This window comes from Athalia rosae, chromosome 2, assembly GCF_917208135.1.
Source record: "Athalia rosae chromosome 2, iyAthRosa1.1, whole genome shotgun sequence".
NCBI classification, from domain to species: Eukaryota; Metazoa; Arthropoda; class Insecta; order Hymenoptera; family Athaliidae; genus Athalia; species Athalia rosae.
The window spans coordinates 3992265-4199156 of NC_064027.1; the positions used below are offsets into that span (position 1 = coordinate 3992265).

General features: G+C 40.3%; 15 protein-coding genes and 2 long non-coding RNA genes across 51 annotated transcripts; 11 read left to right on the forward strand and 6 right to left on the reverse strand.

The window, feature by feature from the left end:
* The first annotated feature begins 20080 nt into the window (after nucleotides 1–20080).
* LOC105694053 (vesicular acetylcholine transporter) lies at nucleotides 20081–29697 on the forward strand. The gene is made up of 3 exons (XM_012414384.3): nucleotides 20081–20365; nucleotides 21900–22088; nucleotides 24234–29697. The coding sequence occupies exon 3, from the start codon at nucleotides 24379–24381 to the stop codon at nucleotides 26206–26208; it is 1830 nt and encodes a 609-aa protein (XP_012269807.2). The 5' UTR covers nucleotides 20081–20365; nucleotides 21900–22088; nucleotides 24234–24378; the 3' UTR covers nucleotides 26209–29697.
* A 16181-nt stretch (nucleotides 29698–45878) lies between these two features.
* Nucleotides 45879–81087, forward strand: LOC105692246 (choline O-acetyltransferase). Of its 2 annotated transcripts, none has more exons than XM_020855998.2 (12): nucleotides 45879–45963; nucleotides 46214–46302; nucleotides 54821–55009; nucleotides 71681–71853; nucleotides 74012–74192; nucleotides 74706–74880; nucleotides 75458–75696; nucleotides 76445–76656; nucleotides 76811–76933; nucleotides 77021–77225; nucleotides 78634–78834; nucleotides 79496–81087. In XM_020855998.2, the coding sequence occupies exons 1-12, from the start codon at nucleotides 45900–45902 to the stop codon at nucleotides 79703–79705; spliced, it is 2061 nt and encodes a 686-aa protein (XP_020711657.2). In that variant the 5' UTR covers nucleotides 45879–45899; the 3' UTR covers nucleotides 79706–81087. The 2 variants fall into 2 exon arrangements, with proteins under 2 accessions (XP_020711657.2, XP_020711658.2); XM_020855999.2 differs by having other exon boundaries at nucleotides 77021–77204.
* A 4328-nt stretch (nucleotides 81088–85415) lies between these two features.
* On the reverse strand, nucleotides 85416–94196 carry LOC105692364 (mitogen-activated protein kinase kinase kinase 4). 4 transcript variants are annotated; one of them, XM_012411524.3, is made up of 18 exons: nucleotides 94060–94196; nucleotides 92500–92634; nucleotides 92003–92279; nucleotides 91658–91846; nucleotides 91268–91464; nucleotides 90705–91118; nucleotides 90197–90448; nucleotides 89908–90132; nucleotides 89371–89787; nucleotides 89058–89165; nucleotides 88815–88971; nucleotides 88291–88744; nucleotides 87810–88178; nucleotides 87506–87693; nucleotides 87223–87391; nucleotides 87018–87140; nucleotides 86783–86934; nucleotides 85416–86708 (listed from the first exon to the last, which is right to left on the reverse strand). In XM_012411524.3, exons 1-18 carry the CDS (start codon nucleotides 94140–94142, stop codon nucleotides 86553–86555), a joined length of 4065 nt encoding a protein of 1354 aa, XP_012266947.2. In that variant the 5' UTR covers nucleotides 94143–94196; the 3' UTR covers nucleotides 85416–86552. The 4 variants fall into 4 exon arrangements, with proteins under 4 accessions (XP_012266947.2, XP_048506194.1, XP_048506193.1 ...); XM_048650237.1 differs by lacking the exon at nucleotides 94060–94196 and adding an exon at nucleotides 93670–93803; XM_048650236.1 differs by lacking the exon at nucleotides 94060–94196 and adding an exon at nucleotides 92789–93047.
* A 1685-nt stretch (nucleotides 94197–95881) lies between these two features.
* Nucleotides 95882–125768, reverse strand: LOC105692332 (moesin/ezrin/radixin homolog 1). 3 transcript variants are annotated; one of them, XM_048650240.1, is made up of 10 exons: nucleotides 125674–125768; nucleotides 119640–119698; nucleotides 115677–115856; nucleotides 103957–104079; nucleotides 103548–103820; nucleotides 103108–103437; nucleotides 102569–102811; nucleotides 101379–101554; nucleotides 101002–101212; nucleotides 95882–100882 (listed from the first exon to the last, which is right to left on the reverse strand). In XM_048650240.1, exons 2-10 carry the CDS (start codon nucleotides 119649–119651, stop codon nucleotides 100718–100720), a joined length of 1713 nt encoding a protein of 570 aa, XP_048506197.1. In that variant the 5' UTR covers nucleotides 119652–119698; nucleotides 125674–125768; the 3' UTR covers nucleotides 95882–100717. The 3 variants fall into 3 exon arrangements, with proteins under 3 accessions (XP_048506197.1, XP_012266878.1, XP_048506196.1); XM_012411455.3 differs by lacking the exon at nucleotides 125674–125768 and adding an exon at nucleotides 122927–123072; XM_048650239.1 differs by lacking the exons at nucleotides 119640–119698; nucleotides 125674–125768 and adding an exon at nucleotides 116922–117082.
* Nucleotides 114152–119630, forward strand: LOC125499925. Of its 6 annotated transcripts, XR_007276968.1 has the most exons (7): nucleotides 114152–114305; nucleotides 114353–114939; nucleotides 115064–115442; nucleotides 115520–115632; nucleotides 115916–116836; nucleotides 116930–117205; nucleotides 117275–118186. It is a non-coding gene; the product is annotated as an uncharacterized LOC125499925 (long non-coding RNA). The 6 variants fall into 6 exon arrangements; XR_007276967.1 differs by having other exon boundaries at nucleotides 114153–114939; XR_007276970.1 differs by having other exon boundaries at nucleotides 114153–114939; nucleotides 115287–115442.
* Nucleotides 119667–120065, forward strand: LOC125499926. The gene is made up of 2 exons (XR_007276973.1): nucleotides 119667–119807; nucleotides 119928–120065. It is a non-coding gene; the product is annotated as an uncharacterized LOC125499926 (long non-coding RNA).
* Nucleotides 123279–125585, forward strand: LOC105692360 (deoxyribonuclease-2-alpha). Its single transcript, XM_012411518.3, has 6 exons — nucleotides 123279–123841; nucleotides 123953–124127; nucleotides 124189–124690; nucleotides 124904–125006; nucleotides 125096–125234; nucleotides 125357–125585. Exons 1-6 carry the CDS (start codon nucleotides 123732–123734, stop codon nucleotides 125498–125500), a joined length of 1173 nt encoding a protein of 390 aa, XP_012266941.2. The 5' UTR covers nucleotides 123279–123731; the 3' UTR covers nucleotides 125501–125585.
* Nucleotides 125769–125868: 100 nt separating the features above from the next.
* LOC105692361 (uncharacterized protein C1orf131) lies at nucleotides 125869–126735 on the forward strand. The gene has a single exon (XM_012411519.3). The coding sequence runs from the start codon at nucleotides 126057–126059 to the stop codon at nucleotides 126594–126596; it is 540 nt and encodes a 179-aa protein (XP_012266942.2). The 5' UTR covers nucleotides 125869–126056; the 3' UTR covers nucleotides 126597–126735.
* On the reverse strand, nucleotides 126589–132955 carry LOC105692247 (b(0,+)-type amino acid transporter 1). Of its 3 annotated transcripts, none has more exons than XM_012411319.3 (5): nucleotides 132629–132955; nucleotides 128140–129191; nucleotides 127714–127927; nucleotides 127279–127584; nucleotides 126589–126962 (listed from the first exon to the last, which is right to left on the reverse strand). In XM_012411319.3, the coding sequence occupies exons 1-5, from the start codon at nucleotides 132651–132653 to the stop codon at nucleotides 126898–126900; spliced, it is 1662 nt and encodes a 553-aa protein (XP_012266742.1). In that variant the 5' UTR covers nucleotides 132654–132955; the 3' UTR covers nucleotides 126589–126897. The 3 variants fall into 3 exon arrangements, with proteins under 3 accessions (XP_012266742.1, XP_020711673.1, XP_020711674.1); XM_020856014.2 differs by lacking the exon at nucleotides 132629–132955 and adding an exon at nucleotides 130513–130669; XM_020856015.2 differs by lacking the exon at nucleotides 132629–132955 and adding an exon at nucleotides 130314–130448.
* A 1037-nt stretch (nucleotides 132956–133992) lies between these two features.
* Nucleotides 133993–136882, reverse strand: LOC105692374 (cytochrome b5). Of its 3 annotated transcripts, none has more exons than XM_012411538.3 (5): nucleotides 136505–136882; nucleotides 136065–136204; nucleotides 135811–135939; nucleotides 135030–135094; nucleotides 133993–134663 (listed from the first exon to the last, which is right to left on the reverse strand). In XM_012411538.3, exons 2-5 carry the CDS (start codon nucleotides 136197–136199, stop codon nucleotides 134579–134581), a joined length of 414 nt encoding a protein of 137 aa, XP_012266961.1. In that variant the 5' UTR covers nucleotides 136200–136204; nucleotides 136505–136882; the 3' UTR covers nucleotides 133993–134578. The 3 variants fall into 3 exon arrangements, with proteins under 3 accessions (XP_012266961.1, XP_012266960.1, XP_020711685.1); XM_012411537.3 differs by lacking the exon at nucleotides 136505–136882 and adding an exon at nucleotides 136348–136498; XM_020856026.2 differs by lacking the exon at nucleotides 136505–136882 and adding an exon at nucleotides 136334–136479.
* Nucleotides 136883–137098: 216 nt separating this feature from the next.
* On the forward strand, nucleotides 137099–138797 carry LOC105692373 (THAP domain-containing protein 1-like). Of its 2 annotated transcripts, none has more exons than XM_012411536.3 (2): nucleotides 137099–137329; nucleotides 137525–138797. In XM_012411536.3, exon 2 carries the CDS (start codon nucleotides 137532–137534, stop codon nucleotides 138009–138011), a length of 480 nt encoding a protein of 159 aa, XP_012266959.2. In that variant the 5' UTR covers nucleotides 137099–137329; nucleotides 137525–137531; the 3' UTR covers nucleotides 138012–138797. The 2 variants fall into 2 exon arrangements, with proteins under 2 accessions (XP_012266959.2, XP_012266958.2); XM_012411535.3 differs by having other exon boundaries at nucleotides 137118–137345.
* LOC105692309 (histone H3-like centromeric protein A) lies at nucleotides 138794–141892 on the reverse strand. Of its 8 annotated transcripts, none has more exons than XM_048650245.1 (4): nucleotides 141659–141892; nucleotides 141085–141136; nucleotides 140662–140760; nucleotides 138794–140030 (listed from the first exon to the last, which is right to left on the reverse strand). In XM_048650245.1, exons 1-4 carry the CDS (start codon nucleotides 141705–141707, stop codon nucleotides 139859–139861), a joined length of 372 nt encoding a protein of 123 aa, XP_048506202.1. In that variant the 5' UTR covers nucleotides 141708–141892; the 3' UTR covers nucleotides 138794–139858. The 8 variants fall into 8 exon arrangements, with proteins under 8 accessions (XP_048506202.1, XP_048506201.1, XP_012266844.2 ...); XM_048650244.1 differs by having other exon boundaries at nucleotides 140585–140760; XM_012411421.3 differs by having other exon boundaries at nucleotides 140585–140760; nucleotides 141073–141136.
* Nucleotides 141893–142256: 364 nt separating this feature from the next.
* Nucleotides 142257–159619, forward strand: LOC105692310 (protein PRRC2C). Of its 12 annotated transcripts, none has more exons than XM_048650232.1 (20): nucleotides 142257–142397; nucleotides 144892–145039; nucleotides 145205–145468; nucleotides 145690–145840; nucleotides 146858–147127; nucleotides 148244–148339; nucleotides 148546–148844; nucleotides 148971–149571; nucleotides 149695–150537; nucleotides 150719–151053; nucleotides 151483–153063; nucleotides 153448–155373; nucleotides 155723–155917; nucleotides 156106–156414; nucleotides 156618–156803; nucleotides 156936–157098; nucleotides 157728–158066; nucleotides 158178–158323; nucleotides 158817–159204; nucleotides 159333–159619. In XM_048650232.1, the coding sequence occupies exons 2-20, from the start codon at nucleotides 144947–144949 to the stop codon at nucleotides 159368–159370; spliced, it is 8223 nt and encodes a 2740-aa protein (XP_048506189.1). In that variant the 5' UTR covers nucleotides 142257–142397; nucleotides 144892–144946; the 3' UTR covers nucleotides 159371–159619. The 12 variants fall into 12 exon arrangements, with proteins under 12 accessions (XP_048506189.1, XP_048506179.1, XP_048506185.1 ...); XM_048650222.1 differs by having other exon boundaries at nucleotides 159349–159619; XM_048650228.1 differs by having other exon boundaries at nucleotides 158178–158302; nucleotides 159349–159619.
* Nucleotides 159620–163128: 3509 nt separating this feature from the next.
* LOC105692266 (SANT and BTB domain regulator of class switch recombination) lies at nucleotides 163129–168546 on the reverse strand. The gene is made up of 9 exons (XM_012411341.3): nucleotides 167880–168546; nucleotides 166625–167693; nucleotides 166156–166536; nucleotides 165695–165961; nucleotides 165279–165573; nucleotides 164976–165204; nucleotides 164545–164818; nucleotides 164238–164437; nucleotides 163129–164151 (listed from the first exon to the last, which is right to left on the reverse strand). The coding sequence occupies exons 1-9, from the start codon at nucleotides 167998–168000 to the stop codon at nucleotides 164030–164032; spliced, it is 2958 nt and encodes a 985-aa protein (XP_012266764.2). The 5' UTR covers nucleotides 168001–168546; the 3' UTR covers nucleotides 163129–164029.
* Nucleotides 168547–168648: 102 nt separating this feature from the next.
* LOC105692272 (prefoldin subunit 5) lies at nucleotides 168649–169821 on the forward strand. The gene is made up of 2 exons (XM_012411352.2): nucleotides 168649–168970; nucleotides 169168–169821. The coding sequence occupies exons 1-2, from the start codon at nucleotides 168766–168768 to the stop codon at nucleotides 169452–169454; spliced, it is 492 nt and encodes a 163-aa protein (XP_012266775.2). The 5' UTR covers nucleotides 168649–168765; the 3' UTR covers nucleotides 169455–169821.
* A 483-nt stretch (nucleotides 169822–170304) lies between these two features.
* LOC110117384 (trypsin 3A1-like) lies at nucleotides 170305–172908 on the forward strand. The gene is made up of 4 exons (XM_048650671.1): nucleotides 170305–170391; nucleotides 170785–170876; nucleotides 171194–171371; nucleotides 171901–172908. The coding sequence occupies exons 1-4, from the start codon at nucleotides 170305–170307 to the stop codon at nucleotides 172297–172299; spliced, it is 756 nt and encodes a 251-aa protein (XP_048506628.1). The 3' UTR covers nucleotides 172300–172908.
* A 3854-nt stretch (nucleotides 172909–176762) lies between these two features.
* Nucleotides 176763–177987, forward strand: LOC105692276. Its single transcript, XM_012411355.2, has 2 exons — nucleotides 176763–177408; nucleotides 177556–177987. Exons 1-2 carry the CDS (start codon nucleotides 177195–177197, stop codon nucleotides 177672–177674), a joined length of 333 nt encoding a protein of 110 aa, XP_012266778.2. The 5' UTR covers nucleotides 176763–177194; the 3' UTR covers nucleotides 177675–177987.
* Nucleotides 177988–206892: the final 28905 nt, after the last annotated feature.

Below are 206892 nucleotides of genomic sequence, written 5' to 3' on the forward strand. Positions count from 1 at the left end.
GCCAAATCATCTCATCAGGATTCCCCTCCATATCGCGTATGTATCCGTGATATATAATTTATATGGTACGTTCCAAGAATAATCTTGCGGCATCTCATCAGAGCAATTGCATTACACACAATTGTTACGTAAATACAAGCTCACTACCTATCTAAATACATAGAAATATATATACACACAGATTTATGTACCATTTATACGTTCGCTTGTGTGTATAATATATGTACGCGCGCAATGTACATGGTACATAGCTATTCACGATTTGTTATAAATGTCTACGATGCATTTACCGTTCATCGTATATTTAATTAACAGCGCACGATATCGCAAGCTGACGCTATTCGTAATTGAAACAAATAGTACATACCGAGGATACGTATAGCTCTATGAAAATAATTTGTTTTAATTAATAATGATTTCGTGATTCAATCTCTGCGATGACATTTTCTACCTCGATCTTCATCCGTCTCAAGGATTGTGGTGCTCGTAAATCAATTGGACCCTTCCAGACGGTAATTAATTCTCACCTTGTCTTTAGCATGCTAAGAACAAATTATCCTGATAAAATCAGTGTTACAAAAATAATCATTGGAATCGTGTAATCGAACTTTATCATCATCCGTCTGTATCAACAAAACTCTGACCCAACCGTCGTTGACATCGCCACCCTCGGATGTCCGATTTTTATTCCGTCCAGAGTTTTCAACGGTAAAATAGTGAAAATTTTTCAAGATGTGCAGCTTAGGTACGTACACGAGTCCTTGGCGAGACTGTCGGAGAAGACGATGATGAGATTCGCCACGTATGTGCCAAGTTGTCCGAGTATGTAGATCACGTACAAGCGTAGTTCTAAAGGTTTTGTAAATGTGTTAAATGGAGCGTTGAGATTCCACAGACCTTGTTCTCCACGTTCACATGACTCTGCAGAAGAAAGGTGCACGCGGGGCAGACGAGCGATCTTTCTGTATTCAGATACACGTATACATATAACGATGAACGGATGCGAACAGATTCATTTATAATAGCGATAATCCTGGGTACGCGAGACGGGGCCTGAAACTATAAGGATAGACGCGCATCAGCCTTGGTTGCAGATGACAAATCGACAGCGGGTCACCCGGTCACATCTGCACTGTCCGTCAATGAAGAGGAGTGCAGCGTTCGAGATAAAACCAAAATAGAAATAGAGCGCTAATAGAGAAAGAAAAGGAACTACAAGGAACCGAGGCGGCGTGGGTAGAACGCGGATCCGCGGCAAGGTTCACCTACAAAAGTTTTTGTATGTAAGATACACAACAAACCGCAACAACTGATGTTACGACATTTTCGCATTCGAGCAACAATTCTTATGAATTCCTTTGACAAAATCGTTTCGTTGGTTAGATTCTTAGGAATTTTTGTATTTACAAATAATGCCAAAATTAAAAGTTTTCATCGAATGTCTGAATTTGGCTTATCTCGTCCGATAAAATTCATCGAAACGGATATTGACATCAATTCACAAAAAAATTTCAACGAAATATGTCTCGTTGTTTGAACGAATAATAATGTGATGTACGCGAAAACACGGTTGGGTATAAAAATGGGATTGAATCAATATTCCAATCATCCATTTCACTCTATCAAAAAACTAAAGCAGGTCAATGACAGTTCAAAATATCCGCATGATCTACTAATTTATAACGCTACACCCGAAAGAATTTATTGTCACAGCTACAATTCCAAACGGTGATAAAATTTATGCGAAGTGAACGCGAGACACAGGTAAGCCGTGGGCAATTAAGATGTGAAAAACGTCTTCGAAGTTCAGGTTTTTCGTTTCGGTTTCATTTCCGCTCGAAATACAGAAGGGATGTTGGATTTCTTGGGTTCGCGAATTACTTCATCTTACGTCGTTCGATGATACCACGAACGCATGTATAAAAATGACGAGAGGGAGGAGAGATTAATAACTCAGCAGTTAATGTCGTGTTCTGCTGCTATTTTAAATTCGACTCGATCGATTTTCCACATTAAATGGACTCGCAGTTGGAGACAAACTGTCTACCGAATAGAGGTGATTCAATTATTCATGTCGTTACATAATGAACATTCAGTAAAATCGATAGCTGTGCGCGTCGCTATCACAACCATGCATCATTCGGAGGCATCGAAACGAGAATATTGTTCCCCACGAAAAGTTCACGACCCCAACTAATTACTGTGTTTATAACTAAACCATGTAGCTATACCCACCTACGTTATAACCGCGGTTTGTTCCACGTGAACTCGATCCATCATGGTCTATGTAATTATTAATTACGTGTATATTCGTGTCTGTGACGGGATGACAAACTTATTGAAATAGATGAAGAAACATTACCGGATAACAACTGTTTTGTCCCAACAACTGGAACATCGTTTATTTATCGATAAAAATATCTCGATGTCGGGTTAACGGAAAAATTGACTCTTTTTCAACTTGGTAAAACTAATTTGCTGAAGTTTTTTGTAAATTCAACAATCGATATTTCTGAATCTTCTCAATATACTTCATAGAAATGTTAGGCTAATTGTAAGCCACAACGCGATGATTTCGACTTTTCTTTTGCGAGGACCGACCGTAAATTTATCCCATATGTAATTGTGAACTGTCACTGTCGCTACGATTATGTAGACGGCATTCCTGTGTTCAACTCAATTCGCGTGATAAACATCGGAGTCTGATTAGAGCTTGAATGTAATTAAATTTCGCCGCGGAAGAGTTCGTTAGAATATGGCACGTCACCTTTGGTATACGTAGAGAGAAAAAAAGGAGGTAAAAAAATGTCACAAGATTATTCATTATAATTAATGACGAACAAAAGATCTCTGTCGTGTCGTGCGAAGAAAAGGAAAACGGATTTTTTTTACGTTTTCACCGAACACGCGTATGAACCGAGAGTTTTTTTTTTTTTTTTTTTTGTCATCGTTTGCAAAATGCGACGCACTGCAGCCAAGCTTACAATTAATGATTGAAGATACGAAATGAAATCTGCGTATTTGGCTAGATGAGAGAAAGAAAGAAAAAGAAAAACAGAAAAAAATCGACGAAAAAGTGAGGTGGCCATTTTAGCTTCTCGGGACAAACCATCGACCAATTAAACAATGTCCTGAGAATTTCTCAAGTTTGTCTTATCTCTCGGGTGGTGGAACGAACATTGCGTCCGGCGCGAGTCGGTCGAGGTATACCTATAGGTAGGCTTCATCCTGCAGGTATTATAATGCGTTAAGATTGCCCAAGAAACTTCTTACTTTTGACTTGGTAAGTAAGTCACCTGCTCTCGTTAAGGAGCACAATGGGCTCTCCGTATTTCGTCCGCCTCGTGGCAGGGAAGAAAAGATTCATTCGTGATGAGAAAATGCTGACTTACAGTTACCTCAAGGTTTCCCTGAAATAAAGCTTGACTTTGCAATTTCGTAAGAGAGTTTGAATAACTCGAGTTTTGCATGCTTTGTATAAATTATCTACGGAACGGAGGACATAAATAATATATATGTATACACCATACGGCTGCCGACGGCGATAGTATATTTCCTGCAGCCGAATTAATTAATTTTTGCCTAATTCCCTTCTACAGTGACACAAGTTTGATTCTACGTGCTGTGGCCGATGGAAAGTGACTCTCGCCCGTCCCGAAAGGCGCAAACGCGCGACATCTCGCTCGACATGAATCTGAGCAATCATCCTTCTCTCACAGATCTGCCGCAAAAAAAAAAAAAAATCTGTCTTTCAAAAGTTTGTGTTTTTGATTTTTTTTCTTATTCTTCCTTCGAATAGCAAGGTTGACGGCCGATGACGAACAAAAGAAAACTAATCGTCAATAACGATTCATTATTCAATTTTTTGTACCTGCGATAAGTTTAAGAGGAATCAGGTGCGATTATTTGGATGTAATTTTAACCCGTGTAACGTTATATTCTAGGTCAAGCACAACCAACTGCGCAACGTGAATGTCTTACGTATATCCACACTGTATGTTACATACTCTGCTCGCTATTGACCCGTGCACGAGACATTCCCCATTCAGTTAGAAGGTACGAATTGGTCGGGTTGAATAATTCACGCGTTGCCATGACAATTGCGAAAGCTTGCTAATTATAAATATCATTCTCGAAATTAACCGGGTTATCCAAGATTAACGATTTTACGCGGTACGATTACGAGTACGATAAATGGACGTATCATTCATCGTCGTTACTCGAAGGAGGGAGGGGGAAGTAAAAAAGTCGTCCAAGTTCAAAATTTTCATCGCTCTCAAGGTCGTTGTGAAAATGTAATTAACGTCGCCGCCATTAGAACGTGAAATGACAACGTGAGATTATGTTGCGTGCAGCAGCGGTCTGTTGGATCGTCACACGTCTAGACTGCTGCGCATAACGTACATATATTATGATGTGTAAATCTCGTAAATCTAATATAATTTATACACAGGGCATTACATGCCAAATCACCTAGGCTATACCTTTCGGAGAATTTTTTTCTTACCATTAGGAAAATTGTTTTATCAACTTGTGCTATTTTTGTTCCACGCGGTATTTGAAAAGGAAAATTTTGTCCAACGACGAACATCGATCTCAGAATTTATTAATTCAAAATTACGGAGTCTTCCGCTCGAAATCGACAGGTAATAAAAAAAAAAAAGATAACAACAAATCCCTCAGGGAATAGACAAGATCACCGGCGAGGTGATTCTGGTATGAGATGCACCATATACGTATACATAGGTATAACGTAGAATATCTGTTCACCATTTACGTTGAACTACACGGTTTTGTACGAACATCTGCAGCAGGCAGGCATGCGAGGCTTTGTGACGTGCAATTACTGACGTTATAACTATGAATTTATCCGTGAAGAGCAGCTGAGCTAAATCGAATCCGAGCTATAACTAAATCGATAATCACGATAATGGGTATAATTCTTCTCGTCTGGATTGTTCAACGATGGAAAATCCAATTATCTTCATTAACACTCGCACATATTGTATACAACTATTTGCGAATCACGAAGTGACTAAAAATTTATACCACATGCTAGAAATTGATTGTAACAATTTCAGTTCCCGAGCATGCGAAAAAAGATGTTCGACAATTGCAGAATTCGTTCGGAACATCAACGACCCGGTACCAGGATTCGATGCGAATAGATTTCAGCAAGTTCCGAGTGCTAAAATCTCGGGAATAATTCATGTCCTTCGTAAGACGCGATCTTGGTTCAATGAAATTTCTACGATTGATGAATCACCGGCACAAATGCGACATTGAATAGTTTACCAGGCTTCTCGATTCCGGAAGTTGCTTCGATTTTTCAATTACGAACGTGGAAACGATCCGAGTCCGTCGAATTTCGTTTGTCGATAATAATTAAATCGGTCGCTAATCGGTTATCTCGGTTAATTACATGCAGTCGGAATAACGCAAACAATGTAATTCATCGAGCCTCGTGTATGAGTGTCCGGGGACAGTTAACGACGTAATAATATATCCACGGTTAATAGAGCTGGTGCAATATACTACGTAGTGCAGTAAATACTCCAAAACGTGTTTATTAGAAGACGGGTACAGGGAGCGAAATCCTCGAGGTAAAATAAAACACTGTTCGCTACCAATTACCGCGGACGGTAGGCCGCTCTCAACGATATCCTTACGAAATAATTGAATCACCTCATGCGGCGAAGCTGCCGCGCTTCCGTCTTATAAATCTTGTTTGACGATCGGTTTAACACCACTCGCAGAAATGCAACAGTTATGGAGCAGCTGCTTTATTTACTTGTTTATAACAAGGATATAATTAATACCGCGTTTCCAGATGAACCGATGTTCTCGGTTGTCTTTTTTTTTTTTTTTTTTTCTCTAACAGATGACATCGTGTCGAACGGGAATCCTAATTTGACGAGTCTCGTTCCGGAAATCGATGCTCGGCTCCAGGATTAAAAAATGAAGAAATGAGCAAAAGACACTCGCGCGAAAATTGGTACAGCCAACTCGTGGAGCAGAAAATATTAGGAATATTGTTCGTTTTGAAAGATCATAGGATATGTTTGGGTTGTAGATTTTAAAATATCACCATTCAGTTTTATGATGACTGATGGAAAAAGTAGAAAAAAATAAATGTGCGTATCTACCGTGGCTAAAATGGTGAAATTGAACGCTCGGAGAATAACGGAGGTCACAAGATTCGATGACATTGCAGAGTGCATCTTCGCGCGTAATTCACCGCACACGCGCCCAGAACTTATAAGGAATATGTATCTATATGGGGCGTTTCGTGTCAATTCGACCGAACATATTTCATTTCCATTTAAAAAAATCGTCGCGTGAGCATTCGGGAACGCTACCTGACCATTTCGACTGAAAGTTCGAAAATTTTTATGTTCCTAAACAAGATTTCCGAGGACCTGTCCAGGTTTTACAAAATCGTCAAACTCGATTTTTTCCAATCCATCGTAAATCCGACCCGTCAAAATCTGAAACAGAAAAAATGGAAACTGGGTGTTTTCCACGCTTTACCGCTTCATCCGATCATCTCTTCGGGACAAAACCGTTGATGTTCGGATTCAACGTTGATCAAATTGTCACGAAACGCCCCGTATGTAAATACGTTTCGCGTAAAGTACTTTCTCCTGCGAGAGTAAAGAGGTATGTCGGAACGTATACCTGTATATATAAATCGACGAAGACATCTCCCAGCAGCAGAAGCAGCAGCGATGCGGCACGCGGGCCAAAGGTAAGCATAAAAGGAGGCATCGATCAGAGAAAGTATTATGATAATTGGCCATGCATATAGCTTCGCTGTTCTAACTCTAACGGTCTTTGTAAATAGTACGTATAGTTATTACACAGCGTTATTGCGGTACCGTACGTACACCAGTACATACAAACCTAACTTAAAACTCTGATCAGCGTCGTACGATTCATGCAGCCATCGACGATAAAAAAAGGTAGCCATTGGAAAGCTCGATATAATACACGCGCTACCACCACTTATATTTGAAGAAGATCGATGTAATTAGACCGTCCGAACGTCGTCTATGCCAAGAGTTGCAACGCATGTATAGCACGTGAACTTTTCACATATTTTACGTACGTACGTACATATAGCTGCAGATCGAAGTAAATGAATCGAAAGTTTGTGAAATGTAGAACCAAAAAAACGAAGAATTTTGTTCAGAATTTTATTGACCCCGCACCAGCCAGATGAACCGTCGTTGATAGTAATTCATTATAGGGACGTAAAATTATCGACATTTCTTTTCGTTGGACACTACGACCGTTCGTTTATTAATGTGTACGTATTTCACCGATAGAGACGCTTGGGTAAATTGACAAAGCACTTTGAAGCAGGTAAACGAGTTTTCGTAAAAGTTGAAAAAATCCAAACTTGGGATATTACCACATCGAGGTTCGATTCGTTAAGAGGTTGAAGTGGGAATTTTAATACTTATTACAGTCGCCCGAGGTTATTGTTGAAAATAAAGACCCATACACGAGAATTTATGTTCGTGCATGTGAACTGGTGCTCTATATCCAAATTTGGTCACGCGACTGATTCGGATTCGGTGCACAAGGGTAGTCGTCTGTGTTGAATCATTGAATGTACGCATTCAATGTCAAAGAGGCCTCTCTTTCCAAAATATTTTTTGGATTTGATGAAACTTTTACGACGTCTTGAGGGGTCAAGAAAGGAATTACGAAATTTGACGTCTTCGATAATTTCAATATTTTTTCCTCGGTAGACCCGAAGAGAAAAACTTGCTGGAATGACGTATTGAAAAATTTCATCTCATTTTCCTTAAAATTCCCCATATTTGAAATCGTTTTTAAGTTTCTAAAGATTAGTTGATTTTCTTCACTTCAGCCGCTGTAAATTTCAAAACAGGCCAAGAATCACTAAAGCGTGAGGTCGGGGTTGATTGAATTGTATTGCCAGTAAATCCCAGCGAGATATCCTTGATTTTTCACATTCCAGGACGATAAGGTGGCGATAACTCGATCAATTTTGCAGATAGACCAATTTGGCTTTCAGATTCGGATTCCTGAGATTGAAATACATAAGAATAGCATAGGAAACCCAGAAAAAAGTTGACTTTTGACCCCAAAATTGAAAAAACTCCAAAGGGTACCTGTTCGGATTTTTTCGATTTTTGGGTCAAAAATTAAGTATTTTAAAAATCGTTCGTATGGCACTTTTCTCACGTATTTTGACCTCAGGAATCCAAATCTAGAAGAAAAATTGATCTATCTCCAAAATTGACCGAGTTATCGCCAATTTTCAGCTTTTTGGGGTCAAAAATAAAAAATTGATTTTCCAGTCTATTTTATTGTATTTTGATCTCAGGAATCTAAATCTGGAAGAAAAATTGATCTATCTATAATATTGATCGAGTTATTCCAATTTTTTCCCATTTTTTAGCATAAAAATGAAGATATCTCGAAGGGAAAAAATCGTAGCTTGATTTGGACAACGGATTCGTGTTCCTGGGGTCAAAATACGTAAGAAAAGTGCCATACGATCAATTTTAAAAAATAAAAATTTTTGGCCAAAATTTGAAAAAATCGTAAGGGGTACCCCTTGGAAAAATCTCAAATTTTGGGCAAAAATTTTTATTTTTAAAAATTGATCATATGGCACTTTTCTTATGTATTTTGACCTCAGGAACACGAATCCGTTGTCCAAATTGAGCTACGATTTTTTCCCTTCAAGATATCTCCATTTTTATGCTAAAAAAAGCGAAAAATTGACGATAACTCGATCAATTTCATAGATAGATCAATTTTTCTTTCAGATTCGGATTCCTGAGATCGAAATACATAAAGATAGCATATAAAAAAAAATACGATTTTTTGACCCAAAATCGCCAAAATTCCAAGAGGTACCTTCGTCGAAAAACGTTGAAATAAATAAAACAGAACATGTGTGGCAGAGGTCAACGTAATAAAGTGCGAGATAAAACTTTTCCAAAAAGCTTGAAAATCTCCCTGGACCCATACATGATATTATCATCGGCTAAATAGGACCGTAGCTTCGAGTTTCCCGAGTTGAAAAAAAAAAGTCACAAAAATATGAATAAATAACAGTAGAAATAAATCCTCCGGGATCGTGAATAATTTTTCACTAATTCAAACTTGAATTCTCCTTAGAAACTGCAAAACGTCGAGAACGTATGAAATATAAGTTGCGTGGGAGTAAAAATAGGACATCGGGGAAGCTTTGGGTTCCACGGGGGGATGAGAGTTATAAATATATGCAATGAGTATCTTTATCGGTAACGGCGACGGATATACATACGATATATCGGGCAGTCCTGAGCGGACGAAAGGAATAAAAAGCTATAGCCGTTATCCGTTTATATATCATTCGAAAGAAAAACGGAAGGTTCACCCAGAAAATCCGTTGAACTGATCTGGACCGTTTAGCGTTTACTATAGACGGGATGACGGTCCGCGGTCTGCAGGGGATCCCCGATCGGGATACCCGTAGCCCGGAATCCACGTTACAAATTGGCGGAGAAAAGAAGAAGAGATAGGAAGGAGGAAAAATAGAAGAGAAAAACTAAAAGCGAGAGGAAAAACAAAGAAAGAAAGAAAGAGGGGTCTCCTCAACCCCTCCGGTTCGCCCCCGTCTCGCGGCAAATGACGGAGGGGCGTGGCGTGCGGGGGTGGTAGGCGTGGTCTGTCGGATCAATATATTCACCCCCGCGCTTCGAAAGCACATGTATATATATATGTACTCACATAATGTAAATATTGAATATATATATATATACGCGAATGTAGCGCCTGCATCTACGGCAACTTTTCGGTGGCCTCTCGCGTCTACCTTCGTTCGGTACGGTGGTGGAATACCCATAGGCTGCAAGCGACGGGGGCAGAGGGAGGAAGCGGAGGACGTTCGGACGTGGCGGGTACCCGCGTTACACGGGGGTGGAGGAAGCAGTCGGCGGTGTTCATGGCCTCTGGTGTACGCCGCTGAATCGATTGCCGAGAGGAAGAGTACTGGGAGGGAGTCGGGGCGCCCTGCGAACCGCGCCGGGTGGGCCCGCGCCGCGTTTCGCCCTCGGAGACTTCATTCATGGCACGCAAACACGCGGGACTCTGTCAATTTTGATTTTCCGTCCTATATTTAGAACGACGGAAATTAGGATCAATATTTGATCCAGGCTTACGTAATCATCGATCCGTTGAGCCCATCCGTATGTAACGTATTGTACGAGCGCGCGGTATCGCGAATTTGTAGAAAATTGAATAGGCGATGAGCTTTTTGGCGTATCTTCTACCTATTTTCGCAATCAGAAAAAATACAGCGATTTCGAAAACCCAGGTTTTATTTTTCCCACCGAAAATTTCACACGTACGGTGCAGGCGCAATTTTCGAACGGGGTTTTCACGAGAAAAGTGCAAGATTGCAATTTTTCTAGTTCAGAAATCGTTAGGTGTAGGGAAAAGAGGGGGGCGGCTGCAGAGCGCCTCGTCGATTGCTTTTCTGTAACCGCGAGGAAAATAAATCTAAGAGATTCTTAAGGATTGAGGAATAAAAGTAAGACCGATGTGTTTGTGTCATAAGAATTAACGAATGAATGGACAAATGTGTGACTAGCCTGCAGAAGGAAAATCAACGCGTTGTTACCGCAAACATGCATATATATATAATTGCTTTCTTTTCTCTTGCAAATGCAAATTGGATTTTGTTTCCGTAATTGGCTTTATCCGGCAAATCCGAGTAGACAACAAACACGGAATATCACGTGTATGTATGTTCACACCCATACGTCTGGCTTAGAATTTTGCGCTCATACAATCGGTATATTACAGAATAAACGCCAGCTCGAGAATTCATTACCCGAGAAATCTTGGGCTGAATTATTGCCGGAATATATCAAACGATCAAGGTATTTTTTCTCTCGTTTCGAATTTTCTGGTGAAAACGTTTCGCCTCCGACTTTTGCCCCGTACAAAAATGACGTTGAGATATTTCACGTAATATATTATAATGTCTTTTAGAAATGGTACCACGATAAGCGAATTCGGTTTATGCACGCGTAAGAGATCAGTTTTGTTTTTCTCGATTTGTTTTAATACCATGAATCTGTTTTTTTTTTTCAATTTTTTCAATTTCTCCTTTTTAATTCTTTCATCGCCGCCGTTATTGATGCACTTTTCTTCCGTTGGTGGATCGGTGACCGTTTCGCAGTCTATAGCTTTCTATTTCGTTGTATCTGCAGCGGCAATCAGCGATCGTCTAATGCTAATGAATGGAACTCATCGTAGATGCGATAGAAAAAAACTGTCGAATACTTTCGCGTCGGAAGACACATCCGCGACATCGATGATGCGAGATTCCGAAAAATGATTATATTCGAGATAGAAACTTACGATTCGGGATTTATGGGAGATAAAAACAGCGGCCACGCGCAGATTCAATTCGCCCTGGCTCGCGTGATTTTTTATCTCAACTCGTGCCAATTTCGAAACGCTGCAAATTACACGTCTCGAAGAAAGTCATAATCCTTCGTGTCTTGCGAATCCCGAACGAATGTTGGGAAAGAGATCGATACATTCGATTCAGCGCCGATAATGTAACTCGCGTTATTTTTGTTTCAGATTTTTATAGAAAAAAAAATAAAAACGGACGATTTTTAATTTGCCGGAAAAACCACCCGCTAAAATTCTGACGTACTCGACGATCTCCTCCATTATTCGCCACTTTTCTCTCGTATTCGCGCCGCCTCCGAAATCTGATACACGGGTGGTTGAGTTCATCCTCGCCGCGATGAAAACTAAAATATTCAGGAATTATCTACAGCCTTTCTTTTTTTTCCCTTCCATCTCTTATCCGTACACAGAATAGGGTACAAAACTATACGTGCAAGACATTGTGGGCACGAATGTGAATAACGTGTATGACGCCATCGCATGCATGATGTACAAGCGAAGTCTGGAATTGCAAATGCATAATTCCCCGTCAACGACGCATTGTTCCGAATGGCTGAATCGACTCCGTAATTCTCCGATTTCTGGCTCACCGCTTCGCTTTGCTACCGATTCCTCGCACAAACGGGTGAAATAGTTCACTCGCGAATGACCCGTAAGAAGGAGAATGATTCCTTGGAGAAATTTGAAAAGATGTCTGAATCGAGATCGAATCCGCAATTGAGATATCGTTCGATAGGACGGATCTGGCCAGATCTGAACCGGTCCGATATTGGTTACAATTAGACCTGAAAGAAAAGATTCGGCGACTTTTTGAAAAACTTGTGTTCGGCGTGTGTCCATGTCCACTTGGCGCAATTATTTCAATTTGTCGAGGTACGCCGCCACCGCGTTGCACCCGTCCATGCTAAAGAGAGTTGCAAACTTGGCTGTAGAGTCAGCCGAGCATAAAATCACACGAGCTGCGGTAGAAAATCAATTGTCCATGAAGTGCATGCGTAATTTAACCCAACTAAACGAACCGCCACTACGTTGCGCTCTGCTCCCGCGTACGGGTCGATCGAAAACAAAATGGAAGATACCGATCCGGAGACAATTTTTTTTTCAAAATTCATATTTTTCGACGACGGACGATCGTTTCTCCGTAGTCGTTCGGTTCTTGTCGATCCACCCGTTTCAAAATCGACGTTTTCTAAAAATACGATACGCTTGCGATATGCTCCCAGCTGCAATCGAATTTTGAACGAGCGACCGGGATGGGGGTTGGGACCCACACAACTCGTGTCACGGATTTCAGGCGATTAAAACAAAGGATAAACCGTTGCAGCTACACGGGATACGTATATACAAGAGTATAATTGCAAAACCTCTCCATCGATTCCATTGGTTTGTTCCGCCGCCAATTCGATTCAATGATATATCAAAGGAATAGAATTTATTCTATGCGAGTACGGCGAACGGTAATGGTTACTTATGAGTTATTCTCTCTTTTCATCAATTTTTTTTTTTTTTCTCTTTTTCTCTTCGTTCGTCAACTTACGAGCTCGTGTTTGCGCAATCGCAACCGTAACAATCGAAATGTATACACGTATCGACGAATGACGGTAATTGGGATTTCACGAACGATCTTATTAAGTCTATAATGAAATAATTAACGGTACAATGGAATTTATTCTAATTATCCAGATACCCACAGTTACCTACCCCATCGGCGCCGTTTGATCCGAACGAACGAAGTTGGCGCATAAAAACTTCGGTGTAAAAGAATATAATGCGAGGTATAACGAAAGAATTGAAAAATCCCACAATGCAAAGACGTTCTTTACATATTTAATCTACCTATCTTTCTTCCCTACATTTCTCTGATTAACTCTCACCCAAGTTCCGACACGTCTAATTGGATTTTACTTCAATTTATCTCACCGTATATTAATTCCGTATACCCGCTAATATATAGGTCTATAATACGCTTTAATTTTCTCCCGCATCAGTCGAGCACATTGATATAAATGCATATATGTATACGTGGTGTACGTATACCCGGTGCATACTCGTACACCTTCATCACCACGGAGTTGAAAAGATTGAGAAATTGTGCCAATCTAAAGAGTATAAAGAGATCGAATATCCCCCACCGCATGTAATTTCAAATATAAATGGCCGCTTGTAGAACATCTTCTCGGTTCCGCAAGATCTTCGCCGATGCGGTATATAAAAGTCCGCCGTAAACAAACGTATGCACACGTTCGAGATGGAGGGAAGAAAAAGAGAGAGAAAAAAAAAAAAAACAAACCAAGAAGAAAAGAACAGAAAAGCGAGCGAAAAAAAAAAAAAAGAAATTATCGAGTGCAAGGCTGGGATTATAGTTTCATGCAGCGCACGCATCTTCCCTTTCGCCGATGAGGTAATCCAGCGAGGAGGCGGTGATGTTAATTGATATTAGAATATCGCACCGTATAGTAGTACGTTTTATTACTGCAGGTTGTAAAGCTCGCTTTATGGGTTTCCATGTGCACATACATCCCTACAGATGCACGACGAGTTGCGGGAGAAGATGTACTCTCATTGCGTTTCGTACGTCTGTAAACGCAGACGGCGGAGAAAAAAATGTGTGTAACGTACATTACGACTGTCTGATCTCAATTGAGATGGCGGAAGATAAACTCGGATTAATTACAATTTGTCATTGGGAGCGTATTTTTCAAGAGCGAACGAAATCTCCCCATTCAACTTGTGACAAATGTTACAACGCGAATCTCGTGGTTTAATTCGACAATTTCGATAGTTTAGAAAGAAAATAATGATAAATTAATCAATTTTCGGACACGTATTTCGCCCGATAGGCTGGCAAAGTGTAAATATATGAATCACGTTATCCGGAGACTCGCCATTCTTCGTTAACAATTCAATAATTAATGACATACCGATTGCAGTGTCGTACAAAGCAAACTTGTGTGCGTACCTATATAGCCGTTGGAGGCGATCGGCGGCGAGCGTTTCTTTTTTCATCCCCGGAAGCACGAGGGTTGACGGCGGTGGTGGCGATGGTAGAAAAGCGGGGGTGCGGGCATCGAATACCGGGGTTGAAACAAGTTCTTCTGTTTGATCCGCAAACACTGTAATTGCCTGGAATATTATATTATAGAAGGGGGACACCCCGCGCAGTCCTCGGCGCCTCGCGGGGCGCGTTCGCATTCGGTACATAGGTATAATACATACGTACGGTATATACGTGTGGTACATAAACCGTTACGCGAAACATCCCACGGGCGACGTGCGTACCGTAGGATGTATAATAATTTATTTTCAACGTGAACGGGGACTCATTTTCCGGACACTTACGAGCTATGAAATGAGTTTGCTTTGCCACCTAAATGGGAGAGCTTTGAATCCGGGAATATTGTTTTCTCCACTGCCGTGTCGGAGGTACGCGGAAAATATCCGTAAATCGGGTCGGACGATAAAATGATTCCCGAACCAAAAAGATGGAGAATATATTTGTGAAATCTCGATCACCTCGTCGTTGAAAATTTCATCGACGTCTCATCGCCGATTATCCCGAAGTCCGTATATCTTGAAATTCGCACATACGTTTTAATTGGTATGGAGACTGCACCTCGGTTATCGAAGTGCATTTTATTCGATTGCAATTTTTCGCTTTAGTTTTAATAAAATCGCGCGTGTGTGCTGCCCACGTTTATAATACAAGTGTAAGCGAAACAGCGAGCCGCAGGATTTGCATGTTCTATAATTGTAAGAGGTTGTTTCGTCTCGCCTAACTAGCAAGCGTACCTCCACTGTCACCTAGTTCCCATACAGGCCATATAACGTATAGGAACGTGTACATTTACTGTACCTACTTTGCGGTTACGCTAATATTTCCAGTCACAATGTCCGGGATGTTTCTGCCGCTGTGGCGGAGTCGTAACTCGGAACACGCCTATAGCCCGATCAAGAGAAATACGTACGTACGTGGGGTACGTGTAACGTTCGCGTAACCGAAACGACAAAAAAAACCTAAAACAGTTTCCTTCGTCACGAGAAATCGTACACAATACAGTTTATCCTAATAGGATCGGGACGTCGAATGCTAGGTATACAGACGAGAGAATTCTACTGTTTCCAAAGCTGAAGCGAATCTGCAGTATATTTCACAATTCGTATACCTACCCGCAGCTGTCACAATATGACGAGATACGAACGAGAATTTGTTTACATTATCGTCGCGTCTTATGAAAAATGACGAGAAGAATCATCGTCGCGTGACGCATAATTTATAAATTTCCCTTCGCGATACGGTACGTCGGGTAGAATTTTTGATCATCCCGATGAATAACGCGAGAGACGGGGGGAAAAAAAAAGGGAACAGGTAAGAAGACGGGCATCGTCGTCCCCGTATACCTCGGATACATCTCGGCAAGAAAGGAGATTTTATTTTTTTAACTACGTTTCGTGAGAGATTGAGCCTTAGAAGCGCGTGAGTGAGCGGGCGTGCAAGCGAACCCTTGTTTGCAAGGAATTCGATCGTGTACAACGAAATTAACCTACTTGGTATTCAACGTGTCGCTCGCCTCATGCCGGGATTTCAGGTTTCTGTTCGCGAGACGTGACGAGACGAGGACTACGTGTAACGTAATGCTCGAATCCCGGATCCGTTATTGGTCGAAAATTAATCGAAAGTTTTTGACAATTACGTACCATCGAATTTTCAAATTCAACGCCCCGCTATAAGGGAGGTTTCCGCAGCCAACATTACGATCAAGTTCGGTCCACACGAGATACGAACATTTCAATTATACGCTTACTTACATATATTCACATGTATTTTGAGATCGTGATCGATTTTTTGTTCGAAGACTCGGGACATGTTGAAAACGGATCAACCGATCATTACTCCCCCACCTCCTAATCGATGGGATTTGAGATGATTTTTTCTGAACTCAAGATAAAAATTGGAGGAAAAAGTTGATTATCCGTAGAATTGATAAATCTCTTTACAGCGAACGTCGCAAAAGAGTTGAAATGCGAATAATCTTCCTTAAATAAATCCCACTGAAAATAAACACAGTTTTTTTATCATACAGAAATATTATTTTCGACGTTGGTCTACGCGGTGGCTCGTTTTTATTACCTTCTAGTGCACAACATAGGGCGAAGTAAAGTGTGGATATAAAATACAATTGTGCCGACGTTATGTAAAACGCGCGACTCTCTACCAAATCCCATCGGGGAGTCGTAATAAATAGAGTCAAAGATGTGCGACGAACGAGTGCTCCAGCAAAAATCTCAGGTTTAAAACCTCGGATGTTACCCGGATTTTCCTGAATTTTCTTTTCCTGGTAGACGAGAGGTTCGTTCCCTCGTTATTGATCCGCACCTACCTCCTCGCACCGCGACCTGCCAGGTGTTGTTTCTCGTTCTGGTGGTTCGCTAACCGCATCGAACAACGCCGCTTTCGTTCGAACGGCGTTCGTTCGCAAGGTTTTTACCTCGACTACGAATTCCAACTCAACGCCGTTGAATGAAGCTGCGACTGCGAGGAAATTTTTTTTCCTCATCTTTTTTTCTCATTCTCCTCCGAGCCAAGGAGCTGCTGAATTTCAAATCCCCCTGGGCCAGATTTTTCTTATTGAAATACACATTTTTTTGTCCGTCTAGACTCAAGAGTCAGTCTCGAGTTCTGGCAGACCGAGGTTTCACGTTGAAACGATTCGCGAACGCCGTGACAAATCAAAGAATGTCTCCGAAGGAGTTCGATACTCTCAGAGTTTGAGAAGAAACGAAAACCCAAAAAATCGTTATTATCGGACACTTTTATTTGAACGGTGTTTTTTTTATCCCGGCGATCTTTTTTCTCCTGGAACGTCGAATTCCGGTCGATCGGAACCTGGAACGTCGCAACGATCCAGGGACCGCTCGGCGGTGCTCGCTTTTTCTTTTTTTCAAGCAGCGGCAAGCGGTGTGGGAAGTTTTTAAAAATAAGCGACGGTGTAGATTCGATATCTCTGGCACGATTTCTCCAACAATTGCCGCCGTATCGTGTCACCTTTTTTTTTGTCGTAAATCGCGCGGAATCGCATCACTTTATAACACTAATGAGTCGAAGGCTGTACGGTTTGACGGATAACGTGTGCAAGACGAATACGTGATCCGAAGTAAAATCCGTTGGGAAATTTCAATCCGTTTAATCGCGCAGCTCCGTCTTATAAACCTGGAATAACTCTAACGATAGTTTTATAGACCTTTACCTACCTTTCTGCGCGGTATATGGGATGAATATTATATAGTATAACGAAGTAAGAAAGGGAATTTCTCACAGTGTAATACACGTACAATATTACGAAACAACGGATGGTAGGTACGATGCGGCCGTAGACCCTGATACCGTGTGCAGTTAGGTGTAGTGCGTAATCGAGTTTAGCGATGAAATCATCGTCGTCTATTCTGCAATATATATGTATATATACGAGATCGTTTACACTTTAACTTGTACAAATTGCGTGTACGGAATTATTGCTGATAATTGAGACGACCGACCCGACGAAGTGGGTATTAATTTTCACTCGAACCGTCCATGGCGTTAGTCGGATACGCATATTCGTAAAAAATTACTCGCTACTTCGCCGGAGTTTAGTGAAAGTTATTGAAATTAACGAAACGAAACGATTTTACTCCAACGGATTCTTATTTATCTCGCAATGGGATAAGTTATCCGGCCGTTATTGCCGTGGGCACGCTCGATAGATTTTTATCTATCCGTCTGTCAAATTTCGGTGCTAATTTTTAGGCGTGAATAAATTTGAACGCGACAAAAAAAGCAAATCGACCGATTTTGTCGCACATCCTGTACGGTATGAAAGTTGGTATAGTGAAAACGCGCACCGCGTGCACGGAGATTTCAACAATTCCGGAATTTATCTCGCCGTATCGTTTATCGATGAGAAAATATCTAGAAAAGCAAACGAGCAGTTCCGAAAGTTTGGAGAAATTTGATTGCAGAAATAATTTTCGTGGAAATTCAGGAAATATCCGACGATCCAAATTTTCAGCTATTAATAAAAAGCTGAGTTCCACATCGGTAATGAGATCAGGGATCGTTATACTTAACGCGTTGATAATCACCGTAATTAATCGTTCATCAGCCCTGAAATTTTGTTCTATTCCAGAGAAACTGGTCCCTAGGGTAGCGTGGAGGGTGGCTGGTTCATGCGGATACGCCCATCGCTCAGCTGTCAGTGCAGCGAAGCGGTTTTCTAAATTATAGCCGTGAGTTCGTCAAGGAAACTTCACCGGCAGACAATAAAGTGTGAGACGATTACGGCGACATACGGACGTAGGCTGATTTCTTCACTCGGTGGGAAGTAGCGAAGGGCGCGCGAATTCTCCCTAAGGTTGGAAATGCTGCGGAAAATTCAACGCCTGGTAGCCAGGAAGTCTGTTCGATGGTTGAGATTTTCACGGCTCAGCGAAAATTCTACGATGAGAAATCAAAGAGAATATAGAAGCATCGACTGTTTTTTGAATCATCGATTGTTAAAATTCGTTAAGACTTGACAAAGTTATTTTTTATATTTATATAATCTGCGGAATCTGTTGATATTATTAAAATGTGACCCCCAATCGATGTCGTTTGATTACTTATTTTTTCTCACCCCAAACGAAGAGATTTCAATGTAGGAAAAATTCGCGGTAAAGATTTTACCAATTGCCAAAATATTTTCGAGGAAAAAAATCGAATCGCTCTCGCTTTTTTTCAGGTGTATTGAGATTGTCGTACAAATGGGGAAAGAAAATTGAAAAAAGATAATCATCGAGAGTTCCATTTATAAATTTGGAGGTAAAATTAGACGACGAAAAACCTTGGCGAGGATCTTTTCGGTGGCGCAGGGGTAAATTATCATCACTGAATGAACGCCCGGAAGAGTGTGTATGGTGTGGAGATATGTTCGTAGCGAGAAATTAAAATGGCGGCCTTCAATGAACTCATCCCTTCGCGCTTTTCTTCTTCTCCGCGCAAGCTCTACGAACTCATGTATATACAAGAGATATACATTTGCACAACCGTAGCAGGTATAATCAGTCCTTAAAATAAAAGGGAGTCGTACGGTTGACGGGTGGGACCCTATGCCCTTCTCAAATATCATTTCCATTCCGTTATATCGCCGTGAAATCTTCGGTGTTGAAAAAGTCGGTGGTCGAGGATCATTTTTTAGCAGGCGAAACGTCGCAGTGACGGTCAACCTTTGGCTAAAGAATTTTCTACACCTGTCCTCCGGCGTAAACTTGAGGACCGGACGTCCCGCGTCGGAGACTCAAACGCCTATTTAACGGCTGAAAATATATCCTCCCGCGTCGTTTCGCGTTCGTCTGAATCGCGCGTATCAGAGGAGAACGAGAAGAGACGAAGACGAAGAGAAAAATGGAACGGTGACCTTCCGGAAGGTGCGATTCGAAGAGTTTCGCCGCTGTAAGAGGGGAGTGTGGCGTAAGCATCTTTGGGGTCAACTGGAAGACACTCAAACCCACTTGGACGACCCCCAGGTTGAAAAACACTGAGTTCTTAACCCCTTCCTACCCTCCGTGTGCCCGCTCACCCGCGCGCACTACTTCACAGGTGAGAGGTATCGACCTAGGGACAGAAATACTGGGCATCATCGACCGGCAGTCTTCGTACCTGGCCACCTTCCTCGCACCAGGGGGCTGACGCACGAACCGTTAACCAATCCCGGATTGCTCCGGGTGGCGGCTGCGCCCTCGACGGGGTTCGCGAGGGAGTAAGGGGGTGGCGAGAGGGGTGCGGGTGACCCGGTGGCGGGGACACCTCCGACGACAGACGTCCCGACGCTACCTCGAGGGAGAGACACGTCGTGACGGGGTGCCCGCGTGTTTTGTTACCGGGAGTATTTTGGTCTACGTAAGTAAAGTTTTTCACCTATTTAACACCGTTCGTTTAAAATTTTCGTACGTTGCGCTGTTCGAATGAGTGTTTTTTGTTTTTACTTTTTTTTTTTTTGATAATTTTTCAATGCGATTTCGAACGGGCTCTATGAAATCTTCGTCAATCGCTCACCGTTATCCCGTATCTCGCATGACCCTTCCTCCCCTTCTTCTCCTTTTCTCTCTCATCCTCCTCCGAGGCGATAGGTGTTCCCGGAAAATGCTGACGAGTTCCAAGGAAACCAAGACGGGTAACGCCCTCCCAGATATTCACCCCGTTCTTCGACGGTCGTAATTAACTTTTAATCCGGTAATTAATAAATGTGGTAATGCAAAAAGTCCATAATAATCATCTACCGCGAACGCTGTTACTTGAATTTTGAAGCGACTGAAATCGCTACGATATTTTTTTTTGCCTTTTTGTTGTTCCTATTATTTAAACGATAGTGCGCGGCAAGCTATTTTTTATTTCAATTGATTAAATTATTTTCCCCAAGATTTATCGGATCAAATATTTTCTGAACATCGTCGTCCGTAAAACCGAACGTTTTTTCAGACATCTATTTTCGCTAACAATTTTTATTGTCTCTTGAGTTTCCCTCAAGTTGTTGAATACATAAATTATACAATTAGATTGTCGAGTTCATCTGACATGAAAGCGATTAATATTGTCTTCTATTTCCGGTGACGGCAAAAATTGATTCGAAACAGAAACGATTGACGCTGACACAATCGGTATATTGCGCGCTTTGAACCGCGTTCATCTTCACTTTGGAAATAAACCCTCGACAGCTTCCAAATTAAAATCGTACCGGAATACGGATTACGGCGAGAGAAACGGTTACGACGTTGATTTTGTTTTCCTTGATGTTGATATACAATATTCCGCACATTTACGAAATTACAGTATTCAGCAATTACGAAACCGTTCGTTCACCGTTCAGATTACAATAACGGCTCGTGCGGTCTACTTGTAGAATGTTTCTTTTTTTTTATTTTTCTATTTTCCCTCTTATCGACTGCGTCAACTCCTCGGCCCTCCGACTTTCCGTCCCCCTCCCCCTCCGCCCAGCCCCAACTTACCATACCCCAAATCTGATCCGACGACGAACGAAAAGAGGGGCGACACGATTTCACGTGTCGATTTTCCTCGCGTCTATAAGCGCGTCCTCGACCCTGCGTATAGCTTTTCGAAAGCTCCGCAAGCTATATAAAAGCAAGAAGCCATCACGGTTACCATCCTACCCTCTGCTCTGGCTTACTCGCTATTTTTATTACGCGATACACATACGTCATCGAGCACCCGATATTTTCATTGAAATCGTACACGTTAGTCCATGAAAATACCTGCGACGACGTACGAGAGGTGAAGAAAAAAAAAACAAAGAAAAACGGCTCGACCAAAAATTTCATTCGTCGTCGAACACTCCTTTTTTCTTCGTCTTTTGACCGGGTAATCTCGATGAGTGTAATTCGACGGAATGGTCAATATTTGGCGTATGATGTTACAGGCGCGGTCAAGGTCGCGGCAAGAAAGGTGGAGGGCCAGGGTACGACACGAACGACGGAGACGAGAAGTGGCTCGGACGAAGGCCCGGAAGTAACGGGCCCAACTCTGAGCGGCTTGTTGGCAAATTTGCCATTGGCGGGCCCCCAGCGTCTCGCTAACTCTCTGCGACAGAAATTCGCTGACAACTCTGGTGAGTCGAAAAATTTCACGTTCGATTTACGATACGCATCCAACAAAAAAAAAACGAAACAAAAACAAAAAAAAAAACAAGAAAAAAAAAACACTTTCCCTCATTGCACCGCCGTATCGTATGCAGTATCGCTTTTCACCGTCCAGTTGAGACTTATAAAATTATGCTAATTTTATCGCTAGGCTCTTTCCAAAGATTAACGATTCCTGATTGCGAACGGCACGTGCGCGGCTTCAGATCAGTCGATGAACTTTCAAAAATTGGAGATCAACGGTTCTCATCTGACAAATCGATATTATCGACGATCGGATCCCGTAGGGTCGGACCACCGCATACTTTTAGAAAGTTTTCAATGCGGAAAACTGTCCAGCGTTGATTCTCTTTTTTTTTTTTTTTCTCATTTTTCACGGACGTCAGAAATTTTTTTTTTTGAACTCTGCAGCGGGCCCGATCCAGCTAACGCGTACTTAGACACCCTTCCGAACCTGTCAGATAGCCTGGTGCTGCAAAGCACCGGAACCAGAAGCCGGGGGTAACCCTCGTTCATTCGCTAAGTAAATACTTTAAAACATTAAAGCATCGACGAACCGTGGCACAATTAATTAAGTAGGGAACCGGCTTGCAGTATCATTTCCCAAGAGATCAAACCATACGAGTATAAATACCCGGTACGGGTACTACGCGCACACATGGACACCATGCGACTGACTAATTTCAATGAAAGGGTGACCGTCTATCTCGCCTCCCATCGGACGATGACCAATGTCTCCGGTCATCGGGAGGATAACGGTCATTTGCTTGAGAAGAAAAAAAAAACCGAAGCTCGTGAAAGGTCAAACAAAGGTGACGGTTTAATTATCGGACCGTCGCGAGATTTGGTGTTTCATTTAAATGCTGGATCCTCGATTATCCGCAAGTTTTGGATATCGTCACGTTTGTAATAATAATTTTTTTTTTTTTTTTTATCGTCCACCTTAATGCCCACTTGTGGATAAATTAGAGAATACATCGAGGCCTCGAAATCGCCTTCTCTTATCGTTGAACATTTCGTTCGATCGGCGTCGGACGTCGCAGCGAAAATGAGCGGTGCTTCGGATCGAGCGACGACGCCCCCCCATCAGCGGCTAGGGAATAAAACTTTTAATGGCCAACGTTAATTAAGGGTTCTTGCTCGCGCGGTTCGGACGAATCCGGTGTATATACCCTTATTTGTGCTTCTCTTTCCACCGTTTTTCGTCGGACGACGAGACGGAGTATATTTTCGCGGTGATTTTCCAGAAGAAAATAGTCAGGGATTTCGATTACTATAGATTTTAGGTACTTCGTAGCTCGTTCCTTTCTCGCGGGGACGGGGGTCGGTTCGGTCGCGTGTACGAACTAACGAGGAACGGCACCCTCAACGGTCGATCGTAAGAGTCACGCGATCGCCTAGTCAACCTTTATTTAGTTCGTATGGGATTTCGTAAATCACGTTCACCATCTGATACGGTAGTATGGTAAATTTTACGTAACGTTAAAACTATCGCGAGAACGGAAACGTTTCGAGGACACGCCGCCCGGTGCTTGCAGGCTCTTGTTCACCGACAGGAAACCTGTGGGAAGATGCTAACCGCCCGTGATATCGTGCGGAATTTAACCGAGACTCGGATGTCCCGGCCGAAATTCATCATGTCATCTGGAGTCTAGCTCTAGGAAATAATAATAATAATAATAATAATAATAATAACAATAACGATTCGATCGCCGCTGGTAATCGAGGGGAGTCTTTGGCCTGCAGCTTGATATCAGTGTGTATCGTAAACGTCGAGTTTTTGACGACGTGCGTGAAGTAAAATGGATCAAAGTTGAAAACTGAATTGACAGGATCGCTGCAGCTGGTATCGTGTAATTCCGAGTGCGAATCGTTTTCGCGAGCAGAGAATAAATTCAGAGACTTTACCACGTACCCCGAAGAAGGGGACGTGGCGGCGAGGTTGGTTGCGCTGATGGCCGGGCCAGGGCTCCTCTCCTGAAAAATCCAGAAACTTGAGAAAAAAAAAAGAAAAAAAAGAAAAAACAAGTAACGCCCAAAAAAACCTTGAAATTCCTAACGATGATTTCTTTAGCCGTGAGCTAACGGACTTGTTGTTGCGCTATTTGTTGTAGGTAATCCCCGACCTGGCCTGATGCGCGCCGCCACCTCAGTCGAATCGCTCGGGTTCGTCAAGGTTACCGCCTATTGACCTGGCCCCTGGGGTCAGCGAATCGCGGTGGGCCCGGGCGCTTTGCGCCACTCGGGGCCTTTGCAGCCATGACTACGATACCAATAATCAACATGGAGTTCGGCGAGCTAAAGGAGGTCGTCTGGACGAAACTCCAGGAACCAAAGTCACAGAGAAAATTGATCCTCGTTATCGTGTCCATAGCTCTGCTATTGGACAACATGTTGTACATGGTGATAGTGCCGATTATACCGGATTATCTGAAATACGTCGGGGCATTCAGCGACGAACCGGAAACGAACAGCACGGTAACCGGACCACCGAGTCACCACGGTCAGGACTCCGCGACCGGTGTGCTGTTCGCTTCCAAGGCGATCGTCCAGCTGATGGTGAACCCATTTTCCGGTGCTCTGATCGACAGGATCGGCTACGATATTCCAATGATGATAGGACTGACGATCATGTTTTTGTCCACCGCTGTATTCGCCTGCGGTAGGAGCTACGGCGTATTGTTCTTCGCCAGGAGCCTGCAGGGCGTGGGTTCCGCGTTCGCCGACACGGCAGGACTCGCAATGATAGCCGATCGCTTTACCGAGGAGAACGAAAGGTCGAAAGCCCTCGGCATCGCCCTCGCCTTCATCAGCTTCGGTTGCTTGGTGGCACCTCCGTTCGGCGGTGCCCTCTACCAATTCGCCGGTAAGGAGATGCCGTTCTTGATATTGGCCTTCGTCAGTTTAATGGACGGTTTCATGCTTCTGTTGGTCATGAAACCGCTGAAGGATCAGCTGAAAGACAGGCACAGAGAGCAGAGTCCGACCATTCCCATCTGGCGTCTGTTCATCGATCCTTACATCGCGGTGTGCGCCGGTGCCTTGATGATGTCGAACGTGGCTCTGGCTTTTCTAGAGCCCACGATTTCCCTTTGGATGGAGGATCACATCACCAGGGATAACTGGAAAATGGGAATGATCTGGCTCCCGGCATTTTTCCCGCACGTTTTCGGTGTGATAATAACCGTGAAAATGGCGAAACGGTATCCTCAGCATCAGTGGCTGATGGCGGCGGGAGGGTTGGCCCTCGAAGGTGTCTGCTGTTTCATAATACCATTTTCGACCTCCTACAAATTCCTCATGATACCGATTTGCGGAATTTGTTTCGGTATCGCGCTGATCGACACGGCCCTCCTCCCGACCCTCGGATATCTGGTGGACGTCCGATACGTGTCGGTTTACGGCAGCATTTACGCCATCGCCGACATATCGTACAGCGTGGCGTACGCCGTGGGTCCAATAATAGCCGGTGGTGTGGTGGAGGCCATCGGATTCACCGCTCTTAACTTCGGTATAGCCTTCTCGAATCTACTCTACGCCCCGGTTCTCTACTACCTCAGGCACATTTACGACTTCAAGCCATTCCAAGACGAGGCGAACGTTCTGATGCAAGATCCACCGGACAAGGAGTACCAAACCTACGTCCTGCAGGAACAGAGACCCGTCAGCGGGGACGTCGGCAATCATCTCACCCAGGGAAGAACCGAGACCAACGTTGATCAAGGTCACGACTATTCGAGCGACCAGTACAACCAATCGCGCAGCGACTACAACGGTTCCGGTTACAATCAGGCCAGGGGTTACGAACAACAACAACAACAAAATTACGGTCAAAAACCGACCAGCTACGGAGCTCAAAGCGGTTACGCAATATCCTCCCAAGCTCAGCAAGAGCAATCCCAACCGGGTTATAACGTGCAGCCGAGGAATTACGGACAAACGGAACAAAGTTACGGACAACAAACGAGCTATGGTCAGTCGCAGCACCAGCAGCCTGAAGTTACGAGTGACGCGAACCCCTTCAGAAGACCAGTTGAGCCCGAAAAACCGGCTGGTGACAGCAATCCCTTCAGGCAGGGAATGTTTTAGTGAATTCGTCGGCTTTAAATATTCTAGCGAAATTCAAAAACTACTGATTTTAAGAACCACAGAGCAATAACCGGTGAAGGAGTGCGTGCGGTCAAGATATTTGGAGTGAAAGATCGAGTGTGAGATGTTCGAGGAGTTGAAAAGATATGGAGTAGATGTTTCGTGTTGTCAGCGCTTCCTGTCACTGTTTCTTCATTTTTCTCAGTTTTTTTAATTTTTTTTTTTTTTTACTATTCTCCGCAACGTTCCATCCCAGGTTCATCTCACATCGAACCCCGCGATATTTCAATGATAACGTGTTCGTGTACAGTGTTGCGAGTTAATTTCAATTGGTGTTACTTATTTTTCGTTTAACGAAAATCCGAAATTCACAGTAAAATTTGTAAAACATTCGAATATTTGGTACGAAAATTTTAGTCTCGAGAAAACGCTTAGATGTGGTGCAATATTAAAACGTTGTCTGAAATAAATCTAGAGTGATCGTTATTAGATTCATTTTAGTTTGTTTTTTCTCATCGACTCTTTACGCAGATAGGTCATCGTTCGGATGTTTCCTTTAGAAAAGATTGGTCGAAGACTATTTCGCGACGATGTGGAAGTACCATCGAGTTTCGATTGAAAAAAAATTCAGTCTAGCAGGGAGTGAAATGTAAGTAAGTTTGTGGTGCAAAAGGTGTATGTGAAGAGATACATGAACGGTTGCGTGTTTGTTTCGAGATTTTTCAATTAGGACGACCCCCTTTTTTGGAGTAAATGAAAAATTTCCTCGGGTGTCGAGGGGTGTATTGAAAATTATACAAAACTGAAGATTGAGGAGGGAAGGGTTGGTAGATCTATGTGTATATATATATATGTACGTACCCTTGCTAGGAGGTGCTCGTTCGGAAGGCCAAGGTCGAAAGGTCGAATTTCCCAGTCAGCAAGGGATCCTCGTCAATATACTTCGTTGGTCGAACGAGTCGCGGACTAGTTAGGTTGTATATTTTCGTCTTCTTTTTTTTTTCAAATTATGTTCGACATCTCAGTTGCTGAACCAAGATAACATATCAGGGTCCCACATCAGGGGCCCCAAATAGTTCGTAAGGTGTTATACATAGAAAAGTAGAAACAGTGTTACATCTTTATTATTACCAATTTTGTAAAAAACACATATATATTCAAACGATCTTGGTAGATCAAACTATCCCTTATCCGGTGATAGTTCTAATCAAGATGTGACACTCGATCATTTTAATCATATTTAAGGTAAAATAACAAATATCGTAACGTAGGGCGTAAGCAGTCGTATAAAATATTGTAACGTGAGCTAACGATTAAGAGTACGTTGAGGAGGCGCATAATATCTGTATTTCAATGGGCATGCTTTGCACTCTCTCATATTGTTTTTAGATTCGATCGGTATACAGGTAATTTTCCGCAGTACCTACTAACAGTAGTCGGGTATTATCTCGATAAGAAAAGAGAATTCTGTCAAATTATAACACAAACGTACACAAATCTTTCAATTTTCGATAATTCATTTCAAGGTATACCAAAAAAACACCAGCCATAGAATTTACTCCCGTTATTTCGAGTCTACAATTTCTGATTCCGAAAGATTGATCTTTAATCGATAACGATCAAGCCGAGAATATGGAGTTCTACATTAATCGGATCATTTTTCTCAAATCTGCTCCGCCATTTCAGACTTATCGAATTTAACACCGAAATCGTGATTAGCGACCCCAAAGACCCACGAGAATCAAACTTTCTATCGATGATTCAATTTCTCCCGATTTCAATTCGCTATTTTATATTTTTCAAAAATAAAAAATGCATAGGTAGAATACGTTGAAGAAGATAAATCTCACCTTTGGAAAAAATAACAAAGCCGATGTGGTGATTTTAACGCCCATCACTTCAATGTCAAGTCTTGTAAGTTGAAAATTTTCTCTTCGAGCCGTAAATGCCAGAATAATCGAGGGGTCGGGGTTATCGGTGACAAATCGACGTTTTTCTGAAACAAGATATTGTAGAAAATTTAAGGTCAGCAAAATCTTTGTGGGATATCAATATGAGGTGCTCCGAAAAATCGAACTAAAAAAAATGATGGAATAAATAAATAAATTCATAACCGATAACTTAATAACAATTGGCGCAAAGCACATCGGCGATTAGAATTATTTCCATATGTACATTGCGATAAAATTCATCTGAAACGGTCCATGTGCGTTTTGTAAATATTTGATAAACTTAAAATAATTTTTCCGAATTTCAATTCGTTGACGAGAAAGAGAAGAAAAAAAAATTACAATGGTTATCGCGAGTGTAGGTTATATTATTATTATCGTTATTTTTATTATCATTACGATCATTATAACCGTTGTTGTTACTATTATTACCGATACGATCATCGTATAGTTTTACTTCGACATTTATTGAATAATTTGAAGGATGCTATTTGTTTATTCAGAACTGACAAACAAATCCTACTATATACCTCTTATACTTCGATGATAATTTGTTCGGGTTTCCGAGTATTATTTTGGAATGTGATATTTTATTTAAGCTGAACACTCTATTTGAATACTTATTATATATACGCTCATGTTCCCCGTATCGTATGCGTATATTATCTAAAAAGTGATTACTATATACGACACGTACATACATACATATTATATATACTATGTACAACATAAATATATATCTAGATATTTAAAATAAACAACACAACAACATTGAATATAATAACTTGGCTATACAAACTATATCTAGTCTGATAAATAATGAATAATATACATTATGAATATAAATATATTATATAAATTATAAAGACGTATATACGAATATATATGTATTATAGATAAAATACATTGACGGTGTTAGCTTCTTCAATCTCTTGTAAATATTAGGGTAAAAATTCTATCCTCCCTTAACGATGATTTAATAATGATAAAGAAAAAAAAAAACATATGCCTGCTGTATCATAAAATTATATATTTATTGCTAAATCACCGTACACGAATATTTTCACATACGTACACGTGATACGTATGTGTTTACATACGTGTTTGCATATCGCTATTTAAAGGTGAAGAACAAAAGATAAAGGGAAAGAAAGGGGGAAAAAAAAAAAGAAAAAAACCAAAATCAAGATAAAGAAAAATTACTTACGTAGACCGTAGACGTTTTAAGAGAGAGAAAAAGAAAAAAGAAAAGAAAAATCTATTTATTTCAGCATGTATTTATTACGTATAGTTATCACGAAATGAAAGTCATCGATGAAAGTAATTTGAAATTCTGAAGCATATCATTATATGTGCTACACGTAATATTATGTATTTATTAAAATTTATTTATATCAATATGATACGTTGGTATTTATACGTATAACCGTATCAGACCCAGGTAACGATATATCATAGAAAATGTAAGAATGTATGTAATTTACCTATGCCACTGTAACGTTGTTGAACCAGTTATTAAAACGTCATTGTTACCGAAGAATATTTCTTTTCCGAATTTAATCAATTTACCATACACACCCCATTTCTACAATTGGAGATATCTATAATTTAGCGAAAATATGGGGATTCGGTTATCCATATTTTTAACAATATAAATCGCATCGCTTCTTTCGCTATTGAACGAATTATCCATTGTCATCTAATCGATTTTCTATTAGTTCCAGTTTCCGTAATTTCAGTCAATTATTCCTATTATTCTCAAAACATCCCTCTCATAGTTCGCGCAGACTCTATAACTCATGCGGTAGATGTGTATAGAAAACTCTCAAGGGTTGAAAAGAAACCAAATCTAGGAAACCGACTCTATCTAACACCTTCGACTAGTTTATATTCACGCTCTTGAAAAATTTTCAAATTTTTTTTGTACCAGCGTAAAAAGATTATCGGGCGATCGAAAAGCGCAAAAATATCAAATACACAAAGACGCGAATCATCATTATCCGTAGAAGGTAATGAAAATTTTTTATGAATTCTTCAGATACTTAACCATCGTTCGAGTAGGATGTGAATTGGATTCAGGGTTGGAATTCGAAAAGCGTATGAATAATGCTTCGCATGTCACATGCATAAACCGATAGACGGAGCACAAGTGTCCCCTGCAACTTTGGTTACATAAAGCCCCAGGTTGAATCCCAGGTATTGTCTCGAGCCACGTGACACGGGGTACTCCGATCTAATGAAAAACAAAAAAAAAAAAAAGAAAAAAACTAGAAAGGAACGGTAACACGTAGCATCCCTTACCTACTTAGAGCTCAAAGCCTGTACGAGGGACCAGTGTCAACGTAACCCCATCAAAATGCAATAATATTTATATTAGGGCGCGGTTCGAAGGGTGGAGTAAGCGAGTAGTCGTAGTACCTCGCTTCGCTCGTGACCCTTCTGTCGTCATGCACGCCTCCGAATACCGTGGAAGGGAAAATATACACTCGATGAAATAAATATTCTCTTCAAATGACGTAATTTCTATTAAATTTCCATCCCTATGAAATTGAAACGTTTCGAAAGTTTCACTGCACGAAAAGGACTATAGTCGATCAAAAAGAATTTTTCATTCGTGCATCAGATTAATATTAAACAAATTTTTATCCAGATGAAACTTCATTTTATTTACTTTTTTATTTCTCGACTTTTAATGACAGAGAAAAATTCAATCCGTTCGGTAAAACGTTTTTATCCGCGAGACAAAGTTTTCTTCCTTTCACTCTCAGAGATAAAAAAATATTCGGGCGCTAGAAGAAAAAAAAGATGAATATAAAAGAAAAAAAAAAAAAAAAAAAAAAATGCCACGAGAGAGGTGAGGCACGAATTGTGAGTCTGGTAGAGGAAAACCGTCGATTTATTCGCCGGAAGACCCCAAGCTCGGTGTTGTGTAGTTGGCCAATGAGGCGCCTAATCGGATTACGAGCTTTTCGCACGGACTTACGTAACACTCGACGTAGGTACCACCCGCATCGCAACGCAACTTCGATACCTATGGGAGATACACCATTGTTGTGTGCACCGGAATTTCTGTATACACGATTTGTCATTATTTGTCGGAATTACATGTATGATGCTTGTGATAAATAATCGTTATTGCACGTACGCCCCATGACAGAGAGTGAGAGGATTTGTTTTTGGATATTCCGTCGTTATTTTCTTCTCTTCGATTCATCGTTGGAGACTCGGGTGATTTTCTATCGGTAGGGTGTAATACATTTTAAAATGAATTCGAAATTTCGATCAGGTGCTTCCTTTCGACCTGCGTGTTCGGATTACATTAAGAGCATCGGATAACAAGGATAACCGAACGAGCCCGAGCTTAATAAGTTGAGGAACTTTATAAGCCTTCGAAAATTTTCTAATGTATTACACAGGATACTGCGCCCGAAAACCATCAGTGAGGTCACAGATTTTTTCTAAAACTCGTATAATTTATATTTTACAGAAACAGATTTTTGTAACGAAAAATTTTTCATTTAAATTCTTTATTCGGCTGATACGATGACGTATAAAAATGAAAAACAAGAAATTTTTTACACCAAAGGCACGAATAAGAAAAAAAAAAAAAAAGGTGATGACAATACGGAAATGAACCCCGTGTGAGAAGGCATGGGAAAGCGCAAGACTTCGTTTTTTTTTTTTTCTCCGAAAATAAACCTCCAAAGGGATTACTAGGATAGATACGTCGGTAAACGAGGCTTGAAATCAGATTGGTAAAGCTTCGTAGGCAACCTACCTCAACTTTGGCTGGGCGGTTGCGGTTCACGCGAAACGGGATTAGCCTGTGCGCGATCAACCCCCCTGGGTGAAGATTCGGGGGATATCTAGTGCTGACCAAGCGCGATTAATGGACACATAGACGCGGTGCCATCGGGAGGGGGAAGTCCCTTAGTGGCGTTGTCGGGAATACCAGAGCGCAAAACATCTACAAGGTCCAATTACCGGAACACGAGTAAGGCGAGGAACGAGGAAAACCGATGGATCGGATTTCTTGGCCAATAAACCCCGCGCTCCGTTCGCGTTGGTATACGACGAGTCATGGGGCATAATTCTGCCCTTTGACTCGCCTAGAACATGCAAAATCTCCGACGGAAGTGGAGAACGTGATATCATTATTATTAGCGAAGCGATGAAAACGTTTTCAAACAAAAGAAAAGCATCATTTTCAACTTCATCTTTTCAGATTGAAAATCAAAAGGTAAAATATTTCGCTTGCGAGAAAAGGAAGTAACTCAGCAGTAAAACGAGCGACTCCGTACCGCGGCGAGAGGGTGGTCGGTGCAGGTCTTTGAAATCTGCGTTGCTCGGGCGTGAAATGTAATTAAACGTATAGAGGTATCAAAGCGAAGATTACCTGGAATAGAAACCAGGTAATAAAGCCTATGGCCACGGCGAGATTTCAATAAGAGATGGCACGTGTATGGCTTCGCTGACACGTGCATACGAAGCTGCGCCAACGTAGCCCGCTCAAATACGCCGATTTATTTTAACGGGCGGAACGTTAATCGCCATAAACGGACCGCGCAATTAATTACCGAAAATCGAATTCCGGCCGCCGATTTACCGCGGTGGAAACCAAGGAGAGAGGAACTTCGCGATTCGGCTTGAGTATAGGTAATTTTTGTGTTTTGACGGGATTCCATTTATCGTCACATCCAGACGTACCGGGTTTGACTTCGATGTAGAGAACAAAAAAAAAAGGATCTTGCGGGTCGCCGAGACACGCACCGTGACCGACGCTGGATTTGGGGTCGTGGTTTCAGGGTTGTCAGTCAGGTTACGGAGACTGGGGATCGTTGGCATGGCGACGCACCCCCCCCCCCCCCCCGGAGTATTTATTTATTCACGCGCTTAGCCTCCGGGTTCAGATATTCCCCCACCTCCCTCCGCAATGTTGCTCTTTGTAATTACCTGTGGACCCATGAAATAACCGACAAGATTGGCATTGTATCGTTAGCCCGCAGCGATTATATTCCAGAGAAAGAGATCGAGGACAATATCCCCAATGAAATCGAAAATCCTCCGTAATGAGATCGGAAACAATCGAGGTCGCCCACACCGAGTAAATAACTCGACGCAACTATTTTTTCATTCCTATACTTCGACCGAATCTCTTTCTATTTTTTCGCATAAATGTACAGATTTTTCATCAATGAAATAACTAGCAATGGCTCTCGTCAAAACAATATATTCACCTTGCGGTTAAAATATTGCTCGTACGATAAATGATAAAAATAACACCCGTGTCAAGCAGAATTTTCGTCAGGAGCTTATCATTCGGTTCCTTGGGCTATACAGGGCTCGGGGTATAGCTACAGATATAGCTACTCCGGTCTATTATATCTCGATTTGTCAGTGGAGACCGAAGGGGACGGCGTCTGTTCCGAAATAGGGGTGCTAAGGAAGCGGGGGGGGGGGGGGAGGGGGGGGGGGGAGGGGGTCGAAGGGGCCAAGAGGGGTTGAAAATGTAACAGGGGGCGTGAATAAGATATGAATGGTCGCTGATGGGTTTCCGGATAATTGTGGATTTTCGACGAAATAAGCGAGCCCTTGCGGGGCTTCATTCATGGAGAATATAAGAAGGCGGTGCGTTACACGTGTGTGTGTATAGGTATAGTGTAACACAGCTCGTTCACGGCGTATAAAACACGCGAGTATTTGCTTCAACGGCCCGCGGACCGTACGAGATCTCTTCCAATTCTCGTAATGGATATCTGGCGCGAAGGAACTTCCGCGTACCCTACGTCCCTTACGTTAACGTACGTAAGCGTATGCCCTTCCTCGATCGAGCGAGTTGCCGGCAAAAACAAGCTTCGCGTCATATTCCATCTTTCATGAAATACCCTCAGCAGTGTCGTTTCTATACTTTCCATACCTCATGGCAAAAACTCCGCCAAGGTCATCTAATTTTCGCATAACGTACGCACACACATCCAAGCCGCCCGAACAGCGTTGGTGGTCGGCCGAGGGTCAAGGCGAGAAAATTTAATCAACGCTACGAATTTAACTCCTACCCTCGCTTTTGATTCGCCCCGATACTACGGAGGGTATTTTAAAACCCGTGCTCAACACACGTGCCATACCGCTAGTCGATCAGCCGTACTCCTCCTGACCACGGCTGGTGTGTTATTGGAGGAGATTCGGTGTGTATGTTCCCAACAAAGATTTCAAAGTATTCGTTAATTTTCTCATACAACATTTCGCAGGTAACACCGCGTACGTGTACGCGACGTACAGGGTGGCGGTGAAGATTTTCTCGTGGAAATGGGAAGAATTAAATTTCTATCCGTTGGCGACGACGGCGCACTCCGCAAGAAGGTTTCCCAAATGCGAGCGTCGTTCCATCGATCGTTATCGAAAGAGAAAAGTTTCCCTCGTCTGCACCGGTTCCCGAGTTATCCGTCCGCACAACTTTTAAATGCCCCACCCCGTATGTGCTCGCGGAACCCACGCCCGAGGAGAGAACAGATGTAGCGGTCTCAACAGCTACTGATGTCCCACCCTTGCTGCCAATTTGTCACGTTCCTCTTCGCCTGCCCTCCGTGCCGCGATAAGCTTGAATTTGATAAATCGTGCGATAGATGCAGGACATTGTCGGCTTGTTCCACCATAACGCCCCCGCCCCCCCCCAACCTGAAATAACCAAGGCTCGCCCGATCGCGCTCAACTTTTTCTATCTTATTTCCGAGCGCAAAAAAATATTCGTTTCTCGTTTATTGTCATCGGTAGTCGATGAACGTGAAATCATCATTTTTACCTGGGAAGAAAAATGAATTGCGAGAAGTGTCATCGTTTAGAAAATATTCCAATAGAGCACCGGTAGTTTTGAGCATGGTATCGTATTCCGATGACACTTCATCGACGGAGACAGCGAGAGCGGTATAGAAGAGATAGGGTGAAAATGAAACAGAGGAAAAACGAGAGGAAGGAAGTAAATGAAAAAAAAAAAAAAAAAAAAAAGAACAAGGATCTCCAAAGACGGAGGGGTGGTTCACTTGACCGTGCAACGCCAGACCATAGAAATACGGAGTGGAGAGAGATCCCCCGTTCCTACAGGATCGCCGGGAGCCTCGGGTACGAGAAACCCTCGAGCTACAGTCACCGTCGTGCTTTATCTCGTACACAGTGGCGCGGGCGTTCGCATTAGCCACCTCGTCTTAATGGGGCAACAAGAACCGCGGACCACGTAAAGACCTCCGTGGGAGGGTTCCGAATAACACGAACTAAAACCAGGCAGAAACTAAAGAGGGAGAGATAAAACGGGACCCCACCAGGGGGGGAAAGCGAAGAAAGAAACGGAGGAAAAGGGATGAAAAAAAAATTTATTACACACCGCCGTGGGACCGCGGAACACGAACGGAAGATGAAAGCGATGAGTAGTCGATTTCTCGTGGTCCTGTTGCTACTTCCTAAAAATACACCACCCGGGCGATGCCGGGAGCTAATTTTACGAAGAATAAATTCGACGACCTTGATACCGGCGTGGAATATTTTCAGGAATAAAAAATAACCCATCGGATCAGATCAAGAACAGGGATATCGGTAATCGGCTGATCCGGGTGAAGTAGTTCTATCGATTACCGACGACGATATTCGGTCGGTTTTCCAACGTGCACCTGACGAATCCGCATCGATATGTCGACTGAAAAAGTAAAAGCTTCGAAAACTTCCTCCGGGATCCGCCGTGGAGGCGTATTATATTCCATAAAAAAAGCTCATGCAATTCCGAGTACGATCCCCCCTACGCACGGTATCCTCGAGAAAAGAACGCCACCGCGCCCAGGGGCTAAAGGGGGTTGAAGGATATTCAAGGCGGGTGAATTCAGCGGTTCTTTCAGACAAAGGGCCGTTTGTAAAGTGGGACGACGAGCATTGTGACGCCCTTCCCATGGGATGACCCCGACGAGTCGACGGGAAACACTTGGGAACACGAAAAGGAAGCGAGTTTGTTACAAATTTCCTCTACCGTTCGTCCGGGCCTAAGTTCAACGGATCGTCTGGTCAGTAACGGCGGTAACCACTTAACGGAATCCCGGGCCCCCGACTATATACGTGAGGAGCCAAAAACCATTAGACGTGGACTGTGACCGCGCTCGAAATCGGCAGAAAAGCCCATCCGACTGTATGGATTCGGATGAATCGCGATCCTTTCGTTTCGGGAACTTCTGAAAATGTGATTGGTAGTTTCTCTACATCGGATATTGTTTGAAACAGAATAAAAAAAATAAAACTCGGTCTAACGAATAGTTTTTTCATCTGACTTGTCATGGTGGAAAAAAAAAACGTTGAGATACACGCTTTGATGGTACGTCATATAAATACGTGTGAGGTGAATATTTTTTTTTTTTCTTCGTGGTGTGAAAAAGGGCGCGTTAGAAGGGACAGCGGGCGCACCTTCATTTTTATTCCGTTGGCAAACCAGCAATATTTTCCTTCGCTAATACGTAGCTGACAACCGTAATACAGATTGATGGTCCAAGCAAAACGGCATTCTCTACCGCAGACGGTGAAATGGAATAAAAATAAAAAGATAACGGATGTACAACGTATACGCGTTTATCCGCTGCGCCCCTTCCTCCACTTGTCACCGTACAATGTCAGCCGGGGCACGTTGGTAAAGCGATTCGCGAGCACGAGGATACATTTGTAAGGTGATGAACATCCGGCGATCGCGGGACGACCACTTTTATTCTTGTCTCCGCCAAAATGTGAACGAGCTAAAAAATCACAAATTTTTTTCACATCCTACTCTCATCCGCGCGTCTACGCAGTCTCCGTTATACGAAAAAGTACCCCGTAAAATGTTACTTTATTAGAAACGGTTAAAACGAATGGGAAATTGCACCTCTTCCCACGTCTTATACAGTATGTACTGTAATACGTACTTAGCGCGTCGTCCGTGTACCGTGGAGAATCCTCCATCATCTTCATCTCCCATCGCGAGGCTATGGCGTGCGGATAGCTGTTCGCCTAAGGCCGCGTGCGCTATAAAGTTATCCCATCTTATGAATAAAGTAGCGAGATGACACCGCGACGCGGTAGTACCCCGTACGGGGAACCCCTCGCACTGTGCGTTATTACCGCTTCTATGGCGGGTACCATGTTGCGTTATGGGTATCCGTGTGCACATAAAACCGCATTAGCACGTCCCCCATATGCTGCAGAAACCGGGACAATATATTTTAACTCCGTTTAGGGTCTGACGTTAGGCGGGGATAAGTTTCGCCAACTTTTACCGTAAGCGAGAAACGCTAAGAAAATTGTTACCGTGGGAATTGCAACGGGCCGGGACATTTTCCCCGTTACTTTCATCCCCCCTCCCCCCCCCCCCCACCCACCCCTCTGCATCGCGAGGGGTATTATTATCATTCATACGCCCCGTAGTTTTCTTTCCGTCGATTTCTTTCTTTGAATTGCGAAAAATGTTCTCCCGAAAACAGAAGTTTCGACCGATCGTGAAACGAAACGACGAGGTCCGGGTCGTTTCTACCTTATCCTCAACTTTTCACGTCCGGATGGAAATATAATGAGGGAAAATATGAACATCGCCGGAAACTGCGGGTCGGAGGACCTCGAACGGTGAAAATTAAACGTTAAAGATGTCAAAAGGTAAACAGGGTATACCAGCGTTTCGATATCCGGGGAATAAAACTTCGGTGATAACCGGATGATTTATCGTTTAATCTGCGGTCCGTGTGCAAAGTCTTAATAATACCATTTACGAGCCGGCTCCGAGAGACCCTTTCGAGATCACCGAGTCCCTAAAGAGTTAACGACCCACATTTAGGAGGCGACGAAATCATCGCGATTCCCGTGTCTCCATCTCCGACGGACGATGACGCGGATAAAAAATCGCCGCACACCGGCCGGTGTACGGCAAAATTTTTCACGTCATACGGATCGCTGTTTTCCGATTTCCAACGAATCATTCCGGACGATTTTATGAGCCGAACGATGACGGACGAATGGAAAATGTTCGACTCGTTTACTCGTTGTCGTAGCGAGGGACCGTATAGGAAAATTGGAATAAAAATAGAAGCTGAACTTTCTACGTGGCAATTCGATCACGACCAGAAACCGGAATGGCTTGATTAACTGACAACGCGTCGTTACACTGGCCACCCCAACCATCTAAGCTACGGGCAACTTCGGAGGGGTGAACTAGAAGAATGGGATTGTGGCCGTGGCTGCGGCCTGCTGGTATATAGTCGAGCCCTCCCGTACCTGCACCTATATAAATGTAACACTGTATATACGGAGGAAAAAACGAGGGAACGAGGGAGGAAAGAAAAAGAAGGGGATTGGTCTCGCGAGGAAAAAAAGAGAGAGCGGCGGGGGACGCGGAGGGGAAGTAGCGTATTTTTTTGTCTGGATGCGATCACGTCTGTCGTTTTTTTTATTTTTTTTCATCTTCCTCCTTTTCTCTCTCTTTTTCGCTTCTCTTCTCTCTTTTGTTCCTTTTTATGCCTAATAAAACGCGAACTCCCCAGGCATTTCCACGTGCAAAAAAAAACCCCTTTCCACTTTAGATTGCTCGTAGGCGTGATAAGATATAAATTGGATTATTTCAGTAACCGTTTCTTCCGTCAGATTTATACGCCGAGAGTCCCTGAAACTGTAAAAACGAATATATGTGAAAAAAAAAAAATAAATAAAAAGGTGTCGTACTCGTCCGGAGAACATCACCTTGTTCACCCTGGGTATGTATAGGTGTACGTCATACCGTATTATAGTTACCCCGGAATAAAAGGTCACGATTTCGAGAGACGAGCCTTCACTCTCGCGCTAACCAAGATTTGTGGGTTCTTCTCTCGTACCTTGACAACGATCTAATAATTTATAATTGACAATGGAACGTAATTTGTAACGTGCTGCGGTACGGTTGCTTGTAATCTATTTCACGGGATCACTCGATCGCTATTCCGTGTAACATGCGATGCAATAGCGGTAAGAAATATTTTCCAGATAATTGGATCGCTATACTTTTTACCACGTCCTCATAACGTCCTTAGAACGTCCTCTTCAAATGTATAGTATCATCCGAATCGAGCGATGGAGCGTGCGCTATGGATTTTTGTATGGAACATTTCGTGCCAAATTAAGACCTGATCTTTTATCAATTTTTTAGCGTTGAGCTGCTATTTTTTGGAAATTGAGAAGAATAGTGGTTTCCAAAAAATGAGAAGGGACGAAACGAGGAGAACGAGAATTTGCGTTGCTACCTCAGGTAGGTAGAATTGAATCGTTTGGGTACGAGTGATTTGGCGCGGAATGCCCTATGTAGACCGGCGTGCGAAACAAAATAATATATAATAGTTAGCGGAGCCTGCGTTTCCCAACTTTGTATATTTCTAGCGGAGAACTTGATTACTCGTGCAGCAGCAGCAGCAGCAGCTTTGCAACATATCTTTGTGTTTTGCATCCCAGTTCTCGGATAAATAGGATTACAAATATCTATAAATGCAGAGGATATAATACGTTGTACCAAATGAGCCGCGATCGCGTCAGTCTAGCGGCTCGCATCTATAGCTTGCGTAAACACTTGGGTAAACAGCTCACCTCTTCTCTACAGATTACAGTACGGCGAAGTGGAATAGAACTCGTCTAATAATCTGTCCGTTATAATAGTCTCGGTATGGGTTCGGTATACGTACGCTGATACACTTACAGCGTGGATAAATGATTTCTGGAGCGAATCTTTGGAAGCGTTGCAGAATTTGTATGGTAAAAATACTACAAAAATCGTGCTTGGAAAGCGACGTGTCTTAGAAAAAATTTTATACCCGGTGGACTCATAAATCGCGTTTGGTATATGGAAAACTCGGGGGGTTTTACGAGGACGTGCTTTGAACATTGAAGCTGGATTTTTATATTCATCGCAACGTTTAACGGAGACAATGCCTCATATTTAATGAATCGATGGAAATAAAATTGGAACCTTCGACGAAGCCGAGTACCCGCCCGTCTCATTGTCGGTAACTGGTTTTCTCTGTAAGCTCTATTGAAAATAAAGCTAATCTCGTTTGCTGGCAGTTGCGCTAAGGGGATTAACTCTCCGTTGCTATACCAGAAGACAAGGAATTCGCCTTGTGTACCCCGCGGCTCCCGTAAGATCGTCGGCAAACAGATGAAGGACAATGCAATCGTAAACGAGGACTTCGCCGTGTCAATATTTCTTCAATTTCCGCCCATATATTATTCAACGCGATAAATTATCGCCGATTAACGAACGTTTCGGTGGGGCAAAAAAGCTTCGTCCTTTTCCCTTTTTCACAATTTCAACAATTTTTCGATTTACCGAATTGTTTCGTCATCTCTGCTCACGGATTAAATTTTTTTCTTTCGTTCTACTCAAATGTGGTAAGACCGATCGCGATTCGAAGGTGAAGGCAGCAGCGATGATTCGGAACAAGTGAAAGTACGGCACCTGTAACGGATGACTTCAGCATTCTCAAAAGCTGCGAGAAAAGGTGACCGTTGTTCCGGGGGTCGTAGGGGTCACACGGTAGATTTGAGGTAATGTCGATAGAAATCGTATTGATACGCGTGTCACATATCGGTAGCTGATGTATAGTATACATGTGTATCCACATACCAATACATATTTCTATCCATTTTTGTACCGCACGCGCCGCGCTTAAAACTAGAGGGAAGAACGTGCTACGTATTCACGACAGCTTTGCGTCATCTCCCGCATACATATTTAACGTCATGCAACGAAGTGAACAAAATTCTAGAGCAGCCGTGACTCGTGATCTCTCCACATACTCTGAACTCTTCGCTCGCTAAATATATTTCCTTATCATTTACTTTAACCACATTCTAATTATTTGCCTCTGCACGCAAAACTTTTCATAACTGTTTCATTTTTTCGCTCTTCGCAGCGGGAAAACTGAGATATCTCGATGGGAAACATTAGTAGCTTAATTTGATCGACGGATTCGTGTTCCTGGGATCAAAATACGTTGAAAAAGGGTCATACGATCGATTTTTTAAATACTTCATTTTTGGCCCCAAAATCGACAAAATCCTTGGAATTTTGGCGATTTTGGGTCAAAAAATCGTATTTTATTTTATATGCTATTCTTATGTATTTCGATCTCAGGATTTCGAATCTGAAAGCCAAATTGGTCTATCTATGAAATTGACCGAGTTATCGTCAATTTTTCGCTTTTTTTAGCATAAAAATGGAGATATCTTGAAGGGAAAAATTCGTAGCTCAATTTGGACAACGGATTCGTGTTCCTGAGGTCAAAATACATAAGAAAAGTGCCATATGATCAATTTTAAAAAATAAAAATTTTTGGCCAAAATTTGAGATTTTTCCAAGGGGTACCCCTTACGATTTTTTCAAATTTTGGCCGAAAATTTTTATTTTTTAAAATCGATCGTATGGCACTTTTCTTACGTATTTTGACCCCAGGAACACGAATCCGTTGTCCAAATCAAGCTACGATTTTTTCCCTTCGAGATATCTTCATTTTTATGCTAAAAAATGGGAAAAAATGGGAATAACTCGATCAATATTATAGATAGATCAATTTTTCTTCCAGATTTAGATTCCTGAGATCAAAATACAATAAAATAGACTGGAAAATCAAATTTTTATTTTTGACCCCAAAAAGCTGAAAATTGACGATAACTCGGCCAATTTTAGAGATAGATCAATTTTTCTTCTAGATTTGAATTCCTGAGGTCAAAATACGTGAGAAAAGTGCCATACGAACGATTTTTTGAATACTTAATTTTTGACCCAAAAATCGAAACAGGCACCCCTTGGAGCCTTTTCAATTTTGGGGTCAAAAATCAATATTTTTTCGGGTTTCCTATGCTATTCTTATGTATTTCGATCTCAGGAATCTGAATCTATAAGTCAAATCGGTCAATCTATAAAATTGATCGAGTTATCGCCAATTAATCGCTCTGAAATGTAAAAAATTGAGTACGTCTCGATGGTTAATTACAGCAATTTTTGTCGGTTTCACCGGGACAGAAATATTGAAAATAGTGGCCTGTTCGACATTCATATAGCGTTTGTTCAACCTCGTTCACAAAAAAAATTTTAGAAACACTCAAAAAATGTAGCAACGTGCCGAGCGCTCTATGTATCTTTGAAGATATCAGATTAGGTAAAGAAACCTTGTCTGAACAACGGTTCCTTTTACTCACGTATGACGCCTCCGCCTCGCGGAGGATGGAGGCCGAGACCCTGCGGCGCTCTGACGATTGTGCAGCAGGCATTGTCATTCAAATGCCCCGCTGCGAGGGTCCAGGAAGGAAGAGGGCTTTATAATTTCCGCCGACCCGCCGGCAACCAGCATCCCCCATTTCAACGCCCCCACAGCCCCCGTAATCCAGAGGCTGAAAGCCTCGTTTAATATTTATGATTTATTTCGGTTTAATTTGACGCACCAACAGGAATCCCAGTCGGATTTATAGACGACGCGGATTTTAGCTGGCGCAATTTCCATCGCTAAGCCTTCATATACGATCGTCAAAATGAAAAACAGACGAAATGTGCATAGTAAAGAACAATCGTTGGCCCCGATTGGCCAGCCGCGGACGAATTGTTTTTTCCAGCTCGTTAAACGAGGTGTCAATCTATTCCCCCACCCCCTCATGAATGGTCAGGTATATTACCGCATCGGATCGATCGATTCCAGAATTGAATCGGGTCAATTTTCAATCAAATATCACGGATCGACTGAAACGCGAAAATTCGTTTATCCGTTTTCAACATACAATCAAGTAGAGACCGAAAAAACTGCATTCGAAACGAAGAAGCGCAAATTTTCGGGGTAAACGCAAGCAAATGAAAAATGAAACATGTCCTTTTCATTCATAGTTTCTTAATCGTTTTCTTTCGCCCCACGATCGCGGGAGGAAACTGTCATCTAATTTCCGCACCGTATATATTTCGCTGTGATAAATTTTCCTGTCAATTTAAGTAATTTGGTCACTACACCAAACAATGCCGGACGATATTGGTTGCGCGAACGCAGGGGTTCTCCCTTACCGCTCTCTTACCAGGGTTTCCGTGTAGGACATTATGGCTAAGAATTAACTTCCATCCATCAGTGTCTGTCCCCAGACCCCTGCACCGCCCAAATTCACTTCTATTTCTTTTCTTCTCATCTATCTCCTACATTTCGCTTCTGCTTCTCGCCCGTCTCAATCTCGCTAGCGCGATCTTTTCCGATTGTGTTCCAGATTGCCAACGATCCCTGCGTGCCATATACCCCCCCAGCTGTACAGATATGTGCACGTGGCTATGTAGTACGTGTTCGCAAAAAACTGAAACTCGGACGACAGAATTACACCTTTTGTTACAGACGACGACAATCGTCATTTGAGTAGAAATGTATAACAAAAAAGCGAATATATGATTTCTAGGTAATGCGATGGTGACCGTAAAATTTCCCCTCGCCCTGGACACTTATTCTGCAATTACTTATCGCGACTGTACGTAGAATGTAGATACCTACCCTTTTTAATTAGCCAGATTCTCCATATTAATCAAGCGAAAAAATAATCTGAGCAAGGGTGACCTCAGTTTTTTTTCTCTTTCTTCTTTTTTATTTTCACAGGGCATGAACTTCGGCTTGTTCATGTAATTACGAGTACAGGTACAATTTTACGTGCTGTATACAACAAAATTTATCCATACAAACAAATATAAAAATTTTTTCTTTAAAATTCTCCCAAACGATTTTGTTTCATTTAATTATTGATCAACCGATCTATGTTTCGGCAAAATTTCGCTTTCGGCGAACGATGATTATCGTTTTTTTTTTTTTCTACCACGTGTACTGTAAATCATATTATACATAGGTATATCCGTGGGCGTAATAAAGCGCGGTGCAGACGACCACGTGCGAGGGGAGATTTCAGCAGTGGGAATTCAGTCCTTCCACGCTACAAGTATATTACGTGTATACGTGTACGTGGAGTAAATTCATTATTTATGTTAGTCGGTTCATTAAATAGCGAGATAATCGCGCGTGATGAAGTTATTTTACGACGTACGTACATACGTAAGTAAGTACACAGGGCAACACATGGCACATACGAGTGACATCGAGGCACCTGCAGCCGTATCCTTGATTGTTACGTTATCCACAATCAGCGAAGAAATTGCTCGTGCGCGACTTTCACTTGTAACTTGAACTTTTCTCAGCGCACGTGCGGCTCTCAATCAGCACGAAATTCCGAAACACTTACCCAACCTCGACGCGCGAATGGCGAATGAGTAAACCCGAGAGAGAAACAAATAAAATTTCCAGAAAGAGAGTAACAAAAAAAAAACAAAAATACAGCAGAAGACTCGTAAGACTCGAACGGTAGCGAAATGGAACAGATCGAAGGAGCTATTCCACTCGCGAGTCTCGTCTTGAATAATATTCGTTAGAAAATATATCGCCACCCAGGTTGGCGACGATTGTCACGTGCCGTCGATGTGAATCACGTGTACATATATGTGTATCGTTACACCTGCGCGTGTAACGTAACGTAATATTTTACACGGAGTCTCAGCTGTCACGCGGTGCGTGACAGTGACGTAATATTTTCGCTTCTGCATAGCCGATGATCGTTTCGGTCAACCCCTTCGACTTCGCGCGTTTCGATGTACCGCGGGTACCGTACAATGAGCGAACGGTGCAACGAATATATCCGCGCCACGTCTCTATGCCCTCGTTTTTTCATTCTCTTTACTACCTCCGTAGTTGAATAAACCGGAAGTTTGGCAGCACGATGAAAAGGGATGAACCGCGACGTGGTCCAGCGGTCAGATCTCTCGCGCATAAGTCACGCTTCCACGATTACCGCGAAAGTTAATTACTCCCCCCCTCCCCGTCCCTTCGTTATATCCTCAAAAGTTAAAAGCGTTGCAAATGTTTCGTAGCTTCCGGGGGGTTAATTACCCACGCATAGAACATTAACTTTCGTAATTGAGATATATTAATAGGATATTCAGCACCCGTAATACGCGTCCGTGAAGCAATAACGTTACGGAGGGGTGCGTCCTGCGCTTATCCAAACTGTAACGGTCAAAGATATTTTGTTACAGGTATCTGTATGAATCGGGCGATGTATATTTGTTGGGAAAATTATTTATTTTCACGCGGTTCCGTTTCCATTTTCTCGGCCCATTGCGTCGTTTACTTTGAATACGTGACACCCCGTACAAACGATCGCAACGAGATATCGCGAACTGGGGAACGATCTGTCAATGTGACGTTTAATAAAAGTCCATCGCAGTAAGTCATGATTTCAGTTAGAAACAACGGAAAATCTTAGGTAATCCTCGGACTAGGGCAAACGGATCTTCGAGGACTTATCTCGTCACAACTTATACCCCCAAAATGTAATATCGTTGCACGTACGTACATAGATGTTCGTCAGGCATAGTTTTCTCTCCGTGTGTAGGTGTACTTTTGGCATAGTCTATGATTTTGCGAATACGAATATTGTATGTATTTTTTCATCGTTTGTTTGACGCCATGACACGAAAGGTTTTCCGTATCCACTGCAGCTACGAGAACGAACTCTAGCGAAGTTGACGATAGTATTATTTTCATACGAGAAGCCGAATCAGCTTCGTCCCAGTTTAGAAGTCGGTGGTAAATCGCCGTGTACGATGTAACTCAAGATCCTATACATGTGTTTTAGGTAAGAGCTGGATTTGTATAGCGTTCAAAAATGACGCTGAAATCGATTCTTCGGTATCCTCGAATCGGAGGGAACGTCTTTGTCGAAACTCGGAGTAGGTATATATTTGAATCGAATGTAATTATAACTGCAGATTATATTTCAATACAAGAGCCTTGTTATATACCGCAGGTGTTTTGCAAATTTGGCGATCTAAGATCGCGAAATGCATCGCGATATCTACGCACATTAAACTATAAGTCGATACGATCCACAACCAGATTTAACTATGAGATAATCGGTGAGACTTCATATGACAATTGTCAATTTTCCCATTTCTCAAACTGTATGTAAATTTGTTGCAGAGGGATGGCGAGATTCAGTTCTGGGGGCCCCACGTCGACTTCTGGTTTCTCTGGGCAGTTTCTCGAGAACCGCATCACCATGCCCGGCGGTGAGTCATTTTTTACAAATAGAACGGGAAAACGAGACTCTACGATTTTTTTTAATTGTCAAAAACTTAAAAAATCATATTAGTCTCGTTCGTTGTTAGGAAAGAAAAGTGTTTTTTAAACCCTTGTTGATCACAAGCGCTCAGCTTTATTTATTTTTCCAAAACCTTTTTTCAAAAACTTTGCATAATAGCCCGCGGATCATACCCTAATCAATTATCCCTCAACGTCAAGAATAATTGATCAAACGGATAACGAAAGTTTCTTCGAAAGTTCGACCTTGAGACGTGATGTCTCCAAGGAGACGGGAGATCTAAAACAAACGGAAGGTGAACGCGCGTGTATATAACTCGGTAAAACCTCCCCCGGGTGTTACGGTACTCCGGCTATCGTCTTCGGTTACTTTGCTCATATCTATAATACCGGCTGTACGTACGTTCGCTCTTATACTTTGTCAGAAATTTCATTATAACCGTCTGAAATTCGCACCCCGATGTTATTCGAGTCATGTGTGCATATAGGATGGCTCTCACCGGGGGGGGGGGGGCCTCCGAGATCAGGGAGGTCGGAGGGGTCGGGGGTCAGAGGGCTCGGCTGCTAAAACTCGGTAGAAACCCCGGGATCTTTCGGAGCTTCAAAGTTGTGCGTCGGCAAAGCCGACTTCGGAGCTAAGGCAAACTAACTCGAGTTTCCATCGCGCACTTTGCGTCGCTCGAGTTTCACTCGGAGGGGTTCTTTTCCGTATATTCGAAAATGGGAGGAGAGGGAAAGAAAAAAAAAAAAAAAAAAAAACAAGATACAAGGAGGACGGAGAACGTGAATAATTTATACGCGAAGCGAGAATTTTGGTGAATCGTTCGTTCTCGGAGCATTCGCAAAAATGAGTCGTCGGATTAAGAGCCCCTGAAAAAAGGGCAATTTCACGCGAGGAAATAAAAAGGGAAGAAAAAAAAAAACAAATTCGGAGAATCACGAGGGCAAGAGATAAGAGGTGGTGGAGATATATGAACCCACTAGGATGGGATAAAACAAGGAAGGCATGTACAACAGATTACACTCGTACGTCCTTTCCACATATATCCCACCCTAGAGCAAAACTATTTCGAACCTGACATTTCGGAATATCCGAGCATCGGCAACAACCCCTCTCTGAGTAGGCTGCGCATTTGCATAGACATCAGGGCCAGTCTTGCCCCGGGGGACCTGGCGGAGGGGAGAAACCCCCACCTACGATCTCCCACCCTCTCATGCGTCGCGAAGTCGGTCCGAAAGTAACGAGAATGAATACGTGAAATAAAAACGAACACAGGTCATCCGGATCCGAAAGCAGACGAAATATGTAGAAGGAAGGAAGAAAAGAGGAAAAAGTGGAAATCGAATTACTTCGAGTGGGTCCCGAAAAATCGATATTTTCTTAAAAAAAAATATTCACCCATCACAACCGATATCCTTTCCTTTGTGCGGGATATTTTGCTCAGAGTCAGGCTCACGTTGCGTAGGCATTAAACACGGTTTGACGAACTACGCGTTCACTTGTTCTAACCGAACGCCTCGGGGGCATCCCTCTTCTGCTCGACCCCACCGCGGGAGTAAGGGTAAACTTGATCTAATCCAACCTAATCTGACTCGAGTTGGTGGTCGTCGAATGGGAGTAGTACGGCGATGCGTTTTATGCGTATGAAAACCCGTTCGTCTGTGGCATTGTCATGATTCGACCATAAATAAGGCGATATCTAAACTCGAACTCTGATAGCGGCTAATTTATTTAGGAAGTGCAGGCCTCGGAACTCGCCGGTGGTATGAGTCACGTGCCATCTGCCACGTTTGATCATTACGGAACATGATTTGCCGTCATAACACAGCGGGGTAACACCCAAACTCGATGATTCTCAGCGATAACTGACGTGTTTTTCCCTCCTGGATTCCCAACTAATTTTTTTATCTACTTACGTTACCAGTCCAATTCGTTAGCGCTCGCATGTAATTATGGGATGAGTAATACATAAAAAATTAACGCTCAATTCTGAAAAATCGCAGATAGCGAGAGGAAAATCTTTTTCTTGTTCCAACGAAAACTGAAACAATTTCGACGAAGGGTCTGAAAAATTCAATGCTAATCAGTTTGACGGAACATGTCGACGTATCGATGGCTATTGTTCGCCTTTTAAAATTGCCGGCCGTTTTTTTCCTCTTTCAATTTCCTTTTGTTTTATAGACAGCCTCTATATATACATCCGTTTGCGGGAAGTGCAGTACAGGTTAATCACGTAATGGACCAGAGTTCAAATGATTTTAGTTACCGATGTATACCGCTATACTGGCATTCGCAAAAGCGGATGCTTTGATGTTCCCCGTTTATACAGCTCGTCCCTTGGCAACACTTACGCAAGGGTGACGAGAGCTTATATATTATACGGAGCTTTGGATTATAGAATTGCCAAAGCATTATACACGCGTGTAATTATACCGAAATTTCAACGCGAATCACCCAAGGCACGAGATTTACACATCAAGTTCAATGATCGTGTCTGTACGCGAATTCGACCGGAAAGGAACGATGACGGAGATAAGATCCGAAGGTCGGGACAGCGGATAAGGACTGGACAGGATTTCGTGAATTTTTTAAGGTGAAACGAAACATTTCTTCGGATTTTTAACGACTGGATCGTTACTTTCCGCGCACATCCCATTTTCAATCGGATCGGATAATTCCGATCCTCATCTTCAGGTACCTTAAAGTTTCGCACGAAACTTCGCTCTTCTCAAGAGAGAGAATCTCGAGGGGGTTGAAACTTGGAGAATAATTCTGACCTCTCTGAAATTATCATCGCGAAACATTTTTTTTTTTTTTTTTTTCAACCACGAATCGAACGAGCGCATCGCGAGTTATGAAGTAACCGAGATTATAAAGTAGACCGTTGGCAGGATGGATTTAGGTTGTGGGTCACGCGAGGGCCGATATTGATCGTCGGAAATTCTTTTTCTGGATAGATCTCGAGCTCCCGATAAAGAATACGTATGGCAACAGCAGCAGCAGCAGCAGCAACGGCTCTGAAAATACAATAGGTGTATTCAATGGTAGGAACATTGTGCGTACCTACAGCATTGGATTATTATGACCTAGTTTCGGGGTGGTATAACGTTATTACGTACTTAGTAATTACGTGTGTAGAGAAAATGTACGGAATTGTATCAGGAGAAACAAAGATGATCGAACTACGGGAATTGAAATCCGTCATACCTCGCTTTTTACTTGTCTACGTCCTTCGTGACAGAATATATCGAAAGCATAACGAAGAAGGTATTCCATTGAAATAGAATTTCGTCAAAGAAGTTTGAAATTATTCGACAAGAAATGGAACAAGTATCGAAAATCGGTAGGAAGGGTACGGTGAAACTTTGGTTGTAATGCTGGCGGTATGAAGAGTAGAAAAAAAAATTGTACAAACGTAGATGTATCCATGGAAACATTCGGTTCGATTTACACCATTAGGAATCCGACACCAAAACAAAAGAAATTCACTTTATATTCCCATATCCGATTTCTATCCATTAACCTTTTATTTCGAAAGCTATACTTACGTAGGTTTTCCTACCAACGATCTAACTCTGCAATTTCATTGCACATATCGCACAGTTTTCTTACAAATTTTCATTGGCACGCGTCTCGAATTTACCGAAACTTTACCATCATGATTCGACACCAGCAAAATTGTACCGCCAGAGAACGTGAATACTGTACAGTCGCGATTATCATTATTTTTTCAATTATTTCTGTTCTTCTCAATTCCGATTTTCATAGGACTGAAAAATCTAGCGTTTACCGATCAAATGAGTATTCCAACGCGATTCGATCCCGCGGAATGAATTATTACGGAATATGCGCTACGGAAAATTCCAGACCTGGATTACTTCTCAACAAAACTGGACGAAAGATAAAGCGGCAAGGAGTTCGGTTTACCGCTTTAAAGGGGAAGATTCAGGACCTTGAACGGTGGATCTCGTTCACCGCTGTTGATACAACGCACGAGAGAAGTCTACCACCAGAGTAATGTAAGATTTTCGGTTCGCTGTCCACTTCCAATTTCAAATATTTCATTTTTCTCTCGTCTTCGGGTGCGAAGTTAACGAACTCGGATAATGTTTTCAACCGATAATTGGAAAAAAATAAACTTTCCACCGGAAACGTATTCACAAACGTGCGACCTGAACGAAGAATGAATTTTGAAAAAATCTTATCGAAAAACTTCGTTCGGCGTCGTCTGCGTCGCGCGGGAGTCGTACAGCGAAATAATGGTAACGCGAGTCCCTCGGACCGTGTAATCCAGAAATCCCGACGTACGGCGGACAAAGCCAAGTTAGTTAACGTGAAAAATTCGCGAGTACGTAGACTCGAATAAATTGGCACACGGCCGGGTCAAGTTCTGGGTCGACTCATTAGAAACGCGAGAAGGTGGTGCGTGGTGCACACCCCCTCCCACGTTTCCCACCCCGTTCCCGCGCCACCCCGCAGGAGATGGATCGGCGCCCTCGCGAACCCTGTGAACCCGCGAGTCGCGTTCTGCGCCCCCTCAGGCTCTCCAATTACGTACGGCTGGTTCTGGTTGTGGAGGAAGAGGAAGAGGAGGCGCACCCTTCCTCGTACTCCTTTTTTTTTTATTCCCTTCACCGCCCCTGCAGCGGACCGATTCTCGCCCCGTTCGTATACACGGCCTCGCGATGTTTGCACAAAGCGTTACCACGCTACCGGGCTCCCAAACACATCCATAATTGCTCCGCTCCGATGCACGTTACTAATGCACCCGATCGACTTCATTTCTCCGCCTATACGCGCCCACGTGTCTTGCTAACGTCAGTTTGTTTAGCTTTGTATTTTATATCGCCACCACATTTGCCGCAAGCTCGTGTCCGTCTTTACAAAGGACAAAAATTTCTTTGTTCACTTGCAGATGGAAATGGTCGAGAAAAAACAAATTTTCACACGGCCCACCTCGCGCTAAAAAGCTTCTCACAACTTTCGCTCGCTTTTCGCTAGGTAACTGAGTTTGTACAGGTCTAAAATAAAGAGTCTGATGAAAATTGAGGAAAAAAAAAAAGAAAGCGCAAATATTTAGAGAGGCGACAGAGTCGTCGATTTTCGTGGAACACGATCCTTTCCACGACGAACATTGAACATTTTGGAATCTTAATTTTCGAGCCAATTACTGAGGAGTAGCGAAAATTTGAACGACGCGTTCGTTTTGCGTTCGGATGAAGATCGTTCGAGGAAAGACTGCGCCGTATGGTTCGTTGCGGTCGAAGGTGTAGGTAGGAAATTTCCGTGGTATTACAGGAGAGTAAACGTAGTTTGATCACTTTACCTGCCGACCGCGATTGCATTGGACTTTGCAGAACTTGGCACATACTCTGCGGAATGAAGTTCTCCTCGCTTTTTGCAATTACCAGAAAATAACTTTGTTCAGACTTCTCGGGAGATTGCCGTCTCCGTTCCGCGCCGACAATAAGATATACGATACACGGCGCGATCTTGAAACTGAAACTTCACTCCACCCGAAGCGATAAATCGTAGGACTCCAACGGACCGTCATTAGTCTGAGTTAAAACAATCAACGTACAACACAACCAATTAGAATACAAACAAAGCAGAAAATATAAAGCAAAACAAACCGTAGCGATGAAATCTTTGTTTGTTTTTTTCTATTCTCGCCAACTAACCGACGCGAGCTACGCAGACAACGAAGCCATTTTCTAGAATCGCAACGAAAACCCCCAAAAGTCTGATCGGTTTGAAAGTAGAAAAATTAGGTAAGTCGAATGACTATTTCAAAAGTACAGTAACTAAAAATTTGACAGGCGAGAAAAGACGGGAGAATAAACGCGATTTTCTCCTACGGTCACTCCGATCATTCGAAAAACTTCGACGCTACAAAAAGAGAAAGCAGAAAAATGCTAATCAAGTCGACATGTCATGCCATGCCATATACTCCTATTCCGTTTTTCCCTGTTGTCCGACACCTTGCTCAGCGTTGCAAAGCAGCTCCCTTCAGACCACAGCGGTATGCAAACATTATAAGGGGATGAGCACGAGGTTGGCGAAAACTGCGTGGCGAGGGACGGGCCGACGGGGGTAGTGTCTGGGGCTGAAGCTGGCAACGTCGGTGGTAACGCTATCGAGGGGTGGGTGGACTGGGGTGTTACTAATTGGAGGGGTGCCGAGGGAAAACCTTGTTATCTCTTAATTGCTACAACCCCCATTCTACTTTGCATCGATAAGAACGCGCCGTGCTGTTTCAGAGCTCACCTTATCTTTTATTGCGGTATAGTCCGCGATCCTATCGCGAGATAGATAGAAAAAGAAACAAAAAACGCGAACAAAGAAAGAAGGCGGTCCTCATTGTCCGCATAGCAATTTTCATCTTTAATATACATAAGGGTCGTACTTTTGCAAAAACAACGACGATCGCCGGTCGGATGTGTGCATGCACACGTGTAAATTGACAGGAGTCTAGAGTGAAGCATGCAACAGAGAATCGATCGCACACGTTTCCGTTTTCGTCGTCGACTCGGATGTTTTTTCTATTCCGGTCGGTTTTGTGTGCTCCGTCTATTGGTTCTGCAGGCGTTCTCTCCTTGAATAGAGGGTCACTGATGTACTGAGTATAGACATACATACATATATATATATATATTTATGTGCTCACACATTTATATGTATAATACATAGGTACGCGCGTATACAGAGGGATGTTTATTTTCCCAGTGTATTTTGTGACCGGTTTATTCGTACAGATGTTGTTTGAATTCATATTCCGAATGCATCGGTGGCTTTCATCAAGGGTTCTCGTTTGCTTAATTCAATAACAATTAATTCCGAAGCTATAATTCACATTGCGAATTACTGAATTCGAAGTAATTGAGGGGGGGTACCGTTAATTACACACCGCCCGACGCACCGATAACAAATCCAAAAAAAAAAAAAAAATTCCAAAAAATTAGGGAACGATTCTGTATTTTTTGAAAAAAATTACGTTGAATTCTCTTCCGAATCACTGAGAGCGCCGTGTTTTTTTTGTTTTTTTTTTACGGCTGAAGGAAATCGAAGGAAAAGAAAAAATAGCGAGGGTCAGAAGCCGGTCGAGTTAACACGGAATGTCCTGTACGTATAGATATGTTCATGCAAAAATCTAGAGACGGAAGCGTGATGTATTATGTATAATATAGCTATGTATGGACTGGGCGTGCGAGAGGTCGTTAGCGAGTTTCAAGCGGTGCATAGCAATGAGGTTAAAACCTCTTGGGAACTGAGACACCCGGTAGGTTTCTGTGCGCTGATATATAGGCGGATATATATACAACGATGTTTACGGGGTGGACCGTTCCGCAAGAACGATGTTGCGGAGCGTAGTATAGAAGAGAGAAATCGGAATGAAATCTACAATGATGTGAACCAACCCGTGACGCCGGAGATCAAGCCGACGAGGAATCCGAATTGTCGATTGAATTTGAATAGCGCTACCGCACCCGGTTCCAGATATGGTTTCCCGTCGGTGCTGCACCAGATTCGAGAAACGAATAAATACGCGGCCGGGGGCCCCCCGGAGCATTCGAAAGCGAAACAGATTTTTGGCGCAATTCGATAAATAGTTTTACTAACCGTTTCCATTTCGAATAATTGAAAAAAAAATGGAACGTTGAAAAACGTGGAACGGTCTTTTGTGTGAATCGACGAAACACTTGCCGCAGTAAACTTGGCCCTTGCGGAACGCCCCTGTTGGCCTTGTTAGGTTGTCAGAGGGGATTCTGATCAACCAGGCGTGCACAACCCCCTCGGACACGCTTCGTTTCTCAATTGATTCTTTATTTTACAATTGACAGAGTCGGCTAAGGGCCCGGTTTACGTCTACTACGTACAGGCCCTTCAGGAACGCGATTGCGTATATACGTCTACGATATCATCCCCCGAAGACCAGCGAAATTTTACCCAGACCGAATATTGTATATATATATTCTAAACATTAATTATATCTCAAGGCGCTCGTCAAATGATCAACATTATTTTTGATCCTATAATTATTATCGTGTAGCCTCGCCAAAATTATCAATTTCACGGTACAAATGCATTTGCGCGCTGCCGCCGGTTTAGTTAGTCTAAGAAGTTATTAGCCGGCGTTCAACTTTGATGTCTCGTCTGAATTTTCCAGCTCCCTGAACGAGTAATTTCTGTGAGACCGGCGCCAGATATCTACAATTATTCGCATTTCAAAGAACATTGACGTATGGGTCGGGGATTCGTCCAAAAAGTGGAGACGCTTGAAGTAAAAAAAAGAGCATTGCAAAGTTTTCTTAATCCGAAAAAAATACCCGGCTCAAAGAATGCGCACAAATTGAAAATGTTCGGGGGTGGCCTGATTCGCTGATCGATCGTTCGATCGACCTTACAGTCCGTGGCAAATTTGATTGATTTGATGCAGAGATCGGCGAATCGTGATTTTGATTTTTTTTTTTTTTTCGTCTTTGCAGAAAGAAGATCTACCAAAGCTCCCGGTACCGGACCTCGAATCGACCATGCAAAAATATCTGGCTCAGGTCGAAGTAATAGCCCCAAGCTATTTGGAGAGGACCCAAGTTCTCGTGAAAAATTTTCTGGCTGGTCCTGGGCCTAAACTTCAACAACGTTTGCTGCAACGGAGAGAACAAACGATAAACTGGGTGAGTGACAAAAATCGTACGCAAACGTATATGTACCTTTTATACGTATGTCCCAATTTTAGCAAAGTCAACGATAATTCGCTGTGTAAATATAACGACTGGGGTGGGGTGGGAACGATAAAAAGAAAAAAGTAAAAAATGGTCACGGCGAGAACAAAAATCTCGTTCCACCCGATATTAATTTAAAAATGTTAATCCTTCGATCAGAAAAATGCAATTTTGTCTACAGTGATAGAAGCTCTTTCAAAGAAATTTGCACATGAATTAAAGCATTGATTTTTTTCGTTTTTCTTTCACACCAAGGCCCTGTTTAACCCTCTTCCCGCTTTCCCGTTACCTATATACGGAGATTATTAAATATTCAGGAAGAATTGAGATGGAACGGAATAAAAGACAAAAATACGAGCTATGACTAAGTGGCACAACAGCATTTTCGTTTCAGCCGGTCCCAAGAGATATCCCCGGGAGCTTCATCCACCTTGTCCTCCTGCCTCCTGCCTTCCTGCCTTCCTGCCTTCCTGCTGACTTCCAAAACCCCCTCGGTCCCTCGGGATCTATGCTATGCATAGAGCGCTATATAGGTATACGCGTACCTACACCCCGCACGCCGCTCCCCATAAACCTCCGTGAACACATAAATAAATAAATAAATGGATTTAGTACGTGCGCCAGGCATTTCCCATTTTCCGAACAAAGCTATAGCCCGCGAGGAGAGTCAGCCCACCCGATCTTTGATCCTCGTTATGGAAAATTAAACAGCGAAAATTAACCGAACAACCGAGTTTGCTCTTCGTTTTCTCGACGTGTGACCTCGGGCTGATTTTGAGCTACGCGAAAGTTGACTCTACGCATGAATAATTGGCTCGCGAAATATGGAGTTTGAGGCACGGGAGAAAATATTCCGCAGCCATGTTTCGTTGAAAATGATTACGCGATGAGGTTACCGTGAGCATCGAGAGGAAAGATAATCGCATATGGGGAGCAAAAAAAAATAAATAAAAAAAATAAAAAAATCGTTTCCGGGTGTTGCGATGGCCAATGTTCGCAAATGGAGCTGTCGTTCGGGTTGATGAATAGGAAAAAATAAAATGTGCACGCGATTCGCGTGGGCGTCGAGAGGGAAAGACCGAAATATATTTTACGAAGATTGGCCCTTCCTTTGTGCTGTTCACTCCGATTGTGGACCGCGGGATAAAGTCGAAGATCTGTTTGTCAAAGAAGCACGGGGCAAAAAAGTATTTCGATTTAGCCCCGCGGAAGAAGCAACACCTCGGTCGGCATTGTAGCCGCGCACGTTACGACACGTGTTTACACCAAAACCAATCGCGTGAACGCGAGTTTCTTTTTTCGAGCACTTTTTATAAAAACTGTATATTCGGGGGGGGGGGGGGGGAAACGTCGTGTCATTCCTAACGAAAAATGGCCGGGACAGACGGGTGCAGGGTGAAGAAAGAGCTCTCGGATCTTCTTATTTTCCTGTTTTCAATTCCCATGGTAAGTTTTAATTGCGTTTCAAACGCAAAGGAATTTCGAACAAAGTGCGAATAAGATCAGAGATGAATAATAGAGGTTGCAATGAAATTTCCCAGCGCGCCGCGGGGCACCGCAAAATTAACTTACACCCTGCAGCGTCGAGTATTTGAACCTCGCGCAAAAAGGGCGCTTACCTACGGGTATATCGAGTCAAGGTCTATCCGGGAACTCCCTTCGAGTTTATAGAAAAAATAATCAAGATTAAAAACGGGCTGCAAAACTTTTTACCAGCTCCGTTTAAAGCGCTCGTTTCCGTAATTGTCCCCGACCGCTAATTATCGCATAGTTTGTCCGCAATGATCAAAGAATCGCTAGTTCATCGCCTTCTGTATAATTCTCGCTTTACGTGCCAATGTCTTGCACGTGTGTGTGTGTGAGTGTATATACAAGGGTGGAAGTTGCGGCAACAGACACCCCCTGGTTCGAGAGAGGGTAGAGGTGAGGGTGGAGAGAAAGAAAGAGAGAATTGCCGATAAAACTTCGTGGAGATGAAGGTTTCGACACACCTATACCGGCGTATCATCCCTTCGACGGTACTCGGTCGTCGTTGATGGAAAATATTCCGGTTTTTGTTTTCTTCAAAATCATGCGTCCCCCCAGCAAAACATCTCCATATAAATGGTGATATTTTTACATGGTGATACATTATACATAAACCACGAGGGCGTGAGGGTGCCGTAAGGGCGTATCCCACAAAAGTGAACGACATGGACGCGATTCAATCCCGTACACCCTTTGGTTTCTACATTTAAAAAAAAAAAGTGGTGAATTTTTTTTTTCGCACAGAATTTCCCTCTTCGTGTGATTTTCACTGTGGTACGGCCGAGTCTTGCTTGACCAACGGTATCGGATAATGAAATTCACGCGTGCGACTGTAACTTGAGTTATTCAAATCCGTGCGAGAAATTACGTTACGTGCGCGTTACACCGCGAGTTTCGTCGCTACGGTGTCGGCCAAGTGTCGGGGGAAAGAAGGATAGAGAAAAAAAGACGAGATGAGAAGTCTGCAGTTTCTGTCGTCGGTACATCACACGTGTAATATCTGAAATGCGATTACGTACGTTGAAATTCAGCGTTGAAATATCTCGAACTCCGTTTAACTGACAGAAATAGAAGAAAAAATCTCCACAAGCCGGAGCTCCCGATTTATTTTCGATCGATTCATTTCGATTGGCGACAAAAATCCGAAGTTTCAGCCCTTTTCCGAAACTCCCTACCGCGGCGTCACGGACGGCATTTATTTTTTTCGTCCAAACGGTCGGCCGTCAGGGATGATCCATACTATGCGAATCCCCCCTCATCCCTTAGAGCTATACCGTCGGTAAGCAAGGCCTAACGTAATTTCGGAACGCCAGGCGATCCAATAACGAATTGGAGTCCTTTCCGAATAGGTATAAGAGAGGTAGGGGAGGCTGGGTTTCGGAGCATATACCGAAACCCGTGGCGCACAAACCCAATAGAGTTATATTCCTTGGGGAATTTACTCCTTGGACTCAAGTTCGTTTTGTGGGGCGACGGGGGTGGTAGGTAACTCCGTAACGCGTTGCCAAACTTTCCTGACGGTTCCCCCGAGGGCCCTTCGACCCCGCCGCCAAAAACTCCTCCTCCTCTCGCCCCTTTTCCTCCCGCAAAAAGACGCTCCCTACGAACGACCTCGCAACGCGGGAAAACCGACAGGTAACCGTGTCGCTTCGAAGTTTCTGACTCTGTGAATTTTTTTTTTCAATGAAAATAGAAAAATCGTCGAACGAAAAAATTTTTTTGGTTCAACCCAGTGGTACGACGGAGGTTGCATCGTACGCTCCGATTGCATAGAAGTCGAGCCGTCCGTTTGTGCGGTTGATTAAATCGGATTATGAACGAGCCACTTACCGCGCGGAACAACCGGTTGCCTCGAGTGCGTTACGTGTGTACCGGGGGGGGGGAGGTAATTTTATCGAAACCTGACACAAGTTTAGATCCGATGATCTATTTTCCTGTAACTGGATAGAACTCCGATGCACCATTAGAAATTAGTCGAGGTAAATTGAATCTATTCGTTCGCTATCCGACGCCGCGAGTTGGGTGAAAAATTGTACATCCAGTTGCGGAACGAAGCTTCGAGTTCTCGAAAGGTTGGAATATTATCCATTCTCGAACCGCGAATGAAAATATTTCTAAATTTTTGTTTTCTCTCTTTCTTCTTCTCGTTTCGCAGATCCATGTTATCATTACTTTCCAACGTGCGATAAAAAAATAACGAATAGCGAAATCGTTTCTGGCGATCTACCGGCCGTTATCCTGGGAGACTAAATTATTTTTTTTTTTTTTTTATGTTCTTTTGAATTAAAGCCAGAACCACGCGCTTAGTGTCTCCGTTAAATCGATACCCTTGTCTGATGTGTGAAAAGAGCTTTATTCTATCCTATTTTGCCGGGGGTTTTTTTTTTTTCTCAAGAGCTTTCCGCTTTGTTGTCAGAGCGGCGGCTCTTTTTAACGCCGGTAGTGGTGTTTCGTTATAGACCGTCTCGAATTGCGTGGCTGGTACGCGAAGGCGGAATAACCGACACACAGCTAAACGCGTGTAGACGCCTCCCCGCTTCGATTCGAGCAGGCAGTCAAAGCAATTTTCAGAAAGTCGGAGGGCGCGGGATAAGAAAACTCTCCCCCGACCAACGCCGCGAGAGAAAGAGAGAGAATAAAATAAAAGGAATCACCTCTTCGTCGCCCTCACTCCCAATTTCACGTTTGTTTCGCGTGCAACAGTCCTCCGATCGCTACGCGAACTACAATTCATCCCCTGAGGAGATTGCAGTTTTCAAAACTCGGTGTGATCGATTTCGAACTCGGGAAATTGATTCGGTATTGGAAAAATAAAATTACCACAGATTTCCACTAATTTACACCGAGCTTTTTTCACGATTGTACTCCACCGGTGAGTCGAATAATCGAGTAGCTTATTTTCGCCGGAGTTGGGACGCGAGAATCTCGAGTGAACGAAGGAAAACGAGGGGAAAAATATTCACGAACGTACGCAGTTTGCGAATAGATGTGAAAATTACCGGAGGCGCTGACCGTTGCGTAATTATGAACCAATCTGATGTATTATACCCATCAACGCGTTTATTTTCGATCGCGAGTCGATTACATTAACAACGGTACCTACGCGTTCGTCGAGAGGTAGGTACTCTTTGCGACAAGATTATAAATTCAGAGATTGCATTCAGAGGGAAGAGGAAAGAAGCGCCACCGCGCTCTGCCGATAGAAAGTGGATTCTACAGATGTACACGGAAAATAGAAAATGAGAGAAATACAAAAATAATAAATTACATCTCGAGACGCCGGCACTCGCTTCGTAATTTCTCAACGCGAAGGGGACTCGGGAATCGTCGTCAAATAAAAGGATAACCCGTGCTAAAAAAATATCGAGGATTTATCCGACCGATAAATCCTCGCGTCGTTGGCGAGCGTTGAAAAATTTCAAAAAGCATAAAACCGCGGTGTAAAGACGAGGTCTCCGCATCGGCCACGATCAACGCCCGACGAGCGATCTCCCGATAGGGTGTACGTATACGCGCCATCGGCGAGCGGTGTTATAGGCTCGCAGTATACCTACGGAAAAGCGAGTCGAATTATAGATAAGCTTAGCGCAACCCTTCGGTTGTTTCGCGTATCACCGACCAATCCCGCAGACAATCCAGAAGGCTTAAGCGCCTGTTTCAACAAGGGATTATGCCATGCGATATGCCCTTCGTTTCTCTCTCTCTCTCTCCCTCTCTCTCTCTCCCCTCTCGCTGCTCCGCGAACGCCGGTGCGGCCGCGGCGCGGGCGGGAGGGCGGGCGGGCGCCCCTTGGGGACAAACATTTAAATTACTAAGATTACGTTGGGTAGGTTGCTACACGACAACAGATGACAGTCGTTCAGCTCCTCCGACGTTATCCTTGACTCCTGAACCCCATTAAAAATCTACTTTATACGTGCTAGTGGACTACGTATGACAGTAGACAAGGATTTTCACTCTTCTCACGGTGGTTTTTCGTTGCGACAAACTGGAATCTCGCGGTGTATACGCGTATTCGCCGTTACGAGTTACTCGCGCTTAGGTACTTCAGAGCCGGGCTTACGCTAAACGAGTCAGAAATACGTCGGCGGACGCGGGACGCCACCGACGTTACGGGGGGAGGTCACGAGCCTGGGGTAACTTCGAAATCTCACTGAAACTCAACTCCCGTGGAACTAGACTAGAGAATTATTCGAAACGGGCGGGCGGGTGTCCGCTTTCCTCTCCTCGTAACGTCTCGTCTCCTTTCACCGATTCTCTCCCTGAATTCCGCACTCCGTTTCAAACCGACGATATTATTACTCCCGTCTATTTCACTTATCCTGTTTTACGATCCGCCTAAAACTGTATCGATCCGGATCTACGTACGGATAATTGTGAGAAAGTAGCGAGATGAGTCGGGTGTGAATAATCAGCGTTATCCCCCATAATCGTACGGCGATCTCTTTGATCGAAGGAGACCAATGTTCACACCTTCCACGCTTCGACGTAAACGTACAGCGCGATCGGCTGCGCGTCGGGTTCAAAGTAAAACGCTCACCTCCGTAGATCGCGTCGGCGATTATTGGAGAGCCGACGATTCCGAAGGTTTCCTTACTTGGCGCAAAACTGTTACTCGACAGCGACAAAATTGCGTACGAATGTTAGACACGCGCTATTCCGTACGGTAGCGTACACGTGAAAACGCCAGAGGCGATATTACCCAGGTGTACGTACAACGAACGTGACATAATACCTTTTGAACAAACCGCCATAGAATTTTCGAAAGTCGAAATAACGCCGGCGACAACAAATGCGAGACGGACCGACGAACACGCGTCTTGTAAGATCGCTACTCATTCGAATGTAAATAAAAAAAGTTATCTCATTGCTGTACCTATATATTATTACTCTTGCAATGCTAAGGTATGTAGATACGCATACCCGGTCGTTTCGATCCTTCGTTCATCTGCATCTCAACGTTTTATTTTCTGAAACTTGAAACAAATCAAGCTTCTGGAATTCTATCCCATCGGCATGCCTTGGGCCTCGTGAAGGGAATAATTGATTCCTGGTGAATGAAAATGAGGGGTGGGGGGGGGAAGGATGTGGACGAAAAGCAGCTTCTCCGCCCTGCCCTAATCTCGCTGAAGTTTTCTCGTCACTCGAAAATACAAGGCAAATATTTACGATTATTTGTCGCGCGTTCACTTTGTCAGGGTTTCGGGGAAAAGAGCGGCTACGCCCGGATACCTCGAGTGTAAATCTTGATGCTGCTGTATCACCCCCGAAGGATTAACCTTTAATTTTATCCCCTTCTTTCCGCCCCCTTTATCATTTTTGCTCCCCCAGAGCTCGCGTGAGACTCCCCCGGGCGGAAAAGCTCCGCTGCAAAAGAGCAGAAGTAACAAGCCTCTGGATATCTTCGGATGGGTATAACTGTACGAATACCTCTGAAGGAATTATTAGCGTGCATTCTCACTAATTTACATGCTTGTTTTCTATCATCTCGTTATTCGTCGCTCGCTGTTTATTACAAACTCTGGATAAAACGGTGCGCAAATTTTCAACACGTATACATTCCATGAGAGCGTTTGAAAATCAAAAAATGATCAAATCACGAAGAAGATGAATCAAAAATTCGAAAATATATCCAAAAGGAGGATTGAAAAATATTCCAAGGTGTGGAAACTCATGGAAAACTAGCAATTTTCTAGTTTTCTATCTACGGAACACCGTAAAATAAATCCTCGATAATTCGATCCTCATTTTGACATTCTGGGGTAACGGTAGCGGAGAGTAACGAACGCTCCGAAGGGCACGAAACGCTTGATGAAATATTTAATGATAAATGGAAGGTTTTGGCCCGTGCATCGTGCAATTATAATTACGGAGGAGCGTACGTGTGTGTTAGCGTTGGATCTCCGGTAGCAGTTTATCCCATGTACGTGTGCGCGCACACGAGTCACCGGTATGAACGAACCGCGAAGGGATTTGCAGGTGTGCTTCGACCAGTAACTCGACACCCTAGCAAATTGGTAACCTGATTTCCATACACACGCCGGCTTTTGCGAACCCACTTCGCGCAGTGAAAACAGCAAAATTAGCTCCGGCTGCTCGATTCGATTAATCTTGGTATCGAAACAAACGGGAATTGACGAGAGGATCCCATATTTAAAGGGATTTTTCGAGCGAAATATCGCTAATTTCGGCGGGCAGCTCGAAGTTGGAAAGTAAAACGCTTCATTTCGTCCGGGGTCGTGATTTCGTCAAATCGAAAGAAAAAACTTCGTGTACGTCGTATATCTGAAAATCAAATGGACGGATTATTGAAAAGAATAAGAATATCATCTCGAACGTGGGAATTATCGCTGGATGAATCTGCGTACGGAGATATTCGGATGGTGCACGGGTACCCAGAGGAGAGAGATTGGGACGAGGGCGAGCAGGAACAAGCTGCAGAAGTGTGAACCACATCGTACGCCCAGGTCAAGTGGATCGATGCAGGGTGCAACCGCGTACACTTCACTCTCGTGGAAGCACGCTGCGCTTTTACCTGGAGCCCGACGGTTACCTGTGAAAAAAATTTACCCCGGGCTTGCTCGCTAAGCATTTAATTCGTCTCGATATATTCGCGTGTAATTATTCTCAGGTCTGATTACAGAACCGAAAAGTGTTCGATAAAAATCCAAAATTCTAGCATTTTGTGTATGCGATTCGGTGAGCGAATGTTAAATTTTTGCACACGTATTAAATACCCAGGAATATTTTTTTGTCCACTTGCCCATTCGCCCGGCGCTCCAGTCTCCACCGGAGCTTCGCAAGCCCTCGTCGCCTGGTAAACCGCAATCTTCAGGCGGCTACGCCGGAGACTTCAACAAAAACTCCAACGCGTAGGGACCGCCACAAGCTGGAAAACAAATAAACGTGAAAATAAAGAACGAAAAGAGGAGCAACCGAGAGAGTAAAAGAAAAAAAAACGAAAAGCTCCTACGTTGAGGTGGAGAATAAAAACTTTTTACGGGATACGAGGTAACGTTCTGGAGGGCAGTGGGACGAAGCCAAAGTCGGAACACCTGGTGCGCAGGCTCTGGGCTAACGATTCCAAGGCTCGTGCATCGCAGGTGAGGCAGTCTACGTCGAGTTTGAACTATAGGAGGAGGCGATACGGCTGTTGAAGTTCACCTGATATCTCTACGCCTGTTCGGATCATGCCTCACCGATTTGGGTCACGTTCTTCTTGTCCTGACCAGGAAACGAGGGTCTCTGACTCGCGCTCCCCTCATCGCAGTCGATCATGATTAATTCCCGCAGGATTCCGTCGATCTCGTAAAATTTTTAGCCCGAACGATCCGGACGAGGGATCTTGTACACGATTCGGTAGATACCGATTTCCTTTCCGCTACATTCGCTGCTGAAAACGAGATTGAGACATTTGGCGATTGAAAAATGACCGTCGTGAGATGGAAAACGTTTTCACGAATATCCAAACGATCAACGATTTTTCGGTAAAAGTCAAACCGGGCGGAGTCATGAGTTTCGGCGTCCCGAGAGGGTGATTAAAACTTTCGAATCTAGCGTATCTCGCGATTTATGGTTTGCTACGATTCGCGCGCTCGTTGTAATCGATGTGACAATTGAACCGACGCGATTAGGTACGGGGAGGTAAGGTAGGAACACGTGGATTTTTCGTACTTGCGATAAAACTTGAAGATTAGATAAAATTGGTACGAAGCCAACAATTTCTTAGGAATTCTTAAAGATGATTAAAGGGGAAAAGTGATCGATCATTTTGCGAGCCCCGAAAGATGAGAGACGCCCGTCGTTTTGAAACGCAAGACAAATTGCGTTACCCGATCTTCTTTTCCTCGCTTACAATCAAAGAGGTTGCGGAGGTCGCGTTACAGGGCTTTCCACGCCGCTGGTAGATGCGAAATTCGCAACGCGCTCGGCGGAAACTTTTTTCTCCTTTGTTTGTAACGACTGTAACAAGTAGCGCATCCGATACACCTGCTTATACCGATGCGAAGTTGAGACGTTAACATTACGCAGCAGTTCCTTTGAATTCCGTGGCATTCGCCATCTCGACTCACCGCGTTTATTTCTCTATTTCTATTTGAATTTCGTTTCGTCGGATTGTTCGCGAGTTCGAGGGAAAAGCGAGTCAGAGTATGGGGGGGGGGGGGGCGCTCAGCGGGTATTCCCGCGACGTCAATTATTCAAACTCCACGTTTCGCTCGATATCGAACATTGTTGTTCTTCGCCTACGCAATGACCTGTCGGCACGGGGGGTGGGGGGTATGACATCTCCAAGGTTGCTTCCAAGTTATGCGTGCGCTTTATGGAATACAAAGATAAAGGAAGTTATTCATTAATTTGATCCAAATGTATTGTACGCAGCTCTAAAATAACTCAACCCATTATCGTGTGTATGTAGGTAGGGACGTCGATGGTGTGTGATGTAAGCCGCGCTGCACCGGATACGAGTTATTCTCGTGCGCGATCGTAACGGGGGCTGATTCGAAACGAACAATTCGTAAATACCCGAAAGATATCGGTCGCAAGGGTAGTAATGAGAACTGTCACATTCAGGCGAAAGAAAATGCACTGCATACGCAATCGCTGAGGAATGTTCACATGTGTACCGATCGAGAGATTCGTTGGAGTTTCGCGCCAAGTTGGGAAAACAAAATGGTAAAAAAAAACAAAACGAATTGAATTAAATTTGAGAATCCGGGTTATCATCGTGTCTCTCCGATTCGACGACTCGTACATTAATTTTGTATGAATGTACGAATCGTTTTAATTATAGGAAATAATCAACTCCGGGAAGATCAGAGATGTAACTCACGATGAATAAAGTAATCGGACTATCGATCGGGTTGTGACGACGCTATGGATTACGGAATCGGGAAAGTGTAACCATCGGTGACGGTAACCTCGTCGGTAGATACGATGCTTCGAATCGAACGAATCACACGAGGTTGTACATTTGGTCTCTGATATCGGAAGGAATTAAGGATATACTTATGGGATACGATGCGGACGGCATGTTTCAAATTACCCTCGTATACTATATCTGTACTCTCTGAAGTTCTCAGAAGTGCAGGAGGCATCTATAATCTCTGTACTTAGCGATGCGTGAAACTCGTCAGGAAATATCTCATTCCGTGTTCAAGTCGCATCGTATCGGACTTAACTAACCGCACATCCAATTTTCTATGAAGCCAGAGGCGGTTCGCGAAATGAAGCTCTACCGATATCGTATGCATTTACACCGTATCGGTATGGGTATTACAATGTGCGCATACGTATGGGGCATTCCATGCCAATTCTACGAGCCTCCGATCGAGTGTAACTATTTTTGCGATCCGGTTTATGTGTTATGCACATTCGGCATACGGCGTTTTTCAAAATTTTCGGAAAAAGATCTGAGAAGTTGAGGTATACGGAATTCGAAAAGACCTTGTCAGAGAACGTTTTTTTGTTCTTTGTACAAAAACGCAATATTGGGCAGTCGGAGAAACATTTCTCCGATTTTGAGGGTGGCGTTAAAAAGTTTGCCAACACGGCGTCGATTCCAACATTACCCTTCCATCGGACGAGGCGGAATTCGATCTACCGGTCCATCCAGCATCGAATACTGCATTCGACAAGCGAACACCTAAAGCCCTCGGGGTTCGCGGGATCTGCTGCACCGCGTTTGGGGGCTGCGTGGTCGATACGGTGGAGTTTGCGCCGAAACTAACTCGCTATAAAATGTATATATACATCTCAACACGTACACGACGTATAGTGTAGCCCGAATGTACATACTCTACGTATACGGGCTGTCGGAATAATATCGTTGTTATCACTCCCGTGCGGCATGGCGTCGACCGACGTTCCGCGTTCTAGGTGTTTCTGTTGAAATCTCCGTAACCTGACACCGCTGCGAGCTTCCCAAGCGCTTCGAGCTTCGATTCTCTTCGCTTGAACAGCCGTCCCGCGGTTGATGTCTCCTGCGTTTTACGCGTAGGAATCGCGGCCCCAAATATCACAAGGCGGACGCGTCCTTTATTACACCAGGCTGCCGAAATTACTTCTTCCAAAATGTACCTGATTCTTTCGCATTACCTTTTTTTAAAAAAAAAAAAAAAAGAAAACAGTCTTATTTTTTCTCTACTTATTAATGCTCGCTGATTACGTTCTCGATTGCTCCACCTCTTCGTTTTTATTATTATCGTTTTCATATATAATCTTAATTTTAATGTAATCATTGTTTTCCCATCTCGCGCGGTGATTGCTCCCCTATACACGAATAATTCCGGCGCGAAAACATTGGCTGGATAATTGGGAGGTTGCTTCTCGAGTAAAATAAAGAATGAAAAGGAGGGTGAACGAATTTTCAATACCTGAGCATATTAGAATATACTTAAGGAGGGATCTTCTCTCTCATTTTCAACCGACGTCCTTTTTTTCATCATTCAACGACCGACTGGAGACTCTGAGGCAACTTCGTCGAACGATCGCCCGCAGAACGGAGTCATTTGTGAATAAAAACGAGAAGAAGAACGTTTCTTGATTACCGATTTTCCACATCACTCGACGATCGATTCGGTGATGTAAAAAATCATCGCGAAAGAGCCAAATAAAATCGAAATCAGCGAACTGATAATAATAAGACGCGTTATGCGGGAGTCGAGTGTGAGCGCGCCTATTCGTAGGTCCGAGTTAACGAAAACTGTGTCCAAATAAATCGAGATAAGAATCGTTTCGTGACGTTATCGAGAGACTTGGGGGCAAGGTTTATTCGCGCACCCTCGGGCTAAATAAAGCCTCTCGATACCAACACTCTGCCCTTTATGTGTACAGATATACATCGCGTACCTGCGTAAACCAGACTGCTAAATATTTCAGGACGAGGCGTAGCTGGGGCGCGTCGTGTATACATACAGGCAGCCAGCCGTTAGGACGGCGGACTTTTAGCTGAAAAGAACCTTAAAGGTGACGTCCGTAAAGGTCGCGAATGGTCGATTTTTTATTTTCAGATTCCATGTGCATGCGATAGAGAGAGGGGTGATAACGGTGTATGAAAAAGGAGGGAAGCTATCTGTAAATTTACCTTCGTTAGTGTCACCCCGCCCGGCCTGTCACGACCAATGAGAACAAATCGTCGAAATCCGAAATCAGCTGCGGTGCTGAAACTCGCAGAATTCAACATCCGTGGTGTACAAAATTCAAACTCCGCGATACGATCATTCGATTGCTTCGACTCGATCGATTTTTTATCACTTCAACTATATCCTGACAGATTTTTACAATTGTCACGGAGGGGTGTAACTCTCTGAATGAGATAAATTATTACAGCTGCCTCGGCGTCGGTCAACCACGTCTGTCAAATTTTCAACCAGATATCAGGGGGAAGTCCCGGAATATTGACCATCTCCGAAATTATACGTATACATTACATACACCACCGTTGTTCCAGATGCTATATGATTGATTAAAAAGAATTTCGCTTCCCGTTTCACGTTCATAATTTCGAAGCTTGCGAACGGTGTCGAATTTTTCAAATCAAAACCGTTCGACAATAACATACGTTCTAAATAAGAATTCAGTGCCGTAAAAATTCAAACGTTACACGCGGATTGAGTCCGACGAGGATTTAGTCGTGGATGAAAACCGTGAGCCCGTTTTCATCGGATAATTTGAGATAATCTGCCTCACCTGACCGAAAACCTGACCACGCGCTCCAGAGTTCTACGTGCAGCGTGTGTTACGTATGCACGTGTGAAGCACGGAGGAAACAAGTAACAACCGACGTGGAGTTACGAGCTTGCGGTAGTTAAAGCGGAAATTACTCCGCACGTGGATTGGTACAGCCGCAGTTTCCTGGAACGAAATACAATTTTGCAACTACATTCGGAGGGGAAAAATGTTTTTTTTTTCGTTCGTTCGACAATTCGCGATCGTAATTTTTAAGGTACGAACCGCGATCCGGGACGATTGTCAATCGAACGAAACGAGAACCGAGGATGCGATTTGATTTTTATTACACTTTGCTACGGATCGGTCCTATCCAGCATCCCTACCTTTTCCACTTAACGCGGTACACGCACTACTCGTCGCGTGTAAACGCTCTCGCATTTCACACGCAGCAATAAACATCGCAACGTACGATTAACTCTGGTATACCTACACCGAACATACCACCCGCTACATCAGACCGCCTGACTACGTTTCACCTGTTTTCGCAATAAGGTAATAGAGCTCATCTCCGCAATATCAACAGTTATGTGAGACAGGTGGATACGCAGTGGGTAAATCTGGTGTATAACTGGGCCCACTTGGAGCTTTCGGAATTCCCGTTTCAACGTGTCACCCGATATTTTCGTTCGAATCCATAGACCGACTACCGACTGCGACCTTTGGATCAGAGAATCGCATACCGTGCGAAAAGAGTTGCGTCTACTTTCATAGAGAATCGTCTCCCGAAAGCAGAAGTAATTTTTGGAAAACTATTATTTTTTTTAGACCTCCGCACACATGAGCTTTCGGATCGCAAGATCGGACGAAAGGTCGAAACGGGAGACTCTCGTAGATGGAGTCCGGAGTAGGTGGTAGAACTTTAATTTCCATTGACCCGCGGAGCGTCACAATAAGATTCCGCTGCTAATGTAACTGCATAGGTATAGTTACGGAAGAGAGATCATACGAGACGCGTCTCTCGTCTCTGCAAAGGCGAGAGAACGTCCGTGTATTATTTTACGTTCAGTGCCCCCCTGCCCGTGCGAACTCTAATGACCCTATAATCACGGTATTATTCATGCGGCAAACGTGATCGTTAGATTGAATGCAAATTACCGAACACTTATTGCCGTTACCCACGTTAGATCATGAATCTTACGAGTGCGATATAATAAGCTGCACGGGACGGGATAAGAAACCGACGCGATATTATTCCTACGGAACTCTTTTCGATCCCTCAATAGCGAGACACGGTGCGCGGTATTGTAGCTCGAGGCTCGCCTCTTTTCCGAGCCAACGCTAATGCCGATCCACGATTATAATCCATTGTTAATAATAACAATATAATACGAGCGGACCCTAGCGGCATTAATTAGCGAAACTTCTGAGTTATTTTTAATTTTTCCGAATGCTTACCGCATCCCCCCACTGCTTGCACGTACGTATATACCTATGCACATACACGTGACCTGCGGATATCAAACAGAGATCCGAAGTAACTCAATTACGGTCTGGCTGAGACAGCCGAAGGGATCAAAGGCCTCGCTGAATAACTTACGATTGCCTCTCGCCCCCACCCGAATTTTCCCTTACTTCGATTCGCCTTTAAATTTCCTGCATCTGTATATATATGTATGTATATTAATCGTCGACTAACGCAGCTCATTATTTCGCGCGATAATTATTTCTCGCAGAAAAATCCGTCGATCCTCGAAATCTCAACAACACCCTTGCGATTATACTGCACATTTAGGGTATAGTTACGATAATAATAAGATTGATAATAACGCGAACGACGAGCTCGAGACTCGCGTACACGTATCAGAGGGAGAATTTCGTAGCCGTCCGACTGTCGCTACACTTGGGGAATTGAATAAAGAGAAAGTATAATCGGTTTATAACGAGCGATAGTAATAATCGTTTACTCAAACGCGAGATCACAATTTTGAAGGTCTTCGCAAGTTTCTTCGCTCGTTTCCCGTAAGAATATACATGTATATGTGCGCGTACCGTACGTTTCGCATGTGTAGCTAGCTCTACGTAATTGTATAAAGTGATGCAACCTCAACGGCGAAGAAATTTGAGGAATATACACGGTATCCCGTTTCACTTGATTAAGGAAAATTCTGAGGCGGTATAAGGTACTGCGAAATTTTAGCTATGTTTTAGGAAGTTCTGAAATCTAAAAAATTTCGAATCTTTTTACTTCCAAATAGTCGATAGACTGTATTTCTTGTACACGGCCTCATATTCTTTCGGATAATCGAATTGGTTATGGAAATTGAAATCGGACCCCCTGTATAATTCTTCCAATCTCTCACACTTGTCGTCTTTCGCACGGTCGTGTCGCACAGCGTGACGTACCGTAGACGAAAGCTGGTGGAGAATAATTATTCGTTTCATGTTGTTTAAATCTGTTTCAACTTGGCATTGTTTTTTTTTTTGTTTTTTTTACACTGCCATTCGATTGATATTTTTTGATTATGAAGTTTGCATGAGGATAAAAATTGTTAATAGGATTACACGGGTCCAGATCGGACGATCTAAAATAATTTTGCATCTTTCAATGTAAATCTTAACAAACAATATTTTTCAAGTTCAATATCATTCGCAAAGAAATATCGACGCAAGATCGTTTGAAGCCATCGAATCATTCGAGTAATGAATAAAAAAAAAAAACACAAGTGGGGCAAGAAGTTCATCTTTTTTACGCCCACAACGAAAAGATGTTCATTGTGATAAATATTTACGGTGATTATAAGGTTATACTATACTCATGACATTGAATATTTTATTGACTTTGAACACTTTTGATAATGAATAGTAATTCCGAATCTGGAAATAAAAACTTCGTACGCGTGAGGCGACTACGCGGTGACCCCAATGCTGGGACGTAATAAGTATCGATTGCCAAGGATGATGGGTCTCGTCTTCCCCATCGTTTCGTAACGCTTATACGTGAACACATAGAAATTCATACCCACACATATATCCGCACACGGAAAACAAGTAAAAACTCTACCGTCTTTAACTCCCACGGGGATATAAATATACATATATATAAATATATATAGATGATTTGAGAATCGTAAAGAAGGTACGTAAACGCGAAACTCACCTCGCTCATCACGCATTTTTACTCCATTCAATTTACGATCGATTTTAATCCCCGGAAAATCCATTTATGGACATGTTTTCAGGCACTCCACCCTCAACTGTACTGTATAATAGATTTTTGGCACCCCCGGTTCGTAATCTGAAAGAAAAAAAATGAATGAATAAATTACACACCAAAGAGTAAAAAGCCAAGGAATAAAATAAAACTTCAATATGACGTGTATCGCTTGATCGACAAATAATTTTTGTAATTGTTTCGATTGTTCACAGGCAACGGATTGGTGGCTCAAGGACATGTATTTATCGGTACCTCTTCCTTTGCCAATCAACAGTAATCCCGGTTTCGTTTTGGAGCCAAAGAAATTTTCAAATCAGTACGAAGCGGCTAGTTTTTTGTCAAAATTTGTAAACGGACTTTTCGATTACCAGGAACAAGCGGACAGGTGAGTAAGCGACAACTTCGATATCTATATCTACGTATAAAAAGTCAGAGCAGTAGAAAAAAAAAGTGGCTGAATATTCGAAAAACTATTTGGTTACTCCAACCGAGAGAAACTCCTTCCGTTTACGAGCTTACGATTCGATCTAAACGCAGTAAAACTTTATAGTGTTTGAATTTAATTCGTTCATCCAACAGACTAATTGCAATAACGTAGTATTAAAACACATATCCTTGGTAATTGGCGGACTCATGCCACGCGAAAGTAGACGAATACTTGGATGTGACGTAATTGAACTTGACTAAACATAATTTTGTTGAGAGTGACAACTGCTGCCTTGCCTTTCGACGTATCGTACCTGATACACAGGGTGGGCCGAGAATAAAAAAAAAAAAAGTAGAACACAAAAAAAAAAAGAATTGTCCGATTTGTAACACCGAACAATAGGTTAACGCGCGAACGAATCCTAGCAAACTCTTTTTCATTGAAACCGAGAAAAACAATGGGAAAAAATCTCATTCGCTGCTCCAAAACCGTGGGACCGTGAAATGGTGTTTTTTCAAACGGTCCCGTGCTACAATATTCGTTAGCGCTTTCAAATTGTATCGACGTTTCGGAATGAGCCGTTCTTTTACCACCATCCCATACATGCCTCACACGTATATATGGAATACACGACGCGTTTTATGGGCCTCAGAAATTATTGAAACAGAATTTTCGTCGTTAATTAACGAAGCGAAGATTTACAATTTCAACCGTTTGGCTTCGAGAGAAAGGATCGACTGCGAGTATCGTGCGGCTAAAAGAATTATGTCAAATTCTACCCGCTGTATACGATATCTTCGCATGTTGTTGTTGTAGTACAATAAATCTCTCGAAACATAATATAATATGTAAGAATACAGCGAACGTCAACTGCATTAAATTAACAATTTGCGCACAGCAGCGCTATTCCTATCCTCCGGTACGGACGAAGACATGTTTCCTAACACGCAGATATCTTACGAACGCGGGTACGACGATGCAGAATTATAAACGACAATTTTCTCATTTCTACCCGCTAGAAAGAAACGCGATAGAAAGAAAAGATAAATAAATGAAAAAAAAAAAAAAACAACGACGACAAAAAATCAGATACACGGGGAAGTGCACAGGTTTACACGTACCCGAACACTGCAGCTGTACATACATATATTCATACCGTACAGAGTAAAATATTACTTCCATTCGACGAAGAATTTCTTGTTGAAAACTCTTCATGCAAATGATGTAATCTACGGTTCGCGTATCGCGCGATACCTGGTTAGGATAAAAATTCTCGAACAAGAAAAAGAAAGAAATTACACGGGATAATAAATGCCCGTCGGATGTATGGGAACGGATACATTTATCATGAATAGATAATATATCATCCAGTGCAATTATGTTATCGGAAAATTTGTCGCCGATATTATTGGAAAATGTTTCAACGATAAAAATAAAAGAGATAAAAATCATATGACATATTACACACATATTTTACCCGGAGGACCGACACCCTCCTACATATTTCCATTACAGCAGCGGCGAGAACGATCGAAAAAAAAGAAGAAAAAAAAAACCGCCGAGCTTAGGGACGAACGATTCGAAGGGGCTGAATCTTCAGAATATATTCCGAGTGAAAGAGAAAAAAATTACAAGCAATTAAAATAAGTTCTATCAACTGTAATAAAAACTTGACGTCGTTATTACGTACTTTCTTTTCTCTGTATAATGATTTTACGTATGTAATTAATTCACGTTGTATAACGCCGAGTTCATCTTGTAGTAATTTGAGTTGTAAATTAAGCCCGCCCTAGTTTCAATACGGCGTATTTTTGAAACGCGAAAATTGAATCTCAAATCCGTAGCAAGTGACCCGAAGATAGTAATCAGATGAGATTGCGATACGCTATTTTATTAGAAATCGCGGAGATTCGTCGAAATTAGGAGAAGTATAAATTTCTGAGCCAAGCGCCAAGGGTACTCTCCTTTCTCACCGAAGTTGTAAAACTTTCCGTTTCTTTTAATCTTTACAACGAAGGGAATTTCTCAAGCTTTTTGACGAGCTGCATATTCTCTCTCTTCCCTATTCAACTTTATGACCACGACTTCTTCAATTCGAGTTCTGCAATATTTTCAGGGGTGAGTTAGAAGTGGAGCGTTCAAGATCTACGAACGGGAAGTTAGGGGCACCGATGTGTATGGCGCAACAATACAAACTCTTCAGCAAATATAGACGTCCGGGACGTGAATTGGATCAGCAATTGGTGTTGGACAGAGCGTCGTCCGGGAACCACATAATCGTAGTCAATCATAACCAGGTATATACTATGAATGAATAAAGAGAAAATTATTTAGCGACGAAATATGGAAAATTTCAGCAAATGCATGGATTATACGTTTTGCACAAACGCATCCAGTTGTCTGGTTGTAGGTAAAGTTTGCAATCCAAGATTACCGGGATGAACTTTGAAGCCCTGATCATTCAGACTATATGCCCAGTCGATTGCAGTTGTACGGGTTCACCGATCACCGCGGCTATTTCTTTTTTTTGATAACTTGAATTTTTTTAAAACATTTTTTATGCAAGCTGGGCAGAGCTGTTGAACTTCGTCGCTGTTTCCTCCGATAAATAGAACGAAGAATAATAACGTCGAAGAAGCTGTAAAAATAATTCGTTCAATTATGAAAGTTTTCGAGATGCACTACTGAATATATATAACAAAGAATCCCACGCTCGGTGAATTGATATCTGTAGTATGATAATTAATGGACTAAATTATAAAATTTAATTTAAAATATGAGTTCAATTTGACTGTGTTTTTCGTTTACAGTTCTACAGCATTCCGGTAAGAGCGTCGGACAGAGGCCGTTTAACGGAGGCCGAATTGACTCAACAAATTTTAAAGATAATGGAGATACCAGCTGACCCGAGGACGCCACCTGTTGGAGTCCTAACAGCGGCGACGAGGCCTCTTTGGGCTGCGGCAAGGGAGGAATTGGTCAAAAGTTAGCATCCATCGTTTTTCATAATTCTCCTTCACTGAGATTAATTTAGCGAAAAAAGAAAGAAAAAAAAACGCGTCGCCTTATCAGAACTTCGACATTTTGGAATTTTTCGAATTAAACGATATGACTGCATTTTTTCAACCCTTATTAGGATCGCTTCCGTTTTCATAATTATTTTTCAATCGGTCGAACGGTCTCGGAGTTTTCGACTACCCGTTAGATCGGAGCAGCAGGTTGAAACCTCCGGCGCGCGAGACCGTATCTCATAATTATCCGTCCATCCTCTTTCGTACCAATATTCGCAATAACTTTCATTAACTCCCTCACCCGTAACCCGACCTCACCCACCCTAACGCAATCCTAGACCGTCGGTTAAATCGAATAACTAATGTAATAACAAGTTAACGTTGACGAGCCCTTCCGAACACATGCCCGTGTACACACAGGTTCGCGACGTATCCGCATGATGTTATTTTTAATCAGATCGGTTACACGTTTTTATTCGATATTTTATCGGATAAAAATTGACGCTGAATGATAGAAATTTGCAAACTTACTCGCATCGTATTGTACCCAGACGAACAGAATAGACACAATTTGGAACTTCTCGAACGGTGCTTGTGCATCGTGTGTCTCGACGACGATGTACTTCCGACTACGTTCAACGATCCGATCGGTAAAAGCCGAGATGTTGGTCATTGGATCGGGGACAGAGATGAAACGAATCTGTTCCATCACGCGCTACACGGCGGAGGATCGAGGCATCTGGGTGCTAATAGGTGGTACGATAAAACCCTTCAACTATTTCTTGGAAAGGTGAGCTTGTGACAGGTGTAAGCTAAGTTTATCTCGACGTGAAATTATCGAATCGTCGTTTTTAAGCACGAACGTTCTTAGACGGACTACTGCTTTTCCTTTTTACCCTGGCAAAGAACGTCCGATCGGGGGCGAAAAAAGGTTGCGAAAGTGAAATGTGCGCCGTTCCGAAAAATTAGTAAAATTTCCGCTCTGAAATTTGACGAACTTTCGTACACGTGATTTCCAATTGCTGATTAATCAATTCAAGTGACACGAGTAGAGGCGAGAAAAGTTTCGCATGCAAATTTGCTAATTTCCTCAAGTTCTTTCGCCATCATCTCAAATATCCCGCAGGCAAGGGCCGAGTCGCTCTTCATTACCTTGACACGAATGAATTACATCATTGCACAACTAATTCAAGACTCGGTCTTGGCCACTGTTATACGTTCAACAGAGCTGCGAAATGTTTTCATCATTTTCACTGACAATAAGTAGTTTGAACTTTGAACGGTCTCGCTCGCTGCTTCAATCTCCGTCGAATGTCTCTGTGATATTTGAACATTGCAGCATTACGGTGAAAAATGTAGTTCGTAATTCTGGCGATATTATTACCTTTGATTAAAAAAAAATCCACAACTCCGCCCCGTGGTTTGATTCACTTGATACCACGCGTACAACATCGAGATAATTATTTTCTGCGTTAAAAGAAAAAAATTAATTTCAAAATATTCAAGTAAAGCGTTAATTCGGAATCGGTACGAAACAGGATGGAACGTGGGGCATAAATTACGAACATTCAGCGGGTGAAGCACCGGCAGTATTCGGAGTAATCGAAACCCTGGAGAACCAGGTGGCCAGTATGTCGCCCACGGAGCAAAGCAGCATTCTGTGCCACCTCCCTTCGCCGGAAAAATTGGAATGGTCATTATCCGAGCAGAGCTTGAACGACATTAGAGACGCGATGACATCGTTCGATGCGTGAGTAACAATTTCAGTCGATTTATCCCCAAAATGCTAACGATTTTTCGGAATCTTGAAACAACCCGGAAGAAGGCGTTGTTCACTTCCTCTGTGTGATTCTCAACAACGAATGTTGAATAATTCCACCTTGGATATCTTTTCCCTGAAACAGAATGGTCGAAGATCTTGACCTCTGCGTGTTCCGTTTCACCGACTACAACAGGGACTTTATAAAATCATGCAAAGTCAGCCCGGACGTCTACGTCCAACTCGTTCTTCAACTGACATATTTCAGGTGAACCACGACGACGAATCCAACTTACTTTCCCGCAATTCCTGCGGGGAATGAAAACGAATGCAAGTCGGACTAATTTTATTACAGACTCCACGGTACCTCGGTGGCAACGTACGAGAGCGCTGGTCTCAGGAGGTTCGCGTTGGGGAGGGTTGATTGCATCCGATCGGCCAGCGTCGAGGCATTGGAATGGGCGAAAGCGATGTGCCAGGGCGACCCCGGTAGCCAACCCCCCTCGTCCGCCGCCCAACAGGAAGAAGGCGCCAAAAGAGTACAGTTCACCATTTACAGTGTAACTATTGGTTCATACGAGACAGCAACAATAACGGCAACGATAGATGAAACAATTTTTTTTTTGTTTTCCTTATTCCACAAACATTTTATGATCCAACTTTGATTTGGTATTCAGCTTCGAAGGTCCGCGTGCATCTTGCCTCAGACTTCCGAAATTGTGCGGAATTAGGAACATTCTATGTTGATGAATGCGAAGAAAAATGATCCGTACTTCATTTTCGATCATGCCTTTAAAAACTTAAATTACATTGCGCCATTTCCCCTGTGTGCGACCGAGGAGTTTTTCGATTCGTTTTTTGCGAATAACTTCTGCTACCGTCGCCGTTGATGTTTCTGACTCCGTAGCACCCCCGTCCCATAAGACGTAAAGTAAAACATTCTCTCAACTCTATGCCATATGTCACGGAAACCAAATTCGATATTCAAGTAACCAGCTAAGTCCCGTATTTTGTTAATCTTAGTCACTCCTTAACGTCTGCGCTCTTCTCACTCTTATCCTTCTACATTAATACCCGATGTAATCGTTTGCCAGGTGTTTTAAATTGAAAAAATTAAAAAAGAATTGTCTCTGCACTCCGGTCATGAGGTTAATCGCTGATTAGCGGAAGTGTCGACAATTACGGATAAGATAATTTTATCGTTAAAAAATTAGAATCACTTTTCTGGTTGAATCGATCACCGTGAGCCCTTATCGTCGAAGGATCGGTAGGATAGAAGAAAAAAAAACAGAGGAAATTGTGGGCTGAAAAAGGCAAACCGAAGATTCCCTTGTATCCGTTAGAGAACAAGGCGAGATCTGGCTCGAAAAAGCCAACCAATTACTCGGCTGCATTATGGTGGAGTTGTTTACAGAATGCTCGACGATGTATCTTTTCGTAGCCTTTGGCAAATACTGCGGGGGTAAGGAAAAAAGAAATAAAAAAAAAAAAAAGAGAGCGAAAGATACGAGGACAAGAAGAATGCAGGGAACAAGGGGCGATGGGGAGTTAGTTTCCCATTTATTTTCTTATTTTCCGCTTTAACCACCCCACCAACCCTCGGGGCACTGTTGTTTCTCGATTACCATCCTGTTGTTTCAGCCCACCATTTTCCGTTTATCTATTCTTATAAATACAAGGTTCTCAAGTTCGCTATACCGATACTCTTCTCAGTTTTTTTTCTATCAAGATTATGACGAAACTCAATTACGTCTAAAAATGAACAGGGTAGTGGGGGGGGAAAATAAATTAGCTACGTTACGGTCTTTGTCGCACGTTCTACCGAGAATGCTTTCTGAAAATTAGATTTTAGACATCTGCCGTATGCCGATAGACCAGCACATTGCGATGACCGTTATAGCTGCCAATGAGCTAGTAGCACCTCCTCATTTAGCGCGAATAAAAGTGACCGATTCGATTAAATTTCAGGACCAACAGATACGTCATCTGTTCGATCTGGCCGTGAAACGACAGACGAAAGAAATGAACGATAATATAGCCGGAAACGGAATCGACAATCACCTGATGGGATTACGCGAAGCAGCCAAGGAAGCCGGCGAACCGGTTCCAGAAATATTTACCGACGAAGCGTACCGAATAGTCAATCGTTTTGCGCTGTCGACTTCGCAGGTGAGTTTCCACCTGATGCATGAAAATTAAACGCACCTGATACCGACTGCTGTCGCCTTGCGTTCAAACGCACCACACGATTGTCACCTCGTTCGTTCGAACAAAGAGAAACTTACTCGAAATAATATTATTAATCGACGCATCTGAAAATAGGGCGATTATTGCCGAACGTACGCAAGGTAATCAGTACCGGAGACAATCGGTAGCGCGGTAAATTTCAACTCCCCGTCAAACCGTGTTTCACCCTCGAATTCATTTCAATTTGGCAACAAAGGCAATTGCTTCAGTTTTCCGGGTGTGTTGAAGGACCGGATGCAATTGTTACGGGGGTTCGCTCGGCGATCACGTGAATTCCGGGGAGTAGTTCCCCGCGAGGGTCTTAAGGGCGGAAGTCATTTCATCCGCGGAGATGAAAGCCCGCAGCTTTACGTCGCAAGAGTCTCTCTACAGTCGGGATCGCGACCGTCGAATGATACCGGCCCTACACTTCATACGTGTAACACGATTGTTCCAAGTTTAGATCTCGAAATTTCGGTATCTCAACTCTTCGTTTTCGCTGAGATGTTGTTTTTTTTTTTTTTTGTTTGCACCTCAGCCGAAGACGCATCGTCCGATTGTTGCGGTAGTGTTGAGTTTTATGGTAAATTTTTTTTGTTTTCAGATAACGACGGTGAACGACGTTATCGCGGGATACGGACCTGTCGTTCCTGAGGGATACGGGTGCGCTTACAACTTCCGTAAAAATGGTTTAACTTTTTATATTTCTGCCTTTCACAGCGACGGTCGTACCAGTACATCTAGATTCGCTCACGCACTTGAATGTAGCCTTCGTGCCACAGCTGCGATGTTTCAGGACTCTACCCAGAAGTGAGTTCTTAACTAATTATAAGAGAGAGAGGACGAAAAAATACGGTACAGTCCATTTACGGCGCGAAAAACTCTCTGCAGTTGAGTATTTAAATGCGGTATAATATGAGCCATCAGCTGTAAGAGAAAAAAGTTCGATTAGATTATCATTTTTGCAACGTTATGTCATATCGGACAAAGGAATGCGATTATTTGTGCAGATTGTTTATAAAAAGGTATTCTAGTCCTTCGAATTTCGAGGATTAGTCGTCGGTTCAAAATTAACTCTATCATTCCATATCATTTTGCGGGCATCGCACTGCAATTCCGATTGACGATGCTGCGGTGCATCGGCGCAATGAAATCGTACTTAATTAATAAGTGAAAAGAAAAAGCTTTAGACCAAAGTCAATGTAACTCGATACATATCATTGAAAGTATTTAATCTTAAAACTGAGTAGACGTAACGCAATATATACTATACACATATATTATACATATTATTTATTGATTATTTGTTAAATATTATATACTTATATAGAAATATTTATCGTTGTTGCAACAAATATTTACAACTTATATGTATAGGTATATACATATAAAATTACAAGTATGATATATTATTATTATTATTATTATTATTATCATTATTATCAGCGATGCAAGTTAATGATAGTCGCAGCGTGTAGCAGGCAATATAGATCGAATGTTATTTTAGCTGTTGTCTAGTCTTTTAAAAAAAAAAATTGCTGAGCTCTTGTTTGGACGACGCACGCGTCAATATTCTGCAATCTCCGATTAGATCGTTCCTCACTCGTTGCATAGACGCTAAATGGGTGAACGCGAAAGTAATTATACATAAGAAAGAAAATTGAATTATACATTAAATACGTTACAGTTTTTTTTTGTTTTCAGATTATCTATGTAGATGTAAAATATTATCGCGCGTGCACAATTTATGCGGTTGTAAATTTGAGAGCTCGGAGATCATGTCGATATTTGCAGCAGCGTTAAGTGTTGTAGCCAATTACATATCTTGATTGGCGCCCGCACAGTAAACTCTTGTCCAATTCTTAGGTAGGTTGGTAGATCGAATCTTATCCTAGATCACGATCTAAGCTAACGGTAGTTACTATTCACTCTCTCTCTCTCTCTCTCTCTCCCTCTCTCTGTCCCTCTTCCTCTCTGTCGATCGCACTAACGTATAAAATATCCTATGCATACAGCTACATCCTTAATTAAGAAATGTAGTTAAAGTTGCAGCAGTATTGTATAATATATTAAAGGCGAAATGGCAGCAAGACGGACGATATACGAAACTGTGAAAATTGATTTACTTGAAGTTTAATTTTTGTAGCAATCGAGATTTTTTTTTACATTCCTGTGGGTTTTTCCAAACTTTTAAAACGAAGAAACCCAAAAAAAAAAACAAAAAAAACTCCCCAGAATATTCTTGGTTGGAAATAAGAACAAAATCGTAATAAATTCGGCCAGAGATTAAGATTGTTATTAGTAGCCTATAAAATATTATTATGAGACGATTTTGCTTCCATTTTTGCCATTTTTAGCTAAGGTACCCTTGTTTTTCCCTCTTCTCCTTATCTGATCGGTTCTATAGAACGATTGGGTCAGATTTGGTACCTAAAGTATCGTTAGAATATTACATTTTGTAATAATTTACCTAATTTTAAAATATTGAAAATCACCATGCAGACGAGAATTTGAATAGATGTATTAAGGAAGTGTTCATCGTTGTTATAATTCATCACTGTTAGGTTTTCGCTGTTGATTATCTAATATTATACCTACGTTATTTCAAATTCTATGATTTATCATATTTATACTCGGTGGGATGACGAATCCACTGCCCTATTTATACAATGGGACATTCGACGTCAAACGGACCACTTTTTCCTACATATTTCTTGAACTTGATGAACCTTTTCGACGTCTTAAGAGGTCTCTGTAACCATGCTCAGACCAATCATTAACACCGAAAGTCGAAATTTGACCAATAGCTACAATTTGTGGTAGAAATACGTAATAATAGCATATAAAATAAAAATTAAAAGAATGTCGATTTTTGGGCAAAAATTAAGTATTTAAAAAATCGTTCGTATGACACTTTTCTTACGTATTTTGACCTCAGGAATTCAAATCTGGAAGAAAAATTGATCTATCTCTAAAATTGACCGAGTTATCGTCAATTTTCAGCTTTTTGGGGTCAAAAATAAAAAATTGATTTTATAGTCTATATTAATGTAATTTGAGCTCAGGAATCCGAATCTGGGAGAAAAATTGATCTACCTTCAAAAATGACCGAGTTATCCCCATTTTTTCGCATTTTTTGGCATAAATTTGAGGATATCTCGAAGGGAAAAAATCGTAGCTCAATTCGGACAACGGATTCGTGTCCCTGAGGTCAAAATACATAAGAAAAGTGCCATACGATCGATTTTTAAAAATAAAAATTTTTGGCCAAAATTTGAAAAAATCGTAAGGGGTACCCCTTGGAAAAATCTCAAATTTTGGCCAAAAATTTTTATTTTTTAAAATCGATCGTATGGCACTTTTCTTATGTATTTTGAGCTCAGGGACACGAATCCGTTGTCCGAATTGAGCTACGATTTTTTCCCTTCGAGATATCCTCAAATTTATGCCAAAAAATGCGAAAAAATGGGGATAACTCGGTCAATTTCATAGATAGACCAATTTGGCTTTCAGATTCGGATTCCTGAGATCGAAATACATAAGAATAGCATATAAAATAAAATACGTTTTTTTGACCCAAAATCGCCAAAATTCCAAGGATTTTTTCGATTTTGGGGCCAAAAATGAAGTATTTTCAAAATTGATCAAATGACACTTTTCCAACGTATTTCGCTCTGAGGAAAACGAATCCGTCGACTAAATTGAGCTACGAGTTAATCTCGTCGAGACGTTTGTTTGTGGTTATTGATTTTGTTCATCACAAAATGGATAACTTCGCGTAGAAATACAGAAGAAATCCTACTGAATCCTACCGAAAAGGTTTCATCAAGTTCAAAAAATATTTTGAAAATTGTAGCCCGTTTGACGTGGAATGCCCCACATACGATTTGTTAACTATCTTAAGATAAAAAGTGAAAGATTGATTTATCCATGTTCTTATATCAAAGGCTGTTTTCATTGAATTTTGATGATAAATTGTTGAATCAAATCCGAAAATTGAAGGAGCATTCAATTTTAGATAATTATTTTGTTCGCTGAAATGTATAATTAAAATCATAATCACTGTGTAGATCAGACGAGCATTGTAAGTTGATTATATTTAAAAAAAAATGGTCTATAAATTTCGTTGATATTTATGTAATTTACGTAATTGTTACTGAATTTATCATTGAATTATATTGCATAGTATATGTATGTACTGCATATTATAGGTAAATGTGTGTACCTATGTTTGGAAAAGAGAAACTTGAGTTCCTTGGAAAATCGAATCATACATATATTGATAAATTTGTTCAGTGTCAGTTATACATCGAGTTCGTATAGCTGACACACTAAAATCTAGAAATATAAATGTGTGTTGTTGCATAGCTTAGAAAAATTTATAATTTATTCATCGCCGCAGCGATACATGCGATATGACTCGAAACACACGCTACCTATATTACTATGAAAGTTTAGTAAAAGTCGACAAATCAAACAACAAAAAATTGATGTCTGAGTATAACGAAGCCCTTGAATATCAGATATCTTCTCGAAGTAAACGCAGAAATAATTTATTCCGCCTACGATTCATTTCATCTGCGTCTACAAACATTTTCACAGTGTACATTGCACATTGTGTACTAGACTCTGCTATTCATGATCATTATTTCGGATAAAAACAGAAGTTGACAATTCAAGTGTGATTTTCGCAAATACGAAAAAACGATTCGATTATTTGTTAGATGTTGTTCAAGAAGTACATACCTATGCCAGGATGTCTCTGTTACGTGGTTGTAGTACATTCAGAGAGTACCAGAAAAATCCTGCGTATTGAATCAACTATACCCTAGTCACGTGTTGAGCGAGTTAACTATTATGAATGATTAGCAATTAAACATAGGTCTAATGTAGAAACCAAATACAAATCGCTAATTGTGATCGCTTTAATGTGGCCAAGAATATCACGCGCATATCAGGCTAACAGCCGCGTACATAATCACATAGGTATACAAATATCCAGATATCCAGTGGATCACGTACACTATAAGTATATAGCATATCGTACACTGTAATATTACTAATCAGTGATTGTACCAATCACTAACGTCTTATTGTGATGAAATCAAATGGTATATTTGAAACCAGTATCCTAATACAGATGTATAAATACTCGAGCAACTAATTGGATGAATTATGAAAACGACGAGCGGATAAATTCGATGTTTAAAATATTTAGAATCTTCTCAAAAAGCAAACGCATTTGCTATCTATATATTGCCGCGAATCTCACGAGTCTGAGCGTTTAGCAAATTTCATAATTATATACCCGTCATTCGAATGAGGGCTATTACAGGTTCATAATTTTCAGATTCTTTCATCGTTTTATAACATCAATTATACCTGGCGATCTTTCGCAATGCATTTCAAATCTTACGTGTTGTATTCACACTGTAATCATCGATGTACATAGAGTCGTTTGTTCAATCGGGATCAATTATCGATGACCTGGACGAATAACGTTGTACCTCTCATTATACCGTGTGGCACATTTTCCGTATACGTGTGTCGAGGTGGGGCAAGTTTTCGTTGCCACAAACGCGAGATCGTCCACGCTTTTGAAATTGGAAGCCAGGTGCAGCTTTATCGGTCCAAGCCATGGAGATATCAATGTGTAATAATCATGCGTAAAAATGTTCAGTTATTCAACATCGTATATGAAACATCCAAAAATTCTCCGTTAGTATTGTTGACCCCTTGTATACTGTGTGCACCTAGTACAGCTTCAGTTTGTGATAAGTGTCTCAATGTCGCATAGACACTGATAAGAATAGTTCCCATATACCGCTTCCTGTTTGTACAGAAAGTATACAAAGGATACCTCTGAAAAATACCATGCATAAAAATACATACTAATATAAGTATATTGTATACTATATGTATATATACATATATAGGTATGTATAAATATATACATGAATGTACAACTATCTATGTGAATAAATTCTGTTGAAACATTATCCCGTGAGTTACATTTTTTGCATGAACATTCGTCATTCGCACAGTTCATATGTGATTTGCACCAAACTTTGATTTTTCCATTCGTAAAAAAGTGATTGGTATGAAATCGCACATTTTCAACACGAGTTTTGGTAAATATCTTGAAGATGAACGTGGGAATTGGGAAGGAATAGACTTCAACCCACCCCTATGTATTTTAGCTTCCTGAATACGAATCCGTAGAATGTACCGTGCAGCTGCAATTATCTTCCAACCTTCTGGCTGATACGTTTTAAGCTGCTACCTACGAAACCACAAATAAAGAATAAACTGACATAAAAGTCAGTTTTTTTTACCAATCATCGGACCATAAATAAATGAAAAATGAGGGTGCTGATTAGGTTTTTGAATTGCTCGGCAGCTCGGGATTTTCTAATATAAGTTATAAGTGTTATATTATAAGTGTTATAAATTTTTTTAAGAAAATTTTGAAAATTAGAAATGACAAACAGATCAGGACAAGGCAGCCATATAACTGCAATCAATTTCAACGTGTGGCTTGGATTTTATTCAAAGTACACTGTCGTGCTCTATGCAATGAATTGCAATACACAGGTATATACAATATTATGCTAGTACTCAAGTTTATGTTTAGTAAACCGCATCGTAATTTCGTTGTCCGTGACGATACCAAGATTCAGGTATATTGTGAACACTCAAAAAAGTTGGTTGCATAATTTACTAAACACTGATCGTCAACATTCTCTGAGGTCTCAGTGATGATTGACGATTCATTTTTAAGTTGCGTAATAAATTTTGGACATCCAGGAATGTTACATATTTGAATAATTGATGAATAGGAGCAATGAGGTTTAAGTACCTGTATAGACTCTCAGAAATTGCACTAAATTCTGCGAAAAAATTATTAACAATTGGTGTAAAACAAGAATAAAAATCAACAATATTTTAAGAGCGAATACATCGACACAGAATATCTTGAACATCATACATTCATACTATACATTTTCTTAGGTCAATAAGACGAAAACGGTTGTCGCTCGAAAAAAGGAATCAACGAACTAACATGGCAAATTTTATAGTTCCGACAAAATGATTCACCATTACCTGCTCGGGTTGCTCAGTTTATGGGCTGCAAAGTTCGTCGGCATACATAAAATCATAATAAATTCGAACTCTCAGACACAAGTCTCATGTCAGAATTATAATCCGTATCGCATCAACATCTCAATTTTCTGCTGCATTTGGACCATTAACTAAACATAATAAAAATAGCTGTGAAAAACTGTCGTACTGACAGTAAATTAATAACATCTACTACATGGGCAAAATTTGCTCGAAAAATATATCACATGTGATAATACCGTCTATCCCTTATTCTGATAACATCAAATATACATTAATAAAATAATGTGGTTCTTTGAGGGTGTGTACCAATAAGATCATTACATTCAACATTCAATAAAATGGGAATATGTGTTAAGCCGATACACAAACATGAAATATAAGCTGCATGTAGCTACAATTTTTCGTCTATAAGGGTTGAGCTGTAAAAATATCGTTTTAATGCTACTTCGGAGACTTCATCTACCAATATGCTAAATGAATTGTCATTGTCAAGGCATAGTATCATTGAAAGACAACAATCAATGAAACTTTTTTGTTCATCTGTCATCGTCACACATTCGGACAAATGTTTCTTCCAACAATTCAAGTGCAGTCGGACGTAACTTTGGATCGTGTTGTAAACACTTATCAATGAATTCCACGCCCTCAATTGAAAGATGCTTAGGAGGTGCTGGACTTTCACCCATCCCAACCTGAAACAGCATATTTTTATAAAAGTACTCAGATTTAGTCCTATTCTCTGGTCAATTTTCGTAATAGGTCTCACCTTAAACATGATTTGATAATTTGAGTCATATTCCGCCCAAGGCCTTTTCCCGCTAGACATCTCAACGACGCAACAACCCACTGACCAAATATCTGCAGCTCTACCATGTCCCTCAGATTCAGTTTTCATAAAAACTTCAGGAGCCATGTATGCTGGGAGAAAAAAATTTATCACAAAATTAGACAAACGACAAAGGTGCGATCATGAATGGAAGATAGTGAAAAAATCCACTTACCTTGTGTTCCCACAAAGCCCTGAAGTTCTCCAGGCATTGTTGTGTGAGCTTTAATCTTTACTGCTGATCCAAAATCTCCAAGTTTGAGACAATTTTCTTCATCAGTTAAAAATACATTTGCAGCTGTAACAAACATGGTTGACTGAGAATAAGCCTAACTTTAATTACGTAAAACGTAAGCTATGACACATCATCTCAGACTCACTCTTAATATCTCGATGGACGACACCATGGTAATGTAATACGGAAACGGCTAATAGGAGTTGGTGAGTATATTTTCTAACCAGAGGTTCAGGTAGACCATTTCCACTGCCTGCGACTAGGCTTTCTAGCGTTCCCTCGGCACAGAATTCCATGAAAATAAGCATTTCCTCCTGAACAGTTAGAAAAGTGAATAAACGCATGCTCCCTTTAGCTAGCTACTAATACCCCTAGAACTCAGCTTTGCCGCCATCAAATTTTTCTCAATATAGAAATTAATAACACACCCTATGTATTTCGACTCCGTGATAGTGGACCAAATGTTTATGCTGAATCCCTTCAAATATTTGCAACTCCTCAGCAACCCTTCGAATAGCCCTGTGATCGCCTGGCTGCAATTGAACCTCTTTCATAGCCAGAAGTTCGCCAGTTCTATTATTGACTACTGTGTACACTTTTCCAAAGCGTCCCTGACCTGGGAAAAAGAACAATTAAATTTAAACACTTTTACTAATATATTTAAACTCATAGTATCGGAACCTTTTTCGCTATGATCTCCACACACTTATTGAGCGGAAAAAAAATACGTGCCTATTTTTATACCACGCTGCCATGTAAATGTAACTCTTCTTGATTTAATGTGAGGTCTGTCAGCTGCCCTTCTTTCTGTTATTTGCCCAATTACTTGTTTATTTTTTAAATTTTCCTCTAATTCTTGATCTAGACGTTTCACAGCCAATGCTACTCGATGGTGCCTAGCTAGTCCTGGGTGTTCAGGTACCGATAGCGTCACTGCCGATACTCCATCTGTTATACTTGGTGAAGTGATTTTCATTGTTGACACTGGTGATTCTGGGAATTCCAGAGTTTCGCGATTTTTTTGCAAATTACTTTTGTTCGTTGTTCTGCTTCGCAGACGAGCTGGGGATGCTGTTCGTGAACGGGGAGATTTTCTCAAATCTGAAAGAAAACATTTATTTTATATGAAATATTTCCATTTTTGTAACAAACGATGAAGGTTGCACATAATGATATTTCCAATTTGTATCGGAAAAACAAAACAAATTCTTACTTTCTACATCTCCGGGCGAACTGACTGCAGCTGTTCCAATTACATGTGAAATACAGCGGTCCATACATGTCTTCAACTCCTCGAACTCCTGGTCTGTTAGATGTTTTGTGTTCAACGGTTCACAAACAGTCATGAGGAAGTCCAAGCCTTGGTTTGCCCATCTTGGTCTCAAGCCCCTGCCTCTGTCGCAACAAGTTTTAACGAAATCCATCCACAACAAAGCAAAGCTAACTAATCCTCGAGCCAATACCGATCTTTCCTCACATGAGAACAGTTTGCATAATTCTTTATGATATTCGAAGCCCATCTTGAAGGCTTGATGTAAAATTTCTCTTGATCTGGAGCGCATGGTTATACGCTCTGATTCAATTTTGGGTTGCTCACTTTGATTGATCCCATTTTGAACATCTTCAATTGTAGATGTGATTTGGTGTCGAAGATCCATAACTGCTATCTGTTGATAAAGCATTTGTTATTCACCAACGTCACAATGGACCTCAGATAATGTCCAATAACAAGCCCACCTTCAACTTGTTGATCGTCTCCGCAACCTCGGGCGTTTGTGCTAATTGCTGAATGTCCTGTTTCAAGGATTTGGCAAAGGTAATATTCCGCATTACCCTATCTTTAGCAACGACAAACATCCCCTGTATTTCTCTAGCAGCTGACATAATTTGATATCTGAAATATAAATTTACGATCAGCATATGAATTCTATTCATGTTAAAAATGGGTTAAAATATGACTGGGATATATTTTTTATTTACTTTGATATCTCATCTTCGCCCTCTTCGGAAGACATGACTTCCATGATTTCTCTGGGTCGGTTCGCTATGAATTCTTTAGCCTGATACAACATCGTACATGCTATTCCGCTGAAATTTGTCATTAAAAATAATGAACCTTGTGTTCAAGGTTTTTCCCACATCTACGATTGTGCCTGATAAAATCATAAACTCCGCACCAGCTGAGATGGTGGAAATAAAAAATAAGCTACGTTGCATTAATCATACCGGAAAATTCTATTTTAGCAAACATCCCAACTGGTGAGGAAATTTTTTGTAGCATCACAGCACTCACCAAAATTTGATGCTGGCTATGGCATATCCATCCGATATATCATCAGCAATGGACGTGACGAAGGCCCATTCATCTTCGATGAGATTTTTATGACAACTCTCATATTCAACCATGCCAACCCATTGTTCCAAATAATGTAAATATACTTCAAACACTGCTTTCAAACTTTGGTCAAAATCTTTGATATCTTCACAAAACAACGTTGTACTAGTTTCTCCATCTGCTGCGATAACTGCACATGAATGCGCTCGAAATCTCTCACGATGTATGCATGCAATCTTTAATCCTTCACGTAGTTCTCGCATCAACTGCCGAACTGACAGAGCACTAGGCTGCTCAGGTTTTTGTTCTAATCTCATTCTCAAGAATTCGTGGACCAAGTCCAATGGCACACGTGAAAGAAATACAAAAGCTGCCCTGAAAACAAAAGTTTTCTCTAGTTATATTTTCACTGTTCAAATTTCAACAATTTTGTAACTAATGATTTGTCATTAATTAGTACAATAAAGTACCAACAGACTTTGTAACTCTTATTACCTGTAAGATGGCAAATGCAATTCTCTTGCCTCGGGGCTCCAAGTACCATACCTCCTTAACTCAGCATCACCTTCGTACTCTTCGCCAGTACTATTTTCCAGATTGCTGTCATCGTATTTTTCTAATGTCAGTCTGGCTTTTCGTAAAACCGATGTATGTAATTTTTCTAAGAAGTGCAAGCTCTTTCGAAGGCCTCGAATTTTTAAAACATCTTCTATGTACTTTCTAAAATAGAGGGTTGTTAATATTTGTTTTAATTTGGGAGAAAAGTGACTTTTGATTCACTGACCTATACGAGAGACGGTCAAATTCCATGAGATAAAAATCCAAATGGTTCCTTTCATCTTCCACTGGAGTAAACATTCCCGAATCAGGTGTTGATGGCCAATAGCGGTTAAATGACGTCGTTTCTAAAGATGATGTACTGTTATTACTGTCACTAGGGCTGGTATTTTCTCCAGGTGGTAAGTCAAAGCGAACTAGACATTGACGTGTGATAGAATTTGCATCTACAGAATCTAATGTGTCCGATGACCTCGAACTGTAAACCATATATTCTGTTGAAACAATGTTATACTCCCCCTGCCATATTATTGATCCATTGAAAGTAGATCATCAATTTCACCCCTACAAGAAATTTAAAGCAAGTCTCATTTGAGAAAATCTTGAAAAAAATCAATCAATCATTTTAAGATAAATAAGACTTGCAACTTTCATTTGGATATTGTAACGACAAGGATCAGTCAATTTGTAAGATCTGTATAAAGGTTCGTAGTCCAAATCGTTCGAATAATTACCTTGTCCCTGAGTCAACCGTTTCTTCTGGTCTCTTCTTGGTGTGTAGAAATCTCAAAAGTCTACCGAGGATTAATAATTTTAATTTTTGATGCTTGGTCATGTTATACCAGAGACACAATGCTTTGACTCTGCCAATGAATTCTGGACTCTTGTACATTGGGTACTGGCTTGCTAGTGCATGTGACGATGGGTAAAGAGCTTCTGCTGCTTCCAATCTTCCCAAAAGCCCTTCCACCTGTTTCAACGCATCTGTTTGAGCCCGGCAACAGGACCGACAATGCATCGATAGACAACCAGGACACGGACTTGCATCAAAAGTCGGAAACATAGCTGAATTTACGGCGTCTTCTATACCACTATCACTAGAGATGATGGATGCTGAGCCAGGATCAGAGGAACTCTGTGGATAAAACCTATTGAAAAATAAGTTTTCAGAATGAATTTCTCAATAGCGAAAGACCAAATGATCATTTATACTGCAACTGAGTTTGGCTTGTAAAATAATACGAACAAAAATATTTCGGTTTTTCAAATTTTCTGGGAAAAACCAAGTTGTATTAACCTGTATTCCATAATCTCTTTCAGTAAAGCGCCAACGGCTTCTCGCTGTTTGCACAAATATTCATCCTGTGCTGTTGGAGTACGGTCAGCATGATGAGCTTGCAGTTCTAGCCAAATTAAGTCTTTCAACTCATTCTGCCATCTCGTCTCTTCACTGCTCATTTGACGACGACAGTTACGCTCTTTGTCAGAACTACCCTATTCAAGATAAATGGTTCAGTACTCTTCATATCTTCAGAAAGCATATAGCAAAATGATGACAACCATGTGAATTTTTATAGGCAAGATCATGATATGCAGTAGGAGTTTGCTACTGTAAAAATGCTAATAATTATATTAGATGATTACTAGGTAAAGAATATAAAACCTATAGATATTAAGATAAACTTACTAGCTTGATTAAGAATGAAAATGTGTCATGAAAAATCTCTCGCTCTTTCAGACTTAAAGATTTTGGAGACTTAGCGGCAAGATCATTTTTGGTTTCTTGTTGTGATTCAGTGATATCATCTTTGTGTCTGTTTTCCTCCACATCTACTGGCTTTGAGCGTAAACTACGAAATCGATTTCTAGTTTCAATCTGAAATACATATATACAATTAATTGATTTCACAGAGTTTTTTGAAAGATTTTAACAACCTAATTATCAAATGAGCCAATACAATGAATGACCAAAGAAAGACCTGAGTTTAATGATGTCTTAAATATTCAAGCTAATTCGAAACAAGCATCGTACTTTTATAATTGGTGTTGTAACTAATGGCTTCTCTGCCCTTTCCCCGTAACTAACAGCTGCCGAAACGTCCAACTTCAAATCCCGTTCAGAACCTCGCAGCAATTTCAAGTTCCTCTTATTTCTGCGACTGCCTTCCTTAATGGCCTCACCCTCCGTTTCTTTGTCTCTATCTTTATCCGCTCTGTCACACATTTCATTGAACAGCATCGTATCAAATGTATTGCGTCTAGTTATTTGTGGCCGACAGTGGACAGTTTTTGGCGAAGACTTCACCTCTCTAAATCAGAAGAGGTATTTAGGATAATGCTTATCCTGACACAAGCATTATTACATAATAGCTATGTTCATTCTTAACTCAATACTCGGAGACTAAAACATCAGTCCAATGATGCAATAAAAACAATACGAATTTCATCCCACATGAATTCAATGATTTTTTGCTAGATTATTTTAATCTATTTAAGTGAGATGAATTCAGTAGTAACCGAGGTACTTACACTTCGATATCTTTTTGTTTTTTTTCTCTCTGCCTTCTGTTAAAGCGTGTTCTTGGAGGTGTTTGTCCATAGAGATCAGTCATGGCATGAAGTGTTTCCTCGAACTCAGCATCTGGACTCAGCGATTTTTTTTTGCTATGGCAAAAAAACATAGTTCTTTAAATCCTGTCAACTTTTTAGATAAATCCAAATATTTCGACTGAAATATTCCCTGAATTCTTGTGGCCAGCACTTTCATCACTTAAAACTCTTAGAACTACATTCAAATAGTTACAGGTTGTCAGCACACCTTTTTTCGATGAAATTTTGACTGATCGTTTGGACCTACATTTCCCTTCAAAAATCTATGTTGATCATTCCCAGTGGGACAAAAATGTTACAAAAGCAATAAGTCATACACTGTTGCATTACATAACAGTACACGTAAGTATTTTTCACCAAGTACTTGATGATTTTGAATGGAGGTGACTGTAATAAGCTCAGTGAGTTGAGTATTCAGTTAGTAAAAATATCAAATGAATCCTGATTGAAAGCATCATTAAGTAATCGAAAAAAAATCATAGTAGTCCGTGTGAAAAAGAGGATGTACTGATCATACATCTGATGGATGTATTGTCTCATATCGTGACGATATATCAAAGCTCTAAAGTAGGTACACCAATACAACCAAGCCCAGATAAGAACAAATATATGGAAATTGTTGACTGAAGATTGGTAGTGACAAAATTTTGAGTAAATATTGCAAATATTGTTCTGGGCCACATCGAAATGAGGTATTTATGACTAAGTCTGTTTGATGAACTATATGCATCATACAGCATTCAGCAAAAATATTGAGTGATGAACAATTTGTAATAATCATACAAACAAAATAAGTTTTTGGAAGTGGGTAACTTCTCCAGTCTCAAATATCATTTTGAAACTATGAGCTCAGTTCATGGGACTTCAGGTGAAGAACTTTCAATGATTATCATAAGAAAAGAATTTGAATAAATTGAATAGCAATTAAATACTAGTCATATAAGGTCGTAATGTATCGATGGACAAATTCCAGTTTAAAGCAGCTTTATTGTTAGTAGTAGCAAGTGAGTAATTTTTGAAAGATGTGATAAAATTCTAAAAATTGTCAGAATATGCCACCTTGCGTAGAACTACCGAATAATATGGTACCTGTTTAAAATTCACTTAAGTAATCCCTAACGCTTTTACTTGATATCAGAGATTAGCTGATAATTGCATGCTCAACGTGAATGACTGGCGCGTAATTTTGAAACAACAATAGCTCGAACAATGGTACACGCGATACTAGAATGCTTCAATCGTCGTACCAACGTCCCGTACAAAAATACAAATCAATTACATTCCTATAAAAATACTGTTAGGTTATGCGTGTTCGCCGAATTGAATAAGTATTTAGGCTATTTGCATAACGTCGTCTAGCTGCTAATGGCAAACGAAGCGATGGTTACGCTGCTATGTAAACAAAAAGGCTTGAGGTGTTAATCTACAATTCTATTTTTAACAACATTTTAGTGATGTAACTATTTGAAAAGAACCTACCTGTCATCTGAATCATCCCCATCGAAACCTTGCGATTCAACTGAGCCCTCCCGATTTATTTTGAAGTCGTTTTCTAATGACATTTTTCACCACTTAGAATGACACAATTAACTTGACTTTTTACAGGTGTAACCGTCTCATTCGGTTTACGACATTTATTACATATACATATATATATTAGTGGGTTTACGAACATCAACGAGGTACAGGGACTGTCGAGTTCGAGTGTCAAGCACGGTCAAGTATGAGGTGATAGCGGCATCGTACGGCATTCGCTAGTATGAAATATGAATGTATAGGAGATTCGTTCAATGGGAGGTGACTCTCGGATTTTACAAATTGCGATCACGGTCCCAAAGCGCAGCATGAGTTGCTTCAGATAATAATTTATCGGAATTATCAGTAAAATTATCAGGCGTCCGGATTCCCCCGACAAAATGCATCACTCATGTCCTCTACCCTGCATATGTATACAAATCTATGGAACATATAAATTTAAGCAGAGAATAGTATGTAACACCATCAAAGAGAATGTGGTTTATTCAGACAAATATACATATTTGGAATGAGAATAAACTTTATATGGTGTAATATATGATTTCCCTATCTCACCTTCGCTATTGATATTCTTTTATACCTACCTGCTCAAATTCCGAACGACGCCATTACTTGTTCAGCGAGCTAACTATACGTTAAGCTTTTACTGATTAGATTACTTTACGTGCTTCAGATATAACTACTGATGTAACATTAATGAATTATAATTGAAGACCCTCTATTATATTACGTTTACGAATACAATTTTGATCATCAGACAGAATTGGGAACAGATAATGTCTGAGCGGTAAACCGACTTCAAAACAAAATTCTTGTAGATATATTGCAGAAATTGAACAATGGACGAACTCAACATTATGAAGTAAAACTTAACTTATCAGATTGTCAAATAACTTTTCATTTTCATCGTTATCAATCTCTATAGTTGCTGATTGCTCTGTCATACATGTATACATGAAATGGTTTTGCAAGCAGAGATTTGAATCTAAAACCCTGAGACATTCCTAATGTCCACTAACAATAAGCATTCGCTGATCTAAAAAATGATGAAAAAATCAGGGATTCCCTTCTTGAGGAGAAAATGAAAATAAATAAAATAAAAAGTAATGAACCGGTAGAAGCCGTTCAATCTAGAAAGCCGTTGCGTAAGGAGCGGATTGAAAGTACGAACAGGAAGATAGAGGAACTATGATTCAGACGGCCAAGTCTGGGATTTCAATGCAGACTGGCGGAACAGTCTGAATGACAAACGTAAATTCCCGACCAAAACAGCGTATAAACCTCGACACTGCGTAATTTTTGTAGTAAATTATGGAAATTCGAATTGTTCTTGAAAAATACGATTCTTCTAATCTTAATCGCGTCATAGTAAAAAAAAAAGTGAATAATTAAATACTGTACGTCCATGTGATTTGGTACTACTACTATGTTAATCACGTAAAGAATGATCGTAGATCCGAGAAATGAGGTACACACAGAAAAAAAAAAATTTGTTGGATAAAAAACTTTGCCTTCTTAGTCGATTTGTATAAGTTTTTTTTTTTGTAATCAATAAAAACAATTCTTCCTGATTAATGATTCATCGTTTTTATTAAAAAATCAAAGCCTCAATGAGACAAGAAATTTTGTGATTCATTCGAAAAAAATAGTTTTGTTGCTGTCTGGAAGCAACATTAATTTGATTTATTAGATCAATATTTTGGTGGTTTCAACAAAAAATTTCCCTGATTGTAAAGGATAAAAAATAAAGTACAAATACATGGAATTCTTTTTTTATAAGATACGATTTTTAATTAAACAATCTCTAGTTTTCGTAGCAAGTACAATAGTTTCCATATATCCTTGCACCAACAAAGTTAACATTGTACTTTTCAATAGAAAGTATATCAATGATTTACACCAAATTTCTCGTTTTCATATTATAATACTGCTGGAAACCTTCTAGTACAGAAAAATTAGCAAATGAACCGTTTAGTTATTAATAATTTTTTTTTTTTCTATACAAAATAACTGCGATAGTGGACGTCTGCAAAATGCACGCATGTTGCACTATGCTATTTATGATCGATTTTCAGTTATAAAGAATAAATGATTTCAAGTTATCCTAGTGCCTTGCAATATGCATATGTATATTTATTACAACAAGGATGAACGTAATTCATTAAGAAATAATAATGACTGAATATCCAAATATTTGTATTGATATTTCAACTTAGCCGTATGGATTGTTGCAGTGATAGGTGGATCATCACTAACGGTTGTTTCATCAATTGGCTGTGGTTTAAATGTTAATAACAATATAAAAAAGGTAAAGGAGTTTTTTCAACTTCTACCTTTCTCCCGAAATAGGCTAAATGGAACACATTAAATATTTCAGAAAAAAGAATTCGAATCTTTCGTAGAAATGAGGAATTTAGTTTGTTATAAGCTCATAGAGGTATCAAAATATTTTTAGATTCGGCGTAGTACATTTTTGATTGAGTGATTCAACAATTTTAATTGTTTTGTAGATTTTCCATTTGTCCAGTTACCATAAAAAGTTATTGAAAAACAAATTTTATGATAAAAAAATCATTTTCACTGGAAAGTTGTTTTTGAGTATATCTAAATGAAAATGTTTAACTTCAACTGCGTTTTTACTAGAAGACATCAACACGCATCAGTGGAGGAACTGACGGCAATAGCATCGCCGGTAAGTTCCCCTTGTAAATTTTGAATGAATTTTCTCGGCAATATTTAATGACAAAAATAGCTTTCACTAAGAGTAGAACATGTCACTCCAATGTCATTTATTAATTTAGTGATAGACGATCTCGCGTCAATTCTTCGGAATGTCTCATCGATGTTGCTACCAAATTTTACACCATAGATGGAAATTGAAGCAATTGTGTATGATGAAAATGATAGATAATAATAGTAGTAGTAATATAATAATAATATTAATAACATTAAAGATAATAATAATAATAATTTGCTTCGTTTCTTTTTACACATAATGTTGCATAAATTATCTGATATACCATATCTCGCTTCTCATTACAAATAGAAATAGACAACTATAAAATGCTTTGCTTCAGTAGAATTCTAACATGATCTCATAATACTAATACTAATAATGTCAATAATAATAATAATAATAGTAATAATGATAATAATAATGATAATAACAATACTAAATTGTAAGTATTACTAATAAATATAATCCAAAAATATCTATAATTATTTAATTATTCCTTATTGTTTGTAGCGATAGTGGTGGTGTCGGTGCTGGTTATTGTTATTGTGTGGTATAGTAATGATGATACTAATAATAGTAATAGCGGTAGTGAGGGCGTTAGCGATAATATTACATAGCGAATGTTCATCAGATTCTTAGTGTCTTACATTAAGAATATCCAGTCCAATGTTTATATGGACAGGCATCGCCAGTTTTCAGAGAATAATTCAAGTTGCAAATCTTACAAGTTGGTGTTTTCCCTCCTCTCTCTAAAAAAACTCGCTTAACAATTATCTGGCATGCCAAATTGCGCCACAGTTTTTTTTTCAAAAAAGTCGAAAGCTCATACTTACACATACCGTGCGAAATTTGCAATGCGCTCAAAAAATACAAATCAGGCACACTATTTTGTGCACGAGTTTTATCTGGATGTATAGCATAGCAGAAAAGTCACACGAGATATTAAAGTTGGCATGCAGTATTATTCAATTTTTGTATATCAGTAAAGGCCACGAGTGTTCAATAAAAAATTACTCAATAGTAATTGTACTCTGTTCGTACTAATCTGAAATGACTTACAAGTAGTTCGCAGAAGGTTTTAATGTTAATGCGAAATTTTTTGATATCCGATATCACTTAATATAATTACCATACAATGTCATTGGTTGTCTCCAAACACAATTCTCAATATTATATCTGTGAATTTTGATTAGGTATTTTTGATTTGAATATTTTCATTCAGTTTCAAGATAATGCATTATTACCTTCAAGTAGACCTGAAAAAGCTCTATGGGCCACAGCAATCTTTCGATTTTATTAATTAAAGAACGTAAATAAGACCATATAGCACCATTCCGATTCGCAATACGATGAGAAACAATGCAGAGCCATCATTGAGCACAAAGAAATATAATCTCATTTCTGAGTTAGCACAATATTAAAAATAATCTCGAATAACGCTGCTTTGTTCGAAGAAAATTATGAATTAATTACGTATGAAGGATAGTCTACAAATAGTTTGACATGCTACTCAATGACATACATTGATGTGCTCAATGCATCTGTGGAAATACTTTTTTCGAATATCATGTTTGATGTATGTCATGGAGCAGGGTGATTGTATTCTTTCTCAATAAATATGAAACTTTTCTTTATTCAAACAAATAATGTTCGTTCTAATGTTTATAGAACTTCAGACATTACATAATGTTTGGGACTTTAGCGAAAATCATCGTTGATATTAATTATTCTGAAATAATTGCACTTTGGTGAAAAAAATATAATAGCACATCTATGCACCCGCTCGCACTGCAAGTAATTAGTGGATGATCTTTATATAAAATATATAAAATGTACGTTTCGGAAATTAGTACAGTCATTACATACGAAAAAAAAGGCTTAGAAAGGAAAATGAACCGAGAAAGCTTATTTTTGGATATGCTGTGGGGGGGCTTAAAAAAGCTTAACATCAAATTATCGACCAAGATTTCCTATGTTCATTCGCCGCCGTTTTGAAAAGGGTGTGAATTTTGTTGTTTCGCAATAAATCGGTTCTCCGTCATAATACGGAAATTAGGATTAGATATTTTTTTTTGGTTTTTTGACACTACAATTTAGGTCATATGACTTCTAAGAAGTTAGAATTGATTTTTTTTTTTCTCCATTCTCGTGATACTTATCGAAAAAATGTTTATCATCAATCTTGTAGTATATTTAAGGTTTAAGACAAAATTGTTAAAGTACAATCATAGATATGTACGATATAAATGACTACAACATTAGAATGATCAATAACACGTATAAAATTTGTTTTCAAGATATGTGTTCGCATGACGCGTAATTTTAAGAAAAATGGGTGTTTTGGATGTTTAGATTTTTCTTTACTTCGATAGTTCGGGTTCGCATTCTTGTTCTTCCGAGTCCTGATCAATTTCTAGCGAATCATGATTCGCCGATACTAGACTCATCCATATCATCATCCTTATCATGTCGATGTTACAGATGTTGTTGCATGTTGACCGACAGCAATAGTAACATACGTTCATGTTCCTCGCATCTTCTTTCTAAGCTTGCCGCTAAAAGAGTGTGAAATGCTTTCTTCTTACCCTATAAATGTCTTCAATCAAAGGTTTCTTGCAACTTCATCAATTTTAAGTTATTAATTTTTCAGTTTTTCGTTCGATATCTCTATAACGATGGATTGTAGGTGAAAAAGTCATATGACCTAAATTGGAGAATGTCAAAAAACCAACAAAAAAGTATCTAATCATAATTTCTGTTTTATGACGGAGAACCGAGTTATCACAAAACAACAAAATTTACACCCTTTTCAAAACGGCGGCGAATGCACATAGGAAACCTTGGTCGACAATTTGAAGTTAAGCTTTTTTAAGCCCCCTACCCCCACAGCATATCCAAAAATCAGCGCCGCAGTTCATTCTTCTTTCCAAACGTATACACATAACAACTGTCCTAAATGGACTACAACCAATGCCAATGTATTTCAACGAGTACGAATATTGTAACACGAACATCGAAAATACGGGTGCAAGCTATCTTGTTCCAAACAGAACGTATGACATATGGACAGTAAGTGGGGCGTCAAGTGTCACACATGAGATACAGAAACTAATGCCACACATATGGAGGTTGATAAGGCTTAACGACATATTTCAGCGTCAGTGGAAACTGCAAAGAAATATAGGCTTATTTCGTTGACTATCCAATTCTGAAAAAATGAATCTGCACTTCTTGTTGAAAAATGGACAATCGATAAAAATGTACAGTTTCATAGAAATTTATTTCACGTACCGGTCTCGCATATAGATTAGACATGAGCCACCCATAGATTCGGAAAAAAATTATTAGTGAATATGTAAAGCATGGCCATTTTGGAAGAGTGAGAGTTTGAAAAATAAGTACGATGAAAATTGGTAGACATGCCTGTTTTTTAAAACACAATTTTATATACATACTGCGAATATTGTTGATCAGGAAGCTTCGGTGAATGAATGAATAGATAAAACAAAAATATTACGTAACTCGAGCTATAAGAGTTGGTATAAAGAAGTGGAATTCAATAACAAGTGAATTATGAGTAAACGCGAATGAAATTATTACCTAATATGCCGTTAAGTAATACGTTTAAAACTGCGACTATACACTATACACTATACACCACAAACTGATCACTTATGCAAAATGGCCAATAGAACGGATTTACAGGCACTTTTGTAAGCTTTTTAGACCCGATTAAACTTATATTGTATACTAAAATCCAAAATTTTGTTCCGTGTAAATGAATTAAAGTATATAAATCCTAAGGATGGAAGTTTATAATAAGGTTAGGTAGTAGGGTGTAATTAAGAACGGATTGGGTTTAATTTACATGTTTTCGAATTGATCAACACGACGTTTAGTATTGCCTTTACGAATCTCACGAAGCGTCTTGTATTTATCACGACCTTGGCGTACGTTTTCTCTATGGATTTTGTCCATCGCCGTTTCCTTTGTTTCGTCGCGAGATTGGGCCAAGTCCTGTTTTAGAGCCTGTTGATAAAAGGAAAAAAAAACAAATCATATATCGAACAACTGGAACTATAATAACTAATTATTTAGGATACATGAATAGCAATAACAGGGAGATTTTGAAGGTATGAAACACGTACCTTCAACTGGTCGTGCAGCCGTTCGTTCCTTTCTGCGAGAGTACGTCGCTCTTCAACTGGATCAATGATCGACTCGTCAGTAGCAAGGTCCTTAGTAACATCGCCCTGTGGGCTTTCATCTTCTCCCTCTTCCTCGCCCTCTTCTTCATTCTCTTCAACATGATGATGTTGGGGAGTTGTACTTGATTGGAATGCCTCCTCTTGCCTAATTCTGAAATATGCCATTCATATATTTTATGATCTGTCGCATAGTTGCTTTGTAAAATGCAGTTGGCATAATCTGGTTTTTTCAGGTGTGCAACCAGATATGGATTATATCTACTGTAATTTGTACGGTATTGCAGAGTCACGATTAAAACACAAATTCATAATTGTACCTGGCTGCCTCTACTTCTTCTTGAAGTCTTCGAGCTTCTGCATCTTTAACGTCAACTTCAGATTGAATACGTTGAACTTCTTCTTGCTTTGCTCTAATCTCCTGTTCCAGCTTCATGCGCTCTGCAGCCTCCATTTCTTGGGAGCGTTCTAGCTTTTCCATCATCACTGTCAATTCCTAAAAATATCAATGAATTATTTTTTGAAGAAACATCAATCCTGATTACAACACAATAAAATATTTGTATTATAACAATTACACCAGCTAATAGCCAGGTAATTGGATTTTTTATATGCAATTATCCGTGACTACGATATTATTGCATAAAAATCCTACAAATTCTGATCTTATTATTGTACGTTTATTGGATGAAGTGCTATGGAAAATTTGATGAAAATAATATCATTCATAAGAAAATCAATACTCCTGACTTGAATTCTACTCTAGATTTCTACATATGATACTCAATTAATAGGAAAATTAGGTAGTTTGAAAAAGATTGCCAGTGAAAAACTACCATTATTAATTCAATACTCCGTAATTCAGATAGATCGATGATCGACAATCAATGCTGAACACGGTTTTGATAATTAGTAGCTGTTTGACACATAGCATGTCCTCAGCATGTGACAAAAAACCACTGAGTTACAACAACTAGCCAAGGCGCGTTTGAAATTTGAATACATGCATCACATTATGGGTTAAAATACGTAATTGAGAACATCTCTGAGGTAGAGATTATAAATGCTTTTGAACTGAAAATACACACTAGAATTTGTTAAGACTTCAAGAATCAGTAAAAAACCAGAAATTAAAATGAGGATTGTAAAAGTTTAAAGAAAAACATCTAGGATCGAAAGTGGTATCTCACCAATAAATATTTGGAATAACGTGCTAGTGCTGCATTGCTAAGATATGCATGTGCTATTGCCATGACTTGTAAAAACTCCTAGAATTGTAAATTCTATTTTAAAAAGAAGTTAGACACGGAATATCAAACAGTCGCTGCTTAACAATCACTAAGGAGAACAAATTGGATTGAATTTTGACAGAATATGCACGAAAATATTTTAGTTACTTTTATCACTGCGGCAATTCTAGAGAAAATTATTTCACTTAAATATCGTAATACGCAATACTGGACAGTTTTAAAGAATTGCTGAAAATACTGAATGATTGACAACAACATACCTTCTGACGATCTTCGAGCTCTTCTTTAGCAGCTTGAAGTTGTTTTAGCTGTTCCTCTAAACGTCGAATCATTTCCTGCGCTTCCGAAAGTTCGGCCTGCCGTCTCTCCATCTCTTCAGCCATACTTCTGAGCCTCTCCTCATACTCTTGCTGCTTCTTTTCAGCACGTTCTCTTGCAGCAATTTCCAACTGAAGCTTTTCTCTTTGTTGCTGCTTAGCAATTTTCTCATCACGAGCTTGAGCCTTTAATGAAAAGTCAAATACTTATTGACAGAGCTCAAGTTTAAAGTAAACATCTAAATGCTGGGTAGATATTTCATACATTTCACAGAGCAGAAGGCAACTTTGTTCTAATCCACCACCCTCAGATAATCTTTGACATCATGGCACTCAAGAGTAGCAAATACAAACGTAAACATCACAGGGCAGTGTTCGAAATTTAAAATGCTAATATAACTGAACTTCCGAAATGAGGTGAGAAGTTGGAATATCTGATCAATATACAATTATTATACGGACATATAAATAATTCAACTAACCTTCATCTGTTGGACATCGATGGTATCAGGCTTACGTCTTCGCATGTATAATTCATGGTTGCCCATGCAAAGAGCCAAAATTCTCTTGTTGATCCTAACTCTTGGTGCGAAGAAGACAAAATCTGGTGCTTTCTTGTCGATTGGTTTAATGATAAACTTTCTATCATTGAAGGAGATATTACGAATCTCTGACCATGGGAAACCAATTTTTGGTGTGAGTTTGTCATCCTTCTCGTAAATATTCAGGCCAAGAGCATCAACACCGAGCCAAAGTTCGGTACCTTTCTTGTTGCGAATTTCGAAGTAGTTCACGCCATACATTTCCAAATCCTGGTCGGAAACAAATCGAATGATTTAGTAGTTTCTAAATAAACTCTTGGAATGTTTTCCATGTGAAACAATTCTGATCATGATTCTGGAAAAATCGGAATTCTCTATACCTGAGCAATTTTTAAATATTCCATCATCGCATCTTCGCGAAGCATTCCTCGGTGTTCCTGCCACCATGTTGTAACGGAACCTTCCCATTCATCTTTGCTCATTTTATGCTGATCCATGACACGTTGTGGTAATAAACGGTCGTTGGCTAAAAAGCCAGTACTATGAGAGCTTTTTAGAAAATCTCCATGGCGAGCTTGAACGGCATAAGAAGCCAATAGCACGGATGTTTCCGGCGGACAGTATATATCATCGGTTAAGATGGAATTTTTCACCTAGAAAAAATAATTCCAGGATTATCGAATTACGGATATACGAATATAACATGTTCACGACAAAAAAAATTTTATCAGCAAAATACGGTCAGCATGATCCTGTAAGAAAATGAGATCTAAACGAGTGTCGGCTCACCTGAAGATAAAATAGACGAAGCGTGATGTCCTGAATAAGTTCCTCAGCAACATCTTCCGGATAGAATTTGGCACGGAACTTGAATTGCAAGGGATTCTCTTTCTTCACATCTTGGTTCATCACCTGTAACCCAAGGTAGAATGATATAATTGTTGTATTATTTACGCGAGACAATAGGTACAAAAACAGTGCCTGTGAATTGAAGTGGTTAAATGCACATCAACATATAATCATGCACTGGGTGTTTGTGTTTGTTCACTAATAAAAATGGAAACTGTGACAAAAATTGGTATCCGACGATATTGAGTTTGTAATAATGCAAAATGAAAGAAGCTGAATTTACTGGAAACACAACGTCGTGGTAACTCGTGATACATAATGTATAGATCCATTAGAATAGTTTAAAACAAAATTAAAGTAAGTGATCTTGATTGTCTTATCACAAGATTATTAAACAACTTCATTTCCGTAAACCAGAAATTTAGTCAGTGTCGCTGACCATTGCGTGAAGCAGATTAGTTCATTACGCATTCGTATAAAATACTAAACAACCGATAACTCACTCATTCTGGTGGCAAATTAAAGATAACATTCGTCTTTCGAATTGAAATAATTATGAATCACTTGCGATATCTTACAGCATGATACAAATGTAAGTTATTGCGTATATGACTGGAAAATAATTAATTTGCGTATAAATTGATCGTAAAGTAGAGAAAACGCGGTATAAACTGTGCCACTAGAAAGCTCTATATGCAACGACAAGTTTGACATTACAGAAAAATCCAAATGGTTAATTTGTCTTACGTGCCAAATTTTTCGCCGATTGAATAAACCCACCTGTAATGATATGCCATAACCATGAATAGTCCTCACTTTCAGATAGTAATTCAAATTAGCGTTTACGGAATAAAATAGCCGCGAAACTCTATTAATTTTTTTTGAGGAACCGTTACTAAAGAAGGTAAAAAATATTGAAGAATTTATATACCGATAACAATTTTGAGTAGATAACAAACGAAACATATGCTTTGGATCAGCTGTAATCTAACGTAAATTTCTGATGGAGACACCTATTTGCTCGTATGTATCTATTCAATCAACTAATAATCTCGTCCATAAATACAACCTGTCAAATAACGAAATCATCGTGACCAAGGACCAGAACAGTATTAGCATGCCAAATATTATGCATGAATTCGAAATTATCCATGTCAACTCGACCAACTTTCGACTATGATTTATTATTTCTTTCCAATTTTTGCACGATATAAACCTCAAAGCATCCAAAAAATGTTTGCACTCGTGTTCGAATTTCTCAATGAGCTTTATGAGCTTTGAGACCAAGTATATTTAAAAAAAAGTTGTATTTTTTATCTGAAACAAAATTCGAAAAATTTGGTGTTTTGTTTGAATCGACATGGGGTGTCACGTTATGCTACAAGTAACACAGTCCCTTAAACAGTTACATATGTTTGTAATCAGATACGCTTTTCAATCCACATCAATTGATTATACTAAGCTCACTATGGACCGCAACTTGCAGTTTCCGCGGTTAGGCAATTTCGAAAAAATAACAATCTATACATACTCGAGGTTTATTCTACAATATGAATAACGTGTCATGCATTACATTTATAATTAATTGTTAACATGTTACGCCATAAATGGTTGTTTGTTATTTTGCTTACCCTAGATAAGAATGAATATCCACTCTTCCAGTTGTTCATTTTATGTTTGCGTGCATTTTAAGAATAGAAATACAGTAAAATTAAAGTATTTTATATGTAGTTTAATAATGTAAGGTAGTTGTTGTGTACAAAGTATCAAAAGAATTTTGAGAGGACCATAATTTTATAGGCATCATATTCCTACATGTCTCATATTTACGGTGTGGTATAAGTTGAAGTTCGTAATGCAATAAAATATTCACATGTAAAAAACGACTTCGATTTAGGGATTTGAAGGATTCGAAGGATACGAAGGACATACGTGGAGTACATATTTTCCTAAATTCAGATAATTATATGCGGCGCATTCCGATTCTTTTTTTACAATATTTCATTTCTGAATTGTACAGAACTAAATTGAACCTGACGCATGTTTCTAGACAATTAATATTTCCAGCTAATTGTTCAGATAATCCATTACCTTTTTGCCATCGTTCTCATTTCACCTTGCGATGTATACCACCTTCTCTGATAAATGAAAAACGCGTCGGTAAATTCATGTCTAAGACATCGAATCGGCTGGCAGAAAGTTGCAGACTGAGCACCTGATGCGTTGCGTCAAATAAAATTGAAATCGAATAACATTACTCCAGACATTACGTCGATATCTATTTTATCCACGTATCATTGTACCGTAATATAAACAGACGTACTTATCTATATTCGGTGATTTACAATAGTCTGATGACGCTACCGAATTGTACGAGGAATTGTACGTACGTATAATTATCTTTAAAAAATTGCGAGTTGCGGATTTCACATCGGCCACGTAAACTTCGGATCACGCATAGATGATGTACTATACAGGTACATCAATATCAGATTACGATTAACGAGTCTTGCGGTAATAATTTTCAAACGTCATCGCAGCTACGGGTTTGATCGATATCCCAAAATATCCTCGGACTAGCCAAGGTCTCTTATTTTTTCGTTTCCGTAACGACAAGAACGATGGGAATTGCATAACCCTCGCATTATCGCGCCATTTCAATCCCGAGATCTTCTAGCCGCTGCGAATTGCGCGAGGGCAATCTCTTAGTAAAATGGCGTATTTCTGCATGGACACTCTAAAAGCCACCCGAGGATCTCTGTGTCTCTCATTTCCTCGTTCAACATATAATCGTAATGTATTCCTATATTATTTTCATCTACCTGCATGAATCCGCGGCCATACTATATATCGGCAGACTATACACCGGCTTTGAATCAATAATCGAGCGAGTAAAAGCAAAAAAATTAAAAAAATAACAAAAAGTGGGAACTTATTTTACCATACGAATATCGTATATGTTTGGGTTGAGAGAGAACTGAGAATTGAATTAACGTTCATTTAATCGTTAAAAATACCTGAAAAATCGAAGAGTGGGAATTTGAAGGAGAAGGAACAGATGGAAAAAAATTCAAAAAGGATAAAAAAAACTTCTTTACGGCAATCCTACATCGGCTTGATCACAAAAATTAAAAATTCTTCCTCGACGCCGCTGAAGACTTTATCGGAAAACGAACGGTTGTCTGTTGGGCGAGTGCCGGAAGGTCGGTTATACGTTAGGTATACTCTGATAAGATAACTTCTCTCCTTTTCCCGTTAAAATTACTTACGACTAGGCGAGGAATTGTTCTTCTCACATACAATACCATGTGTATACTCTTGTTCACGGATAGTCATAAAATACTCGTTGTCAAAGGGTTTTCTTTCATTACAGCCTTCGTTGACCATATCGGTTGTTAACTTTGTCACGAATTAAGTCAGGGCAGCTATACAAGTATAGCATGATGATATTAAAACCAAAGTCCCTGGCCCAGTGAGAAACTCGGCATTTATTAACTCTCTGATACGCTCATATATACTGTACATAGCTGGTTTTTTCTCTGTTTTTTCAATTTTTTTTTTTTTTTCTTTAATCGTAAAACGTACACGAATACGTATGTAGGTCTGCAATATCACAGCCGTAATATATCTTCACGGTAAACTCGTACCCGCGCACATATGTATATGTATGTATACGTGTATGAATATTCCTTATACCGCAGATGACGTAACATAACGGAGAACGGAGGCCACCTCACCAGGAACTTAAAAAAAGACGTAAGAAAAAGAAAAAGAAGTAAACAAAAAAAAAAGGAAATGTCCATCAACGAGTCCGCGATCTGCAGGACTACGAGGTGTAATGAGTCAGATATATACTTATAGGTGAATTATGGATGGATATTTTTTCATTTTTTATTATTCGACGTGATATTATGACGAACCGATGCTGCCAGACTTTTGTCATCAATTTTATAAAGGTGTTGTTGGCATATATCCACATAATACGTGAGCATGAAAAAGGAAAGAAGAAAAAAGAAAATAATCTTTAGTCTTTGGACTTAAAACTGCTTCATCTTAAGTCTCATTTTTCCTTTACTGCAGCGAAGTATAATAGGATTTCGAAGAGGATTTAGTCTACCGGTTGACCCTTTTCAGAAAATTTATCGTGACTTCCGGTCTGCAGTCTTGGCGGAAACTGTGAGCGGTATCGTTTATGACTCTTCCAAGAACATGAGTAGTTACTGCTATTATTAATATCGTTAGTTTCCCGTTCGTTTTATCCTTCGTTTCGCGTTCATCGAGCTTTAAAGAACTCGATGACCTACGAGCATGAAAGCAGGGTACATTATCCTAGTTTTCCTATACCTATAACGCGCGGTGTAAAATAATATTATGGAAATATACAACGGAAAGTACCTAATAAAGATTGATCGATCGTTGCAGCGATCTGTAAGTATAATTAGAAAATGAAATCGAACTATATATAGATGCAAGTAAGAGGACTAATTGATACGGTATTATGTGGAAATATGTGCGGAATGAATCAGATCATTACACAGACATGAAAGGCAAAAAAAAAAAAGGGAGAAATATATTACAGATGGTTTTCGTTGAGTTGATTTTTTGATTAATTCATTCAAATGTGAAAATCCAAATTTGAACCCATGAATATTTGCGGTAGCCATATCGTAAACGTTATATCAAGAGATAACCCTATCTCATTTGTTCACAATTTGCGATATCAATAGGCTGGAGGATTTTAATTGAAATGAAATTATTCCAATCAGCGTCGATGAGATTTTTACGAATAATATTCTCAATAATCAACGACTCACGGGATTGTCTGTTCTCTCCATAAAATGTAGTACGTACATGAAAATATGTACTCGTATGATATGAATATCATTTATTTTTAGACGCGCGTATTAACATACGAAATATGATAAAATTCATTAAAAATACGTCACGGTATTCCGACGGAGTAAAGGGGAAAAGTTTAACTATAATGACGTCACCTGATGAATCAGAACACAAAATGTGTACATATGTGAATTGTACCCACGTAACGTCGCCCGTGAAATCAAATATCAATAATAATGTGTCTTATCTCTATTCACCAAGTAGAAAAAACAAAAAAACGAAAAAAAAAGACCGTTAACACGTGAACTATATGAGGATCGTTAAAATAACACGTTATTGGATGTGACTATTGAAGATTTTTTCTTATCTCTGCATAGTGCAGGTGTGTATAGCTGTGTACTATTAATAATATACATAAGATTTCAATGACATAATGTGATCGACGTCGAGTAACGTCATATAAACTGGGGGAAGTGGGGAAATAAAGAGATTAGAGATACCTCTAATCACATCTCCAGCTGCAGCATCGAGCGATATTTACATAAAACACATCGATGACCCAAATCGACCCGCTAATCATCGTTAATCACAGCTGCGTGAACGTGAATTTTTTTTAATCATTTCTTTTTCTCTGTCGCTGTTTTTGCAAACACCTTTAGACTTTGCAGGTATCATGACGTAATCCCTATCGGTTGAATTCCGGGACACGTATGGAAAGCTTTTCTGCATACCTACTCCACCTTCTCGAGGTCGTAACAAGGAGGACTGAAAAGCAGAAGGGCGTGATCCACAGAAAATGGGCCAAATTTCATAAAATCTTACGGCGAGGCGGAAAAGGAAGTAATCAAATGCGGAATGAAAATAGATTTTCACTACGTCCTTCCGATCTCCAGCCATTGATGTGATCGTCAACTTCTACAATGAAATACGCTCGGAAATAGGTGTAGTAACAATGCAAAGTAAAACGTGACCGTGATAACGGGCAATACATGGTATAGTTAAACGTAAACGTAAACGCTTAAACGTATTCGAGGTATTCGCTAGAGCAACGGCGACGCCCCATTAAAACTCTGTCGTTTTCGTTGCTGTAACCGTTAGTGGTGGTAATAGTCGGACGAAGGAGAGGTAAAATGTAAACGATTACGTAAAACCGCAAACCTGTATCACACGCGTATCTGCCGGTGTGCCGGTCCCCGAGAGAAACACACGATGTCGAAATAGGGGAACTTATACACGGCATTGCAGGTGGAAGACACCTGTGGCCTTAACGCCTATAATTATATTTGTATCATGATCCATTTCTACGTAACCTATACCAGAACCTTCCATTTCCGCAGCGGTTTTAAGTATATCGATCGATCTACGGAGTGACCTGAAAATCGTTACGAGAGTCGCACCGACGCACATTTATTTCTTTTCTTTTCTCTGCCATGGATTAATGAAATTCGCGGCGACCCGCACCCTCATTTTTCTGCTACGCGACGCCGTGCTGCAGACTTACCAAATCATCTTCGAACTCGTCATCGTCGGTATCTGAATCTGAACGTCCGCGTAATCTGCGCACCTTCTTCTTCACCTCCTTCTTCACCACCCTAGTGATCATGCTTTCGGGCTGCGTGAAAGTCACAGACACAACGGGACGTACATTAAGCGTGCGAAAATTTCACGTACGTTATACGCGGTGCATTCCATGTAAATTTCATCTAGCATAGGTTCGGACCCTCTCAATCGATATCTCCATTTTGAGATATCGCATTTCCTTTTTCGGCGCGTAGAAAGTACTCCGAAAAAATACCTCACCGGGGCCAGTATACATGACGAAGTTGACGTGGAACACCTCGTATAAATGTAAAGAATATCGCGATTCGGGCTACTCGGTTGTAATGACCGAAAATTATTCTCATAGGAGATTTCAACGCTCTAGCTAAGGATTGTAACTTTACAAAATCGGAACGAATCCAGCCAACGGGATAATACTAACTACTATACATCGATATGCTATTTACACACCACAAATGCAGAGGAATACTAATTGTAAAACGAAATATTTCTTCTATAGATACATCGGGTATATACTTTTATGATAAAATCAAGCGAAATCATTACACTTGTTAAACGATGAGAAAAAATATACAGGTCAGCTTCAACGAGAGATAATATGATTGGTTATTATAACGGTGTTGAGTTTCGAAAGACTACGTGTACCGATCTTGCGCGAACGTCAATTCGTTTACAGGTGTTGTACAGAGTGTTGAAGAAATATTGAATCTGTATATTTCTTTTTTCGACGTTCATCACTCGCAGGTTTCACATGTTCAACACAAATTGATACCTACACCGTCCCGAGTGCGTTAGATTCTGGAGAAATCGTGGATGTATAATAATGTAATTATTAAGAAAAAAAAAAAAATGCCGAAGTTTCGAAAAAGCAACACTCGGACGCGTGACCTGTTCATTGACCTATTCTCCGGCAGCTTTGTGATATTAATTAAGATATGGGCTCGCTTAACATTCGTCTTATTAAAAATTTCTCCGTGCAAAATTATAACGGAGGCGGTTGAGGGGCAAAAAAAAATACAGCAAACTTATGATTCATCGAATAAATGACCCCGTTTAAAAAATAACCATAACTGTCATTTCAAAATACGCTTTACGGACTCACCTCGTTTTCCTCAATTTATTATTGAGATGTTGTATACATCAATGTATAACGATCCGATTTCACTCTAGGAATTATTTATCGAGATAAAGAAATTTTTCCCCCCTCAATAAACGAACGTACGTATATCGAGCGGTCGAAAATTTGATCAATTATATGTTTTCTGAATTACGAAAGATTTAAGTCGCTACTTTCTCGGCGACAAAGCTGCGAAATTCAAACTACCGGGTATATATGTAGGTGGCATATATCACGATTGTACATATACGTCGAAATGATTTGAATTCTAGCCGATAATTAGAACGACATTGCGTCATTTCTAAGCGTGAGTATTTACAATGAAACAATGTTATCGCGTATTATCATAGTCCCAGCAAAATAGAAATTAACTAATTAACTGTTCAACTCTAGTTTGAATTGTAGTATTTAGTTACAGTCTAATACTATGAAATAAACTGTTAGTTTTCGAGAACAGCTCATTCGTTTGTGATGTATAGCGTATCACACGTATATTACACACTCGTAATTACGAGCATCGTACAATAAACGCGATGGAAATTGAATGAGATTTTTTTTCTTCTTCTTCTATCGCTTTAATTTCTAGACAACTCGTAAATGTATCGTACGACCGTACTAATAACTTGGAATGGAGAACAAACTAAATTTATGCGACACATTGCGGGATTTAGCGTTAACGCTAGGTGCGTTACGCGTTGGCGAGCAGATTCTTCGAATAAACACATCCTCCGCAATGAATCAAAAAAGAGAAGTGGAAAGGAAAAAAAATTTTTACGAGCTAAAATTCCTCGGCGATGAAACAAAGATAAATCGCGTTGATGATCAGTCATCGTGTATCCACACATACAAAATCTACACACAGGCATACAGGTGTGCGGGAGAAACGTCTCGCTGAAAATCACGTGGAATTCTAAAGATCTAAGATACGTATGTATACAATAAAAAATGTTGAACAGCTGCAGCAGGTGAGGTAAGCGCGACGATGTAACGGAGTGAGTCATTTCCCGAATTGACGAACTGCTGCATATCTCAGCAGAGACGAAAATCATTGAAAACGATCCGACTCGAACTGAGTCCAAAAACGTACCATATTACACGTCTGTACAGAGGTGCGATGCGATATCGTATGGACAATGACGATAGGCATGCAAGGGACAGAATTTCAAATTTACGTCTTAAAATAAACACGTATCAATCAATCTGGGGCGCGATGTTCCAATACGCACGAGTTAGGGTTTAAACGTGCGTGTTTGTACCGATCATACAGCGTAGATATCTGTGAGGTCGTATATCACGATCGAGCACGAATTAACTATACGTCGTACAAACGTGATGAATCGTTTTATGACCGCTGCAGGACAGTGACCAATCGCCGAAAGTGGCTGACGATATGCGACGAGTGTTATCGAACATTTTCGACGATCGAATGCTGTAAAATCGGTTGAACTACGAAGACTTTGGGAAACGAGATGCAAAAGTACCTACTGCATCGAACGGGGCACGGCACCGAGGTGCGCGCTATCATAATCGTTTCCCAGGCATATTGTTGCGTGAGATAAAAATGTTTAGAGCTATATATTTTTATTTAATTTCAGCTCCTGCGGCGTGTTTGTATTTAAACTTTATTACTGCCGCGCGATAATGTCATAATAGCGTTTAATTTATACATACGGTCTGTACTCCACAATGTTTTACACAGACGATTTAGTAAAAAAGACAATATCGACTGAGAATATAACCGTATACATAGAATAAACGGATGAAATTTACCGCAAGAATAAATTTTTAATCATTTTATTGCAGACGTATAAAAATTCAGAAATTATTTGAAAAATACCAATCGATTATCATCGATATTTTTATCGCGTTGATAATTTACAATTCTTGAAACGACTCGCGCGGGTATACAGAAATAACAAAAGCTTTAATACGCATAATCATTAGCCGTTATTAGAAACGGAATTGAAATTTTTTTATATTCGCTGAGGTCGCGCATCTTTCCCATTAAAGTTTCCGCCGTTGACCGCGTTGAGCTCCAGCCTTGAATTTTTCCCGTGCTCACAGCCGTTTCCGGCGTTCTATATAATATTCTTTTGTGAAATAACGGAATGAATAACGAGCACCGAATACCTTCTTCTGTACACAGAGTGTCGCGGCCGATCGATTTGACAAATATCGTTATTCTGAAATTGAATTTCATTGAACTTTTTCATGAGCCGATAGGATCGGCGATTTGTAATCATCTTTTAAGCATACCACGATGGAAATTGAACGAGAGTTTTAAAAAATCATTCTCTCAAATTCCCCAGTCGTTTAGCTCATGCGAGGAATAAATTCACGGTTCTTGAGAAATGTTCGTAGACTATATGACCCGAAACATGATAATTTTAACTATACGGTCACAGTGGTTGGTCGGTAAAACCGAATCCTCGTTCAAACAAGTAATTTGAAAGTCGGGGCGACCACACCCCTCGCGATAATCTGCAATTAATGAAATTGATCGTGAAATAATTCGCTTGAAAATGGTCTAGCCAAAGTAGCGTACCTTCGAGTGAATATAAATTACATTATACAAGTTTCTCGTCCACAAAGGTATGTGTGTCACTTGCTGTTAAAGAGCATAGCGGTGGTTTAGCTGCAGTTGCGAACCGACCGATCGTTTGTCTCGACTGTGTCAAGGTGAAGGTGCGTCGTGAGTGAAAGCCACCAACCATGACGACTCTGCGATGTATAATATTCGCATATATCGGCATCCATGTTCGCGTTCCGTAAGGTACGCACGCCGCTTCTCTTCGATCCTTAATGAAATGTTTTTTACAGAACTTTCAAATTCCTCATCGAAAATTTTGGAAAATTAATGTCGTTCGGCGAGAGGCTTCGACAGTGGAGTGGCGATACTCGCTCCAAAATGCGAGGATCAAATTTGGAAACCAAAAAACCTGGTAAATTAAAAAGTGGTGTCACAGCTCGTAGAGTTCGTATAGGTGGCAATAAAGATGGTGCAAAGTATCCCACGAGAGCTTGAAGAGGTGACATCATCGCACCAAGTGTCACGCGAGTCGCTTTTATTTTATCAGCTTGACACAAGTGGCTCGTCTCTCTCGAGAAACATATGCCCGCAAAGAAGAATTAATCATCGCATAAGAACAACTAACATACGCGGACACGAGAACTGGGGGCATCGGCGATTATAATCTGCTGCACCGCATACGAATTGAATTCGAATAACATCTCTTCTCCTCATAGTCCCGAATGTGTTTTACAAATATGTGTCAAAGTCTATCCATATAATCACATAAAATGTATACATATAGTATAACGGCCATGAGAAAGTTCGTCCATCTGTAATGCGTTGCGTGAAAATTTTTAGATTTTGCAAAATGTATGCACATTCATTATACGAATAGGTAAGTACGCATATTAAATACGTTGAGAAAGTTAGCCCGAGATCGATGCTATAAATCCTCATGTGAATTGCCAAACGATTATCTCGCTGTGATCCAGAGATTTCTTTCCTTTCGTTTCTCGAAGGCAATATCGCCGCATAAATCGATCAATTTGATCGGAACAACTTTTTCAACCGGTTATAGCAGTCGCTACATAAATTATTCGGTGATCCTAAAAGTGAATTAAGCGCCATATATGTACTGCCTATGGATACGCTGGAAAGGGGAGAGGATTCATTATACATTACACCAGTTATAGCGGGTAAAATATACTTCTTTTCTGTTTTTAATTGGAATTTATATACCAGGAGTGATATGGGAAAATTTTCTAAACACGCTTATTGAGTATACTTGAATTTTACTGCAACGGGATTGCAAAGCGGTTTATAATTTGTCTCAAACGTTACTCAGCCACGATATGTACACGAACCGATGGAAAAGTTAAACTTACGTTGGTTGAAACGGTAAGATCGTTATAGTGTAGCGACCTTGAGAAGGTCGTACGCTTGAAAAACTACAAGTTAAACTTTTCCATTCGCAGGCACCAGACCAAAACGGGGAAATGATGTTATGTTATACATTATACAGCGTTTTATAATCGGACACGAAAGATAATTAATGAAATTATCAGTTTTTCTTTCGTTCCGTACACAGGTAAACCTGAGCCGATGATAATTTTTTTGTCAAGCGTTGCTTACCTTTTTGTAGAGTTTGATCCACGTCAAATCTCCTTTGCTATCTGTGTACTGAAGTCCGAAGAACCAAACCTCCCTTAGACCGATCGTTTTAACAACTTGATCGAAAAGTTGTCTCCCCGTTGTCGTTTGCTGGATCGCGAATTCCAGCTCCGCGTCTATCGTCGTCACCCTCACGTTCATCTGTTTGTACAACGAGATAAAAAAAATTAATATCAGCATTTCATTTACGCACATTTTAGTGGCGAGTCGAGCATCGTGAATTTCCAAAGGCTGTAGAATAAGAAAAATACGTGCAAAGTCTGGAGGTATATGTGAGAATAATAAAAAGTGGATGACTCGAAAAATAGGAAAACTAATCGGCTGAATCATGTATGAATATTTTTGTAGAAGTCGAGTTTTCAATCGTTGATAAAAAAAAATCATTTTTTTTCTCCAAAGAATAAACGCGGGGAGCGGTACGCACAACAGGTGGCCTTCGGTACGAGGCAGTGCAGATCATATGATGTGACGATTATAGGCAGATATATGTAATCTGAACAATAGCCTGCAATATATGCTGCAGATGTTACGCGATGCATCTGAAGAATAATTGGGAATCGTCATTTTACGTAACGATTCGTGTACGACGGGTCACGAGATTATGGAAATTGTAAACCATATAAAAAGCAACTATAACGTTACGTACACGCGTATGTATTATCGATATTATGTCACCCATGTATTCGTAAAATCGAAGACGATTCACCGATCTATACGATTATGAAAATTGATCCTAATTTTGGGTGTGCGATTCCTTACCCTGAGTTTCAATTTATACCACGTCTTAAGAAAAATCTGTTGAAATATGATCGATCTCAGCTTATACGTGGAATCCTTATGATCCTCGGCTTATAGCTTGCCAAATATTCCAGATTTTTTCAAAGACTCCGTAGACATTCTTTTCCAAAATTATAATCTACGATTAATTTAATGCACGTATGGGCCTGACGGAGGAATACAATGCTAAGTATATCGATTAAGAAGAAAGCTTTCGAGCGAAAAGCGATGGAGAAACTACGGTAAATCTGAAAAGCGTGAGTTCAGGAGCCGGCTCGGTTGTATGGCGACAGGTAGGTCGCATCCTATAGCAACTACCGTGAGAACGAAATGGAAGTATAAAGGTAGGCGAGATAACGGGTCTCCTTTTTGTTTCACGGTAGACAATAAATTTCACCCCGTGCAAATGGTAAAACTAAATCATCTCACCATTTTAGCGCCGGATACCATTTTTCCAATGAATAATCTGTCGCTACCGCTGCGATACAACGAAAAGGAGAAAATCCACACACGGTTATTTCCAACGGAAAAACCTCTGAACGCACAAAGGTGAACGAGACACTGGACACTCGGTGGTATGCCGTAACGCACAATTCGGCCTTTTATATACTTCGCACGCACTGAAAAAGCACTCCACAAACTACGACAAACTTCCTTCCAATCGACTAACCGAGACACACAAACGATTCGAATACTCGCGAGAGTAATTGGAGGTACGTTACGTACAATCGACACAGATTATTTCAATTTTCTGAAATCAAACTTCTCGGTTTCTCTTCCAGATATTGAACAATGGGGGGCAAGTATACGACGTATACGCGTCCCTTCTGCGAAGGCGAAAGGACTAAAGAAGATGGAGGTCATGTGACGACGCCGGTAAGCCGCCGGTTTTAGCTCGAGTAGAGAGGATAAAATCCAGACGGTGGGCCAATCCCAGAAGACATGGGGTTCGCCGTATCCCATGGTCCGAAGTCTCTACTGGCCCAAGGGATCAGCACTGAAATTTCGATCCATGGCGTTCTCTCGCGAGGGGAACGCGATTACGATCTCAAAGTTTTCTATACTACGGACTCGTTTCGTCTCAGGTGCAGGTTCTTCAAATTTAAAAGTTAGATCGGAGCACAACTGCGAACTAGAGAGTTGCGTTGACGTAATTTGACGACATCCGAGTTTCCGGGAAGTTTTGTCGCGATATTAGAGAAAGGCTGTCGCTTTTTTTCTTATTGCGCTTATATTATTTAGGGACATCCGAACCTGGACATCAACGGACGGATCACCTGCATCAGGACTGCAAAATACCGAATTCGAATGTCCACGATTATCTCAGGAATGAACACAGTGAACAATTCGCGATTTTCCCCCCCATACTGAATTCGTTGTACGAATCGTCAAGGTGAAACGAAAAAAATTTTTGGAGGAAATATTATGCATATGATATCATTTGAATTCAAGAGAATGTCTGCGAGTGGGTTATTAACGGTATAAAAATAGACAGTGATCGCAGTTATCTTCATCCGTTGCGCTTATGACTGTCTCGCCGTGATTCATTCATATGTGTTGCAGCACACAACGTACGGCGGAATGGTAGACGTATACGTTAGACAGATCTACCGTGCGAAAAAGGAATGGCGAAATATTTTCGCTCCAGAGATTTAAACTGAAAAAAAAAAAAAAAAAAAAAAAAAGGAAGAAAATCCGCCGCCAGAAATAACTTTACGCTGCACAGTCTACGTAAGAACGAAATAACTATTCCTGCATCTAGCTATATACTCTACCATTGAATTATTTAATCTCGACCAATCAAGCTTCCGGGCAATAAACTGTCGGTCTTCTCTGTTCTCTAAGTGTAATTGCACCTCCGTCTCGATCAAACACGTGCACGATAATGATAACGTCATCTTTTATATGCAATAGATGTATTTTACAACATCGTAAAGATATAGAGAAGAAATTTTCACGTACGCATATCCGGGTGTCATTGGGTAACCTGGTCTCTGCGACTCTATTTAAGAACAGTGAACGCCTTGCGCAAATATTCGCCAATCAATTTCAGGCACACGGTCGCTACACCGGAGTGCTACTAGATTCGTAAAAGTTGGACTAGCCGATTTCCATTCACCTGCAACTCAAGATCGAATCTATTTTTTTATTCGTGGGCGGTCGGCATACTGTACCAGATGAACAGATTCAAACTACCAAAGACGTCGCGGTACTCCGAACATTATCATGCTCAACCTGCATCGTCACTTACAATTAGATTTGGTGAGGCGTAAAGTTCTTTTCGGTTAACCGACCGATAAAAGTGGAACTTTAATAAATACGGCGGAAATATTTATCGCGTCCAGACGTACATGAATAACTTTGGAAATTTGAAAAAAAACATAACGTTTTAATTCAGTCTCTTCCTTATGAAATAACGGATGTTAACAAAGTGTGTGAATATCACACAACTAAACGGTAAATTATGGTCGCACATGCAGTGAAGTAATCGCGTCTACGCAATGTAATATATATATATATACATATATAAACGAAACAATTTTGCTACCATAATAATGGGTGTGACGGAGCCTTCGGCAAACACTTGGCAGACGGTGAACGCCGATATAAAGATTAGCCTGATAAAATCAGCAACGGAACCCAACGGGGAAAAGAAGAAAAAATAATACGACCAAGAGACACGCAGGCGGAAAAAATAAACTCACGTCAGATTTCACACGGGATTCAATTGCCATCGAGCGATGCGTTCGATATATATGTTACATACACACCATCGCCTATTTGTACCACATTCAACACCTCGGGGTACCAGGCGATCCTGCACGCGCCTATACGTATGTGTACAGGCCCTTGTCTCGTCCGTGCCAAGAGTCGAGTTGGACAGGAAATGAAAACTCGATTACCAACTTGTGCAATAAGGTTTCGCGGCTTAGCACGCGTTGAAGTGAAACGGAAGCAATGGTAGGAACTCGTAATCAGTTTGAAATTATTTTCGAACGTCGTGATATTAATTTAGGCTGAATCATAATTATTGCACATCAGTTGACGGCGACGATAATATAAATGAACGAGAAACGTGACGAGATAAACGAATGAACGTAAATATACTATGATACATATCCGTTATTTTTGTAATGCAACACTTACCGACTTCGGCATCTTGGTAATAGCTGTGCTTACTCGTTCTAGGCAGTGAAAATGTCAGCCTGAAACACACAAAGTTCCATATCACATCTTACGTCGTACCAGGAGGACGATGGTGAATCGCGTTGTACATGTACAGGTGTATGTGAGAACGCTATAGCAGGTACATAGGTAACCATTCATCTCAATAATTACGCTTAGAGTAGGTACAAAACGAGAAATAATCAACGAGGAAATCAGGCTTGGTAAACCATCGGAAACGACGAGTATACAATATAGAATTTGTTTCAGGTTCACGCCCATTTCTGTTGGTGTCAAGTAAATTGCGAAGATTTTGGAATGCTATACACATAATATGAGAATGATCAATAATTCAATATCGAAATGGCATCGTTGGGCGGAGTGGCAAAATAAAATATATTAAAGTTTTGTTTTTTGAGATTTTACTGTTACGCGATATTCATTCAAATATTGTTGACGTCAGTTAGCACTGCATTGCAGCGACGATGGTGTGCGTAGATATAATTGAAAATTCTCTGAACTTCTGCCAACTCGGTAACGGGAAAAATAAGCCGGTGATTTCTACTGTTCAACGATAAGTATTTATTTCTATCTTAAAAATTACACAATATCTTTCATTCATTTATTCGAGAAATTTGTTTTCCGCACAGTCCGGAGAATATCGTTCTTAGAAACGTAATTAATACAGGTACTTCGTACAACGAGCGGTGCTCATCTTTCGTTTGATTCTACATACGTATCGTATTTGGTTTTTTTCCAGGATGTAGGTTTTTACACTCGACTGGGCACGCGTTTACTGAAATTCAATACCATGTCAATACACGGATGCAGGACAGCAGTCTGTGGGTGTGGTAACTGCGGTGGGATTTACTTGAAAAATTTTTCGGGGAGTAACCTTAATTCAGGAGGGGATGGACATGCGGACACTCGGGATCGAACATTCCAAGGGTACACTAAATCATTATACCGCGTAAGAGAGACAGATGGCGAAAAAATTTCTGCAAAATAGCCAGGCGAGCAACGTAGGCGGAACGTTGTATTTATATGTATTTTCTTACTACCTGCAACGTTGAATCGATGGGATTTAATCGATTTACCGATCCCGAGGCATTTTCCTGGAATAACTGATCCTCAAGTAGCCGTAATAACCTCATCAGTTTTATCGCGTAACGGATATTTACATATAACTGCATCAACCGAGCGAACTAATTGTAAGTCATGTTGCCTTTTTCAATGTAGAGATATATTTGCGACATAGGTACGTACAGATAATTGGGCGGATAAACTTCGATATAATGCAACGGAATATGATAAAAAAAAATTCCGTAATTTAGGATTTAAATCTTACTTTGAAAACGTAGACCAATAATCCGCTTGCTTCTCGGCATTCCAATCCCAGATAAAAGGATTTTTCACCTTAGATTTTATCGCATTATAGCGTTGAACGTCGTCCTCACGAGTAATTAATACACGTGAATTTTGCTACTATCAAATAATTCCGTTTATAGTTATCCGTAGAAGATATTTCCAGTTATCTCGGTACGTGTCTGCAGGGTACGCGAGCACTGATCATAATCAAATCGTCGTAAATAATCGTTGTATATATTTTATTATGATATAGATATATTCTTGTATAGTTTTTTAAGAATCGAGCTATCGTTTATGGTACTTCGTACATCAAAGAGTGGTTCAAACTTTTAAATACAAATCCGTGTCGCCAAGATCCGTGTACAGGAGTGGGAAGCCTAACTCCTTTCTATGTCTCAACGGCTTATCTTCACCGGGCTAGTTCAGTGAACCGAGTTTAAATATATTTCTTCGATTATTTTGAAAACTGCTTTCATACCGTGTGCAGCGGTTGCTTTCGGTTCAGAGATTCGCTCTCAAAGCTTATAAATATGCGGTTGTTACCAACCGGTATTTGTCAGGTGTGGTCTTTGCGCCACTCGAATCAAATTCGTGGCATGTATTTTTTTCAAAGCAAACAAATTATTCTGCACGCCACCATGATCTACGACCACCAGTTTTAGTCACTCGCTCCAAAACAGAATCCAGATGAATTCATCTCGGAATTTTTACACGTGTCTATTTCTGAACTTCGATCGTACGGACTTGCGAAATGTCTCAATGTTTACTCAGGTCTGAAAGCGACAGGTATAATAATATTGGACACATCTCGCATCCCTATTTCCTCAGCCTAATGCATACACAGATCTCGAAATACAGACTATTGTATACAGGCTTATTGGTACTCTGTATCACGTACTGATTCAAAATTCAAATGATCAGACTGTTGGAAATCTTCAACGTCGATTTCAAGGTCAATCCGATCTTGCCAGTTAATCGACCTAACTGTGGAGCTGTACTCGAAATCAAACGGCAAACGGTTTACAGATTGATGGAAAAATCGGACTTCTAAATACACGTCAAGGAATAAAAGAGAGAGGGAGTGACTCGGATTAGAGTCGAATTACGGATGAGAGCCGTTTCTTTCTCACCAGGATCTACACAAGTAGAAAATCAATTCGCGGTAGCCTTATACCTTTTTAGGTCATCGGCTGCCGATGAATTCAGACCTGTAACGCCGATGGCACTGCAGAACGTAATTTCTAATCCTCACCAAGTTTATGAGCTGCAGGCAAAGGTGTAGAGGTTCACAACTGCGATAAATTAGCAAACTTTTTCGGACAAGGTGCGCGACGTTGTTAAGATGGGGGGTAATTCGATTCTTATGTAAACACGTAATTAATAGGGTTTACAATTCTCAAATTACTCTGACTATGATGTACCTCGAAAGCAGCTTACAATTAGCCAGAGGTTTTAATGATGTATATTGGATAAACGAGTAAAGAAATTGATAGACCGTGTTAACTATAGTCGCCACTGACAATGAGCCTAGAACTTTGCTCCTGATGAAAAAGCCTTTCAGAGAGTTTGACGTAACGTATAAATTAGCATATTCGGATGAAAAGTGGCGAATTGGTTCTGGAATCCGTTGGGTACAACGAGCGATGAAAACGTGGTGGTATTATAACAGTCGGTATGAATCGCAGGTGAATATTCAGTGGAATTTTGATTGTACCGCGGTACTACATTTCGTTAATAGCAGCGGAAAATTTTGATTAAACCATAGTTCCAGCGACCGGTACATAAAACGAACACCGCAACTGGATATCAAAGAGAATCAGCGTACATGAAGTTTTGAGTACGGAGATAGCGAGATATTCGTTAACAGTAGGTTTTAATTATAAAAACAATTGAATACTCACTTTAATTTGCCCACAACGCGATATCTCACCACTCCTTAGCACCACATTTACAGGGGTTAGAGGCACACACTTTTCCCGGGACAAACCCGTGCAATCCACACCCAAAAAAACCTGTCACGTTGAGCAAATACTGACACCTCACTGATAATATGGCCGCCGCCCGCCTGTAAGGTGGGGTGAACCGCGCACGAGCTGAACCGCTGACTGAAACTCCAGCGACTTAGAAAATCACGTAGACCTGCAGCGCTGTTATGTAGGGACTGTCTAACTATGCCATGTCCAGAAAACCTCCAATGGACAGACCGTTGACGAATAGGATGACGTTTTCATTTGTCAGTTGCAACGGCAGCTACTTATTGTTACTCATTGTTAGATCACATGGCCCACCTTGCATTAACTTCACGAATCACGGTCTCCATTGTGTAGCACAATTGTGAGCAAATGACAAACTTCTTCTCCAAAGTTACATATGTATAATCAATTGATTATTGATCCATCTATAGCGCGCGCGTTTTAAATTTTTGACGTTCAAAGATGAATACGTAGTACGTTTGTTGGTCGCCTACATGACTTGTAAAAGAAACAGAATACCATCACATTGTTCTTTGAACGCACCAATTGAATTAAATGACGTCCAAGCTAATCAAAGGTTGAAGTCACTATTTCTAAATACGCGTTGACTGATGATTACTAATCTTCAGTCAACGAAATACGTGCTGACACGTATGACACAGTAAACCAAATCGCTCCAGCTAGAAAATATTGTATAGATTCGAATAAATAGGAAGTCATTTAAAACAGAAAGATGTTGAATTCATTATGCTTCAGCTTGTTCTTTGTTACGCTTTATAACTTCCTAATCACAGCTGATGCACAACTGCTATGCAGAGATGAAGAAAATCAGCCAGTGGACTGGTAAGTGTTGAACGTTATACTCTATTGTTTCCTTACCTCGGCACCATACAGCTGAAAATTCCTGATATTTCAATGAGTTAAGAGATAATGAGTATTTCAATTATTCTCTAGGTTTGTAATGTACAAAATCCCAAAACTCTCTGAAAGTAGTAACCCTCTAGTAAAACAGGGTGTAGCATATGCTTACATGACAAGTAGCAGTGTGGGTGGTTGGAAATTATCTGAAAAATCGATTCGATCCAAAAACTCAATTCCTGGCAATACCTTGGCACCTCTGTACAAAAAGGTAGGTTTCGATTTGAAAAAGCTTACCCATCGGTAGTTGTTATTTTGTTAAAAATTTACAGAACGATTCCATTCTCTGGACGCTATACAATGATCAACCTCCGAATCAAGATAGCGTACCGAATTATGGACATACTAAAGGTGTGGTAATGGCAGACATCCAACAAGGCTTCTGGTTAGTTCACAGTGTTCCTAAATACCCTCCAGCACCTGATCACGGAACCATTCCTCCAAGAGCACGAAGGGAACGAGCAGTAGAGCCAGAATTAATATCAGCTCAGGGATACAACTACCCCACAACTGGAGAACTTTACGGACAAAGCTTTATATGTATTTCTGTTGATAAAAATCAGTTCGATCTTATTGGCACACAGCTGATGTACAATCAAATTATTTCGTACAAGGTCAACCTTCCAGAAACAATTAAACTGCAATATACTAATTTGACAAAAGCAGCTAATAAAATTCGCATCAAACATGCTCCTTTCAATCATAAGTCATCGATTACATCTTTGGAAGGCACTGAATTCTTGATGTTTGCCAAAAGCGATAAATGGGGAAAAGGTAATAATTGTTCTCACTTCTGGACTGTAGGGTTGTTACTAGATTTGTTCACTAAAATTTCCTTAATTACTGATTAGATTCACATTCTTCTATGCTACTTGCGGTAGGTTGGATAACCCATAATTTTTCTCCGGTAGTAGCAACCCTATAATCAAAACACAAATTGATATTGGGATAAAATGCTATTTAACGTCCAAATTTTGAAAATTATAGACTTGTACGACGACTTTGTTGGACCGCAGCTTGGATCAGATCTTTTGACTGAAACATGGCCCAACGGCCCTGGTAGATTGCCTTCTGACTGCAGTGGTTCAAAGTAAGTCAAAACATAAGGCGGTTTCAGTGACAATGGAGTCATGTTAAATATCACAAAAATTATCTGTGTTCAATGATACATTGTTTCAGAGTGATCAACATTAAGTCTATTAATTTAGCTATAGCTGATGTTGCCTTCAAAACAACACGCGATCATTCAAAATGGGCAGTGTGTGATAAAGGGAAAACTACCAGTAGTTGGGTTTGCATAGGAGACATCAACAGAGCCGTGAGTTCTGTCGAGTAATCTTTCATAACTTCTCAAGATTATTGATTTCACATAGATACTTGTGATTCAGAAACTATATTTGTCTGCAGATGATTAATAAATCTGAACTGTTTGAATTTTAGAGCTCTCAGCTGGAACGAGGAGGTGGTACAGTGTGTCTCAATTCACAACGTGTATGGCAAAGTTATCGTAGCATTGTCAACGATGTAGATGCATGTCCAAAGATATGGAATCGCTTTGTTAAGTGGGTCTCTCGTATATTTTAGGTTTTACTCATCATGAATAACAGTGAAAAATAATGAATTATTTCTATAAATTGCAATTAATAAATAGCTATTTAGTTAATGTAAACTCTCTGCTAACACTTGAGTCAAAGACGCTGGACTTATAAAGTAAAATAGCAACATTGTTTCAAAAGTCATAGATGAAACTTGTATACCTGAGATAGTTCTGCTACGCAATACACTTAAATTTGGAGAACATGTTAAACGTAGGTTCAATGCTACCGATTATCCAATTTATCTTGCTTCTTTGATTCCACCGTTGATTCGGTTTACTCTTTTCATAGGTTAGGCCTGACTAGACTTTGGTAGCTCGCCCTTGTGGCAGATCAAGAGAAACCAAAGAACAAACGAAAATAACAATAGGTAGGTGGGGATATAATTGGGCGAACGCTAGCGCCGCTACGGTTACATGTCCGTAAAGAACTTCCGTACAAGTGACACAAATGTAGTATTTTTACATGCCTGGTATCAGTGATCTGTGACTTATTGTCAGGAGAAACACGTGAGAACAGCGTTTACTCACGATATCCATAAGGCGATGAGCGGTTTCGTAGTAACTCGAGGGGCGATATCAAAAGAGAATGCTGTGAGAGATTTTGTCGCTGTGTCTTACACGGCACCGAAAAAAAAGAAGCAGTCAATTGGGGTTAACCCGAAAGGCGCGGGTACCGGAATTGGTTTGAGTCATGGAGATTTATTATTAAAGGAACCTAAAAAAATGCAAGCAGCAGACATAAGAAAGGAACAGGACAAACAAATGAAGAGGGCAAGATTTGACGTTATCAAATTTGGAATGTCTGGTTTTGACGGTGTGAAAGGAGAAGAAGCAAAAATAGCCCTCGCTGTGAAACTGGGCGCAAAGCCTCCAAAGAAGAAGGCTAAAAATTACAAAGAGTTGAAGTTGGAGAGACAAAAAGCAAACAAAGAAGCGCAGAAAAAGGCAAGCATTCCAGAGTTGGGAAAGTTTTCAGCTAAACCCAGTTTTGACAAAAAACGAAGAAAAGATCCTGGTCTTCTTAACAACTATGGAATAGTAAAAAAAAATGCAGTTACCATAACAAACAATAAGAGATTTTGAAGTGCAACAATTTAATGTTTTGATTTTATTCCTTCAGTACAACGTTTATTGCTATTTCTAACAAACAACATCATAGTATAACATAGATGTATACTATACCAAGTATAACGAGTAATAAAATAATATCTTAATCTGGTCATATGTATGGATCTTTTGAGCCAGCCTTGAGCATTGATAATAACTCCAAAGATTCCATTCCATATAATTTATATTTGTCATTATCGTTTAGTAAAAGTATACAGTTTCCAGCCCCACATTGGAATGATTCGGCAACTGGTGAACTGGCCGTTAGAGTGACGTATCAGTCAAAGGCAGAGGCAGTCGGTGCCACCTCTAGCATCATTTGCAGAAAAGCATTTACTCCCTCTGCAATACATGAAATTTCATGTTCAAGAATTCGATTACTATGAAAAAATGTCAATAGATAGAAAGATAATATTAATTCCAGTCAAGAATCATTTCTTTGATAGTTTTGCTAAATTGAGATCATAAATTTCTCTTAGCAGGATATTGCTAAATAAATACGGCTTGGCCCATCTTAATTTTCTGTAGATTACGCATATGGCCAGGAGTTGACAAGAATGAAATAGATCTTATCCAATTCTTCAAATTCGTACTGACAAAACTCATTAATACGATTTAAGTAAAAGCAGTTTACATGATAATACAATCATATTCTTACCCATAAATTTCGGGACGTATCCATACTTGACAAATGGTAGGTAAAATAGCATTCCAGCGGCTATAAACCCGGCGGCGTACAAGTATTCGATTTGCGGTTTGTCAATTATGGGGGCCACTATCAGGTACGCAGAGATACCGAGTACCAGTATAGGTATCGGCAGAGGGCATTTATATGGTCGCGGATGATCGGGCCTGGTTTTCCTCATGACCAGTAGGGCAACCATCGCTCCAGCATAAAATATCCAGGCGGTGAAGGAGAAAAAGTCAATCAAGGAGTCTATACTACCAGAAAGAACCATCGCACCTGTGCAGTTCAAAAAAATGAAAATAAACAACAAAGCAGACGAATTATCGACACTTCTTAAGGAACGTTAAAAAACAATCGTATTTCGAGATCGATGCGAACGAGTTTGTTTGCTTCATTAGAACGCACCTGCTACAAGGGAATGGAAGATGAGACCAGGAGCCGGAGTAAAACGTCGAACGTGGACGTAACTTAGGCAATCAAGGAGGTGGCCTTCCCTAGATGCTGCAAAGCAAAGTCGTCCTGCAGCAAATAGAGTCCCGTTGGCTGATCCAAAGGTGCTCACAGCTACAGACAATGGCATTAGCCACGCCATAACACCCAAAATTCGATTACCAAATGTCTGCAACATGTTTGGATAAATTATAACTTGAATGAGAAGAATAGAAAGAATTTTCTCTTAACGCTATTAGCGGGACTGCAAAATTTCACGGAAGAGTACCAAACTAATGGCATTGCGATTAGATGCGATGCAAATATTGAGCTGTAATTCGTGAACAGGAAATGATTAGAGTCATTATTTAATAAAAAAAAGATGAATCGAAATCAACCAACCACAGCAACAGCTTCGCTCTCGACCATTTCAGACGGTGACATGACCGCCAAGTAAGAGATGTTGATGAGGGCGTAGCAGAGTGTGACCAAAGGGATACCGATCATAATGGATCTCGGTAAATTTCTTGAAGGATCTTTAATCTCTTCCGTGACGTAATTGAGATTGTTCCAACCATCGTAGGCCCATAAGCCCGTATAAAAAGCGGTGGCCAATCTCCCAACGTTTAAAGATGCGACGGTATCGAAAGCCCCTGAGAGATGCTGAGTATTTCCCTGTATAAGTTTGTAAGACCCACCGACTATCACTACAAGAATAGCTATGAGTTTACCAGCTGTAAACGCGTTTTGAACACTAGTCGCCAAATTTACACTGTAGCAATTCACAAGCAGTATTACAACAATGGCCAGTATGGCGACCAGCTTAACGACTTCCTCGGGAGGATTACACTCCGCTACAAACGCCTCGACCGCGTACTGAGCGAAGGACAAGCAAATTATTGCCATCTGAGAAGGTTTCAACACCAAGGTTGATACCCACGAGAAAAGGAAGGCTGGAGGTGCCCCAAAAGCATCCATAAAGTAGGCATACTCTGCCCCCGAGCTGGTGTTCATCGTCCCTAACTCCGCGTAAGCCAAGGCTCCACAGAGACTCAAAATACCGCAGGCTGTCCATACCAGGAAGCTCACCCCGATGCTACCGGTTCTCACAAGGAGACCCGACGGCGAAACGAAAATCCCTGAACCGATCATAGTACCGACGATTAGAGCCACCCCACTGACGAGTCCCACCCGTCTCTTGAGGTGAATAGCGTTGTTCTGCGCTGCGTCCGTCCCCTCCAACCCTCCGCCCCCTCCACCCCCGTCTTCGTCATCCCCCAAACCACCCCCCGTTCCTTGTTGCTGGAGCTGCGCCCCCCCTTCCCAACCGTTGCCGATTGCTGCTGACCCCACCATATCTCCTGATCCTTCCGGCCATGCTTTTCCATTTCCCTGTTGCAGCTGGGACTGTTGCTGATTTGTGTTACTCGTCTGCGTATCATGTCCTGCTGCAGCTGAAACGAAGAGAAAATTAATGAATATGGGCATTAAATGCGATCAAAAGATGAGGCGATATTCTCAACCCATCATCAGAAGTATATAACACTATACGTTTACACTTGGATTAAGTAGCCGCTTGACCTTTCCAAGAATTTATGCTATGAATGGCCGCCTCTACTTCAAACTTGATAGTTATAGAACATTGGAATACTTGTCACTATATTATACTTCCGATCGAGCGTCGGTCAATGCTGGGATTGAAGTCTTCGTGGGACTTTGTGGGAAAACTAACATGTGCTCCGATTTTCACACAGATGGACAGAATAATCAATAAAATATGGCGGGGCATCTGTTAGCGGCTCGAACTCGAAAGATATAGAAAATTTTGGTCTACGATTTGAACGGGTGCGTCAGAATAAATCTAATATTTTTTCACGACGCGAGTGATTATTTGTCGTTCCTCATTGGGAACGTCATACCCCGACGTTCATTTGGGTTGTCAAGTAGTTCGATAATGAAAAAGAAAATGGCAAAATTAAAAAATCATCGCAATCGGTCGAGTATAAGGATCATCGCGTCGCCTTAATCAAACGATATGTCATATACATACTTTGCACCGAGAAGTAATCTGAGATTACGTACATCTATCGCAAGCGAAAGGTTGATCTTTCATTATACATTCATGCGATATGTAACACCATAACTTATTCATATGCAGTATTAAATTAGACACCGAAATTGCACGCGGTATAATCGGCCTGCACAGCTCTTATGGTCAATAACAGAAAAGCTCGCGAACTACAAATATTTTGAGTAGCTTCTCGATAAGCTGCAAATAGTCGTGCAATACATCCAAGTTTCAAGTCTCAGTTAATACACATCGTGATATTCGCAGAATCACAGCAGACGATTCCAGTAATAATATTAATGAAAAGGATATCGTGTTACAATACATTTCGAAAACCTTGACACAACGTTATACATGCACAATATCATCGTATATACATTCTCTTCTATGCTTTATATAATATATTAATATAATGGCAATTGAAACGTAGTAGAAGATTCAGCATGATGTTTAATAATAATTGCTACTTTGACACGGTGAAATACATAAATAAAATAACGCGACTCACATCGTCTGCCAATTTATTGTCTAATAATCTTCAATTAAACGTGATAGATTTGTGCCCCAAATATCTCAACACTTGTCGTCATATAATTGTGCTGATATACTCAGTGTGTATACATATGTATGTCTCACTACGCATTCCCGCGTGATCACATAGTAGTAATAAATAATAGAAAAAATATATATCGTAATAAATGAATTACTCGACTGATTCAGGCGACGACTGGCAGCTTTTAGCACGTTAAATAGCTGTTGATTTTGCATCCCTTCCGACTCTCAACTGACCACTGGAGATAAGGCAACGATTCGAGATCGAGGCGCCAAAGCGCATGAGAAGTGAGTTACCGGTGATATACGATGAATATTAGAAGAACATATATAATCACCACGAGTGGTCAAAGTGACAAGAATAGCTTGTGGATCACAGCCAGGTTTTACCTCGTGACCGAACCTCCCAATTTCAAACATTTCCATCTTTCGAAAAGCCTCCTTACGGCCACGATAGAATGAAATAAGCTATACATTTCAAGAATGTCCCCTATCCCAAGGTGACCTTTAGCCGGACGCGACTGATCGATCCTTCCACACATCCCCCGCGCGCTCTACACGTCGTCTCGGCTGACAGTCACTCCCAATCGCGTATACATACATCAGACTTCCATCATAAATCCTCGTTAATAATTACTATTTTCGCCCGTGTTACTCATTCGTATTAAGCAATTTAGTTGACGTTCAACAAGCTCTGAGATAACAAAATTGCGTGTGACACGCACCCATTAATTTCTGGTATTCAACGCATGTCACTTATATTTGTAAGGAAACACCTAAGCTAAGCTAACACGGATCAGCTCATGACACGAAGTATACTTAAATTTAGACCTAAGAGTCTCTTACGAGATTCATGGGGTGTCATTCGATGAGGTTCCATTTAACAAGTCACATAATCGTTTCTTCAATTATACTTGTACTATCGCGTCCAAGCCAAGACTGTGACAAAATTTTTTACTACACGCTAGAGTGAGAATACTTGGAGTAATTTTTGAATATACAAATACATATATATGTGCAATAAGATTCAAGGGCATATTGATATAAAATGAATAATAGAGCCGGTCTATTTCGCCCAGATACACCATTCTTACAAGGGCGACATTGTTATCTCCGAATCGGCAGCGTGACTTATTTTGGAACGACAGATGAATCTTTTACACAATTCAGATCGTAGAGCGACATTTTCAGAGCCAAAAAGTTGTTTAGGCCATGCAACAGGCTGTGCAAAACAAACCTAAACTTGAAAGGTATTTTCAGATCACGGGATGGGGCACGCGTCGAAAGACACGCAACCTTAATGCCTCCACAGTTTCAAGAACTATAATGATGCAATCTCTCGTGCACGTACGTACTCAAGCATCGCCATTCTTGGTGTCATCAAGTGGCGAAGTATTTGCATCATGCCTTCATAATTAATTGACAATATATTGCATTATAATTCTTTCGTAGTTATTCTTTTTTCGTCGTTATTGACCGACAGAATAGCCATGTAACGAGTAAAGTGGATTGCAATTTGCTTCTACTCATATATTGCACCATAGATGTACATTTTTAGTTACTGCTCCGATGTATCGGTCTCAAATTCAAATTTCTGCATTTGATTTTCTCAACAAGGGGAATCATTTGGCGCGTTTTCTGCTGACGTAGCCGATGACGTTGAAGATAGGCGGAAGTTATATTAGCTAGGGGATGCATAAAATTTTTCTGGAAATTTTACGTACAATAATGTAAAAGTATTCTACATCCGTCTAGCTCAAGTCAAATTTGAAGCCATAGAACGCGATGCAAGAATGAGGGAAACTGTTCATTGAGGGTTTGTTTCCTTTTTTTCAAATTTGTATCTTTTCTGACGAACGAATACAAGAAAAGGTCGTAATAAAAAATTTAAATCAGGATAATTTTGTCGCTGTAAATTTCAAAACTTTGCTACCGAAATTTATGTCTATGCAGATGTATTAAAAGCTACGGCCATGTTTGACACCGGGTAAAAAAAAGAAAAAACAATAGTAACATGAATCAACGTTGGAATATCAGATCGGTTGAACTTGATACATGACAATTTTTCTCAAGCAATTATTCGTTAGTAAAACTGATCTGAGATATGAATTTTAGTCAATACTCGAACCGGTCCAAAAATATAGGATACTCGGTAACGAAATGACTGAGAGAGGGATGGTCAGGCATGAGGGAATAGATCAGTTACGGATATCGCAGTATCGTATCATTCTCTTATCATTACTTAAGCAGTAATTTTTACTATATCCTTACCTCGTTTAAAGGGCGCGACATACATGACTCCAGGAGGGACGATGTAGGAGGGCGGATCGTGAAACCGCCTCTCATGACACTTCGACGGCTTTTCAAAGCTACCACTTCCTTCTTGCCTGCCTTTCTTAACTGCCTTTACCTTCGCTAAATTAGCCTCTCCGTCTCTCAGAAACGGTCAAATGATTCAAGTGTAGAGAAAGCTCAACCTCCGTTTATACACACGCCGGGGAAATATAACGTACGGATGGCTCGATGAGTCCCTGAATTACACGGTTCACCCTCCACGCTCGACAGTCGACAGCTTCTCACTGATTGCCAGTGACTGGGGCGTACAACCCACCGCACGCCGGCGCTCGGCTTCGCTCGATAGAATTTTTGCTATAAGCGATCACCCAACTCCGCAACCCCCGTTGCTCCCGTTCGCCATTCAAGCGCCTCTATATTTTCGCGAGGACCAGCGCTATGAAAAAAATATAATGTCCGTCGAAGGTCGAGTCTGAAAAAAAAATTCTTGACCATTTGAAAGATGTTTGTAATCTCGAGGAAAGAATTTTTCTTGAAATTCTATATCTGCATTCTCATTTTAAAACTCCTCCGATGGGTGTAATGTTTCTACAATGACCTCAGGTTTTGCAGAACCTTAAGTCCATGCATTTCTTAATAAATTGTATGATTTTCTTTTAACACTTCATGACGATTATTTGGTTTTTGTTTTTCTTTAAAGAAAATTATTAGGAAACAAGGTACGAAACCACAGATTGTTCGTACGCGCTATGAACATACTCAATACGCATATTTTATTAAAATTATAAGCCGTACAAAATGATAAAGATCGTTTGGTATATATAATTAATCCAAAGCCAATCTAATCGATCACTTGAAATGTACATACCATTTCGATGGTAATTCACTCTGATTATGATTGTGAGTAATCCCATGACGTATTTTGATATACCTGTTTTTTACGAAGTTCTCACTCTTTGATGATAATCTTAAATTTTAATTAGCGACTTACAGAAATTGTTAGAATGCTGATGTAAATTTTTTGAATTGATAAGCATTTACGACTTCACGGCAGTAAAATAAAAGAAAATCTGCCAGTACCTTCGTCAGTAATAGTTCGATATAGGCACGTAGATTTGTTGTTTGATTTATAGGTTTTCTATTAGCCAACGCCGTGTGGTTAATCATATACAGTATTGTATTTCATGTGTATAGTTACGTAAAAAAATTCAATGACAATCAGGCCATGGTTTTTTAAAACTGCCTCTTTGACTTTCGTCTACTACGCGTCATCTAAAGTAATGGGAATGCAAAACGGAAGGATAAATACATGGTCGTTGAATAGTCATCAGCAGCTGACAAAACATTTCCATTAATATTTATTTCATAAAATTTCATTAGCGTATGCACGTAAGGAATATACCTATACGTAGACTGACAATGATAGTACAATATGTATTATTTTTCAATAAATGAACACTTTCCATAGACAGCTCACATGATTTTTAACCAGAACTCACTCATTACCTACTTCCTATATGTAAAATAGATATACATATATATACATACATCAGTAGCATTTTTATACCACACATACACAATGCGTTTTGTTGCGTCCACCATACTTTTTACAGCTAGAAATAATTGAAACAATAAAAAAAGGTTCAACATAATAATTCGGCTAAATATGATAAGATCCATCGCATATGTGTCGACATATTCAATTTCTTTTTTTTTCCAATCAGAAATAGTTCTATAAAAAATAAGATTACAATTTATTTGTACAAATCCAATAGCATTTTTGAAAACGCCAGTTTTCTTCTTTACAAATAAAACAATTCCAACACCACAGAATATACCGACGGCCAAGCGGATCACTTACATAACAATAATTTCTCGGGTCTACCAACAATTACAGAATACAAAAGAGCACAGGAATGGTCGTCTTTAGTACGGATTTATGAAATAGCGATATAAGAGAGTCGCCAACAGCCCAAGAGCTACAGGAATGAGCCATGATCTCCAGGAGCCACTGTAATATCAATGAATACATGGTCACTAACAGAGCAAATAACATTTCTCAAAACTCTCATTTTTCAAAGTAGCTTTAGACTCAGGACTCTAATGAACTAATTTGATTACGAACAAATTCACTTAATCTTTCAGTGGTGAACTTTCTAGAAGTAGACAATCAGCACACACTTTTGGTTCTGATTCCTTGTACTAATTCCAGTAAAATGTGAGCTTATTTCTCTAAGAGACATAAGAGACTAGAGGTTATTTGATGCTAATTGCTCGGTTACAACTCTTTATAAATTGGTCAAATACCACTTTTATAAATCATCACTGGAATGAAGTTTTTACCTAACAATAAGTCAAGTTTCAACTGTTTGCTCACCTATTTTCGTCATCCCCATTGGAAAATTCCTTAGTTTTTCTCTCCTCTGATTTTGATCTATCGGCCTACAAATGAATAGAAAATCATTAAGATGTATTTTTGATCACAACTGATTAACTCATTCTCTTTCTCCAAAATATTCATATTACAGGCAGTGAACTCCCCGCCCTATGTCAAGTGTTGCATAATATTTTATTGGCTCATAAGCATGAATCAAACAAATTTATACCACGTAAGCACATTTTTTAAGTATAAGTAGATAATGCATAAACATCAAGAGACGAGCAAATGCAATCCATTGTCAGTACGAAAACTCACTGGGCAATAAAATTTATGTATAGTTATACATAATTTAATTCTATTTTCACTGCCAAGTAGATGGATAAGACATATTTTAGATTTCAAACTATCATTCACAAAGCAGTTGGCATGTTTATCGAACAACTCTTTTTAAATTATCAAACCCTAATACTCGAAGATATATTCACAAAATTGACTCAACAATGAAAATGGATATGGTATGTTGGAGTTAACTCGTGTCAAGTTTCCGAACAGACTCATGTCTTAATCAGTTATGCCTCTGATTATTCTACATAACAAAAAGTTCCATACCCTATGAAGATAATTCTGATGCATATTATTAGGCAATTTTGATAAAGTAAAATGTATTTTGACTGAAATGATGAATGAATATAAGATTTCGGTGGTCTGGCAGGAGCAAATGTGGAAATAACAGTTGGGAAGAGAAATATAGTTGAACCAAAAAGCTTTAGATACTGACCTCGATGAGTTCCCCAATCTTATATGGTTCCATCATTTGTCTGGCATCACTTGAGTGTCCGACATCTTCAAAAGCTTCCGATCCGTCAATTCCAGCTTGTTCCAAAAGGACTTCTTCACCACCAGGGTGCTGAATTCAACATAAAATATTTGTTATTACGTATTCCGTTAGCAAAGTTGGCGGCCGCAACAAGTAGTAGTCTGCTATGAACGTCACAAATTGACTATTTCATATGATATAAAACGGTATAATACCTCATTCAAAAAGTGAGTGATGTTATAAACTTTGTTATGAATTATAATCCAGGTATCCTTGCTATGATTATGTTTGGTCACTTCTGCCCGGGAGTAAAGCATCGTGCTACCAGTTGTCGTACTTTCGGTCGCCATTTTACCTACCACACAAGACCGACAAAAATTGTAAGCAATGTAAATAAAGAGAAATAGTTCTGTGCTTGGTTCTCCACATCTGTCTCAAGGATTGACAAATATAAATTAATTAATAATAGTCGAAATTACAGTACTTTGGAATTATTACTTTGTTATCATGAATTAACCGCTTCGTGACTGTCGCAGAGTGACAACGATTGGCACTAGCAACTTGGCTATACGAAATACCAAAAACATTCAAGTTCCACGGCACTGAGCATGGTGAAAGGCGCGAATTGTATAAAGCATGGAGGTCCAAAGTATACCTCTTTCTGATTACTTCGAACGTTGACTGGAGATTTTTTTTAATGCCTTCAAGTAATCCAAGGTTTCAAGTGGTTGCTAAACTTGAACTACGCTTCTTAGTTCAATCGCTGCTTTAATACTCGTGGTTATAATAGTTACAGGTTCAAAGTCCAGTATGCAAGCATTTTTAAGCTTTTGTTTCGTCTTCCAGATTCTCCTTGCTAGTACCGTTACTGCAAATGCCAGCTACTAGCTGCGGTGTTAGAACCGCGAAGTTTAATTCGAAAAAGATAAATTATCCTCTTCAATTTTCTCTAATTGTAAGCGTTGGTGGAAGCAGGAATACCTATCCTTCACGAGTTTTCGAACACACTCCAAAAAATAGCTATGATTTCATAGAGTAATAAAGAAATGAGTGATAATATAACAGTAGATAAAGTAAATCAAAAAGGACTATAGTGAGGCCTCTTTACTGCCATTCATTGACAGTAGCTATCTACCTACTTTCAACGAATTACTTATCATCAGCCAACGCTCTCACGTTACTACCTTGGCCCGGCTACTCACCAATACTCACATAATTCCAATTCTATCCTGTGAGTGTGCGTATGGATCGCACCAATCGGGTTTTCTGACTGCGCGACAGTACCTGGGGAACGGTGGGGAACGGAAATTCATCCATAGCCTTTTTACATTCGCAGTCAAGTATGGCTAAGTAAAAACAGAACACTGTTTCAATCCTGTGTTTTTATTGTTTCGAACAACTCTCAGGAAAAAACAAAATAGCGTTAAAATGCCGTCGCCGCATTGCTGTGTTCGAACGTGCAGGAATCAACGTGGAAAAGGTGTGCATCTATTTGGGTAAGCAATTTAGGTACTGTAAAACATTCTGTATGTGCTGTATGCCATTGTGAGTCGGATGTTGCCACCCTGTGGTATTATCTCGAAATAGCATTCGCTTGTGGGATTATACTAAAGCAAAAGCAAATTAAAATGTCAATTCGTACATAATTTTCACGACTCAATCTCTTCTTTCATAGTTTTCCCATGAAGAACTATCCCCTTCTCAAAAAATGGGTTGCTGCGATAGACCAGGATGAATTTTACCCGACCAAATATAGCACCATTTGCAGCAAACACTTCACACCTGATGATTTTCAAAATCGACCTGCTCCGCTGGCTGTACGTGTTAAAAAAGAGGCAGTGCCATCAGTTTTTGACAAAACAAAAAAAAGAGCATTACCTAGGCAATCGGAATTACCAAGACTAGATCGGACCATGATTGTCAAGAGAGAAGCGTTAGAGGTAGATGAAGATGTAAAACCACCAAAAGCTATGCGTTATTACACAGATGAAATTGTGAAGTTAGAAGCCCCAAAAGTCAAGGTTGAATATAGTCCCAGCAGTAGCTCTGAAGTCGAAATAATCCTAGATATGGACGAAGCTGAATTACTAAATGAAGGGCTGTGGAAGAAGCGTAAGAGAAAGAAAAAGATTTACAGCATATGTGAACGAGCAATCAATTAGCAGTAATGATCTTAAACATCTCTCAATTTCACAATCCATTGTCAATTTCAACAAATACGGTCGATGATTTAATAATTCTTTGTTTGCTAATCAAGTAAATGCACTCATATTAGAGATTTAGTGTTTGTCAGATGTTCAGGCAGAACTAAGAAAACAGCATATACTGTGAACTAAGTATTGATAAACAAGACGCGATATGAGGCGAATAGGATGAAGTAACTTGTTTTCTTTTTTTAGTATGCATCATTCAGAATCTGTTTTAATTGTAAGCATGAACATCTCATAAATTAATCATGGAAATAATTGCATTTGTTGAGAAAACCAACCTAAATGTATAATCGGATTGTAAAGATGATGATGTTCAGTGAAATGCTCCCAATAAATAGGTTTGGGACAGTTGCTTATCTTTAGGTCATGTATTCTCGCTGTACAAAATTTCCAGCTTGTCAATTTTTTGTATTGATCTTATTTTTTTTAAATATTTTTTGACGAATAAGTGGGACTAATATGAGTATTTCTAAACGACTAAAAATCTGGCATTACAGCAATTTATGTTGATGATGAAAATGGGACTTGTTCCCCAAGATGTTTTTTAGACGTCTTGACTGGAAGTGCAAGGTAGAAATTTCGAAGTATACATTTTTTCGATAAAAATGATTACTGGTTATTTGAAGGTAACTTTTTTTTATTATTGTGATTATATTATGTTATCGATTATACTGGAGGTTCACATTTTTCTTTCAAATTGGCGATTCGATTATCCATAATAAAATGACGAAAAATAAACCTGCTACCTGTAACATTTATTTCATCGAATTTTCTTTTATTACATGAGATATATTGAACAAAAAACAGTAAGTATGGAATGTAATTATACGAATCATAGAGATGGCACATAATTCCGTAGCAGATGATGTGTATTCATTTCTATTCACTAACAATATTTAGACTAGGACCAACATGAAATTCTATTAGAAGGAACCACCTGGCGATATTGATGTAAGTCAAATAGAAGTATGCAAATCCAGAAATTTTGCCAAGAAGGCAGATTGCTTGTGCCCCTCCTAAATAATATTATACTATCATATGACTAATTGTAAGTAGGCAATTATGGGCTATTGGGCAAGTGGAAGCATTTACAGGGCTCCTACTTGTCCAATCGCTCGGAAAAATTTGAGAAAAATAAGTGCATCTAGAGAAAAAATAGGTGAGCAATGAGTTCAGTATAAATACGGTACGTGGAATATCAATACTCAATATAAATCGTCGCTAGTGAAAGACCTCTCCCAATTTCAAATTTCTGAAAAGTACATAAACAGCTCGTTTTCTCCATACATTAAATAAATTTGAGTTCCTTCAATATCTGTCAGTTGATAATAGTGAGGCTGAGTAATAATTATTTCTTATTTTTTTGTTTATTCTCTATAGCACCATTCCAATGAACTAAATCACTTTTATTGTGCAGTTACTTAAAATGAGACTCAACTCAATGATCAGAAATTGAATTGCATTGAGAAACAATTAGATAGAACAAGAAATTGAAGAGAAATCCAACATTTATTGTTTCATATTTTGAAGGCTGCTCATATTCGTGATAAATTTGAGAACCGTTAGGTAACTATGTCAGTAGTATATAATTCACGACTAACACAAAATACTAATAAGTCATGGAACAGCCATCTGTCATTCAAATTGAGCAGCACAAACAACTCAAATCTTTTTCTCAAACTTGGGTAAAGCTTTAATAAAAAACGCCCTTCTCACTATCAGATCTATCGGCGTTTCTGAGATTATCCAACATAGAGAAATAAATTTTCTTAAAAATCGGAATATGCCAATCTATGATGTTATCTGTTCACTATGTCATTACGACCTCTGAGTCGTCGCAATAATCTCATATCTGGTAGGTGTAGTGTTACTCTCTTAGCATGTAATGTCAACAAAACTGCATCCTCAAAGAATTGCACCATATACATTTCTGTTGCTTCTTGAAGTGCTTCCAAAGCTTTGAGTTGTATCCTGAAAACATCATGAAAATTATGTTTTACATATGAACGGTATCAAAGTAAATAATATTGTCAAAGGTGCACTACAGCAAGTCGCAATTAAATGTGAGCAGCAGGTAAAAAAATATTGTAACTAAGAATGACAAATATTCTAACAAAAGTTAAGATTACTTCAATAATTGAAAAGGTTTTGAATAATCCCAAGACAAATTTCTGTTTCTGGAGGGTTTTCTGACATTCTGACAATTTTTATGCCCTTACTTACAATCTTACAAATTGTTAATTATCCTCCTTCGGTAGGCAGAAAATGAAACATTTCAATCATTAGTTCTATTCTATATTGAAACCATAATAACCATAGATGTTAGTACTTTAAATGCTCCATAAATTCAAAAAATTATTGACATGAATGAGGTATTAATATAGTATTCATCAAAATTAAAGGTTCACCCCAAAATAGCTGGACCTTCCCAGGATGTTTGTTTGATTTCTCTTGTTTATATGTGTTAAATAAAACGGTACAATAAATGTTGTAAAGTTAAAAATATGTCCAAGTTCTACATTTACCTATAGTTATCATGCCGAGGAAAGAGATCAAAAACAATTTCTCTGACGAGTCTAGAAAATGATGCTTTAGGTATTACCAGTTTGGTAGTTTTTTGTAACTCTCTGATCTGCTGCAATGCTCTGGTACCCGATTTGACTCGAGCACTGTGGAATATTTTTGATGGATGTATATGTGTCTGAAATATAAACGATTTTGAATGTTTCATAAATTTTATTCCATAAATTTGACTGTTGCTTCTTATTCTAGCCTATGTGAAGTTATGAAATATAATTGCCCAAGATTATCATAACCACAGGTTTTGGTTTATTTCTTACTTCCTTATTGACTGAAATGTTTTTGTAATAGTTGACGAGTCCAAATTTCAAAAAAATAAATGATATTATAGGACTGGTTAGGTGTAAAAACACAGTTCCTAAACTATTCATTGACCGCTTACTATGGCTAGTTTTGTTTTTAAGCCTATGTCAACTGGTAAATGAATAATTACCCTAGTGTCTACCTCTTGGACTGATTTGGAACACATCGATGAAGTTGATGATCGGGATGATCTACTGTAAGAAAATATTTTCGAACCGATTAGTTTTATAATGCACATTACAAGGTTAAAAATATGAGTTAATTGAAAAATACCGTGAAATTGATTTTCGTCTAACCATCCCTGTAGACTTTGTGATAATATATGAGATACAAAATTATGTGCAACACAAAATTATTCTCTTACAAACGGGCACTTAGGATTCAACTCATGTTATATTACAAAACTTCAATTTCATAAATTCAAGATAGTTTACAACTGCATGCGCAAACTCTTGTCAAGCTCCAATACAAAAACGCGCCAACACCGATCTAGGAAAATGCCATGGGTAATGTATGCATCCAAGAAGTCCGACTCAAGGCAATAAACTAGGCGTTGCGGTGTATGTACAGATAAACTAATTTAGCGTCTACTCAAGAACCATATCGATGGAAACGTTATGGAAGCAATCTCGTAGATTTTTTTGCGTATATTTTTGTATACAGAAGCCTGACAGAAACCGTAGATTTAAACCATACTCAGCTCTACTAATACGTACACTCATATACCGTATTTTCACCAGTGCCTAAAAGACGCGCAGCGGCCATATCATTTTCATATTTCTTCCACGTGACGAGTGACGGATGGTCAATTTCACAACTAATGGTAGTTATAATTTTTGATTAGTTGAAACATTAATATCGAGATTTACAAAAATGTGAAGACAAGAATTTTTCGTGAAATTTCATATATTTTGAAGTTTCATGCTGAAATAAAAATGCGACGAATATGAGAATTATGACTTGGGAGTAAGGCGGTGAGGAATTTCCTAAGCGATTTCACGGTCTTGGTTGGTATATTCCACTCGCGCCGGTACATGGGGTTCTGTCAAGTAGTTCGCAGTTGAGACATAACGTAATGGTTTCTTTGCGAGGAGTCTGAAGAAATAATTTAACTACGTGTTTTAAATGAATTTATAGAAAGGAAAATAAAATTGTTTTCCAAATTTAAAATAACCGAAAAAAATTTAGTGAATATTTATCGTGGCGGTATAGAACTAAGATCCGGAGGTACAGTCTGCGTGAGGGAGACACTTTGTTTGAATGACGTAATTGTATTGATCGCGGAAGAAGAGCCGAAAGTCGCGCATTCGCCATCTTGGACGAATTGTGGAAAAGAAGTTTGTGCTTCGTAGGCGATATTATTACTGAACTGTATCCGCGGCAATCCGCCAGTTAGTTAGTTTTAAAGGGATTCATATCCGTTTGTGAACTGTTTACCCATTTGGACGGACCAAGGTAAGTCCATAGTTTCATGATATGTTCCCTTCGGGAGGTCCTTTTTCTACGTGGATTCTGCGGGTTTTTTGGTTGTCTCTCGGCTTGGGACGGAACGGCCGGGTACCGTTACCTCGGCGTCTACGAGTTCGTCGTCCCCCCGCATAGTTGGAATATTGTGAAACAATAAAGGATCCGAAATATTGTCTGCTTTTACACACACGGTTAGATATTGTGTTGGCAAAACAAGATTTTGACATTAACGGGGGGGTTGGGTTGTCCCCTGTAGACATCGAAAATCTCATTTTCATACTCAGGTATTCCATTTTCGTTCAAACTTATTAAATATACGCTCACGGATCCCGTCCTCGTCATTTAATGGACGCCCCGAGTCCGATTTTTCAAATCTCGTTCGAACAAAGGTTCACCTTTTCATCCTTATATCGCGATTCATCATTGACCCGCAAAAATGTCAAGCCCAATTTTGACAGTTTTTTATCACTGAGTCACATCTATTCTCCATTCCATTTCGTGTCATTTCATCTTCACCTAACTGAGCTTTGTGCGTTTTTTTGTGTTTCAACAGGAGAGTTTTGAACTAAAGTTACATTAATCTAATAAAATATGTTTATAATTATTTTTTTTCAATTTTGAATATTTGTGTTTGACAACCCTCTATTCGAGTGTGGCAGATTAAGTCCAAAGTCACTATATTTTCCAGTCGTTTGAATAATTCAAAGCAGAGATCAATGGCATCTAATTATTGGATGACTCTCAATTTTTTTTCACCCAAAGTCTTATATGATTAAGTGTTCTTTTGTTTGTTTCATTCCATTTCCCATTAATCCATAAATATTATTATCACTTGTTCTTCCATCTGTTCAATCAGGTTACAAATGAATGCTCAAATGTTGATAATTACTCATTCTTGGATACACTTCCAATAGCAACAAACGAAGTATAATAATTGTTAATTTTCAGTCATGAAAAACATCAATCTGAAGCTGAAAGTCTCATAATTTTTATGTCTTGTTTTGTTGCTGCATCCCATTTTCATTGTGCCGGATCCAAAGCCATTGCATGCTCTATCATACAATTTGGTATGCCACCGTTCAGAATCCATTGTTGAACTCCCACCAAAGGGGCTACCTTGATTTATTTATCCTCGAGATATATGTTGTAGCTATTTGTTACACCAGTGCTCATTGGTATTGGAAATGTTCATCATCATCTATTAATTAGCAATCTGTTATTAATTAAATCAAAAAATTGAGTCAGATTTAGTTCTGATAAATTATTCACTTTGCGTTTTTGTCAAATTGACCTCTCTTTCGGTTTAAGATCATTTTACTTCAAATTGATCAACGAAAATTTAATAATGTTCTTAAATAATTACTGAAAAATTGCTAACTCGACACAAACAATAGCTCTAATTGACTCCTATCTGGGTCATGTAATCTGATTGTTTCATAAAGAGTAACCACTTTTTTCTTTTCAAAACAAAGAGAAAGTTAATATTAGTATGAGCCGATATGCATTCAGATTAAATAATTCTAAGAAATTAAACCTATGTATACATTCTGAAAACTGATTTGTGAAAACTAAAGGGATGTGTATAGCTATGGTACCAACCTCTAGTACCAACCATTGAAATTTTGAGCAACTCTGAAGTATTTTTATCATTCTGGTTGGAGGAGTATTTTTGTTTTGTTACAGATGAGCGTTTATGTAGTCTTCATAGGTCTTTGCCCTGTGTGTCTAGACCAATTGGGGCCATTTGAACTCTTTTTGATTGCATTACCGTTGACTAAGTCAACTAACATTATTATCAGATTCGAAATTGATATGCACCGTCATTGGAAACAGCGTTATCACAAATAATTGTGTTATTGGAATACAATGTTGCTAGCTACACATATTGTTTATACACTTGAAAATTGAGAATCCAGTTTAGTTATATTTCCAAACAGTGCAGTAGTCCTCTGTGTTAATATTTATGTATTTTTTCGAAATTCTTTAAGTTTTCACATTTATAGACTATGTTATTACCAATTATTTATTGGAACCTTATTCGATAGCAATTCGCTACAAAAGAAATCAAGTCATTTTGAGGTTATGGTAGTTTTAATGAACAACATAAGCCTTATTTGGATTTCCTCTCGTTATAGTGATTAGTCTCATCTAGAGAATAGATTAGGATTATACATCAATATTGATCGCTCCGTTTTTGTTGGACATTAGAACTTACCTGTGTATGCAGTTGTACATATGCCCACACCGATGACATATACCTATGTTCAATTAAGTATACATGGCTGACTCAATAACCTTGCACACACATACAAATGGAATATCAAGTTTAATTCTCTTCTTCTCATGTTATCCCAGTCATTTGCAACAGCAATACTGTTGCATAATGTGATATGAATGTACTTCAATCACTACTGGTAACTATGAAAATAGGTAAAAACAATATAACTTTTTGAAACTGATAACTCTATGGCGCTTATTCCAGACAAAGGGTTCGTTCGTTGGGTCTGAGTGGTACTAAATGGTTGCCTGCAGACAGCATGTCTACTCTGTCGGGGAATGTGTCGAAGGGGGAGAAAGGAAAATCCAAGTTTCAATCATTAGACATCAATAATTTGTACAGGACTAGTAGGGTAAGTTGATTAAAGTTATTTTTCATCATGCTATTCTTCAGTGCTGCAGTACAAGAGTAATATGACATATATGAGAGATTAATACTTGCTATGTTACTTATGCAAAGAGCACCTCGATGATTTTTGGTGTGATTTATGCGGTTTAACGTGTTGAATAATACGTAGGGAGAAGCTTTAGAGCAACATCAACAAAAGAACACAATACCACGCAAACATGGAATGCAGAGTTTGGGAAAGGTGCCTTCGGCACGGCGGCCACCTGCTAACTTGCCCAGTCTGAAAAGTGAGCATAGCGGCAGCGACCCAGCAGTCAGTCTTGTACCAAGCGGTGGCAGTGGTTGGGCCACTACCAAGGATCCTGCCACCCCAACTACTAACACCACTAGTAACGCCACTACTACACCCTCTACAAACACTGATACTAACACTGTGAGTATATCTTGGTCTACAACATATTAGTGTCATACTTCAGAAAATTGAATACAATTCAACTGTATCCGGATGAAAGAAAAGAAAAAAAAACGATGTGCTTATCGATATCTATTTCTTATTCTTGCATACATATTTTTAATGCCGATGTCTCGTTTGTTATGGCACTCTGCAAAGCTGTTGAGCAAATAACTATTCATTTTAAATATTTTTGTTATCAGAGTAATACACCTTCGACACAATGTGCAACGGGACCTGCTCTGGCTACGGTATCGCCACACCCACCACTGCCAGGACAGCAGAATATTTCACAGACAGGGCACTCCACTGCACAGTCATGGAGCGCAATGTTGAGCAGACCTGGAGATGTCGGTATGTATAATTTTGTGAATATTATAAGAATTAGTTAAGCAAAACTCAAATAGGTAGTAAGTGTTGGTGTAATATATCAATTTACACGTCAATTTTAGAAATATTCAAAACGGATTGAATAAAAAATTTTGCAAAGATTTGGGTCGTTATATTTTGATATAAGGGTATCTTCGTTAAATTTTGAGACAATCATTCGACTATAAGCGATTTCTAAAATTACAACAAGGTGATTGATGATGGGCACTGAACTATGTATGAAAAAAATGTTTATTGCGAAACAAAAAAACAAAAAATTCACAATGATACATAAAATTGAAAATAGATAAGCTTGAACATTGTTCTAACAAACAACATCTATGAGGTTATCAAGCTGCCGTATAAATTATGGGGTCAGGTAATACTTCAGGGTAGTTGGAATATAGATCATGTTTTCCTGTTGAGATTTCCTGTTTGTTGATGAAAATTTATAAATATTGATCATAGTGAGGGTTTTTCTGAACCATTTAAGTATATGCAACAGAAACAAGTTCAAATTTCAACTTTGAATATTGTCATAACTATACAATTTTGGAAACTATTCAAACATACATATCCTATTTAATTGTTATTGGTACATCTGAATTATGTATCACATTGCGGTCATGTTACTTCAATTGCAAGTAGAGTTTTGATGCCACGCTAGAGACGGTATTTTAGTGAAAAATTTAACTGTGGGTATCGATAAATCTTCACAGTGCAGTGCTATACAAAATATTGCTTTTCCTACCTTACAGTGTTATACCTTTATTAAACTGCTAGTTATAGATAGCGATCCAGATGCCACCTTGGATTTGTCCATTAATCAATTCATTCTGACACTTTCATTAAGCATGTTCAGACGATTCTTTACAATCATGTAATTAAAAATTAACAGTAATTAGGCATGTATCATTCCTAAGTCGGTGTTAGTAAGTGATAAAAAGTGATTTAGTAAATAAAATTGGGTCCTGTCGGTTGGGTGGTGCAATTAATCAATAGGTGGGCCCGTCGTGGCAGGAATCGTTGGTTACGCAGGGCTCGTGGGGGGTGGGAAAGGGGGAAGAGGTGCCCTTGGATTGAGCTTCCTCGCCCACCAGTCCCCACAGTTCCAACACGAGTTCCCCAGCCTCAGTGGCCAGCCATCTATCTCCAATCAGAGTCAGACTCAACAGTATTCGACAACGCCGAACGCAAATCCTACTGCGATATCGGTTGCTGCTCAACAACAGTCGTTGCTGCCACAGCAGTCCCTTTCCCACAGCCACTCAGGTGGGGCACTGCTTGCCAGTAGCTGCTAATGTTCAAATCATCCCCAGTAGTATTTCTTTTTTTGTTAGTTTCCAAGTCCCATAGTTTAGAATACATGAGAAATATTGAGATACGTTATAGCATTTTTTTCACATTCTGCGTTTTATCTTTAACACTCTCATAGAACTGTGATATAGATCTCTAAGTTGATATCCAGTCTCTTGCTTTCAACTCCATAAAGGCTGCAGTGATCACAACATTATCAAACTTGTTATTTACACGTCATGTGATAGTTGACAACAGTCATTAGTAAAATGGAGGTTCTGTATCCAATCTACCCACTGAGTTCTTCATTATCAATCATAGCTTGATTCAATATCGATTGCTTATTAAACTACTCTGATTATACGTTTCTCATCTCATAATCTTGCGATTTTGTTTCACTAACTTTTATCTAGATGTTATTGATGCGTACAATTACTGTTGCATACATCTTAGTACACGTTCCTCATAAAATGTACTCATAGGCACTTGTAAAACGCGTAAGTCACTGATATGTGTATACTTGATGATAAATGTCGCAAAATGAAAGTGTGCTACTGTTCGATTTTAGAAAAATATGATTCTTTCATTGAATTCCTGAACAGACTCGTGGAACCTCTAATTAATAGAATTTTTTTATTCCATCGGCTCATGCCTCTAGTTGCGCATTCAGAAAAAAGCCAAAGACATTTAAAAAAAATTTCTGATATTTATTACAGCACATGCATACACATATAATCTGCATTCCTAGAAGAAATTCAGTTATTTTAATAGTACTTATTCCTTTTTCCCAATTCTAGTTGTAGCATGAGTAGCATAGCCCTTAGAAGAGTTTCTTTATATTGGGTTTGTTGAACTTGACAGAACTATGAAGCTAATAATATACTATATGATTAATTACTTTGAAACGGAAAGTATCATTGTGGAACATTTCTTTATTTCTTTCGTATTTGAAAAAGTTGCTATTTTTTGTCCAACCTTTTATCCACATGTATTTCAATTTTAGTTTGCTATTTTTTCATGAACAAAACCTTGTTGTGTAAACTTAAACTTTTACAATTAATCAACATAATATCTTTCAATGTATATAATTAGGCGATGGCACAACAGGACCCCAGCAGCAACAACAATCTCAGCAGAACAGGGAGCTAAATGCCCAGTATGGTCCAGGACCCAGTCTACGTCCCCAAAGTAAGTCTCAATATGTTCGCCGTGATGTGTCAGTTACTCGAAGTTATTCATTTTTTTGTACATCGTGTTTGGCTTGTCAGTTTGTGAAATTTTATGACCAAACAAAAAGCTGTACAAAGAAATTTTTATTGGGTTTATGTACTTTTTTTATTCATTATCGCAAGATTATCTTACAGAAATGGTAATAACATGTTGATATCTCGTAGCGGAAGGCAGTTGGCTTCAAGGTGGAAGTCGCACAGCAAGCGGAGTTGGAGCAGCGGCAACTGGGCCAGGAAATGGGAGTACTCCGGGGGCCCAGGTCCCCCCACATATTGGCATAGGAGGACTACCGGGACATGCAGAAGGACCCGCCGGCGGGCGGTCCAACTTGGGCCAATCGCTAACCATGGGCATGGCCCAGGCAGGCCCTAATGGTCCTCCAAGCGGGCAAGGGGCTGTTAACCCTGGTACCCACCCAGTTCCTCCAAACATGCATAACTATCAAGTACTGATTGATCCTTTTGTAAGTATTCATTAATTAGTCTTCTAAGTCCTGAATAATTAACTTCATTTTGAGATTGAGTATTTTATTACCATCTCGAACGAAGTTGGGTTACCTCAAGACATGAGTTGATGCTCGCCATTACAGATGTATAGAGGCAGCTACCCTGGAGGATTCCCCACGCAATTCCCACAAAATATGGGGGCTTGTGGCCCTCGACCTCGATTCAACTACCCTCAAGGACGGTTCCCGCCTCCACCGCGCCAGCAAGAGCGTGAACGTCCTCCCGTACCAGCAGATGAGGAAATAATCACCCGACCTATCATAAAAGAGGAAGATTTGACCAGGATGGATGATATTTCACGTGATGCTGGATGGGCTGCCCATGACGATATTGATTACAACCAAAAACTGGCTTTCAGTGATGATGAGCTAGAGCAAGAACAACATAAAAAAGATGACAAAAAGGACTTCAAAGATGACAAGCGCGAAGAAAGTCAACCTGAAGAAAAAGAGAAGCCAAGAGATAGGGAAAGGGAGCCCAGGGACAATCGTGAACTACCACAGCCACAATCACAGTCACAATCACAGTCCCAGTCCCAGTCCCAGTCCCAATCACAGACACAGTCACAGCCACATCGATCATGGAATCAAGGAACTCAACCACTGTCTCGTGATTTTCGTGGAACGAATGGCCCCGTTAACTATCCTCCGCAGCAGCAAATGCGTACTCCTCATCCTCTTCGAGGTATGACAAAATTATGTGTGTTCAAATTGAACAACTTTCGTAGTGTGTGTGAATAGAATTTGAGAGTTTGATTTCAAATTTAATCATGTAATTTTCCGGGATGTCCTACTTATTTATTCGCAGGTGTTGAGGAGGAAGAAATATGGAATCAGAGACGAAGGGAACAAGGGGAAAAGGTAGCTTCGACAGTAGAGCGGGCTCGCCAGCGTAAGGAAGAAGAAGAAAGAAGATTCCAAGAATCGACTAAACAAGCCGCAGCTAAGAAACTGCAAGACTTGGAACAAAAAATAAAGGAAAAGCACGTGAAACAAAAAGATGATGATTCCGGATCTTCTTCCGAACCTAAATCTTTGATCAGTATACCTTCAGCAATTATCCCAGTTCCCGATTGGGAAAGAGATAGGGAGAATCGGGAAAGCCGTGAGCGGGATAGGTCTCGTACCTCTTCCGAAGGTAAAGACGAGAAACCTGTGAGTCGGGAATCTCGCGAAAGCCGCGATAGTCGAGGCACTCGGGATACCCGAGATAATCGGGACACTCGCGATACTCGTGATACTCGTGATACTCGCGATACTCGCGATACTCGTGATGCTCGCGATACTCGTGATGCTCGCGATACTCGTGATACTCGCGATATTCGCGACAGTCGTGATCAGACTGTGTCCGAGTTTAGACAAATCATCCAAATTGAGCGGCCAAGTTTTATGAGGCAACAAGATATGTCACGTAATGAACGGGACCGCGATCGTGATCAACGAGAAATAAGGGATAGAGAACAGCTATCATATTCTACACAGTTCCAGAACAATTTGCCTCCAAGGTTCCAGAAGCAGCAGGCTGAAAGAACTATTGTGGCATACAACAGGATTTCTCCAAACGCTGAGAGACCAAATGCTCAATCAGTACCTTTCTCTCAACAATATGATCCTAGCAGATGGGTACACAGCAGTCACCCTAATATGCCAAGTATGTTTCACGGCTTTTTTTTCATGTTGATTCGAGTCTGATATTATTTACTGAATTTCATGACATCATTTTTCGATTGAAGTGTTTAACCAGACTTTATTTTTTTACGTGATTTTCAACAAATGCTACATGAATTTTCCCAAACGAGTGCAGTTGTGCAATTCTTAAATGTTATTTACAGACAGTGTCAAGAAGCAATCTCATTCCATGCCACTACCACCCCAACGTAGAAATCGCACTGATTCTGAATTGTCTGGTCCCATTGAGGACGAAAGGCCACCGTCAAGGGATCACCGTGGTCTGTCAAGAGATGACCGTTATCGGCATTCGTCACACAGACCATATGATGGTCGTAAACCATCCACTGGCAGTTATTACGATGATCATTCACGCTACAGAGAATATGAATATGAGGAAAGACATTCTCGTGATTCATGGGAGCGTGATAGGCACTATGACGACAGGGACAGAGATAATCGAGACAGGGAGAAGAAAGAATATGACAATTATCCCAAGGTAAGAAGCATCTAGCTAGCAATACGCGTGTGTGTATCAATTTCACCAGAAATCGCTTGATAATGAACTTATTTTTGGTCTCCGAAGGAGTCGTTATTAGTGAAACTAAGAGTTCGTATTCAGTTATGGTACGATATTTCTCCTGAAATACGCATTGCATGGAACTCTACTAGTTTCACTGCAAATTTGTATATTCCAAATTCAGGTAAACAAAAGCTCTACCACACACAGCTTGTTAATGCAATATTGCTTTCAAGTTTCAACATGGTAGAACAACTATTAATAGAGGATAATTTCGTGACTGATGTTACGTGTCCATGAAACGTAAATTTTGTTGTCACTATCATCATTTCTCATCAGATCTGCGTACAGGAATTCCGGGATTAAATTGTTCTTTATATTCACATGGAGCTATTGTTGGTTTGTCAGCAGAGTTCAGTACCACAAGAACCGTTCGATGACCGCGAAGCTCCGAGGGAACGTTCAGAAAATCCTGAGTGGCGAGATGATCGACGCGACATACACGACCGATTGCCACAAGAAAGGCAATCTTCTGATAATCGCCGTGATCCTCCTAGAGATGATCATATTGAACGTAATGAGCGCCCCCAAAGACCGGATTCTCGAGATAGCCGTGCATCTCGCGACTCTAGGACTTCCTTGCGCGATGATGAAATGCATAAATCACGAGATTGTGGATCTTGGGTTAATGACATTTCCGACTATGAAGAGAAAAAACGAGACTCGTACCGCGACGATAACAGGGATCGTAGACAGCCACCTGGTCCTGTAACCAGGGAGAAAATTGAAGCTGATGAGTTGAAAGGTGAAAAACGCAGTTTAATACAGCTGAAACGTTCCGGATCTGAATTGGATAGAAAGGATAGCAGCAAAGATAGTCCCACCGAAGTTAAAAAAGAACTTGATGCATGGAATAGAAAACCAGAGCGTAGTTCAGAAAACATTAGAATCAACGAACGAGGTGATAATTCACCAAAAGCATGGGCTGATGCAGTTTCTCCAACATTTGAAATGGAGAATGAAAAGCCATTGCTCGAGCCGATGAAAGATAATAAGGAAATAGATGAAATGAAACAAAGTATGGAGAAACTAAGTGTTGATAGTAAAAGAGAAGAGATAAATGTAGAAGTTAAAGATGATTTGAAAGATGAAAAACGGGATAAAAATGTCCGCACTAGAACGAATAGTGGCAGTTCCAGGGGTCGCGAATCTGGACGCAGTACTAGACAATGGGGAGGCTATAGCGTTTATACCCGAGGCTGGCGTGGTTCAGATCAGCGGGGCAATAGGCGTGGTGGATCGAGGTCTTTGGGTAGGCCAGGTTCTGCAAGAAGTGGTTCTTACGGTCATACAGACTCAGAACTTAGCGGGGATGAAATCTCTGGGTCAACTGAATCTGGAAAAGAGGAAAGAAGACCTGCTCGCTCGCCTAAGCCTTCTCAGAAGTTAGAAAAAGAAGATCGTAATCGCGAAGTCTCACGCCGCGAAGACAAACGAAGCGATTATCCCCAGACTCGCAGCGAAAAACGAGGGTATGAGAGCAGGTCTAGTCGAGAGGGGTTTGCACCATGTGGAGAACCATCCAAACGAGGTCGGGGGGGGTTTCGAAATCGGGGCGCTATCACAGGTGGGCGCCCCAAGACTTATGGGCCACCGCCGAGCAAAAGCCCTTTTTCAACTGAACGAAGCGCCGATGATAAAGAATCTGGACAAGCAAAACCCTCCACTCCCACTCCAGAAAGTGACATGCCAGCCTCCAATGTTCAATCAGAGTCAACCGAAGATAAGGTTATTGCCAAGCAACAAGCCTTGACGGCTGGCATTACCGGAAGACATACCAAATCTCCGAGTCAGCTGAGCCAGCAGCAGGGTAATAACAAGCAAGATTCTATGCAAATGCAGAATCAAAATACAACTTCACAAAGATCGCAAAGCAGAAAGGATGATGGAAGGACTAAAAGGAATCACAGCGGTAGTAGGCGGACCCACGTAAGTTTCGAGAGGATCTCTATGGGCAATGATATGTATATTAAAATACCATAGTTACGATCGTAGTAGATGTAAGAAATATCTTCTTTTTTTATATATAATACATGCGAAGAGTGTAAATTTATTTTGTAATGTACAAGTTTAATATCGAATATTATTGTGAATCATCTGTTTAGCTACTTTTTTTTTACTAACCGGGATAAAAATGAAATAATACGTATCTAAAACTGAACAACTAAAGCAGAACGGAATATTCAATGTTGGAAGAAACCGCTGTATTACTTACATTCATGTTTAATAAGACAGTTATTTATATTCAAAACTATTTATTCTTGTACCTACCTCGCACGGGCTGAGACTTACTACATTACTTTATGCCAATAGGTTAGGGAACATCGCGACGGACGTTTCCGTGGCAATTCTAGCAGTAATGTTGCCAAGCAAAATTCATCTGACGTTGGAAATGATGACTGGGAGACTACTTCGGATAATAGTGAGGAACACATCGAAGATCGTAAAGAATCCCGAAATGCCCGTAACAAGCCGTTTTCAAGTCGAGGAAATCAGAGCTCTCATCAGAATCTATTGGGCAATAATCAACATTCTCGTAGAAATGATCAGCCAATAAACAACAGAGAACAGAGGGAGAGAAACTCAGCCAAACCAGCAAATACTTCATCTCGAGCTCCCGGAGCTGAAAAACGCAATGCACAGAATGCATCGTATAACAATCAACGCAATCATTCTGGATCTATACCACCATTGATGCAAAATACTCAAACACAAAATGGGAGGCCTAGAAGTCAGGGATCTGCTAACAGTGGTCCCACTTCTGGAAAGTCAATTAACAAAGAGAGTACAGTTAATCGTGTCGATGAAATCAAACTGAATGATCCGAATCTAATAAATCAAGCTTTGAACGACATAAGTAAGAAATTTGTGACAAAAGAAAAGAAAGTCCTTGATGGTGATTCGGAGATGAACAATTATTCTGGTGGTGGTGATGATGGAGCAAACAGTAATGAAGATAAAGTGGATGCTGACGGATTTCAAGAAGTCAGGTCAAAAAAGAATGTCAAGGAATCAAGGCATAGCCAAAAGGAAGAATCAAAACCAATAAGACGAGAAAAAGAGAAAGAAGGGGGACGAGATAGAGATCGTTCCAAATCTAAATCTAACGGCCCTCAGCCCACTCCACAGCAAATTCAAAATATTCCACCCTTGTTAGGTCAACCGATTCCTCAACCTGCTAACTTGCCGCAAAAGCAATTCGACAGGGACAGAAATGTTAATCGACAGACTCTGGCTCCTCGATTCATAAAACAACGTTTGGCTAAGCAACAACAGCAAATGGGAATCAATGAAGTCAATGACCCAAGCAAAGTTAATTCAAATAACATCTACTCAATGAAAGACTCTGCTGCTGGTCCAGCTCCACCGCCGTCAGTTAATGCGTGGGATACACCCTTCACTAGCCAAATAAGATCTAATTCACCATCTTCCGTTCCTGCAGATATACAGCTCATGTCAGGCCTAACTGGTCAAAATGATCACAATCACGAAACTAGTGACCAAGTGAATTCTCGAGGTAGTAGCCAAAGGAATTCACCCAGTGCAGAAAAGACTATTAAGATGACTAAAGAAATAATGGCTGAGAAAAATGTATCTGATGGCACATCACCTCCTGTCCAAACATTAATATTCGAAAATACAAACTATTCAAAAACTACCAAATCTGGATCGTCAGATATGGCAATGAAATCGAAGTTTTCAAATCACATTAAAACCCAGCCACGAGTAGATAAACGTGGAGATATGGATGAAGATAATCAATTGCAACAGCATCAGCAACAAGCCTTGTCTGCTGCATTTTCTAACAAATCTAACGAACTTATGAAAGAAAAAACACAAGAACCAATTCAGATGCCATTATCTTTCAGCAAAAATGAAGACAATGCAGATATGAAATTAGACTTTACTTTTGACTCTGAATTATCCCAACTCACTGAAGATGCCAAAACCAAATCCTTGGGAATGCCTAGGTCGATTCATGTGACTGGGGGTCAAAGCACTATTTTGCCATCGACTGCAGATCTCAATCTCAAAATAGCTTCGGTGAAAAAAGTCTGGGAAACTGCACCTCCAATGCCTACAGTGGTCGAACATGAAGATGGAAATGTTGTTACTACCGGCAACAGTTACCCTCAACCTTTTGAGAGCAACGACGTCGATGACAGCTACAGCCCCCATCAACAATACAATCAGAACAATATGAAGAATGAAATTGCAACTTCTACAAACGTATGCAAGGTGAGTTTCTTATTACATGATAATGGTTTAGTAAATTAGTGGAGGAAATCACGTTGTACATTTGGTTGAATGATCCTATTTTTTTTACAAATTTGTCTGTCTTGTATCATTTGACTATCACATCCTTTGTGTTGCACAAAGAGACAAAGAGACTAACTCTTTGCAGAATTTTCATTTTAATAGACAAAGTACATTCCCTTACACAATTCGTGAATTTTTCGATTTTCAAGAATAAAGAAATGAGAGGTAATTTAGTTGTAGGTATAACAGATGCATACGTAAATTTACATATATATAGTGAAATATAAGTCCCCTGTGGGAAGATGCTGACTCTTTGCCTGATGCGCAGCTGGTTCCCCCGCAGGTGAAGCCGCAGCAACAGTCTGCCGGAAATACTGGAGCTCAACCTGGCTCAACGGTTCCTGGACCCAGTCCAATTGGACCAGGCCAAAGTCCAATCGGTCACCCTTCAGCTGGCCTACAAGGGCCACTAAGTCCTCCCCCATTCAACTCAACTGGGCAACCATCCCACATAAATTATCAAGTAAGTTGTACGGTTTCGCAAAAATTATAAGTATTAGCAGGAATCCGAGAATTTTCAAATTACTTGTCATAACGATGTCATGCTTTTTATATACACTGTCACATACGATACCGCATGACATAGCTAAATATTTGATTCAATGAACATTATTGTTAACTGTATTAATTTATTTATTCGTTTTTTCCTAGGAATTTCCCCAGTATCCAGGATCTCAAGCTGCGCAATATGGTGGTATGTCTGGTATACCGTCTCCGTCTCCACCGGCTGTCTTATTCAACACTGGATCAGGTCAATTACCTGCACAGGCTGGTGGATTATATGGAGCTTTCCAACTGGATCAAAGTCGGTCTCCTTTTACTCAGTATCCACCTTATGCTCAGTCGTTGCAGAGCTCTTTCAATCAACAGAACGTGTACTTGCCACAACCACCACCACCACCGCATGCACCAAGTGCCACACCAGACATATATCAGAACAACTTGTCTCAGTACAGAATTGTAAGTACAATATTTTGTATGTTGTATTCGATATAAAATCTGAAAACACGTTGATAATTATCTTTGTTGCTCTGATGAGTGATAATTTGCTGCTGACTAACCAATTGTATGTAACTAAGATATATTTGACAACGTCAATATTTTGTATCTCAACCTTCAATGTTAAAAGAAGAGGGTAGTAAGTTTATTCTACTATGTTGCAGACACCTGCCGCGGCTCCACCATTTGGTCAAAATCAGCAGCTGAGCAATAATCCGAATACAGTCTTGATAAGCTCCTCCTCAAATTCTCTCATGTCTTCTAGTGTAAAGCCATCTACTCAACCAATTGGCGCTATAGGGACCAAAGCTCCACATTTTCAAGCTCCGTCTGCTCCACAGCCGAATCAGGTGAGTTGTGATACTATTTGAATATGAATAGCCATAACAGTTAGATTGTGATAAATGTCTGCACCATCAATCACATATGCATGTTCACTAATTAATGTTGAATATTTAAAATTGTAAATATTCTGTTCACAGTTGGCCTACATCCATACCGCATATGATCCGAACCAGGTTATAGGTGTGAGTGGTAGCTATATGAGTAACTCACAATTGGTGCAGCGACCTGGACCAACTGTTCAACCGCCTGCCAACAGTTACTACAGCGCTACCTCCGCCGGTAAACCTAACACGCTTCTGTGTAAGCTTGACTGGCCTTATTCCTTACATAGCATATTTTAATCATTTCCGTACTTTTAACAATCGCTTCTCATTTCAACATTGACATTTATTTGGAAAGTAAAACCGTGATTGCTCTCAATGGAATACCAGAATATAATCTGCTGATGCTGTAATAGATATTTACCTAAACTTCATTCCATTCGTCATTTCCATTTGCCAATTTTTTTTGTTTTTTTCCTATTAAAAGTCTTATGTAATGCTACATTTTGGTTTAGCCTGCTAACCCCTAGTCAGAATGTTTCGATTTCCTTGTTCTTTTTTTTTTTTTTTTTTTTTTTTTTTTTTTTTTGTTTCATTCAAATGACACAACTCTGGGTTTAATGTGAAATGAATGAATGGAGAGTTTAAACAGTCAACTAATTATTACTGACCGGGATTTGTTTAATCACACAATACCTAATTCTTACCCAATATAACACATTTAACGTTGATGTCTTTCACATATATCCTGCAAATGTAGTTTTGTCTGCCTGTAGATCTCTGCACTTCCTAACCGCAGTTTGTAGAAATCAAGAATTGTCTATGATAATCATTCTTCTGATTCGAGCAAATATCGAAGCCATCTATGATGTTCAAAATTATTTTCAGATGTTTTTCCTGGTTCCCAACCTGGTTATTATCAACCAGGTGGAGCAGGACAACAAACTGGGGCTCCTTACGGTCTGCAGGGGTTTGGCCAGCATAGTCAGAGTCTTGCAACTGGTAGTGCCACACCAGTTGGGCTCCAGAACTTTAGCTCTCAGTTTCTCTCTGGAACTGGACTACAAATGGCTGCTCAACAGTATAGAAATCCTTCAGGAGGCTTACCAGGCCCAGGTAATGCAGCTGCTACATTTCTTGGGAAACACCAGCAACAGGAACAATCCAGACAACTAAAGAGCCCATCGGGTAATCAGCAAGATGTTCTGTCCTCTGTATTCAGCTCTAGTGAGTTTTATTGGAAAACCAATCGTTTCTAGATGATTAAAAACAAACTTACTGAATTAAAACAAATTTGGAATAATAGCACTATGTATATTGATTCTTTTAATATTTCAGCTTCTCAAATTCCATCACCAAAATCACGAAACTGCAAGCCACAAACGCAAACGCAACAGCCTCAACCAAGCCCAACGCAAATTCATAAGTACCCGCCATATCAGGGCGTCACTCAGTCTGGTCTGGTAAGCGGCTACAATAACTATGTATGTACCATTCAATACTTTATTTATCTTTAGTAGCTATTATATCCAAGCTCTCCTCCTCATATCCCTCCATTTATCTAGTTTTATCCAGCTCATGCTCGATTTTATGTCAAATTGTTATTGAAATATATGGTATTCGTAACAATCTTCGATACCAACTATACTATGAAGGTGTTGTGCGATATTTGTATAGATTATTTGGCGTAATATTCAAAGCAGACCTGCTTTGCAAACCAATTGCATCCTTTATTCTTTTATTTGAATAAGCTAATCAGTATCTGCAGGCCCACAACTGCTCGATTATTAAAAATACAAGCTAATCTCTATGAGGCAAAATACTTCACCAAAATTATTTCAATAAGCCTTATGTAAGTATTCTAGGAGTTGATCACGTTTGAATGATTCTCGGTTTCCGTTTATATTCCGTTCCAATAACCTTATATTAAGAAATACCTATTGGTTTTATACTAACTTTTGTTTTGGGGATATAAAGGTGTTACAACAGAATGTGCGTGGAATGGGTATGCCTCCACCACGCCCAGGAATACAACCGTCTCAGCAACGTTATCCAGCACCAATACAAAGGCCAGCTCCCTTTCCTCCTGGCCCAAATCAGAATCCAACTCAACAACAACAAAATTGTATGCCTACTCAACAGCAACAACAAGCGCAAATAAATCGGCACAGACCAAATATGCATCAACAGCAACAGCAACAACATCAACAACAACAGCAGCAGCAGCAGCAGCAGCAGCAGCAGCAGCAGCAGCAGCAGCAGCAGCAGCAGCAGCAACAACAACAGCAACAACAGCAACAGCAGCAACAACAACAGCAGCAACAACGCAATATCAAGATGCAACAACAATACTATGCTAATCAAGGTTTGTTATTTTCCTTTTTCTAAATACCCTCAAAGAAGAGCAACATTTTCAAATTTGTTGCTCTTTCATTGAGACTTTCACGGGATATGGTAAGTTTGAAGTAACGTAGTTACTCTTGAGAATTGTAGGTTCAATTTGTTTCAGGCAATGTGAAAATGGATTCTAATGACAAACAAGATTCGCACAATGATAAGATGTCAGAAGGCAGTAACGGTACTCAAGCCGGAAGTAACAAATCAAATATGAACCAGCAAGACGGTGAGAGCAAAGAAGAAGTTAATCAACAAAACGAGTAATTTAATGAAGTATGCTAACTCGACGCTTATTTTAATTATTCCCAACCGTGAATCGAAACTGTATTTTTTAAGATCGGTATGCACAGAATAAAAGTTGAACTCGAATATAACGATAAAAATGTCGATTCACATAGCCCTGGATGTGACGAAAGATAAAGTATAAAAGTATGATCGATTTATAACTTTCAGTTGACTGCGTGCGTCCGTTATAGGTCGTCACAAAAGCAAAACATTCTCGAAATTCATTTTTGAGACTAGGTGGAACTTAACCAAAATGAAAACTGGTAGATGTTTTCACTGAAAAAGTATTCAAACAATACTTGTTCACCAATTTATACAACGTAAGAATGAGGCTAATTTTTCGTAAAATTTTATATTTCATATACCATACATTGATTCCAAATATCCGAAAAAGTTGACGATCAAATCTATAGAATTATACCACTAATCGATATTAGTAAAGAGATAATAACGGAAACACCTCGGCATCAAGTGTTATCGCGGCGATTAAATAATCTCATTACGCGCGAGATAAATGCATTTAAAACGTAGAAAAACGTAATAGGGTAGCGTTTTTTCGATAAGACGTTCTGACTGAACTATTCTGCTATCTGTAACTTCTATGAAAATAAACATTTGTTTATTAAAAATATTGCATGACCAAGTGCAAAGCGTAATAATGCCGGTTTGTGTATATTAATTTGATGCAAATCGAGGCATTTACACCCCACAGATAGTTCAAGTCTGTGCTTTCACGTACGGAAAACAATAATTAAACGTTATCCTTTTTAGAACCATGTGCGATTTCATTGCCTTGTAAGACTTGGATATGCAATTCATCATTCAAACAACAGACAATTAGTAATACAGGGCTATGATGAGCATATAAATGGACCGGATGTTAACGTTATCGTACAAATCAGTGAAACTTTACCGGCGGGGAGGGGGGAAAGCACTTGGTATAACGTAGGACATCCTCGATGAGCCGATCGCATGTCTGCACAAGCTGACAAAGGTTGAAAGGATTTAGCTCACGTTCATGCCTTCAACCCCCTAATCCTCTCTTATTGGATTATACACACAATTTCTGCTACACTGCAAAAACACGCGAGTCGTGAGTAAATTGTGTATGTATGCTTTTGTTGCAGTTCGTTGGTAACGATAAAGATAAATCTAAAATAAACGCTAGTAATTACAGAATGTCTCCGTCATTGCGGATTTATTGAAGTAACATTAGATGCAATGTCTTGGATTGAACTGCGAGGCAATGCAAGATTTGATAAAAGTTGTGTACGGATTGACAAACATATTGAAAAGAAAAAAAAAATTCAACTACTGCCAGTTGTGTCGATAACAACCAGAACTTTTTTGTGTACTTCATAATTGTGAAAACTCAAATAATATAGTTTGATGTGTCGAGTAATTACCTATTAAAGTAATATAATGTAATTACTTATTCTTAGCCTTGATATGTCTTTCTATAACTTGATGATTCTCGAAATATGATGAATTGTAAACAAAACACGCTGTGTTAAGTGTGTCTTACTGTGCCACTGCACAAAATATATCGGCGTGTTTCAGAATGATACGGAATGATAATATTTTAGGGAAAATGTTGTTGGCGTTCAATGAAGCTAGTAAAGGTTCTTTCTCATACTATATTATTATTATTATTATCATTATTATTATTATTATTATTATTAGTTATTATTAGTTATTAATTATTATAATTATCATCATCATCATTGATTTTTTTCTTAAATTTATTATACTATTGCACGTGTACACTCGGCGGATGAGGAGAAAAAAAAATCAGCTAAGGGAAAGAGCTATCTTCAGCATAGTAAACTTTAGCCATTTACTACGGATATGACCGTCTGTTCAAACACACTTGATGCTTACATGTGAAGTGGTACTACTTGAATTGTGTCCAAGGCGCTACGGGATGGTGCAGGGGTTTGTCATTGAATTGTGCCTATATGGCTGTATCACAACGGTTCGCCACGCTAATTGTGTTATCTCTTAATGATCTGATGACTCAATACGAATTCGAAGGGGTTGCAAGATAAATGAAATGATCTTTGGACAGATTGCACTCGATTGTTGATAGTCAGAAATCCGCGAGCAAGGAGTTAGTATTATGTCTGGCTTTGAGATTGTTTAAAGGTGAAAAAATTATAAACGTAAATGAATTGAAGAAAGGATGTTATATTATTATACGACTGACAATACGTGACCTGTAGATATTGTGTTTTTATTTCAAAGACTGAACGTACGTCTATCTTTATGTGTGTATTGCGATTATGAAAGTGTTGGCTATTGATGGGATCTCATGATTTTTAGTGGCATAGCAAATTTTAACGAGGGAAACATGTTTTTATTATCAACGGACCCCCGAGCTTCCCCAAAGCGTCTGTACTTTTATCTATTTGTAGTTAGTGACATGACAACAGTAATTTATATATTTACCCACTTAATAATAATAAAGTAACTAAAAGCAAAACACTATAATTAATTTGTAGAGCTAGTAACAAAAAAATTGTACATGAACGTCGTTGCTAACGATACTTTAGGTGAAAATAAAGCAAATCTCCAAACAAAAACTGTTGAATGCATATGTCAATATTTTAATACACGATTCTATGAATTCACTGCACGGTTCGAATCTACACCTGCTAATATTTAACGAATTAACGTTTTGGAACAGTGAATTCGAAAAGATGTATTCTGACAAAATATATTTTGTGCATGGGTATATACAATTGACTGGTTTCCTTTTACTCTAAATCTACAATGTGTTCAAATAAGTGGTACGTCTTATCACAATATCCGTATTTAGTGGGCCAAAGTTTGCAATTTTTTGCGTCATTGAGTTTGCTAAAGCATGGTTATTTTTTGCTCACTTGAAACTTCAATTCCAATGGCTTTTTACCTTATATTTCACATCAATCGAATCACGTGGATAACTGGGTTGGCAGGTACAATAATCACATACCGCTACTGTACACGGATCTTTAAATTTGAACTAACGATTATTATTATCATTATTATTATTATTCCTTCTATATTTAATTATAATATGCGTAAAAACGTAGATTAATATCGTACAATATATTACTATTAAGAACGAATAATTATGACTCATGAATAATGAAGTAAAACTATCGTAACATAACAAAATGCATCATACGGTGCACCGTGATGTACCCGTAATGTAGGCAGTATAGGTATAAGAATACGAGTAGGTACTTGAAGATTTGAAAAGACAGAGAGGTACACAATCATGGGTAGTTTTCTTGTTATTCTTATTCTCATATTAAGTCTGTATGAAATCAGAGCAATTGGAAGGGTGTGAAAGTTACATTTTGTGTCCATGAATTTATATGGGAAATATTCCAATTGAACGAAAAGGAAATAGCTACTATGGAGAATCATGGGTGAATCTCGTGTGCTACATTGTGGACTTCCTCACATTACTCCATTGTGGCTGAGGTTTCACAATTTTGCTTTACATAAGTGAGCAAAGTGATTCAGTTGGAACGGCTTAACTTAATGTAGCATTTTCAATGGAAGAAGACTGACATTCATTCGGGATTTGAACCATATTGGAGATCAATTTATGAAAATATAATCCAGAATGTCTTATGTTTGGCTGCCTTCTAGCATCCACAAGACTGCATGTCTTTATTAGTTGACTTTTGACTACTTCCCATATGAGACCCATGGGCATGGCTGGTTGCGATCGATCGGTAGTAGTTTTTGAAAAATTAACTATAAGAATCGAAATATTATTTAAGATTATGGAAAAAATTTAGCCCACCGGAAGCCCACGTGTCTAGTACTTTCTAAGCTCAATGATAAATTGTATAAAGATATTCACACCAGGAACCCGTGAAGTGGTAAGAAATTTACGATCCATACATGAAAATTACGCTGTTGTGTAACTATTGTCTTTAGCTGCAATAAATTGTAAATTAAAATGGTTGCGATTGGAACCAGGGATACTCGACTGGCGGGTACTTGGTTTTAATTACTACCAAACTCACAAAAATATGCAGATTTGTTCCAAAATTTTCTTCAATCCTACGATCCGTATCCTTCATCTATTTGTTGACTGAAGATTGTATTTAATTAATCAGTTCTGTGTAGAAAGTGGTCAGATTTTGTGACTGATTATGATTCAACAAGCTTACAGCGTTCAAATTCTGTCCAAGTTTGTAAGTTTTCTTTTATTCCCTTTAAAATGTTTTGGTTGAACTAGGTAATATAAAATTAGATGGGGCTAATTTGGTCAACTAATCTCTGAACATCTACAATGCAATACAATGTCTATAATTTTTATTCTAATGATCTAATACTACTCTAACACCTGTCAGAGAGCATAAAGTTTGCATTGTGAGAGGGAGGTGAGCAGTTCAATAAGTGTGAATATAAAAGTGACAACTTATTTATAGAATACTCTATATGATGTACTGGTCACTTTGATAAAATACGTGAGCAATGTATAGCGGTGAACCTTATGCATGAATTCACTGCGGTATTTTGGAGGACTTAACACGAGCCGATCCTTTTACCTGTGATGAGCCCTTGCATTTATATGTTTGAGCTAATTGTTCACGAAATTCCGCCTCTAATCTCACATAGGTTCCTCCTGTGAATATTGAAATAATATAATTTAATAGAATGGAAAAGGTTTATTATAGGCTTAATGCACCAGTTATACATCCGAAAATATACCTATTGGTTGAGCAAGGTTGAAACCATGAGCATGCTGCCTATTGTGATTATGGGTCCGAGGGAGCATACTACATTCTGCTGCTGTACGTTTTGTCAGTAAAGCTGCCATTTGAAGCGCTGCTCGTTCTTCAAAGTCCCTCTGATTATCTTGGTTGTATCTAACTGTCAAATTTGCACTCCAAGATCTTCCACCATCGCTTCTGAATTCAATACGAGTTTGTAAATTAGTGCAAACATATGGCAATTGTATTGAAAAAAATTGAATATTGCCTATGGGTAGATGAACTGATGGATAATTAACACATACCTTTTTGCAGCATAATACCTCGTCTTCCGTTTAAATTTTCTGACCTGCCTGAGTGGTGGCCACGCATGTGATTCTTCACTGTTATCAGTATCATCATCAGCACTGCTCTCACCACAGGCTGTGGCACCATCGTCATCATCACTACCTGCAAGTGAAGAACCAGGAGACGAAGTATCTGTCATTTGTGAAGCCTGCCGTCGCATCTTACGTGATGATTTTATTGAATCTGTTGTCTGGCATACTTGGCGTACTCCTGAACCACCCCAAATCTTTCCTAAATCATGAATCAATTCAGAGATGTATATGAAATCAAGAGATCGTCTGAATCTAGTAATGTTAATGCTTCAGTAGATAATTATGGCAAGACAAATAGGATAGAAAAATTTGGACTCTATAATGTTTCTGAATGAGAATATGTCCAGTTACTGTACCAAGAAGACCTAGCTTGGATCTTGGCGGTACAAGCTCCACACCATCCCACCACATAGTCTCCTTACAGGCAAGTTTTCCAGGTTCCAAGTTTGGGTCCCTGGCAACCAATCTGGTTATTTTTTCTGGGAAAAAGAGCTGCGGTGGTTCCAGTGCAATTATATCTCGATGCGCTGTGAAGATATTTAGAGTAGTTTCATCTAAATCAGTTACTACAGCTGGAATATGTTCCTGCAAGATGAAATGATAAAAGTATTGTTCCAATAACATTAGAAAAAAAGGCGATATATGCTGTTGCAGTTCACCTTAAATCGACAACCCTCCTGACTGGGAAGTGTCTCGAACCTATATGCTCGTTGACTACAGCATGGATATCTGCCAAGTGGAAATGGGGAGGATCTTTGCTGCTCATTGGCAAAGAATTGTGGAATTTCTGGATGATAGCAGCACCAGTCCATTTGATGAATCGGAAAATAAATTCCACACTGTCTACACATAAGGAAGTGACAGTCTCCCCAGAGTCTCCAATAGACTCTTCTCCAAGATCGAAGTTCTGTTCGAAGTGCAATGATGTAATCATTTAATGTCCATGATATATCTCTGCAATCGTGATTCTCTTTAAGGATCCTGAATTTGCAGTTACGACTCCGCGATTTTCACAAAGAAGAAATAGAAAAATACAAACAAGTGTTTAGATCACAAGCAACTGAGCTAATAATACCTGGTATGCATGCTGTGGATGTTCCCCTTTGTGTCAATTCTCATGGCACTTGGAACACAAGGTATAGAATCAGATATTGACCTGACCACATTTTTTCCGCATTTTCCACATTTAAATAAGGTTGCTAGAGAACTGTAGTGTCCACGTTTTTCATCAGGCGTGCTATCAGCGAGTGACACTATCAGTTTACAAAATAGTCGGCTCTGAATCTTATCCTTTTTATCTTTTAATAACTCAACATCCACGTTTGTGAATAATGTCGCCAATCTGGAAGAAAGAATTTTTCGTTTCATCATTCAACCAGTAAATACTCTGATTTTACTTTTGGTCCAACAAGATTTACTTCTCGTATTATTTCATTCATTATACGAGACAATATAAAATTTATTCTGCCTGCTGTACCACTTGGCTATGAGATGCAGGTTTTTTTTAATTTAATTAATCAGATAGTTTCTACAAACCTTGTCAAGAGATTGTCGTTTAAGCATGTTAAGATTGCTGAAGTTTTGAGTACTTCAGACAAGTTATTATGACAGTAAATAAGACAATCTTCGAGGAGTGGTTCCATCTGGAGAAATGATGCAGATACCATTATTGGGATTACATTATTGGCTTCAAAAACAGGCCACTCAGACTTCTTTATTATGTCTTTTTTGACCCAACGCATGAGCCAGTCGAAAATAACAATATCACAATGAACTGAAATGTCCATCTCTTCGAGCTTTTGACCAGCAGTCACATCTGCGAAGTAGCACATTTTCTGGACCAGTAATTTTTGCGGACATCGAAAGTCCTTTTTTATATTCTTAGCTTCATCACAAACATGGATTTCAACCTCATTGCTGTGATATACAAAATATACATAGAATTTAGTTATGGCAGTATTTTAATTCTCCCAATTTTCACTGGGTCATATTCAGTTATACTTACTCAAAGGACCTTCTGCGATATTTGTTTTTTTCTTTGTCTTTGTCTTTAATAATCGTGGATGTTATTCGGCTGTCGATATTGATCGCTGATGCAGCTGTTTTTTTTATTTCCATATTTGTGATGGATTTCTTTATTACAGGTTGTGAAAAAACTGGTTTAGGAAGCATATAAGGCAACACTGAATCTAGAATCCCCTCATGGAGGATATCACCTAGTTTTCTCTTCATGATCTTTGCAAGCAATTGTTCTTTTTGTTCTGTGAATGTTTCTGCCATGAGAATTTTGTTTTTTTTTGTGGTTGACAACAAAGGTTGATTCTGTTGATCATTGGATGCTTCATTCTTTTTAGCGTCATTTTTCTGAATATGCAATCGATGTTTGTCTGGATAGTGGATAGTAGATAGTGGTGGTTCTTCGTTTGTTGAAAGCAACTGTATTCCTGCCTTTTGCAAATTATGTTTCCTCAAACTATGCCTGCGGTATTTCGCGTTAGATGCGATATTACATGGGGATTCTCGATGCTCGTTCTCAGCATTTGCGATTTTACTTGTTTCGATGATTGTTGTTCCGATATCATTATCTGGATTCTTGAATTCTATAAATTTAATCTCTTCAGTTGCTGTGGATTTTTCCCCTGTTATATTTAAAGCAGCAATTTCTCTATCTACCTCTGCGGTTACATTTTCTTCATCTGAGATAAGTGTTTGTGAAATTAGGTCTGTTTTTGCTAATTTGGTCCAATCGATTTCACTCTTGGTGGACAAGGTAGTTGCAAGCTCTTCAAAACTATCATTAACTTGATAGGCAGTGCGCATAAAATCGAAAAATGTCTGCACAGACAATTCTGGACACTTTTTTTCATCTTGCAGGCGTTGAAGTCTCTCAGGAAGTCGTTTAACGTACATACCAGAGGACTTCAAAGGTGATGAATCCACACTTCTCGGATTCGATGGGTATTGTAATGATGAACACCGTGGAGATGGTATCTTAAGATTTGAACTACAATTAGGAACTCTAGTGGCAGTCGAAGTCTTATTCTCTTGAGTAGATTCTTGTGGGAAGAATGAACCTGTCGTGAAAATAGCGATCATAATTCCAACGTGTAATAAAGCGAATCACAGAAATACATTTAACTAAAGGAACCAACATTCGTCAAGTGAGGCTGAAGTTGATGGTACCTAAATGTCATTTTTTGATGAATTATAAGCTAATTAAATTATTACCCAAATTTAAATTTCAACAGGTTTGTTAATACCTTCGCTGGTGGTTGTTGAGGGATTACTCGACAGAGATGTTGATGATGAGGTATTGTCGCCCTTAGACTGATCATTGTATTTTTCTATTGGTTCAAATTTTTTGAATAAATTTGGATACATGTTTGGTTAAAGGCACGAGTGGTTGTCAAGTTGAAACGTCATTGACAGAAACTTTTGACACTTATGTCATCGACAGATTATCTGACTGAAGAATAAACATCCATTAACTTTTGGCCGAATGTATAGATACAAGCTCATGTTTCTTTAACAAAAGATTTAATACGAGTGACTGAGTCTCACACAATTCAAGAGTAGGGAAAGAGGAAAACCAAAAGATATCTGTAACTACTGTAGGTTGATAGTCACTTTGCAATATTTCAAATCGTATCCAAGGAGTTTTGTTATTGATCAAACAATGTTTATTTGGCATCCATATCTGAGCATCTATTCATTGCATTAACATGAGTAGAAAAGCAAGTGTCTTATAATAAATGCCGTCATCCAAAATGATTGAGAATCTGTTTTTACATTAGGTATCTCTTGTGGATAACTTGATTTTTAAATCAATAAGAAGCAGTGCTACAATTTTATCATTTGCGTATCTTTGGTGAATTAAGATTTATTCGACAGCGTACGATTTAAAGATCGACTGTTTTCAAATTTTTTAAATGTAACAATGAGCAACAATCTCTCATATCGATACTATACTTTGAGTATTCGAGAGCGATTATCGATAGTATCGGTACTCGAATTTCAGCTCTGCTCGATGAAATGTATGTTGTGTATCCCGGTATGGTCATTGCTTGAGTAGCGTGCAGCAATTCCTAATTTAAGCGATCTTTTATCTACTAGAGCAATAGGGAGAATATAAAAGTTATTGTAATCATGTCGCAAATATCTGCAAACGAAGGACCGAAGTTAGAGCAGATCGATCTCACAAACCTCAATCTTCAGCAGCTCACGCAGTTGAAGCAAAATTTGGACCAGGAACTCGGAGTATTTCAGGACTCGTTGCAAGCTCTCAAAATTGCCCAAAATAAGTTTCAAGAATCTGGGACGAGTCTTGGAAAAATCAACCCTCGGGCTAAGGGTAAGCCTCTGTGTTCTTGGATTTCTTTCGCTTGATTAAACCTCCAACTCTTTGAAGTTAGGTTATGAAGAACCTTTAATTTCTGTACATTTTACTTGACATGAGTCATGTGGGTTTAATAAAAATCATCTTAAACTCGGGGTCATCACATTGATACGTGGTTCACGTATTGAATGACAACTGTTTTTTGTTTACAGGAAAAGAAATTTTAGTGCCATTAACGAGTTCCATGTATGTCACTGGAAAACTAGCCAACACGGAAACTGTCATAGTTGACATCGGTACTGGATACTATGCTGAAAAGGACATTCAAGGTGCAAAAGACTATTTCACAAGAAGAGTCAATTATGTTACGGAACAGATGGAGAAAATTCAACAAATTGGTCTTGAAAAAAGCAGAATAAGAGAAGCTATAAGGGAAGTAATGGAGATGAAAATGCAAGAACAGAGGGCAGCGATGAAAGAGAGTTCGGAGCATTCATAAATAAATAGGTTGATCATAAATAAGCTGCCTGTATTTTAATTCAAGCCTTATTTCTAGGCTGTCTGTGCGCAGTTGAAACATACTTTTAAACAGTTGTTGCAAATGCCTCTGAATCGATCAACGTAATTAATTCTCTGATTTTGCCAGATATTGCTTAATATGGTCAGAATGTATTTTATAATATAAAATGAATCACTGTTTTTATTTGTACATGGGACACCCATCAAATAATAATCGCTAATAACTCTTTATCGCCCTACGTTCGTTTTATATTTTCAACCATTTCTCGGTCTTTACTCGCTTAGCAGTATTTATTTTCTATTGCACAATTGATCATTTCTGTTAATACATTTTAAATTCTATTGTATCTTATGTATCAAAAATGTATTTATTACCAATCCTTGAATCAACATCAATACCATTTAACATAGCATATGTCGTTCGCGCGATTTTTAAATCGTCGGGTTTGTGAAAAACTGAGCATAGTTCGTCATACTAAATCGTTTAATGCAGTAATAAATTTCTTTCCATCAGTTCGACAATTCGGGAAAAATTGGAATTTTTTGTTTCAGGAATTTTTCATGAAATATATAATTGCGAGTCGTTCCGACAGGTACTTCGCACATTACTTCAATCGATATTTTCGACAACTAATTTTTTACACCAAAAACCTTGAGAATAAATCTTCGAATTCCGCACCGCAGTTTTACCTTAACCGCAATAATATTTTCAAGACGTACTCGTAACAGCGTAATTTATTTATCTATTAAGTTGAACTATGAAATATACGAGATGTTTCTTAATCGTTATGTATCTGTGCGATTTTATTTCGTATATTAATTCGAAACCAATGCAATCGAACATCACAGCTATCCAAGGATTAGATTTTCGTATTGTGGGAGGGAAACCAACCAGCATAGAAGATTTTCCTTTTGTGGTATGCACACGTTCATTATGAATCTATAGATTATTTCAGTGACAAGTCTTAACCTTAGAGATCATCTGTATCATCCACAAACTCGTTCGTAAATTCGTAAACCTGTGTCGAGCCAAGGGGAAGTGAATTCTAATTTTTGGAATGTTGCAATCATTTCTCATATATTTTGCAAAATATCGAGGATAGCTCGCCATATTTTTTGTGAAACTAAAAGGCACGCAGTACATATGTATTCAATTTGTAACTAGCGGTCATACTGACATCAGCTATCATACGGGTGTATTGTAGGAAACTGCGAAGTAAGCGCGGTATAATAGCAAGAACCGTTTTCATATGGTAAATAGGTATGCAGATGTAACCCCGCAACGATATTAATATGCATTATCCGTTCAGGTTTCCATACAAAGACGATATCAACGTCATTTATGCGGTGGGAGTTATATTTTGCCGAAATTCGTCCTGTCGGCAGCGCATTGTATGGTTTCGTAAGTTTCCCCCCATTCAAACAAATACCCCATAATCTTTGTCTGGAAATTTACGCTTTATAGTATAGGTATTCCCATCCTCGTGTCATAGCCGTTCGGGTTACAGCAAAAGAGTTACTAGAAAATACTCATTGTTAGTATTCCTACAATTATACGTCACACAGGATACAAGAGATACATCAGTAAAATTTTCTCATACGATGGAAAAAGTACAAAAATTGTTCCTCTGCAAAGAATGAGATTTGGTCGATGTCTTTATTTCACTAACTTTAGGATGGTTGGATCTCGTAATACAAATGCTTTGCTTCATCTTCTAGAAAATCCCGAGGTGGGAAATTGAGGTCTCTAAATCCGTTAGTTTTTGTGGCGGTGGCCGGTGCGAGTGGCGTTAAAGGCCTTTACGGTAGTACAATACAGATAAAAATGATAAACCGAGTGATACCTCATCCCTCATATAATCCACGAACTATGCACCACGACATTGGTCTCTACGAAGTAAGACTGCTCGATATCAAACTACTTCGTCCGATGCCTACAGCCATTTAACTAATTTCAATCTGCTTCAATGGCAAGCATTTTTTGCTAAGTTAATCCCATGTATTTACGATATGACTGATGCCGAAACACAAATCCCATTCCTTACTCTGTTTCATGGTTGACTCGCTCCAAGCTCACAGATCCCTTTACGATAACCCGATTTGTGTATCCATCTCCCATACCAAATTCGATTGACAATACGCTTGCTCGAACTAAATTCCCCATCTGTACCGTCGTGGGATGGGGGAGGCTCAAGGCGGGATCCGAGGTACGTAATAATAATGATTGTTCCTGATCGTATGCACGTATTTTTCATATAGGGGAACGTGGGGCAATATGGGGTAGCGGGGCAGAATGGTGTACCCCAAATTTCGTAATTAATTTGTTTAAAATGATCGAGAAGGATCTCAAATATATCAATAACTCACAATGCGTTATCAGGTCGGTTACGGTCACGCATTGCGAAAAACTGAAGTATCGTTAGTAGGGGTGGAAAAATGTGGATACCAAGTTCACGCGATCGTCAGAGAAGACAGTCAACTATGCGCAGGGTTTGACGAGGGCGGTGTCGACAGCTGCCAGGTATTATGGGCGTTTTGTTTTTTCATCGCAATGGGCTACAGAAATGACTAATTTGGAAGACTTTTCTTTATCTGCTTTTCACCAGGGTGATAGCGGTGGTCCAATTTTATGCGACAGCGTGCAAGTCGGTGTAGTTTCATGGGGCAGAGGCTGCGGGAATAAAAGATCACCTGGTGTATATAGCAGAGTTGATTTCTACTTGGATTGGATCAACAGCATTACTCTGGCAAGAAACAATGCGCCGAATCATTCTACGCTATTTCAAATTATAGTTATCTTTGGATTGATTCTTCTCTACGTGTAATTACGATCGAAAAAATTGTTAGGAACGTTTATATTTGCGTGCGATTCTTCTTCATGAGAAAGTTATTATATGAACGTGGAATTGAGCCGATCCGAGACGTGATGAAATCAGTTGTTTGAGGAAGGCGATGGCGACGCGTCTGCGGTGTTTGATGCTTGGAAAATAAAAACTAGCGGTGCTGGGTGAACAATCGATGGGGAAATTTATACCATAATCAATCTTTGAGAGTTCAAAATAGACGTTCGGAGAGTTGAAGGTAGACGACAGCAATCAACAGACAGCAGAGAGAATTTCCAAGAAAAATATGATGGGATACCTCTGAACTTTGATTGCCCTCCTCTTTTTCTTGGGTATATTCCGTTTTCGTCAATCATCAGCGGCGCGGCCAGATTGCAGGATGGCAGAATTCGCCATGGAATACTAGACGTATCGATTACGCCAAGTCGGTGTATTCCTCCTCAAACACGGAATTCGGGATCTGAGACAGTTATGGCCAGAATCAGAGATGCTGGCTTTCGATCTCATTTCTAAATGTTTAAATGGGCGTCTTCAATAATTTTCGAAATTCACTATTTTCGGACAATTCCAAAGCCCAGGTACCGCGCATGGGTGGTTTTCAGGATTTGTCTTAAACCGAATTACGAATTCCCAGTGAGCACGTCTTCAAATGGAAACTCACGAGAATTCTGATCGTGTTCCGTGTCCAGCTGAACTCGAGCTGCTCCATGTATGGATGGGGTATCTGCGGGTTTAACTGCCATCCGAATTTCGTTTCGTCGTTGTCGTACGTCTTCGAGATCTCGGAGTTAGTTTCCAAAAATAATTGGAGGTCGACGAGGAGCACCGTTACTTCGCACGATGATGGATCTTCTCGACCGCATAATCAGCAAAGTTGGAATTACGCTGATGCAGTCTAAACGAATTAGGTGTAAATTATTAATGGACGGTCCCGGCCAGTCTCGCGACGGGTGAGGATCGCCCTCGAGACGCAAAGTACATACATATTACCTATAATCGAGTGTCTAATTGTTTAACGTTGAATGGTAGGAATTACACGGTTCTCGGATACAGAGCTAATTGACTGTTAAGGGAGTCAAATGGCTTGTTAAAACGCGAGGTGTAAGAACTGAGCGAGTCGACTAATTATGAACCACGACTCGTCTAATTAAACCACTTGAGCCGCTTGCTCGAAATTGGCTTTGAATTGACAGCTTTGTTACGGGGCCAGTCTAAACGCCGGTTCTTCTCTAACGCTGCAGCAGTACCACCTACCTTAACATTTACGGTAGCGCGCACCGTGCGTTCCAGGCGATATATGTTTTCGTTCTAGATTGCCAGGTTGAAGTGCAAAGTAATGGTCTCCTCCGGGAAAATAGCAGCGCTCTCTGATTCTACGATCTAGATTATTCCCCGAGAGTCACGTGCCCTATTCCCAGTTTAACGAGACTTTCGGGTCACAGTTCGCTTTTTACCTCCACGAAATACGATAGGGTGGAATGCGACCGAACTTCGATGCAGTACATTAGGGGCGGGGGGCTTGATCCAGCTTAACACCCGAGAAAAACGTGCCGGTGCATTCTTTGTTTGTTTTTCCTTGGTCGTGTTTTTATTTCTATTTTATACCACGTACACCGCCCATTTTCCCAGATCAGGGGGCTTAGTTAAGCGAAAGAAAAAGTAAAGAGACGGCGAATGAAAAAGGACCACATATGCAATATGACTTATCTTATACTCATGGTCAGATAAATATAGTTTAAAGAGCTAGATTTCAAATGAAGACGAAAAAACCGTTTCGAGAGTTATTCGCGTTGTAGCCCCCGAAAAAAAGTGCAAAATCAGCCGGTCGTTGTCTTGATCCAGCGAGTTTGCGACAACGAAACCCGTGACCTGGGATAATCCTATCGAGGTCATCGGACCGCGTCTACCGAGGATATACTTTTTCACCGCATCGACGTCCGGAAAATATTTCGCGAGTTCTAGCGCGACTTTCAAGTTAACGGAGACCGATGCGAGCTTTCGTATAGGCTGCGATCGGAGTCCTGGATATTATGGATCACCGGAACGCCTGGAATAACGGAGACGCCGCTTTTATCGGAACCTAACATTTTCGCAACGGATGTTGATTTTCAATTCGTATAATAAATTAGAGAACGATCGTCAGTAGCCGAGGGCTTTTGTATCGCGTAATCCATGGCCTCGCGAAATTGTCACGCGAGGGTAGAAACCATTCAAAAAACAATCATTTAACCGAGCTCCGTCACTGCGTGATTGATGGAACGCCACACATTTGGCTCCAGTCCGAGAAGACATGTAGGCGAGCTTCCGTTCTCACGCGTTCTATATATAGGTATGAGTTGTTAGGGGATGTTTTATCACACTTCTTGCTGTCCAAGGGGTGAGAAGACTGGATCGGGGAGCCGTTTGCTCTATTCATATCCATGTCCCTGGCCCAGACTCGGAGAAATAATCGTACCTAAAGTTTACTCCTTCGAGTAAAACCTGGCAGGACCCTATGAGATGGGTCCTGAATTCAGCTCTTTTGCCTCTTATTTCCGAGGATCACTCCGCTATATCGCTCCAAGGGGTATATGAAGGAGGTTAACAGTTATTAGCCGGCGGAACAAGGGTTGCTATGAGCAAAAACAGCCTTAATTATTCTATGATCAAAATCCGATATATTATGTACACGTATATGGAGATGCCGCGACTGTGCATGCAAACTATATGAACGGGAACAATCTAGAACTATGTGGTTGTTAATTTAAATCCCGAGTATGGTGTGTTCGAAAGGTCGTCGACTCCGTTCGTATAAAACTTTTAATTGCGATCAGAGGAAAGAGTAAAACTGAAGAAAGTTTCAAACGATTATTGCACCAGGAATTTTGTTGGTTTTCAAGTCACCGATCGCGACTTACGCGGGAATGCTTTGCAATTACGTCTAAGATCCAGAAACGCAAAAGGTTTCAGGTATATGAATTCGCCCGAGAAACGTTTTTTTCTTTAGCCAGGGCGGGGCTGGTTTTATCGCGTTATAAATTGGACTAGTGTCCTACTAATTCGGAAAGCATCGCACGTCTATTTCGCGGGAACTGGGAGCTTTCCAATGCCATGCCGCTTCCGTTAGGACGACGACGCCAGGCGTCGACTCCGGACCGACTTAAACCGTCGAGATCAATGCAGGAAGAACAAAGATAGAAGACGCCCACCGTACCTCTCCCCAGGTCTGTGATGAAATTTAACTAAAATCTAACTTCGTTTCGAAATATTCGTTTAAAGAGCGAGTGTAAATAATTAACGAGAATTAAATCCGGTTGAATCGTAACAGGAAGATGAAGTTTACCAGCTTTTAATAATTGGTGAGGATTTAAATTAGATATGCCCATTATCTCGTGGGCGAGTTTAAAAATATCGCGTGGTGGTGTAAAAAATCACAATTGCGCACAAAACAGAAATGGTACCGCTGACTACGAGATTCATATTTTCCGGAAGGACTCCAGGGGATTCGCGGATATTTTTTTTCATTAATTTCACCGAAAAACTAAGACTAGCGATAGCTAAGATTTAATCTCTCGAAGAACTTGCATCAACTTTTACTTTTCGATTCACAATTACGTAAGAAATCGATTCGGTATTTCCGTCTACAGACCTCAAAGCAGGGGTGAAAACTACTTCACACTTACCGTTGCTAATCACCAGGAATCTTTGAATAAATAATAATTGATTCCGAGTGCTTTCGGACAATTAAATTCAGGTCCTTCTCCATGACTCCGCGAATGATTACGAAAGCAAAGACTTTATGTAACTACAACGTATATATGTATACGTTTCACGGTATAGTCCTGATCGATTCCCCGGGGGAATTTAAAGTGCGAGGCAAGGGAAAAAAGGAAGAAGCAAAGCATTTCCCTCGGCCTTGAAACGGAGGGGATTCAATTTAAACTTCTTCCCGATTGATCATTTTCCAACGTCTCTGCTGCATCGGTAGCAAGACCCGGGTAAAAAATACTTTTCTCGCTTTCGCGCGGGGAAGAGAAAAAAAAAGAAAAAAAGAAAAAAAAAATCGCCCAACCTTCACTCGTCTTATCCGTCCTTCCAGCGATGTTCCCCTTCGTCTGCACTTAAATTTGAGGGTCACTGCCTCTCGGATTATTGACTTTGCTGGTCCAAATCTTCTTCATCGTTGTTCGACTGCTAGGTACAGAAAACCCCTTGGCTATAGAACGACGTAATCCGACTTCTATGTAGTTTCCCCGTAAAATCGGCCAGCGAATAGTGGTTAAGGAAACCAACAGGGAGACTGCTATGTATTTGGGAAGGTCAACGTGAACTGACCACTATTGAACTTATTCGAATGCGCCGGGTTTATAAAGGAATACAGCAAACGTGCATGCGAGTGGGTACCGTTGGAAAATGGAAATTCCCCGAAGAAGCGAGATCAAGTTTTCGGAAAAAAGTGACGTCGTAAAAACGATGACCGTTTGTTAATTTGGCGATGCTCATCTCTCAAAATTGACAAGTCCACCTTCGTTAAAACGTTGAAAATTCACAACTGACAATCCCCTTTCGGCCAATTTGCCACTCAAAATTTACAGTTCATTACAAAAACTTATCACCATTCCGAATCGCAAATATTACGCACATTCAGCGAAATCATTCTCGAAGATCTTGAACGACGACATGAAAAAATAAGCCACAAACAGAAGTGTGACGTACCGCAGCTGGTTCCTCAGAGTTCGTACTTCGTTCTTTTTTCAACGAGCCTCGTGAATTCTATATCCCTGATTCAGTGACCGTACGTTTAAGAAAGTGAAAAATCGTATCCCGCCGGAGATATACAACCCCCTCGTTAGAATATTTTCGAACCGTTCATAACTTCTCGAATCGAACAAGCCGAAATGTGTAACGAGATTTTGTCGGAGAACGCCAATCTGATATTGGACGAAGTCGAACGAGCACTTTGTCTCCCAGTTCTTCTTGGCATATTATACTTTACGATAATCCTCGCCATCCCATTAGGAATGCAAATATACAAGACAGTTGAAGGACACATTAAATCGAACTCGAAAAAACCGAGCTGCAGGAGCGAGTCCTTCGTTAGCAGAATCAAAGGTAGATATCGTCGCGGTTTCATCGTCTCAACTCGCGACATCCGACCTCCTCCAAGATTCATTCTTGATTTTGAGCCGATCATTTTGATTTCGAAAAATCGAAAATTTTTAAAACTCATCACTGTTGTTTCTCTCGGTGTTTTAACAGGTATGATCGGCTTGGCGCTCTTTCCGAATTCCGAATCGGCGTCGGATTCTTCGTCTCCTTACCGCAATCCGAGGTCGTTTGACGAGTACGATTGCGACGAGTACGATGTAGACGATTAGCGACAAGACGTGACATCGGACCTTCGACGCTCCCTTCGAATGGAAGACATAAAACTATTCGACGCCGAGATGACAACGTGCCGCGAATATTTCAGCATGCGCTTCAGACGAAGATTTTTTCGATCAGGCGTCTGGATGGCTGAAGGTTTCGAAGGCCTAATTGTTCGATAAAAATATAACACGACTACCGAATCTGAGCGAAAACTGAATCGTCGTGTCGGTAGCGACGAATTTCTCCGTTATATTCTCCCCTGCGATTTTCTGATCTGTGATGTATATGCAACTGAATAAAATGAAAGTTTCCCCCGTTAAATAAATTATTGTTCAATTTTTTTTATCGATCACTTCTGTACGCCCGATGTAAGTCGTTCTAGGTACGTTTACGACAATCGTTTTATAATCAGAATCCACGATAACCGAACTCAATTTCGATATCCGAGAAGACCGCGGCTTCGAGGAAAAACGTTGAAGGAAAATTTGGGGGAAAAGGGAGAGAGAGAAAGAAAAAAAAACCGGCAAAAAATCGCCGACTACAATGACATAATGGGGAAAAACTTATTTCAACCGTGTAATAAGGTGTGTACTCGTATTGAAATCGATATTCGATTTCTCGAACCTATATATGCAAACAGCGAGAGAGTCGAATCGTAGCTGAGGGGAGTAAAAAAAAAAAAAAAAGATTGGTATAAAACGAGGGAGCATATATCGTTTAGGGATTGGCAGAAAATTAGCACCACAATTGATATTCGAGTCTCGTTTGGAGGGGATATTTTATCTCGACGTTAAGTAACCCTGACTACGGGGATTGATTGATTATTGCGCCGCGCGGAGAGAGTTTCTGCTCCGCGTAAAATTGAAGTGAAAAAGTTCAGCCGAATTTCACGAACGCCCGATCGTCCGAATCTTTTTGCTAATTTGTCGTCAATGGCTTTGTTTCATCGTAAGAAAAGAACTCCGAACTCTCTCTTTTGTTTCAACCCTGCTATTAATGGCTCGGAACTGAAGTCTTTCGCTATAGGTATAGTATATAGGTGAGCTTGAATAAAACCATCCGACCAATGGCAAAGAGTGACTCCATAATCAGTTCTTCTATATTTCCCTCTCCTTAAAACTCCCCGGCTCGGTTGGCGCTCGCTGCTTTATAAAGTAGAACAACAATCCTTTTTCCTCGGGGGTCGTAAGTAGCCGGAGATATTTCCTGCGGTAGGAGATCAGTACTCGCTCACGTAGAGGAAATAAGTAACTTCAACTGCGATCGTGTACCCGATATACACGTGTAATACCTTCGTGTCTCATGTCTGACTGTTAATATTTTTTTACTTTTCTCATTTTCAATAGAAATTTTCTCATGGCAATCGATCTCAACTGTCGCTATTTGAATTCGTCCGATCGTAAATATAATAACAACAACAAGGTTGTCGATCATACAGACAATGAGAATTATCTGCTATAATAAGGGCGAGTCAGACGCAGCGGTGGTTTTAGTTTCCGAAGATAACGGGGTCCGTTGCGAGGTGGTATCGAAACCAAATGGGAGCTCACTAATGGCTGCAGCTAGACGAACGGAATTTAATTAATTTCTGATCAGTTTGCTCGGTGACAACACAACACACGATCCTGCGGCACACGGCGAGACTCTCACCCTGCAGTTTGGTTGGCCGAGGCAAGTTGCAGGTGTCTGACAGTCTCCAGACGTTCGCGGCCACCGAGACAGTGTGGGATAATGTGCTTGCGTCGGTCAATCGATTAACTAATAGCCCGCGAGCGTCTGCAAAGTCAACGCGATCAGATTTCAGGTAATAAATTTATCAGGGCGACGCTCCGAGCCGCCTTTTGACGGGCGGAATAAGCTGTTGTCATAAATCATTACACACGCGATGCGGAGACACGTTACGTATACATGTAACGTAACGTGTTATATCGTTGTTATTTTTTGTATAACATTTTCTCCTTTTTTTTTCACCTAAACTCGAAACGCCAAATTTTTTTCGCACGCTCATTTTTTAACCCGCGTTGTAACAGCGAAATTTTTTTTCGCCAACGAATTTCGCTATTTAACAGTGTCGCGTTTTCCGAGATTCCTATGTAACTCGTCGTTTCGTTTTAAACCCGCGGACGTAATGCGGGTGCACAAACTGCAGGATAGCGGTATAATTACGAAAGATTACACGAATTAACTTCGTTTTGAATCCGGCGAAACGTGTGACGCGCGAACGCGAACATCGGACGATTGAATTATTTTCGTTTTTCGTTCAGTTCTCGTGACTCGGAATCCGATCTATTTTCCTTTCTTCGCGCGTTCGGAGGCGGGATATCGGCCTGTGAAAACCACGATTTTCGCACAGCATTTTACAAGCACTAAATCGTCGGCTGTTTCGCTTACAGGGATATCCGTCATTTCTTATCGCTCCGCTAAGCTAATAAACTTAAAGCTGGAAGTCTGCATTTGACAAACTTTTAATCAAAATAAAAGTAGCCGCGCGTAGGCGTATATTTTTTTCATCCAGTTGTCACGTTCGAAATCTCGTGGCTGTACTTCGGATTCTAGGCGACAACTTATACCGCGGCGGCGTTGTCTCACTTTTCGGTTAGTTTCCGGTGTAGCTGTGATCCCCACGTTTCTCGTACGCACGAATCGTTCGTTCGTCTGATGTACGTAACGCGAACAGGCTCCCCCTTCGTCAGCCACGACGTTCCGCACGGTGAAATATCGATCACGGAGCGTCTCCCTGGGTGATTATGGGGAAATTCGCTATTAGGACGAATCTCGGAAAATTGCAAAATTTCCCTACGTAGCGATCCTTTGAATATCTGCCGGATGAGAAATTCCACGTTACAGGTAGCGAGCGGCCCTCGTCAGAGGGTGTCCGAAATCCGTCCTCGAAATAGAGCGTCTCTAAGGGTGAATCGTACATCTGCGATAAATTTCAAATTCTCACCGTAGCGAATTTTTTTTAATCACATCGACAAACACTTGGAACGTCTATAGCGCGTTTCGTCCATTAATAAGATTCATTGGGGCGGGTCGACTAGTCCGAATTAACTGCAATTACCGGAGCTGATAAAATCACGAGACAAAGGGCTACGTTCCGCCGCAGGTTGTAGTTCGCCGTATTTTCCAAAATGCACAAATTCACCACGCTCTCTGCGCGCCGATATCTCTCTCGTATAATTATACTCTCCGAGTATAATAACGCCCGCTCGAAATCAAAATCCGACGCGAACTCGATACTCGTATTCGTTTTCGCGCTACCCGTAAGAATCGTGGCTTTTGACGCCGCGTCCACCCGTAAGCCACCCGTATACACGTTTATCGGTACATCTAGCTAATAGAAGCCCCAGCGTATCGTATTCGCGTCCCCGTTACTTCAGAGCTGTTAGCTCGATTCGAACGCAAATGGCGAACTCGTATAACGTACGTACGTACGTACACGTAATGGACAGTCGTGCGAAAGCTCGTGCCACGCACGAATACATCTGATCGTTTCCAAACACACACGTGGATCGGGATTTCGTGGATCCTGCGTAGGATACGTTTGCCGTTTACTACGTGTAATTTATGTATTTTCAAGCGGATGTGTCACATAGGCGATATACGTACATACGTATATACGTATACATCAGCAGTGCACGCGTACGACGCACAACGCGCGGCCGACGATTTCCTGCATATTTTACGTGCACGCGTGCGACTATCGATTACGCATTTTGCGTGAGTTTGCTCCTTTTTTTTTTTTTTCTGCGTGTTTTTCCATTCTCTACGCGCGATGCAGATGGCACGAAATTTTTTTTTCAGAAAAAAACGACGAAAAAATGCGAAAAATTTCACGACACCGCAGCTGCGCGCGTGAAAACTACAACGATATCAAACAAGCCGGCGAGACACGAAAAAAATGAAATTGAACGGACATCCTCGTCGACGCCATTAATTTATTGATAAAATTCCATTCGACGCTCGATGAATATTTTCCAGTTACGGGTAATTATCAAGGCGGTCGAAACGGCCGCACCGCGTAATACGCGAGCTCGCTCGCTCGCTCGCGAATTTGGTATTTTATTTATTTTGTAAAATCGTTTTTCAAAACATCGTATCGCCCTGCCGATCGAGTGAAAAGGGCACGGGGAGAGTCGGAGCCGCTGCAACTGCGGACGGAGAGCTCATCTGGATTTCATTCGGCATCTTGACCTATATAGGAATTAATAGAACTGTCAAACAACGATATCTCGCGGCTACGCCGACTGAATCGCCAACTAGACTCCCTTGCTCCGTAGATTTCTTCAGATATTTTTCGTTCATCCGTAACGATCGCTCGAAAGTCAAACTGGGGCTGCAAAATAATGAAATAATAAAAAATCGTGGAAAACTTGCAATGTCGATATCCGGGTCAACATTTATGCACGTACACGTAATATACTCGACGCGAGTGAAAAATTGAAAAACCAAATAAATAAATGAAACAAATAAATATTCTCTCCCTCTCTCTCTCTCTCTCTCTCGTTGAGCTTGCGGGCGAGCCACGTGCCGGACGATCGCGGAGGTTGGAGGAATTCAATTAGCGAACAATAATGTAGCGGTAGTCGGAGACAGTGGCGAATAAGGGGAGTAAAGCATCGGGAGTTCGCGGCGATGGCCGGACGGCGGAGGGGTTTTGGCATCCGGCAACGTATTCCAAGTCCGCGCTTCGTTTCGAGGGGTCAGAGATCGGGGGGCGGGGGAGGTCGTGGCTCGTAGATCGGGTGACCGTAAAAGCGCGAGCGAAAGGAGAGCGCATCCCGGAAGGGTGGCGAAAGGGGGACTGGAGAGGACAGTGATTTGTGATCGCTTTGCCAACGCATTGCTTCGCCCTCCGTTTCTCCTTCCACCGTCTTTATATATACATATACAATCCGCGAAAGAACAAAAAAGGAGAAAAACGAAATTCAAAAAAAAAAAAAAACGAAAAAAAAAACAGAAGAAAAAAAGTGTTGTCAAGACCCCGAGGAACAGAAGCCGCTTCGGGGGCGGCGAACCGTACTTCCGTTTGGCACGAACAAAAGGGTCATTTTTTTTTAAAGAACGTCACGTGATACTAATTCGGCGGGGGGGGGGGGGGGGAAACCAACTCGGCGCAAAATATTGGAGATAAGACGCCTCGATGTAATACGTCCTCGCGTTATTTATGTTATACGCCTTTGGACACGCGAGATAACACCGGGTCACGGGTAGCTTCCCTTTAACGGATCAGTCTCGACGAAATTGCCGACATATTTGTTCGACCAAGTCGACTCTTCGTTGAGCTTGGATTAGACGCGATATAATTATCCTCGCTAAGAAAATCTCCCGAAATTATGTGTCGGCCGCTACGTCGTTCGAGCGCATGTTCGATAACCAATTGGAATTACGATCGGAGACGCGTGGGATTTCTAATTTTCTAAGGAATAATCTTGATTAGGGTATTTCGCGCGATTATTTTTCAGGGCCCGATCAAAAGGAGATCGCGGTGCGTCCCGAGAGCGCACGGAAAAATGTTCGAAAGTTTTTCAACGTTTCGAATTTACGCCGAATCGGTCGTAAATATTAAGTTCTGACTCGAAGGAAGTATCTGCGCGAGGTGAACTTGCCTGGGAAAATAAAAAAATTTTTTCCCAGAAAAAATCTCCACGGAGAAACGCAGAGTGATAAAAACTATCGAACGTCTAGAAAATATCGGATCATCCCTGGAGAGAGTTTTCCGTAATTCCGAACTATACGCGTACTTAGGAAACTGTTTGTTCCAGTAATTTCATATCTTCGATATGTTCGATTCGATTTTACGATAAGAGATCCAACTTTTCTTCAACTTTTCCACCAACGCACGATTTCAACAAAAGAATTACTCTGGGCGATTACAGTTAATTTGGCGCGACGATATTTTCAGGTGTTTTTGAACGGTCGGAATTTTCCTCGACTCCGAACACCGTATTGTATTAAGAAAAAATCTAAAACGAAACCTAGAGCTCTAGGCCTGCTCGGCGATGCACGTATTGCTCATATGTCACCAAACGTGTCCCCTGCTGTCGGCCACGTAAACTTATCGAGCCCTTCATTTCGGAGGTGGTCCACACGACGAGCTGAAAAAAAAGGGAGTGTGTCAGAAATCCAATAAGACGACGAAAGCTCGGTGAGTTTTTTTTATCGTCCGATGATTCGGAGTCGATTATCGAGAAAATATCGCGACGACAGCAGTGAATTATACCGAGAGGTCGAAAAACGTGTCTTTTTTTTTTTTTTTTTGGTTTTTTTCAATCGAAATCGATCGAAGCTGCTCAACTTCGACACGTCGCCGCTCGTTTGAAAATCTGCCGAATTTTTTGAGGAACAGTTTTCAGATATTAATCAAAATTCGATCGTCCTTCACACGTTCACACGATATCCCGCCTACGCGAAGTCGTAACGTCAAACGCCGCAAGATCGTCTCTCCTCTCCATTATTTTCGCGGACTGTACTGTCCTCGCATCCCGAACGGTTGCGTTACACGGACGTCTGGGGTTGGTTAATTTGTTTCCACTTCGGTTCCGTCGCATTAACGCGGTACGTCTCATTTAGCATGCTCGCAACGTATGTTAAATTAACATCGAAAGCATAGGAGGAGGAGGAGGAGGATTGTTTGTTTAGCTTTATCGTAACCCCAGCGGAATTTTCCAATTCCGTCGGAGTCTAACGCAAAGTAAAATTTAATAATCCACGGTGATTCTACTGCGCAATTGACCTTTCCAATGTTACACGGGCTCACTTGGCTGACCGACGTATTCGCTGCGTTTTGTACGGTTACCCGAATCATTCACAAAAGCTCGAGCGATGCGACGATGATTTTTTCACGTTTTTCTTCCCTTCCATTCCCTTCAATAATGCAGCGAAAATGAGGTTTGCGATCGAACTAGAAATCCCGATAATTTCCAAAAACTGCCGACGCCTCTTCCATGCTTGACGGTGTCTTGAAATGGAATCGAATAAATTCGAAAAAATCGTCTCTCGAATCAACTTAGATTCCGAAATTGTTTCGCAGGTGTGAACCGCGCGCGAAGTTCGCCCGAGAGCCTCGTGCCTCGCGGATGGGTTACACGGGGTAGTGTGCATCCGATGTGTACGCATCCGCGGTAGCTAAGTATAGTTCGATGTTGTATTCACACGTACGAGTAGGGCTCCACAAACCATTTACGTCGCTAAACGATAGCAAATGCAATTAGGCCCAACGGTTGAGTCGCTATGAAACCCGTATAACGTCGTACGACCTGCACACACAGCACAGCAGCAATCGCCAAGTGAGGCGCATGTGCAATTGCAAGTGGGTACATCGAATGTGTTACACGTAAACGGGTGTAAAGTACGGGTATAGGTGATACACACGCTGATAGTAACTGCGGCGTATGGCCTACACCAGGGAAGCCTAGATTGTTAAGTTGTGTTTGCCGGAGGCTGGGCGTGTCGATGGCTAGAGAAGTTGTGGCCCATCAAAGGTGACGTAAAATCAAGAGACTCGCTGCAGAGTATCGCGCCAAGTATACGTTTGAAATGAACGAGCGGACGACACGAGACTACGCCGGGGGTGCTGAAAAGCGCTGCAGGGCCGAATGTTTTATTTCGAGTGTCTCCTGAATCATTGGCATTTGGGAAACCTCGATGTGGCCTGATGTCGATGACATTGATCGACAGAGAGATGAGATCTCGTCATCCACGTTTTTCAAAATTTTTGTTTAATAATTTCTTTTTATTCGAATTTTTGAAACTTGCAATTCTTCAGGCACGACTGGACATCACGAGTTTCACGTACTCGGGAGAATGACTGATTCGGATTTGTTCCGACTTTCCTCGATGACTTTTTTGAACGTTTAGCGGTTGCTGATTGTTTATACGACGATACTGATCGGATTTGGATAGAATTATCACTGCGTCGACTCCCGGATTTCGAGTAAATATCTTGAAACGATGCGAAAGTTTCTCGGAAGAATGGCGGGGGAGGGAAGGGATCCGTTAATTTCCTGGGATTGTTGGATCTTAATGGAATGACTTAACAAATCTTTGGAATCGAGACGTTAGGGATTCGACTTGGAATGTCTAAAGCCCTACGGAACGCCGGACACTGACGTTATAATATAGTTATACGGCAAGCGAGGCCATCGTCAAGGTGGGTAACTAAATTTACAAAAAAAATATATATAAATGAATAAATAAGATAAAAAAAAACGTTACGAAGCGTAGCGAATTTTTTTCACGGCAGCACGTCAGAATGAATAAATCGAGGAATGCGAATTGGATTGGTTAGAACTGTGAGAGGTAAAAATTGTTTGATTGAAGTAGAAATCGGAAGAGATATAGGATTCGCGAGTTAGCCGAAATTCACTTTGAGCCGATAAATACAAATTGAAACCATTTTCACTTGTGTTCCGGGGCGTCGAGGGCTGATTTTAGGCCGGGGCGGCTCCCTTCGATACTTTCGGGGGTTTGCGTATAGCTTTCAGACGAAGGAATGAAATAGGTTGAAGAAAAAAAGAGAGAAGGAAAACAAAGCAAAAAAAAAAAAACGGAAAAAAACGGAAAAAATAAACGGAAAAAAGCGGATAAATGTATTATTGATCGGATCTGGATGGTATAGAATCCGATAAAATTTCCATATCTGAATTCAATCGGAAACAGAAGCAAACAATTCTTGACTTTAAGAAATCCTTTCTACGAACGTGACGAATGTTCGGATCAGTGAAATTTACGTCCCAGCCACTGCACGGGGAAGGGCCTTGAATTTTAAGTCTAAACTTCATCCGAAGGATTCTCAAAGATTTTCTCCTGACGTCGCTTAAACCTCGAACCTTATAGCAGTGCGCTTTTTCCCGTACTCGGTGCACGTGACGCTTCATCGTTCGTTAGATCAATGGAGCTAATAAAATAAAAAGACGATCGGAAAACCCCACACCTATCCTTCCTTCGGCATCACTTTTCTCTTCCAATTCCTACGTTGCATTGACTGCACGTAACGCTCTCGTTTCCAGTTTTCAATCTGCAGTTCGCTCTCCAGTTCCTCGTCTCCGATTCGTCTGATTTCATACAACTTGTACCCGGGTGATCTTCGATTATGTTGGTGCCCTCGAGCCTCGACACCGACACATTTCGAATCGAATGTATCGAGTTCGCGATGCGTAGAAACCGACTGGAATTCAAAGTCATTTCTTGATTTGGATTATTTTCTTACTTAAATTCACAGCCTCGATCGTCTTCCGCATTTTCCAAAAAAAAAAAAAAAGTCCTACATTTGCGAACTTCTTCTTGAACTCGAATCTCCCGACCGAAAACCACATCGTTTCGGCAATGTCGAGAGAATATCTAATTTTACTCATCGCGACGCAATATAATGGGAACGATAAGAAATTACACCGTATCGTTTATTTTTTTTTTTTTTATCAACTCTTCGGAAATGCTACCGCACGAGTATACCGCAATATAACTCTGCGATAGGAAAACTGCGGAGCGAACTTGTTTCGAAAAAAAAAGAACAATAGAAAAAAATGAAATAAAAAATTGAAAACAAAAAAAAATAAATAAATAGAAAAATTACAAGAGGTAATATCGGGGACGGTGTAGTACTTACTTCTTTCCCATTTATCAACATCTTCAGCGGAGATATTAAAATATTTATTAATTAAAGTACTCCAGGGCGTATTGACGGTGTAGAGAAAAGCGGCGGCGGCGGCGGCAACAATTTCGAATAGCGTAGTGCGCACGACGGCCGATGCAGATATTAAAAAAGTTGAAAATTATAATACAATAGTTATTAAATCGTGGAACCTATTATCATCTTTTTTTTCCCCCGTGATCTGCGAATTATTATCAAATCTATACGAAAGTTGGTATTTCGTTACAGAATTTCTAGCCGTCTTCTCTAATCAAGAGGTGCAACCCAGATACAAATCTTTCCACCGAACGCAGACTAAGGAACATCCCTGCGATAACCACGCTGAAGTGGGTTCGTTTGCGTTAGCAATTAAGCTACGTCGCATGTGACAGGCTGTTGTATCCGGTAAATACGTGATACACACACATTATATATATATATATATATATATATAGAAGAAGGTATACCCACTACGTACCGTATGGATCGACACGCACGTATTTAGCTGCGGGTAGATGTACGCCCGCTAATCTGGATCACGAGAGAAGCTGTACTATACGTACGTATACAGATATCGCGGTGCGGTGGGCGCGAAGTTACTCTTAAAGGGAGAAAAAACCGTACGGTATGGTACGCGGAGTACGCGGTCGAATAGCAAGGTAGCGATAATATCCCTTGAAAGATGTTAATTTATGCGGCGCATTAGCTGACCGGTTCTTTCGCTGATTAAAAGTGACCCGTACACACGGCGCATAAAGTGAATGGAGTGTACGAGCTCGGCGAATATCTTTGCATAGGGTAATCGTAGACGAAGGTGGGGTTTATAAGGGAATTCTAATTACGTAGAGGAGCGACCATTCACTCTTCCGAGCTCTTCACGGAATCCCGTTGTAAGAACTTTGCCGTTTGTTAAATTCAGTTACCCGGTTTTTTTTTCTTTCGTTCTAAATTATTTTTTTCTTTTTTTTTTTTTTTTTTTTTTCTCTACGTTTTCGGTATTTTTTAATCCGTGTCGCGGCCGGCACCGCTAACGACCGACTGATGTCGCGTATAGTATAAAGCTACGGAATAGCCTCGTTAGACCGCTCGGCGTCATATAAAATTGAAATAATAAAAACGGTAACGCCGCATCATTTGTCATCTGCTATCCGCACTGCAGGGTGTTATGCGGTTAAATTCAAATGATTTCTCCCGGCCCCCTCCGTCGCATTCGTTTAACTTTACGCACGGCGGTACCGCAGCAGTTCCCTGCTCACCGCGTCACTCGCCGATCAATGAAATATTTGATTATCGATCATCGCCGTGGATTCCGAGAAGTTGACACCGCGATGCGATGTTTAAAAATTAACATCCGCGACGTGCCGATTCAACTTTCCTCAAATATTACGAACCGTAAAGGTTTGTTTCAGCGTTGCGGCGCCACCTGATCCAAATGAAGACTATTTTCGGTCTGTACGTAGCTTTTTGCAGGGAAACGGTGCAGGGGTGAATAGGTTTCATTTCCAGATTACTTTGGATAACCTCGGGAGCGAGAGAAAGACGAAGCGACGGCGTTAAAATGGGCTCAGTTGTTCATTAGAAGTGCATCGAGATTGACGGAAACGTGCGGGGCCGTTCGGTTTTACTTGGTTCAGCGGAGAAATGGAAGAACTCCGGTAGCGATTGAATCGTACGGAGTTACGCCCATTGTTAAGCGAAATTACGAATTCGAACGGACGTTAATTGTTTCCCCGTAATAAAATAATAATAATAATAATAACGCAGGGTAGGTGTACGCGCGCGCGCTGCATATATACCTAGAATTTAACGCGGGTGAACAACGTCGCGGTGTACGTTTCATGGAAATATTCGGTTTCTCCACGGGTTTGTTCAACGGCGCATCTTCGCACTCGCGTCGTCGTTACCTCGTACCTACCCGTTGAACACTTTTTTTTCTCAAAGAAAAAAGCTCGCCCCGACTTCGTGGAATAGAAATTCGATCTTTAATCCGACGCGGTCACGGAGTACCGGCGGCGTACGTACTTGGCAATTTCCACGGAGTCGGAAGGAAGGCGACCGGCGATGCGACGAGAATCGATGAGGATTTCCATCGCTACGGTCCGATAGATGAAAATAAGAGAAAGTCAAACAACAGCGATACACCCGAACATTTCTCTGACGATATCCGGGCATGCGAGAGATGGATTTCACTACGTTTCGATGTACGTTGTAGCGCCAAAGTTCAATAATGAAATTAATTTCCCAGACTGCAAAGTTGAGTCGAATCTCGCGAATCGCGCGTTGCATAGCTCGGGGGAAATATACGTATATAGGTGAATGGAGATGCGGACGCGAGTGTACGTGTAAACACGTACACTATATCGAATGGGTGTATATGTATATAATATGCGATGAGTTGGTTCGTCGGACTCGGCGGCAAACAATTAAAGCCAAGGTTTCTCGGCGGCGCGTTGCGAATAATTTCATCCAATCTAACTCGAGAGGAGGCTCTGCCGGTAGTCGATTAAGGAATAAGATAGGGATGCGTCTCGAGGATTACCTCTGGGCCATTGGCCGCGTCCGTCCGCTTGCCCGTGGAAAGCCTTGGTTTCGAGGCTTTGAGCGGAAACGCGAGTCGATCGGGGGAGTTTTGCCGGTCGGAAGTACATTCCCGGTACCGAGGAGGAGGAGGAGGCGGCGTCCGTCCTCGAGCTCCGATCGGCGGTAGCAGCTCCCTTCCCAATTTGGGATTTCGCTGGATAACGCGAAGCGACGAACCGACGAAGACAAAGTCCACCCACCACCTCTTCGTTAGTCCGCAAAGTCGATGATCGTCTTTAGCCGAACGGTAAATCAGAAAAATTACGTAGTACCTGCCGCGCCGCCGCGGACCACGTTGACTTTGGCTTTGCTCGGGCCGTGTTATATAATATTGAAATTTACATATTTATTAGGGAGAGCTTTTTACCAAATGGTCGCTCTTGCGATGGTTCGAGGAACCGGTCCCCGAGGTAGTTGTTCCTCGACGTTAAAATATCCTCGAGGAAAGTCGTGAACTTTTCGCCCTCCGCGGGACGACAGGTACTCGCGCGAGCGAAGGTACCTGCGGAATAGATTATTAACAAAGTTAGCCTCGCTGAATTAGCCACTTTCACTCGCTTCGCGCTGCAGTAAATCCCGCAGGAAATAAAGAAAAAAAGACCGACTAATATAAGAAAAAAAGTCGAAGAAAACCAGAGGAGAAATTCCTTTGACCCCGGCGCGGCGTTGCATGCGGCTTAATTCTGCAATGGTTCGGAGAGCAAAATCTTTTTCTTTTTTTTTCTCTTTTTTTGTTTTTTTTTTTCCTTTGTTTGTTCTTTCTTTTTTCATCACCCGTTCTTCCGTCAGCGTTGTTCGGCTTACGGAGCTTCGCGTTCCGTTGGAAATTTTCGTCGGCGTACTCCTCTTGGAATTTCTCACCAGTAATTTCGTTGAATTTCATTTTGTATAGACAGTCGTGACCCGCGGAGGCAACGATAGGAAGAGGAGCGAGATCGTCCTCAAGAAAGACTTATAAATAAGAAAAACTGGGGTCAGGACGACGATCAAATTACTTGGAGAAACAACGTCTTATTCCCCCCCCCCCCCCCGGGTTTTTGTCGTCTGGTCACTCTCGTGTTGTGTCTTCCTCAGCTCACGCTGTTGCTAGGTTGTTTTCTCGCATCGACTATAGTTCGTTGCGCGAGTTTAACGCGGAATAAGACTTTTTTTCAAAGCTCGCAGCCGAGCACCGTTCGCCGGTAAACCTAGCCACGGTACAAACACGATTTTAATTAGAACTCGTTTATCCAACGAAGACCAACGATATAGAAACAAAAGTAGTCAAGCTGGGAGAGGAGAAAATTGGAGAGCAAAAAAAACAAAAAAAAAATAAAGATGAAATGCTTATTTCTGGGAACCCGTCTCGCCTTTCGTCGTCGTGGACGACGACGACGACGACACCGAGAGAGTGCAGTGATACGATCGATTAATCGCACGAAATGTATGTACTATGAATTACGCAATTGCAGGTGGTACTATCAGAACTGGCGATAATTCGATTAAGCGCGGAATTAAATGACTTACGAACGCGCTCGCCAATTAAACCCTACAACAGCCCTTGCGCGGAGCGTGTAACGTAGAAAGCCGCGTTTCCCCGCCGCGCACTTTGTGCTTTACAACACCGTGCATCCCCGTGCCTACTTCCCAGAAAGAGACATAGGACCGCGTATTGTGTCCGTGTAACCGGGTGCAGGTACACGCGTAAAGAGGAAACTAAGCCCATGCATCACTCGGAGAGTTACCCCGTAGCTATAATAATGCAAAACACCCATTAATAAACGTGTTCGTAACCGTATAGTCGAGGGGCGCGTTATGGCCTACGAGACTATAAGTTTTCAGTTTCAATCCACCGCCGAACTGCGAATAGCTAGCTGTTCGCTACATTCGCATTACCGCTATCGCGAATCTGCATCCGCACGGACTGAAATCGAACCCCCTTCGAAAATCATGCCTCGATAAAGATCGTTCGATCGACGTCAAGTTCTCTCCGACTCGGGACCGTTAGAAACGCGATACATTTTCGATCCTGGAACAGGTGGATATTTTTGCAAGCCCTATTCGAGTGACGCGAGCTAATCTAACTCGAATTCCTCGAGGTAGGAGAGGGACGAAGGGAGCGAAGAACTAATCCCATAATCGGGGGACGGGTATCGTGGTCTGCAGGGTTGAGCCTGCCAAGGAAAAAGTACCAACCCTCTTCGTACCGAGGTGTTTTTCTTCGACGATTTATTCGGACCGGTACAGGTATTCGCGCGCGGCGCGAACTTTAATCCTCGCGACTCTCGAAACTGATCGTAAAAAATTAGCGTCAGCCAATTACTCGTCCGCGGATTCGGTGGAAATAATTGCTGGGGGGGGGGGGGGGGGGGGGGGAAAGTGCGGTGAATCGATTTCGTCGTGTGTTTCGTCGGACGAGTCGTCGTTCACCTTTGATTACCTCAGATTTCCGAGGCGAGTGAGAAACGGAGCGCCGTCGGACTCGGAGCTATGAAATCCTCGGGACTGTGTCGCTTCCTTCGGAATCTCGAGTACCGCGGAGTTCCCATTAGAAGATCACCTTTGATTAATCCGATCTTTGAGCTCGGGGAAACGTCCGCCTTTGCTAGTCGTTACTACACTCCGGACTCGTGCAAAAATAAAATATGCACTTCTCCCCGCTCCTCGAGTCTCGGAGTCACCCCTGCGACTTCGCATCGAAATATAAATAATAAAATAAGTAAATTTATTCCGCGAATCGGCGGCATGTAGGGAAATGCGAATCGTGTGCAGTGATATCTTCGGCTGAATTCATGAATTTTATTCTGATAAAAGGGATTTGAACGGACCAGGTTGTTTCGAGAATGAAAACTTTCCACCGGTGTCTCCGAGATTTTTCTCTCACCGTAATTGCGAGTTCGAACAAGGGATGAAGAAGAAATGACGATCTATTTTCCGTTGAAATGATATTCTATTTTCTATTTCGCGTTCTTGTGCGGCGGGATGTGGATTATCACGGGTTGTGTCCACGACGGGTTTCAAACCTCCATTGACTGCGCGGCGGAGGTAAGGTATTTAAACATAGATGTGTCGGTAACCGGGGATGGTGCGGCCTGGCGTTAGATTACAGCGATACGCTACACATAGGTATGTACATACATACAACGGGATGGGTAAATCTTCGTAATCTGGTATAATCTCCTGCAGAACCCGAGTGACAAAACAAGCTCACTGTACACTGACGAGCCCGCGATGTTTTGCCGGCTGCTATTCGCGATCCGGCTATGAAAATGTCGCCGTTTCAGTCTTCGTTCGTAATCGCGATTACGTCACGAGCTGTGCGCGGGATTAGAAAATTTTCAAAGTTTTTTTGGCGCGCGGACAAAACTCGCCTAGATTTTATCAAATTTCGTATTCGGCGTACCACACGGAGCTACTCGGGTGCAAGGTACGGCGTTTCTTCTTTTCGTGGAAACGTCCGGCGTCGGGAAATATTGATGAAAATTTTTGGCGACAACTGGTTGGAAAATAACCGCATTTCCGATGGAGCGTCGCGACGTTTTAATTATCTCATTTTCACGGAGAATGGAAGACGAAATTTCGCGCGATAAGCGCGGGAATAATGCGAATGGAAATGATAATTTAGCTTAGCGAAATCGGAGTTAAGCCCAACGATATTGTTAACAACCTTTGTCACCGTGTGCGGAGTCGGTGGTTCCGGGGTGTTCGAATGAAGTGGAGGGCTGCCGTAGACTACGGAGAGAACTTGGAGGGATCAGGGGGGCTGCTAATTCTTATTTCATTGCGATTTACGCTAATTTTAACGCGAGCTTTATCGCAGTAGACTAACGTTCTGATTATCCTACAGGTGTACGTATCCGTATTATGTTGGTACGGCAGAGCTTGAAAATACAAACTACCTTGGTGGGTACTACATGAAATCCTCATATTCTTTTAATTGTTGAGTGCGGAGTGCGACTTAAAACCGGGCGAGATCATACCGACGAGACAAAACTACGGTTTTGCATAAAATTAGGATTTCTTTTTTTTTTTTTTTAATACAGAAAGAAAAACAAAAAATTGTAAAACGAACAAAAATTCGTTAGCTTTTCTTTTTCGTTTTGCTTTTTTTTTTTCCTCTGTTCTCGCGAATAAACCAGATTCAGCGGTGTTGAACCGAAGTGTCGCGCTAATTACTGTATAACGTAGGTAAGTGTCTCACGTAACCCCACGACGTTCGCCGAAGGGTGAAACTTCGGCATCTTTACATCGCTGAAATGAAAAAAGAAAGTTACCGTCAACCCCAGCTGCTGCTGAAACCGCGGAGTTGATACGTTGCAGATACTTTTATTACTCCGGTTTTCTTCCCATGCGTGTAAAGCATCGAAAAAAAATACGGTCGTCGTGCGAAAAAATCCCTTGAAACTGTGATTCCGATGTGCGTAAAATACTGCGCTACAACCGACGCGGGCATACCGTGTGGCGTGTTGCGTCGGGCGACTGTAATTTCAACGTTATTTTTTACTTTTTTCAGATTCGTCGAGTCTCATCAAATCTCATAGTCGAGCGAAGCGGTGTTTTCCAAAACTGTACCCGCTGTTCCATTAGTGCCGCTATAAATCCGGTAGACGAGTGTTCTCCGACTTGAGTGGGGAAATCTCGAGAAGAAAAATATGTAATTTGGTAGCATTTTTAAAAGTATTAGTTCGTTGAGTGCACCCGACGCTTATTTCTACATCTTATTCTCTTGCTCAACCCCGTCTTATCTGTCGCGCCAACGGTTCGCTACCCGTAAGTCGTCTCGCTACATCCCCTGTACTTTTGTATTCGAATAAACCCTTCCTCTCGCACATCGGTATACCGCCACGTTATCTACCGCTTTAACTTAAAAAAATTTTTTTCAGTTTCTCTCTCGGTTTCAGAATCACCCTCTAATATTTTCATTGAAACGCAAACAATCCTACAAAAAACGATCGCGTAAAACGGACATATTTACACGCTTTTATTTATCCCCATATAATTTTCCATATAATTATTACTCACTCGGTTCAGCCCCGTTATAATACGCAACGCTTTTCAATAAATCGGAAACGAACGATGTTCGAAATAATCGTATAATATGTTTATTGAATTTGGTTCGCTGATATAAAGCTATCCTTGTCCAATTAGCTTGCGTGCTTTCACGTTCGCAGTTCGTAACGGTAGAATTTCACTCCGGAAGCCTGCAGCAGCTGCGCACTTTTTACATTTAAACTGTAAGTATTCATTTAATGAATTAGTCGGTATACGTACGTACCAACCGTGAAATAGTTTTTTTTTTTTTTTTTTTTTTATTTCTATTTACTCGGAGTGGTTTTTTTTATTTATTTATTTTTTTTTTATTATTCTTTATTTTACACTCCGCCCTTTGCTCGGCGCCCGCCGTTTTTCCCTACGAATCAAGGCAAGGTGGTAATTACTCTTTTCGAGAAGTGATCAGCGCGACTCGAGGCAGGTACAAAAACAGTCTGATCTTATTTTACTTCCTTTTATTTTTCGCCCCTAGCTGAAATAAAGCGAGCATTAATTCTCTCGCCGGAGTAAAATACGCTTCGAAAAGGTATGTATATATATACACGAAACTCAAAGCAGTATAATCTGCGAAACTCGGCGGGTAAACGTTAATTTATGTCTCGGAGTTTGATCTTTGAACTCAAATGTCTCTCGCTCGATCTTTCATCGTTAACATATTATACACGGCTACTTGCTCGGCCGGAATTTTTTCTCCTTAATACAGGAAGAAAAAAAAGCAAATAAACCGGCGAATGAAAATGAATATCAAACAAATCCTACGTCCGCCTCGCGATGCTCTTTTCCTAGTTTCCGAGACCTTTTAATAAAAATAAACTAACGACGGGCTTATTTCTCTTTTTTTTTTTCCATATTACCCTCTATAGTAATTTTGAAGGAGGACGAAAAGTGCCAAAGATTTTACAATGGCTCTGAATTAAGCGGTGAGAAGCTCCCGAAAGGGATATCAACCGTTTCTTCAACTACCACCGATAAACTACATAGGTGTACGAGAGGACCTGACGAATAAAAATCTGTTTTCGGTGGCCATAAACCAAGCGAGGGAAAATAACTCGTTTTGTACGGAAATATGTATTTATATTCAAACATACGGGAGATTTGCAAGTATAAATTCTCGGGTAGCGTGATGGCATAATCCGAGCGCAATAATCGTTCATTGTTTCGCACGCAATCCACGATAACTGGCTCCACGTACACTCTATGTTGTATCCAGGTTCATAATTTTGCAGTATGCGTGCAGTTGCAGCGGCACAATTGAGTCGTCGGAACACGCGATGTGCGTAGGGATATTTTGTGCCAACCTCAATCTCATCGCCTATGGTCTGACTACGCCATTTATGATCGAGCCGAGTGTACGTGCTACGTACGGCGATGAAACTCATTGGAAAATCGCGGTAACCGCGATAATTCTTCTCTTCGTCTTCGCGAATACTCGACTCGACTCGCATTATGAGGAAGCTTTAATAAAGTTTACAAATTTTTTTTTTTGGTATTCTTTCATCTCGTCTTCCTTCCGGAGTATATCTATCTACCCGTAATATCGATAGAAAGTATCGCTGAATACAACTCCGTGCGCTGCGTTCCCGTATTGTTCCGCTGGTTGAAGGGGGCGGAGGGCGGGGATGGGGAATAAATTTCACCGTGTAACAAATACGTTGTGGAATATGAAGAGTGTGCGGAAAATTGAGGGAGTTAAAGCGTATAAAGCATTCTTCCGGGGAAGGAATTTTTATCCCCCAACCCCCGACCATCGCGATAAGCATCGGTTGCGTTGTATCGTACCTAAGTGGTAGAGCTATGGATATTTTACGAATCAATTATTTCGCATCAGATTGGAACGTGGTGAAGCGGAAGCTGCAATTTCCATCTGTTTCACTTCAGGAAACAATTATTTGGTCGTTAGCACAAAAAATCAGTCGAATAGGTTCTTAGTTCTACATTGTCACTAAACAATTGCACTTCTCGTTTTTATTCAATCTCCGACGCGATTATTCTCCGTCTACTAGTCCTATTCGGACGAGGGTGGTTGAACTGGAGAATGGCATCGCCACATTCGTTCGTCGAGATCGTGAAAATCATGAAAATCTGTTCTCCACTAACTCAGATTAAACTACGTCCAACGAAGTTTCTCTGAATTTTTACGGATGCGACATATACTCGTAATTCTACTGGCATTTTCATAGACTGACGAATGAAAAATTGTTGCAAAAAAAAAAACGTCAAACCCGTCTAGTCTGTTTCGTGATTAAGGATTACAGCTTGAGGGTGATTCAGAGGCGAAAATTTCAGCCGTGATACCGAGTTCAGGAAGTGATTTTTCAAAGCTTCCGATGGGCGATGCGGGTGTAAAACTAGACGCGGTAGCTGTGTCGGGAATTTTTATGGCGTCTCCTCCCTTTTCCACATATTTATCATAGCTGTTATCTGTCATTCGTCATTGGAAAATACAACGGGTTTTGTTTTCTCTCACGTTGGTAAAATTCAGGACTTTCGGTACTTGGATCGAAGAAGAAGATTAGTGCACTTTAGTGGAAAGATACAGTCATTCGACAAACATTCTTTTCTTTTTTTTCTGTCTGCACAACCAACAGCAGCTCACCGATATTTCAAAGCGAATACCTTAGTCGGTAACTTGCATAGTGAATTCATCTGGAGAATTAATATGTAAAGTTAATTAGAGTATCGATATATTCAGCGGGAGAAAAGTAATCTGGTTGAATATTTGTACAGCGTTGGGGTATATGAGATACCGTACAAACGTTGGTAAAATTATGGCTATGATTAAAGCGGTACATTTAATTTTCACTATATGTGTGGATATAGGTAATTACCAGAAAATTAGAAAAAAATTAATGACCCGGATAATTAGGTGGGCAGATAAGCTTGAACAAAAATGAGGGGTGCAAATATTGAAACGTCGTTTGACTTGCATTGCGATGTGTATACTATACGAGAAGATTAATAACCGAACAGGACTGGACAAAAATATCAATTTTTAACCACAAAATTGAAAAAACTCTAATAGGATTTCTTCGATTTCGAGGTAAAAAATCGGAAAATAATTGGTTGCGTTCCTTAAGCGTATTCCCGCATGTATTTTGAATCCAGAAATACGAATCTGTTGAGTAAATTAAGCTACGAATTAATTTCATAGAGACATCTCCATTTTTTCGCTCCGAAAAGTGAAAAATTGGCGATAACTCGATCAGTTTTAAAGATAGATCAATTTAACTTGAGAATTCGGATTCCTGAGATCAAAATACCTAGAAATAGCATATAAAACCCATTAAAAAAAAATATTGATTTTCGACCCTAAAATCGTAAAAAATCCAAGGGGTACCCCTTTGCATTTTTTCGATTTTTGGGCCAAAAATGAAGTATTTTAAAAATCAATCGTAAGACACTTTTCTAATGTACTTTGACCTCGGGAACACGAATCCGTCGTCCAAATTGAGCTACAAATTTTTCCCATCGAAATATCTCCATTTTTCTGCTCAAAAAAGTGAAAAAATGGCGATAACTCGTCCAATTTTACAGATAGATCAATTTATTTTCCAGATTCGGGTTCCTGGGGTCAAAATACATAAGAAAAGCATATAAAATGAAATATTTTTTTTTGGTCCAAAATCGCCAAAATTCCAAGGGGTACCCCTTTGGATTTTTTCGATTTTTGGGCCAAAAATGAAGTATTTTAAAAATCAATCGTAAGACACTTTTCTAATGTACTTTGACCTCGGGAACACGAATCCGTCGTCCAAATTGAGCTACGAATTTTTCCCATCGAAATATCTCCATTTTTCTGCTCCAAAAAGTGAAAAAATGGCGATATCTCGTCCAATTTTACAGATAGATCAATTTGGCTCCCGGATTCAGATTGCTGCGCTCAAAATACGTAAGAATAGCATGTTAACCCCAATTAAAAAAAAAAAATCGATTTTCGACCAAAAATTGAAAAAAATCTCAGGCATACCTCTTAAGATTTTTTCGATTTTTTGGTGTAAAATTGAAAAATAAATATTCACAATATTTCAATGTATTCTCATGTACGTGCTGTGATTTCAGAAACACGAATCCTCAATTAATTTCATGCTTTTTAAGCTACGATTGATTCATGTGTCAAATTAGTTTCACGATTTTCGTGTAATCATCGTTACATTTACATCAAGGGCGCGACTTCTGCTTGTTTTGTAGATCAACTCCTCGCCTTATATTGGTCGGGAGGTTGTGCGACATCGGGTGAATTTTTGAGGGCAACATCTACACGGGTCATGCTTATACGTTTCGGATGAACTCCCAGATCGGAAAACCGGTTTACTTTACATTACGAGGTGTTTGGATTGGATGGATGGAGAGATCAATGGAGAGGGTAAAATTTTGGCATTGGAAATACAAATACTTACCTACCTCCACGGAGAGATCTTTGTGTAGTACCTACACCGTTTACTCTGCAATCTCTGTGATATATTTTACATCTGTATTTTCAGGGCAGATCTTGCAATTAAAAAATATGCCAAAGAATAATTCTTACCCAACTAATCTCTTTTCTTTCGATTTTCACGATATTTCTCGACTGAAATTTCTCAACAACTAGCCGACGACCAAGCCTCGCAATTTTGCGTCTCCTAGAGCGAAGCAGAAAACGTGGCATAATATTTTGCTTCACCGTGTGCATAAAACTCGACGTGTTATTGGATCAAGTATGTAATTTCCTGTCGCTGGATTATACGATCAAAGTAGGAAATCTCCAGCCCCACCTGGTCTGGAAAGTTATTCCTCAAGACTGAGAACCCTCTGAGGACTGATGGTTTCGAGCGTTCAAAGACTCGTTTTCAAGCCAGTGGAAAAAAAAATAAAAATAAAAATTAAAACGTTAGTGAGCGCATTTAAAGATCCGACGTCGTACATATCTTTGCTGAATTTGATTTGAACGTAACAACTCGTATACTCGGATCAAAATCAGAGCCATTCGGTGCAGAAGTGGATATGAATGGTGTAATCTGTGCCCGCTTCAGAGATGTGAAAAATTGAAATTTCCCTCCACCTCGTAAATATTGCGGTAAGCGCGTCGAATTTTTCGTAAGATTTCACCGAGTTCGAGTGCAAGACAGCCGAGGTCGCGTAACGTCGACGAACTTTGAACTGCGGATGTAACTAATTTTTTCCGTTACCCCAACGTTTGTCTGAGAATTGCTTTTTCGGAAAATGACTGCAATCGGTTTTGTTCCTCCGCCTGGCAGTGATCTCTCCGGGAAAATTGGGAAAAGAAAATAATGATAATAAAGCTTTGTCAGATTCCTCCGACGACGAGGACCGTCGGAACTTTTCTCATTTGCGATGGCCGCGAAAATCGGAGTAAAGCTCCGATCGATCCAAAAATGGTCATTTTTTAGGGACTCGAGGATATAACTCCAAAGTTTCGTGTATACCAATCTCTGCCTTATCTCGAGAAAGTATCACGTAGAATTGAGTCGAGCAAAATTATAGAGACCTGGCGAACATATCGCCCAGATTTTATTCGCTCCAACTTGACGAATGTCGTACGAAAAAAAAGAACGAAAAAATTTCTCTTCATTAATATTCGAAACGTATACGGGCCTCGTGAGACGTCCGATAAAATTTCGTCGATAAAGGGCTTATTTGTACAGCTTTGGAAAATTGGAGTTTGCCGATGGTTATAAAAAAACAAACTCGAGACAAGAAATCGTCCGGAATTAGCAGAAAAGATGATGCAGGGTAAACGGATGTATGGAAGAAGAATAATTAATTTCACGAAATAAGTCTCGATATTTTTAGTGCGTGTAAACAACTTTGATAGGTAGTATAATAACGATTATGGCCCGAACTTTTTTAGCCGATGTTTCACGAATCTACGATACAGTGATACAGCAGAGTCGAAATGGTAGAAAATCTAATTTTCGAGATACGGATCGGTTGGAATACGATCTAGAATAGAATGACGAATCTAGATTTCATATCGGGCCGCGAAACACACTATGCATGTACACGTGCGCGCCTATGCACGCCATAGATAAAGCTGTAAAATAGTTGTCCGCGGTAAATGAAAAGCTGGCAAAATTCCCATAGCACTTTGTCACCTGCGAAAAAAGAAGGCCGAAGAATTCGCGCGAAGGACTATACGACGCCGGCTGAAATTTGAGAAGAATTGCTGAAAAATTCGCGAATAATAAAACTTATATTATCCCGGAATAGATGGCAAAGCGGTTCTCCGGTGACAGGTGGTCAATAGTTAAACGGCAATTTGAATTTCGAAGAGTCCGACATGTAAATAGTAAAATATCGGAGTCTTTGTGTCTGAGCGTGAATAATGGTTCGGTCGCCGTGGAACCCAAATTTAAAATTGAAAAATGCCCCACCCAAAAAGATCGTTGAAACAAACAAAAAATCGACGTCTAGCTTTTGCTTTTTCTCCGGTCTCTGTACGTATATTTTCGGGCGAACAATTTTCTTTAACAGCAATCGGTATAGAGGACTTATTTTCATCGGTATGAAATTATTTGAGACGCCTTTTATCGTTAAAATGACCAACTCATTACTTATTTTCCAACCGCTGCCAAACTTATGACAAAGAATTATATGGAAGTTAACGTAAGAAAATTCTGACATCGATCGCGCCGTCATCTCGGCTGATGCCGTTTCAATTGCCACGTCAAAAAAGGCGAAGAAAAAGAATATAATTTTACTTTGAATTACCGGCAACGTTAAGTCTCACGCCCGTTATAATTGAGGTATGTATACCGAATACCATCAGCGGTGATAATAAACCCTGAGTACAACGGAATGCACTTAGCAGACGGTGAAATTGTGGGGGTTGAATACACCTGCAGCACTTTTGCAAAACTAAGTTTTCCCAGCTAATTGTAAGTTATGATAACTGCAGCTTGTTGTATTAGTTGAAGGAGCTGGTTGCGTGCACTAATTACACGTAGGTACGTACGCGGTTTGAACATAACGCGGTTTAAAATTCGTCGAAATTAGAGACCCTAAGCGACGAAATCGCAAAGACTTTGGCGAGACTACGGCGACGAGCCACCCCCCGTCCTATCGAACCCGGAATCAGTCCGACAATGAGTAAATCTGAATCGACCTACCATCGCAATATTCGTGTTCGCGGCGAAGCGGTATAATTTCAAAGCATGACCGTATACACGGTGCATCGGTACGATTGGTACGTTGCTCACTTGATATTATACAAGGAACGTACGTGTCGAGTAAATTAAGGCAGGGACCGAATCAAACAGAGCTACGCATCTGGCGTGTATACCTATGTACATATGTAACGTACGTACGTACCGTCGCTGTAGGCAATTGGCATATTACGGTATGTACACCGTAATATAACTATACCATCCAGCCATACCACTTGGTTATATACCAGACGGTGATAGGGCAACGCGTTTCATCCGAAACTCACTGAGCAATTTTGTAACTTACATAGAGTAGAGGAACTTCTTGCTCTATAAAACTGTGGCTGCCATGAGAACAAGCTAGGATGGAAAACTTTCGGGAGTAAGAACCAGTTGGCGGTATAACGTAAACGTGTTGTTCAAGGGTTGCCGAAGAAACAAGTTTCAAGAAGAAATGTACAACTCCGCTCACCTATACGTATATATGTATACGTATACCCCCTTACACATTCCGTGGGGTTTCGAACAATTTGCCCGAAATTATATATGCGCGCGTCGAAACAAAAATGTTGAACGCCAATTTTCCCGACGACGTGTTAAACTTACCCCTCGGCGAACGATAACTCTCAAGATTTTCGCGGGAGTATCGCCCGTAGATAGTTGTTCCGATATTTCGCGGAGAGCAATAAACGTTGGTCTAATCGCGAGATGTTCTTCGGCCCTCGTACGAGCGAGGCGTTTTATTTTTTACGTATAGTATACGAAACAAGATTCGGGAACAGGTCCGGCCGGATAACTCGAGGCTGCAGAAACGGACTCTTTACGACGTCATTAAAACCATTGTTGACGGTGGTTTCGGTGACACAATTCAATAAAGTAAAGATGATGGGTCCATCTATATCTGGAACATAACTCGGTCGTAACTTTGACACACTCTTCTTCGAACGACTCGATCTTTCCGACCGGAGTTTATACCGGGGTTGTAATAACGTCGGTTCATGTCACTTGAATAATAAGCAAATAACGACCTGGACGCCCCTGTATCATACACGAAAGTATTGTTGTAATATTCCAAGTTCAAATCCGATGATTCGTGTTCCGGAAAAAATATGCCCTCCCCCCCCCCTCTCCCGGTAGAAAGTTCGCGTACAGTTTGAAAACCGCGATAACTATATAGAGACAAAAACAATCCGAGGTGCGGATTGCGATTTTTTTTACTTCGGTCGTTTCATGATTCTCGGTACAATAAGATTCGAGATATATATATTCGTCTGTACTGAGTTAATTTGACCGGGCTTTACCCGACCCGAAGGATAAGGGCTTATTGAATATGAAACAGACTATAAAGAATCCATGCCGACCATAGCTTTCCCGGTCCTTCCCCGCACCTTTTTTTTTTTTTGTCATGGCCTACGGTTGTTTCACCCCCTTCCGTCACCAGCGATTAGGTTGGATCGTAAAAATGGCGACTGCCTTCTGAATTTTATCTCAGCAGTTCCGTGGCATGGCCAAATTCGTTGTCCAACTTTTCAAATCAGAGGAGGAAGAAATTCAGAGAACTTAAAATCGCGGTGGGATGAATAACCAAGGATGCGAAGACACCGAATCTATGGAAGAAAAAATTGAATCCATGAATTTGATGATAATTTTGCTAAGATTTCAGTTTTTTTTTACTCTCAACTGAAGCGATGTATGAATGCTATATGGGAGTGAATTCGAATGAGATGTGCAGACAATGTTTAATAATTAGGAAACGTGTATTTTATGTCTGAATTTACAATATTCCAACAATATAATAATAATTTTGTAATTAACGATGATAATAATTTTGATATTGGTAGAAAATAGAAATAATAATGATGATCGTGACAATGCTAATAATGAAAATAGTATGTAACATTAAAAATAATGTTTCGAATGTAATTCCAATATTATATAAATTTCAAAATTATACTGGAATCGATATAACAATTAATCAACAATTTCTCAATTATTTATTATTCTTGTCTTCATTTTAGTTACACGTCAAATTTTCATAACTTCATTTAAATTGTTTTCTTTGGTTTTCTTTGTTTTTTTTTTCTTTTATTCTCGATTTTCTTAGATAGGAATAACATATGATCTTCTTTGATGTCCGACATTTAAACAGCGTATATATATTTATATTCAGTTACAAATTCTCTTAACTTATAAGGTTTAAAAATCGGACAATTTCATTTCTTTTCCCTTCTTCAATATATTAACATTATTTTTACGAGCTATAACATTGATTTGAGTTGATAAAACGGCGATCAGGAGCCGCCGCGGAATGTTTGAGGAATTTTAAAGAATCGAAACGTGCAATATAAGAAAAGTGGCGGCGGCACCTATGCGCTGCGTAATAATTTTTTTTCTGCTTCTTCCATTATCATATTCATTTAATTATTCATTTATTTATCTGTTTCATGTTCTTGGTTTTTTTTTTTTTCTCTTTTCGTTTATATTTTAATTTTTTCAAATTTTGTTTTATTACGAAGTCAAATATTGCACCCTATACTCATTGTCAGTTAATAGGTAGACATAATTACATCTTAATTATAGTATAACGATCTGCTTAGATTCATATAAATCATGTATTTTTTATATTTAAACAATTTATTTATTTGTTATTTTTTATTTTATTCTTGTTTATTTGGCAACACAGTCCTTTATTTAAGGTACACACACTATAGTTTTAGACGCATTTGCAATTGTACAATTGTCTATTTTACCTTAGGAAATTTGTTAAATTTTATTCGCTTCTCTTCGATCACTCAATTCGTCACGTCAAGCTACAAGAAAATCAACTCAGCGACCACACATCGTTATTTCATTGTTCGATTTTACATAAATTGTTTTTTTTTTTTTTTAGATAATTTTTTTTTCCCCGATCTTTCGAATTAGTCCTTTGATACACGTTTTTTTTTTTTTTTTTGCTCGTTACGATCAACGTCTGAAACCCAATCTCAATATCACACTCACCTCCGATCGACCGGATATAAAAATCCTCGAATTAACGACGAAAGCTCCAAACCTTGTCATTTTCCATATACATGTATATTTATTCCTGCAGTTTTCATATCTCGGGATACTATCGACGTCCTAATCATACTCGATCTCGAGAGAACATTTATTTCATCGAGAGGTTCACAATATCCGTACCGTTGACGGAGGATTTGGGACGTTGACTTTTACCTTTACCTCCAGATCATAAAATCGGGATGATCCTCTATTCGCCCCGTTTTCTCTGTGCGTATAAATATAAAGACTCGCGTTCGAAAATTTTTCCATAAAATATACGCGTGCCGTAAATGCCGTCAGAAGAAGTCTATCCCTTATACATGTAAGGGCTGTATCTTTTTTTTTTTTTTTTTTCTTTATATTCGTTCCTCACTTCATCCGAGTTTGATGTTGTAAAACGTGTTTCATTCACATCTGTATCTATCTAAATATTGATGACCGTACATCCGGCGAAATGTACGTAATAGTCACGGATGAATAAGAAATACAGAAATAAAAATTTGAGGGATCGCCCGTGTTCGTCCTTCGTAAAAAATACTAGGGGAAGGTTGTTCGAAGAAACGTCATCAAAGATGTCTAAATACGGGTGATATCATTGAGGGAATGAAATTTTTATCTTGAGTGGAAAATATACTTCGGTCTCCGTTAACGAACTCCAAATTCTCAATGAGATACTGTTCATCGGATGAACTATTTCACAATCCTCGTATACAGTCGATATGATTTAATTATTCGACGCGGTGGGGGAAAAAATCAAGATTCATTCGCACAAAGATAAAATGGCAAGAACAACTTCACTAACAACGTCGGTGTGTTAAAAATAAAAAATTACAAAAATGATAACAGGAGTATACTGAGCAGCTCTACATTTCTAAGGCGGTCATGGAAACTACGAAATGGGCGCATAAATGTTCCTCTAAAAGGGCGAGTGTACGAGAAAGTAACGCGATGCTTCAGCGGTCTCTCGCGTTGAAAACAAAGAGAGAGAGCGAGGAGGCAGAGAGAAATAAAATAAGTGAAAACAAAAAAAAGAAAAAAAACGAAAAAACGAAAAAAGGAAGGACAGGGGGTTGTGAATTATATTTTTACCACCGTACAGAGGTCCGATACACTCCCGGAAGTTATTAACCTACGGTGTATATATCTTCCGTAGTTTTCTCCAGCAAAAGGTTTCTCCAGGTATGTAGTCGGTAGCCGGCGTTCCCTGGGGTGACCCAGCTGGCCCTGCGTGACAAGGATAGCCGTAAAAGGCAAAAAAAAGATGAAGTTTGGGTCGTGACATTTTGAACGGGTTACGTACGAGAGCGAGAAGGTAGGATGCCACAGGATTTCTCTTTACCTAAGGGAGGTTCACTGCCGACAGCGTCCACCTCGTCACCTCCCGAGCATAAACTTCGACGCTCTACATGTACATATAAGTATACAACGTCGGGGTTCGAAGGGAGAAGTTCTTTCCTTTTCACAGGTCAACCGAAATTCAAAATGATCGGGTCGAACGAACTCCCGAAAAGCATCTGACCTTCCGCATGTATAATAATAATACAATAATACAAAAATACGAATTTATTTTTTACGCGTGAGATCCGATTACGAGGGTGGGCACGCGAGTCTTTGAAAAAAAAAAAAAAACGGATCGTTACTGCGCAGTAATATTCGAAAGAATTGATAAAATAAAAAGATAACAATCAGTGGTAACGGGGAGAATAATGCGAATACGATTTGCCGGTGGAATCGAAGCTTTCGTCGAACTCCTTTCGAGGTCGAAAAAATTGGGGAAACGTGAGATTTTCATGCGGTCCGGTT

What these genes read in the sequence shown, in the direction of transcription:
- LOC105692374 (XM_012411538.3), bottom strand. Translation starts at nt 136,199, where the DNA reads ATGGCGACCGAAAGTACGACAACTGGTAGCACGATGCTTTACTCCCGG. An exon ending in TCACTCACTTTTTGAATGAG is followed by an intron (nt 135,940 to 136,064) that starts GTATTATACCGT and finishes TGTTGAATTCAG; the next exon opens with CACCCTGGTGGTGAAGAAGT. An exon ending in AATGGGGATGACGAAAATAG is followed by an intron (nt 134,664 to 135,029) that starts GTGAGCAAACAG and finishes TTGATATTACAG; the next exon opens with TGGCTCCTGGAGATCATGGC.
- LOC105692361 (XM_012411519.3), top strand. Translation starts at nt 126,057, where the DNA reads ATGAGCGGTTTCGTAGTAACTCGAGGGGCGATATCAAAAGAGAATGCT.
- LOC105692309 (XM_012411418.3), bottom strand. Translation starts at nt 141,241, where the DNA reads ATGGTTAGACGAAAATCAATTTCACG. An exon ending in AGACGAAAATCAATTTCACG is followed by an intron (nt 141,137 to 141,215) that starts GTATTTTTCAAT and finishes ATTTTCTTACAG; the next exon opens with TAGATCATCCCGATCATCAA. An exon ending in TCCAAGAGGTAGACACTAGG is followed by an intron (nt 140,761 to 141,072) that starts GTAATTATTCAT and finishes TTTATATTTCAG; the next exon opens with ACACATATACATCCATCAAA.
- LOC110117384 (XM_048650671.1), top strand. Translation starts at nt 170,305, where the DNA reads ATGCAATCGAACATCACAGCTATCCAAGGATTAGATTTTCGTATTGTG. An exon ending in TAGAAGATTTTCCTTTTGTG is followed by an intron (nt 170,392 to 170,784) that starts GTATGCACACGT and finishes TTATCCGTTCAG; the next exon opens with GTTTCCATACAAAGACGATA. An exon ending in GCAGCGCATTGTATGGTTTC is followed by an intron (nt 170,877 to 171,193) that starts GTAAGTTTCCCC and finishes TTCATCTTCTAG; the next exon opens with AAAATCCCGAGGTGGGAAAT.
- LOC105692246 (XM_020855998.2), top strand. Translation starts at nt 45,900, where the DNA reads ATGACGCTGAAATCGATTCTTCGGTATCCTCGAATCGGAGGGAACGTC. An exon ending in GAGAACAAACGATAAACTGG is followed by an intron (nt 55,010 to 71,680) that starts GTGAGTGACAAA and finishes GATTGTTCACAG; the next exon opens with GCAACGGATTGGTGGCTCAA. An exon ending in TACAGTTCACCATTTACAGT is followed by an intron (nt 77,226 to 78,633) that starts GTAACTATTGGT and finishes ATTAAATTTCAG; the next exon opens with GACCAACAGATACGTCATCT.
- LOC105692272 (XM_012411352.2), top strand. Translation starts at nt 168,766, where the DNA reads ATGTCGCAAATATCTGCAAACGAAGGACCGAAGTTAGAGCAGATCGAT. An exon ending in AATCAACCCTCGGGCTAAGG is followed by an intron (nt 168,971 to 169,167) that starts GTAAGCCTCTGT and finishes TTTTGTTTACAG; the next exon opens with GAAAAGAAATTTTAGTGCCA.
- LOC105692276 (XM_012411355.2), top strand. Translation starts at nt 177,195, where the DNA reads ATGTGTAACGAGATTTTGTCGGAGAACGCCAATCTGATATTGGACGAA. An exon ending in CTTCGTTAGCAGAATCAAAG is followed by an intron (nt 177,409 to 177,555) that starts GTAGATATCGTC and finishes GTGTTTTAACAG; the next exon opens with GTATGATCGGCTTGGCGCTC.
- LOC105692247 (XM_020856014.2), bottom strand. Translation starts at nt 130,573, where the DNA reads ATGCAAAATCAACAGCTATTTAACGTGCTAAAAGCTGCCAGTCGTCGC. An exon ending in CTTCCATTCCCTTGTAGCAG is followed by an intron (nt 127,585 to 127,713) that starts GTGCGTTCTAAT and finishes TGAACTGCACAG; the next exon opens with GTGCGATGGTTCTTTCTGGT. An exon ending in ATACGTCCCGAAATTTATGG is followed by an intron (nt 126,963 to 127,278) that starts GTAAGAATATGA and finishes CATGTATTGCAG; the next exon opens with AGGGAGTAAATGCTTTTCTG.
- LOC105692332 (XM_048650239.1), bottom strand. Translation starts at nt 116,942, where the DNA reads ATGGTATCCGGCGCTAAAATG. An exon ending in GAAGAAGTAGAGGCAGCCAG is followed by an intron (nt 101,213 to 101,378) that starts GTACAATTATGA and finishes GGCATATTTCAG; the next exon opens with AATTAGGCAAGAGGAGGCAT. An exon ending in GGCTGCACGACCAGTTGAAG is followed by an intron (nt 100,883 to 101,001) that starts GTACGTGTTTCA and finishes TTTTATCAACAG; the next exon opens with GCTCTAAAACAGGACTTGGC.
- LOC105692373 (XM_012411535.3), top strand. Translation starts at nt 137,278, where the DNA reads ATGCCGTCGCCGCATTGCTGTGTTCGAACGTGCAGGAATCAACGTGGA. An exon ending in AAAGGTGTGCATCTATTTGG is followed by an intron (nt 137,346 to 137,524) that starts GTAAGCAATTTA and finishes CTTCTTTCATAG; the next exon opens with TTTTCCCATGAAGAACTATC.
- LOC105692266 (XM_012411341.3), bottom strand. Translation starts at nt 168,000, where the DNA reads ATGTATCCAAATTTATTCAAAAAATTTGAACCAATAGAAAAATACAAT. An exon ending in AACGACAATCTCTTGACAAG is followed by an intron (nt 165,962 to 166,155) that starts GTTTGTAGAAAC and finishes TCTTTCTTCCAG; the next exon opens with ATTGGCGACATTATTCACAA. An exon ending in ATCCAAGCTAGGTCTTCTTG is followed by an intron (nt 164,819 to 164,975) that starts GTACAGTAACTG and finishes TTCATGATTTAG; the next exon opens with GAAAGATTTGGGGTGGTTCA.
- LOC105692360 (XM_012411518.3), top strand. Translation starts at nt 123,732, where the DNA reads ATGTTGAATTCATTATGCTTCAGCTTGTTCTTTGTTACGCTTTATAAC. An exon ending in AAGCGATAAATGGGGAAAAG is followed by an intron (nt 124,691 to 124,903) that starts GTAATAATTGTT and finishes TGAAAATTATAG; the next exon opens with ACTTGTACGACGACTTTGTT. An exon ending in TCTGACTGCAGTGGTTCAAA is followed by an intron (nt 125,007 to 125,095) that starts GTAAGTCAAAAC and finishes ACATTGTTTCAG; the next exon opens with AGTGATCAACATTAAGTCTA.
- LOC105692310 (XM_048650222.1), top strand. Translation starts at nt 144,947, where the DNA reads ATGTCTACTCTGTCGGGGAATGTGTCGAAGGGGGAGAAAGGAAAATCC. An exon ending in GCGGTAGTAGGCGGACCCAC is followed by an intron (nt 153,064 to 153,447) that starts GTAAGTTTCGAG and finishes TTATGCCAATAG; the next exon opens with GTTAGGGAACATCGCGACGG. An exon ending in ACAATACTATGCTAATCAAG is followed by an intron (nt 159,205 to 159,348) that starts GTTTGTTATTTT and finishes AATTTGTTTCAG; the next exon opens with GCAATGTGAAAATGGATTCT.
- LOC105694053 (XM_012414384.3), top strand. Translation starts at nt 24,379, where the DNA reads ATGACTACGATACCAATAATCAACATGGAGTTCGGCGAGCTAAAGGAG.
- LOC105692364 (XM_012411524.3), bottom strand. Translation starts at nt 94,142, where the DNA reads ATGTCATTAGAAAACGACTTCAAAATAAATCGGGAGGGCTCAGTTGAA. An exon ending in TTACAACACCAATTATAAAA is followed by an intron (nt 91,847 to 92,002) that starts GTACGATGCTTG and finishes TATGTATTTCAG; the next exon opens with ATTGAAACTAGAAATCGATT. An exon ending in TTGCATTTGCCATCTTACAG is followed by an intron (nt 89,788 to 89,907) that starts GTAATAAGAGTT and finishes TTTTGTTTTCAG; the next exon opens with GGCAGCTTTTGTATTTCTTT.